General features: G+C 39.2%; 3 protein-coding genes across 6 annotated transcripts; 1 reads left to right on the top strand and 2 right to left on the bottom strand.

Annotated features, from left to right (window-relative positions):
* The first annotated feature begins 52,185 nt into the window (after positions 1 to 52,185).
* Positions 52,186 to 54,197, top strand: ID2 (inhibitor of DNA binding 2). The gene is made up of 3 exons (XM_054279912.1): positions 52,186 to 52,614; positions 52,814 to 52,878; positions 53,553 to 54,197. The coding sequence occupies exons 1-2, from the start codon at positions 52,267 to 52,269 to the stop codon at positions 52,868 to 52,870; spliced, it is 405 nt and encodes a 134-aa protein (XP_054135887.1). The 5' UTR covers positions 52,186 to 52,266; the 3' UTR covers positions 52,871 to 52,878; positions 53,553 to 54,197.
* Positions 54,198 to 74,833: 20,636 nt separating this feature from the next.
* On the bottom strand, positions 74,834 to 150,240 carry KIDINS220 (kinase D interacting substrate 220). Of its 3 annotated transcripts, XM_054279366.1 has the most exons (30): positions 150,094 to 150,240; positions 142,692 to 142,836; positions 138,350 to 138,448; positions 136,856 to 136,954; positions 135,351 to 135,449; positions 134,280 to 134,381; positions 133,750 to 133,848; positions 132,660 to 132,857; positions 130,701 to 130,799; positions 128,300 to 128,398; positions 127,518 to 127,616; positions 126,390 to 126,567; positions 125,701 to 125,865; positions 124,172 to 124,351; positions 123,648 to 123,813; positions 122,610 to 122,761; positions 119,961 to 120,250; positions 116,091 to 116,231; positions 115,229 to 115,472; positions 114,973 to 115,061; positions 113,853 to 113,997; positions 112,109 to 112,271; positions 96,925 to 97,103; positions 93,578 to 93,804; positions 89,371 to 89,481; positions 88,449 to 88,505; positions 82,061 to 82,201; positions 80,189 to 80,287; positions 79,082 to 79,330; positions 74,834 to 77,215 (listed from the first exon to the last, which is right to left on the bottom strand). In XM_054279366.1, exons 2-30 carry the CDS (start codon positions 142,797 to 142,799, stop codon positions 75,947 to 75,949), a joined length of 5,346 nt encoding a protein of 1,781 aa, XP_054135341.1. In that variant the 5' UTR covers positions 142,800 to 142,836; positions 150,094 to 150,240; the 3' UTR covers positions 74,834 to 75,946. The 3 variants fall into 3 exon arrangements, with proteins under 3 accessions (XP_054135341.1, XP_054135342.1, XP_054135343.1); XM_054279367.1 differs by lacking the exon at positions 88,449 to 88,505; XM_054279368.1 differs by lacking the exons at positions 88,449 to 88,505; positions 89,371 to 89,481.
* Positions 150,241 to 158,288: 8,048 nt separating this feature from the next.
* MBOAT2 (membrane bound O-acyltransferase domain containing 2) lies at positions 158,289 to 246,878 on the bottom strand. 2 transcript variants are annotated; one of them, XM_054279676.1, is made up of 13 exons: positions 246,732 to 246,878; positions 228,664 to 228,809; positions 225,238 to 225,315; positions 189,123 to 189,218; positions 185,162 to 185,217; positions 178,030 to 178,084; positions 177,064 to 177,247; positions 171,207 to 171,399; positions 168,790 to 168,893; positions 168,377 to 168,441; positions 163,883 to 164,015; positions 161,281 to 161,432; positions 158,289 to 160,411 (listed from the first exon to the last, which is right to left on the bottom strand). In XM_054279676.1, exons 1-13 carry the CDS (start codon positions 246,801 to 246,803, stop codon positions 160,189 to 160,191), a joined length of 1,557 nt encoding a protein of 518 aa, XP_054135651.1. In that variant the 5' UTR covers positions 246,804 to 246,878; the 3' UTR covers positions 158,289 to 160,188. The 2 variants fall into 2 exon arrangements, with proteins under 2 accessions (XP_054135651.1, XP_054135652.1); XM_054279677.1 differs by lacking the exons at positions 225,238 to 225,315; positions 228,664 to 228,809; positions 246,732 to 246,878 and adding an exon at positions 193,502 to 193,563.
* Between the last annotated feature and the right edge of the window lie 41,480 nt (positions 246,879 to 288,358).

Genomic DNA, 288,358 nt, shown 5'->3' with positions numbered 1-288,358 from the left:
AGAAAACTGATAGCCCATATTAAAAGTAAATAAGGAAGACATGATACAGATATAATAAGGAGAGAAAGCACATTAAAATATCCAGTGCAGGCCCCACTCCTGTGTGCCATTAGGAGATTATCCTCCTCCTTGTTCTCTTAGGTTTATAACTGAAATAGTTAATTTTAGACATGACTGCAAACAAGCAAATAAACTCAAAACTACATCTCTAAGAAAACTGGAAGATGGTAACATTATTAGGGCTTATTCAAGGTATGACACCTAGCCATAGATGAAATACTGATTAAAGGTTGAATTCAGTGCCTTCAGAAAATTACTATTCCATACAACAAGGGTGTTTGGCCTAATTGTGTAACATGGTATTATTTTACTATGCATAGTAGTAAAATAGCCCAAAATGTTGGTTTAAAAAGGCCACAGAGCTTTAGTGATGGGCTGAAACTTAGGAAAGGCATGGGTGTATTAATATTTGACTTCAGAAAAAATGCAAATCACCTCAATAACACAGTGTTTGTGTTCTGTATGAGATAATGGATAGTCAACAACCTTTCTTTCACTGTTGGGTGGATCATCAAATTAGTGTCTAAATGAAGGATTTGATTAATCTGTATTAAATAATTTGTCAATACAAGTAAAATTGCAAATTTAACATAATCACATTTCTGGGGGGGGAGGGGGCGTGTTGGGATTTTTTTTCTCTCATTGCCATTAAGAATAGGGATTTTTACCAATGCCCAAGTCACAGCTCCCTTAAACTGGGAGGTTTCCAAAATTCTGATTGTGTACCATGACTCTCTCTCCTACATATAAAAAAATGCTTATCTATTGTGAAAACATCTTTTTTCTTGAGACAGGAACTATAAATTCCGCTCCTCCCATTCACACCAAAAAGAACATTACTCCCTAAACAGCACCACTTAATCCAAAACAAACAGCAAGATATCTAAAATATTCTTTAGTTTACTCAGGGATGTAAGACACAAGAGACAGAGTACCTCCTTCTTGGAACAAAGGAAGGAGAGAGGGTGGATTCAAAAGGGCTGTAATCAAAAGGGTCTAACTCATCTGCAAGTACCATGGTCAAATTTATGAGTGTTTCCACAGAAAAAAAAATGTGTCAGAAGGACGTCCTGGGTTGGAATGCAGTAGAATTGATTCCCATAAGCCCAAGAATGTTGCTGGTTTTCATGATAGAGCTGTTAATCTTATAATGAAATAACTTTTGAATATATTTTGCACTCAGTGATGAGCTCTACTAGCAGTGACCTCAGTGTGAGCAGCCCTCCCCAGTAACAGGGCTGTGGAAATATTGCTGGAGGCAGGTCTTGCGTTGCTTTCTTTTGTCTCTCCACTTAAGCTTTGCAGAAAGATACTACCAGAAGCACAGAAAGGCCATAAAACTGAAAACATCATTTTAAATCAAAAGGCTTTTAGTGGTTGTCTTAAAGGGGCTATCTGTGCTCCCAACAGTGACTATAGCAATTACATGATGAAAACATCTATGCAGGTGCATAATTTAAAAAGAGAAAGGACATCCTCCCCCTTTAGGAGAGGCCAGGCTTTATATTTCAGTAGTAACCAAGGAGAAAAAAATGAGGACAGAGTGAAAGGAGGAGTGGAGCAGGATAGAAAAAAAAGATGAGATGAGGGAAAAGAATGGCCAGCAGAAAAAACAGCAGGGAAGGAGGATGAAAGAGAAGGATGACATCTGACTTGGACAAGGGGTGAACCACAAACCTAGTCATTGCCAGTGTCCAGGACAAAAATAACTCGTTTGTCCAGCAGCAGCAGGGCAGCTGGCAGTGCAGCAGGACAGCCTCCCCCCTGCACTGCTCTGCCCAGCACACTCCCAGATCTGCCCCTTTCCCTGTGCTCTGTGGCAAAACTCAGCGTGCTCTCGCAGTCCCTGTGGTTGTGGTTAGGAAACTGCTGCATGATGGATCTCAATAGAAAAAGTATTTTAATACAAGAAAAACAGGAAACTCGAGCACGTTTTGAGTGTAATTCAATTTCAGTTCCGTGATTCCTTTATTTTCTATGGACAAAAGGCGTGTAACAAAATTATGAACTGGGACGTGAAGAAAACAGAACTGTGCACATGACAGATAAAACTGGCTCATTATGTGAAAACTGAAGCCATGCAAAATAAAAATGCAGAGCAGATTAGAGCACCTCTCATCCAAAAACCAGTTAGGACCAGTCAAGCACATCCCAGCACCTGGACAGAGTTTGAGCAGAACATATATGAACTGGCACAGGTCACAGTTTCACAAGAGGAGACCAGGTTGTGAAGAAATGCAAATATTCTTTCTTCATTTTAAGCTGAAAGCAACCTCTGCTTTGGGAATCTTCAGAGACAAAGTACAAGGTACCAGTTCAATGTCAGCTGCCTCACACTCTCTTTGCAATATCATCAGTGCATTTTAGTGCTAATGTACTAAAGCATGACACTAGCTAAAGATAACCACATTCTATTGAGAAACATAACAATTGAAATAATGGAATAAGCACTTCATGCAATTTGCTAGGAATGTAGTTTGGACACCAACAGCCAAAACAAACTAAAATGGCAAATGCAAGGACTCTATTTTGAAAAGATCTGCAAACAGACTCAGCAGCTTTACAGGGGGTCATATTTTCCACAAGGATAAACTGTCCTTGAACAATATTTTCAGTGTTCTGGGTATTAACCTGCTTTCTTTTCATATGGATTGTTCTCACCTACACTCCTTTTCCTTGAACAAATATTTACTGTGACCAATAAAATTCTGCTCTCCATTTACGAGTTAAATGGCATCGCATTCCCACATGCTGCTTTATATACGTGAGCTTTATATACATTGAGCATACGTGCCCACAGAAAATGACATCTCCCAACTACGTCTGATGGAATTATTTTTAAGCAATCATATTCACTGTAGATTTCAGTCCTGATTCATCAATACATTTAATTCACTGTGGTATTAGATCTGTGAGCAGGAGGAATGAAACATGCAGCTGAAGGAAGAAGGTGACATATTTCAGCAGCGATAAAGCATTTCTGTGAGTATGTGAGAGCGATGCCTGATGCATTGCTCATAAGCATGAGAGTAAACACATCATCTGCACAGGGAACTAGTGACATGTCTAATTTCAAGAAAGCAACAAAAATATTTTTAGCAAATTATTCATACACTTCTAAATGTGTTCAAGGGTTTTACCATGTTGGAATTAAAGTGGACAAATTACAGCCTGCAAGATGCCAACAGTCTGTAGGTGATAAGCATGCTGGACTACTACCTACTACTGTTATTCATTTATTCTTCACCTATTTGCTGCTGATTGTCTTGAAAATTTCAGTAAGCAAGTCAGAAATTGAAAGAATCCTTAGATGTGAACCACAAACATCCAGCACAAACTATGTATGAAGAAAAAGGGTGAGAATTTCACAGGTTAACACATATAAACACATAATCTAAGCCTTTTCTTTTCTACCCAGGGGACAGACCCTCAGCACACCGGAGCCCACCAGCGTCTGTACTGTGTTTATATAGCTTTGGGGAAGTCAGGGACTGTGCTCCACATGCAGGTCCTTTTTGCTGAATTCCCCTCCAGGGGCGCAGGGGTGAAGAGGAACACATCTCTCATGAACACCTGCAACCAGCAGTTCCTTCCTCAGACACTTAAATAGATTTTCCTCACACTACAGTAAAACGAGATACTGGCTGTTCCCCTTCATATACCCCTAAATATAAACAGTTGTACTAACCAGAAAGAAGGTGAGAGCTGCAGCAGGTTAATCTGGGATGTAAAAGTAGAGCTATGCTGGACTTGGGTTTAATTTGAAAATCCCAGTTTCTCTGCAGTGCCCCTCAAAATAGGCTTAGGTTCAGACTGCATAGCATGCCTAAGCTCTATCATAAGCACACTCATATACCTCATTTCCTCATTTAGAACTGTTCCTGGGCTTACAGATCTCTCTGAAGTCTTCTGAGACTAGTGGTATCTGACAAAGTTCAGTACTGCACCCAGTGTTGTTTGACTTAATAATCAATGACCTGGATGAAGGGGCAGAAGGTTCCTCAGCAAGTTCCCTGATGACACAAAGCTGGAAGGAGCAGCCAGCACCCCAGGGGCCGTGCAGCCCTTCAGAAGGAACTCAATGGGTTTGAGAGAGGGGCAGGGAAGAATTGTCTGAAATTCAACAAAGGCCAGTGCAGAGTGGGTGCACCTGTGGAGGAATAACCCCAGGCACCAGCACAGGCTGGGGCTGGCCTGCTGGGATGCAGATGCCAAGAGGATGGACCAGGCTCTTCTCAGGAATAGAACAAGAGGCAAAGGGCAGCAAGTGATGTACAGGAAATTCCCCTTCAATATGAGGAAGAACTTCTTTAGTGTGCAGGTGACTGAGCACTGGAACAGGTTGTCCAGAGAGGTTATGGAGTCTCCCTCACTGGACATATGCAAGAACTGTCTGGATGCAATTCTGTGCAGTGTGCTCTGGGATGGCACAAGATTTAGCAGGGAGGTTGGACCTGATGACAAACTGTGATCCCTTCCAATCCAACCCACTCTGTGATTCTGATCTTTACAAAGAGGCTCAGCAGCCATAGACTATCTGAGAGAGCCAATTGGATGGTCTCTTGGAGGAGAAAGAGGTGCACCCACACAGGCAGCACCATGCATAGATTGTGTATGGTCTCCTAACAATTTGACTAGGATTGGACCTAACTTGGTTTAGGGCTTATCTAAGCCTGATGTTTAACATTATTAACATGGGCATGCATGCTCTGTTTTCTATTTTACACCTGCATTTGGTTTTTCTCAAGATAGCTAGACTTCAGGACAAGTGATACCCACAAGGCAGCCAACCACCAAGCAAAGCCCAATGGCAAGGGAAGCACCAACTTCCCTGTGGTTGCAAGGAGGGGTAATATATCAGCACAGATGCCTTGGTTAAAGCTGAAGAGGGTGAGAATTCCTATCCAGAAAAGAGATGTCTGTCCAGCATGAGGAAGGACAGGTTAAACAGCCCATGCTACCTGCTCTGTACTAGGAGATGCACTCTGTACAACAAGCCCTCAATGCCAAACACCAGTGAAGTGTTAAGCTCAGAGAAAATGAAGTCAACCACCAACATGCTGGAAACAGCAAAAACTATTGGCTTTGGCACACATGCAAAGTGTGTATGCCTGGGCTGCTTGGAATAGCAAGAAATGCAACATCCAGGACTACCAGGATTGTTGATGAGAAGGGAGGTGAGATGCTGCATGGCTGGGCAAAAAAAAGAGATATGATTCCATGTGCTGATCTCAAAGGAAATCCAGATGCTCTCCTGATAATCTTGAGGTGGAGGATTTCAGATCCATCACACCAAGAAAGGGAACTACACAGAATTAGAGAATCACTTAGGTTGGAAAAGACCTTTATCACCAAATCCAACCATAAACCTAACACTACCAAGTCCACCACTAAACCATGTCCCTAAGTGCCACATTTACACGTCTTTTAAAGGCCACCAGGGATGGTGACTCAACCACTTCCCTGGGTAGCCTGTTCCAATGCTTAACAATCTATTTGATGAGGAAATTTTTCCTAACAGCCAATCTAAACATCCCCTGGTACAACTTGAGGCCATTTCCTCTTGTCCTATCACTTGTTAGTTGGGAGAAGAGACCAACTCCCACCTCAATACAACTTCCTTTCAGATATTTGTAGCGTGTGACAAGGTCTCCCCTGAGCCTCCTTTTCTCCAGACTAAACAACCCCAGTTCCCACAGCTGGTCCTCTTAGGACTTGTTCACTAGACCTTTCACCAGCATGAGACAGTCATATCACAATGCTGAGGAGACTTTTGTTCACCAAGTTGTTTGTTTGTGAGGTATTTTTTTCTCTTAGCAGCAAGCATGTTCTATACTAAACATCTGCTTGACAATTTGATATTTGAAAGCTGTGTCATCTGTAACCTTATCTGTCTCATTTATCCTCTGTCATACACTAAAGATCTTAGCTTTTACTTTAAGATTACCTTATTTCCAAATTTGTAAACCCTGCTTTACAGAGAAAACATCTTTTCATCTGTTATTTGCCCACTGTCAAGCATTTAGCAACAAGAGCATGGAACGAGCCACACTCTTCTGCACACCATGTAATAAAAACAAGAATGGCTTTCTTTTAAATAGTCCCTAATTGAGCCACAGTGCCAGTTTCAGGGACTTTTCCAGTACTTCTGAGAAGAGACAATAGGTTGAGTTAGACAGCAGTGGCAAGCAGCCAGTGTGCAGGTGAGAGAAGAAAGGGACCCCAAACTTCATCTATGCCAAACATTCCCACGTGCTTGACCCCTTTCAGCCTCTACAAATGAGATTTCACTGATTTTCTCAAAACAGATGCTACAGGGAATAACTAGGAAGTCATTAAGCACTGTAAAAAACTAAAATAGATAATATTGTTGTAGAAATATACTGAAGAACTGCGATTTATGATGCATGAACCTTGCTGTGCCAGGTATGTTAACTTAATAAATTGCAAAATTAATTTGGCCACAAAAGGTCTTCCAGTCAACCATGCAAATTAGCACAGTTCTGTTGAAATGCATTATATTTCAATACTGCTTCTAATCAGAGGATCTCAAAATACATTTGTGATCCATAATTAATAAGACATATTTCCTTGAGCTATGCAAGTATGATTATGTCATACACTGCAGTAGTCTCACTGCATTTCTCCACAACTGTAACACTGTACTATTGAATGAGTGGGTTCATATAATAACAACAAGCTCTGACCATTGCCTTGTTTCTGGTGTACCACTGTGCTAGTTATGTGAACATGTGCATATCCATGTGTTGCCATCACTATTCTTTCCCTCCCTGCATAGGTACAAAAGATGCAAGTTGGTGGGTGGATATTGAACTTGCAACAATCTTTTCTCAGATTCCTATTTCTTGCAATTTTCCAGTGGGAAAATTGCAAGAAATTTTCCCAAAGGAGAAGCAGCAACAGAAGTGAAAAGGAAATGTGTTTGTGTACTCATGTGGATGCACAAGTGACAAATCAGTACATCATATGGCAAAATCACATAGCCTTTGAGAAGCAGATAGGTAAGCCTAAATTTTACTAATCAAAACTGCATAACCAATTTTTCTTGCTAATCACACAGGAGATTATTCATGGTGAAAGAGATTTAAAAATACAATTTCTTTTTAACCATGTATTCTTATTTCAAGACTAGAAGAAGTGTTATTTTACAGATAGTGATCAGACACCAGGAGAGTTAACTTTCCCACAGTTGCATTGTAAGTCTGTGCTCACACTGGCAGTTGCATCCACTCAAATTGCTATTAATTCTGCTTACCACATCAGTGCTTAAGAGCTACTGCAAGTGTAGTGCCTTCACTCTCGCCAGGCTCTGTGCACACAGAGCTGCAGGCAGGCCCTGCCAGGAGGTCTCACAGCCCAATCAAGAAATGGAGGAAAGGCTGCAGGAAAGGCAGTACCGCAGCCAGCAAATTGTGCAGGCTTTAGATAAAGTGGGGTGTGTGGAACTAAAAGAAACAAGTGACTGATGAGGAAAGGTTAAAGGAGAAATAGGCCAGGAGAGATGAAGATAAACCAGAACAGACAAGGAGCAAAAATGAAGTGAAAGGACTGCAGGGAGTGGTAAGATGCAGAAGAGAGAGACAGAGCTCCAGCGAAAGAGGATGGGGTGCAGAAGTTGCTCCAGAAGTGCAGCAAGCTCTCACAGCATCTAACAGTCCCTGTTTCAGCAACTCTGGTAGCTGTTCCTCTCTGTGGTTCAGGGGAGGCATCGCTTGTGTCCTAACATCCTCTGAGCAAAAGAGCTCCCCACACAGCTCTGCACTGAGGGAAGGGGGAGGGATGGGCACTGACCAGAGCCTGTGTACTTCCCCATCTCCTCACAGCCAGCTCAGCCCCGGCTGCCTCTGCAGCTGCTCCGAAGCCAAGGAGTTCGGCCGCAAGGCCAACCACAAGCCCAAACTTCTCCTGCTAGTTGGTTCACCACTTGTATCTCACATAACAGGCCTGCTCTGAGCCTGCTGCAAACACACTGAACACTCCTGCTTCTCTTCCATATCCATAGCATTTCCCTTCCAGGTTTGGATGAGCAGAAATATATATGCAATAGAGGAGAGAGGAGGAGAGGAAAGAGAAGAAAAAATGGATCTTTCTGACTCACCCAGATGGCTTTTTAGCTAAGTGTTCTGACAAACATGCAATACTTCTAAAAGCTGTTCCTATTAAACCCAATTGAATTTGAAGGACAGACTTCAATCTTTATTACTTTTTTGCGAAAGCTGCCAAAACCCCCAGATTTTGAAGTCTGCTGTACCTGATGGTTACGTCACGCACCCGTTTCCTGCAGACAAAAGGACACGGACATAGAGCACACCACTGTTTGTGAGAGCTGGAAACAGAAGATGGAGGCACTGGCACCTACCTCCATGTTCCTATCCCTCGTGGGAGGAAATGGACTTCAAGGGGATGGATGTACAACCCAACCACTTCCCATGGTATCCTGCCAGTCCTCTGCCCCTGAGTCTGTCATGATTAATGCTGATCCACCACCTGGAGCCTGTGTTGGCCATTCACACTGCTTGTCATGGCGAGTTACCATAGTAAGCATGTGTAATAGATCACCACCCACATTTTTGAACAGTTCTGGGATTGCTAGAAAGATGAAGCAAAGTTAAACTGGGCCCCTGACTGAACCATGTAACCAAGTTCCCTGTGGATCTACTTTCTGCTGACGGGCTGGTAGCAAAGGCTTTGTCTCCATTGAGGGTATATTAGGAGCAGCAAGAAATGAGTTACAGCAGGGTCAGTTCTCAACAGGCAGCAGGTAAGAGAAGATATTTTCTTCTCCTAAGCCACTCTGAATCCTATTCAGAAGCCAGTTTCTCTCCAGAATCCTTCAGACATTTTGACACAGCTCACTGCCTCTAAAAGACCGACCTTCAAAGAAGAATATCAAAGTTAGGGCAACAGGTTTCTGAAACATTTCAAACAGCATCTTGTGAGTCATCATTAAAATGGCCATTTGTGGGTAAGAACAAAATCCTGAACAAAGGTTACCCCTCAAATGCTTTTGAAAAGGCATGTGCTGTGTTAAACAAAACCATTACAACACAAGCTGCAGCCTATTTCCAACATACAGAGCCAGTGATCATATAAAACTATCAGATTAGATTTGTATTGTGAAGTTTCTACTAAAATAAAATCATGCCTGATAACGCTGATTTACTACATCCTATACATAGGTAAATCAATATTATCATTACCCCCCAGAGTGCAATACTCAAGCTAGGTTTGGTAATAAAAGCAGACGGCGTTTAACAGAATATCAGAAATATTTATGATTTCTTTAAACAATTGCAATCCTGAAAGCTAGAGCCCTGATGATTCAAAGTACAAAGCTAGATTTTGACAGCACTCCATGGAAAGAGAATTTTCTTTCTCCATTTGGCACACTACCAACAGATCCCTTGCATGCAATCCAGCCCCACAGCAAATATCCAGGCCACACATAACCCACATACACACCCGCAGGCACCCAAAGTTTTGGCTGTTGCAAACCATCATTGCTTACTTGACTTCAGCACAACTGTCTGCAGCACCTGAGGATCTGGCCCAAGAAACATATTCCACCAGAAATTGAAAAGCACCCGTTTTAATGTGCTTTTGACAGATTAATGAGCTTGGTGTAGTTTTTTAAATTAACATCCTTTAGTTCATGAGAAGTCTTCAGCATTTTTATATTACAACAACCATCTTAAGCTCATCTGCAGGGTTTCAGGCCAATGCCAACAGACACCACTGCCAGGCACTGACATTTGGGGCTTACAAGTTATTGCATTTCAGTCACCAAACTAAAGGCCTAGAATCTCATCTGAGATTTCAAAATTCACCCTTCAGAAGTGCAGATTATGAGCAGGGACTGAGACTGTGGCTGCAACTGAGAGAGAGCCCAGCTCCACAACAATGAATTTTCTCGTACCTCCATCCTCACCACACTTTCCCAGATAAGATGCTTTGCTTCCATGTTGAGACTGCTGGGAATGTGATGAGCAGGCTCTGGTTCAACAACAGAGTGTTCTTGTCTTTCTGTGGGTAGGTAAATAGGATTAGAAGTTTGGTGAAGTCCACAAAATAAAATTCATTATTAATACAGTCTGGGTGGTTTGAGTTTGTTGTTTTTTTTTTTTTAAACTAGACTGCTTCATAAGAAGACTCACCTACTCATCTGTTCATTCTCAAGACATGTAAACTCCTTAGTTCATTGCACATCTAATTGGAAAACCCAGGGCCCTGTGATGTATCCTGAGCCCTGCCACCCAAGGAAGAACTGCAATTTGATGACACATTAAACAGTGTCACTAGTAGAAGCAATTTCTAGGTATAAACACTGAAAATCTTTACAAGTACTGGTCAGTTGCTTGTTGAAGAAACTGCTGTAAGATGGTCCCCCTTCAGCTGGTTGCTGCCATCCCTCTGCCAGGAGCTGCCCACACTGCAGAGCTCCGCTTCATTCCTCTTGCAAATGCTAGCAGGTTAATTTAACACAAGAAAAGCTCTTTACTTTAATCTGGCTGACATTACCCTGAAGCAGATTCTCACTGTCTCTTTACACATGGCTTTCAGGGCAATAGCATTACAGAAAAAAAAAAAAAGTTGGTAACCAACAACAAAAAGGAAAGCACATCTGAAACCAGTGTGCTGATCTACAGTGGATGTCTACCACATCCTAAAACACAAAATGTCAGTCAAAGATGAAATCTGCAGGCAAAACCAATCTTTGCATGCCAGTGCCTTTCCTTTGAAAGAGATTAAAGAAAAAAGTAATTGCAGTGAAAAACTACCCCTTTACCTAAACAAAATCTGGGGAAATTCTAGGAACACATACCTTGGAGAAAAAGAATACATTCTGGAAATTATTAACAACTAGTTGACTTCCCTTATGGTAATGTCAGAATTTGAAGCTAAGGGAAAAGACAGTAAATTTCATCAGATAGATCTCAGTTTCCTTTCACTAGTGCGCAGACCTGAATGTTAACATGATAGCAAATTTTGGCCACAGCAACTTTTTTCCTTAATTTTTATTTCTCTCCTGTGAATCGCTGGAAGTGTTTTTATCTTTTTTAATTTCAGTCTGGTTTATGTTCTTCAAATTTTATTTTTCTGTATAACTGCCCAAAATGCTGAGTGTTATGGTGATATACACAAATTTCAAACTCAGTTTCCAAGGCTTTCTTCTGGAAAATGGCAATTTCCTCTAAAACACTAATTTTCTATGGGAAAAAAAATTGAGCTTCTTCTCTTTTCTCAGGAAGGATCTCATTTCAAACTTGCAGTGATTTGTCACCTTTTCATCCAAATCTAGGAATATAATTCAAGATGATTTTTCAATTAGCCAGATCTTGAAGTAAAGTGGAAGAGGCACTTTTGTGGAGCTTGCACTGGTTTGTAGGTTCCCCCTGTAGCTGTCAATGAAAATAATTTGTTGATAATGGCAAGGAAAGGAAAGGAGGAAAGAAGGCTTGAAAGAGTGGGAACACCCAGTAGAAAATAAAAACCTTTACAAAGAATTTAGGATTTCTATTCCACTCTGCCCTTATTGTCAGCAAATCTCAACATAAATATAAATTGTGCCCCTTAGCACTAATATAACTGACTCCTTCAGGTTCCCCCATCCTTCTTTTGTTAATATCAGTCCTATGGAAAATAAAACCCAGTAAGTTCTGATCAGCCTAGGCATGGAAACCAATGCTGCATTATGCAGACGAGAAGGATCTCTCTGATTTCAAACAGGAGTCTGAAAAACCAAGCCACACCAGTCCAACACAGCCATCCCTGGATGAAGTCCCCATGCCCCTTCCCAGCCAGGACTTGCCTATTCCCTGCTGCTGCAAACCTCAGTCTTTTCACACCAGAATACAGCACTCATGCCAAATTGTGGTTTTACAAGGTGGAAAGGCACCAGCTTGGGGCTAAAGAAAGGCCAATAAACTGCTCTAACTTGTAACAAAATAACAGATTTAAACCCAGGTCAACCGAGGTGAAGGGCAAGTGCATTAATTGCCTGCATTAACAAGGCTCTGCGCGCCTGCAGCAGCCCTCAATTGGAAAAGACAGTACATCTTCCTGTAAATAAGACAAATAAACAGCAGCTACAACAACAAATCTTCCCCCAATTTCTTTTACTTTTCATTAAATGAGTAATCTGACTTTTATTAAGTCCTCTTCAAAGGCCGCGCAGGGCACTCTCTGTAGCTGTGCCTGTTTGCAGCCGTGCACACCCCGAGATGTACATCTCAGCCTGACGGGTGCCTGGGAAGGAACCTCAGCCAGTTTTGTTCTTAAGTGATAATCGAAGAAGAAATCCTCTGTCACGTGTTGCAGCAGTGTGAGTTGGCCATACCAGGATGAAGAGTCATGCAGATGTTACCCAAATGCTTCCATTAACTTAATCTTCCTCAGAAGAGCCCTTCTGCTGCCAAGTACTTAAGAGTGTCACTTGGGATTTAGATGCCATTTTTGTTCACTACTGAAGACCGGTCATGTGTAGGAATCTGCAGCCTTGATAATAGGGTTTACAGAACACCATGAAAATAGATTACTGACTGCTGAAAACATTTTAAAAAGACAATGCTACCTTTTTTACTAGCCTCAAGTGCTTTCTGGCTTGGAAGACTTAATGGTTGTTTACTCCAGTATGTTTTCTAGAATGTCAGCTTAGAACAAAATAAGGATCATCATAATAATTAGTGGAGATGCTGACAATATGAATCGAGAGTCGAGATCAATATATGTTTTCATACACATCATTTTAGAAAACAAAACTGTATTTCTGTGATCAGAAAATGCATCAAACTTTTTCAATTGTCCTAGCATGTGCTGTTATCTCAGTAATGAAATCAGTTTTGCTTTTTTCCTTTTTTAACTCTGTTGTTATGTGGGAAGATGTAGTAGTATAAAATAGCAGGAAATAGTATGAGTAAATTTAACTTGAACAGTTTAGTATGTGTTTTAGAGAAAAGATTAACAAGTCCTATTTTTTTTCAACTGTCTTTTCATCTCCGTTTTTTTCATCTTGCATTTGCTTCAGCCAAGCAATTCCAACAGTTCAGAAGGACAGATGTTCCATCTCATTCTATTCCCAGACAAGTCACTCTGTAAAATTACATTTCTTTTGAAACATTAGTAAAACAGTTTAAAGACCATCAGAAGTTTTAAAGGCAAATTGCAGAGGAATAATCAGCAATGTGTTTGGATCTAGTTTCTGTACTGGATTTTTAGTTGTAGTACCATTCCTCAGTGAGACAGTTTCAAATTTATTTTCCACCTTGTGGTTCTTCCTGGTTTGCATCTATATAGTACCACAAACGTCAGTGCAACCTGAGCAGAGTATGTGTATTTGTGATATTCAAGGGTGATGTGTTCAGGCATGTGTTCAGTGAACCAAGGCATACCAATACACAGCACAAGGACAAAAAAATGATTTAAAATACGCTACTTTGCTGACTGGCTAATCAAAGCCTACTCAATAAGGACATTCAGACCACACAGCTGCATTTCATATCATCCCTGTTAATCTGCTTGTGCTGATACATTTCTACAACAAGGCCAGAGAGGTAGAAACCTTTGATTGATGCTCTCAGGAACCACACACCTTGCACTGTCTCTTCCTGAACAGGTTAGTGATGGCACAAGAATTAAATGCAAAGTCTCAAGAAAAGCAAATTAGGATTTAAAAGCAGACAACACAGAGAGACAGAAATCTCTCCATGTGGGTGCATCTCTACTATTGCTTTAGCTGGAATCGCAGGGACTCTTTTGAGTCAAACCTACCAATCATCCTCACTTACTGCACTTGGGCTCACACTGCAGAGTGGCCTCAGAGCTAAAAGAGAAAAAAAATGTTCCTGAGAGCCCCTGTTTACTCACTGAGATTGCTGACATTCACTCCATGGGACTGGACTAGCATCAGCCTGAAGCACCCTCCTGAAAGGCACTCAGTGTGGCTGACAGCTCCTTGCTGCCAGTGCTGCTCTCCATCTGCCCTGCTGGCCAGTGTGGGCACACAGGCTGTACTGTGCACATGGAAGGCACATTACTGTCTGGGCCTTTATCTCCAGCTTCTTCTTCAGGTGTGAACACCGATGCTTGTAAAATGGAAATAATGCCTTACATGCATCTTATATGGTTTAAGTCAGACACAAGCAAGCTTTGAGAAAATACAGAATTAGGCCCAGTATCTCAAATCTATATAATAACTGATCAGATCAATTAACTATAGCTCCCATGATATATTAAATACATATGTGATTTTGGCATATAGAAATAAATTTCAAATTAGACCCTTAAAATCCTGTTCAATATAATGCCTTCCTAGGCCAATTACTTCTCGGAAAATACAAAATACAGACTCAAGTTTACTAACTTGAAAGTGTGAATTTGTAGCTTAAAACTCCAGATCTGTAAATACACACAAACAAAACCTTGGCATGTGAGTATTTTACGTAACCCCAGTGTTGCCTACACATAGTAAACCTTATCACATACACTCTTGTTACCATATCAAGACTAAGAACTTCACAGAGAAAGGCTTGTGTATCCAATCTTGATTCACCACGTGAAATTGTGATAGATGAGCTCAGGCCAAAACACTCAGCTTAAGGCAGCTCACACAGCCCAGCTACATCCACCTTTCTATATCAGATGCTGCTCATTCAAAGCACACTGAAGATCTTGACCCCCAGCTTTTGAATTTCAAAGGTACCACTAGAGATAGTGGAAAGGAATATTTGGGCTTTATTTTTTTCTTTATTTGTAGCTATTTTGGAGTTAATCACCTAAGGTTACTGTCCATGGAAACAAACTGGACCCTTCAGGGAATCACCTTGTTGTGATCTGAACCCCACTTTTATGGAAGGGCAGCTGACTATAAAAATAACCAGGTGCAATAGTGGAAAACTCCTGTCATCTTAATGTCACTAGGAATTTTACTATCAATTTCAACTAACAAAGTGAAGTTTCAAGGCAACTGTGGAAATCCTTTAGTTATTTAGCACTATTTGCAGCAGCAGTTTGCCTACTCCCTCTAGTAGGAATTAAAAAAAAATATGCTCATGTTTGAGTGCAGAAATAGAAAATGTTATTGTATTAAGCTCCCTGAAAGCAAGATGGTACTCAGTGAAGAGTGTATTAGGCCAAATCCAATTATTTAGTAACTCCAAAGAGGTCAATGGAATTGCAGCACAGCTGGATTTGGTCCAGCACTGCAAGTTAAGAAAATTGAGCTACATTCTGCCCAAGGAATATGCACTGAAGTAAGACTACACATTTAACAGACAGTAAAAAAATGAGCTTACACCACACACAGGATCAAGTCATGCTTGCTCTGGCAGTGTAAATCTCTTACCAAGTGCAGTGGACTTACTCTTCTAATTTGAAGAAGCAAGATTTGGATTTTTCTTTTTACAGTTACATATAAGAATGTGATCACATTAGGAAGATTTTCTGTCATCACTTTTCCTTCAATTACAAAACAGAATACAGAGGGTAGGGGATGTTATGAAATCACAGTATTGGACTGAATCCCAAAACAAGGATTATGTTAAATAAAAGGGGAATTCAAACTTGTTTCATGACTGTGGTGCTTCAGTTTTACTTAGATAATTCTAACAAAACTAATACTCATGTCTGATTTACAGATGTGCACATACCAAATATGGGATGGAAGATCTTGGGAGCTTTTCTCGAAACATGTGAAAAATCCTTGCTCCCTAGTAAAAGAAAAACCTGGTTTTACTATTATATGACTAATCTTATCCACCTAATATTGGTACAATAATGGACCAAGGTAACCTGTAGCTCCAATCACACAAATAGTCCCTTTTTTCACTTAATTCAGTGAGTTCCCTTTCTACCAAAGCAGCTAGAAAGCAAACTTTCATCTAATATTATCGTGCACTAATTACAGCTAATGCTCTATGCTTAGAAATTATAAAACTACTTTATCATTAAATGTAACATAGCTTATGGACTTTCAGAATCCTGCAGGCATTCCTAGGACTTTGCATAACTGGAGATGCAAACTGAGATCCTCATATCTATTTACCTGCCCAGTTCTTGAATTCCATTGAACAAGGTACCTACTACTGAGGATACAAACCCCAGTTTCCCACAGAAATAATCCATCAATACATCACAGAAAGAAGATACCAATGTGAGCTTTTCAGGCTGAGTCCTGAATGAAAAATGTGAGAAAGACTTAAGGAAAAAACTCCCTGCGTAATGATAGCAGTTTAGCTTTAAGTATCATCTGCTTTTTAAATTTTCAGACACTAGAAGGACTAAAATATCACATAAATGTTACATTTTAAAAAAGGAAAGTCCTGGAAGTAACAGAAATAAATGGAGTTCTCAGTGGCAAATTCTTCACCCTTTCTGTGGGAGTCAGCCTGAGGAAGTGGGAGTAGAATCACACTAATTGGTAACAGAGTCATTCAGTTCACTCCTAGACTGGTACTAATTTCATTATTTCACTATATAGAAATGTATAATTATTTACAAATAATTTCACAAATAAATTGCCTGAATTTACACATTAATAAACCAGGCCAAAGTTAGGTTCTGCTCTGGAAAAAGCGCTTTTCAGCAGCTTATAAAGGCCCAGAGGTTAAAAGAGGGACGGATGCAAACAGTGCCTCTGTATGTTGTGCTGATTTCTGTGCGAATTGGTTTAACACCAACGATACGCAGCACACAAAAACTCATATGGGCTCAACACTGCAAGCCTGCCAATTTAATTTGAAATGACTTGACAGAAAATCTCTAGGCCACCAAATGCTATTATAAAGCACTGTATTCTCATTAAAGGTCTGAGCCCTTTTTTTTTCTCCCTGAGGGCAGGCTCCTCGTGAGGCTGTCCCTCTGGCATAACATGTGATAGAGCTAATCTGTCTTCACTTGGACAGCACTGCGGATATGCAAACCCAGGTGGCACTAATAGGTTTACAGTAATAACTATGGAATTGGATACAGTATGTTACACTGTGAGAAATTCCCACAGATCAATTTTTGTGGTGAAGGTTAACCAACAGACATGGAGCCATAATATTCCTTTTTCATGGGTCTGTTAACAATTTTATGGTTTTAAAAGTAAAAGAAGAAAGACTCTCCCTTATTTGGACAGAATATAAATATTTAACTTTTCAAACATATCTACAATATATATGCATAAAAAAATGCTCTCCTGGAAAGACAACTTCTGTTGACAGTTATTCCAGCACAAACCTGGAGGAATTCCACTGGCTTCAAAGAAAGATACCACTGTAAGTGAGAGCACAATATGCCCCCAAAATATGTGTAACATAAGATTGTGCATACCATTTTGTTTGTACGTTTTGGTGGCAGTATTGTAACTATATTATTAGAAATTACAATGAGAATAAAATTAGCTGCATAGTCATAATGAATGTACTATATAGTTGAAAATACCCTTGTTGTAGTAAAGCATTATAGCCAGAGACACAAAATTGTGATCTGACCATTTGTGGTCATTAGAGATCCCATGGTACTCTTTGTAAGATTAGGGGTTTTAATCTCAGGGTGCTGGCCAAATTCCAGCAAGGGTAATTACATTCTCTCTACCTAAATTCCCCACATTTCACCTAAGGTGGTTGCATTTCCATGGTGCATGAAGCGTTCTTTGCACGTGGATTTTAAAATTCTGTACCTGTTAGTGTAAAAGGTGTTATAAAACATGTGATACCCTTGTTACAATTAAGTACATTCATTCCAGAAAAAAAGAAAGAGCCATCTGTCAATCAACTGCAACATTTAATGTACTGATTAAAAACATCATTTCAGCTCAAGAGGCACTCCTGTATTGTGGTATGTTATGTCTTTGCAGTCATAAATTCCATACCCCTGTTAGCTACCACAGATGGAACATATTGAGAAGTTAAACACACAGCATTGGTGACTGAAGAGGATGTATACAACCACACTGCAAATTCACCCAGCTTGTCAGCCCCCAAACAGCACTATTACCAGCTCAAGCCAGAGCATCTGTCTCACTTGAGACTAACAAAGAGATCTCCTACAGGCAGTATAATCACCTAGGAGGGGGAGTTTGGAAACTGAAAACAAAGCCAGACAAAAGAAATACATTTCTCAGTCCACAGCCACCTGAGCACTTCCAAGGCAGGGTACCTGTCTACCTGCACAAACAGGAATGATGGGGACCACCTCCCCAGGCAATTTATTACTCCCTCTGATGATTCAGGTACCGCCTCCTACTGCAACACCTACTCACCCTCACTAGTAAGCAAAGACATATGGAAAGAAGGATGATGTACTCTGCAGCACTGCAAGATGGTTTTCCAGCCTAGAATGCCACCTCATGTGTATCTTAACTTTGTCAGCCATTTTGGTTCATCTTCCACAAAAAGAAACGGACTGGAAGTAAAATAGCAAAATATCACAAGAAAAAAGAGTCATTAAAAATACTTCCAAGCCTTCCTTTTACCAGCATCCTTTTGTCTCATTTTTGACAGTCAGAATTTCAGTAAGAAACTTGATATTTCTCAAGCACAGAATAAAATCATTAGAGTTTCATATACTTAATTAATTTACTAAGGAGTAAAACAGCCTTTCAGGATTGTTCTAACAATTGATCCAGTGAGTCATGAGCCAGGTCCAGGGATGCTCAGTCTAGCAGAATGGCATCTTCATTTGGACTGAGACTGTTGCACTGAACCAAGTCATGTACAATTCAATTCTCAGAGTCTACTCTGATGAAACCAGACTTAGGCATCTATCTATCTATCTATGCATGCTCAGTGCTTAACAAACAAATCACTTGTGTTGAGCAGCGTCACGTGCAATATTGACACTGAGTGCAGTTGGAAGCAGGAAATCACTGATTTTAAATTGATACTGATTGTTATTAGGCAGACACTTTGTACTGAATTAGCACAAAATTATCTGATATATGAAAAACTACTATTAATTAAGGTAATACTAAATGAACTTAACTGCAAACTTTAAACAGTTTTCTCATTTGTTTACATTGTCCACATCAATCTACACAACCTACTTACACAAGATACAGTTTATTGCTAAGTTGTGTGTTTTCTTCTGTATTTACAAAAATGTCTCACGTGTGGGCCTTCACATCAGAAAAAGACATCAGTTTCTCCTAGAAGGTTTTCTGACAACTGATACCATGCAACTGCACTGCCAACCCTTTTTTCCCCTAGAGAAAAGTGGAGGTATTTCAGACATGACATCTGATAACAATTTCAATAGCCTGTCTTTTTAATTCTGAATCTTCAGATTACCATACTATATCACCATTGTTTTTGTTTTGATGTGGGATCATATTCAAACTGTATATGGCTAATTTAGGGATCACAAGCAGTGCAGTCTCAAAGTCCAAGAGAAAAGCCTTCCTTCAGATCACACATAATCCAGAGCTTTCAGATCCAACTCCATGGGTAGTCAATGAAGAGAAGTTAAATTAGAGTAGTGGAATACAATATTCTGTACTTCTGTTTATGCTTTGCAATGCACAGACATATTAAAATATGAACTAACCCTATACAACATAGGCATCTCTGTGAGGTATCCAGTTAGAATACAGTCACCCTTTGATCCATGTCTGGCCAATAAGGACAGGAAGACACCTCAACACAATAAACAGATGAATGAAAAGAATGATGAACAGAAATAAATTGTTATGTCCATTAAGTACAAAGAAATTACTTAGAAATGCTGACTTGTCCTAAACCCCAGCAAACACCTAAAGAAAGGTAGAAATGATTCTCAGTCTATCAAGCTCTGGTTTGGTATCTTATTTGTACGATGCCTTTTTACCATATGTGCTTCCAAAGACACAGATTCCTCAATGCTTTATTGATCAGGGCCTTCAATTATAGCAACATCTTTGAGCAGTGAAGAAAAACAAAATTATTTTCCATCAAAATACTTAAACAATAAAATTTCGGTAAATTTTTTCCTACTTTACCTCTGAGGAAAACGCCTGGCTGAATCTTCCAGATTTAGAGAAAGGTCTGAGTTTAAAGCCAATTAATGTATTAGTTAATTAATAAATTGGCAGATTCTGAAATGGTTACCACACTTTAAGTTACCGACATCTAAACCCAGCCTTTTATCTCAATTCTTCCTCTTTCCATGAAATTTCAGCAAAATCTGTTCCTACATTATCACACCATGAACCTCTGAATTTTCTTTATCTCAAACAGATCTCTTTCCTCAAAAAAGTTATCTAGTCTTCTTTGTTAGACTCTGAAAACTACAACTACCTCAGTTTTATTCTTCACCTCTCCATTTCTCCATCCCCAGACATCAGCAGTTCTCACTCTCCCATTATGCAACCCACATTCCCCAATACAAATCACAGCACTAAAATTACTGCTCTGCTTTGTTTTTACCAGCTTATCTCCTTCTACTACTCCCTTCCCTCCCTCTATCATATCTGTCAAACAGCACGGATTTCCCAACCTCTCTTTCCTCCTTCCAAGCTATCTCTGAATTGCCCCATATGAATCCTACTCCTGTCCTCACCTTTCTGCCCCTCTCTTTTAGGCTTTGCTCTCTCTTCTGCTATTCACAAAGTTACTTTTCTCCTCTTTTGTCATTCACTTGCAGTGCATTTCTCCCCATAATACTACAGAGAGATTTTAAAATCTCAGTTAATAAGAAATGTGGATATTGAACCCATGTATTTCACACAGCTCAATACCTATTGTCTCACTCAGCCAAGCCTATTGGAGGCCTCATGGGCAGCAGCATTTCCCCTTGTATATCTGTACAGTACCAAGTACTCTCCTGGAGCTCAGCAAATCATAAAGCAGTTGTGTATCTTAAAGGAACCAGAAAACACAGTAATAATGATCATAAGCATATGCAGTAACTTTTCTCCAGATGGATCCCAAAGCACTCTATACCATTTGCCAATTAACAGTACAAAATGAAGTATTTACATAGGAATAATTTCACCCACGAACAATGGCATAATGCCAGCCATGCCTTAATTGCATGAAGTTACACAATACAAATTTAAGACAGGAAGTGAAGACTCACGTCATATTTTCAGGGAGAATTAAGGCTGGAGTATTATAATTACCAAAACTAGCAGTAAAATGCAAATAAATTCACAACAAAATAAACTACACTTATTTTCAGAATTGTAGTAACATCCTAAAATTTTTATCTGGTCAATAACAAGAATAGTTAATCCCAACCCAAAGTCTGAACACTTTCAAAGATTGCTGCAACTTGAAAAGAAATTTAAAAAATCAAAACCACAACAACCCAAAAACTGCTGTCCTCCTGAATAACTTTATTAAAACCTGGAAACAAGCCAGGACCTGAGACTTCTTTAGTAATTGTTGTAGTGATTTGCCTCATCATAAACTGGGACTTCAGATGACAGGAAATATCATTATGTGGAAATAAAAAAAAAAACCCACACGTTGACTGTGCATTCACATATTCAGAGTCAAATTTTAATTTAAATTAATTAGATTTATTAATAAAAGACGGGGCTGAAGTGATTCCTGCTTATTTTTTTCTACACATTGGAAAAGTCACAGGTAAGTTTACCACTAATATTTAAACCAATGTTCCATAAGTAAATGTAACACTTAGTTCTCAAAAGACTTTGAATTGGGTGAAGTCTTGGCATTGGTCAAATCATTTAGAATGTTTTTGCTAACTTTAACACAGTCACAGTTTCACTCACAGTCCATGGGATAGAGGAGTGTATAATGAAAAAAATACTTTGAATAAATTACTCAATGATTGCTCAAAATTTATGAATAATTTATTTGGAAAAGAGTATTTAACCATACATGAAGCTTGTCAAAGAGGGGCAAATATATTTCTGAGTTATTTATTCAACAATTAATGGAAAAAAAAACTATTCACAAATGTCATTCAAATAAGCTCTAGACTATAGTAACTTGGTTTCCAGTTGACTCAGTATGCCTTTTAGAAAAGTTCCAAGTTTTCCTGCACACTAAGCTTGCTCTCATTATTTGAGATTCTCTTGTTTCCAATTTTCCCTTTCCCCCAGCAAAATAACATCTTTTTTCAGTACCACCACCACCACTATTGTAAGCCTGACTGGCTTTGACTGCAAGCCCAGTATCCAACTCTTATGATCTTCCCCTTCACCAAGAAGTAAAGAAAAATGACCATGTATCTGTATGTATTTATATATCTTTGAATTTCTGAATATATCTGCGAGGTGGGGAGCAGAGAAAAAATCCACCTCAAAACAAGGGCAAGAGTCAGAGCAAGCACAGAAGAGGCGAGACAAGAGTTGGTGGCTGCATTCCTTCAAAGCCTCTCTTGCAGCCATGTCCACACTGGGACACACCTGCCTGGAGTGATCCAGGAGCATCAGCGCACTGCCAGAGAAGATTTCCCTTCTCAAGCCACAACGTGATCCATTGCAACCGCTGGAGAAGTAGGTTGCTCTTGAAAAGAAATACTGGCATTTGGTGTAATTAACTATAGAAATCTTAGATGCAGGAAATTCATGTTGTTATCATTGTTTTTCCAATATGCATTTAAAACGTAGCCTTGCAAACACTGGCTGGTGTTCCTGCCTCAATGGGATTTTCCCAGTGCTTCACGACATAATGGAATGAACTCATCTTTCAACAACTTGGCACCTTTTTTTCAAATGCAACTTAAACAATAAAGGTCAGATTTAAAGACACAGCAAGACAAACAGCTCTGCTTTACTCTTTTTTTTTTTTTTAATGTTATTCACTAGCATTTAATGAGAATTTCCAAGGCACTGCAAATCACCGAGAGTAAACAAGAATGAACTGCTAAGAAGAATTTACCTGAAAAGGAGGTAGAAGAAGAGCTGTATGATGCGCTGATAAATATGAATAAGTGCTCTTTGTACACAATGTGTGCAGAAATTGGCGACTTATTTCTTGTGCTCTGAGTAAGAACAAAGGCAAAGAAGCAGAAAAGATCAGAGTGCAAAGCTGTATAATAGCTATTCCAAAGCAAAGCAGCCACTATTTTTCAACCAGATCTGCTTTAAAATAATGGCTCATAGAACTTGATACAATATTTTCTTAATTTAGAATTTTTCTAATGCAATATGATTTGGCATCTAGAATATATAATCATCACCAGAATGTAAATGCTATAAGCCTCCTGACATCTATTCTACCTACTCTTTTTGATGCTATTTTGGCTTGACTCTAAGAAATTGTACCACACCAAGTATTACTTTAATTAATAAAGGTTAAGCATAGCTGAGTGCTACTTAGCAAAATCTTATTTATGTGAATAAATAACTGCCTAGAAATGATGAGTACACACAGCAATGTGCATGCTTTCATTTCCACATAATATACATCCATTAACTCCCACTGTGCATTAGAGTTATGCGCCCTGTATCAAGTCAAAGAGATTTATTTAACAGAGCATAATTTTAAAGGTGAGTTTTGAATCCTTGGACTGTTTGTTGGCCTATGCCAAAGAACCCACGTCTGGAGCTGGAAAGAAGATAAAAAGTACTTGATGTGGTTTATGGTGCAAATCACTCCTTCATTTACCCATCCCTGTCACACCTGAAGCTGCACAGTGCCAAGGACAAGACACCACTGCAGGTGCTGCCTTTCAGAGATGTACAGCCCAGCCTAAGCCTACATGAGACCAGCAGAAAGATGAGGTCATGGCTGGGAACAAAAGAAGCAATTTGGGGAACCTGCTGATCAGTGAACAGCCCTGGGGCTTAGCACAGGCTTGGCAGGATCTCCAATCCTCTGACCTCGCTGATTAGCAAGATGGGAGAAGGGAGGAGAGGGAAGGAGTTTGTAAGGAAGATGAAAGAGCAATTGAATCCTGACAAAAACAACCTTCCTGAGACCCCTGTGTCTAATGTCAGCAGTTAATTTGCATTTTCACATTTAATTTGGACACTGCTGGACCAAAGCCTCCCAGGCACAACCTGTCACCACGCTGGTTTCAACAGTGTTAAAGTGGGATACATTTGACCTGTAGTCTACATATTAAACTGCCATCATCTCCTCTTTATGCTTGTAGCACTAGACTGAGATTGCTGCTCCACATTCATTTCAAGCAGCAGCCTTGCCACACACATTACAGCAATTGTGCCACTGACCATTTAACAACCAACACTGAAAGAAAAGAAACCTCTTTCTTTTTCCCTCCCCTGTCCAGCAGATCAATGTTCAGGTCCCATCCATTGTCTATGGAAATGACCCCTCTGTAAATATCCTGTTACCCAATATTTACTGCACTGGCACAGAGTCCCAAAGGTAAACTTGAAAAGAGGTGAGTTCAGCCCTCACAAACAACTAACCAAGAAATGCTCTGGGAACAGCAGGCATGTAGGATTCGTTAGCTGGAGCAGAGCTACAAAAGCCATTCACAGCACCCTTCTTGACACTGCTTTACTTCTCCAGGACTCTGCTTGCTAATAAAACTGCAAAAGGATTAACCAAGGAGTTGCACAGAAATCGCCACAAAATGTCTTAGCATTTTAAAGCAGAAAACCCTTGGCATCGATTTTACAGATGACATACTGAAAAGGTTGGGGGTTTTTGTTGCTTCTTTTTTTTCTGTTAAAGAAAATAGGATTAGAGGTAGAGGCTTTTATATACCACCACTTCTGAGACATATGTTCTGCTCTCCCACCAGTTATGAAGTGATTACTGGAGTGGCACAAACAGATTTTTTTAACAAAGTAAAGGTGTGATTTTCTCAGGTTCTGTGAGAACATGCACACTTATTTTTACCAACCCAATCTGTTTTCCAGTAGTTTAATGTCCGCAGGGTTTATAAGGCTATCTTAGGTGTTGGAATCAACGCAGTTTGCAGGGTACTACCTGACTATGGAAGTTTAAAGAAAAAGACACAGAGAAAGCAGAAATTATATAAGACTCAGACTAACATGGGGGCCAATTTAAATATACAAAAAGATTGACCATTTTTTGCTGTTTGCCCATATACAGTACTCTAAAGCCTGAAGGCCTTCATATCGTAAATACTTGCTTAGTTTTAGAAACCTCACTGAAGATCTATCCCTAAATAATTTACATGTACAGCTTTTAAAAGTATTATTTTTACTCCACAAAAAGGAATTTGATCTTATAAATGCTTACTGCCAGGAGCAGCAATTCCCAAGTGGAAAGTGGGACTTGATTTCTTTCACTTTGTCTATTTAAGCTGGCCATAAAATGTTACCAAAGGCACAACTGAAGAGATCTGATTTTATATCCATTCACACCAATTTTTCAGTATATGAAAACCAAGAAAAGGAGATTTCACTACAAGGCAGTGCAGAGAAAGCATTCACACCTGAATTGGACTGCTCACCTATTCCAGATTCTCAGCCAAAAATCTATAAACACACCAACAGAAGGCAATGCTCCTCCAAGAGGCTCCTAAAGTTAAATTTTGGTCTGTTACACTGGGACAAATTTAGAATAACCACTTCAAATGCAGTGAAGGGACTCAGGACGAGAGGAAGTGAGAACAAAATTTGGTAGGGACTGTACAGGGAAGTAGTCAGTTAACATTTAATCCCTGATGAAAATCTTCATGGTTGAGTGTCACTGGTATAAAAATCAGTTTATCTGAAAACCCTTTCATGGATATATTTCAAGGTACCATACAGCATCTGAGCTCATAATTTAGCAACAGAACCTATGCTTTACATTTTCAGCCTGGTTGAAATCTATGCATTTGAAATTCTGCAAAGTTTTGATGCCATTTTAAGTATAACACTTCTGGGGGGGAAAAAAAAAAAAACCCAAATCTACCTCCTTTTCTGAACCACTGAAACTTCACAGGTAAAGAAGGGTCTCACATAGGACAATATCCTTTCAGTATTTTTCTGTTCAAACGACTTTACTTTGTCAGTACCCTTAAGACAAGAGGGCTGTAGGGTATTTTCTTGACACAAAATAGCTGAGCCCTCCTAATCAAATTTTTTTTGGAAAAACAGTCCTCATCCTTAGCTCTATGCTGAGGGATCAGACAGTGAGATCAAAGTCATTGGTACCTGACAAAAGTCTTAGCAGGTCCCACCCAGCATGCTTGCTGGGATTTGTTGTTGTTGCTATTTATTTTGGATGAAAAGTCTCCCCTTCTTGAAAACTGGGATTTTCAGTGCATCCTCAACCGGCTCCATCTGGGCACATTCACATTCACAGGAGCAGAGAGGTCCTGTGTTCACAGCAGCACAGGTGGTGGGGACCCTGTGGCACAGGGCTGCACCCTGCACTTGGGGCCCCTTTGAAATGCAGCTTCCATGAAATCAGAAGTTTAACTGTAAACTTGAAAGGAAAATGGAGACTGGGAAAAACTCTGTGCATCAAAACTTAGAGAATAGATAATCCTTCTGTAGAAAGTATCCAGAGATAGCCTTGGTCATTTCGTTTAGACCTCTTACAATGTCAAAGGCACTTGTGACACCCAAGCTGTTCTTACAGCTTTGTTTTTCTCTGCTGGCCCATTACAGTATTTCCTACTCTTGAAACAGCTCCTCAGTGATGGAATTGGTGATGTTTTACTCAGGTTTTTTCACATAAATTCTCTTCTTACCCCATTCCTTTATTTCCTGTTGGCTGTACCAAATTTGTATCAGACAAAGCTGTGAACAAATAGACATTCCCATTTTAAAATTTACTATGTATACTGCTTTATCCCATACCTACACAACAATCATCTCAAACACCTTGCTTGAATTATAACATGACCTTTTTGTTTACTTTTACTATCTCCTTATTACCATTAAAAAAACTCACACAAACAAAAACAACAAAAAAACCCCCACAATAGAAATAAAAGTGCAATAATCAATGGGAATGCAAAACATAAGTATCTGCTTTAGATACACAGAGGCAAAGAAATTAAAAGAGACTTAAACTCTGAGCTAATGCTTCATCCCTAATTCATTCTCTTGTAGCCATACATGGAACACTCAGCACAATGAATCTGTGAAAAGACACATTAAGGTGTTGTGGAACTGGTGTAGAATAACTTGATGGGGAATTTAATGTAAGTCTGATCAGAGACTGGGTCAGAGATTTCAGCAATGAATAATGTCAGGCAAATAATTTATATTTTAATTCAGGCTTTCCTTAGGTTTTTTTTTTGCTTTTATTCATACCCCAAATACTTTTGGGGAAGAAGGCTTCTGCTGAGGCATCCTGTACAAGGCACTGAATGTTTGACAGCAGTCAGTACTTTGTGATTTAACTGCACTGGTATTTCTTAAGAGGTCATATGTCACAAAGCAATGTCAGGGCCTGAACCTCTTCTTTTAAAGATTACTAAAAATTGTTAAATCCCATTTGCAGCAGAAAGAACATACTAGTCCTGATATTGCAGAGTATGTTTGTACTCAAAACATGTTCAAAAGTTCTCATAATCCTATATTCTAAGGAAGTAAAAATATCTTACATAGTATTAACATCAAATTGAACAGAAACTCATGCTCTGTGATAGATTATTTCCAAAAAGAAAAGCTTGCTTTTCCAAGTTCTTCCTGCCTCAACTTGCTTTTTTAGATTTGCTATGAAATAAAACAAGATTTTTAAAGAGTGGATATTTGGAAAAAATACAGAAACAATGTAATCTTTCCACATCAAATACCCACTGAACTGACAAAGGCAAGTAGAAGGTGCATGCAGAATCACTGCAAATAAATTGCTACATGTGCTGTGTCTTGTAGAACTGCTGAACAGTTTTTATTGCATTTTTGTTCATTGGTGATTGCTATAGAGATCTCTGCATTGCAAGTAGCCACACCATTTTAGTGCTTTGCTGTTTCAGAAGAGCAGATTTTCTTGATTAATAACAAAAGGTTTTGTTGGGATCAGAGCTGTTTCCCACCATCTCTATGCAAACCCGGCAACACAAACTGTGTACATTAGCATTTCAAGGAGCCTCCTATTAATGATGGCAAGAAAAGCTTCTCTCGGTGGGTAAAATCCATTTTGTCCTCTCTTGTGACATCTGTTCTAACTTTTAAAGCCAGAAAGGAAACTAGATAATGCCAGAGAGTCTTTTGATTTACTGTATTGGCACTTGTGATGATGCTTCAGACTATAAAAGCATGTAACCCTAGTGGACATACATGACTGTGTAAATGTGAACATCTGCATATTCCCACAACATAGGGTGAATTGAACAAGTAATTCCAAAGTTCTTTGTTAAACTTTTAACTATCCTTTTTTTTTCAAGATTTCATAATTATACTTTCAATTACTTCTGCACCATACAAAATTCAACATTTTAAATTGTATTTTTATGTAAATGCTTATTGCTACATATGTTTTTTAAATTAATTTCATTTCCCAGAAGCTTTTCTTTTTCTTACATTTTTGTGAGTGAAGACATTTAAGCAAATAGAGTTGGAGTTACTGAAACATGGTTAAAAAAATAAAACCCCAAACAGTGTAGAATAAGAAAACGTAAACTAAACCCTGCAGATTTCTTACCTCTTTACACCATCTGTGCAGTATTGCTCTTAGGCCTTTTACATTGGTCATCCTGGGAACAAAGCTGAAGGCAGATTCCAGCAGTTTTTCCATTCACTATTCATTCAGAGGTTCATCAGCTCCATATGGATCCAGCCAACTGCTGTGTTAAATCAGAGCCTTTTCCCAGAATTGACATGGTAATGAAGTCATGGTATTGCTCACAGAAAAGGCCTCCATAGGTATTTTCCTCTCTAACAAATCCAGCCTTTTCACCCCATTCACTCCCTAAAATTATCTCATAACATTACAACATCTGTGAACTGGGTTTTTGCCTTTTAATGTCTAGCATGTTTTATTACATGACTATGCATTACGTACTGGTTAACAAGACTCCTACACAACCAAGGAAATAAACTTGCACTCTTCCCAGCTCAGATTGTTTTGTCCCCTTTTAATTTATATCTACTATATTTATTTTTCTGCAGATAGAGCTGTCCAAACTACTGATATACAAGATGAACTTTATTTTTTTTTATTTCTATCAGAAAGTGGCTTCAGAAATACTCCAGAATGAAAAATTGTTTAACCACAAAATGGTAAATCCATCAATACAAAAAATTGCTAAAGGTAGTTTATATTAATGGCAACTACGTTCTACAAGTTTCCTTCAGTTCATCATATACATGAGCTTTGCTTTAACAGCAATGGTTTAAGATTTTTTTTTAAGGAATAAATTAGAGAAAGTTCATTTCTGCAATAAATATGTAGATACTGCCTTGATATGAAAACACAAGGTAGCTTTATTGGAAAAATACATCTTTCTTGTAGCAATAATGTACTTGAACAAATATGATCTATAAAATGGGTACCATTACAGATGTGTATGTATGCCCAAGGTTAGCCACGTGCTGACTGAAGAGATTAGTCTGTTACTTACTGTCAGTGTAGGTTTTTGAGATGGTTGTGAGATATGTTTCACTTCTGGTCTGCATGTATGCTGCCATTATTTTTTTGTACGAGTTAACACTGTGTCCTGGTAAATTCTGGTGGTTTGGATTGGAAAGCAGAAAGATGCAGGAAGATAAAGCACACACAATTCCCCTTCGGCATCCCAGCACAGCATCCATCCAAGTGCCTCAGCCAGAGGGAAACTGTATGGCATTCAAACAGTAGGTGCATGGGACAAGTGACTAAAGACACTTCTTAGGGAAACTGTCCATGGGATCCCTCCTGACTACTCTTCACACTGCTGGTCCCAGCACCTCCAGGCAGATATGGCAGAGTTTCTGCATGTGCAGACAAGGACAACTAAAACTATCAAAGGGATAGAATAGTTGCTCTAAGAAGAAATAAATGACTAAAAAAGATTAGAGCTCCAATTTGACAAGGAGCTAGCTGAGAGAGGGAATACAATCAAGGTTTCTAGAACACAAAGGAGAAGTCTTCAGAAACTTTTGCGATTCTACAACTAGGAGTCACTTGATGAAATCAATAAGTGATTGATTTAAAAGAGGTAAAAGCACTTCTTTATAAAGCATCTACCAAACTTCTGGAGCCTGCTGATGCAGATGGGTGAGGAGGGAAACTGCAAGTGTAGGATCATTAAAAAATGAGATAACTTGATGGACCATGAGTCCATAAGCAGATGCTGAAAGAGCTAAGCAGGGCTACGGTCTAACATCCCTATACAATTGCTCCAGGTATGGGAGGGAAGTGAAGAAGAATGAATTGAAGAAAATGACAGGCTAGTATGGTCTCCCTAAATAACATTTCCTGTTTCTGCTTTCAGGGACACAACACCTGGGCAGCTGGACAGTGGTCTGACCCAACTAGAGTCATTGCAAAGTTCTTTTTTACATCTTGTGAATGTCATTCAGCCACCACTCTAGAGCTTAGTGTTCATTCTACAGAAGCAATGACTGCCAAAACTCTGCCAAAACTAACATCAACCAGAGACCTGCTATTCAAAGTAAAGCCACCTAAAGGTAGATGGAGCATAAGACCAAGTCATAGAAAACAAGGAACTGCTTTGAAGCAGAAACTGAGACATCTTCTTTTCATATGACACAAAATTGTCATAGTGTCTCCAGTATCAGAAGACACACTTTATCAGTGAGTGACAATTAATGGTTGTTTTATGCAGGGAGCTCCAACTGGATATCAGAGACCACATATAATCACAGACAGCATCTGTGCTGGATTGGTTCCTAGGAAAAAGTATCCTTGTCTGCATTTACTGCAGTGAGGTGCACCATCATGAGTCCTGAGATGTATGTTACTAAGTCAAAAAGGAGCAACAAAAAACTGGTAGAACACATATGCTCCTTATGAGTGAATTAACTCCTTATTAGTGAGATTAGCCAAACAAACATGTCCTTAATCCTGACATCTTTAAGTCTGAGATGTTTAAGAATGCAAAGGTCCAAGTCTGAAGATACTTCTACTATACTTGTAATTCCAGAGGGCTAGAGAGCTGTAAGTACAGTGACAGCTCCACCAGCACAGTTACTCAGAAACATTACCCAGGGTGCATCCAAGCCTGATCTGGGATAAATACCAATAGCCCCAAGAAGAGTAAAGAAGCACTTGATGAACATGAACAACATCCTTAAAATACTTCTGGCAATTGGGGAAAAAACTTGCCACTTGTATAAAAATAGAAAGAAATGAAGATTAAATAACATCTGCAAAGAAATACTGCACAAGAAAAACATATGGAACTTCTACAGTAGATTATGCAAAAGAATACCCCTTGCACAATAAATTTGTTTTACCTATCCATGAAAACCAGCTGCTGAGTCAGAGTCAGCCCACTCCATTTGTTCATGCATTGCCTTTCAAGTTAACTAAAGTTTCTAGCACTTAACACAATGCTGACTGCTGACACAGGGCACACAGAGCAAAGACAAACACCACTCTACCTACAGGGCTCTCTGGTCCCTCTGAATTCAGACAGGACTCCATCTGGTGAAGTGATTCTGGGCCTTTATGCAACAACTGCTGCAGGAAAAATGTGGAACTGAGAGCAACACCCTGGCAAGTTTAAGTCCCGGTTAGTAAATCCTGCTGTGGCACCCTCACACACCAAAAGGATGGTTTCTACCAAGATTTTCTGCTTCCCTTTGGCACCAGACAGTTATGAACAGGAAATGTTATCACTATCCTCAAGAAATCACACACGCTGTCTCCACAGCACAATAGGTCTCCTGCTTTCCAGGCAGCAGAGTTCCCAAGCTGGTTAAAGCCAAGTAGTCCCGCATAGCGGAGAGCTGAGGTGCTGACTGGCCCCTTGGAGAGCAGCAGAGGGCAGGGGGAGGGGACACAAATCCCCAGTGCTGGTGAGGAAGATGCACTGGCTCTGTCTCTGAGGACAAATGCTAAAGAAGTTGGCCATTCTTTGTGTTTGGACACCTACTGACAACTGATCTCATCCTTTCTTGGGAAGAGCTTTTTAACTATTCAGTGCACTTTAGACCTCTTAATTCACAAATAGCTGTTTCAAAGTAGCCTGGGGCATGGATGTATGGCATTGTGTTGCAATTGCCTCCACAATATTTGCAAAGGGATTGTTTATCTATTAGGTATTATGCATCTCCCCCACTTGCTTCTTCCTAGAGGCTACTATGAAGAACAATGCAATCATGCCTGAAAGGCTTTTAACCCAGTATAGAAACAACCATCTCGCTGAACAGCTCACACAATGTATTTACAAAATGACTAGAACCAATATTCTGAGATTTTGATGTAGTACCTCCTTATCTGACCCTTACCTATAAACATGTGGGGATGTATGCCAGAGGTAACGGTGATGGAGGGCAAAGACTGCTGGTTTGAAATGGGACACTTGCACCTGGTCAGCATGGTGTTCATTCCTTGGTCAGAGCTGCTCAGCCCTGCTCTCAACTGCTCTAACTGCCAGAATATAAGGAGGAAGTAAAGGGGTAAATCTGTCTCCTCAGCTAGGACTTGCAGGTGAAAACCTGTATTCTGGCTCCTTCTTGCATGCTTGTAACAGTGTTTTGCACTGCAGCTTCTGTGTAGGTACAGGCTGTTTGATTCAATGACACTACACCAGACAGGAAAAAAAAATCCCTTTTCTTCTCAGTTACATTTATTAGATTTGTAACAAATGAAAGCAAATGAAGACATAATTTTGTTGGAATAAGAACCACAGGAGTTTGTAAAGGAAAGCAGAATCCTTTGCAGCCTTGTACAGTGCGTCCCACCCTGGATGAAACAGCATCTACTTCACATCTACTCAGGGATTTGACACAGCAAGATAATCAGTTAATTCCAGTTAATAAACAGCTTTGCTAGCCATTCAGAAGAGAGGCTGCCAACCCAGGGTCCTGCATTTGGGATGTCACAAAAGAGGCCTCCAAGCCTGGCAAAAGCTGAGGAATCATGCAGGATCAATTGAAGATGTGACAGATTCCAAAATATCAGAAGTGACTTCATATCCATCTGAAAGACATTGAAAGGATCTGAGGCACCAGTAGTGTTCTCTTTTACCCTCCCAGCAGGGCACTGGGACCCAGGCAGAGTGAAACGAGTGCACAGGGTGAAGGACTGGCCATAAGATTGATGCCATGCTCAGAGCTTTGTGTTCTCTGGTCTGGGACATGCCAGAGACTGGGCATGTCACCAGTAGATGGGACACACTTGCTCAAGTGGGGTACAAGTGCTTTGGGGAGCAAGTTGGTGGGACTTACTAGCCAGGGCTTTAAACTAGATTCAGGGGGGAAGGGGATGCTCTACCAGGTGTCAGTAAGGAACCAGGAAAAAACAAAGCAAGGAAACACCAAAAATCATCCCAAAAGAATTGGAGAGGGCTCCTCCCAAAAGACAAAGAGCTCAACAGCCGAGTTACACAGCACGGGTAACCAACAGGATGAGATGGAAACCATGGCGCAGTTAGAGGATTACGACCTGACTGCCCTCACAAAAACATGGTGGGATGAGTGGTCACGTTTGACCACAGCATGGCAGCTGAGGTCCACAAGCCTTTCAGAAGAGACAGGTTGGGAAGAGGGCCAGGGGCTTTTCACCCTATGTTAAGGAGCAGATAGATTGTGAAGAGCTGCCTCTGAGTAACAGCCACGAACAGGTTGAGAGCTTGTGGGTAAAAATCTAGGACAGGACCAACAAAGGACACCTGGTGATGGACATCTAGACCACGTGATCAGGAGCCTGTTGATGAGGCCTTTTTGCTTAACATTCAGGAACTGGCACACTTGCAAGTTCTCATGCTGATGGGTGATTTCAACCACCTGGACATCCGCTGGGAAAGCAATGCAGCTGGTGCAAGCAGTGCAGGAGACCCTGGAGTGTGTAGAGGACAACTTTCCAGTCCAGGTGTTAGACAAGGCAACCAGAGGTGAGGCATCAATGGACCTGGTGCTCACCAATGTGGACGGGCTCACATAAGGAATTAAGATTGGAGGCAGCCTGAGCTGCGTGACCACACTCTAGCCTGGTGAGGAGCAAAGTCAAGATCCTGAAGTTTGCAAGAATGAACTTCCAGCTGTTTAAGGAGTTGGTGAATGAGATCCCCTGGGTAACTGGCCTTAAGGACACAGGAGCTAAACAGAACTGGCAGCTATTTAAAGCCATTTTTCTCATAATACCAGAGCTCCAATCCCAGTGTGCAGGAAATCAAGCAAGGCAGGACAGAAACCAGCACAGCTGAGCAAGAATCTGCTTCTCATACTGAGGAGTAAGAAAGAAATGCACAGGCAGTGAATGCAGGGACAGGTCACCTGGGGAGACTACAGCTTTTCCCAGCTAGGACTAGCTGGGTTTTGAGGCACAAAAGCCCAGAATACAAAGGAGACTATGCTGCTGTTTCCAGTGGAGGAATGAGGAAAGACATTTCAGAGTCTTCAGTCCTCAAAATGTTCCTAAGTATAAACACCCAATTTACATTTAATCACATATGTAAGTTTAGGACCACAACATGATAAAAATACTGACTTTTTTTTCTCCATAGCTCACAGCATTCTACTCTGGTGTGATAAAACCAGCAGATATCTTTGCCTTTTTCTTTCAAAGGGCAAACACATTCTTTTACTCTCCCATCAAAGGGTCCTTTGACTTTTTACCTCCCTTGGTTTTAGTTCAGCTTCCAACAACAGTCACTTATGGATTCTTGGAAACCAATGGTAAGTGTACATTTCTAATTTTTATCTCGCTATTCTCAATAGGGGTGGGGCTAGGGGCTTTTTTTTCATTCCTGGGCAAGTATTTTCAGCTTCCCCTTCATCTATTCCATTCTGGAAAATCTGCTATCCTTGCCACTTCTCTACATTTTTGCTCTCCACTTGATGTTTGTGTTTAGGTATATACTTCATCCACACTGTTTAAAATCAAACCACTTGTTTAGGTATATACTTCATGTGTTTAGGTATATACTTCATCCACACTTGTTTAAAATCAATGCCACTTTTGTTTGCATTGACCAACAGCTCCCTAATAATTGCTGCCTCTACATTTAATCCATCACAAACCACAGAAAACCCTTGAAATTAGGATTGCAGATAATTTGTAAAATTATAATCCACAGACACATAAATCAATAAAGAAATTTAGTTCAACTGAGGACCACCCATACTTCCCAAACTAAAAATTAAACATCAAAGTATTTGGTGTTTCAAAGATATTTCACTGGTTACTTCTACATTTATCTTCTAGGTGTCTTTTTTGGCCCTCCATAAGAGCACAAACAGTTCAGATAAGCGTTAGGGCACAGAAAAAGAAGACATCCATAAAATAAGGTACTCATTAACAGTAAATTTCAGCATCCAGATTCCTTGCCGATATGCCAAGAAAATCAAGATGAAGGACTGGCAGGCATTTCAGGCCTGCTGTATATATTCTTCTGTAATTTCTTTTAAGATGAGGTGGGAAAAAATGTGCTTAGTTGTTTGTAAGACTCTAAAAAGAAGCAAAGTTTGCTTTGAAGTTCACAAACTTGTGAATCTTTTAGCTCAGGGCTGTTATATTGAACTGCTTGTTAAGTGCAGCAGAAACAATCTGTTGCACTATTAATTTAAGAGATCTATATACCTGCAATATTAATGATGCTGGCATTAAGAAAGGAGGGAGTGCATCCTTCATAAGACCTGATCCTGGAGTGAACTTCACATTGGCAGGTTATGCATCAGTCTGGAACTTGCAGCCAGAGCAAGTACCAAGTTCCTACTTTCCTTTCTTTACAGCTTTTGCAACTTGCTTAATTTCATGTCAATTTAGAAACTTTAGGCAATCACCAACTGATCATTGAGTTCAGTCAGAAGTGTGTCAACAAGACATTTCAGTTCCTTTGCATTTAGCAGTGTTAACTACAGTCATAGCAGAGCCCAGGTACCTGTGGAGCACTGCTTACTAATGGCACAAACATCACAAACAGAAAAACAGACAAAAGATTTCAATAAGAAAGGCATCTGAGAACCTGTAGGGGGTTACACAGCACTGGAGCAGGTGCACAGTTGGGTATGCATTGGCTCCATCCCTGTGCTGGGCGAGCAGGCCACTGTAGTATAGCAAAAAAAATCACAATTATATAGGCTGGAAATTAGCTGCTGGAATAGGAGACACAGTTTCAGTGTTTATCTGTCAGTGTCAGTTTTTAAGTTACTGGTCAGTGACTGCTGAGCCATGGAACTGACTCAGAGGCAGACATAGTTTGGGACTCTAGTTTGACACCTCCCTACAGACTGAGCTTATTGATTAGATGTTCACTGACTACAACTGGTGTCATTTGAGATGCAAAGAGGATGAAAGCAGGCTCTCCTCAGTGGATGCTAACAAGAAGGCAGCAGGCAGAAACAGATGTACAGGAAGTTCCACCTGAACATCAGGAAGAACAACTTTTCTGTGTAAGTAATTGGAGCAGGTTGCCAAGAGAGGCTGCGGAGCCTCCCCCACCAGAGATATTCAAGAACTATCGGGACACAAATCTGTCCAGTGTGCTCTGGGATGATCCTGCAGGAGCAGGGAGGTTGGAACAGATGACCCACTGTGGTCTCTTCCAGCCTGACCCATTCTGTGATTCTGTGGTGCACCTCATCTGAATTCCAAAAATTCTGCGCCTGAATTGAGCAACTCTGCAAGACTCCATTTTAGTCATTTGGACTTTGTGAGAGATGAAAATATGAAAACATACTTCCTACCACTGACAAGAGACACCCCTGGGATTGCAGTGCAAGGGATGTTGTACAGAAGGTCTTATGGATGTTTATGGAGAACAGAAAGGTGCATTCTGGAAAAGCAGACAAAAACTGCAAACCAAATTTGCTGGACTGATGAGCCTCAAATGGGAAAGCAGTGACAGATTAGGTAGGTTCTCTTTTAGTTAGAAACATACCTCAGCTGGTGTTGGGCAAAAAAACTCCCCAGTTCTGTTTCTCCTTAGAATTCACTCCTCACAGTTGAGGCTAATTCTTAATCTGATGTTTACTCAGTTTACTGCTTTTCTGCATTCTGCATTGTCCACATCTGGACAATGTGCATTTATTCATCAGCTGTGCTCATTCTAGCTGTGGTTGAGGTGGCAATTTCATTCTAATTCTCTGCATACACCAATGGATACATTGCCTTTCAGCTGAACTTTCTCATGCCTGTTCTCAAGCCAGAACTTGCATATTTTTTTTGAAAGTTAGAAGTATACATGCACTCCTGTCTTAACCTCTCATATTTAAATGTGAGAACACAACATTATAACAAAATGCTTTTGATCCAGAGTGGTTTTTCATTTCTCTTTTTGAGTCTTTCAATTTTAAAGCAACTCTGAAGATATAGGAACAAGTGTTTCTTCAAATGCTATCACAAATGCGAGAAAGGCACAGGACTGTCTAGGAAATGTAAGGTTTATAAGGAAAAGGAACACCACCACTCTCATTTGTGCATGAACTCCAACAGGAGGGTGAAGCATGTGACTGTGAGAAAGTCTGAGTCACATTTGCATACAAATAGTTAAAGAGCACTCAAATGAGTCATGAAAATTCACTCTGTTTCTAAAAATGAGTGGAAATGCTAATGCAATGGTAAGGCTGAGATTTCAATTGATGATAAGCAAAAATATTTACTGTTCTGGTTTCAAAGAGACTCTAACTTCTGCTCATTATTCCTACCTACTACAACAGCCCATGCAACATTAATTCAATTCAGATCTTGCCAGTATTTATCTATATACATTTTTTGATTATTTGGATATTTTTTCAGGGAGGGTGGATTTTTTTTTTTTTTTGTGCGTGCAATACCACGTTATTTTTCCTGCATTAATGGTGAAGTACATTCTATCACAAGGGGTAATAGTGATATCTTATGAATAAAACATAAATATACTTAAATTCTGTGTCCTGGTAAAAACAGAATGGTCTAAGATGGTCTAATGTCTTGTTCAGGAAAGCAAGGAAGGTGTCAGAGCTGGGATTTGTGCAAAGAGAAAGATGAGAAGGGAAAAGAGGTACCCTTTTTTGGAAGAAGGCATGGGTGTTTACTTGCAGAGCTTTGTAAAGGCAGTATTAGAGGATGATGGAAAGTCAGGTAGGATGAGCAGTTTTCTGTCACTACAATGACAAAAAAATTATAAAAAGTCAAAAAGATGCGAGTGCTGTTCATGTCCAGGGCCCAGGAGACAAAGTAGCAGCTTACCACAGCTTGAATAGCTCACTCTCCGTTTACAAACCTCTATAAAACCCAAGGTAATGCAACAAAGAGCAAAAAGTACAAAGGATTTTTCTTTCTCCGCTACTAAGTGGAGCATCTGAACAAGTCAGAAGGATGACTGTGACTGACAGCCATGCTCCTGTACCAGCTATCATCAGCACCCATCCACACCACAGGTAACACTTCCATTGCTCCAGGGGAATACATCATGTGAGGACTACAGAACGAAGCACTGCCTGACTTTTGCATCTGTCATCCTCACACGCTGCCTGCTTTTAAAACATTAGCAAAAATGGCAAGGTAACAGCTTGTGTTTGTTCTGTCATCCCCCCACTTCAAGACCCCTGACGCACTGAGAGACAGACTGTGGGTCAGGTTCTGCTCTGCCCCATTCTCTCTGCCGTTATTTACACCTGAACAAACTGAGTGGAAAACATGCAAAATGGTACCATTTTGTTTTGATAGTGTTTTACCCTCACTTCACAGGGGTGAGAATGAATAGACAGGGTGCAAGGCAGTGGAGAATCAGGGATTCTGTATATTAAAAAACAGTGCAGACAGCGCAGAAAGTGTCAAACACCATACAAAAGGACTGCTCATGCATTCACGCTCAGCATCTGTGATCTGGACAGTATAAACAGAAGCCACTGTCTTTGGGCTATGTGGATTTTACAGGGTTTTGTTTATATAATTTAAAAATCAGCAGACCTGCAAGGCTGAATGTTGCAGGATGCTTTGCAAACAGGAATCTCACCCTTTACAGAAGCTTCTGGAGCTTGGGAGAGGAATTCCCTCATTATTGATAGACGGTGAAGGCTATTGTCAGATGATCGATACTGGCTCTCTGCCACATGAAGCTGGAGCCTACAGTATTAATTAAAAACCCTAAAACAATTTGAAGAATTGCCTATCTGAAGTTCTGATTAGCTAGGATGCCTTCCCCTTCCATATGGAGCTGGGCAAGCAATATCAGCTAGGAGGGAAGCCTTTCTGCCACTCTGAAGGATTAAGATCTGTTGGCTTCATATGCAAGAAAGTCATGTCCCCAAAAGAGATCTTTGATGCCAAGATGTGCTGATAAAGCCTGAAAGGGGGGACTCTGCCTTAGTCCCTGGCCAGGCACAGGAGCTGAATTTGCAGATGTGCAAGAGGCAGGAAGGATGGAAGCAGCACCGTGGCTAAAAGCAAACTGGGACAGCTGGGAGTGAGGGAGAGGGAAGGTAACAACCAGCAGAGCCAAGAGCTGCTCCTGTCTGTGTCAGCTTCAATGCCAGCTGATGGTTACTGAAATGGCATCATGGCCTTGTGGTCCCCAGCAGGAAAGGGGTGACAGCAGATCTGCAGTAGGAATAACACAAGCATGTTTTCACACAGACTGCCTAAAAAGCAATTTAACTTCCACTCTGCCCAGCTACTGTCAGCAAAGCCCCACAGACACGAGGGGTGGAGTGCATCTTAAGGTGTGATTTGAAGGCCAGTGGCTGGAAAGATCTTTGTCCCATACATGGAGGATAGGACACAGGAAAATGTGAAGACATCTGTGATACCACAAGTGTGTGGTACAGGCCAGCATCACTACCTGAGCAAAGGTCAAGTTCAGCTATGCAATAAGTTAACAGAGCTGGAAAGGGAGGATAAAGAGTCCAGAAAAAGAGCAAGGGGTTTTTTTTGCCTGGAGCACAAAGGATGTTCGGTGAAGTTAGTTGTTGTAGATGCAGGTTTTCCTCTTTAACGATCTGGTTTGTGAATTGATGGTGTTTTTTGTTGTTTGGAAGAAAATCTCATGCATTCTGGGATTTTGTTTTGGTCTCCCTCATACTGCAAGCACTCTTCAGAGCTATTAAGTTGAACAGCCACTAGTTAAGCACTTAAAGATGGGCTCTGACAGGCTTCCCAAGCTGCTTCTGAAATGTATTTGGCAAATAAATTCCTCCTCATCTGCTAATTTCAGACTTTTAAAATAATTTAGCTCTCAAGTACATAACATAATGTTATTATCTTGTTCTTTACAATCTGAGGGCAGAATCTATTTAGAACGTGAGCAGGCTGGCTATGTGCAAGTGACAAGCTTTAGATAAAATTCATTTGCCAAGGCAGAGCAGTGAAACAAATTCCCTCTCAGCTCTCACAGGCACCTGTTACACTAGCCAGAAACCAGCCACATCCCACAGACACATTCACAAATACACCTGAAGCTGAACCCAAAGCTGTGACCTGACAGGGAGAGTCTTCCTCTCTGGAAGGTCTCACTGGCTTTGCATCAGGCCCCGAAGGTGTAAAGCATGAAGACTACTGAGTCTCCATCAAAGGAGTTTCCACTGCCTGTTTTATGTCTTACCCACAGCCACCCCCATAACAGCTGATTCACACAGACAGCCTGCTTATTCTATACAGGAATGTACATTTGCAGCTTATATACATGTGCTTCTCGCCACAAAACACGACCAAAATAGCAGAAAAGAGAGAAATTGGCACACTTCAGACTGCTCCTTAAAACAATTCTGCAAGGTGTGTTGCTGCTGTCAGTACAGAGCAGAGAGTAACATGTCCCCACACAGCTATGCCTTTGTCAGGTTTAAAAAAGGAGCATCTGCATTACAGCAAAAAAAACCCAGTCAATAAAAAAATTACCAAAAACTTTCCCATAACATTTTTTCCTTAATAGAGTCTATAAAAGCACTTCTGAAAACAAGCAGAAGCTCACATAAAGAGAAATAAAACCACACTCCAGAAGAAAACCAAGATTATTCTCCTGAACATTTCCTCAGGAAATTCAAAGTACTCTGATGCTTACAAGGCCTATCAAAAACCAAGGCTTCAAATTCCATTCTTCCCAGTTCAGACTGCAATTTAGAGTTTCCATTGCATCAGGTGAACGTCCCAGCTAACCACTTCTGGAGTGTTTCTTATCTAATGATTATAGGAACCTCACTGGATTAACCCAGAACCTATGTGTTGTCATTTTAGTGCAGAGGGTCTATTATCAGTGCATTGCAAGGGCTCCATATTGCCAGAGTTTTGTACCTCCTTGATGTTTCTTGTAGGCAGCTCCTCTAGGCACTGACTCTTCCTTGTCCTCACAGCAGCAACTGACTCCAGTTCCCCTCAGCCAACCGATCCACTCTTTTATAACACTCTGCTGATTGGCTGCAGCTGTGTCCTGTTAACATCAAGGCTGCTCCTAATCCTTAGTAATTGGTTCAGCTGCAACTCTTTATGGGGTAAGAGTACTTTCTACACCACTTTCATTTACCCATACTGTATGCCCCTACACCTATGTCTCCCTTAACCTGGAAAACTGATTTAACTAGGGCTAAAACCACCATATTACAACTCACAAGTTGTCCTAACAGGAGACAGAAATACAAGAAACTTCTTCAGAAGCATTCACTTTCTGGATAGTGTTGCTTATTTTAGCTTGACATTTCAAATGAAAGAAATCTAAATTGATGAAGAAATCTGAAACGTGTATTCTCCCTCTCCCTTTCCTCTTTAATCCTTAGATTTCCTTGTTCCTGCTCCAAGCCCTCATCCAGCTGTGACTGGTACTTTCTCTGGTCTCTGGCAATCACCCTACTGTCACTGCACCACCTTGTGATTTCCCAGCTGGAGAGCAGGAGCTGGAATCTCTCTACGGGTGCTGGAAAGGACACCAGAATGCCCCTTATTACAATTATTACTTCTGCCACTCCAGAATCTTTTCCCACTGTACTATATTCTGTACTATATTCTATACTATACTCCCACTATATTCTGTACTACCCTCAAAAGGCATATTCCCTTTTCAAGAACAAGAAAATAAAAAAAGAAAAAAAAATTAAAAAGGAAAAATAAAAAATCTAAAAAATAAAAAAGAGGGAAAAAAGAGAAGAAAAAAGAGAAGAAAAAAGAGGGGAAAAAAAAAGAAAAAAAAGAAAAAAATTTAAAAAGAGAAAAAGAAGCTGTTATCTGTAAACCAATGGTAATATATGAAGCAGCTGGTCAGAAAATGTACTGGCTATTAACTCTAGTTCTAGCTGCCAAACTTGTGATCGATGAGACCTGTTACTTCAAGCAGTGTTTTCACTATAATTTAGATCTTTAAGGACAATTCCCGTTGGATAAAGGACTTCCCATGTGATAAACAGTCTCCTGACACAGGTCAGCCCTAAGGGACTTGTCCATCATCACACATTAAAAAAACTTTGTGGCAGAGACATGTTTTAAGTCCTCCAGAACATAACTCAGCTGTTTCAAGGAGCATCTTCCTTCTTTGTACACCCTCTACAACAGCTGAGATAAGGCCTCCACAGAAAGCCATCTCCCTCACCATGGAAGTCCCATCTATGCCACAAAGGAACACTCAGCCCTGCTGGTGTAGATTGCACAGCTAACAGGCAGAAATGCACAAAACTTACAACCAGGAGCATCTAGCCCAGAGGTTACACAGTGTGGACTGTAAAACCCCAGCACTCCACAAAACCACAGTCAGAAAAGGTTCTTGGTCTACATCTATTGGCCACTGCTCATTCTTCCCAGTGCTGTCAAACATGTAAAGTCACACAGTCACACAAAAACAAAAAAAGAAAAAAATTGCCAAGAAAGTCTGAGAACCAACCCTGACATGGGACATCCACATGAAGGCCAGGGTGTCTAGTTAAACCATATGCTGTCTGGGCTAAGGACAGCTGGACTCAGAAATGAAGACAGCGTCCAGGATAGAGTTAAGCTTTTAGACTTCTGCAGTAGGTAGATATAAGTCATCACAGAAACAACAATTTCCTCAATTGTCTGTAAACTGAGTCTTTAAAGACAGGCTCAGATGCAGACATCAACCAGACACAAGCCATAAATCAGATGAGGTGAATCCCATCTCCAGAACTAAGAGACCTGTGAAAGAGAATAAGGAATACAAAACTATTGCTAATGAAGTGAAAACAAGCAGTGATAAGGCAGGAAAAAAAGAAACAGCAAAAAGTCCAAATTCAATGGAGAACAGCTGAGATGCTAGGTATAAATGAGCTGTTCTGTCCTGGCTCAAAGTATTTCAACAAGATCTCTTGTTTCTGCTGTAAAAAATAGCTTGAGGCCTTAAATAATTTAATTTTAGTCCATTCCAAATTATTTTTAAGTTGTCGAATTTAGACATCTATCTTCCATATTTTGATAAAAGAAGCAGAAGGGTTTCTCAACCATGTGTTTTGGAATAGTTGAAGGCATTCAGTTTTATGGAATGATTGACATGAACAACATGGTAACATCATCTCCAATTGTATTCATAGCTAAAAACCCATCAGGAGAACATATTACTGTAATTTTGCCAAACTGGACACTTATTTTCCACAATTGTTTCCACAATCTAAATTTTGCAAAATGGCTGGACAATAAGCCTTTGGTGACCTTTAACTAAAATTGTCTTTCCCTGGAATCATCCATTTGCAAGGAATATGTGTGCACCAAAGTCAGACCAGCACAGAAAACACTTGCACTCCAGTAATTTGGTAAGAAAGCTGGGTGACCTTTTGCTGATCTCTGATGAAACAATTAAGTACATGATTGGGATTTATGCTGCAATACCACAGCACTACTCCACATTATCAAAAATGAAAAAACGATAAGCTTTTTGAAACTGGGAATTACAGCCTCACATCTTAGATCTAGTATTAAAGGTGGTATTTTTAAAGGCATCCAACCACCAGTTTTAGAAGCCAGAGACAGATTTTTCTGTGTATTCAAGTGCATAAAATGCAGTATACACTTAGTCCATTTTCCGTAGTACCTCACTTTCTTTGATTTCAATACAGAGCCTTTCAGCTTTCTGAAAATCCCAACTGTAGCCCTGTAATATCTTCAAACAATTTTTATGCATATTTTACACATCTAACTCCTCCCTTTGAAGCAGTATGTAGTGCCTCAAGCCAGTTAGACCATCCACAAAAGAGTGCAAAATGACAGGTTATAGTTCCATACTCACATTTCAGACACCTGGCACCGGGACCCACAAGCACAGACTAGGAACACACATGGCCACATGGCCTTTAGGCTCTATAGGCTCAGCAATACTTCATCCCAAGACACTTCACCCCAGCTACCCATGCCCAGCCTTCCAATGGAAGGAATGACCACGACACAGAGACAGAACTCAACTAACTTTGACTACATACCCAAATTTTAAAGGCTAAATTCGGGTATGATGAATCAGAAAGATTAGTCATCCACAGTGGAATCCACCTCACTTGGCATCTATAAGTCAGGCTTCTGGCTGAAATTGGTTGTCTGGCTCCTGCTGAGAACTGATGGCGAGCAACGGCCCCCAGCGAGGAGATTCACTCCATCCTGAGAGAGGTGTCAGATGGGCACAGAATGAATCACTCTCTGCAGGTGTCTCCTGCTCTCTCTTCCCACTGACTATAGAGAGATGAGACATAAAACCTCTAAATAGCTAAGATAAGGTGAGATGAACCTCACCCTCAAGAATGGGTGAGTCTGCCAGGCCAGCAGGCCCAGACTTCAGGCTTCTTGCCATCCAGGAGATGCCTTTACCCCTGAGCTACAGTGTTAGGCTCCCTCTTGTTTATAATGCCTCTGGCCCTCTGAAATTTGCATCTGTTTCTTTACTGTGGCAAGCTTGAACAGGATGGGTGGGTGTCCTCCACCTTAGCCTTATCTCTGGTCGTTAGGGCTGCTTTGCAAGCAGGAGGGAGTTTATATCACCTCTGATGAGGAGAACATTGAATCTGCATCACTCGCTTCCAGGACAAGTGCTCTCATGAGAAAAATTGCCTATGAGAAAGCAGCAGCTCCTTTCCTTCTTTGCACTGAACTTTGTGGCGGCTCCAGCTGCTGCGCCTCGTGCTAAGCTCCATGCTGTCAGTGTGCATTTAACCATGATCTTGTGCACACCTCCTGGACCAGGCCTCTCCAGAGATTCAGGCACACACCTATTTTGTGTCCCAGGTGGGTTAAGGCAGGCGACAGTCACAGAGAAAGTCAGCTTAACCTAGATAATGCTCATTCTGGGCCAATAAAGAAGCAAAGTTTTAACAGCCTAGGAAACTTCACTTAAACTCACGTGGTTCAACAGGACTCATGAGGGTGCACATGCATTTGGGATGTGGTGCACATATTTTGTTAAACTGCACTTGCAGTACCCAAACCCTGAGTGGAATTAGGTTTTCCTGACCATACAAAATTTTTTTCTGTACATTAGTTAAAAAGGACTGAGAAATCTGTGGGTCCTGTGTTGACATATCCTATAACAATAGCTTTGGAAAAGTTGAATTAGTACTGCCTGCTAAATAATAAAAAGCTTTCCACCATGGAACTGAGGTGTTCTTCCTGAGGACAACAGGAAGACCAGATTGACCAATAATTAGATGCATTACAGACTCAATTTCTCCTCTATGTTCATGAAACATTATTATTATTGAGGAAAACCAAAACACACAGAGCATACTATGTAAATACATTTATATTTGAAATTATCATAATTTTACAATTCTGGGGGTGGAGTGGGGCGTGTGTGTTTAAAACCATACCTGGAACAGATTTGCAAAATCTTCTCCCACCAAACCCATTCCCAATCCTTCCTCTTTTTTTTTAGTGAAATTAAGACAAGAGTTTTGTGATCTTATTCCCACAGGCCTGTGGGAAAAAACTGGGCCAAAGTGGGAGAGTGAAGGGAGCTGGACCAGCCAGCCAGAAAATTAAGAAAGGAATAAGCCCATTTTTTAATCCTTGGTTTATTCCTTATTGCATGTGAGGTACTGTCAGTAATCTCCCTCCCTTTTCTATCTTGAATAGATTTTCCAGAGAATTGGTGGGGAGTGCAAAATCTGCAACATTTTAGACCTACATTAATTTAAAGGTATCACTAGAAAAGTTACACTAGATGAAAACCATCTGCTACATAAGCCATGCAGTAATAAGTGTACTTGCTTGATCCCAGCTTTTAGAACAACCATGCTAAGTTAGAGAGCCACCTATAAGGACTTAATTAAAACATCCATGCTGTATTAATAAAATAGTCAAAGATTTTTAAAAAGAAATGTATTTGGCTTTGAGTAAAAACATAAGAGTTAATACATGGATCTAATACACCTTATACCAGTAGAACTTACTGTGCCAGAGAGATGCTGCTCTCAGAAAGATTTCACAGCAATTTTCTTCAAGCAGAATCAGGTAAGCAATAGCCCTTTGCAGATAGCAGTTTATATAGCAAAGCCTTCAGGTCACTGGTCCTACTTACAAAAAAGAGAAATCCTACAAAACACAAATAAACATTAGAACTAAAGCAACCGAATATGGATTTGATATAAATGTTGCAGCAAAACCACGCAATTCACATGGAAACACCCCTCTTTGCAGAGTGGTGTTGGAAAATACAGTTTGAATAAAAGTCATTTTACTGCACAGCAGCAGTTTAAGAATATGATCATAAAACGATACACATGTCAAAACGGAATCCAAACAAAGGCCTGCCCTTCCTATAGTCCAACACTTCTAGCCAAAATGGACATGTCTCAAAAGAATTAAAAACCATTTATGTGTTGCCAAAATACTTCCAAAGCATCCCAACAACACACGGCCCGGGATTAACAGCAGCAGATGAGGGATGCTTAAAAGCGGGGATGAAGAGAATGATACGAAAGCAACATTGTTCAAAAGCACAGTGAGGAAGGAGGAAAAGAGATCTTAGAAGTTGGCGGAACTGTGGCATTTGCAAACACGGCCCAGAAGAGAATGGAGTTGGGAAATGGGTCTCAGAGAAGGTGTGTCCTTGGAGCGGCACCCGGGGGGTTGGCAGGGGGGTGTGGGGAACGGTGGGCAGGGCATTGTCGTGCCCCATGTGGGACCTGAGGCGAGGGAGCTGCGCTGCCAGGGCGGGCACGGGGTGCGGGAGGCAGAGTCCTGCTCGCAGCAGCGCGGCTGTTCGCGGAGCTCCGCGGGGCAGGGAGATGTCACCCTGCTGCTGGTGCCGCTCCAGGGCTGGCCCCGCTCCCCGCCGGGGGCAGGCAGCGCTGTCCCCGCACGGCACCGCGCTCCGCGGGCCCGGTGGCAGCGGCTGCGGTGGCAGCGGCTGCGGTGACACGGGGCAGCGCACGCACGACACGCGCGGGGCGGGGGACAGTGGCTCACCCACGGCCCTGCCAGCCGGGCCTGCCGCGCTGGGGAGGAGGGCACGGGCGGGGCTGCCGCCGGCATGGCCAGGAGTGGGAAACAGGGAAAAGTAGAAGGAAAATTTAAAAAAATAATATTAAAAAAAAAAAAGGTCCCTTCCCCCAGGCAGCTGTGGAGTGTGCTGAAACCCCCTTTTAGGCACAATCAGCCCCGAGCATCTGGGCGAGGATGAGGTGGGTGCAAAGTGCACGGGGAGGAAATGTGTCAGCTGCAGCATCCGAGAGCAGCGGAGCAAGCTCAGACGGGAAATGAGCTTGCGAAGTGCACCCGACAAGATGATCGCGGGGATAAGTTGCTTCTATGGAAACTGCAGCCCGATGAACCAAAAAACAGTTTGATGGCAAAGTTTTAGCAGGAGCTGGCTGATGCTTGGTTTCAGCTACATTCTCCACCCCCTGAAGAAAAAAAGAAAAAAGTAGAAAAAGCTGCACAATGTGTTTCTTGTTATGGACAAAAAAAAAAAAAAAAGAAAGAAAAAAAAGAAAAAAAGAAGAAAAAATGGGGACACAGGTTTTTCCCTGTATGGGCTACATCATATTAAGCTGTAAGTTTAGTTCTGGACAAACAATCTCTTGTTGCATCTCTGGGATGGAGGTTAATGAATTCCCACAGATGATGTTGGCCAAACAGTGGTCGGCTTGTGACTTGATTTCCAGCATCATGATGTGAGGGGATCAGTATAGAAAAGCACTTTGAAGGGAAGAGGCTGCCTACAGCAGGATTGTTTCTACAAGCTAATTGTACTGAGTGCAGCTGCACAAAGCTGGATCAACAGTAATAGAAGGCGGCGCAGACTTCCTGACGCCAGCCCCGCAGAGCTCCCACCAACAGCCTGGCAATTCCAGATTGTTTTCCAGACCTTATCTCTCCCCCAAGTTTTTTTTTTTTTTTTTTTCTTCTTCTTCTTCTTTCGCCTTTTTTTTTTTTTTTAATTTTGTGACCGGAACAAAAGTAACAGGAAAATCCTTTGTGAAAGTAGAAAATGCTGTTACAGATCGGTGCTTTTCGCAGAAGTTGTAACTAAATATTTTGCATGCATTACTCTCCCTCCCGCTCAAAAGAAAGAAAGAAAAAAAAAGCCAACCCCCAAAACTTCTACAACTTTTCTTTGAATGAGTTGGAAACGTGAGGCAAACAAAAGGGAGCGGGTAGTTAAAAGCGGCCGGGTTTAGCGAGATATTTTACCTGGTACATTGAAAACTCCTGTATCAAAACATATTTGGACACCCCGCTCGGACAGGCTGGATGGTGTCAATGACTTGGAACAGGGCCAATTTTAACAGATTTTTTTTTTTTTTTAAAGTCTGGTTTGATGGCTTAAATACGCGGCAATTAAAGCTATTTACATTATTACTGGATGTTTTAGATAGATTTCATTAGAGGCAGGGGACAGGGCCGCGGAGGGACGCGCCGGTCCCCAAGGGGGGTGGGTGGCAGCGCAGCCCCGCAGGTTCTGCCCGGAGCCCCTCGCTCCGCACACACCGGGGGGAGCCTGCCCGGGGGGCGACCGTGTGACCCCGGGGCTGGGCTGAGAACACCTTCAGAGGCCAAAGAACAGGCATCAAAACAACCATGGAAATACACTTTTTTTGGCGCGGGGGGAAAAGGGAGGGGAAGGGGTGCGGCGGGACCGAACCCCTCACTCTCTACCCCACATCGGAGCCAGGGAAGCGCGGCCCGCTCCTACCCGCCCTGCAACCCGGGACAGCCGGGCTGGGGGGCGAGCGGCGCCAGCGCCTTTCCCCCCTCGTCCCCCCGCGATTTTGCCCGTTTTACTCTTTCCTCTCTCCTTTCTGCGGGCGCCCCCCCGCCTTCCCACATTCCCTCGTCCTCCCCCCGCGGCATGGCGGGGCGTCCGGCGGCGGCCCCCGCTGCAGGTGCGCCCGGGAGGGGGAAGCGAGGCCGGGCCGCCGCCGCGGGCGCAGCCCCGGTCGCCATGGCAGCCGCCTGAGCGGCGCCGCCGGGCCCGGGCGGCGCGGGCGGGGGGGGCGGCGGCGAGGGGCTGATGTCACGGGGCTGGCGCCGCGCAGTCCGGGCCGGCCCCGGGCGCGGGGCGGGGCACGGGGGCGCGGGGGGGGAACGGCGCCCCCGGGGCGGCCGCGCTCCCGCCGCCGCTCCGCGCACCCAGCGCCGCCGCGGGCTGGCGCCGGCCGGGGGGACCCGCGGAGCGCAGCCACGGGTCCGCGATCCCGAGGGCGCGGAGGCGAAAGCGGCGCTTTGTGCGCGGCTTCGCGTAGCGGCGGTTCGGGGCTGGGAACCGGCTGTAAAAGTCCCGGCTGAAAACTAAGGGGTGGACGCGCGGCTCCCGAGGCGCTCGGAGCTGCCTGGGACGGTCCTGGAAAAGCCCCCGAGGAGCAGCTCGCACGCAGTGCCCTCCCCGGTGGTTTCGGGCTCCCCCCGCCCCGCAGTCCCGCCGGGCAGCGGGACCGCCGCGGGTGCCACACCGCCCGTGGGGCCCGTGTCAGAGCGCAGGAGCTCCCGAAGCTAGCGAGCCGCTGCCAAAGCTTTCTGTGGTAAAGCAGCAGAATTGAGGGAATGCAGTGTTGGGGAAAGCCTCTTCAGCCGCTCTCCTGGCTGCTCGCGGGCTCTATTTTGCGTGCAGAACGCGCACATGACAGTCATTTGATGACAGAGAAAATAGGCAGGTTAGGCTCTCCACACAACTTCCCGGTGTTCCAAAGAGCGTGCTAAGCCCTTGGTGTGGAAAACCGAGAGCAATAATACGGGGTCCTCTGCAGTGCCCGGCCGGCCGGTGCTGCTGCGCTGTCCAAGAACGACAAACAGTGATGGGGGAAGCATGAACATATTTTCGTTGGCTATTATTACAACCAAACCACTCAACATTTCTTCCACTGGTGCCTTCATTAGACAGAAACGCAAGTATGTTGCAGGACCAAAACCTGTGGCCGCTGATCAAGTTCCACCACCAATTGGTATCTTACAGATGTAAGGATTGAAGTCACCCTAAGTCGTGATTTTAAGTGAGTCGTTAATTGGCAGGGTGTTTTTTATTATTATTTACTCTCTATAACTGCACATGAACAGTGTACTTGCCTTCCTCTCAGATTGAATGTCGAGATTCACTTTCACCCTTCGCGTTTCAAAACGCGTTGAATTGTGTTCCTGTCAGCCTCGGCACCGCCTCCATCCACCCCGGAGAACAGCCCCGGGGCAAACACCCTGGTGTGACAGTCACCCAAGTGCCCTGATAAGAGAATAACCAACCACCAGCTCAGGAATGCCACGTTAATTGGAAAAAAACCTGATGTGGCTCTTCGCAGCTTTGTCTCCAAGTGTCCGCAATGTTCCTCTCTCACAGCCCCGACCCCCTTCGTGTAGCTATGCAACAACCGCGCAGATAAATCCAGTATTTGTCTGCTTTTAATATTTATGATTGGCAGCCCAGTCCTCACTGATTTTATGGATGTATGCGTTTACTACGGGGTTTTTTGCAATGACACTAACGCGCTTTGAGCATCTGTGTGGTTCTACTATTAAAAAATTGCTGCGATTTGTGCTGAATTTAATTTCTATTATTTGCGTCTATACGTTCATGCTTTTGTAAGTTGAACTTTCCTTAGGTAGCGTGTGGAATGGAAGGTGGAAGCTGTGTCCGTTTGTTACATGGCCGGTAGCATAAGCAAAATATAGGAAAATACAATGGAACTAAACTTAAAAAAAAAAATCAATGTCACTTTTCCAGCTCAACAAAACAGAAAAACCCCGAAAACTTTTTCCCCTGGAATGTTTCTGGAAGATGTTTCATTGGCTGCAACCAAAAGCTGCTAAAAGTACAGCGTGTAGTAAGCATTTGCATTTGTCACCAGAAACAATCTATGCATAATTAATGGCAGCACTGTGTCACGAGCACTGATAGGGCGCAGATGAGCAGCCTTTCAAGGGTAATACATGTAAATGCACTTCCAATATGCAGATTTGCTTAATGATCTCCAATTAATAGCATCATCTGAAGTAGCCCTGTTCTCAGGAAGCAGGGCGCTGGGAGTGACGCCTGCCTGACTGCTGGGGTGCTCAATGTCCCAATGTCCCGTTCTCACTAGGACAGAAAGTTGCAGTGGGGTTTAAGGGCTTATTTTATCATTAATCTTCGTTTATTTCATCCCTGCTTACAGCCGCATCCTACAGCGCTGGCTGCAAACCCGGCCATTGACTTTCGCTGCCGTGTGCTGAGCGGGGACGTGCAGACCCGGCCGGGACGCTCCAATTCACGGTGACCTGGGGAAGCTCAGCCCTCGCCAGCCCTCGCTGCAGCGGGACCCGCGCATCCCGCACTGCGCTCCTGGCGCGGCGCCGCCAGCCCCGCACACCGGGCCGAGCCCGCGCAGACACTGGGGACACCGGGGTGCGGAGGAGGGCAGGGAGCGGGCACGGACGAGGAGAGGACAGGAGGGGTGCCCGGGGGCACGGAGGGGTGTCTGAGAGCCCGAGCGGTGCCAGGGGGCACGAAAGGCTCCCTGAGGGCCGGAGGGGTGCCAGGGCACCTGGAGGGGTGCCTGAGGGCCGGAGCGGTGCCTGAGGGCCGGAGCGGTGCCAGGGCACCTGGAGGGGTGCCTGAGGGCCCGGCAGGAACGCGGCACTGCCGCCCCAGACCCCGCGCGGGCCCGCGCAGCTCCGCACACTATTTACTCCCTCAGCTGTGCGCGCGGCCACGCCCCCCCGCCGCCATTGGCTGTCCGGGCGGAAGGCCCCACCAGTGAGGGCGCCCCGCGGTGATGGACGTGCCGGCGGCCGCCAATGGCAGCGAGCGCGGGCCGGGTCCGGCGGCGGCCGCCGTATAAAAGCGGTCGCGCAGCGCTGGCCCTCAGTGCGAGCTCCGGCAGCGCCAGAGCGGTAGCAGAGCGTTCCTCAGGCTCCAGCCCGCACGCCAGAACCGCGCTCTCCTCCTGCCTGCCCTGCCAGCATGAAAGCCTTCAGCCCGGTGCGGTCCGTCAGGAAAACCGGCCTCTCGGAGCACAACCTGGGCATCTCCCGGAGCAAGACCCCCGTGGATGACCCCATGAGCCTGCTATACAATATGAACGACTGCTACTCCAAGCTGAAGGAGCTGGTGCCCAGCATCCCGCAGAACAAGAAAGTGAGCAAGATGGAAATCTTGCAGCATGTCATCGACTACATCCTGGACCTGCAGATCGCCTTGGACTCGCACCCCAGCATCGTCAGCCTGCACCACCAGAGACCCGGGCAGAACCCTTCCTCCAGAACTCCTCTGACCACGCTCAACACAGACATCAGCATCCTCTCGCTACAGGTAAGCGCGTTCCCCGCTCGCCGCCGAGCCGCGTCGGGAGCTGGGTCGGCGCTCCGTGTCCCCAGCGCGGGCGGGCGGGCGGCGGTGACAGCGGCCGCGGGGCGCTCCCTCTCCCGCCGCAGGAGCCGGGACGATCCGCTCCGGCCTCCCTGTGGGTGCTCGGCCACCTCGCCCTTACCCTGCTCTTGTTCTCTCGCAGGCGTCCGAGTTCCCCTCAGAGCTCATGTCAAGCGACAGCAAAGCACTTTGTGGCTGAATCAAACGGTGAGTGCAGTGAGCCTTTTCCCTAAACTTCGGGTAAAAACTGCCTGCCGGGGGAATGGGAGGCGTGATGGCAAGTGCTAAAAATAGGTCCTAAAAGTTGATTAGGAGATGCCTTTGTAATCAGTAAGAAAGGAGGCTAATAACTGAGTCTTGAGGTCCCTAAGTGTGTGTGTGAGTCGCTAAGGTTCACCCAGCAGCACAGGCTCCTCTGATGCTGCTCGCTGCTTAATGCAAATTCTTATCTGTTCTTGGAGCCTTAACTTCCTGGGCCAAAGTGACTGATTAAGTTGGGAATCTTGGCACAATTCCTTGAATTCTGTGATGTGGGATTGTCTGCGTTATCAGTTAAATAAGTGACTGCTTTTAATCAAATAATTGCTCTAAGAGGCAGACTGGCGCCTCTGAGCATTGCGTTTACAGAGATCTAAATAAAGATTGGACTGAGAATCCTCTTTCTAGCCTTTCCCTGGAGTGTATGTTATTTTTATGTTCAATTTGTGCTCTTGAGAGCGAGTGTGTGAGCTTGTATGTGTTGCATCTGGACGCCAGGGTTTGCCCAATCTCTGAGTGTTTGGTTAAATGTTCAAACTGTGGCTTCCTCTCTGGCGCCAGTCTGTCCGGATCTCTGCCCTGTTAGCATTCTCCTAAATATGCCTCTTTTCAATCTCTTGCAGGTGTTCCACTGATGAGATTTTTTTTTTCCTTTTGCACAAGAAAATGTCTACAGGATTTTTTTTCTTTTTTGAGGTGCTGAATTTATTTTTCAGCTGTATCTGGAGGGGAAAATCCACGTTCAAGTAAAAGGAACTTTAAAAATGAATAAAGAAGAAAAAATCAAGATTGATCTTTATCCCCACCCCATTTTTCAACTTGGACTGAACCTAGTTATTTATGAAGAGACTCTTAAATACCCTTTCCCTAGTTGGAAGGCTTCCTTTATATACTATTCCCAACGTGGGGAGCGAAACAAAAATCTCACAAGGAGTTGCCCATTTTAAAGCAGACTTTGCCTTTTTTTCCAAAGGTGGAGCGTGAGTACCAGAAGGATCCAGTGTTCAGTTTTTTAGGAAAGTCTGTGGTCAGAAATTACCTTTTTGACACAAGCCTAGGACTGAATGCTGTGTATATATTTATATATAAATATATATATATGAGTGAAACCTTGTGAACTCTTTAATTAGAGTTTTCTTGTATAGTGGCAGAAATATACATTTCTGCAAAAAGTGTAATGATGTACTTAATCATGCTAAACTTTTTATAAAAGTTTAGTTGTAAACTTAACCCTTTTTATACAAAATAAATCAAGTGTGTTTATTGAACTGATTGCTTGCTTTATTCTTTGGGGACCAACTGTTGGCTTTGATTTGTGTTGTTTCTGTTGGTTTTTTTAATACTTATACATTGTTATGAATTTATCAAGTAAAAATTCAAATATGTAGAGACTATAAAGAATAAAATTACCTGAAGTGAATAATTCTTGTAACTTGGAAAATCTTATTTGAGTGTATATTGCAATCTTCTAAGTCATCTGCCTGTAAACAGTATCAAAGGAATGAGAAAAGGAACTTGATACACAAGGGATGCTATTGACAAAAGTGCTTGGAAATGTACAAAAGCAGTTAATCCTGAGGCATTCCCATAGAGTATTGCCTTTTTTCTTCCCTCCCACCCCTCAGAATGATTCAGTTCGGGGTAGTAATGACCCAGATCTGTTAATTTGTGCTTGGAATAATCACTCAGAATTAAGGGTTGTGGGTGGTTATTAGTGCCCCAACTATTAAATTTCTCTGGAAAGGCTTTGAATGTGAGAGTTGGTGATGCGTTAACATGGGCTCTAAAATGATGAAGTGACTGTTGCCTTTCCTCACTGGAATTTTCATGCTTCCATGCAATATTTCAATGAAATGGGCTTTCTAATCAATTGCAGCAGCTTCTCCATATGACTAAGATACTGAGAATTGACTGAAATCGCTGTTGTGTTACTGATTAAACTTTGGCTGCTCCTACAGGGACTCTCTCCATAAGAATTAAATTAAGTTTGAAATAGGAATCTAAATTCCTGAAAGCCAGAAACGGTTTATTTCTTCTTTTTCTTTTGCCCTCAGAAGCGATGCAATATCCCTTATTATTCCAGGGACACTTACTGTACCCTCTGGAGCCACTGTTCATTAAATATGTGTAGTTGTCATAAGACAGTGGTTGTGGGAACTGTGCCTTATCAGATGACATTCTAATTTAGGCACAAGCATAAACTTCCCTGAAATGAGAAGTTAAATTGTGGGTCCTAGTTGGGAATTTAGGAGAGTCACTTGTAATAAGAAAGCAAGCAACTTCCCTGGTGCTTGGGGTAAGTTCAGCTCTGGCAGGCGCTGGGCCTGAGGGAGCGTTTGGGGTTTCAGTGCTCTGGGGACTCTTAGTGTGAAAGGCAGGAGCCTCACCTGGGGCCAGGAACACTTTCCCTGGCGAACAGGTGGGTGGGTGGTGCTCTGGGGCGGCAGCAGCTGCCTTTCCTTGCCCTTGACACCAAATCCATTCACGTAGGCTGGGAGAAAGCCAGCTCTGATCTCTTAATACTGACGCGGCCCTGCCCGAGCAGAAGCGCGCCCTCTCAGCGGATCAATGCAATCAGAAGACAAGAAGGGTTAGCAGAAGCTGGGACGGGCCGGGGGGTGGGGAGGGAAGGACACGGCCCGGAGCTGATCTGCATCTCCCGTGCCCAGCCCGCAGGGATTAGGGAAAGCTCCGTGCGGCGCACACCGGCTGTGCCTCCTGTGGCCGAACCTCGCTACTGTCCCAGCGCCCGGAGCGCAGGGCTTGTTCCAGCTCCATGCGATCAGCGTTTAACCCTGACAGCCCAGTAGTGAAATACTTCATTACCGCAAATCAGCACGCCTCAGTCCCTGAAATGCTCTTTTTCCTGTGTGTATTTTACCCAACTCTTAACAGCAGCACATTCGGGGTTGTAATCAGAGTATTGAGATCTTCCAAGCCAGTAACAATCCAACGCAGTCGCCACCAAATTTCACTGTCAAAACTACTTTTTTACCCTGCTGCTCATTTTGGGGCAAAACAACAGTAAGTCACTTTAAACCCTCAGTTCATATTATAAAATTAAAGAGCTGCAATGGTCAGATCACTGTAATTATTTTAAGATCAACCCCTTTAGAAACTACGGCGTTTACACTTTGATATTTTTAAGCTACAGGATGATTAACACACTTGTAGAATGAAACCGATTTTCCTTATCATGCACAGCCAAAATAGAAATTCACAATTTACAAGGCGTGGGGAGCTGAGCAGGAAAACAAACAAACATGTTTTTAAAAATGTAAATTAAGAAAGGAAAACATTTCTCCTCTTTCAGAATTAACTAATTCCTCGACTTGACAATGCAATCCTACGATCAGAACTGGGGGCTTAAACTAGATCCTCGCTTAGAGATTCGCTCATTGTTTCTGTTCTTAAGATTTTGTCATTCAAAGATAAACAGCAAGGTCAAAGCTGAGTGCCCAACATTATTAATTCTCAACAGTAATTCTTTAAGTTTCCTTGAAGATGTGGGATTTCTTTATTCCATACCATTGTCATTGTCCCTCCAGAACGCATCAGAAAAATCTGTGACATTTTCATCACTTTCCCTGGCCCATTTACTGTCGCTGCACACAGCTGTTGTCCATAGTCCTGTTAACTGAGTAGTTCAACACAACAGATCAAGACGACCTGCAGTCAAGTATGTGATAGCAAAATAATTTTAGTGACAATCATATTTAAGCTCTGCAATTTGTTTTTGAGTAGACTATGCATGAAAGTTGCAAATACACCTATAGACAACTCCACACGGGGGTGGGGGCATAACAGAGATACGCGAGGATTCTCTCATCCAGAAGAGAGGTTTCCAAGGCTGGCCTTTCTTGCGTATCGCCCTTAATAACACATGGCCCAGCTCCCAGTGTTATCCCGGTCAGAAATCGGCAGGCTCACACCCACGGGCGCTAGGAGTCCCTCCGGCCCGTCTCCAGGTAAGGGAAACGCAGAGAGCAGTGAGTTTGTTTACTCACCCCCGGGCAACCAGCATTGTGTCTATCGCACCGAAACCATTCGGGAGCCACTTGCAGAACCGGTGCCAATATTTTGACAAAGCCGTGCCCGAGGGCGCTGCCTGGGAGCGCGGGCAGGGCGCACCTTGTGCCGGGCGGGCGGTGCGTGGAGGGCCAGTGCCACCCTCCGGGCCGGCCGCGCACCGCACCGCGCTCCCCGCGGCAGCGCCCGCCCTCCCTGCCCGCTCCGGCCGGGAGCTGCAGCGAGAGCGAGAGCGCCGCTCCCGGGGCTGCGGGCCGCATTCCCAGCCAGGGACACGGCTTGGAAACACCTGCAGAGAACGCTGCTTTGAAACACCAAATACTCTGCTCGTAACGCTGTGAGAAATGCAGCATTTGATACTACTAATTTGTGTTTGACTCTGGAAAGTAAAACATGTTCTCTAAACAGTCGTGTGTGTGTGTGTGTGTGTGTGTGTTAAGGATTCTTCCACAGAACACTTTGCAGTCTGGATCGATTAATGCAATATGGGAAAAAAGATAAAATTATGATTTGCTAATGGGAATTAGCTGTGGGTAAGAATCTCTTCCTGTGCTTACCACTGCCCTCGCTTACTTACAAGGAATGATTTACACAGCTTTTACTGGAAGCTGTAAAAAAGAGGGATAGCAGAATGCAAGTGTTGCATGGCAAAAGAAAACACGGGCATTGAATTTTGTACAGAAAAAGGTTTTCACAAATGTATTCTGTAAAACTACTATTTTGCAAAAGGATCAGTATTTCTGATTCTATAAATGAAAATGTTGGATCTTTGAAATCAGATTTGTTTTAACTGCATTACCATATTCCTCTCTAGAACAGCCATTAAGTTATCATAATTCTAAAGTGTAGAAGCCAAATGCAAACAGTATTTCAATAAAACAAGCTGATATTGCAACAGCCACTGATTGTGTGAGCCACTAGCTAAGATAAATTGAAGGAGAAAGCAAAGGACAAAACAAACAAATGCAATTACTTTTGGAGTCACTCATGATAACTGAGAGGAATTTATATTTCAGTTGATTGCTTGTCTTAAAAAAAAATATTTTAAAAGGGCAGTCACTGCACTGGGCAAGAACTATAAATAGGGGCAAACTGAGAAAAATTAATTGCACAGGAAGCGCCGCAGTGGACTTACTGCTGTTAGCTGCTCTAGAAGACAGCACTTTACTTTCTATTTCACCAGAACACAATGAATGGACAGATAAAATGACATTATGTGAAGCAACAAGGCCTATCCAGATTTCAAACAATTAAACTAACTGCATTACTTGCCAAAAAGAGTATGTTTCTATAATTTCTAGTATCACCACAAATAACACCCTGTCTGTGACTAACAGTTTTATGAATAGATAAGGTATTTCCCCTTAAAACTAACAGCCTGAAACAGCTCTTAAGTTTTACTACTGATGGCAGAACTTCAAAAGCTCACACACAGTTGTGTGTGGGGTATTTTTTTCCCCTTCTCTTTATAGGAACTGGACTGTAAACCTGCTGAATTTCTCCTTCATTTGGAAAAGAACAAATTATTCGGATACTTACCATCTTGCATCTGAGCATACACAGGACCAGCAGTATTTCCTCACTGAAGCCCACCTCTTGCTAACAGCTGCAGTGTCTGATGCTGATGGATGAGTGCAAGATCAGCTTTGGGTGGTACTTCCTCCATGTAATCTCAGCATCTCACATGCTCCTAAAACAGCTTTCCTCATATTTTTTGGCATGGAGGTTCACTTTGATGCACTGTTTCTCAATACAGAACTTGCATATCCTATTGGAGTTACACCTGTCACATTATTTTTCTCTTGTCCTGAGAGGAGACATAGTGCTCTGAAGGGGAGAGAGAGCCAGGAAGAAAAAAGGAGGACAGAAGTAACATAAGACTAAGTATTTCCTGCTCATTAGACTGTAAAATATCAAAGCAGTGTATCTGTCCTTTAAAAAACAATGAGGTTGGAGTTGTGTTTCCAGTCTTGTGGAAGTTTCTTTCACCTGGAGTAGAGAGCCCAGCCTCCATCCCAGATGGACCCTCTCACTCAGGCACCCCACAGAACCACCTTGGACACCAGCACCCCAGATAAATTCAGTGTCTTGGAAAACCTCTGAGAGTGTCCTTCAGCCATATTTTCTGTCAGCCTCATTGCCCATCCACAAGCTCTTTGTGACCTTTTAGAAATCTGTGCAGTATTTGAAGAGAAGGAATGTGGTAACAGTCTACTGTAAACCAATGTGGAGAGCAGAGAATAGAGAACTGGTGCTCAACACCAGATGCTGATGTTGTTGCTGAGATTTCTGCCTTATTCAGACCAGTAGCTTCACACTCAGCTGTAACACAGTAATGCCTCTAGAAAAGACAGGCTCACACAGCAGCAGAAAGACACACAGACACCTCAGTGGAACCGGGAGGAAATGTTTCTCATGGGCATTGCTATGCAGGAGGTTAACTACTAGAGATTCTTATTTTCCATTCATTAGGGTAGAAGAGGTTTGCTTCAAGAACAAGAGTAAACAAAACAAAACAAAAAACCCACAAAAAAATAAACCAAAAAACCCAACCAAATAAAAAACACCCCAAAACCAAAAAATAAAAACAGACCAAGAATATGAACATGTAAATATTTTTTAAAGTTCAGATTCAGTGTCTACATAAGTTAATATACAGGAATAAAGTGATAGGAAGGCAATTTCAGGAAGACTGGTCAAGCTACATAGCTACATTTTACAACTTATTGGAAAAGTATCTATCTTCCCAGTGTCTTTTGTATTTCTCCCCATAAATACATGAGAATACAGTGCCACTGCTAGGGGTTTGCCTCTTTGAGTTTAAAAGGCTTGTGTAAAATGCATTAAGTAAATCTCCCATTAGTACTTTACAAAAGATGTAACAGTTAGAAGGCTGAGTAAATCACATGCCAAATCTATAAACTCAGTCCAGCTCTTGTTAGAAAGCTGCTTTACAGCACATAGATATTTTCACCCAGCAGATAGGAAGGTGCTACACATGTGGACACATTTTTTACTAATCTTTACTAATTCCCATTTTGCTCTCATTATCACAACGTTGCACTTACTACTCTTTCAGAAAAAGCTGGAAGTGTTGGTTGGACCTCATCCTGTACGTATCAAGACATCACAATACCTGTAAAACTAAATTCTAAATTCCACTGTAAATCTGATTCCTTTGTCACTCAAATGTTTAAAGTTCCTTGGAGATTTAATTTTTTTACTGAATTACTTTAATTCATCCACCAATCTAAGTTTAAAAGTTTAATTTAGAAGAAAAAGCTATGCTTAGAGTTATAAAGGGTAGATGTTTGGACCCTTGTAGTAAACATAAAAACTGTGTTATGTACACACCACATCCAACATGCAACTAGCAGTTTATTGATAACATGAAAACAATTCTCCTAATCTGAATATCTGACACAGAGTGTCACTAATATTTAATGGTATATTGGTTTTTGGCAGTTTTGAATACTTACTATTATATTTATTTCTATTTTATAGGGCTTTGAGGTAAGCAGTATTTTCAGAAAAGATAAAAGTAAGGTGGCTGAACAGTACTTGTAAGGGAAAAGGGAGAACTTCTGGAGAGACATCCAAAGGCAGAAACTTCCTGGACAATGGCAGTCCTGGAAGGAAGCAGATTTCTTAGTTATGAGCCTAAAAATAACCAAAATTTTTCAAATAGAAGAAGAAACTCAGAAGCCAGGCATCAGAGTGAGAAAACAAAGCAGGTACTTCAGGATTTATTTGTTTTCCATTGAAAAATATGATGTGACAACACCCTGCCACAAAACAATGGAAACGTGACTACAAGTGGAAGAATGAGACAAGAAGGATATGCAGAACAAAAAGAGTAAGTGATATCATGTACACACACACACACAAGAAAATTCTAAAGAAAATTATTGTGCCAGAAGAAGGGAGGAAAAGTAGGTTTTATGCAAGGAATCACAGGTAATGAAAACATTACACAAATACACAAAGAATGAGGTACAAAAGCAGTGTCCTTGTAAGAAAGAGGCAGAACAGAAAAAAGTGTATTCGCAGTGTAGAAAGTGAATGCAATCACAAATTCTACAAGAAAGAAAGCAGACTTTGAGAACAAAAGTATGCAAAACTTACTTGTCTTGTGAACTCAGGAAGGGGGTGGACAGATTTATTCTTTATCCTCTCTGAAGAGTTTTAAGAGAGAGCTAAAAACCCCTCTCTTAATTCCACAGTATTTACAAATATAAAATGATAGTTCCAGCCAGCCTTGCTCCTCAATCAGAATATAAATTACTTCTTTCTTTATTTTCCATTTTAGATATAATCCACACTGCATAACCTATGGAAAATAAAGGATTTTAGTCCTTGATAACTATACCTCCCATAACAGACTAAATTTAACATTTTCTAGGGAAAAATAAGATAATTAGCTGTAAAAGTATTTCTTTAAAACTTCCTTTTGCAGGTTCAATTGCTAAGAAAATTATGAATGAATCACCTTCAGTAACACAATTCCTGCCAAGCATAAAGTAACAATAAAATGTTATCATAGGAAGTGTGTAATTTACTAAAAGCAGGGAGAACAAAAAAGTAGGTCAGCTTTGAGAACTTATTTTAGATTCCATGTTGAGGTTTATTAGTTAGTGTTATTTCTTATTAAATCCTGTGTATGTATAACATTTATAACCTCACATATGATTTCAGGGGGTTACCAATAAATGTGTAAATAAGAAATGAGGAGCATTTTTTTAATATTGTTTACATTAGGAATAGAAAGTGAGGGTTTCACCTTCAGAACTATATGCAGCAAAGGATAAAAAGGACTATGATTATGTCAAAAAAAATAGACATGGTGAACAGGGTAAATGACTGAGAAAAGGAGGACTGACTAAAATCAAGAGTTCTGTGATTTAAATTTCTTCATCAATCAGATTTTCCAATGAAAATCATTCACTAAGAAACAAAAACAGCAGGTCCTTTTGATATACAAGTTTCAGGCTTAAAAAGGAAAAACAGCTCTGTAAGTGCAAACTTTGAGGGCATTAATTCATGCAGTACCTCAAAGGTTAGAGAGGGAGTGGATGTTGTCCTGGGGTGATCCAGAATTCTTCCAGTCCTGAAAAATGCTACCTCTGTAGTACAAGTGGGAAGCATGACTGCAGTATGTGAGCAAGACCTAAGCAAACTTTCCTTCTCTTAGGTTGGGTACCAACACCAAAGACTCTCCAGTACAGACATCAGTGTAGAAAACAGCCATGGAGAATACACATGGCTGTACTGGCACCTAAATCTTTGCAAGCTGACTGCTCCTGATGCTTCAAACAGCTTTTTCAGTCATCCTCATCATCTGCATGAGCTGACCTAAAGGCTTCAGACTGAAACACAGACATATCCAAGAACAAATGCCTAAGGGCTTCAGTGGAGGTATACTTGGAATTATTATGTGACATAATCAATTATGGATATCTTCCTTATCTTTGAGACAGTGTCACATGGGACCTAAAGGTAAATGTAAGGTAGCTGTGTGGCAATTTGATGTAATCATCACAGAAAAAGGTCTCAAAAGAAGCACACTTCCAAAAAGATCTTCAGAGATAGATGCCTCTAAGCAACTGAATGTTTTGCTGAATATTTATAGACATTCTTCTATTTTCTGGAGAGAAAAAAAAGAGCTTTATAAATGTAATCAGTTTCAAGTTTTAGAAGTATTAGTTTACTATCTCTTAGTCTCTGAACTATTGCTGATATGTACTTTTAATTTTTTTGATCAACTGGTGGCTTCCACAGCTTTCTTAAGCACTTAATTACAAGTCAGGAAAGAAAGTTAATTTCATTAGATTCTTATAGAGTTGGTGAATGATTTAAGGTGTCCATGAAAACACTTATAAGCCACAACAGCTTCTTACCTTTCCCTTCAAAGTTCTGGCATTTAAGCAGCTCAAACCAGTAATCTATCAGCTGTTGAAGATGATGAAACAAGGCTTCACTGATGTGGGGGGAAATACAATCTTGTGGTTAAGACTTTGAACTGGGAGCTAGAAGACATAGCTCTTAGCCCAAATTTCCCACAGACGTTGTATGCAACCTCTGCAAGTCATTTCACTCCTTCATGTTTCTAACCATCTGTAAAAATGGAAAATATCATTCTCCCTCTCAGGAATTCTTATGAACTAGCATGTCTCATGCTGGGCTACCTTTGTAATACTACCAATGGGAGCATCTTGGGCACTAAAGCTGGTCATTTATCATGTGAAATTGTAGCTGCCACACACTCAAACACTTGTCAGTCAGGACTTGGGAGTTACATGGCCCAGAAGCCCTCCCAGAGTAGCATTATGTTTTACAGAGTATCAGTATCAATATCAACAGGAGAGGTTCCATTCCAATAGGCCACAGAATGGTCCTCATCCTGTTGGAAGCATTAAGGTAGGTTCGAGCCCTGGGCTTGTTTAAATCACTAAGAAAAAAGAGGCAGGGAGAAATCATAAACCCTAGGCAGCCACAGATCTCTGGGTGAGCTAAAAGCAGTTTCTTTAGCCTGAATGCAAATCAGGTAACAGGATTTTATGTCAGGATTTTATGTCAAGTACTTCATTTCTTCCAAGAACCATACATTTAATTATCAGTGTTAGTAACATTGTAACATGAATGCAAAGACCCAACGTGACAGTAGGCTGGGCACAAGGTCACTGTGCAAAACACAAGAGTCATACTTGTGACTGCAAGTCTGGCCATCAAGTGCACGAACAAGGAGCTGTTAGTCTGATATGCAAAATATCCTGGTTTGCTCCTCCATTTGATCTGGCAGCCACTGTATCCCATACAACCGGAACAGTCTGGGTTATTGCTATCTCTGTGTTGCCTGGCTCTTTCTATTTCAAAGCGGGGCCTTCTGCATTTGAACTTCTATTCATGGACCTGCTCCAAGGGGAAATTTGGCAACTTGTTCTCTTTCATGGATATTTACATTGAGGCCTACTTCATCAGTGAATTTCCCAGGAACACATATAGTTTGGCACATGCTGTTTTTCATTTGGGAGTCCCATCGGTGCTGAACACAGTGACAGCTGATGTTTGAAACAAATTTTTGTGCATTTGGCAATGTAAAACCAAGAAGTGCAAACCAGAGTGGCAGGAGGTCATCTTACGATCCATTCATTTACATTACCCTCAAACACTCCCAGCAAATGAAATTCCACAATTTAGCATCACTGATATTGCTTTAGTAGAAAGCTTTTATTTTCAGAACACTTGGGAGGGGTTTCCACCACAGATCAGAAGCTGATTTCTTTGTGCTTCACTGATGAAGCTTATAATCTTTTTGTAACAATATTTTACATCTGAAGAAATCATGTCCATTCAACCTTCCTCTAAATCCAGTTCTTCCATTATCTATATCTTTTTGCCATTCTCCTCCATTGCTGATTAAAGTTGCTCAGGTCTGGACACAGTACACCTTCAGCAGCAGGACATACCTCTCCTGGATTGAATAATACTGCTATTAATTCACCCATCAAATATCTCCTTTCTCCCCTTCCACTTCCACATTATTATTTATCTTCTTAGCTTACTACTGGTTTAGTAGCCACACTAAAACCCCACTGCTCTCTGCAGTATTTCAGTGGCTTATAATCAATTTTATATTTGTGGATTTGATTTCACTTCTGTAAGTGCAATATTTTATACTTGCCTTTACTGAACGGCATCATGTTAATTTACAGTCTTCTGTGTATCAATAATTCTGTCCTTTGAGATAAGGCAGGTTCAGACAACAGCAAAGTCTGAGATTCCACCAATAATGTTGCTAATTAATTGAGGTACTGAACAAGAATGGACCAAACAGAACCCCACGTGCCCCTACTTTGACATAACTGATGATCACTCCAGCTTTACCTTTTCCAGCAGTAAGCTTTCACTCCATTGCATGATTTGCTTAAGCTTCAATTATGCAAGTCTTACTGCAGTCAAACATTTCACATCTGCTGTATCCATCTTCTGCAGGTTGGTTACTCAGACACAGGAGGAAACTGGAGCAATTTGATAAGGGTCATTCCTGAAAACTTAATATTAACTTTCAAACTTGCAGTCTAAACACCTGACGAATAATAAAAGCTTGATAAATAAAGTTCTTCCAGATGTCAAAGTAAAGACAGCTCCCCAGGCCTTCCCTTTTTGTCTTGAATATGATTCCAGATACTCCTCTCCTATCTTCTAGTAGCTGTATCTCCATGACACAGCTGTCTCTCCATTTCTCCAAGAAAACTGATCATAGTTTATAGATTATTTTGACCGAATCTATAATTTCAATAGAAAGCACACTGAAAGAAAAATAAGTATGCTTAAGTTACTATCTGGACAAAAAACCTCTTGTTGGTATGCTAGAAAGATCTAAGTGTTCAGAATCTCTCACTTCTGATCTCAAAAGTTTTTGGGTTTTTTAAATAACTATTGATTTCTTCTTGCAGAAATCTCCATAATAATTTACGTTTGTAAGATGATTGGAGAGAAGAAAAATATACAAGCCAAACATTTATGTGGAGTCAATTTATCTTGGATTTTTTTTCTGTTTCTACTTTTCAGAAAAACATTGAAAAGGTCTTAAAACAGCTAAACATGAATGAATTTTGAAGTTATTTTCTTCAGAATTTTCAAATCCAGATAATTCTAAAATATCTGAATTGAATACATTTCAGTGCTACATAGCATCAGTGTAGAAGATTTTAATGACTATCCTCAGTAATTTTTTTCCTGAAATCTCTCTCCTTTAGCCGTGATTTACTTTCTTAGAAGTGTTGTTCATTTGCATATTTATATTGTAATTGCACATGTTCCCAGGCAGTTAAGAATTTTCAACCTTTGCACTACCCACGGCGTGTGTTCACACCACATCCTCACACATTCTTCAGATACAGGTGCTGTGTCATCTCAGCCCTGGCTCTGCTACAGAACTCAGAGTTCTCAGAAAGATTTGCCCTTCGGTGCAACCTATGAATATTTTCTTTCTCCATTTTTAAACGTTTATTTAAACATCTCTCAGTGACCTGGAAAGAGGTGTCACAGTCCTCATTTTAAGACTCAAATCAATCAATTGACTCACAGATCAATCGTAGAAGCTCAGCAGCAACCCCCAGATTCCTGTGTGATGCCATAACTCTTGCTGAATATCAGCTCAAAGCCTGTTGGCTCTGCTCTCAGCAGAGAAGAGCTTCACAACTATCTGCAGTGGAGACTCTCAAGGGCTGCCAGAGTTCTGATGAATTGCACCACTCTGGGCAAGTTTCACTCTAGACATGTCATAAATCATCATGCTGTTGAGCAGCCTTTACAGAGAGCGTTGCTTTGCTACTAACATGGTACTGACTTGATCCTGTGAAGACAAAATCACCCCCTCTTATCATCCTGGTCATGAAAGAATGGTTTAGGAATGGGAGGCTACATAAAACTACATTCCCTAGTTAAAACAGAATTGCTTGGAAAGGGGGAAAAATATAGGACTTCACTTTATCAAAAAAAGTGACAGTGGCAGTGACAGTCCAAAGTGTGGATTTCACCTGCTCTCCAAATAATGTTACAATCTGAAGATACATGATCAGGAATGGCAATGCTGTAAACTCCTCTGAGGTTCTGTCCTGCAGTCCTAGCCTTGATCATCACCTGGTTTGTTTCTATTGGTCTTCCACACTGGAAACAATTTAATTCAACCTAGAGAACCTTTGAGAACACTGAATTGAACATGTGTGGCTGGTGCACCAAGGTAATGCTGCCAAGTGAATGTGGAGCAGACAATGGGATCGTTGAGCTTCTTTAGCTCCAACAGAAAGTCCAAAGTCTGGACACTCAGCCAAGAGAGAAGAAACAGAAGGCTTTTCAGTGCATTCTCTCATAGAACCCTTTATGTTTTTCATAAGGATCTCTCCCATAGCATAGGAACATCAGTACCCTAACCCTGACAGGCACCCAGTATTCACACTGAAATAGGAAGGGTGAGTGGACTAGAACAGGTAAAGAATTCTTCATCAGATCCGAGATCAGATAGGTATGTTATTTTGACATTTGTTACTGACAGGCAGATATAAAAAAAAAAGGACAAAAAAAAACCAACCAAAAAACCCCTAACCTAAACCAAACAAACAAAAACCCAAACAAAAATAAAACTCCAAACAAACAAACAAAAAAACCCACAAAAAAAACCCCAGAATGAACTGAAGGTTATTTTTCAAGAAAGACTAGAAAGGAGCTCTTCACAGCAGGAGGATGACTGTCTAAGTACTCTATCCAACTTTGCACAGCCTGAAAAGATTCCTGAAGAGAAAAACCTCTGATAGGTTTCTACCTACTCCTGAACACTAGGGGCTATTTAAATATAGGTGGTTTTTTATTTCTTTTCATCTGCTGTCCCTGAAATAAACAAACAAACAAACAAACAAACAAAACCAACAACTTAAATAACAAACAAACAAACAAAACCAAAATAAAAAAAAAACCACCAAGAATTGGAGAACCATAAAGTAGTTGACAGAACCTGAGCCAACTGACCTTATGTTTTAGAAGCCAATTACTCATCAAGAGAGTCATGGTCCATCTCAGATGAGCAGTGGCAGGTCTCTGCTAAAAGACAACTAGTCCCAACAAAAGTAATCTGAATTTTTTATGAAAGTCCAAATAATTTCAAGGATGAGAATAAAACAACTGTCCCCTTCCTATACTGGAAAATTACAGAAGTGAGACTACTTTCCTCAATTTGAATTTTAAGCATTAATACCTTCTCTTGCAAATCTAGGATGAATCACCATTGTATTTTTTGCTTGAGAGTAACGGGTCTATGCAGATAAATTAGTTCTATGGATCTCAGTTTTGCAAAGTAGCACCAGGTGCTTAAAGAAATTACTGTAAAAAGAGACCTGAAATTTGATGTGAAGACAAAAATAAAAAATAAAAATTACTGAACACTGTAGCCATGGACAACAAAATTAAAGACTCTGGTTCATATTAGCATATAAAAAGATCTGATGAAGCTGAGCTAGTCTGTCATCAGATGGAAAAGAGGCAGAAGGTAGCACAGATGGTGAAAACAGAGGAAATTATTCATGGTTCCTCGTCACACCTTGAAAGAAGCTACTGAAAAGATGATGTTGAAAATTAAGACCAGAAGGCATCCTAGAACAACAAAGCCTCTAAACCCTCCTTGATATTCCAAAGGTGTAAATATGTCCGGAGGTTAAATAGGCTTATGGTTTGATGATTTGTCTTTTATAGAAAATGAAAAAAAAAATCACGATTTCTTTTTATCTTCAGAGTAAAAATATCTGAACACGAAAGGTTGACTCTTGAGTCTTTAAACAAATGTAGAACCTTTCAGATTCTTCAGATTACTTGAAAGCAAGTGCTAAAATGTCCTGCACATAACACTATTTGCAGTGCCACTCAGACCTGCATCATCAAGCATAACTTAGAGAACCAAGAGGAAAATTAACCTTTCCTGAGTGCAACTATAAAGTCCTTCTACAATCTTAACAGACTACTTAGAGTGCAGATGAGCTGACAACTGTTCTATCCTATGAGCAAATCATTGACTGATTATTTACCAGGAACAGATGCAAGGAAACAAAGAAGCAGATTTTCCCCCCACAAAATAAAGTTCGAAGTTTTTTTTCCATTGGCAGATATAAATTAGTGCATTTTTTTAGATGTGTCCACAATATCATCCACAATAAAGATATCAGATAAAATGTATTTTAAAACCAGTTTTGTGGACTGTGGATACATCCTGTGAATTTTCCAGGACTTGAGGAAGAGGATGGAGAGAAGTCAGAGAAAAATTGATTGTAGAACTTAAGAGCCTACCTAGACTGTAAAACCCTCCTGGGGTAAAAAACCCCACCAATTAAATCTCCTCATCCAAGCAAAAAACACCACCACCACTGCAGTACAACAGCGTTTTCTGCCATTGCTGAAGTGGAAAAAATTGCAGAGTACACCCATTATGAGGTTATCAGGCAAAAGTTTGGGAAGGTAAGTCCCACACTGCCAGCAAACAAAGCCCCAGCTACCAGTCAGGTGTTGAGGCAGAACTGAAACAGTTCCAAGTACACGATGTGCTCGTGCACCCTACACAGGGTGTGGGGGCAAGACAGGACAGGAGCATGTCCAGCAATAAGGGAAAGCAAATACATACCCAGTCCCAAATGCCTGGATTGCCTAAAGCCAGAATCATTCAAAGACAGGATCTTAAGTTTGGCCAGAAGGAGAGGACCATAAACAGACTGTAAGGTTTACAGTCAGGGAACATAAGGAGGATGGGGGAAAAAAAAGCTGGGGAATGAGAAAAAGTCACCTTAATAGGAATATTTAGTTTTGATTTCAGGACTTTCTACTGTTTCAATGAACATAAAATAAAGGTGGTCTCTCAACAAAAGTCCATTTTGATTGGCAGATGAAAGCTCAGGACTCTCCTAAAAAATACATATCATTCTGTATTCTACCACTGCTGAGGTGGGAAAAGATTTTTGGTGTCCAAAATAAACCTAGGAAAGTTTTGCTGCCTCTCAATAGTACTGTAACAAATGAGGAAGATTTGATGGTACTGCAATATGTAAACATATTCAAGAATATGTATAGCTTTTAGCCAAGCACAAACCATCACATTATTTCAGAAGTAATATTCAAAACCAAAAAGTTAAATCTCTGCTGATTGCTTCCCTGTGGTTTAATTAGTGAGGCAAGGCAGTAAGGCATCACAAAATTTCCATTTTAGTTTAACTGTTCCCCACAGTCAATATTTTATGCCTTTGTTTTTATTTCTAAGTTCCAGGGGCATGTACAAACTATTCAAATTTTTCCTTTTCTACCATTAGAAATCCTGGACACAAAGAAAAATCTTATAATGGGCCACTAACATTCCTTTCCTCCCCTTCTCTTTCATAAACAATAAACTTACTGTACTCCAGTAATGATATACAGACACACTGGTTTACTCACAAAGATAATTCTGCAACCCAGGTTACTTCTGTAAGAAGGAACAAGGATATGCAATTTCAGTCCTCAGACCTGAAACACGAACGAACCTGAACACTGTTCTGTGTAATGGCAGCTCTGAGAATTCACATAACAAGGGTTATGTTCCATTACTGGAATCTCATCTTTAAAAGAAATACACACCATCTCTCTGTGAGAGAGTGAAATGGTTAATGGCTTGAACACTGTAAAAATTATCAGAGGACATCTGCCCATTCTAGCAAACTGCAAAGAAGCTGTTCATCTGAGACCAGGGCAGCTCACCCCACTCTACCCCACCCCGATTATGCCTCCTGACTGGAGTGTGGAAAGTGACAGGCACTTGAGACAAGATAAAGGGGTGCTATTGTCCAATCATCCCAGATCTGGGAGCAGAATGTACCCACACGTGATGCTGACAGCTCAGACATTCAGGGACAAGCGGCGATGGGCAAAGTACCTGCCCAGGTGCAGAGGGAGAGCAGAGGGCGAGCCTCTACAGGCTACAGCTGGTGTTGAGCAAGACAAGGAAAGAGGCAAACCCCGAGGCGCGGGAATGTCTTCGTGTCCTCACTAAAGTGAATTCAGCTGTGGTGGCTCCCTGGCCAGAGAAGTACTGGGACATTCGCACTCCACCTGAAGGTTTGCATCTCTGCTGATGGGCCATAATGGACTCTACTGGCCTCACACAGACAGCTCTTAGGGTGTCAAAGGCTTCCCAAGTGTCCCGTGAACCACAACCTTCATCCACAATTATCACCCAGTCTAGAACGCCCCACCCCGGGAGAGGTGTTCTCATTCTCACCTGAACCTGAGCTGATGAAAACTCAATAGATGTAGTGTTTTAGGGGGCGCTGTGTGACTTCTCCCACCACCTGATGGTCTGCAACCACCACTTTGACTAACAGACATTATAATTACAACTACCAACTGGTGTAAGGATACCTTTTGATGGTGAGAATTTTCTATCCTTGTCCCTTCCTTATATATTTTTAAAGCGTATATTGTTATATTAATATAGTCAATAATAACCAAAATGGCTATATACCTGCTTTCCATTGCAACCAAACTGTTCTGCAATAAACCCTACATATATTTAGAAACACCAGCCATCCAGTGTCTTTTACTCTAAGCTGCCCCAAGGCATCCATTAACAACAACCTGCGTTACCCTTGTCATTCTGGGGGTGGGTTGTAGCACTCTCAATTGTAACCTTTTGCTATATAAAATGTTACACAATCTCTCACCCGTCTTTTCTTTCCTCCAAAAGACTTTTTTCTTCTAAAATATCCCAGGGATTTTTTTTTCCTTCCCCTTAGGTGACCCAAAGATAACAATACAGTAAGAGAAGAAAATTGGCCAACAGAATTTCCTTTAGAAGTTTATCCACTGTCACCATCACAACAATTCGGGGGCAAGAACACCACCTGTTAATGTTTTTAAAGGCCCTAACATTTGGTGTTGTCAGTGTCAGTCTTCTTTTAGAACTACATCACTTGTGAGTGCAAAAAACCATTCCTAAGAACCCTGTAACTCTGAGTCTTACTTCATGGAAGACAGGGCATAAAATTCTAAACCAAAACTTAACCAAAATATTAAGCATATTACAGGAGTCAGACCCACACATGAAAACATAAATGTTAGACTTAAAGCTTGGAAACATGGTGTGTGATTATTTATACTGTGAATTTTTTCGAGCACCCATTTTCCCTTTTGTTTTCTTCTGTTTCTTACAATTCAGAAACTCTTGACGATATGTCAAACTTATGAAACTGTTCTGTATTCCCAAGGAGAAAGATTCTAAGTAAAATTTTTGCTTGCCCTGCCCTTAATCTAATAAAATGGGCCTTAAGAAATCTAACTGAAATCTAGAAAACATGATGCACAAAGGCTGCCAGAAAACAGCATGTAAGTCTAGCACAGTCTTTCCAGTCTCTGCTTAACTGGAATTGGACTTTTGCTCCAAGTCCTCCCCACTACAACTGCTATACAGCACAGAAAAGACCAAAATCCCAAAATCAGTCTTTATCTCACCAATTACTACAATGTTTTTCCCTCGTGTGTCTGAAAATTCACTAACTGGTATGAACACTTCTACTTCACCACTACTGTAGTTTTCATTTATGAGACCTCAAATATTCAGGTATTATTTGTCTTTGGCAATTTCTTAGTAATGTGTTTAGAAACTTAAACAAACCTGAAACAGATGATAAAGCTGATAAAATGATCAAGGCCACAGGGTGCAACATGCTGAACTGTGGCTCCTCTGCATGTGTTATCCTGTAGCTGTACAGAGAACTTCCCATATTCTTACAGCAAGGTCCAGAAAGCTTCCCATGAGAGCTGCACATGTGAAAAAGACACTTTGTGGATTCTGTTGACAGAAGTGAAGAGTTGAGCCCCAGACCACAAGAGAAACTACCTACTTTCAGCATTTTCTATAAACTCATGCTAAGCGTGTCTCAGGAAAATTTCCCAAAGACTGCATTAAAAAAAAAAAAAAAAAAAAAGGGGGGGTGGGGAGGAGAAACCAAAAAATGTAACAATATATGAAAAGTTAAGAAAGCTAGGGTCTGAAAACTTACCAACATCCCATACCTATTCTGCTCTGTAGCCAAAGTCACACAGGGTGATCAGATATTCCAGAATGACCAGGACGGGCACAAACTGGGAACTTTTTTCCCAGATCTCCAAGAATTTTACCAGACCACCATTTTGTCACAAGTTTTACAAGTGAAATGTAAAACTTCCCTCTCTCACTTCCTCAGAAACTGCAATCCTGGAAAAGGCTGGCAAATAGCCACAAGAGTCTCATATAAAACCTGGAATGTTACTTGCATCCAATTTTTACTTCCAAAAGTGGTTTATTTTCACCCTACCATGCAATCCTATCCAGGCATCATAACACGAGGACAAGCCAAACTGTGCTCTTAAGATTCAGTTAGACAAAGTAGTCATGGTTTCAAGTTCCTGTACATTCAGCCATCCAAAATTAGAGTGGATACATAAACTATCATTACAAGAGTTCTGGAAAGTAGCGACTACCAGAAATAAGTTTGCAGTTGTCTTATTGTTTTATACTTTTCATTCATTTCCATTTTCCATGGAACTCTTGGGTTCTATGATTCCCACAAGTCACAGAGCTACCATTAAATATTTCAACACTGGAAATTGTTTATGGTTTCTTAACTCGAAAAATTGTGCAACTATGCAAGCAAGTAGCCATAGAAACTGCAGTAGAGAAAAAAAAAAACAAGTTTCAGCTAGGAAACTGCAGTGTATTTTTAAGTCTTGCAAATGTTACTCCATTATATTCTACATGTTGAAATACATTAAACAGTAACTAACATATATTTCTGTTATGTACTAAAGGACACTTACTACTCTGTTGTATTAAGCATTCCACTTCCTTCTTTGTTTTCTCTTCTCTCCCTTTATCATACTACCAGTTTCTTCTGTTAGCTTAGGAACACCTGTATAAAAAAAACTTAGAAGAAGAATTCACTGTCTAGTTATTTTTATATAAGAAGATTCTGAGAGTCAGTTATATTTATTGTCCTGTTAAAAGCCAGCTCTTATGGCATGCTGTTCTTAAACTGGCCATAAAGTATTCATATTTCCCAATTCTAGGAACTTTGCTAGGAAGGCATTAAATACAAAGTCCATGAACACATTTGATGATATAAACTACAGCCTGCATTACTACATAACACAGCTAAAGCAGTCCATGAAACTGGACAGAACCATTGTTTGGAACTGAAATGACTTTAGGTACCCACATCCCACGTGTGGCATGGATCATCATACCCAAAGGGAGAATTGCATTAAGTCCTGTGCCATCTTACACAGACAGTTTCTTGTAACTATTGCTTCCTAGGGATGGTAAGCAATTCCACTGGTATTAGTGAACACAGGACAGAAACACTGAAAAGTTTTCCTCTTTTATCCCAATGTTGGTATTTTATGAGTACTTGAGGGATAAAACTTTCAGGAAGAAAAATACCTCAAAACCATATGACAAACTGTCATTCATCTATTTAGAGGAATCAAGATAAAATTATTCCAAATAATTTGTATCTTTTGTCAATACTATATGCCTAAATGAAGAAGGCTACACTTGTCTTCTCTTACAAAACAATGATTATAAGTATCTTTCTGTCAAAAGCTTTCACATCCAAAAAATGCCTGAGAGCAGAATAATGTACTCTTATTTTCAAGACAAAGAACCCAGTCCAAAAAACTGTTCCCAAAGATTTGGCAAAGTATTACGAAGATACACAGGCTTTGGGGGCTGCATATTTTCAGCTTTTTGGATGAACTATTAATCTAATAGTGCACACAAGTCTCCACTACTTCTGTAACACTGAGTAAATTTTAATTCAACCAAATAACATACCAACCAAATCCAGAAATGTACAGATCACATCTCCAGTCCTGTAAGGACTGAAAAAATAGAGCCTAGATAAAGGCAGAAACACTTCTGTTGACTCTGGCATAGAAATGCATCCTCTTGATTTGGAAAACAAAGGCCAAGACCACAAGGTCCCTTGGGAAGCATCTGGTTGGAGATGCACTGGGATACAAGCAAGGCTGTGCAGAGTTACCAGCACATGTGACTGCCAAAACAGCAGGAACACTGCTCTGGACTAGTGAGAGATGTCCATTTCTCTGCAGCTCACAGCACTCAATTTAGAAACGTCTGCTTTGGCAATTTCATTTATCAAATGTATTTCTATACTTATTTAGCATTACATTAAAAAGTATATTGTTTTAATGCATGTTAAAGAATTGAATCTGTGAAGTACTTTAACCCATAACAACATGGATTTAACATTTTTATCAAATAAAGAAACAAAGTACTGCAAATAAAAAGAAATTTGGACACAAGCCCAACATGCCAATTTATTTTTTATTTTCTTTCTATCAGCAGACTCTAGCTTGAACAATTCTTCCTCAAAACCATGCAGATTTCACTGGACAGTACAAGTATTTGCTATAACATCATTCAGGTACATTACTTAGATGCTAAAAAAATCTTCAAACACTGTACTTCAGATATAAAGATGTTGGAGAACAGCTTTGACAAGATTCCAAAAGGTATGCATTAGTTTTAAAATGGCAAACACTGCTTATTTTTCTTTCCACAACCAAATGATAAACACTGTACCAAGGAAAAACCACACACAGCCACAAATGCTTCATAAATTCAAACATCATATTCATACTTTACCCTTACAGTATTTTAATCTGGTGGTTGCACCTACGGAGACCATCTATTCACTGACTGCAAACTGTGTAGCTATAATAAATAATGGATCCACTAAGTCAATGATAAGGTATTACCTTATAAATAACTGCCAATTCCAGTGACACATCAAGACAACATTCCTTACAAACCTTATCACCACTCTACCCAAAGTTCACAAATCCAACAGTAACTACTGAACACACAGAGAGCAAAAGCATACATATAGCCAAACAAGTACCTTAACACTCAAATTTCAACATATGTATTTTATGCTGCACACATTAATTCATAAATTAATGCAAAGTTTGGTAAGGTTGTGCTATTCAATGTTTTGGCATCTTGAACATCAAATGGCAAGGATGGACAGCATTAACTTTACTTGCAAATATGGAGAATTAACGGAATGTTTAGATGGGATAAGTAATACATATCCCAAGAGAAAAGCAAATTCACATTGTACTTTTCATAATTAAACCATACTTCTGTAAAATCTGCCCCTGACCAAACCTTTGCACAGTGTTTTAACAAAGAACTGATTTTCCATGCTGACAGCTACTGCTTTTATATGTGGAGAAGGTCTGAAGTAGTTTGTTTCTGGTAAAAATTACTCCTCCTTTCAGAGAAAATGACTGGAAATAATCTAGGCCTTCTTTTACAATATTGAAAGCTTGAACTACAGAGATTAATGTAACCACAGACTGACAAAGAATTCCAAGCTACAATTCATGAGCATACTCTTTTCAACCTGGCTGCTTTTCACAGGATGCTCTCTCTCTCTTCTCCAAACCCAGCTCCCTCTGAGGCTGCAACGGTGTGGAGCTCTGATGAATCTTTTGAAAGCCTGGTGTAACTTGAACGCTGGCCTCGCTTGTGAGCAGCAGTCTTCAGGTTCTCATTCTGAACTGCAGTGGGATTGGAACCTGAGCCAGGGTGCAGGATAATTTGAGATGGATCTCTGATACCTTGGATTTCTTCAAAATTTTGATTAGCTCGATTGCTTGGAGCACTGTTGTTATTTAAGGTGACTGTACTAGGGGTTCTGTTTAAATTATAGACTTTCTGGCAGGCTGGCCAGCTCTCTTCAGGGCTACTTGCTATCAGGCTGCTTTCAGAAGGGCTTTTCTTATCTTCTGAGCAAATAGACATGCGAACCACAGCTGGATCTTGAAGGCCACTAAGGCTATGTGGAATTCCTCTTTTTGCACTGTGACTGTCATCTTCAAGCTCAATGAGATTTGCCTTTTCAAGCTGTGAATCATCTGCTCCTTCATTGTGGAGGGAATGATTTGGAGAACTTTCATTGGATCTTACACCAGAGTCAGATGAATCTTTCTTATCCAGAAGGGCATCTGTCAAATACTCCTTTGCTTTGATGAAGGTTCTAATAGGTTCAGACCCATGTTCTGGAGATTTGGGCTGCTTCTCTATTTTGATATCTGTTTTCTTATCTTTACCTTCCTTAAGAAGTGGAGTATTATCTGATTCTTCAGTTCCTGACTCATCTTCATCACTGGGAAGTTTCTGATACCGGAGAGTAACTCCCTTAAGTTTTAAATCTGCAGCCTGGAAAATACTTGTTCTTTCCAAAGACTTCTTTCCTGGCAGAAGCTTGGAACCAGACTGATCAGATTTTTCATCTTCTTCTGTTATAGGATCCAAAGGAGATGCATCATTAGTAGAAACCCCTGAAGTACTGTAATCAACATCATTCCTCTTCAGCAAAAAGGACTTTCTTCCATCATCCTGTTTCTGTTCACCATCTTTTCCTTTTTCCTGTTCTGCATTGGAGTGCAGGGAGCCCCCTGACGTGCTCTGGCCCATGTAGAAAGCACTTGAGCTATGAGGGGAGGACCTCCCACTTACTGTGGTAGAATTGGCACCTCCTTCTAACTGGGACATTTGAGCAATATACTCTCTATATGCATCTCTGTACTCTGCCTGCACCTTGTCTGTAAGCTTTGATATTTCAATACTAGAATCTTGAGAGTTAAGACTTGAAAGACTTGGAGTTCTACGAGTTTGTGACTGGAAGAAAAAAAAAGAAGAGAAAAAGATAACAGTTAAAGGAACTATCTATTTTTACTTTTATCAATCTTCTTACATGAAATAACTCAGAGCATTAAATATGTTCTTAAATTATTCTTTTCATTGCTGCAAATAAGATTATGCAAGTGAAACTGTAAACACTATAATTAAATATGCTTACTATAAACATATATATGGAATCACACACACAAACTAAACCGAGAAAATATTCCTATTCTTGGTTCCCATAATGAAAAATTTCCACAAAATAAGCATTTCATCCAGTGTATTTGAGACTCACTCTTGAGTGTATAATTACAAAGACTGGATTTGTATGTCAAGATGGGCTTTTCTAATACATTTCATACATTTACAAAATTTGCATTTTATATTAGAAAGACAGCAAGAATTCATCTAAATGTTGAACAAATCTCAAAAACATATTCAAAAGACCTCCACCATACATACTTCAATATATCCTGGCAAAATTCCACATATCTGTTTTCAGAAAAATCAGTTTTCTGACAAACATAACCCTCTTGGCCCCCATGTCTGCTTTTAGAATTTGGTTTTATTTCTCACTACCCTACTCTGACATCATTGGTAACAAATTAAAACTAATTTCCCCAAGTGCAGTCTGTTTTGCCAATGATGGTCCCTGGTGAGAGATCTCTCCCTGCAGTTATCTTGTCCCACAAGCCTTCCATTATATTTCCTCTCCCCTGCCCAGCTGAGGAGGGCAGTGATAAAGAAATTTTGGTGGGCACCTGGCATCCACAACAGAGAAGTTGAAATACAAGTCAGTGTTGACTTAAAAAATTCTAACAGGTGAATTTTAATGTTTTCTTAAGGACAAACCACCTTTCTCATTCCTTTGATTCAACTTTAGATAACTATATAGGCATCAGAAGCACTGTTTATTCAAATACATCAAATGTTGTAATGACACTTTGGTCTAGAAAAAACATACATTGATACTCCATGGAAATGGGTAGTAAGGGTAGTTTGTATCCTACAAACAAACACAGGCATGCATGCACACACTCAGAAGTATCTGGGACAGAAATCTATCTCTGGGATATATATCCCAAACCCACTTTCACAATGTGGATCACTGAAACTATCACCTATGGTTAGGAATTTGGGGTGTCTTTTTATTTTGTTGCACCTTCAAGATTTTATAATTTACTTTTAGAGATGAAAAGGGTTCACGCCACTGGGTTTGCTGTTTTTTTTTTTTTTTTTAATTCTAACCACTACTTAGCCACCAACTAAGTGGTGATTAGTCTTATTTCTTAAGGATAGACAAATGAAAACCCAACACTTCACATGGTCTCATAAGATACAGAAGAAAACTGGCCAAAACCTATGGCAGAAACCACAGCTGGAGAAGGATGTCAGTTCTGGAGTTTATGAACAGGTTACGCAATGTAAGGACAAGGTTCTGATGTCATGGAGCACTGTCTATTTTCAAAAACCTAACAAATACATTTGTTGAATGGGCTAATGTCTGGTTAGCACATAGCTAAAATATTTAATACACAAAGCCTGAATAATACAAAAATACAGAAGCCTTGGAAGACACCACCCTAGGCTAGATGAGAAAGGCATGATAGCTTTAGGTTGTTTGTCATGAAGAGTGATTACTGGAACAGATGAGTACTTTTTAGATGGCAAAAATTAAAGACTTCAACTCCGAGTATGGTTAGAGTTTACATCTCTGCAGCACTAGGCTTTACCTAGACTGAGAACTGAAAGCATCTGAACTATCCTAGAGACTTATTTCCTGACTTGTCTATAGCAAGACTGGAAAAAACCTCTTTTCCATACAGGCAAGCAAGCAGAATACATTTCTCTGTTAAATACCTGCCAACTTAAGTTACTGTGGCGTGGAGGAGCTTCGTCAAGACCAATTGTGTTGAGTTCTTCAAAGCTGAAGTTCAGTGTGTAGGGAGCTTGGCCAGCAAGCCCTGTCAGCTCGGTGTGAGGCAGCTCGGTGCTGTGGCCAGGGCGGCGAGTAAGGTCACTGTGAGGGATCGCAGCTGTACCGTGCTCCGCTGCGCCGCGAGGATCTTCCTGAGCAGCCTGATTTTCTGCATTTCTCATTTCAAGTATCTTAACGTGCAAAGAGACACAGTTTAAATGTAATTGCATGAATAGAAGAAGTTATCAAAACTGATAAACAAGAATTCCATTAAAGATAGGAATGAGGAATTCACTGCTGTAAATGTGTACCTGTATATGCAGTTTTGACCACGAAAAGTAGAAAAATCACTTGCTAATTCTTTTGTATTTATAAATCATTCCTATTACTGCTCAAACCCTTGAAAGAACCCACATGCCACAAAAATACTTATATTCTTGTAAAACTAGTATGTGATAAATTATAAATTTTAAAGCAAAACCAAACACTTCATATCTAACAATAAATCTCATCATGTAATTCTTGGTGTTTTCAAGACTGACTTACAGTTGACAGACACACTGCTATTTCAAGAAAGGAAACTGGCAATAGTCTAAAAATAATTGAGAGAAAATTCAGTTCTCAGTGATGCATAACCCTCGCTGTAACAGCCTGCCTGCCCAATTCCTTGCACTTATTATGACCTATACTTTGAATTCCCTGACTAACTTCAACAGTGGGACAGAGATTTTAAAAAGAGTTAAGTTCTGACCATTTCATTAAAATAAGGAAATTTCAAAAAGGGAACTCACACAGGAAAAAACAGATCCTACAAAAAAAGGAGTAAAAAACTTCAGAGTTCACAATCAATTAAGATGCAAATTCACAAGTAAAGTTACTCATTAGCGCTTAAGACAAAAAGACAAAGTAACAAAATAGCAGATGCATTCATGCTTTAAGATATTTACAAACTTAAAGATGATGACAATAAGGAAGCAATCAGAAAGAAAGAAAGTCTCATATTAAAAGACTAATTTATGATGACCTGAACATTGAACAGAAAGTCTTACCATGCTCCTGAACAGGTGCCAGTCACCAAAATTCATATTCATTTCTTTTTTCAGTTCATCAATGTTGCACTGAGCCAAGACACGACCATTTATATTTGCCTAAAAAATACAACTAAACAATGTAAATTATGGATACAAGAATTATGGCACAGCAGTAACAGACTAAAAAAAAGGAGAGGTAAAGCTGGATGCAGACTACTAGTGAAATTTCCCAAAGTCACTATTAAGTCCAATTCTACATAAAACCATACGTTTTTATACAAGTATATTTAGTGATAATTGCTGATGGACAAGAAACACCTATGTGTCATGGAAAAAAACAGAAATATTAAATCCATTAAAAATGTGTATAAAAAAGGCAATATGATGGTGTCCTATATATAGACATGAGGAAATAACATGTAAGTGGTGGAAAATTTCAGGGACAATAAGCCACACTGATCTGCTTATATTTCTCCAACTCAGAACAGAAATGGACTGCAGACACCCAAGCATTTGAAGATAATCAGACAATGAAGTCCCAAGCAGCATCTGACCCCTGGCTTCAGGCATCTGAGATCAAGTACTGCCTCCATTAAGTTCCCTCTCTGCATGAAACAGGCTTACATTCCTCCCATCATCAGAAATTCCCAGGGATAGAAGATTAGACATATTTCTAATGCTCATCATCAATCAGAGATCAACACAGAAGTGCTTAAACAAGATCTATATTCCTTACATTTGGCATGTTTATATAGTGCTTAACTTCCAAAAGCACCAAATTCAGCTCAGAACCATTTTCATTACATAACAACAAGAGGTATTTATCTTTATACCATTTATCAGTGCATAGACAGAATGCAAAACCATGTCTTAGGAGAGCAGCCAGGAAATGGAAGACCTAAGTTGAGAGCTCTGCTTTTACTGAGGAATCTCAGTGGTTTTGTACCCATATCCCAGCAGATGGTCTTAGTCAAACCAGGAAAAAGACCAGGCTGAGCCATTTTCTTCCTTCTTTTTTGCATGATACCCCTTGTAATTCTTACAATGCAATAATATAAATAAGAGGAATCTCATTAGGGACAACTGATGAGCACATCCTTCTTTCAGTCTGGAGCAAAGGAAGCAACTAGATTTTTTTTCAGCTTTACTTAATGACCTGCAATCTAGCATCCTACTTCTTGTTTTGAGTAACTTTGCTGAAGCTTCCTATGAAAAACCTGTCTCTTAATCCTTGAATCAAATCCTTCCATATTAAGATACGATAGGTTCCAGGACAAAGTCAGCTCAGCAAATCCACTAAAGACAACCTTCATATTTTTCCATTCTTTGTAAAATAGAGCACACAGAATTGTGAAAAAAAATGCAAGAGCAAAGAACAATTCAGTGTTAAAGTATCTATCACAGAAAAGAGGAGAGACAGAAAAATATACAGTGATCTCTTTCTGAAGCACATAGATGTGGACTGTGATAAAGAAATGGAACCATCTTCACCCCTCATTTACAACAGGAGAGATGTGCCAATTTTTCACAGAGGAAAAAGTAAGGGATACTGCTACCTAGATATAGAAGACCTTTGCAACCCTTTTTATTTTTTCATTACATATGGCAATTTTTAAAGATTTTTCTTTGCTTCTTTTCTCAGAATAACCAGTCTCATCAACATTTATAGTTCTGAGTGTTTGTCCTTTTCAAGAGAGCATTTTCTCTGAAAAATGAATGCTTCTATTAAAATGTCCTCCAAACTTGTCATGCACAGAACTTAGGATGTTATTTTAACATCTGATGTTTTTAATAAACATTTTCAAGAAAAGAAGTAACTAAATATTTTCCTCTTCTTGTGTCCTCTTCCATGTTTAGGAACTAAGCACATAAATGAAATTCAGCTGATACCTTTTTTATAGTTGCAGAGTACTGAGGTAGCATGCTCTGGTCCAGACCATCTATCTGCTTTAGCTTCTCACACACAGCTTCCACACTCATTGTGCTCAGAGATACATGGGATACTCCTGTGGCTGACCCTGTGCCTGCTCCCTGTAAGTGAGAAAATGTGCACATAAGACTTGTTCCAGTACTCAGTACACCCAGAAATTCACAATACACACTAACACAAATCAAGCTGTGTTCAACTATATTTTAAAATTAAGATATGAGAATAAGAATGCACAGGCATTTTTAATTATTATCAGAATATCTATAAATTGGGAAACATTCATTATATGTATTTATAAGAAAAAAAACAGCACCTTGAGTCCTGCCTTTGTGACAAAATAACCCTCTTACATAATTTCAAGTAAAAAAACATAAAAATCAGAAATATTAAGTACAGGTTAATCAATTTACAATGCAGTTTCACTCACAAGTTTTCTCCTAACTTTAGCACTTACTTTGGTTTTGGGATGTTTGGGGTTTTTTTTCTCAAATAATGCAGATACAACTTAGATTTTTCTGTCTTAAAATCTCCTGGTTTATTATCAGACAAAGATGACCTAAAACTCAAAGACGCTCAAAACAAAGGTAACTCCTCAACTACTTGGATTAATTTTAACAATAATTTTAACAATATCTGTTTATTTTCCAGGGTTCCTTCAGCTCTATTTATGCAAGATCATCCAAGGGGCTGTGCACCACAGTACTGAAACAGCAGCACTGCAAATGCCCTGCAAGTTACTATGAGGATGCTTCATGTACCCCAAACTTCAGAAAGATTCAGGTAGAAATTATTTCTAATTATTCAGCTCTGTAACACAAGAGTTGTCCTGTTAATGTTGCTACCTTTGGGAATTTCAAAGAAAGGGTGGAAAACTAAAACAAATGCATCTGCAGGTAGACAGTATATTAAGGCAGTATGTTCTTTAAAAAAAATCACATTCCCCCCGGATGGGAACCCATGCAGTTACACTAGTGATTCCAAATTTCAAAAAGCAAAATCAGAATCAGTTCTATCAGTTAAAAATATTTGTATGCTCTCCACTTGTGAGGGAGGTTGCACCTTCACTTTTTTCTTAAAATTAAGATTTGGGCGCAGCACTGTAGACTGTGCATCAAACAGCTCATTTTGGGAGGATGCAAAAGAGCTTCTAAGCTTCAGAGGTCATCACCACATGCACAAGCCCTGGGATGTAAAAGTGCATTTTGACTATCCAGTTAATCAAGTTTTATTATATTCCTCAAATCACCAATGCAGACTGGTTTTGGAGTTGTAATATTGTTTCCCATTTTTATTTAATTACTTGGAAGATGTTTAATCTTTCAGAATTAATATAAATTACTAGATAAATTACTAAATTATTAAATCCCCATCCCTGTGAAAACCAAGAGTTATCACAGAGAATGCCATTAACCTTATCTGAATTATCTAAACCAGGATATTTACAAAGAATTTATTCAACTAGTAATTCCAAGGCAGCAATCCAAAACCCCATTATCTACTACCTCAGAGTTCTGACTTACTGTTATCAAAGCTATCCTGATCTGGGGAGCTAGGCACACTCCTAGCTACTCTGAGTTTCAAAGTTTAGGTAATATTACATGTAATTCCCCTAAAGTTCTCCACCAGATGTCCTTGAAACGGACTTTAAAGTGTGTAACTATCAGCTTCATTTGGGAACACTACTGGGGGTTGTGGGGAATTGGAGCCTGGCAGCTCACACACTTGCCTGGAAATAGCTGGGGCACCAATCTTTGTTCCTTTAACCATTCCTTAATTTTTTTTATGTCATGTCAATTGGATAATAAGCAAACAAAGGATATATCCCATTTTCTGGGAAGGCAATCTACCTAAATTACAGCAGAAAAATTAAACATTTTACTTCCACTTCAGTCTAGGCACTTAAACTAGGCTTGGTACTCCTTTAGAGAACATGCCAGCTACATTTCATATACTGCAATGTCTAAAGGACAAATTTTAGATCTTAATTTAGTATGACTTTTAGCACATCTAAAAATCTGTATCATGTCGAGGATATAAGCCAATCATCAAAAGGATGAAAATGACAGAATGAAGCTTCATTCATAATCTATTTATCATATACCTCTTTTATACATCTTTAATTTTCCTCTTTAAGAGATCACTGTGGGTTTTTCTTCAGAATACCAGCTTGTGATCATTATTTCCTCATAAACACACTATTTACTATTGGCATGAGTTAGATAATACATCAACAAAGACACTATGTTAATTCAAATCTTAATTATTTTTTGAAAGAAGGCTTATCAATTAAAACAAAAGAAACTGTTATAGCCAAAATTACTTTGTGGCACCACTAAAATAAATGGTCCCTAAGCAACATGTGTTAGCAATTGCCTTTGTTCTCAGAATCTATCAAATACATTATCTATGATATACCCAGAAATAAATGAAGAAAAGTTTTACACACATCTAATTTAACAGATTCTCGTTCAGATCAAAATATTTTTCTAACAATCAAGGACAAGCAATTCTTTCTGCATGCATTAAGACCTAGTTTAGAAACTTTGCTTTCAGTGTATAAAAAAAGATACATAAAAGTTGAAATATTTAGACTATTTTTGTTAAAGTGTGAACTGTTTGAAATAGATGCACATTAATCCAAATCATTCTTTATGAAAAGCACTCTCTGAAGAATAAGTAATGTAATAGCTTTAGGGATATTGTCATCATGTAAGTGAATTAAAACTGTACTTAAACTGACACATTTTTCAGCCTTAGTGGTTTTGTTAGAGATGCTTAGAGAACATTAGTCTGAAAAGTATTTGCCATGCAAAAGCTAAAAGCAGCTTGTCAAAACAAACCTCAAGGCTAGTAATGAGCATTAGTTTACAGACAGCCCAGCATGAAGCACCAGTATGATAGCTTCTAGAATGACTCTGAAACAAGTGAATGAGAATTCACAGGAATTGGCTGTACCTGTCTGTTTTTGTTTAATTCAGACTTACACAGCTTTGAGAAAAGGACAAAATAGAATTAAAAGAAACAACAGCTTAAAGTGATATCACAAAGGTCAAACATACAGAGAACATGCTTTGAAGTAAACAGGAAACCAGGGTTAGGATAGACACAGGATATTTTCATAACGTGATGAAACTTTTAAAATAGATCTTAAAAATATACATTTAGGATATGCTATACAAATACTATTTTCATGAGCAGACTATTCTGTTTTGCATTTGTAAAAAAACCACTTGCTATATTCTGTTTTTCATAAAGGTTTAGATTGTTTTTGACAGAAAATCCTCCTTTTAATGACACATTCTCCTGCCATCTCAAGATCCCATTATACTACCAGTGTACCTCAAATAACTTTTCAAGCTTCTATGTAATCAAATCTGCCAACGTCCCTCGCCCCCACCCGCCCAAAAAAGCCCCAAAAACAAACCAGCACCACCCACAGAATAGAAAAGTTATTTCTTATAAGCACAAATATTCAAAGCACGAAAATGCTACACAAAAGCACTGGAAAATCTGTAAGAAAACTCCCATGCCATACATTTCCATTCATGCTCAAACTTTTGAAAAGTACTTCTTAAGAAGTACTCTATGTTTATCTATACTACATGCTCTGAGCCACGTTAGTCCTCATTCAAAGCACACATAATGCTACATCTTATGGATTATATATTCAGTGCAGTATGAAAAAATGTATTTAAACAAAGTAATCATATTGGAACAAGCTACTTCCTAAGAAGTCAAAATCAACAATGCAAATTAAAGCACAAAATCAAGTTTATGACAGATACTGCTAATGCTAGTTTGATTTCTAACACAAAAGGGGGTTCTGTGAACCATTCCGTGTTACCATTCCATGACTGGTAACACTGCAATCACCTACAAACTCTTCAAAAGGGCATTCTAGAAATTTTTGCAGTTATTCAAAAATAAGCATCTGTACAGTAAAACCAGCAGAAATGCATGTTTGTCTCCATCACAGATGTCAAAGGCTGGCATCTTAAGACTATTTTCATTAGTGGTTCAAGCTGATAACCTAAAATTTGCAATGCACCTTCATGCTGATACAACTAAATAGATGGTATTTGGTCAACTCACCAGTTTGACATCTATGTTTTGATCCATTCAGCAAAGAACAGTAAACTATGGTCTGAGACAGACAAGTTTTATCATCAGCAAAAGAATCTAAGTACAGAAGGTGGCTAAAGTAAAATGCTTGATACAGGATGACTATACTCAAAATATTCCTGATTTTTACTAACCTAACCTGGACTTACACAGATATTATGAGACTAATGATGGTGGTCTGGAATTTCAGGATTTGCTCACTCCAACATCAGACTGACAACAGCAGACCCATAACTAGATCACATAACAGCCTCTACACAGCTCTGTCAACTCATGCAATAAGCAGAAATTATGATGTGTGTGAAAAAAAATTATACTCCTGAGTAATCCTGTTTTTTCACCCTGTTATGACTCAAACATTCAAAACAATGATTATTCTCTATTTTACACAGGAGTTGCAACATTTCTGGCTCCTTGCCAGTTTAGCATGAAAGACAATTTTGATTCTACATGCTCCTCTTGTTTTCAATCACCAAACCAATTACACATCTTGGTGTTCATTAACTACTTTGTGCAGGGGTTTTTTTTCGTTTATTTAATTACTTTGCGTGCACCAAACCATTTAATAAGTTGGATCACTCATACAGTAGCAACGACCCATCAATTAAGAGCTACCTAAATAGCTGGATGAAATTATTGTACCCCTCATCTACAGATAATTGCAGCACATAACACAAACATAATATTGTTTCCTTTCATGGAAAATTCAATAAAGTTGACAAAAGAAGTGGATTTAGAGTAGATGAAACCCTGAAAACACATCGCATATCATATCCTGACTAACAACCTTCTTGTCAGCTTCCCAAGAGACTTTAAAAAAATCCCAAGTTTTAGATTTACACCATAGGTTAAATAGCACTTAGTCTTAGAAAAGTATGTGATCTGATATGCTGCATTAGCGACTCACATCAGTATAAATTAAATTAAAAAACAGAGCTAACAAAATCTTCCATTATCATTATCTCAAAGGAAGTTTCCTTTTAATGTTTTAATTCCTGTATTTTCTTACTTAGAGGCAATAGATTACTTACAGGAGTCTTTTAAACTGCTGTTTGAAGCTGCACCTAAATGTGCATTAAGATAAACACTCAGCAGCAAGCAGAAGAGGCACTCAGTTCCAATTCTGCTGCTGAACTCATTCACTATTCTGCTCCAAGACTAAATCCTCCTTTTCCAGGCTTGTGTGCCTTGTCACACTCACAGAGACACACAGTCCTCAGCCATCATGCTAATATTTTGAGCAAGTCCATAATTTTCCTTGCACTGGCAAGTCTCAAAGGTCTGGGAAAAGAATGGGATAATGAGATAAGGAATCAAACACAAGGATGGCATTTCAAAAGGAAAAATTACTCCTCAGTCATCCCTTCACACAAAGTAAAAAAAGACTTGGGAGAGAGAAACTTAGCATACCTTTTCCATTGCACTGCACATATGTGGTTTCTCAGTGAAAGTTATGTATAGTTAAACAGAGTTTGGAATCTGTGTGGGATTTGATTGTTTTTTCATTGCACAACAGCAGAAAGACATTTTTGCAATTATTTACTAAAAGAAAAAGTAAATGCAATCAAACTATAATTTTTGCCAACAACTATTGGCAGCAAATATTAAGAGAATCATGACAGTCACATTAAACTCTTTGTTTTGGTATAAAACACGATTACCATAATTAGTTTTAAAACATATACCATAAAGATGACATCCTAAGTATGAATACTTAGGATAAAACAAAACAAGTCACAGAAAGGTAACTGTTAACATTCTGACTCATGAATAAGTTATGACCAGCAATATTTTATTTTTCCATTTCTATCAAAGCTGCCTTATACTGTATTACCTGCAATAGCTTTATGTCACCAACTAAAGAAGTAGGTTCGGGAGAGAGAGTTGACTGAAGCAGAAAAACACAATTACTTCTAAAACTTAAGCACTGAATGACCAGCTGTCATTCTACACTCTGCTCAGCTACCACGACACTTGACTGAAAGCTCACCACAGCTACTGAGAAAGGCAAGGGGAAAACTACAGGGGAAAACAGAGTACGTCTTGCAAGTGAAATATTAGCTTTTAAACTCATTCACGAACTACATTAGTTTTCAACTACTCTATTTGCCCACCAAAGCCACTGATGCAGTGTTAGTGAACTGCAGTTATGATTAATGCAGACTCATTACTGCTGAAAAAGCAATGAGATGCTAAAATTTCCACACCACATGACTACTCGTTTACCATTGAGGGGTCTGTGGGTGAAGGAAGCCCCTCATCAGCATCCTCCTTGATAACATCCTAACAACAACAAAATATTATGGTTTGGGTAAAATGATCAAGGGCTCAACAAAAATTATGAAGTAAACAGTGAATGAGACTGATCTCACAATAATACATAATTCAAGAGAAACACATTTGTTTTCTTTAAGTGATTAAAGCTTTTACCACCTTTTAACAGCCTTGCTCGTTGTATAAGTACCCTAGAATTAAAGCAACCAACAAGTGAGGCTTTTACTTTTTTATCTTTCCTCAGCACATCATTCCATTTGAACAGCCATCTGTCAGTAAAATAAATACTGTTAAACAGGAAATTTATTATTCTACAGGAAACTAGAAAAGTCTGCTAATTCTGCCCTTCTAATGGGTAAAATTGGTTTATATGTACTTCAAAAACACTTCAGATAAAATGTATTTTGCTTTACTTATATATATTTCTTTTAACATTTAAATATGATCTTCCAGTTTCTAGCATTCTTTACCATATTAAAGGATATAATTTTATCTTCTCCGGGTACAAAGAATTTGTGATACATTATTAAAAAAATTGAATATAAATTTACAAGTAGTCTTCTATCACTACATCTGTTTTGGTACTATAGTACAGTTGGCATTTTCATTAATATATTTTTGCCAGTATCAAAGGTCATTCTTTTCTAATCTTCATACATGGATGCTAGAATTGGTTTTCCTCTGTAAGAAATTTCTAAAGTTAAAACAAAATACATTTACATTACATGTTAGTAACACCTTTGCTTAAAATATATATAATAAATAGAAAGCTTATACTTGTCTAACAGAGAACCATCATTAATAACCTTCAATTTCATTACTCACTATATTTATTGTCTAGGTTAGTATTTGAATTACCCTTCAAAATACTTACTAGGCCATTGTTCTGATCTCTGGACAAACTCGTTTTTAGTGGTGGACGTGAGATGAGATGAGAACTGCCAGGGTAATACCTTGGCATATAAAGATATGGGGCAAAGAATGGCTATGGAAAAAAAAAAGGTGTAACAAAAAAGGGACAAACAATTACACAAATCAAAATGTAATAATAAAATAAAAATCATTACAACAAAACACATCCTCTAGCTGAGTTTCATAAAGTAAAAAAGAGCAATTACTAATAGCTTTCTTTACTTTTGCATTGAACCATTGAACAGAATTCAATCAAAAGCTCTGGAGTGAATTCTTCGAAATCACTCAGCAAATGACCCCTTTTTTTTCCCTCCAAGCCAATGGGTGTTCTGGTATAGTTTTCTGGAGGAATAGAGACAGAATGGTTTTGGTAGCTACTCTCTAACATCTGCTTTCAATATGGAAAAAGAATAATTTAACAATAATTCTGACAATTTTACTCTCCAACCTTCTAAAGTAAATATCAGGTGCTCAGTAAAACTTTGAGTCATTTGTAATATTCAAGACAATTGAACCAAATAAACAAGCAGTGTGATACTAAGAGCATCCATCACTAGAACTTCCCATATTTGTGGCACCCAACCTGGGGGCTTCCACAAACACTAGATTTTATAAACATATGAACAGATGCTTAGAGCAGACAGTACTGGAGTTTTGTTTTGCTGGAAATACATTTAAGCATGTTGTTCAATACAAATAACATTTTAAGGGACAGTGTTAATTTAGACTTTAGGGAAAGCAGAATTACAGCACTCATTGCTTTCAACTCATTGCCCAATTCTTAATAAAACTCCTCCTCCCCAAAAAAACAAAATCTAAAAACCAACAAAACACCATAAAAACCTAAAAAAAAATCTCAAAACAATGGCTGTATTACTGATTTCTGATGTTTCTATGTGTAGCATTTTCAAAATTGTATTATCCAGATACTTCAAAAGAGAACATATTATCTGATTTGTGTTTCTGCACATGACAAGATTCTGATTAGTCTACAGCACTAAATTCAGTATAGAGTAAATAATTCTATGACTAAAGGGAGAATCTATGAGGAAGGAGTGAAATTTGTGGAAATATTCCACCTTAGATTTGCCAATAAGGACTTAAAAACTTCTGTATTCAGAAGCAGCTCTAAATGAACTGAGAAATTCAAGTTTAATTTCTGAGTATATCATTTATGTAGACAGCATATGCTACAACTTCAAGCACTTTATGGAAAATAAAAATGGTTCCATATTCTTAGCTGCTAGAGGTAGATTCTGAGCACTTTCACATAATTACACAAAAATTTCATATGCTTTTCCAACATATGAAGTTACACAATATCCATTGTAACCATCAGTCTAATTGGGGAAGTTTGGTTACCTAACCTTTGCCTCCACATGTTTTAGCTAGTACAGAATGATGCAGGAAAGTTCACTGAATTAAAACTATTCCACTGTCATAAGGCACATTCTACAAGCAATACAAACTCTTTTTTTGGAAGAGATTAATTTCCAGAAAATACCACAGAAACATTTAATGCCTCAGTTTTCCACTAACAGCTTAAACCATGTGGAAAACCCCCAAGCATGAAATGCTTTATGATCAAACTGCATTCAGCTCTCACTGCAGAGCCTCTTCTCTGAAACACACAGGGGGCTTGCTGGTTGCATGATATCAGACTACAAAGCAATGGAAAAAAAACCTGTCCACTAAGGCAATTATCCCACAGTCCTCTCATAACTTCTAATCAACCACTGGGCCCATTTCAGCTACTCCACTGCTTCCCAATTGTGGAATTAATTCTCCATTACAGGCCAAGCACTTCAGAATCAATCTTCATTTGAAGTACAATACAGGCATCATGAAAACATGAGATCAATATAAATATATACTGGGCATAAACCAATGCAGAGTTGCTCTTCAAGTCTGCAGACAGCCTACAAAAGCTAAATGGATGTAGCAAAACATCATTTGTTCAAGATATCAAAGAATTTTCTCCTCTTTTGTAAAAAGAAAATAATTTCTTGCTCCCATCATGGAAATCCCAATTAGACTTGCCTACAGCTCTGACCTTCCCTGGAAGAAACATCATCTCCACAATGATCCATGAGAGCAGCAATTTTGAGAAGCTGAACTTGAATTCAGCTTTCAGCCAGGCCATTAGACAGTGATAAACAGTACACGTCCAGCTTAGCCCTATAAGAGAGCCAGAGTGCTAAATTGAAGAGCTTCTAAATGGGACCATAATCTTCCCTTTACAGCTAACCAGAGGGAGAACTGGGTTTTAAACAAAAAAATCAACAGATTACGTCACTAGAAGTTCCAGGTCCATAACATAGGAGAATCTAAAGAAAAAAGAAGAAACATACATAGTAAAAAACCCCGTATTTTCTAAAAATAAAGTCTTTTCCCCAACAGCTGGAGGAGGTTTTTCTTAAGCATAAATTAATGCTTAAAGACAATAGGACAGGAACCATTTAATGGTTAGGGCACATATCCCCAGATCTGAGGGTGTTTGTGAATAAAATCCAGCCATTTCCACAGAAGTATTCGAATCCACTGTGTTGTGTCATACTTCTCTCAGTATCCAAGACCTCTCTCAGAAACTTCTACTGGGGAGTTGCTATTCATTTTTTTAAACACCATATTTACAAAAACCTGAGAAATGAAATATGACTGAAAATGCTGAAGGAAATAGTTTTTCAGGATGAATTTTCTACTTTTAAAAGGTTCTCATCACTCATCTCAGTATGTGGTGCTCACGACAGTACCTTTGGGAGTCCAGAGTAATGAATACAGTTCTCTGACAATATTCATTAAGTGACACACTAAAAACAATTATATTTTAGAAGGGTAGTATAAAATTCCTGTGAGAAAGGCCAAAACTGAAGTATTTTAGTCTTCAGCAGTCTTAGTCTTTAGTCTTCAGTCTGTAAGCCTTAACACAAATGAACAAATAATAAACTCTTTGTAAGAACAGCTTATGACTCACCAATAATTATTTCTCTAATCCTTATTGGAGCCAAAAACCCCCATACAGGTTTCAACAGCTTATCACCCCTGACTTTAAACCTTGTCATGTACAGTAACACAAAACAGGGTAAAACAGACACAAAAACAGGGCTTCCAACAATACAGCTACTTGGACTAAGCTGAGTTAGTATCAACACAAATATTCATGTGTCAACATTTATCAGTGTTGGACTACTTCAAAATATATGTTATTTTACGTTATTTTCAACAAAACAGCATACTGTCACTGCCTTGAAGGTATATAAGAATCATTGTAGAATAGATAACTTAAAAAGTTCTGGCCTACATATACTTCTTTTGCCTTGGTTAACAAACACTGATTTATGAATAATTCAATTTACTTTTCACCTTAATAGGCTACAGTCAAATCTACTTAATGTTGAGGCTATTTCCTGTATATAGAAGTACACTATGACTTTTATCAGCTCTCTGTGGTTTTTTTCATGACAGTACTACAGAAAAAAAGTGAAAAATAAAGTTTAAAAATACTAAACACATCCCACAAAACCAGAAAGTTTAGACACTCTTCAACTATACAGTAAAGCACTTAATTCAATTTTCACATGAGCCATTCTCAGGACTAGGTTTTCTGAGGCCCACAAATAGGTCAAAAATGTATGTTTTATGCAATTCATGTTAATTCCTTTAAACTAGTACAACACCAGCTTAGGGAAAAGATAGGAATAACTTTAAAAAGAGACAGAAGGGAAGACAGACATACATTCTTATAATCTATCTCCCCACTTGAGTTTCTGTATGTTTTAACAAAAGTAACCAAAAAAAGATGGGATCCCTTCCACTATCTGTGAGCATGAGAAAAACTGACCACAGTTTACACCCCCCAAAAAACAACAAAAAAACTCGCAACAAAACAAAAACAAACAAAAAAATAGCAACCCAAAAAGCCCTGTAACATCCTACAAATGAGCAGAGTCTCAAAATTGTTTTTCCTTTGTAATTTGTTTTTCTGATGCCATTTACCATGTTTCTTCCCCAAACAACAGTTACTGAACATTACTGCAAAATTTGTCAGCTTTTGGACTTTTTTCCACTCCTAAATAAAACTTGCATGGGTATTTTAATATTTAATAGATGACATCTGCAGTATTACCAGACTAAATCAGAAGAATGTTAATTGGATCTCGATTATTTACCCGATTGTAAAAGGGATGCTGAGGTCCTGTCATACCACTATAGTAACTGCTGTGAGGCTGGGGGGACAAAACTCCACTGTTGAAAGGCCCATTGAAAGAGGTTGTAGAAGAGCAAGCTGAGGAAGGCTGACTGAAGACAGATGTTCCTCTAGCAGGTGCCTCATGTAAAGGCAAGGTGGGATAAGGAAGTCCTCCAATATTCATCTGATCTCTTGCAGCACGAACATCTGAAAAATAAATTGTAACAAGAATATGATTTTGCCTGAAGTATTTGGAAAAGTTTTAATTTGTTTGCCATTTCAATACAGTACATTTTTGTATATCCAACTCTAATCAGAGCTCATCAAATAGAACATCAAGAAGGTCAAATTTCAGCTGGATTTGGTTGATTTCTCTTGATGATCACATCTACACAGGAGTCTTTAGGAAAGGTAGGATGGTTCATCACATAAACTTATGTAGCATATTAAGTCTCTCTAAACATTTAGATTCTTATAAAATGTGGCATAAAGGAACCTAACAGTCACTCTCCAAGAGAAGCTGCTCCAAGGCTGGTCTGTACCACGGCAGAGTGACAAATCCCAGCACACAGGGATCTCTTCTGATCCATCAGGGGCTGTCAATGCTCTCACAGCAGGTGCTACTGAGACCTGGGAGTTGCCAAAGAAAAAAAGGTCCCCAACAAGTCTCAGCCCAGGGAGTGTGACAAGGTAGTTTGAGTGGCCAGGGTACAGGAAGGGTGCAGTCACCCTACCCAAGAGGTGAGCTCCCTTGGTGGCCATCATCCTCTCAGAAGGAGCTCAAATATGGCATCCAGATAAGGCACAAACCCCTAGTCCTCTGCACTCACCAGAAAGGATGTGACAACACGGACAGAGCTCCCATCCAGGTCTCAGGCTGCGGGGGGCAGAGCCTCTCACCAGTGCTGGATGTAGTAGAGACAGCAGGTGTGTGGACACAACCAGGGAGACAACCCTGGTCCAGCCTGGTACAAGAGTTAAGTAAGGAAGCAGAAAGACTAAGAAATATGAGAGAGTCAGAGGACAGAGACTGCTGGAATCACACTCTGGTCTCCCTGAGACAGAACAGCCACCAGAAAAAAGCCGAGATCTAGGGGACCTTGTACTCTCCCCATAACAGGCAAAAGGCACCTGTGCCAGGGGACATTCATGTTGGACATCAGAAACAATTCCTCCACTGAAAGTCTTATGGAGATCAGCCAGGAACTCCTGACGTAACAGAATCCAACAGGGAAACACCACTAAAATACTTCAAGGGAATTAAGGGGTGCTCCTCTAAGAAGGTGACACAGCTCACAGTCCAACTGAGGTGCCTCTACCTCAGTGCACACAGACTGGGTAACTAACAGGAGAAGCTGGAAGCCACCATGCTGCCAGAAAGCTGTGACCTAGCTGCCACTCCAGAAACTTTGGTGGATGAATCCCATGACTGGAGTGCAACTGTTGACAGCTGCAGGCTGTTCAAATGGGACAGGAGAGGAAGGAGGGGAGGAGACGTTGCCCTCAACGTAAGAGATGGAGAGATTGCAAATTTTAAAAACAGTAGCAAGGAGGACGCCAGGAACTAGTGACCTGTCAGCCTCACCTCTCTGCCTCTGAAGATCATGGACCAGATCCTTGGGGAAGTTTCTCTAAGGCACATGGAGGACTCAGGAGGTGATTCAAGACAGCTAGCAACAACTTCACCACAGAGAAGTCCTGCCTGACCAACCCTGGGGCCTTCTGTGATGGACTGCATCAGTGGACAAGGGAAGGGCTAGAGATATCTATCTTGACAGATCTCTATCTATAGATATCTATATTTATCTGGACTTCTACAAAGCTTTTCAAAGCTTTTTCACAGTCCCCCACAATATCCTTCTCTCTACATTGGAGATACATTTGATGGGTAGACTGTTACACAGATAAGAAATTGGGTGTGGACAACTGTATCCAGAGGGTAATGGTCAATGGCTCAGAGTTCCAACAGACATCAGTGATATCCATCAGGTCCATACTGGGACCAGTGTTATTTAACATCTGCATTAATGACATGAATGGATGAGTGCATCTCCAGCCAGTCTGCAGATGACACCATGCTGAGTGGTGCAGTTGACACACCTGAGGGATGGGATGCCATCCAGAAGGACGTGGACGAGCTCAAGAAGGGGACCTGTGGGAATTTTATGAGATTTAATAAGATCACCTGAGCTGGGTCAACTCTCAGTAACAATCCAGGCTGGAAGATGAACAGATGCAGAGAAGCTCTGCTGAGAAGGACTTGCGGGTGCTGTGGTGAGAGGCTGGACTTCACCCAGCCAGGTTCCCTTGTTGCTCAGAAAGACAAACATGTCCTGGGCTGCATCCAAAGCAGTGGGAAGCAGGAGAGGGAGAGATACAGTCCCTCTGCCCTGGTGAGACCCCACCTGCAGTGCTGCATCCAGCTCTGGGATCTCCAGAACAAGAAGGATATCAATGTATTTGAGTAAGTCCAGAGGAGGCCACAAAGATGACTGATGAGGGATGGAACACCTCTACTATGAGGAAAGACTGAGAGAATTGGGATTTTTCAGAGAGAAGGCTTTGGGGTGACCTAATTGCAGCCTTCCAGCATCTGGAGAGAGCCTTCAAGACAGGTGGAGAAAGACTATTTACAGGGATATGAAGTGACAGGACAAGGGGGAATGGCTTCAAACTGATAGTAGGTTTAGAATTCTTTACCATGAAGGTAGTGACTTACTGGAGCAGGTTGACCAGAGAACTTATGGATGCCCCAACACTGGAAGTGTTCAAGACCAGGTTGGAAGGGCTTCTGAGGAACCTGGTCTAGTGAAAGGTATCCCTGCACATTGCAGGGGGGTTGGAACTAGATAATTTTTAAGGTCCCTTCCTACCTAAACCATTATAAGACTCTATGGAAAAACTCCCCTAGGAGGAAAGGCTGAAAGATTTTGGGGTCTCCAGCCTAGAGAAGACTTTGTTTCACTGACTTAATTTCTACAGGGTTTTACATGTACTTTCAAAATTGTTAACAAAGATCTAAAGTCAACTTGCATCTCTTCTACTAAAATATTGTTGTGTGTATTGGTTTCTTCCATTTCCTAAAGCACTCTGCAAAGCAAGAACAGTGGACTTCGCCCTCCAAAAGAGAAGCTTTAGTCCAGGATGGTCTGGGTGTTACAGCAAAACTATTAAGTGAAACTGAATGGCCTCTTACTGAAGTCAAATCAGAATCTGAAGGTATGGTTTGATGGACATGAAATGAGTGTTCTGTGTGACATGCCAAGTAGCTCAACTTAAAATAAATGACAGATTTGTCATTTTCCATTTATTTGAAAGCATACCCACCTGCAATGATTTCTCGTAGCTTGGGATCCAGGTTCACTGTACAAGGCAAAAAGGTTCTCACATCACGTGCAACAAGGACAGGTGTTCGTGAGGATAAAAATACCTCAAAGTTCCGTATATCTGCATCAATTTCAAGTAGAGGTTCAACATCTTTAGTTGTAGGAATATTCTTTGAAATTCTGGGGGGTGAAATTAGATACATCATAAACATTATTTATTAAGAGTATGACTTCAGTTTACAAAGTAATATTCTAGGGTGAAATACTAGCACACTTGCACCCATTCTCCCTGTTCTCTGAAAAATAAGGGAACCCATAAAAAGCTGTTCAGTCTGCAGAAAGAGTAACGTAATGTTTTCTAATATGCAAAAAAACATAAACTGCTGAACAATCTGATCTAATGGTATGCATCAGAGAAAAGTCAAAGAAGCCATACATCAGTAATGTCAAATCCCAAGTAAGGGGAAGTTAACATTTGTGAACTTTAACCCCAAACATCTATTCAAATTCCTATACCCAATTCAGAAATTCCATGGGAAAAATAGCCTCATTTTTAAACTAACTTTTGGTAACAGGAACAGGCATCTTAGAAGTTGATCAAAATCTAACTGTGCATTCATTGTAAAAAGTGGGAAAACAACCACCTGCTTTCAAGCAATTCACCTTCTAAGAAAAAGCCACAAACAAATGAAAACAACAAAACCATGAGACATGATCAATGTAAGGGACTGTTCATGCATTATGACTATTGTCAAGCAACAGTGGGGTTTTGTGAGCAGTAGTATAAAGGGGAGTTTCAGGAAGGAACAAGTAGGGTTAAATGTTAGTCTTGTGGAAGTTTATGAAAAGCTCCTACCAAGCAAGTGATGGAGGCTGACACTGTTGGTCAGATGGACCTATCTTACTTGATATTTCATCTCATAATACTGGCATCACATATCAAATGAGAAATTATAATCTAAATTAAAGATTATGAAAATGAAAAAGTACTCACAATCTAGCATAATAAATATGTAAACAGTGGAAGAATGTACTGAGAACAGTGAACACAGTTACAGAAATGGCTATAAAGTGACTGTGATACCACTCTATATGGATACCAGTGAAGTAACCACACTGTACATAAAGTAAAAATAGAAAAAAAATTATGAGGAGAAAAAAACCAAAAAAAATCCTATAAAATTATTTATGATTTTAATGGCTCTTTTCAAAGACATGTTAAGGCTACAACTCCATGATAAAGGGGATAAAGGGGAACAGCATACACGTGTTGGCTGCGCTGTGAACTGCTGTAACTTGCTTAAAAGAAGAAGGTAGCATAGAACAAAGAAAGTGTGTTTTCTTCAACTACTGGACAATTAGAAGAGCTAAGGCAACTACCAATGCTGTCATGGAGGAAATGAGTGCACTGATGCATGGATGGGAAGGAAGGCAGGAGACTTATGCACACTATGTAAATCACCAATACATCAGGAATCTCTTACATTAAATAAATTCACAATCACATTGTGTCTTTGAAAAGAAAAAAAAAAAAACACTTAAAAGAAACCCCCAACTGGTAGTATAGTAATTGAATTGCATTTTTAAAAGACCTAATGAACTAAGTCTACCATTAGTTGAACAATCTTACCCTATTTCACAATTTGTCTGCTTTTTAAAAGCAACAATCTTTTCAAATCTTTATTTTTAAATCCTCCACAGAAAGTAGAATTTTATGTACCATGGGATTATTCTAGAAACAAAAGTGGCAGATTTACACAGAATACATAGCATTTAATGTTAAGAAAAATAAAAAAATTGAGAATCAATGCTACATGCTTGAAGTAAGGGCAACTCCATTGCATTAGAAATGTATTTCAGCTGTGATAATCTTTCAATCTGATCTTTTACCACATTCTAGCCATATACTAAGAGTAGAATTAACAAATTCCTAAAAATTTTACCAGAAAACAATGGACGATGTACCTAACAGACAGAGGATTCTGCCATACCATGCTGTCATAAACAGTGTCTGCGAATAACTATATTCACAGTGAGAGGTCACTTTATAGCACAGGAAAAATGTAACAAATATAAAGCATAAAAGCAAGTGTAGCCTATTCTAACAAAGGTTCTGCAGAACAAATTGTTATGAGACATTGTCCAGATGGCAGCTGGATTATCCACTTTAGGGAAGCTCAATGTATGTAAGACTTCAGCCTTAAGAGAATAAAAGGTGGTGCTTCTGTGAGAAGACGAATTTGACACTCAAAGGTTACAGTTTCAAATAATGGTACAGTTCATTCTCTGGTACAGTTTAAAGAAATCTAGTAGAAGCTAAAAGTATTCCTAACCTCAAGAAGTGAAGGGTCAAAAGAAAAAAAAAGAAGAACACTGGCAGTATCAAAGTAAAACTTGTATACTCCACTGAATCTGAGAAATGCATATTTTACACTAATATTTAGCTACTACCTTATGTTATTCTATTTAGTCTTTTATAAAACTACAACTAAACTGACAGTAAATGTGTATGTTTTAAATCAAACATCAGATTGTGAAAAGAAACAAGATCCTTAATGCACACTTTAGTTATATATATATTTGTTATATATATTTACTCTTTGTATTTTAGACAAGAGTTCAACACTGGAAATGTAAAAATTAAGTCACTTTTCAAGTCAGGAACTGAAGAGTTAAAGAGTGGCCTACTTCAACACTTCAATCTACAAAATAAAAAGCCAAAAGAGAATGTGACATAGATTTAAATAAAACACACAGCTGATGAATCACATGAAACAAATTAGCTGATTTTTAATGCCAGCTCTACTTAAGTCTGAATGCGAACAGTGTTGCGAATGCGATGAACAAAGCTACTGTTCAGAAGCCAATAGCCCACTGCTGGTGTGCAGATTGAAGTCTCTATTCTAACCTTCTGAGCTCAATGTCTTAAACTACGCCTTTGAAAGAAATATTTATGTAAATGATAATCTTTTGGCAAAGAGCCACAAAAACCATACGTGCCTGCACTTCTCAGATAAAAAAATAAAAGGTTAGCATTTAAAGCACTTTAGAAGTTACTTTTTCTAAAATACAAGCATGCAGATCTAAAAATAAAGCACTGTGAACACACTTTTTTCATTCTGGGGCTAGATTCCTGAGGCAAAATTATTATTTTTTAAATCAGAAACATCAGAAAGTGTCAGTGTTATAGACCGTCTGTTTCCAGGAGAAACTACTTGAATTTTGAAGGAATAAAGCTAAAACAAAACATTTCATTGATTGAAGCGAACCTTAAAAATTAATTCCACTACTCTCCACATCGCTTTCCCATGAGCAGCTGAAATTAAAAACTGCTTTCATTTGGGAGTAAGTTACATTGCAACAATGTTGAATTATTCCTGGCTTTTTCCTGAAATATAGACAATTTAGTACAAGTACACAGAGGTACATCATCTTATCTTTCATTCTGTAAATTAGATTCCAATTTGTTCTAATTATGTTCACCGTGTACTTTCATGACTGACTTAGAAAATAACCAAACCATGTCTGACAGTGTGTCCAGCACTGAATTCTGCCTGCACAGTTTAGAGGAAGCTAAGCTGTTGTACCTATTGACCATCTCCTTCGCTACCCTGCTAGGTGGTGCCAAAATAGCAACAGCCAAAATTACCCACCTTCACCCACTCTGGAGGCTGCACTGGAGGTGCCCACATTGCCTATGCTACTGGTTATGTCAGGCCCTGGAATATGCCAACAGGATTTACCCACCTCTTCCCCAGCCAGGGTGTAGCTGAGTAACCAGGCCGTGCTGACAAGGGCTGTGAGGAGCCTCACAGGTCTGAGCTAAGAACAGCTTTTAAGCTCAGACCTTTGCCCTTGCTCCTCCTCCAAGCTACATCTATGCACCTTTGGTCTTGACCTTGACCCCTGGCTTAACTTCCTGCCTTGAGCTGTGCCTTGTGGCTACACACCAGGGGGCTGCTGGCTGTCCCTGGCTACTGTCACAACCTGCTCCACTTTTCCTGTTTGGCTGTTGAGGGGTTGCTCCCCTTGCTCATAGTGCTGTGCCTGCCTTGCAGCCCCCCTCAGCCCCCAGCCCACCCTCGCTCATGGAGCACATCCCTGCTGTTCCCACACCGATGGAAAGCTGACTTCTCTACAAGCCCTCATACCTCAAAGGGCTGTTCTCTTGGCTCTTTCCAAACCTCTCTCCCTGAAGGTAAAAACAAAGAAATGCTTCAAATTGATCTTTGCACACCTAACTTTTGTCTTCATTTGTTTTACAGGAGCAAGCAACTGCATGGACAAGAGTAATTTAACTTTCTCACTCCATAAAAAGCAAATTACTTCATTAATTGCTATTAAATAATAGAGCAAGAGAAGGCATGAGCATGAAGGCATGTCATGTTTTATCTATCATGAGCTTTTTAATTTTTTCCTCTCAAGATAGTACAAGTCAAAAATGTTGCTTAAAATAATGAAATAATTTGTCATTAAAACTCAGAAAAAATTTTCTACAGGTTTGATACTGAGAAACACAAAACTAGAAAATCTTGGCTGCTATGGAATGCAATATGAAATTTTTATGCTTAATAGTCTGCTAATTTGACGTCTGATCTCAAATACCTAATAATCAAATCCTATGCTTTGCACTGAAGTTACTTATCCCACTCTTCTCACGTCTGGTTAATACAATGACAGTGTTAAAAGCTCTCACACAAATCACCCCAGGAACTTTGCAGTACTTTCAACATATCAGCAACTGCGCTACAAATATTCTCTCAAACTGAAAACTGCAACAGGTCACTTGGACACTGAAAAAGAACATTCGCTTATACGCCCATTCACATAAAAATAGGAATAAAAAGTCATCACACACTCAATAATATAACATAAGGGAACAAATGCTTTATCTTTATAAAGACCAAAAAAAGAGAAAGCTATAGTTTGATATATATATGTAGACAAAAATTCAAGTCTCCTCAGCGCATATTAAGCAGAAGAGACTTCACTGAACAGATGCAATAGCTATTTAAAAACTCCTATTACCATAGGTATTCAGGAAAACTTGATTTGCAAAACTGACTTTATTCAATTCAAGTACCAGCAGATAAACCACCTCTCCACCTCTCCTCCTAAAGTGTTCCTGCTTTTGATCATTTCAGAAAGAAAAAAACCTATTCTGATGCTTAAAAGATTGATATTTATTAAACTAATCTCCCACACCCAGTATCACACACTGTCACTGAGCCATATTAAAAAGTTCTGTTCTTTAAACAACTCTCTGGCATGCTTTATGATTAAAATAAAGTGTTAAAGCAGTTACAAATGCCCGGATTCATTCACAGCTTTGCAGTGCTATTTGAATTACAAAAGGCAAAAGAATTTTAAAAAAGGTGGGCATCAACCACCTACTACTCAACTGGTACGCTGCCTTTTAACATTGAGACCACACTATTAGCACAGTAAGAAACAGAATAACTTTATGTGCCCTGCATTTTAAGTACGAGGCAATAAAAGGAGACAGAAAAACAAAAAGCAGGTTAAACATTTTAGAAGTAATGCCTCACTGTGAGGTCTACAATACTAAATTGTCTACTTAAAGGAAGTGATTTATTTAAACCTGGCCTGGGCAAAGATGATTGCAGAGAACATTATCATCAGAGTGATGAATGTGGCACCTTCCACGGCATTTTCATTTTTAATTTCTATAATCACTAAATAGCTACACTTCTTAAATTAATACATCAATAGGCATTAAGCAACTCACAAATCCCTCAGAAGTTCATTTCACCCTTTTTCTTAAAAGGTATTTAAACAGTGTCAAAACTGGAATTAACATAATAACCTTCCAGAAAAGTTACATTTCAATGATCTTGCTCAATTTAAACATTTAAAATTTCTACAGAATTGCTGAAAGCATGTAACATACTTTCTTAAAAGAATAATTCAATAGATATTTGTCTAAAGCACTGTAATGAAAAAGTAAACAGATAATGCTTATCTTCCATTTTTTACTTCTTTTCTTCTTACTTATGTATATTAACAAAAAAACCTCAAATGATTTAAACAAAAGCTTTTAGCTCAACACATAATTGCAACAAAATTACAATAATTGTACCAATTAAAATAATCCTGAATGAACAGTTTGTCATCTTAATGTTCCAATGGTTTATAGAAGGATCTACTTAATTAGCTGAAATTGCTTTCCAATGTTAGTATCAAATGTCATTTGTTAAAAGTTGAACGATTTTGAAAATAATTTAACAAAGCAATTTTACAAAACACCAAGAACCAACATTTTCTTTTCAGCTGAATAAAGCAAGCAGATGTGTCATCAAATTGCTATAAAAATAAATGAGCCTTTATATGGAGAAAAATAAATTTTACTACTAGTGCTACAGAATACTATTTTTGTATGAAATCAAATTCTTTAATAAAATAATTTCATATCATTTATATCTTGGTGATATTTTTAGTATGCTATAAATATACTTTCTTAAATTGAAGTAGTAAACAATCAAGGAGAAATATTCCACCGTACATGAAACAGAAAAATGTTTTAACTTGACTAAGTGATTTCTTAATTTGATTACCATGGGTGTATTACACAAGAGATCTGAATCTATCAGGAAAACATGGCACCACTGAAACTATGTTATAGAACTCCAAATCTATAGTAATGAACTGCAGTTTCACTTATAAATCAATTTGTTTCTTAAACCAGTTTAATTTCAAGAAAAAAAGAAAAAAAAAAAGAAAAACTGTTCTGTGGTTGATTTCAAGAAGGGGTAACTTCACTAAAGACTGGGAAAAAAACCAAGGAAAATCATATACCAGTGCTGAAACTGGACTGGAACAGAAAAAATTAAGAAACAACAATTCCTTCTATTATTGATAAATTAGACAAAGCATATATTCCATAATCCATCCCTTGGAATGCTGTAAGAGTTGCAAAAGCATTAAAATGAAATTAATACATGAGCTATGGCTCGCTTAGATACTTTGGTTCCCTTCATCCCTACAACCCCCTCCCTCTTTTCCCAAAAAAGAAAAAAAGAAAGAGATGCTGAATTAAAGAAAGCAGTTATGCTATTCTTCTAAATCTGGTGTGTTCTGCCTCGGCACATCGTATTGCCATCCAATTTGCCATCCATCATAGGTAGGCATGCACACATATGTGCACAAAGACTTTATCACAGAGGTTAAATTAAGCCCAAGTGATGGATGAATTACACGTTGCTAAGTTTTAAATAATGGTTACCTACAACTCTGAGAAAAGTATAACCATTTTCTTGTCCTGAGAAATCTCTTTTTTCAAAATCAAAGAGTTCTTGATTTCCATAGTTTCCCTCAGCTTCCCAAAAAGCATATTTTCAAGGAGATTAAGGAAGGGTGGAGATCATAATCTGAACAGATGGCTCATGAGTTTCTTCTATCCTGAGCCAAGCTCTTCTGTTCTAATATTTTTAATAAATATATAAAAATAGTCACAGAAATTTAGGGACCATCAGCTATTTGCAAATATCTTCATAAAAAATCAGAAAGTTCTGCCTTAATATTCTGGTTTGCTCAATGTCTCTGTCTTAAACCACCAGAGTTTGGTCAAAATTCAGGCAAAGAATGACAGGTAGGACTATCCCTTGTGACATCAAGCCCAAAAAGCAGATTAACATCAAAAGCAGCCAGTAGGAAGCGCCTGAATAGAAGGTTGTGTGAATACCTGAATTCTGTAGCATTAAATAAATTGTATATTCAGTCATGGGGGACAAGCACCCTCCCCTCCCCAGCATCTTTAGGCACTGATCTCATGGTCTCTCTTAGGACTATCTCCTCAGATACACCAGCCTCACACTTCTCACAGTTTCAGCAGGTAATGGCTAGAATTATTTTCAGAAAGATACAGAACCTAGATCCTAATCCTGTAAGAGAGAGGACAATATTTACCACACATCTACCTGGGTGAATGTCTGGTATCTGAGCATGACCATGAGGAAATTGTCATGGATTGTCACCAACTTCATACTGACTTTTTTCTTTCCAAAGGGCCCTCTGTAACAGGTAGATCACTAAATTGCTCTGGCAGCCTGCAGTGCATTCCCTGCCATTTTCTTTCCAAAGGCCAACTGGAACTTTTCTACAGTGGCCTTCCTTGCCTGCTGGACAACACATCTTGCTCACCAGCACTAGAAGGCTCCTGCAACCTGTCACACATCCTGTCCCAGCACTTGGTACAACTAATTTAGACACATTTATCTTAGAATTAAAGTAGCCTTTACTGCTGTACTTTGTGCTGAACTTCATTTTATCCTCCTGCTTCAAACATGCTCAAACCACATGTTTTTTGTCTTTTATTTAGCTTTTTAAGGGCTTCAGTTACTGACTGAATAGGTTCTAGGTGCAAGGTAGGCCTTGCTTTAGCAATTCTGTGCATTGACAACAGAATTGTTTCACAGCAGAACCACTGACTGCACAGGACCTTCAAGGGTAAAAATTCATAGTCCATAGTTTTTCAAGTGTCTGGAAATTTACAATAATTTTCTGAAATGCCATACAAGACATTCTTGAACTCAGGAGGCATATGCATGCCTGAAGTTTCACTTTCAATTGTATAAATCTTACAGTCCAGCTACTAACAGTTCCAAGAAGTGGCAGTCTGGAAAATCTGAAAATCTGCCACATCTAGTAGAGAACAGGTTCACTCATAGATACAGAAACTCTCCCTAATGCCTCTGTCAGAGGGACAGGCAAGAGAGTCATGCAATTACTTCAGTTATTTACAGGAACATTTTCCAATTGACAAAGTACTACAGACTTCGATTTCTACCATGATAAGAAGGATACAAAGAGATAAAATGTGTTCCACAGATTATCTTATTTAGTGAGGCAAATTGATGAGGAAAGGGACTGGGAAGACATTTCTTATCATACAATCAGCTTTAATAGCCTGATTTTTGATCAACATGGTGGTGATATCAATCCCTGACACCTTTAGTCTTAAGAAGTAGAAACTATCAAGAAACAAAGACAACCAAGACTCAAAGCCTCAAACTGAAATGAAAAAAGTAAGACTTTTGGGGAAAAGAAAGAAATTAATCAAATGCCTTAAGAATGAGGAATGCTGGAAAAGAGAGGAGAAAGTCTGGCAAAACTGGGGGTTGTCACTGCTTGATGTGAGACTACAGCTTTCCTCAGCCTCTTAAATATATCTGTTTTGGCACAACTATTTTGAAATGTGATTATTAGAAAATCAGTCTTTAGAACTTAGAAAAATTACAGATTTGTATAATACAATACATTCTGCCCTTCCACTGATTTGTTGGGAACTCCTAAAGACACGGTTTCATTTTCTGACTGAAGTGGGGCACAAAACATTGTTCAGAGAAATCAGCAACAATTTATAAATTCCTTTCCTTACTGCAGATTTACTGCCCACTACTGTGTTAGCAGGACTATAGATAAGATTATTTTCCCTAGTAGAGTATGATATCTATATCCACAATGACTTTGACCTGCAACTTACTCACAGTTACTTCTACAACCCTCTGTGAAACTCTTATCCTGGTTATATGCCCACATGACATCACCTCCCTCTGTCAGACCATTCACTGGTATGTCAAATAGCACAAAAATTATCTTTGGAAACCTCACCTGCAAGTTTCTCATGACACAAATACTACTATCATCTTCTGCTTCCTTTTTTTGTTTTCCTGGGGCAATCATGCCTGTTATTATCCTAGACTTTAATATGTTTAGATGTTCTAGATTAAGGTCTTGCTTAAAATGTCTTAAATTTCAAAATACTTCCTTGTCTTCTTCCTACGTTCATTGACTCTGTTGAGAACTCAGTTTCGTGAAATGTATCTTTTTTCTACAAAAGCCACAGTGACTTTTCCCAAGATATCATTTATTTAGATCTGACACTGTCATTTACTGTGGTGTCATGGATGCTTTACTTGCCTTCACAAGAGAGCACATTCCCATAACTGGCTAATTTACAAGTCTGAGAAGTCTCAGTTCCAAACACTCAACAGAAACTTGCTTTAATCTGACAAATTAATTCTCTTAGAAATTTATTTGCAGAAAGCCCACATATTTTATTTCACTTCAGAGCTTTAAAAATTTGCCTTTTGCAATTTCTGCAAACCACTTTGGTATTACACAAAATTGACTCTTTACAGAAGAGAATGCAGCACAACATAAATGTAGAGAAATATTAACTCTATGTATAGCTATAAATAAAATGGAAAGATAATTAAATTAGACCAGTATGGAGATATGGGTCATGACAACAGTGAGCTTGACCACCAAAGAACCTAAACACAAGAGGGGAAGGAGCAACAAAATCAGAATTAAGAGCTTAACCTGGCAAGGAGAGAGACTACATGAAAATCCTGATGATGAGAAAAGGCAACACATTACCTGAAGGAGTAAATACTACTACTAATAAATATACCAGATGGAAAGCAAGACCAACCAGACAAGTAGATATAGAGAGGCTGAAATGAGAGGATGGAAGTGAGATGATACAGCAGGTCAGTTTAAGGAAGTAAAAAGAGTAAAGACATTTTTCTCGAGCATATAAACTGAAAGCCAACAAAGCAGATTCAGCATTTTCTTTTCAAAATTTGCCACAGTGACAAAGCATGGGCTTGTTCCCCTCTAAAAAAGACTGAAAGCATAGAGTCTCTACCTGTTACCATAAGAGATGTTAAGTGACACCAGCTCATAAAGGTTCTTCACAGAAGTGTGCCTGTGTCACAAACTGAACCCTAATTTTCTTTAGAGGGTTGAGGGGGGTGGGTTCTGTTTTGGGTTGGGTTTTTTTGTGGTTTTCTAATTAGTTGTGTGGTTTGATTTTTTGGTTGGTTTGTTGTTGTTGTCATTGTTGTTGTTTTTGGTTGTTGTTTTGCGGGGGGAGTCTGTGTTCTTTTGGTTTTGGTGGGGTTTTTTGTGAGGGTGGTTTTTCTGTTTGTTTGTTGGGTTTTTTGTTATAGACCGTGGAAGAAAGTTCCCAATATGATATTCAGTAGATTTTTCATCTCTGCATAGTATGAAACAGGAACTATACACTTCTCCTGACAGACCCGGTTTCATACTCATCAATTTAGTCTTTGATATTCTTCACAGTATCTATAGAAAAAGACAAGTTTACTTTCCCCAACAAGCCTTCATAATAAGAATATATTAGCTAGCTTTATTTTTAATGGCAAATTGAAGCACAGAGATAACAAGTATATTTATTTAGTTACCAAATTGAGGTATCCATTTTTTTCCAGAATACTCCACCAACTGAAAGCAGAGCTCCCAGTAGCTCCAGATATAGCTGAGTACTTAGCAATCTCAGCCTACAGAACCATAAGCTGTACACCACCTCCCTCTCCACAGAGGCATGAATACTCTCCAAGTGAAAGGCACTATAGAGGTGACTAGTCCAGCATCACACAAACTCTGACTAATAGTCGTGGAACAGCATTTCACTGTCTTACTTTAGTTATTGCATTCAACTCCGAAAGATAAGCACTGCAATGTAACAGAAAATGGCCTTCTCTTTTACTACAGTTCGCAAAATTAAATCCTGGACATTACAAGATGGGAATCTCAGAGAGGCAAAATAGCATATAATAATGGAAATTATATCATTGTGCCTGCATAGAGGAGAATTAACTAAAGACTATATTTATTGTTTTGCTTCTTAGTGCTTGACTACCCGATTCTTTCCGTATTTTTTGTATGTTATGAAAGTATCGCTCTCTCCTGCAAACAGCGAGCCAAGGCTCCGGCGCCAGCGCTCTCCGCGGCTGGGCCGAGCCGGGAGCGCCACCTGCCGGCACCGCGCCGCACTGCACAGTCCCGGCGGCACCGCGCTGCCGGGACAGCGGGGGACAGCCCGCCTTGGGGACACAGGAGGGGACATCCCACCTCGGGACACAGGAGGGGACAGCCCGCCTTAGGGACACAGGAGTGGACATTTCACCTCGGGACACAGGAGGGGACAGCCCGCCTTGGGGACACAGGCAGAGACATCCCACCTCGGGACACAGGAGGGGACAGCCCGCCTCGGGGACACAGGAGGGGACAGCCCGCCTCGGGGACACAGGCGGGGACAGCCCACCTCGGGACACAGCGGGGGACAGCCCGCCTTGGGGACACAGGCAGGGACATCCCACCTCGGGACACAGGCGGGGACAGCCCGCCTCGGGGACACAGCGGGGGACAGCCCGCCTCCCGGGGCACAGCTGGGGACATCCCACCTCGAGGGGCACAGGCAGGGACAGCCTCCCTCCCGGTTAATTGCCTTTTTAACACTTGATCTTTTAAAATTTGGAAAAGCAGCTGTAATATCAAAGGATTCTCTTTACACAGAGAACGTGATCAAGTGTCAAAGTCTTACATTTAACACAGAACCTACAAGATTCCTTTCAGCGACCAGAGATGTCCAAGCAGCAACCCTAAATCTGCAGTGTCACAATAAAAAGCAGTTTGACAAAAACTATTCAATACTAGGAAAACTATATTCTTGACTCTGATCTAAAATATCAAGATATTAAAAAACCCTGAAGAATAAAAAGCAGAGAACAACAAACTCAGTACAGGAACAAGCTACATAATTATCAAGATCTGGTATCTATTTATGAGACTCCAAATGGGAAAGCTGCTCTATAAACTAATAAAACTTAGAAAACTGAAACTGAAGTTTTAGAAGAGGAACTAACTTTGAAATGATAGTGAAACAGTTATTTGAGTCAAGTTAAACAGTTGCAGATAAAAAGAATAGCAAAGACACTGAAAGGATTACTTTGGATAAAACAGAATTTTTAGAGCTCTATGTAATCCCAGAGAAGAGTTCACAGACCTTTTCACATCCAGCATATGGTAAAGATGATCACCCAAATCACCAGACAGATGAGACCTCAGCTTTGTCAATACTTCAGGAGAGTTACATATTTAGTTCCTTACACAGGTTCAACAGAAGGGGCTGAGAGACATAAATTCTCTTCCTGAGCATGCAGAACATTATTGCTAGAAAACTTTTTTCTTTAATTGTTAAGAAGCTAAAGAAACTGAGTCTTTTAGCTTTATCATTTTTGTACCAAATAACCCTGTTGGTAGTTTTTTTTGCTAAAGAGAAAACCCTGAATATTGGTCTTGCTTTCCTTTTCCTCATTTTTCTGGTATTGCAGGTAGAATACAAACATCTTTCCTTAAAAGGTGATGATCACCTTCCCTTTTCCAATACATTGTACGGAGTTCTTCATTGTTTCTTCCCATTATGTACTCTGGTTTATTTAAACACTAAAAAATTACCTATACACTTGTAATTGTCAGTTATGAACTAGCAGTCTACTCAAGTGGCTGTATCACTTCCAAACAACTTCCAAACCTGCACAGCAAGAGGTACAACACAGCAGCAGCCATGAATCTCCTCCACACCTTAACTAATACACCATGACACGCTCCAGCTGGCACTAAGCATCAACAACTCAAGTGTTTGTGCTAACAACAAAAAATCCAGAACCCAAGTTATTCACATTCACTTGTGAATGTCCTTTTCTTTTATTTATGTTGGTTTACTATGATTTAGCATCCATGAATACTGGAATTACTAGCACTCATTTATGAAAATAAATCAGGTCTCTAATACCTCCTCTGGTTTATCAGAGGACAAACACTGTTATGTCTTGAAGACAGCTTTGGACTTCAATCATCTCAAAGTCATTTATTACTCTGGGTGTCAACAAACCCAAAACTGTAATGAGTTTGTTGGGCAAATACTGAAAATATAAAATTGTGAAACATGCTATACAGAAAACTGAACAAAGAGAAGTTTGAATAAAAAGCATGACAGGAGAGGGAATTCCTGATAATTCTGAATTACTTTACTTAGCTGATCACATAAACATTTGTGACACTAGTTGTGTGAACAAACAGTGGAAAGATGGGTTCCCTGTGCTTTACCTTTGATTTTACAGGTATATTATACTCACAGAGGAAATGCAAAACTCAAAAACTTTGTCCATATTCTAGAGGAGAGTGTTTCTAAACATGCACTCAATTTACCTGTGAAGTCTGGTATTTCTAAAGCCATCTTCCAGCTTAAAGCCAGTCAACTACTTCAGTCTACTACTTGCCCTCTTCATTTGTCTTCAATCCTCAGCCTCATCATGCCAAATCTACTCTTATCCATCTACCTTCTGAGATTTCCGTGTTCAGATCCTAACTGCACTTCAACTTTTCTAAAACAACTCATTCAATCTTTCTCAAACAATCCTAATTCCATTCTCAACACTTCAACCATTCTCAGCCCACCCCAGACCCTCACACAGTTCATCTCCTACTCCTTGACTTTCACTGCAGAGCACACTTGCAGTATTTTCTCTCCAAGTTCATTGCCCTGGACCCTGCAAAATCTCTACATTTTCTGGTAACTTGTTCAGTCAGTCACAATCTTGTCTCTTTACCTCAGCTGTTCTTTTCATCTGATCTCCATTATATTTTATTCAAGTCAAACCTTTCCCTCTTCCCCCTGACTCTGATTCCCAGATTCTGCTTTTCTTCTACAGGCCCCACTCTCAGCCACAACTCTCTCTTCCATTCCTCTCACTGTCATCAGGTCACAACCCACAAATCCTTTCTTACAAGCAGAGGGTTCTGGAGAGAGATGCTCACTGGCAACACTGGGCAATTTGTTCTCAGTAGTAATACCTAGACAGCTCTGTTGGAAAGCAGTTATCAGCAGAAATGGAGAAAATCATGCCTATTTTTCACATCCCTAACTGCAGCACATGGCATTGCCATAGCACACCTGCTAAGCACAAAACCTTCAGAGATTTTTATCAGTAAGGCCAGTTTCTGCTGAGCTTACTTCAGATTAACAAAGAAGTGGAAAAAATACCCAACTTGTAGCTTGGCCAAGGTAAAGATGAAAAGGATATCAAGAGACAAAAGTACAGTTAGCTGCCTGTGAAAGAATACCTGTACAGTTCTCTTTGGTTTAAATACAAAGCACTCATTTATACATAGTGCATCAAATAGCAATGAAACTCACTTAGAAGTTTTCAAAAGTCAGCAAAAGAGGGTGAGATTGTGGGAATTTTAGATTACAACCTGATAAACGTTTGAAAGTCATGTTATTCTAGTGATCATTAATAACAATCACTATTTTAATCACTGAAATTGCACACCATTACCAGAATAATGACTACCTCTCATAGATGGTTTTTAAAGTCAGGTGATCTGGAACACCTTCAGTCTCTTCAAGATGCAGGATGAGCCATGATGTTCTGTATGGCCACTGCTCTGTGAGATTGATCCAACTTGCCAGTCTGTCCCAATTGAATGTGATTTGATTGGCTCTCAATAAACGACCTAAAAGAACAAGAAAGAATAAAAGAAAACATAGAGGACTTTTTCTGCCTTTTGAAAGATATCTTTTTTCCCCTCAAAGTAACAGCTATGTTACTATGTCATTATCTGATGTGTGAACTTCCTGCTATTACATTTTGAACTCAGTAAATTCAAAATCATTGCAAGATGCATCTAAAAATATAAGTTTACAGTCTAATAAAAATCCTTGCAAATGCTGGTCAAAATATGAGACTCTCCAAAACTGCCAACTTCAGCCCCAGTTTAAACACTAATTACTATCATCCTGCTACTGGTGAATCTTAACTTACTTCAACCAAATTCAACAAAGAACTTCACACAGCATTAATTTCTCCATATAAACACAGAATTTTATGCTAATACTTTGACAGATTTTCTATGCACTGGCATATGAAATGTGGTCAAAACAAGTTAAGCATACAACTGCCAACTTCAATAGCTATGAAAAAAAACTGTTTAGGTTAGTAAGGTAAGGTACAAATTACAAATCAGGTTATTTTAAAAACCAGAAAAAGTCAATGCTACAATTTAGGCACTTGAAGTTTCAGCATATTTTCTGTAAGTCTTTTATTAGTATCTGTAATTACATGTAACCTACAGCCTGAAGGCTCTGTTCATAAAGGTGTTTATGAAATCACCATGTCTAACAACAGACTGTACTACACACTAAAAGTGGTCTTGTAAGGTCTACTTTTTTAAGTTTAATTTTACAACTAACATTTTGTGATTTTGTTATACTTTCATAACTGCACTGTAATTTGCCAAAACAAGACAGGTTACATGCTACAAATTGCAGTAACAAGCTAAGAGAGAGAACACTTATTTAAAACATTAACCCAGAATTTGACATCTGTTGCAGATTTATTCTCATAACTATACAGTGTAAAAAGTAACTCACTTTCTTTGCTCTGGGTAGCTGTAGGGCTACCCAGTGCCGTCTAGTGTCTGTAATAGAAAAGACACTAAATAATCACTCCCCATTCACTTACTACACAAAACATGTTTTTATTAAACCTCTGTAAGCCCTTTCCCAGTTATTCCCAGTTTTTAAAGTTCAGAGATACCAATGTCTTGACTGTGTTTCATTGAAGAAAACCAGGTGACAAAATGCTTTCATCAGCCTCACACAATCATTCAGGGAAAAAAAGTGCAAATACTCATAGCAAAAATAAACAGGATATATATTGGTTTTCCACTCACAGCTTACATTTTCACATGTCATCACTACAATCTTTGCTCACACCACAGTATTATGAAATTGAAAAATGTCATTTTCTTATACCATTTCAAAATAAAAAAATGTAAAATTTCCTAAAAATGCAGACTAGAATCATTTGTCTCCTAACTGAAGTCAGTGAAACAACAAATATTTTGTATCTTTTAAATTCCATGTAGAATGGTCAATGTTTTCTTACATTCTGGAAGAGTTTGCTTCAGAAGGACTTTCAAAAGCAACTCATGGACTGACTTGTTCAATTTAGTTTACATACTTAAAAGTCTGAGTGTAACTAGAAGCAGCCAAAACACAATCCTGTTTACTGCACACCGGCATGTCACACCTACCAGTCACTGAAACAATATTTAGCAACCTCCTCATGGTCTGAGGGCTGATATCACTGAACCAATCCTCTGTAACCAACAGCTTGGTCAAATCAAATGACATTTGGCGGGTAATGGTCCTCTGCATCTGGCGCCTTCGGTAAGTATCCTGATAATGAATCAAAAACCCAAGCAATACTGATTAGTATCAAAAGCTTTTATGTATTCCAAATACTTCAGTTTTACTTGATAATCAAGTTAGAGCCTTTGTGAGTAAGTCTGTGAGGCTGGCAGGTAATATCAGGCGTACAAGAATTTAATTCTGATTTACCTATGTAAAAGCTCAACATTATTTCCATAGAAGCCCAGAAGTGGTAAGAGTTACACATTTTACTTCTACATCAATTCTGAGAGGGCAAAATAGAGTGGCATAGCACAATATTTTCTAGAAAAATTACTACTTGCAGCATTTCCATCATCACTTCTGACTGTCTTTCTAGTGAATTAATGTGATCCATTTACTAACTACAAGTAAAAATTCAAGTGACCATCAGGCTCCTCCACCACAAAACTCCCAAAGTCTCTACCAACGGCAGCTCCAAAACCTCAATAGCCTCAGAGGCTGTGTTGCTTTTCACAACTTTCTAGATACCTTTTATTCAACCAGTTTGTGATTTTATGTAAATTTGAAAGAACAGAAAGCAGGAAAAGAATGTGGTAGACACTGCAGTACAAGTCTCGTACTTAATGTTGCTTTGATTAACTCAGTTACTGTCTCTTGTTGCAACATCCCGCAACAACTGATGTTAGGCTTACACAAAAAAAATCCAAAATACACACACAGACCATAGCTCCTACCAGATCTGCTGTATCACCTCAGCATTCACAGAGAGCTGTATTTATTTTTTGTGGAAAGGAATACTTTGGTGACCAAGCAAACTTTTTCCTCTTTGACAGAGCATTAGTCTACTCATGTAAGAATGGACTTATTTCTTATATGGATCATTTATAAAAATTTAGTAAGAATGGTTTGATAAGTCTTTCAAGTTGATACTATTGAAAATGTCAAAGAAAAAAAACCAAAAACAAACAGAAAAGAAAAAAGGTTTTACCAGTATCTATTTAGACTAAAAATCCTTCTCACCCGCCTGTTGAGAGCAGTTTTGCTACCAAGCTTGGCCATGTCTCCAAGACTGTTCTGAGAAACTCTCCTGTCAACCTCTTCATGCAATCCTATGGAAAGGAAAACAAAGGTAGGCATCTTCTCCAGTCATATACATTCAACTGACCTACAAAAATAACACTAATGATCTGTCAATTATTTAAACAATTTCTTCCAAAACACAGATTTTGGATCATTGTTTTTGTAATGCTCATATCACCGTCCTGCAGAACCTTACCTACACTATCTGCATAAGGAATGTCCCCATTGGTTGTTGAAGCTACCATCAGTTTTTTTGCATTACTAAGCCCTCTGCTGTTCAGAAAAACGGGCAAATGGACAATATTTCGCATGTAGTCATGGCCATTGATGTTTGAGTCCCGTAGAACACTGTTGAGATTCTGGTTAATTGCCTTTATAATAATGTGTGGGTCACTTGCAAAAATCGCAATGAACGGGCCTTTGGAAAACAAGACTCGCACCTGGAAAAAAGCAGACAGTAAACCTTGTTAGTAACAACTAACTGTAGCTGCAGATCACTTGAACATTTGGCTCAACACCTTATATTCATTCTGTTCAAGGAATAAACCTGAGAGGCCAAGAGATGAATGGACATGTCAGCTTCCTCTATATGAGATATCTAACATTAGGAACTTATCCACAGCTAGAAATAAGCACACTCAACAATTTAACAGCAGAATTTACAGTGGAAGTCATCACCAAGGATGTATCATGCAGTAATGTTCCAGTTCCCCACAAATATTTAGCATTTAAGTATTTTTCATCTAAAGTACTTCAATGGTAAAAATATGAAAAACTCTCCAAACATTTTAAGCTTGTTTGTAAGAATAATTATTTTCCATAGTTTATATTTGATTGTTTCAAACCTTTTCAAAAGTACTAATATGCAATTTAATTTCCAACTTTTAAAGCCCATCACTCTTAGCATTATAGTTATGCCAATGTACACAAATATTAATTACCACAACATAGCTTTCTTTCTACAGAAAACACACAATAACTGTATTTATCTGGGCTCATTTGTGGAAGAGATCATGCATATAATCCAGAGGTTATCTTTATACAATGATCCAACTTACAGTATCAAGCATCTGTAAAACTTTGTCCTGCTCACAAGCATCCAGTCCATCAATAATTACAACAAGCCTTGTCTGATTCTGAGTGAAGCTGTCAATGGTTTTTGCCATTTTGGCCATCAGTTCCACTTCACATTTCAAAACCTATAAAAATGAAAAAAAAAAAAAAAGGAAAAGACATGTCTATAATACTTAAAATTGATAAAAATACATATATTTCCTTTTCCAGATTGCTATTTGTCCCGAAAATACTTCAGTAAGATTACAAGAATAAATTTACAAATACTCAAAGTGAAAAGTCCTAAAATGCCACTTCCAACATATTAATTTCCTATTTGAACAAAAATGTACAGCAGAAACATATATTCCACTTTGATATAACAAACTATCCTTATTTAAAAGCCATTACAAGGTTATTTAAGAAAATTATATTTATGCACAGTAAAACAGAAGTAAATAAAAATGCATTTGTGGCTTCAGCTAGTCCTCAAACATTGCTCTGCATAAAATGTACAGCAAAGTTTTCTATCTGCCTTCCAGTCAAGCACGTTATGCTCTTACTCTAATACTCAGTCACTGCCTTTCAAGATACGCAGTTTGAAGATTTGTTAGGCTTTTTAACATTGTTACACATGTAATAACCAACCATAACATAGAAACAAAGGTGGAATTTGCCTTTCCTAACTTCAGCAGCTAACAGGTGGACATTAAAATCTGATCTCTTAACCAGAAGATTCATTAGAATGTGCACAATAAGATGACATAAAACATGAGACTGGTAACTCTCCTGAAATGCCTACTTCTCTCCCTTCTCTCCTTTGATGGCAAAGGGTGAACCTAACTCCTAAAGGCTGAAGTTATGTCAGATAAATACTACTCAACAAACAACTGTCAAGAAACACACTACCAAGACACAATCAGGTCTTCTGTGCTGTAAAAGCATGGCACTAGGCATGCTGGCATCAGATGGGATTCACCTCTCTCAAAGGGCAAAGAGAACCTTTGACCAGGAGCCAGCAGGGTTAACTGACACAGCTTTAAACAAGAGGGAGCAGGATAAATCAGGCTTGCCCACCACAAACTGTGGTATGACACACCAAGGTTACAGGGATGCAGGGCTAGTGAGGGCCCTCATCTGAGACGTGCTGGCCACACTGGAGCATACTTAGAAGTCTTATGGAGATGAGGCAGGAACTACTGAGGTTACAGAAGCCAACAGGGAAACACCACTAAAATATTTCAAAGGATGCTCCTCTAAGAAGGTGACACAGCTCACAGCCCAGCTGAGGTGCCTCTACCTCAGTGCACACAGACTGGGTAACTAACAGGAGGAGCTGGAAGTCACCATGCTGCCAGAAAGCTTTGACCTAGCTGCCATTCCAGAAACTTTGGTGGATGAATCCCATGACTGGAGTGCATGTATTGATGGCTTCAAAATGGGACAGGAGAGGAAGGAGAAGAGGAGAGGTTGCCTTCTACATCAAGTGATGGAGAGATCACAAAAAGATGCCTCTGAGAAGCAGCCACAAACTGGTGGAGTCAGTGCATAAAAATTTGCAAGGACCAGACCAATAATTGACACCTTGGGGTTTGTGTCTGTAACAGGCCTGATCAAGGGGGGGGGGGGCTATTGATGAAGTCTTTGTGTCCCAGCTACAGGAGGCATCATGCTTGTGGACTTGCATCCTCCTGGGGAACGCAGATGACCCCAACATCATGTCATGAGCTGTCAGCATTCCAGGAAATTGCTGGAATTCAGCTAGGTAATAGACAAGCCCTACCAGAAGGAGAGCAGCACTGGACCTGATGGCCACTAATGTAAGTGAGCTAACTGGGGATGTCAAGCTTGGAGCTGCATCCTGGGCTGCAGTGATCACACACTGCTGGAGTTTGCAGTCCTGAGGAATAGGGGTCAGGTAAGGAATAAAGTCAGCACACTGCATTTCAGGAAAACAAACTTTTAGCTCTTCAAGGAGATAGTCAACAGACCCCCTGGAAAACTGACTACAGGGACAACACAGCTGGCAGATGTTTTAAGGATGCTTTCCATGGAACACAAAAGCCTGTAATCCCTAGAGGAAGAAAATTGGCAAGGAGAATAAAAACTGACTGCACTGAGTAGAGACCTGCTGGTGAAACCAACGTCCAAGACGTAAATGCACAGGCAGTGGAAGCAAGCACAGGTATGCTAGGAAGAGTGTAGGGACACGGTCTGGTTGTGAGCAGATGTGGTGAGGAAGGCCAAGGCACAGCTGGAGCTGAACTTGTCATGAGATGCAAAAAATAACAAAGGGTCAATGGCTCAGTGTCCCAATGCACATCAGTGACAAATGCTGTCCCTCAGAGATCCACACTGGGACCAGTGTTATTTAATATCTGTATTAATGACATGAATGAAGGGATCAAGTGCATGCCCAGCAAGTTTGCAGATGACACCAAGATAAGTGGCGCAGTTGACACACCTGAGGGACAGGATGCCATCCAGAGGGATCTGGACAAGCTCAGGAAGGGGGTTCATGAGGTTCAACAAGGCCAAGAGCAAGGCCTTGCACCTGTGTACTGAATCCTTGGTATCATTCCAGTCTAGGGGATGAACAGATGTAGAGGAGCCCTGCTAAGAAGGACTTGGGAGATGCTGGGGTGAGAGGCTGGACATGACCCAGCCATGAGCCCTTGCAGCCCAGAAAGCCAAATGTGTCCCGGGCTGCACAGGACACATCCAAAGCAGTGTGGGCAGCAGGTGAGGGAGGGATTCTGCACCTCTGTTCTGCTCTGGTGAGACCCCACCTGCAGTGCTGCACCCTCAAAACAGCAATGACACCAATGTATTGGAGCAAGTCCAAAGAAGGCCACAAAGATGATTAGAGGAATGGAGCACCTCTGCTGTGATGAAAGGCTGAGAGAATTGGGATTATTCAGCCTGAAGAAGATAACATTCTGGGGAGATGTTTATTGTGGCATTCCAGTACCTATAGAGGCCTGTAGGTAATATGAGAACAAACTTTTTGGTAGGGCCTTTTGCAAGAGGACAAGGGGTATTGGTTTTTAAAACTGAAGGACAGTCAATTTGGGTTAGATATAAGGAAGAAGTTTGTTTAAAATGAGGTGGTAAAACACTGGTACAGATTGACGCCCAGAAAAGTTGTGGATGCTCATCCTTGGAAATATTCAAGGTCAGGTTGCACTGGCTGACCTTCAAAAGGTCCCTTTCAACTCAAACTATTCTATGACTGTATGAAAAATATTTGTACAACAGATTTTTATACATTGGCTGTAATCTACAAAGCTAAAAATCACAATGCTACATTTTACTTTCAAAGAGGAGCATATAGCATATCTGATGACAGCCTGAGAGTATATTTATCAGTTTATACATACAAGACAGCAAAACAATAGTATTTTCTAACATTTTTCATGAAATACCATTTTTCATTAAATGGAGTGCTTTGTAATGTTTTTTCAGCACTACAGTTCCTTTCTTAGCAAAGAGGTCTTGCAGACAGACAAAGTTAGGCTTGTTTTTACACCTTTAGAAGATTCTCAAAGCTATTCTTTCTCATCTTATGATCTAAAGTAAGCTTTTATGAAATAATGGTAATTGAGAATTTTTTCCCAATTACTTTCTTCCCAGCAAAAATAAAATCAGAAAATTGAAATCCATGACATAACATTCATGATTAAACAGATAGATCTCATATACTAAGCACAATTACCACCGGCACAGAAGTGTTCCATTCAGTAAAAACTCACCAAGTCTCATTCTCGTGTTGTGAGACTTAGCCTGATTAAATTAATGGTGCCTCGATTTAATAATGCTCCATGTCTGGGGGTTTGTTTCATTCCTTTTGAGGGCCAATTCACACAAACACTCACCTTCATGAAGCCCTCACTTTTCAGCTTGTGAAGCTTGGAGGCAGCACTGTGCAGCCGTTTTCTCTGAGAATTCAAAACCGAGTCCATCACCTGCCACCATGTGCGGCAATTCAAGAAAAAGGCCAAGCCAACAATACAGGTCACTGTTATGAGAATAACGTTCACTGTCATGTTGGCTGACTCCACATTAAAAATCGCCAACAGGGCGATGGCAGAAACAACGCAAGACAAGATGAACAGGAAAATCACAAAGGATGGCAGGCAGCAAGTTTTCTTCCATTTCTTTTTACCTAGGAAACAAGTATTGCTGTTAGAATTAATGTACAACGATAGGTGAGTGAAAAATCTATTAACTTGCACACTTCTCATAAAACACTAACTGGCACAAAAGCTCATTGCAGTGTTACCACCTAGTCACAAACCAGTGGAGAAAAAAAAACTATTTGTCAAAATTATTGGAAATTACGAAGCAGAGATATTCCTTTAATCTTTAGTTTATTTCCATCATTTTAAGAAATCCACACTGGATAGAAATCACAATTTTGTATCAGTGCTATCACCCCTTTTGTGGCATCTCTTTGCAAAGTGTATTTGTGTAAACAAATTGTAAGGCAACAGTATAGGAACTACTCAGTTTTAAACTGGAACCTGGTACTTACATAATCTAATAGTAATGGTACCATTGAAGAACTAAACCAAAATTGCAAGCTGCAGCCTAAGGCAATCCTTTCCTGCATGCTAAAACACACACGAATGGGATAACTGCAGCAATTGTGCTTTGGACAGCTCACATGGACCCCAGAGGACAGTCCAGAGCTCCTGACTTCAACTGGACTGATAAGAAAGAAGCAAATACTGCAGCTGGAGCTTAGCACAGCTAAATCTGTGACCAAAGAAACAGCATTTTCCAAAGCAGCAGTCTCTGCCTTTAGGACCTGTACACATCCAGTGGTACATCTAGAAGATTGCTATCTTCTGGACACATTTGTTGATAACAAAGAACAGAATAGCAAAGATCTAAAACACAATTATGAGAGCTAAACATCAGTATTTGAACTACAGGGGGACAATCAAAGTAGAAAGAATACTCAAGGTTTATATGTGGCCCATATTATTTTCTATACCAAGGCATGAGCTGCAAAGGTTTTTCACATTGCTGACATAAATGACTTACAGGACTGTGCCGCAGGACAAAGCAACAGAAATGCATAATAACAGAAGTGAGAGGCAAGAAATGAAGGGGAACAGCTCAGATATAATTAGATTCAGTTCTAGGCTTAAGTAGAATTGCAAGCATCCTCTTACTAGAAAGAGACAGAACTGGATTAGAGAAACACTTGAATATCATGAACAATGTCATGACAATTGAAAGAGGTGTGTCTGCAAGTTTACAGACATAGCAAAAATTAAGATACAGAAGGCTAAAAATAAGCCTCTATGGAATTTCTGTGAACATCTATGTTCTGTGAACATAGGGAATAAACCTATGACCCTGGACCTGTAAACAACTTGAAAAAGGAGAGAATGTGCAAAATCAAATAGATAAAATCAATTTTAAAAATCAATTAGATATTTAGAGCACAGAAAGGCAACAGGGCAAAGAATACAAGTGAATGTAAGATTACAAATGAAAGGGAAAAGATGATTATTGCAAATAATCACAAGAAGCCAACACTACACTGCCATTCTCTTCAGGAAAAATTACAGCATCATGAAAGCTGTTTCACTGAGATTAAGGAGAGGAAGTGCAGAACCTAACATGGAAAAAAGGGTGAAAAAATCCACACATGTCTTTCATAAAGAACACTTAGTGAATTTGAAAAAGAAAAATGAGGAGTAAGTTGTGTTCAGCATACAGCTGAACACAGCAAACATAGTGTGTTTTTTCCAGCCTCTGCAGGACAGAAGAGTCTAAACATTTCTCTTTGAGACAGGTGACAGATTCCTCAATTTGTGGACAAAAAGAAATGAGAAGCAACTGACATACACTAAACTTTAAGTACAAACAAATCCTCAATTATTGACAAGTTAAGCCCTAGTATTCCTTCTTCACAATATCATACTCTACTCTGCGAATTTCTTTTTCTAGAAACCTACAGATGAAACAGAATGAAAAAGCTTGTAGGATCAAGTAGGTACACTTCATGCCCCCCTTACTTGTACTAATCACAGCAATTTATAGGATTGGACCAACATGTTAAACATATTTATTATTTCCAAGAATAAGCAGTGGTCACTCATAAAAGCTCTAAATTAAAATCTAATAAACTAAACAAACCTCTCTTAGCAATACACAAAACATACATTTCCCTTTATCTGACTCAGACACATTGACCTAATTTCTATGGAAATATGCTGCATCTATAAGGATGTAATATAAATATATATTTCCACTGCTGTTTCTGAAAACTATACTTCACAGGAGATATTCCTTTACTATATTAATAAAATCAAGATTAGTAAATAAAATGGGGCATTTTTTCTCTTCCAAACAAAGAGTTTCCCCTTCTCCATGAATTTCTGCTTGGCTACAACAATTTCTAAAAAGAGCTTATAATGCAAAAAACAGAAGCCCTGGTAACAGTGCACTGAAATGGAATAATTGGAAATGTCATTTAGGTAAAAAAAAAAACAAAAAAAAACAACCACCTTGTGTATCTTCTGTCTTGAAAACTCGAAATAGCCTTGTTGCTAGGAAACCAAATTCCCTTTCACATGCATCAGAGAGGGTAGCAATCATCTCAGCCAGTGAAGTCTCTCCACCTACACTGGACAGTCTATTGTAGTCTGTAAACAAAAATCTGAAAGAGAAAAGCATGTATTTTGTATACTTCAGAAAACTTTAAATATTTTCTAGCAACTAAAACAAAAGTCTTGCTGCATCTCTGTACTTAAAAGCTTTTTTAAGTGGTACAAAATGTAAAACACTTAAATTTTTTTAAAATCTACATGGAATTTAACTATTTTCCTATTTATCAACCTCTTCTTTGCCCCACTTCCTATTCTAAAACTTGATTTCTTTTAAAGATAAAAACTGTCACATCACTAATAGTACCTCAGATGACAGTAAAAACATGAAAATATGAAAATATCTTTATGATGCCAAACCATAATATTGACAAATATTTTCAAAACTGCATTCTGATCTATTTTCAAATATTGATAGAGGACTAAAAAATACAGAAACACAAGATGACATAAAAGTACCATGAGGCTAAAATAGAAGTCTTTAAGCAATAGATGTAAATTAAATTTTCAAACACACAACATAAATCTTCTTGTTTTCAGGTAAACTAGAAGCTTTGAACAGTCTGATGCTCTACTTACAGGGAGGAAAAAAAACCCACAAACCTTAACAGAAGTAATCAGTGGAACAAGCAATAGGCATAGATAATACACAACATACATAAATTCTTATTTTATCTGGTATGAATTTTCATTACTACAACAGCCAAAACCCCAAATTCTAAAAAGCACTTCCATCAACTTTGGCGGACTGTTTTTCTTGAGAGCACTACTATCTTCTTCACACTGAAAATTTTATGATCTTCTAGAGCTACTGTTTTTCTAACAGGAATCTCAATAATTTTCCTATTAAGCTAAATGTGCACATTAAACACACAGTTTGAGAAGGATCAGAGTGAGCCTGACTGATCTATTCAAGAGTAAATAAATGAAATAACTAACCTGACAGGTAAAGCTTTAGTGGTTTGCTCTGGTAGTTCTGGTGGGTTCACAAACATGAGTTTGAGAAGCAACTCTAAATATCCAACATGTCTTGCCAACCTTGTACTTAACACCCAGGCCCAGTTCCATCTCTCCCCTTCTCTCCGGCCACCAAAGTAAATGACAGCTAAAATATTAAAAAGATGTTATGGTTTTAATTTAGTCAACACTGACAGCTGAAAGAATCAGGAAGTTTGAACAGATAAAGTATGAAGTTCTGTAAAGGAAGTTATGAACTTTTAGTAGTTAGGCTAAAAATGAGAATGGTGAGAATGGTAAGAGTAACACAATGAAATTAATAAACAAAATCCTTCTTTGTTCTCAAGAATGCCCTCTCACAAATACCAGCAAAACAAAAGGTCCAAAAGGGTCTTATTGTCTACAAAACTATTTAGTATTTTTTCTGAATGGCAAAGCATATCTACAAAGCAATATTTAATCCCAAAAATAGATAAAAACCTTCATGAATTCCATACAAGACTTACTAAAGAAAATGTAGAGAACAGCTAATAAACTGAGTGACACTGCTATTCCAAGCTTTGCGTCCACAGTGAAGGCAAGCAATAAACCCAAACCTCCACACAGCATGAGTGTGAGGAATACAACCAGCCAAGAGAACTGAAACAAAGGTTCAATCTGCTGTCCTGCAAAAGTCTTCATTTCATCTAAAACAAAAACACAAAGACCAGTTAACATACGAAGTCACTAAAGAACAGATCATTTTTGAAAAGAACTTTTCCAGTAGACTGGATAACTTATCTCGATTATTGATCCAAAAAAAGACAATGATGCTTGAATTCTTCTTCAAACATCAATACAAAATCTTAAGTTTTCATCTATGCAATGAATGAAAATATTTAAATACACAATACTCAGATTCCTTGCTGCAGATTTGCTACCTCTGAAAGCATATTAAAAGCCATGCAATCCTCCTGCAAAAGTGTAAAACCTATTTTATGACTCTGAGAAAAATAAATCCACCACATCTGTCAAAAAACCCCACCCAACCCCAAAATCTCAATGAGTGAAACATGGACTGTGCTCCTCACACAGTCAGATGTAAGAGTACAATGTGAAGGTTGTTGTATTATTTCTGTTTGTGGATTCTTATTTACTAAAACAGGAATTCCTGAAGGAACTTATTTTGGTTCTATGGAGTAAGAAATAATAGATACACAATCCAGAACAAAAACAGGAATGAGGAACAGGAAGAAAACATTGAGAAAGTGCTTTAGAAATGTAAAAGCTCATCAGCAACAAATATTGCAGTCTTTTTGTATATGCTTTTTGTTTATGACATGGAACAGGAGATGAAAAAAATTAATGCAGAGATCTCATTTCAGCTAATAGGGAAATCACAGAAAGTAAGAAACACCAAAATTGGTAGAATTATTTTGAATTATATTGAAACTTGTCAGAAAAACACCCTTTATAAGAAAATGCTAAAACTAAATAAGATGCCTATATCCATCAGGAATAATATTGATTAATTTCATATACTGCATTTGCCTTACTCTGCCATCAGTTTTCAAAAAACTCAAAAATAAGAAACAGGAAAGGGGAAGAAAATTAGATGCAAAGAACATACATTAAAGAGAATAAAATATTAATAGCCTGATAATTGTTCTTAAGCATTGAAAAGAAAAAGACACACACGATGCACAATAAATAAATACTGCAGAAGAGGTCTGAACCTCATCTGACACACAAACAGGCCCAGCAAGGCATATTTTGGCAGTCAGACTTTCTGCAGTACCTAAAGGGTAGATTCACTACCGCAGGAAACTCACAGGAAAATAGACAAAAGCACCTAAAGACTGTCATGACATCGTATAACTGAACAAAGCAATCTATGGATGAACTGACCACAGCAAAATTTAAATCCTTTCATCATAGAACCAGAGACCAGATACAACATCACATGGACCAACAATCCTCACAAAACTAGTAACTCCAATGTGATGCTTTTCATAGATAGATTGTAAGTACTGAAAAGACTAAATCAAGCTTTTACCTTCCAGTTTCTTAAGCAGGAAAGACTTTCCACTTCCCCACTGTGCATACAAGCCTACACAGATGGGGGGCTGCATGGTTGGTTCACTCAGAATATCAGCCAAAGCGCTGCTGTACAGATCATAGCCCAGCATGTCACCATCAGACTCAGTGGGAGACAAGTGTCCTGCAACACAAACACTGTGCTACACATCTTGGCTCTAAGAAAGCTCTTCAGTACAAAAATTTTCATACATAAAGTCATGACACATTCACCCATATTTGTATATATACTCCTGCCCTATAACAGCTCTTGTTCTTTGTACATTCCTGTTCAAAGGAATTTTAAATCATCCACATAAATGATACATAATTATCATAACTATTGAAGTCTACTGCAAGATTCAAGACCCCAAACCACCAGAAGTCAAACAAAGTAATTCCCACACAAGCAAGATCCAAATAAAAACAAAGCGATTGATCAACACAAGTCACGTAGTATCTAACACCTAAAATCAAAATAAAAGGTTATTTTACCTGTGCCAGGCTTTCAGAGTGATGGGATTTTTTCCCAACTGATTATTTTTAAGCCTTCCTGTTAGGTGCAACATTAAAACACCAAAAAAATGTAGTCGCCTTTCAATACATAATTGAATAAACTGGATTGTCAACATACGAGTGATTTAAAAAAAAAAAAAAACTTATACTTACTGGCACCAAATATCTGTGTTAAAATACTCTTCTGGTGGCTACAGTCAATATTGTAAGGGGTTTCTCCTGTCTTGTTGGGTCTATAAAGCAATCGACCATCTTTTGGATTTCTTAGGAGTAATTCAGCAAGTTTACGGCTTCTCCCACGAATGGCAATGTGAAGTGGGGTATCTCCTTTCTGCAATTAAGTGAAAAGTCAGTAATATCTAAGAGGAATTCCTAAAACTATAGACACACTGTATGTTCAACACTGTTTCAGAAGCACTATTTCCTTGAAATAAATTTTAGGACACTTTCAAAAGCATCAGTGCCTTACAGCAAGCATTTTTGCCCTTGAAGAAGCATTACAAATGTTTCAGAGAAGACATGTGAAAAAGCAGTTCTTAGAATGCTAAACCTCAGACACTGCCTTCTTTCTTAAATGCTTATTAATATCTTGAAGTTCATGAAAACTGTAGTCTCTGTGTAGAAACAAATGTCTACAGGCAAACTCAGGGACTTGTTTGGAACAAGAGCTAGTGCTTGTTAGAATTTTTTCAATGTCTGCTCAGACTTCCCCAAAAACTTCCCAGTAAAAGCTTTCTTATTGCATCAAACCAATATAATTACTTATTCACCCTAAAGAAGAGATTAAAAAAGCACCAAATAAATGTTCCTGTATTTAAGAGGTTTGCAGTCAAAGCAGGTAATGCATAACAAGACAGCAATAACCAGCTGTATTTGTCCTTGGCATCCTTTAGTTTCATGTCTATTAATCAAAACCTAACATTAGTGACAAATGACAACCATTCTGTATGCTCTTCTTCAAGTGTACTAAAAATTAGCTGTTTTATCTGTGCAAGTTTTTATTCCTCACCTGGATTTTTTTTCAAGTAATTAAGAGCACCCTAATACAAAACAAATCAAAATCCAACATAACACTAATGGTGGAAACAAATTTACACTTAAGTGTTCTTATCTATTTAATTATTAAACATATGAGAGACTAAGCATTTACATCTTATTGTCTATTTAATTATTAACCATATGGGAAGCTCTCTTTCTGTATTGACAGCCTTGACAGCCCTCTCCAAAAGCCTGCTGCAAAACTGAAATTATTAAATATACAAACAAACAAATATTCTTTACCTTGTCTACAGCAGAGACCTTAGCTCCTTTATCCAGAAGAAGTTCTACTATTTCAATATTTCTCATCTTGGTTGCCTTTATAAGCGGTGTTTCACCATCCTGAAATGGAAAAGCAGGACTAATATAAAGATCTCCAGATATCCAAAACCAAGTAAAAGAAATAGTGATTGGGTAACAAATGAAAACAAAAAAATTTAAGATCATTAAAATTAAATGTGCTACTGTGCAAACACCACCACTTTAGCACCTATGTCTATGAAAGTTGATAAGAATCAACTTTATCAATCTAGAATCAGTTCTAGATTGACAAGAATCAAAGAAAAAAAAACCATTTCTGTCAATAACAGTGTCAAATAGAGAAAGACAAAATTCAGATATAATACAAAATATATGAAAATATTCCAATGCTGTGCCAACTATTCTCTTATTTTTTTCCTTACTGCTGCACATGCCTAAACTCACACCTAGTAATATCAGAAACCTCTTTCCTCAGTTTCCAGTAGCACCTGCTCTTTACTCCTTATTGCTGGTCATGTCAATGATGCTGAGGTAAAGAATCCACAAGCTCCCTCCTATCCCTGTTTGCTATTTAACAGCAAATCATATTTATCAACAGAGGGAACATTACTATTGCTGAGAAGCCTTATTTCAGGGAAAAAAAATTAACAGTGTTCAAGGTACCAACACTTGACAAAAACTGAAAGTGGTATGATCTTCACATCACACAAGAGCTGAGGAAAGAACAGATATTAAAGAAAGCAATTCAATTAAAATACTGTTACCTTGGTACATGTCTCAGTATCAGGGTTGCATTGCAAGATATCCCTCACCATTGTAGCATTTCCTTTCTCAACTGCCCAATATAAAGCAGTTTTATTATCCTAAAAAAAAAAAAGGAGAGTATTACTCACTAACAGTACTTTTATTTAGTTGGATTAATTTCAAAAAAAGTATTTAAAGTACAACTACTATATATTGAAAACTGCCTATAATACAGCAATTTTTAGCACAGCTGAAGGCAAAGGGAAAGGTCAACAAATCTAATTGGCACAAGAGAAGAATTTAGAGGGGAGGATGCAAATTTGGCTAGGGATTATAAATCTATTTTGAAAATGTTTGTGAAATATATTAAGAGCTTTAACAATCCAAGGAGACTTAACCTGTCTTGAAAAAGTTTCTGAAATTACATTTAAGTTTTCAGTTCTAACTCAAATATACAAATTACCTCATGAAATAAACCAACCTTTTTTCAGAGGCTTTGGAAGCTGGGAAGCTATAAAAGTAGATGACAATAAAGTCAACACACAGTACCAGAACTCTGATCAGCCAGATATTTCATCAGTAAACCTGGGGGAAGGTTCACAGCTGCAAATCTGCTTCTGTCATCTTCTTTTCCTCCCAGTGATGTGTGGATGTGTGCTACTCAGAAAGTTTTCACATATGGGAAGACTTTCACAATCTTTCTGTAGCCTAGTGACTGCATCATGTCTCTTTCTGTTTGATGCATATTTCTGTAGAGACATTTAAGAATAGCCTCTGAACACACACCTATTTCTAAGCAGGAATGTCAAAGTGTCCCTTGCAGCCTTCTACCTTGCTTGCTTCTTTCATTTACAGCTCTTTCTCTTCCACTCATGGGCTTCACAGCATACTGAGTTTAAAGCCTTTCTCAACAGTTTAACAAGCCCAGTCACTAAGATTTCTTTCCTCTCCAATCACTTGAGTTTCATCTTCTCTGTCCTTCAGTGAGCTGGCTCCCAAGACATCAGCCTGAGCTGTACATTAATCACACAGCCAGGTGCTCCCAGCCGGGTCCTTGCCCCTCCCAGAAGGGCTGAGGAAAACTGCCTGAGCCCTTATCTGTCCCAACACCCACTGTCAATGGCCTTTCAGTCATGTTTTATCTGCTGAAGCTATCCACCAGCTAGTGACCACATGAATGAATGATCAGCAAGGAACACCATGACTGGAAGGCTGGCCAAGACTCAGCAGTATTTCTGAAACATCACAAATTTGGGCAATCAATCAACACATCTCCCCAGAAGAGGCCAGGAGGCAGGTGCTGCAGTGCCAAACAGCAGGGAAGTTGCTCCCAGCAGGGAACTAGCACTCATCTCCAATTTTGATACTGCTGGTCCTAAACTCTGATCTGAAGTGAGGAGCCAAAATGTAGCTCTGATGTTACTGACTCCTGCTGTGCCTCCTGTAAGGCCACAGAAGTGTTGTCTAGATCAACCACTGCAAATTGCCACTCAAGCAGCCTCATGCTGCCACAAGTCACAAGCTTCCCTGCTACCAAAGTCTCTGCATCCTCCTGCTGCTTCTGTATGGCTTCAGTCACAGCAAGATGTTAAAAAGCTTCAGATTTCAAACCCATGTCACAACCAGAAGAACAGGTTGCCAATGTCAGCTTAGAGGAAGAGATTCTAATGCTACTTTTTCTTGAGAACAAAAACTTGTTGGCTTCTCAGAGACCCTCTGCAGCAGCAGCAGGCAGCTCTCAGTGACTAGTTACTTTTGTGTACCAACTTGCAGAACCCATGTGCCAACAAAGCAGAGTGGTTTGAACAGCTTCAAGCAAAAGAAAGCAAACTGAATGTAACAAACACAAGTCCCATGCTGAATGAGAGAGCTTCCAGTACAAGAGTAAAACTAATACCTTAATCAAAGGACAAAAAAGAAAGAAGGGGTAGGTAGAAAACACAGAAATCACTAACAGTGTTTAACAGAAAGGAACACAGAACATTGGTGGAGACAAGAACCAACCAAGCACAGTGACAGAATTGCTCTGACAACAGATACAATCTCTGGTGTATCACATTTCATTGATACTCTGTTTAAAATATGATTTAAATCATTATATTAAATGTCTTTAAAAGTATGCCATTATTCTAAATCTGTTCAGTAGTGCAGATGAAGTACAGTTTACATTTTGGGGTTTTCAACCATTATACAATTAAGTGAAAAAACTGTGCTTAACAAGCCATTACAATTACATGTATCTTATAGCTTAAAACCTGCACAGCAACATGATGTATCTTACTGTTTGATGGAACTGAATTTCCTATAGAGTAGACAGCGCAAACTTTAATGCTCTATTTTCAGGAACACAGTATAATTGTTTGGTATAAAGATTCACATCCTGTTTAAGAAATACTCTAACATTTACACTGTTGTACTTACCTGACCTCTGATATCTATATCAGCATATTTATGGAGCAGGGCTCTCACAATTTCAACGTGACCACCTCTAACAGCCCCAATCAACACTGTATCTCCACTCTAAAAAAAAAGTGAAAGAATATTGAACATGAATTAACATTATTTGCCAATAAGAAATGCAACATAGAATGAATTATAGCTTCCAAACATGCACTATGCCTATTCATATTAAGAAATCTCCATTCATTTTAAAAAAGATACAGAAAATAGAACGATCTCTAAAAAAATGGGTATTTAATAGAAAAAATTCTTGACCTTTTTTTTCAATTGTTCAGGAAAACAAACACTCCATAAATATATCTAGCTTATACCACTATCCTAAAAAACCCAGCATAAATTAATAATAAATATGAAAAAAGCCAACCAGGAAGACCAAGCACTCATAGTAATAACCTGCTTACAACCAAACAAGAATATTGTCAATCTCTTAGAGATGTTTCACAGCTGACAAAAGCTCCTCAAGAATTTTAAATCAATTTATCTTGTTTAAATACACTATGCTATTATAAAGAAAAAAGCAAAAGGCTAATTTCATCTCAGATCAAAATTGTAAAAAAATTTGGTGTGGTAAATGAAGCTGTATATACATAAAACAAAGTTACAGTTGTGCTTAAGGCTTCTGATTTTAAGACACTTAAGGACATGCTAGAATTTCAGAAATTACCTTACAGTCCTGAAACTGCCTATTACTCCTTTTAGGATGAAACAGGAAAAATAAATATAAGTGTAGCAAAATCACAGGTGTGGGACTCAGAGAACTCAGCAGTAGGAAATGTCCCATCAATCAGTCACTACATACTTGGCTGCAAACCAAGAAACTTTCTTTATCAAAACCTACTCTAACATCTGAAACTAAGAGTACTCATTGTTAGGTGTATTTTTGAACACAGTCAGCTGTGCTGAAGGCTGTAATTTCTCCTTCCTGAAAGCACAGAAATGCAGACTGTTGTAGAACATTGTGGCAAAAGAGGTGCTAAGAGGATTGCAATGGATTTTCTTAAATATTTTAAGTTTGCTATGTGCCTGAGATCAAATTTGTTGTGACATAACTATAGCTCAGTACACTGCCATCTAAGAAATGCACTGACACTTGAAATACAGGAAAATGCATCCAAAACAATTTTAAATTTATGAGGCAAACATTAGAAAGTTTTCCTCTATTCTCTGCAACCCCAAGCAATCCAACTTACGCAGTGTCAAAAACATATTACCTCTCTGAACTAAGTCACTGACCCTGACAGAGACATCTAAGTTCAGGTATCTAACCAACTACAGCCTCGAGGCTGCAGTGCTTGACCTGTCTCTGACACTTCAGAAACACCTCCCTGTCAGGGGGGCACTGCAGACAGCCCAAAGCACCTGTGTAAGCAACCAAATAAAATCCTGAGCTGCCAGCAAGCAGATTCCCACTGTGGGCACTGTTCATGTCACATCTCTACTGAGTAATGCACTTATGGGTCAGGTACACAGTGTTACACTTACATCTCTTAACCCAGAGCTGAAGTCTCCCTCTCATATATGCAAGTTTCCTCGTAAAAAGTTTCATTGTAAAAGATAAAGGTACATGCTGAATACATTCTTTTTTACAGAATCCATGGTTTATGGTTTTAGCAGCACTACCCCACCCCAAACCTACAGATTAGTTCATAATTAGTCTTATGTTACAGATATGTCAGATGCTCTATGTTCTCAATTCAAGCATCTCAAAGAAAAAGAGCAGCTTCAGTAATTTATCCTTGAGCTCCACATAGCAACATTTAGCACTTAATGTACTTTAAAAGAGCAATACACAAAAATACCCCTAGATGGCAGAAAAATTAGAAAGCCAGAAAAATCACATATTTACAATTCTGCATACATTGGTATTTAAACATAAACTATATCTATATAAAATGACAATTGTGATGAAAATTGACTCACTCTGTCAGGAATGTTCACGTAAGTTCCAGCATCAAGAAGATCCTGCACAATTTCAGTATGTCCCTCCTTTGATGCAATCATCAAAGCTGTATTTCCATCTTTATCTGTTAGGTTTACATTTGGGTTCCTTTTCAGTATTTCTTTTACTGAGTCAGTATAGCCACCCTTCACTGCTACAATAAGTGCAGTCATAGAGTTCTTTAAATAAAACCAAAACATTTTATTGTACAGTGGATATAGCAATCATCATTATATCAGCAGTTCAAATAAGAAGAGAACACTCACTGACATCACTCTCTTAATCATCCAAATGCTACTTCAGTTTTGTGTTTTAAAGTGCACCAAAACACATGCTTTTTGAAAAGAAAGAAATAAACTAAGAGCAATTGTACACATTCAAAGGCAATAAGTAAAGCTCGGATCAGTTTATTTTACCTCCTGAATTCCACACATATGATAAAATAATTTTCTTGTCATGGATATGGGAACATAGTATTATCAGAGCACACAGGTCTACCAATACTGTTGACAATAGGATCTTTTAAGAACTTCAGAAATAATCATATGAATACCAAAAGTTTTCCCAATCTTCCACTTAACTTTAAATGGACTTTGTTTTCATTCTGACAAACAATTTAAATGCAATCTGTTATATTTTAAAACAATATGCAGCTGAAACTTCTGAAAAAAATTCAATTTCTGAAAAGTCGCAGTCAACATTATTATTTTCAAAAGATTATTTGTGTTTGATTTACTTTTCAAATGGCACTGAGGAATTTGATGTATCAGGCATGGATACTGAATGAATTCTGATAGCATTAACCTTCAGGTAACAATTACTGAAATTAATTTACAGTCATTAAAATTTACTCTTAACATACTGGCGTGTACACTGTCAATACAACTCCCTAGTTACATCATTAAAAGGCACTGAGAAATGTCAGTAACTCTCACATGCAGTCAGCAAATAGCTGAGAAGCAAAACACCCCAACACCAACATTTCATCTTGTCTCATGTATCTCTTGGTATGTTTTATAAAAAAACCCAAATAGTACACACATATGCACTTATTAAAATGCAGCTACTTACAGCTCCTTCTTGGTCAACATCAGCTCCCATCTGCAGCAGGTATTTCACACACTCCAAATGACCTTTCCTTGCTGCCCAAACCAGTGGGGTGGTTCCATACTGAAAACACATTCACAACATTTTATCATGTTGCCTTCTGTATTTAGTATCCCATACAATCTGGCATACTTATCCTATACTTCACTGCTTTAGTTTTTACAAAAATATAATTTCAACTTGTGAATTAACACAAGCATTTGAAAAGCCACTCCAATTTTTCTTTTGCAGATAGCTGTAAGAATTATTTTTCTATACAACTTAGGATAGCAAGGTTTCCAACAGCTCTGAAAATAGAAATATGTTCACAACCATCTTGAGTGCACTATGCAAAAACCTCTTTCAAGCATAACAACTTACTCTAGCACACCAATTCCAATCTCATGGGTAAAATACAACAGCAAGTGTTTTTCTAATCAAGAACTCATAGATTTCCTTTCACAAGAAATTCATCAAACATTACAGAAATTAAATGTTATACAGGTATAACTTACTTTGTCAGAGCAGTTCACTTTAGCTCCATGCTGCAGCAAGAGATGGACTATATCTGAGTGACCACGTCCTGCTGCCCAAATGATTGGATAAACACTGTATTGCTTAGAATTAAAAAACAAATAAATAATTATAGTCTTAGGCATTTTAATTATTTTACATCAACAAAACAAGTCTCAAGAGAAGTTAAACCCATAAAATAACGAATATACAGAAATAAATCCAACTACATTACCAATAATTGTTATCCAGTACATTACCTAGACAATATCTAGAAAGTTGTCCACTGTTTTGAACCAGTTTTGATTTATAACTCTTTAAACAAGGTTTGTAAATTCACATCCTTGTCTTAATAGGAACAGTTGTAAGGTAGAAAGGAAGCAACAGACAGCTGTGTAATACTCCTGAGTAATCAGGACTGCAGAGGAGTTGTGCCATGCACACAGACACTGCATGTATAAAACTAAAAAAATCAATCATCACAAAGGTTTCCCTGACCACTGGGGTTCTTTCTTCATTGTTCCTTGCCTCAAACAGCAGAGAACTGACAGTATAAACAAATTGTTCAGTGCCTACACTTTTGTAGAAAATGCTTACAAATTAGCTAAATCTCAAAATCTTATGTTTTTTTATTCTCCAATATGAACGGTATATGTTCATATAATCTAAACTATTATGAAACAATTAAAGAAATTATGGTTTCTACATTGCACACATTAGTTACTCCATTAACTTCTACAGTCGCAGAAAAATGACAGTTGTTATACAAGTAACATTAGATACACTACTTATCTTTCCTATGATTTCCTCTCCTGATATTTTGAATCTCAAAATGAGCTATTCGCTTCAATTTAAAAAAATTCAAAATTATTAAAAAAGCCAGTGGCAATCAAACAGATTATCAAAGCAAATCCTTCATAAAGTAAGTAAAAAAATATTATACTGCAAAAAATGCAAAATGTTTGCTCAAGACAGTATTGATCAAAATTTTGATCAATAGTTTGATCAAGATGAGTGTGCAATTCAGGACTTCAAACATTTGGGAGGAGGAGATGTTTAAGACTGAAACTTACCATGCCTGTGATGTTTGGATTTGCTCCTTTCTCAAGCAGCAGTTTGGCCACTTCAGTACGGCCTTTGTATGATGCCCACATCAGGGCAGTCCATCCTCCCTAGCAAACACAATTCAAAGAACTGTAAAAACTGAAAAATACTTAGAAATATAACTAATGACTTTTATTTCATTCTGTATTTGTCCTAAAACTAATCTGCAAATTCAAAATAGAGTAAGGACTGACCACATAATGTTGTAATCTTATTTATTCAAAATAAATATTAAGCTCCTGCATGGAAGTACTAATTTCCTGTTATATGCAAAATTTGGGAAAACATCATGTTCTTAATGTTGCTGAACACTGAATTCAGATTTCAAATGCTTACAAATCCAACCACTGGACAAAAAAAATAAACAAAAAAACCACATCAATGTCTTAAAGTCTAGATTCCAAATTATTAACATGGAAAGTTTACCTTTGAGTTCTGTAGCAGGGAGTAATAAGAGCAATTAATTTCCAACTACACTGGTGTGCTCACTTGAGTTTGTAAGCTAGGAGACAATAAGGTTTCACTGCCTAAGGCATTTGACAGGTCAGGTAAACAAATACAATTTTAAAATAACAGTATGCCTCCAATAACTGTAAGAACAGTTTTTATTTATTTGTAATACACTTCAGGAGATGAGAAAGATCCCTCTGACTGGCAGAGGTCTAGAAATCAAGCACTTGGCCATGTGAATATGCTTAATGTTAAACAAAAAGTCTTGGTTTGTGAAGATGCCTCAGCTTTCAGACAGAGTGGAACTTCAGTTAAAGGAAGCACTTGAACTCATCCCCAGTGGTTTTCCACATTTTAACTTAAGCAGAACAAAATTAGTCCTTGCAGGTAGCTAACGTAATCTCCTGTAAATGGGAACAGTTTATAGCTCTTCAGAGCCAGCTCACCTTAGACTCATGGCAGCAGCTTTTAGAACCCTTTAGATGGGCTGGACTGTAGTGCCCACTTTGCCAGATAAAAATTTGGCAAGATGAATGAAAGCAAGTATTAGAGACTGAAAACAAGAGCTGCTGTATGAGCAATCATGGCTGTCCAGAGTGAAAGTAAATACAGACAGGTATCTTCTGGGAAAGAGAACATTTATTTTACCAGAATACTTGAAAAAAAAAGCCACTACCACCCAAAAAAATCTCCAACAAAAGAAACCACAAACCAATCCTCCTCCTGCAAAAAACTCTCGCTACACAAAACACACCCCAAAATCAAACTGTTGTTCAGTTTAGCTTTTTTCCAAAGCAAATTAAGGGAGGAACAGCAATCCTAGTAAACAGCTGCCATTATTAACAGTAAAGCAATCATTTGACAGCTGTAAAAAGCAATTTTTAACTATATATTCTCTTTCATTTCAGCAGCACTGGGTACATAATGTTAAAATGAAAGATCTTTCCTTATTTGTATGGAATCAAAAAACTCCAACTCACACAAGTGTTTTTGTATTTTATTTTTAGACTAAGCCAACACATACCAAATCCCGATGCTCCAAACTGACATTATAATTGAGTAGCTCTGCTACAATAGCTGCATGTCCTTCTTTAGCTGCTGAAATAAGAGCTGTCCAGTTATCCTAGAAAAAAAGGAAAAAAATGTTATAAAGTAATATTCAATATTTCAATACAAGTAACCTTGTTCTTCAAATGTTTAATCCACAACAGGAAATACAGAAGCCCATAAAATAGCCATCCTTTAAAAAAATAATAACAATACTAATGAACTCACAGCGTGCCAGTTATACCCATGGAAATACAGACCAGTTACTCCAAATATCCCCTCCAGTTTTGAGCTCTCCTACCCAATATCTAGCCCTTTCCACTCCTCAGTTCACTGCAGGTTACCTTAATAAGTATATGGAGGAAGCAGCACCTACAAAGGATTAGAAAATGAGGTGAAGGTATTAAAAACTCCTGAGAGGGAACAAGATGCTAACCAAAAGAACAGAAAACAGTGGCAGTAAATCTCCACATATAATGTGTGACAGCACTCAAGGGACTGATATGCAGGGTAATCTGGACCACAGCTTTTCACACTTCTGATCACTTCAGGAAGCTACATTTCCCCTTGCATTATGCTTATTTCCCCCCCACTGCTCAAAGCTCATCCAGGTGTGGATTGATTTTTTTATATGCTACACACTTATAAAATATAGCAACAGTTCATAAGGTAGCTATCCTTCCTAGAAGTATAGAAATTGTAGCATTTACAGCAACTGTAATAAAATGTCCAATAACAATAAGGAATTGGTTGGTTGGTAGGTTTTGATTGTTCTGGAGTTTTTAGGTGACAGATTCCACAGAAGACCTTTCCTAGATGTCCATACTGCTACACTTAAACTAAATGCAGAAGTGAAAAAAACAAGTGATATCCTTTTTCCTGGTTATTACTCTTCACTGGAATATACAGAGCTTTCAAAACTTTCTAACAATATCTCTGTTCTATTCACCCCTTTGGAGCATCTTTCATCTGGAGTCAACCTCTTTTGCTGAGGCACAAAGACAATTCATAAATGTCAAACCCCTCTCTGCCATTGTTCTGAAATAATCCTTTAACCTAAATTCTCTCTGGGTATTTGCTGTAAAAATACCAAACCAAATTAAAAAACCCCAAACAAACAAACAAACAAAAATTCAACCCACTGACATACCTCAACACACTGAGATGAGCAAAATACTTGGACCTCATCTTTGATGCTGTCTTTCTCCATTCTGATTTCCCAGAAGACACACCAGCAAATTCAGCAGAGACTAAGATGTTTTAAACAGCTGAGGAATATCCCTACTCTTCATGAGGGCTCAGAGAAATACATGAGCTATGCAATTTTGTATAAAATTTCTCTTATATGTCATCATTTTCCACCTGCTTTTTCCCCTCCTGAGCTCAACCTAAACTCCCTCTCTTTGCCTGCCCCTTGAAATTTCCTCTTTTTCCACTGTTAGGTGCCATCACATAAAACACTAATACTTACTGCATCTTCCAAGTTGCAATTAGCTCCCTTCTTGAGAAGCTCCTGGACAATTTCTAAATTGCCTTGCTCAGCAGCCAACATAAGTGGAGTCTGGCCATTCTGAAATCAAAGTGACAGGAAAATAGATGCACTGGGAAATGATGACAATGACACATATAATCACACAAAAGACCCCAGAAACTACAGAGCAACATTGTTTCCATTTTTAATTACCACTGAGAAGTAGTAAGGAGTGGTGTTGAAACCACACTGCAATAAAAATGGAGAATATGGTATTAAATCCTGTCCCATAGGGGCTTAAAAAACAAACACAAAAAACCTCAAACATTTCAGACATTAAAAAGGGCTACTAAAAGGAAAAAAGTTACATTATTAAATATCTACCTTTTTGAATTATTTCCTTGCTGAAGACATTTCCAATATGTGTTACATGTCTACAACCTGGAGTAACTCATTCACATTGTAAAAAAATTAATAAAGAAATATATCTACCTTCAGAACCACAATGGCCATTAAAACATACACACTGATTCAGAGGAATAGTTGCTAAAGCCTTGGAAAAATCAGTCAGGTTATATACCCCACTTTTATCTCACAGCACAGGAACTACAGACATCACTCCTGTCCTCTGCAACATGGGTTCTTAGCAGACAGTCTCATCTCAGGGAAGATGAAAGACAGAAAATCTGCTTCATTTGCCTTCAGAAGTATTTTAAAAGTCAGTTAGAATCTGTCATCCTTCCATCAGCCTACTTTTGTGTCAGCACATTTCTGAGGTACAATTGCTCTGGATGCTGAAGAGTAAAACTTGCTAAATTTTACAGTAAATTTATTAATTCCAAGTTTAAAAAAGTACGAGAATTTTTCCTGACCTCACTTCTATTTTTTCTCTCCACCACACAGAAAACTCAAATTAACTAGTTTCTTAAAAATGCAAAAGCTACCTGTTAGGAGCTATATACCAGCAATTTCCCTGGAAAGAATAAAAATGCAGAATCACAATACAGTAATATCACTAACCTCCATAATTGAAACTATTAATGATATGATTACTAAAGATACTTGATGATTCTTTCTGCTCTTTACACACACAGGATCACAGAAATGTATGGATTCTTTCAAAAATGCTTTCTGGCCCATCAGCTGTTCCTTATGTAATTATATTTATAAGGTAATTTTTCACATGGAAAAATTATGCCCTCATGTAAGTTTATGCTGTTATAGCTGTACATTGTATACATTCAAAAGGACACCATTGCTTTTAGATCCTAAAGTATATTTTATATCAACAAGTAGTTGTTTTATGTCTGGTCATTAAAAAAAAGGAATTAAAATGTTCAAAAAATCAAGAGAAAATAAAATGCTACTTTTTAGAAAAGAACAGCTCTCTTTGGAGGAGAAAAGAGTCATAACTTCTGCTCTTTAAGATATGCAAGTTAATAAGTTGGGAATACACATGCCAAGTGATTTCAGAAATCCTGACTGACCCCTCTTCCTCCTGTGATGACATCACTGGGCAGTGGATGCAGAGCTGAGACATTGTTTATGCCATACCCAGCAAGGATTTCAACACTGTCTCCCACAACCAGGCACACTAATGAAGTACAAGCTAGACAGATGGACAGTGAGGTGGACTGAAACTGGCTGCAAGTGCTGGGCTCAGAGCACTGGGAGCAGCAGTACAAAGTGCAGCTGGAGGCCAGTCCCTAGTGCAGGGAATCAATACTGGGATCCTATTTAACCCTTTCATGAAGGATGGGGCAATGGCACAGAGTGCACCCACAGCACCCTCACAGCCTGGACAAAGCTGGGAGGAGTGGCTGATGCACCTGAGGCTGATGCACCTCTGCCATGCAGAGGGCACTGAGGGGCTGGGCAGACAGGAACCTTACTGCACTGAGTACTGCAGAGGGAACTGCCCTGAACCTTGGTGAAGAGAGGCTGCACCAGACACAGGCAATTCCAGCTGGCTCCAACCAACCCACCTCAGGACACAGGACTAGATAATCTCCAGGGATGCCTTCCAAGCAATGCTTTGGCAAAACAAATAAAACCCCCTATTTTAGCCTGACCATTCTTCTCATCTCCTTCTGAACTGTTACAGTTACTTTTGTTATCACTCTGATTGTCTTCCACAAGTGGGTAACAGAAAAGCATAATACATTCCAAATAAAAGTATGTCTGGATAAGAAGAGGCTGTGGATGGGTAAATTATTCCCTTCTGTAAGAAGTGTCATACAGCTGCAGACTGGCTTTAGTTTTCTGAGACAGATGTAAAATTTTCTATAGGGGTACTGAAAACATCCTTCCCTTTTTGTTAGAAGACTCTTAATGTTATAAGGTTTTAGCAACCATCACAAAGATTTCACAACACAGAAACAAAAGACAATTATAGTATCTGTGACCTCCAGATTAATTCTCAAAACTTGTCCAAGAGTCTAGACACTCCACAACAACTAAAAGCCCATTTTTCTCACACACACATCAAGTACTGTCTATCTGTACATCATAGCTCAGTGTAAGTGTTGGAACAATCAAATTATAAAGGAGCACACCTGCATCTTTTTGGGGAAATCAATTAGTAGTGTCATCTCACAGGTTAGCGCTCTCACAGTCCGTGAGAGAACAGAAGATTCAGAATTGAACATGGAGAAGCTCCTTCAGTACCAAGAGCAGAAAGAAAGGCACATCAAGGGAAAGTGGAGGCTGTTAGGATCAAACTGCATCACACAAAGCAAATACCTATCATAGCTGCTAATTCATGTGTCTGGTATGAGAGAGAAAAAAATCACACAAGCAGAAGGACGTGCAGAGAAAATGCAGAGAGGCTGAGACTTGCCCCACTCAGCTGACACTGACAGTGTTAATGCAATAAACTATCCATACACAACTGACTGGGACAGCCCAGCTCTTCTGGCAACTGACCACAGTCAAGATAAAAAGGCTTGGTACAAAGGGTTGGTAATAATGTGGGTGGTCCTACCAAGTCACAAGTCACTGCAGCCTGGGAGGTCCTGGCATTAGCAAACCTTAGCTCGCCAGCAATCTTTTTAGATCTCCAAAGGCATTCTCCTTTTGGTATTTTTTTTTTACCCAAGAAGAAAAGATGTCTTGGCAAGTCTAAAACTGGAAAGTGAACAGCACTCAAAGCCACTGAATTCCAAGGAAGAGCTATATTTAAACAAAGCTCCTATCATTATACATATAGAGCATGCCCACAAGGGGGTTGAAACTGATGCAAACCACACACCTCTGTCTGCAGAAATGACCTTCTCCAATGCAACAGATAAGAAGACTGAAAACAATAGGTATTGGGGAAATGAACTCTGCAAAAAAGGCAGTTAATGAAACCCAGGACTACATTTAGTCCCACCAATAAGTGAAGAAAAGTTTAGAAAAGAAGGTGAAGGCGGTAACACTTGATAATATCAACACGATCTGTCTGATTTCTGCCATGTTGTTGAAAGGAGTTGCCAGCAGAGGAAACAGACATTCCCCTTCTCAGATATGCTAAATGCCACGTGGTGAGGTTCAGGTGTATGCTCTGAAACTTAAAAATTCCTCCATCTGAAATACCTCAGCATATGTGCATACACAGCATGGAACAAATGTGCCAACAATGAAAGAAAACTGTCTTAATTGAAACCAGATCTAATAAGTACAGTAAGGCTACATGCTGTACATTGTTGTCACATTTGCATGACGCTTTTTGGGTTTGAGTAATGTACGCTATTGGATTTCTTTCCAAAAAAATATTCTTTCCATCTTATGCAGATTTGAAACACCTATCAAAATACCAGATTCTGAAAAACTGTCCTATGAACTCCCTACTGCGTATCACAACTTTTGTGTACTCCTGGTAAACTCTAGATTTACCTCTTGGATACCTATTTTTTCACCTAGATGAGCATAAGCTCATGTAAGCAGCAATACCTGCTCTTATTTGGAGCATTGTAAAACAAAGTATCTCTTGACTCAAAACCATGTTATGAGGCAAGGGTTATCATCACACCAGGTTTCACCACAACATGAACAGGGCATTTGCAGTTGGACCTGTGAACTGAGAAACAATTCTTAGCCACAGAAGTACAGGTATAAACTCTATTCACAACAGAGCTGCATTTTTCAGCTCAGAAGAACACTCTAGAAAGCAAATACTATGAAAGATGCTTGAGGCACTGTCAGAGACTGAACATGCAGTGTTCAGGTTATGCAAAGTAAGCAATCACTTCAAAACAAGACTCAAATTTGTATATTAAATAACCAATATGATCTCACTAATTATTCATTCTATAGCTAATAAACTGCAATGTGAAACTGACCTTTTAAAAAATCATCTTACCTCATTTCTCTCATCAACATCCCTGCATTTCTCAAGAAGTGCTTTCAGAGCAGGAACATTCCCTTCTTCCACGTAGGTCAACAGACTCTGACTCATCAGACTCGCCATCTTCACACACTGTTTGAAGGGCTTCTAGATAACAAAGCTTACCTGTATTTCAGGAAAGGGAAAAAAAAAACAGCAAAGCATAAGTAATAGATATGACATTTGACATCAGAAACCATGAACTGCATATGCTAATAAGTTATTGGCTGGGTACAAACACCTGCCATTCTCTTCAACAAAACACTTTGGAGATGTGCATTAAAAGGCACTATGTTTCCATGAAAAGTCTTAACTCCCTTTAGTTCTTAGAAAATTACAGAAATTATTCTGTTATGTGTCATCTAAATAAATATCTTTAATGGAATACACATAAGTAAATACACCATTATAGGAATATTTGTATATGCTACATACTTTATATACATAATCCTTATCCTTGATGCGCATAAGCAGAGAATTGAGACTAACCAGCATTACAAAATACAGTGATGCTATCTAAACTGCAGCCATATGGAACTCTGAGAAACACAATTTACTAAATCAGTTATCACCAACTTTATGCAGACATGCCTGCATGTGATGGCATGCTGTTAACTCAAGAGTCAAACATAACATGGCTTCTGTTAACTGATCATGTTTTTAAGCTCTAATATGCAAGACAGCAAAGGCTTTTCTTTCTTAAGGCAGACAACTAAGAGCCATTTCAGACTTCATAAAAAGCTGTGCCCAGTAAGTTCGCAGCACCACTGGTACTACAGTGCCAAATTTACACATACAAAGGGACAGAAGCTGAGTCAAAATTAAGTTTCACTGGATGCAAAAGAGGTCACGGGGATAAATACAAGACTGCACCATCCCTTCACACCCTTCTCCTCACCAGTGGCTGACATGATCGTGCTCTCTGGCTTTTTCTTTTAACAGCAGAGGAAAATCTCCAGTTTACTGTTAGGTAAAACCTACTGCTTGGGCTATTCTCTTCGCAGGGAGAAGACAAAGACTAGTGGTTTCCCAGAAAAATATTCTTACTTTATTCTCAAATCAAGGCAGGCAATGAATTTTTCTGTGCTTCCAACTGAAGTGGAAAAAAAGAGATGAAAGGAAGCCAGCAAGAACTTCACTGTACTTAGCACAGAGAAGTTAGTTTAGATTTGGAGATTTAAATCAAATAATCCAGCTCCACTTTAAATTGCTTACATAGTCTGTAACACCATCCTTTCTCCTTTACCATCTAAGTATATATAGTCATACACACACTATTGTCAAGGCATGTTAGATACTACCAGAGCTCACCTACAGCACTGCAGCCATCAGATGACCCACTTACAGAAATGTCTTGTTCAAAATAAGGCCAGTTAATATCTCAGTTAAGATGACAGCAGCTCTCTGTATGTGCAAATGAAATTCAGGTGTACGCGAATGACTAGTGACAAAAGAAACTACAGACATTGTTTAAAACCCATACCTAAAAAATATAAATCTGGATTTGACACTTAAAGCCCAGCAGCAGTTTTCCTAGGCACTGCCCAAGCAGCCAGTCTGTCCCACAAGAAAGCTATAAATAAACTAAGAACACAAAAGGTCTGCTAAAGGTCTGCCACGTTTACTGTACAGTTCAATTACCATCAAAGGGGGTGAGCAGCACAACAGTGGTGCTGGATTTTTGTCTCCATTTTTGCAGTAGGAGGAAGAGCCAACTGAGAGGTGGCAAACTTAAAAACAGAAAACCCACTAATCCACACAAAATACGAAAGGTTTGAAAAGAAATGGCAATTTTACTGACTCAGTGTGGACACACTGGCTCCTACTGCCATTTCAGACACTACAAATATCAGGAAAGTATGTGGTATCTTGCCTGGCATCCAGCTGCCAGTCCAGGACAGCCCACCTCCCTTACAGCCTACAGCAGCATCTTACAGGTGTCTCAGATATTCTCAGGCACCTAAAATGACATTAGATATTCACATACACCTGTATTCCTCCCATTATTTTTTACATACAACAACAGAAACCCATGAAACGTGATTTGTTGCTAGCTCCATTGTCACCACAGGCATTTTTTGCTTGTCCTGTGCTATCACTCAGCTTCTCTCCTGTATCTGTGCCATTAACCTCTATGCTATTTTCCATACCACATACTAAAGCGAGAACTGTATTAAGAACATCCAAACATGACTAAAAATCTCTCACCAAATGATTTATACTCTGCAGTTGCCATCAAAACTTAACCAATTAATTCTTAGCTAGTGTGAAAAGAAAGAAAGTATTCAGCATTGCTTTTTCCTCAAAGTAAGATTCTTCCCTTGATGTTCCCTATGGGCATATTTCCTAAAGGCAGAGGCAGCCCTGCTGCACTGTAGATAAGCATCCTGCTTCAGAAATCCCAGCTGGCAACAGTGCAGCTTCTGCCTCCATGCACAGCTGAATCCTTAGAGATATCTTAAACCTCTGACTAACAGCAAAATACCTGATGCCAATGAACACATCCAGAAATGTGTTTAAAAACTCCATGTTAATATTATTTTATGAATCATAAAAGATCTGTACCAGTGAAACATGTCCATGAATATTAGTACTTCTTGTCCCCTATGTTTCACTGTCACATAACATCCCCTCCTTAGAATTCATAACAGTCTATTTTATAAAAACAAGATTCACAAGATCAGATGCTATAATTATGCATTTTATACCCTCATACTTTTATTTGCCCTTTTTCAGGCAAGCTTCTTAGAGCATCCTAAAGATTAACATCACTGGAGGGCGTTAGGAAAGCACAGTGTAGGGGCAACAACCACCACCAAACAAACAAAACTCTCCCCACCATTCCAGAAACAAAGATAAATTTTAAAATGGTGGTATTAATTTTTGGAAACTTTATTTCTTCCCCACCAAGAACAAAGAACATGCCTGAAATAAGCCTGACTGGGTCTGTTCATGATACACTCATGACAGCAACTCAACATCAGCTGAATAGAGTCACAAGTCCACCTTCTCATTAAACAAAATGTATGTTTCTATGTTATGGAAACCAGGCATTGTACTCAAACTTCATAGGGGTGCTGGTCACTAAAGTGTGATTTCTTCCAATGCTTCAGATTTATTTTAAATAATCATAAAAACTGAAGCAAGACTCTGAGGAACAGTCTCTGGCTAGAGAAGTAATTCTACTCTGGTCCCTCTAATGAAAAAAGCTCCTGAAATTTATTTTCATACAGTTTTCAAACAACCCTAGAATAAAAAAAACCCAAACTCTAAGGCTTACCCTTGACCAAATTAAAGGACGAGAACTCAATCCCTGCCAAATTTCATAAACAGAGTGCAAAACCAGTCTCATTCAAGATCATCCTATACATAAATGGTCCTTAATTGCTCAATTAACACAATTACTTTCTTTGACACAGGAGTATTTTCACAACCTATAACAAAAATTTCAGTTAAAACCAGGATTCTATTTGGGAACCGATCTCTTTTCCAACAAGGATTCATGCTGTTATTTTTCTCTCCCACCTAAGTGAGCAAATTTCCAGTGCAAAAACCTGCTCTTCATTCTCAACCCAATCTTTCAAGCTTGGAAATCTCACTATGCCCTTGGGGCAGCAAATCCTGGTATTTTACAAAACTAACAACACACCAAGAACTATGAAATCATATAAAATGCACAAATGCTCAGGTGAAGGCAATGTTTGCACAGGGACTAAGCTGTTTTTGTAAGGCTCTTGCATCCTGAGCTGAAGCAGACATACATTATCACTGTTTTGGAAAGACTGCAAAAATTTGTCAATTAAAAAAAAATTAGTTTCTCTCAACAGCACCAGAATTGATAGCAGAGGTCCTGATAACTCAAATCTGCAGGTATTTTATGTATTCTCAGAACCTCTTATGAGTTCCTAACTATATAAGAAATATTACTCACTAAATTTTCCAACTATCACAATTTTTACATAGATCTTCTGCATGTTTTTATTTATTGTGCAAACGGTGATCTTTTATGAATAAATACCAAAACTGGTTAACAACTCCAGCATTATTGAGAATATCTATTGAAAACAAAAAAAGAAAAAGGCAAGATAGTAATGACATTAAATTCGTACTTTTCATTGTACAATAAAAAAATTGTTGCCTACTTTTTAATTCCTCCTTCCTTTCCCAGACACAAAAGCCACCTTCCCAACATGCAACACTGTGGCAGATCTTTCAGCTAACTATAAAAGGAAATAATTACTGTGCTGATGAAATCTGAGCACGTACAACTCAAATGTGTAAATGCACAGCACTTCACCCTTAAGAACTGGAAACGCCATCTTTTCAAATTAAAAGTTAAAAAAGGTGAAACGTAAGAATTGTACACATTAAATTTATTATAAAAAACTAACATAATCCAGTTTCACATTCTCACACGTTTTTATGCTTTATGATGGCATAAAGAAATGAAAAACATGCTGAAACATCACCTTTACTTACAGCACACAGAATCTTACTAACACAGGCATTGCCCAGCCTTTACAACACCTTATTGTAATCGTTTCCTAAAGTAATACACTTCCTAAACATCAAGAGATGAAAAGTCAGGCATCACATGAAGCGGCAAATATTTAAAAATATTCTTTCTATTGGGACTGAGTCAACCAGGATTCTGTTTAAAGAAGAGATTTTCAGAACAGCTGAAATGAGTCTCTAAAAATATGAATTTCTGGTATCCAGAATCAGAGAGAAATAACAAATCTAAGTTTCCATAAGTAGTCTACACCCACACTTCTTCTCCAGTGTCTGAAATTCCAGTGTGACTAATGACCTTATGCTGCATTTCTGCTTTTCCCTATTTATCTGGGAGCATTTATTCTACTTCTCTTAACCACATTTCTGTTATCCAGGTGAGAAGAATTTTTTTTAAAATTACCTTATTTTTGTTACTTTATCACAAAGAACAAAACTGTGTAACTCTAAAATATCAAAAGACACAAAAAGTGAACTACAGCTAGATTCACAGACATTCTTCTTTTGAAACCTGAAACTAATATAACTAAAAGAAATTGCATAAAGGGAGGTCTCTGTTGTAATCATCAAAACTGCACGCAATAAGAAGGAGGAGAAACTGATAATACACAAGGCCTTCTTTTCTACCTTATACACTCAAAGCAATGGCCATTTCCAAATATTGTAGTGGTGGATTTTTTGTTAGTTTTAATAAGACAAAAGAGGCTGGGGATTACATACAAAAGACTGGAAAGATGTAAATCTATACTTAACATGCAGGGCTGGTTGTCAGATGACAGCAACTATCAGACATGCCCATATTCCACTCTGGTTAAAAAAATCAGTTAAAATAATGTGTGAAGTAGCTGACAACAGGATTTATACTTTATCAGAGAAATCCGTCCATCTTTGAGACAAAATTTAAATATGGTCAATGAACAGTAACATATTGTTAAGAACATCTGAATTCCAAGACAAAATTCAATTCCTAAACAAAACACAAAGTGCTCTGTCCTACAAATCACTATTTCAGGTTTTAAATACATCAGATAAAAGAAAGCAAACAGAAAGTTACCAATATTAAGGGGTTTCTTAAAATTATACCAACCAACACAAATCAGTTGTCAAAACCTGTACAAAATACACAAAAGCACAAGGAAGTCTGCAAGGTCATCTGATACATTCTCATTTGGCCAACACGTTTCTCTGTATCATAAAATCAAGGGTATGTTAGTCACGGACACAAGTTATATGACAAAAAAAATCTAACTTTTGGAATGTTTCCACTTAAAAAGAGTGAATGGTGTGATGTAGAACTTGAAACTAATATGGCACCATTTCATGAGCTGTGGTCACATAGGATTTCAAGCAGATATTATTTTCTTAATAACCAATTTATTTTAAATAAACACTGTGGCAGAACAAAAAATAGATGGCTATCCAGTAGACAAAAAGATGGGTTTTCATACATGTTCTGATCTCAGGAAAAGATCTTCTGTTTTTCTGTCCATTTCTTTAGTATTTGATGGGGAAGAGGAGTGGCAGGTAATTAATCAGGTAATGATTCAAACACTTTTCCAGCAAAAGACATTACTGCATTATTCCACCATTAATCCTTTACCAAAAGTTATAGAGGCAAAATCACTTTTCCAACCAATTTTTAAGCACATTTGCAAAGTGGCAAAGCCCCACTACTTTTAAGACATTTTGCTATTCTTCCAGTGATGTCCTGTGGCAGGACCTAAGGCAATGGGCATAAACTGCAACACAGAATCAATTAAGCTGGAAAAGACCTCTGAGAAATCATTGAGTCTAACCTGCAGTTGAACACCACTACGCCACCCAGACTATGACACTAAGTGGTTATTCCTTAAAAACCTCCAGGGTAGTAACTCCAGCATCTCCCTGAGCAGCCCATTGCAATGTCTAACCACTCTTTCTGAGAAGAAATTCTTCCTAATATCCAAGCCAAACGTCCCCCCACACAGTTTGAGGCTACATTCTCTTGTCCTATCACTTGTTAACTGGGAGAAAAGGCTGATCCCCACTTGGCTACAAACTCCTTGCAGGTAGTTGCCTTCTCTTCCAGGCTAAACATTCCCCGCACTCCGTCAGCCTCTCCTCACAGGACTTGTGCTCCAGACCCTTCACCCGCTTCGCTGCCCTTCTCTGCATTCAAAGGAGTCCCTGTCTGAACATTTGTTACTGAGAGGGTGACCCAGCACTGGCACAAATCGCCCAGAGAAGTTGCCAAATCTCCTTCCTTGCAGACACACCAAAGCCCTCTGGGCACGGTCCGGGAGATCCAGATCTTGCTGTCCCTATTCGAGAAGGACTGGACCCTATGATCTGGGGAGGTCCCTCCCATCCTCAGTCGTTCTGTTATTCTTTACCTTAGAAACTAGATGCTAAAAACTTTCCGGACGAGTCGAACCCTTATCTACTTTTCCAAGTCAACAAGAGAGAAACACCGTACCAGAGGCTCCTCTACCCCCAGGATAGGGGTGACAGGGCCCCCCGGCCGTGCCGCGGCACCTGCGGAACGCTTCACCCACGGGGCGGTGCCCCCGACACCCGCACACCGAGCCCGGGCCGCCCCGCACACGGCACCGCCGGAGCCCCGCGATGCCCAGGGCAGAGCGGAGCGGGCGCGCCGCCGCCCCCGACCCGCAGCCCTGCACCAAGGGCACCGCAGCGTGAGGGGACGGAGAGCGGGCCCGGGAGCCACGGCAGCCATGAACCGCCCGAGCCCAGCGCTCCCCCGGGGCCCCGCCGGAGCGGCCCCGCCGCGCCCTTTGTTTGGCAGCGGGAGCGCCGCCTCCCCCACAGCCCGTGCCCTTCCCCTGCCCTTCCGTGGCCGGCCCGTACCCCCCGCCTTCCCGCCAACACTCACCCACGGCCGGGCGCTCTCGGCCCCTGCGGCGGCGGCCCGGGCCCAGCAGGAGCCTGACACGGAGGGAGGCGGCGGTGCCGAGCGCTGCTCAGCTGGGCCCGGCGGCGCCCGCCATCTTCCGCCACTGCACTCCGCCCGCCCAGGCCGTGACGCGCGGGGGCGGCTCCGCCGGCTCCGGCCGCGCCCATCGCCGCGAGCGGCGGCAACAGCGGGCACGGGCCCTGCCCTGGCCGGGAGCTGCGGGCACCGCCGGCCCGGCGCGGAGCGGGCCTGGCTGAGCCGGAGCGCAGCGCTGGGCAGCCCAGAGCGTGGCATCGCCCTGGAGAGCCACCAGCAGTCAGCCCCCGGGTGCTTTGTGACAGAAAAGAAGGGGGGAAAGGGTAGTGAACAATTGGTGCCCGATATACGGACGGACCGAGAGGCTGGAAAGCAGCGCCGCGGAAAGGGACCTCACCTTAAGTCCCGCGGGCAGTTTTGGGCACCACAATATAAGAAAGACATTGAGTTGTTAGAAAGCGTCCAAAGGAGGGCAACGAAGGTTGTGAAGGGCCTTGAGCCGAGGAAATGCGAGGAGTGGCTGATGTCACTTGTCCTCAGTCTGGAGAAGAGAGCGAGGAGAGGCCTCACTGCAGTTACAACTTCCTCATGTCGCAAAGAGGAGGGGCAGGCACTGATCTCTTCTTTGTGGTGACCAGTGACAGGACCTGAGGGAACAGCATGAAGCTGCGTCGGGAGGTTGAGGCTGAATGATAGAAAAAGGTTCTTCACCCAGGGGGTGGTTGGCACTGGAACCGGCTCTCCAGGGAAGCTGTCAGCACCAAGGCTGACAGAGTTCAAGAAGCATTTGGGCAATGCTCTCAGGCCCATGGTGTGACTCTTGGGGTTGTACTGTGCATGGCCAGGAGCTGGACTTGATAATTCCGATGAGTTCCTTCCAACTCAGAGTATTTTATGTTTCTGTGGTTTATACACAGAAGCTGTGTCAGTGACCTCCTAAGTGCAGCTCCTCCTATATTGGCTGGGTTGTAATTTTCATACAAGCTACATAACCCCAGCTGACTTCTGTGCCTGCTCAGGGGAAAGGTCTTCACATGGGGAAGGTCTTTTTGACCTTCATGAGTATAATAATGAAGATAGACGAACTATAGGATCCATGCACCTTGAGTCTTTTGCCAAGGTGGCAACATATACATAGACATACATCAATATCTTTATTTACTTCATCCTTACAGCTTGTTAGCTCCAGGATGTCCTGACTAAGGGATGCTAGCTGCTATCTGTTCTACTGATTACATCTCCTATCTTGCTGAGTAGACTTGAAAGTATATAAAGACCAAATATCAAGCACATCCTGATTTTAGATAATTTGGACATAACACACATTTTGCAATACCACCACATACCTTGAGACCCACCAGCTTCTCTCAGACTTCCCCACAGCCCAGATCTCCGAGCAGCTTCATGGGTATTTTGAAAATTTCCATCTTCAGCACAGTCCAAATCCATGATAATGTATGTGTGTAATTCATCTGGACAACTGGATGAGAGATGACCTCTGATGACTACAGCAATACCATCTCTCCAGGAGATCACAGAACCTTGCCTAAACAAACCATGGCAACAAACCAGCCAGGGAAAGGAGCATAGTTCCCACAGTACTGCTGATTTCTAAGGTAACTGAGTTTCAAAGGTCAAAGCATTGACATAATTCTTTACGAGACTGAGATTTCAATCTCAGTAAAGAGCCATGACTGTTTCCTTCTTAGAGAAACATCTGACAGGTCTTCCTCTATACCCCAAACACTTATAAACCAGAAACCATGCAGCAAGGGCTTTGCTCATTTTTTTAATCATAAATTCTCCAATGACCTTAAAGTCTTCACACCCTGATAAAATACACAGCTTCCTTATCTGCTCTAAAGTTGTTAACACAAAGCAAAGGCACAAAGCAGTGAAATTCAAAAGCTAAATCCACCTAATCTTGCACCAAACCATTGGTTCAGCTGAAAAATGGAAAAATTAGGAACATTAAACACATTCTCTTTCTTTACACTTATTTGCAGAAATGAAGCGTGAGCAAATGGAGGATGAGTCCCTGCAGTTAGTGTGGGGCTGAAAAGGGCTCTCTGTGCCACCTGAACATAGGCATAAGGGCTACTGCTCAAGGAGAGTGGTCCTGATGCTTCAGGCACCCATATAATCTTGAGTACCTAAGAGAAATCACAGTTTGACACGACTGCCTGTGTTAGCCTCTTAAGGTTTATACATTTTGATACACTTTCAAGATATTACTCTTTTTTCACACTTTATACAAAAATGTGTATTAGTATCTCACTTCATAATCTCCCATCACCCAAATCCTTATTCCCATATCATAGTGTTCCCACCCATCATGTGTTAGCTGTGTTCTCACCATTAATTTGTAGTTACAAATTTCAGACAGAAAGAGTAGCTCCTTCCTTCCTGCATAAAAAGGAACTGTACAAACACTCTGAATATGGAGGCAGAAAAGGCAGTTTTCTGTATGGTCCTTCACTATCACCTGCTTTTGCTACAGATGGATCCAGCTCCTGACACCCTTGTGCTCTTCTAAATTTTACCCTATGCTTAGATTAGGAGCAACACCTTCCCACCAGTGACTAATTCACATAGGCAGTGAAACATGGTGCAATTGTTATTTATTCAGTTTGGAAGGATCACGTGCAGCCCTCATAGAGAAATAGCTCCTTTGCTATTGTATATGACCACCTTAGGAAGAGCTGTAAGATGTACTGCCAAACTCTGGACAGAACTCTAACTCTCACCTAGTAATTAGGTTGAAGACATCTCCCTCTAAAACTACTTCTGTATTCTGTACTGAAATATCCTGCATGTTATCAGGAAGTTACTGAGATGGAACTAAGTTAATGACAGGCACGGGAAGATATCTGCTGGCTCCAGGATGCTCTCAATTATGACTCCTGTGCAGCAACAATTTACAACACTTATGAGGACACTTCATACTCCTGACTGACTCTGTTGTGAATGTGTATTTGAGAAGGCAATTTCCATTGCAGTCTAACTTCTAGTGAAAATGACAACACCAGACCTTCTAAAACTCCACCTGTAGTCCTTTGTGTTGGAATGGCAAGTCTTTTCATCTCCTGTGACACCATTTGCTAAAAGAGAATGCTAAACAGAGAGAAAATGCTTCAGTGTGTGACAGGAAGTGATGGAAACAGCCTCTCTTTAGTAGTGACACATGATATCTCTTATTTTCTCCAACACTCTAAGCTCACATGGTAAAAACCTGCAGGTCCAGGAGGCTCAGCCAGCTTTGACATACTGTCATCAGCCAACAGAAACTGTTTTATCAGAGTCCTGGAAGCTGAGTTTCAAAAAGAAAAAAAAATATGCATGCATGGTACACATGTAGCCCTGCTTCTCTGGAACCAGCAATTAAAGCAACAGCTTCTCCAAAGCACCGAATTTGATGTCTCAGTTATGAGGTTTCTATTTCTCAAGCTAAAAACACCCCAGTTGTCACATCCAGAAGCAGTGCTCACTGGGTAGCAATATGCTCTGAGATGGAGGGTTTAAATTGCTTCAGCACCTTTCCCATGTAACAAGGGGCTAGACTCAAAATTTTGTTTACTAGTTCTACTGAAAAATAATTATATACATATACTTCTATATAAGCTCTAGAAAACAAACTAAATAAATGCAATTTTGAACTAGAATATTCCAAATAACAGTGTAAATGCATGCAATGTATATTTAGCAATCTAAAAGGAGAAACTGCATTAAAATAATTTTCTTCTTCACCACTCATTAAAGACAGACAGCAAAGAATTTAGAAAAACAAGTTTGCTTTTTTTAAACTACAGTTTAATCAGATTTAAAGACACAAATTAGAAAAGAACATTTATAGGCAAGTTAAAAACACCTTTAAAACATAACAGCATGCTGCTTCTGCAGCACTGCTGAGACAAATTAGAAATAAGTAATTATTAAAATATCACAATCACAGTGTAACTAACAGTGGTATTTTAATTTTACCATACACCAACACTTAGTTTATGGATCTGTTGAAAAATAACACTTTTTAAAAAATATATATTTTGGAATAATAAAAATGAAATTCACCGACAATGTATTATAATCTGAACCAGGAAAGGCAGATTTAGGAATACTGTAGCTATCCACTTTTAGGGGTGTTCTCTCACCTTAACATACGGGTGGTTGGAGGCATAACTACTTCTGCATTGAGGTAAAACTATTCCTTTGAATGTGTAACCAAGGCAGGAAAGAATAAAGTTCCATATTTTAAATTCTTAAATTCAATAACTTATTACAACATCTTTGAATAATGCTATATTACCCATCTTACACTATTTTTCATCCAATACATTTTGAATGTTCTCTTCTAACTGATCTAGAACACATCTGAGGTCTGGGATTTAAGAGTAACTACCTAATTACTATTGTAGCATTTTGACACCTTTGTCACAGTAAGACACATCAGCAGATTCTCCACAGAAATAGTCAACACCACTGGACAGAAAAAGTACAAAGAAAAGATGTAAAGAGAAACTGAAAAACGTAGAGAAAGGCAAAAGATGCATAGGCAAATACTCCTTAACTTATTGTAGTAATTGTTGCACCTTTAATAAGTAATGTTGCATTTTCTGATTACCAATCTCTAGGCACCCCATTTTCTCTATTTATTTGTTTCAGATTACACTGTCCCAGTTTTCAAGTCTAATCTGGCTAGAGCATGGACCCCAGCTATCTATTCATATGACATATTATAGTGAAACCTAAATGAAAATCCAGCCTGGGGTACCTCCCCCTTAGAGAACAAAAGGAAGGAAGAAGATTGTGCAGAGGTCCCTTTTGCCAAGAGGTTTGTTTGGAATAAGGTGCTGGACTGAGTCACTAGCAAGACAAAAACCTTCCTCCAGAAGTAGCCCTACCTCAGATCTCAGTCTGAAGTCACACAGTTTTTCAATTCAAAATTTATGCAATGTTTATGTGGATATGCACATGGGTTCAGAAATCTAAAGCCATCTACAACCAAGACCAGGTCTAAGTCACTGGACACACAGCTAATGCACAAATGATGATCAAGTGGCAACATTTGCTTTTGCACATTTGTATACCTAAACTGAGCAAAACTGTGGTTTAAATATTTATTATGATGAAAATGGATACATTTGATGGTTAGATTTTGTAAAAAACCTACAAAAAGCCCATTCTGAAATAAATTTTAAGAAATCTTTTTTTTTTTTCATTTAGCTTTGACCATAATAAACAAGTGTTGCAGTATTTGTAATTGTAACTTTGCCGGGTGACTTTGTGGATGCCTGGATTTCATGATGTTTGCAAAATGTCTGGATTAAAACAGCAAACATGTCAAAAATCCAGCCAGATGTAGTACAGAGCAGCTGCAGCCTGGGTCACAAGCAAGCACAACCTCTGCCAAGCTCTGCACACAGGGTTAGTCCCTGTGGGAACTGTGGAAACCCTTCCAGCCACAGATGGGACATGTTCTCACCAGAGACTTCTCCGCTGCCACCCTTTCCCACCCAGACTCTGAGGATGAAGATCTACAGTGCAAACTAGCTGAGATGCAGACAGATCTGGTAATCTTATGAGAGTAGGCTCAGTCCATTAGAGTGCCTGCTTACTTATTCAGAGTAGCATTTAAATACTTCCTGAAGTGCTTATTGTCAATTGATTTTTAAACAAGAAAATTAAAAAATACACCAAGTGCAGTTCAGAGTATTACTGAACCTAAATAAATACATAAAGGTCAATCATGTAGCAAAATGCTGTCATGAATCAGCAGAGAACTAATGTGTATCTTTTTTATACATAGTCTGCATCATATTAAACCCCCTAAATTTATTTCCATCTGTTTTTCTAACACTGATCACTTTTCTACATAGATGGTAGTATTTCAGAATTTTCAATGAAAATTAAATTCTCAAACCTGATTTCAGAATTCAATGAGAATTACAAAGTGAAAGAATTAAAGATAAGGGAAGTGAAAGCCTAAATTATTTAACTTGTGCTTTTAAATTTCTTTATCTTTCAAGGCCAACTTATAAAGTTGAACATGTGAAAGTTTACGTATAAGCAAGTTACACATTTTTATGCAAACGCGAAGAAACATTTGATCGTGTATTTAAACAAATTGTCAACAACTTGTTTGCAAAGCTTCTGAGAGAAAAAAAATCTAGATTTTGTTAAAATTACTTTTGATATGAATTAGGAGGTGATGATCTCAACCATCTCCTCTGCACCAGAAGACATTTTATCACTATTCAAATCAATGCCATCAAAAGAGGCAAAACTACCTAGTGTGCACCCTGTCATACAAATCTAGCATTTATATTATTACTTATTCCCCTGGGGGAAACAGAACAAGTTCTTAAAGTGTAAAATTTCTCTAATAAATAATTTACTATATTGGTAAAACTTACACCATACGTCAGTGCAGAGCAGGGAATATACCAAGGTCTCTTCATGGTCTTCTCACTAAAGTGTGATTTGTAACCAAGAGCATATTGAAATGCATACCAATATTTTTACATGTAATACATCTTCAAATGTCACAAAGTACTGAAATCTTGTCTACATGTCAACTTAAGGAATGGCCAGGGAAGAATAAGTTTCCTGAATATGAAGGGCATATCTGTAACTGCAAAGCTATCAAAGCCTTTTTGATTACAACAGTAGTGGGCACCACTGAAAGTATTATTTAAATATGTAATATATATCTCTCTCATTCATACAGAATCATATAAGTTAAAAAATGTTAAGCAAGCAAATAGTTATGATTGGAGTGACTGCATTTACTAACTAACATTAACTCATTAAGTGCCTGAATGAGCTGTTCACAATAGGCAAATATTTGCAAAGCACCATAAAATTAGGAATGATATGTTGCATTTACTTTTCATAATGTGCTGATCTGGAATACAGGAAACACTTTTACTTTTTGGATATACATTATTTAATAAGTGAAAGAATACTTTAAAAACCATGTTTCCTTCATGTCCAAAACATTTATAGGAAATATACTTTCCACAATTTTTGTTAAGAAGAGCAATAAAAATCACTTCCATCCTTTCAAATTCAGTATTATCAAATGATGTGTGTAAAACCTAAAAATTATCTAAGCATTGGGGCTGGCTGCTCTTGACTTTATGACTGACTGGATAAAAAGGATCCAGTGTGATAGCAAGGCAGAAAATGAGTAAAGCAGAGGGAAAGAAATATCAAAACCCCAGTCTGACTAAAATCAGGGTGCTGCCATTAAAATAAAACAGGTCTTTCCATAGTCCCCAAGAGAATTCATTCTTGTGAAGAGCAGATTTTTATTCAAAGTACTTTTATATTTAACAATGGCATTTAAAGGGTAAATCCTAGGACACTATACTTAAATTCTGTGCAGAACTACTTGTAATATTTTTTTTGTGTTGCAATTACTGAGTTCAAATCATGAAGAAAAAAAGTTGCGTCCAATTTTGAAACCTGTATTTTGCCACCTGTGCTCAATGAAAGTATGAATGTATTTTCTTAGTTGTTTCAACCTCCCAACATACAAAAGTTCTGAACAAAACTGTACCTCTGAATTCACTCATGTTAAAGTACCAGTCTGCACAACCCTAAACCTTATTTTCTGGGAGTCTTTACAACTGTTTGCATATTTCATTAAGAAGAGTTACTAAGCCTCCACAGCACACATGGGCACACATGCCAAAACAGTAAATCAAGAGTACGAGAACATAAATAGGAAAACAGCACATTGTACTGGCATCCAAAAGTGTTTTTTTTTTAAATAGATTTGGAGACTGCACCAATAAGATGAATTTAAATTCAAGAGTAACAAATGCTGAAAGAATCAACCCTATTTCTACTTACCCACCCAGAAATGTGCAAATCTAATTTGTTCCTTTATGTAAATGTCCCTTCAAGTGCAGAATGCAAAAAAAGTCTTTGCTGATTCTGTATCTAACAAGGATGATCAAACTACCATGCCCTTACTCATTAACAAAAAGAAAACCATAATGTGATGTCAAAGAAGTTCATGACAACCACAACCCCATGTAAGGGGAAGTCTGCCTGGGCAATCAAAGTAAGGATTTAGAAGTGAGATTATTTTATCTTAAAGATAACACAGCTGTCAGTGAAACAATGAACATCCCTCCTCATCTGAACAGACTCATCCACTCTCATTTCATATTCAGTTCCCCCTTTCAGAGTAGATTAATTAGTGCTAACCTACATTATGGGAAGTTATGTTCTCTTCTTCCTGAAGTTTTAGGCAAGGAGCCAAGGGCCAGAGAGTTATGACAGCAAGGAAACAACTCTGACCTAACTTAGGGTCTGGTTCTTCAGGGAGTACTGTGATGATTTCTGCGTGGCAATATCCCCAAAGCTGAGGACCATCATTGCACTTCTGGCAGTAAGAATACTCATCCAACAGGAGCTAGATATTTGATTAAAACTTCAGGTTTCAAAATATTATGACAAAATTTTCTTAATCATTTGTTAGTTATTAATCAATCAACTGCATTATTTTTCTCTGGTATTATTTTGTATCTGGTTTAAATTAAGAATAAACCCCACATGGATAAACATCTTATATTTACTTTAAAAAATTATATGAAAATACAGAATATATGCAATTAAAATGTAGCCCTTTAACAGTAGTACTCTAGCACTAACCATCATCACAATAAATGATTGGAAATAGATATAACCACTACATTGTTTCCTTGATTTGTGGAATTACACTTCCATAATTCAGACACTCAGATATTCTGAAGGACTTCTTTCTTTCATTATGTTACCCAGAAATAAGACATGAAATCTGCATCTAAAATTCTAATTCAAAGAAAAAGCTTTTCCTCAAATTCACACACTTCTTTGGATAAAGGTTCATCAATTCTCAATCATACAGAAATTGGTTGTGATAGTCATTTCATGTTTGACTACCCATGTGCTGGAGCTTCAAGGTAATTTTGTTATTTTATACTGAAGGCATCATCAACTAACTGATGCCTGAAAATTCAAAATAACTTTAAGTATTAAAAATTACTTTTTGTAAAACAGTTCTATTCTAGAACAAGTATTTATGGTATTTAAGGGCAAAACTGCACTTTCATTGAAATCCCAGTGCTTGCACATTGTCTTCTGTGCCTTGTGGCTGCCTTTCCCCCTCTGGCTGCAATGCCCACTTGGCAGTGTATTATTGGATTTAGGTACTTGAAAAGTAAAAGAAACTTCAGGTACTTTAGGTACTTTAAAGTAAAGTACTTTAGGTACTTTAAAGTAAAAGAAACCTACATTAGAGCTATCAGCTACCAGCTTACCCTGGAAAAGGTAAATCTTCAGGTGTTTTTAATCTGTTCAGAAGGGCCATTTTAATCCATTCAGAGTAGTTATACTCTTTATTAAAGAAACCTAACTATAATTTGGCATCAATGTTTACAGTTCTGTAATGTACTCTAATAGTTTGAGATAAGAAAACCCTCCAAATACTGAGATGCTTATTGCAATTCCCTTTGAAAGACTCCAAAGTCTTCTAGTAACTTTGCATTTCCTCTCATTATCCTCCTTATAGCACATAGTGTTATATATTTGAAATACTTTCCACATAAAATCAAACTTGAAATACCCACTTAGAAACAATATTTCAGTAAATAGAGGGTTTAAGGCAAGTCATTCAGTTGGAAAATTAATTTCCATTTGTTAATCCTAGACTGACACAATTTTATTCCACCCCATCAGTGCCTTGGGATACACAACGTACATTCAGCAGAGGGCACACATATGACCCCATGGACATACGTTGCAAGTCCTGAGTGCCCATTGAAGTAATGGTAATATCTTCATATAAGGCGTGACCCACAGGGACATGGCATGGGAGGGGTTAATTTGTTTTGTTTCCAGTCTTGCTATTGTATGTGATTTTTCCTAGGTAATGCATTCTTTTCTTACTAAATATCTTTGCAAACAAATACAAACCCCTTTAAAAGGTGCTAAAAATGGGTTTCTGAAAACATACAAAATATATTCATCATAGTATTTCCTCAATCACTGTTTTAATGCTTGATATCTGCAGGTTATTTCTTGATTCTGACTGAAACTATTATTTGTTGTGGAATAATTGTTCTTTTGCAAAAGACTTTCTTCTTCTAGCTTTCTGGACCACACAGGCTGGACACTTTCATGCTTTTTACTTCCTTTTTGAGTTCTTTTCAATGGAAAAACCAACAACACTAGGATGCTGGCAATATGAAGACAGAAATAACAGGAGCTAAAAAACAAACAGAAACAACAAATCAGTGAAACTCTGACCACTCTAACAAATATACTTTGCACATAAGATATGGAAACATTAATATTTAATGAAGAAAAGGAAAATAAGGGGAAAATTAAGTCTTCCCTCACATTATTTAGTGTTACATGGCTTTGCAAGGGTCTTCAGGGTGAGAGAGACGAGAATCTCAGTCTCATGATCAGAAGCCTGGATTTATTAATTTATTATATATAATACATTATTACTATGCTAATAGGAATAGAGAGAAAAGTTCAGAAGCTGCTCTGCTAAGAATAGAATAGAATGAAAAAAACAAGAGAGCTCTCTCTGATTCTGTCCCAGAGAAAGCTCAGTCTCTGATTGGCCCTTACTTGTACACAAGCAACATGGACCAATCACAGGTGCACCTGCTACATTCCACAGCAGCAGATAACCATTGTTTACATTCTTCTTCTGGGGCCTCAGCTTCCCAGAAGGGGAAAAATCCCACAGAAAGGATTTTTATGGAAAACTGTCGGTGACAATTTAGGACTACATAAAGTGAACAGAAGTCTGCTTTCAACTTTTTTCACAAGTTATTTCTGGGAAGCCAATATTTAGTCTTGCTATAAAATGTTTCAAGGGCAAATAGTAATTTCAAAAGTATCCTCTGGTTTTGTTTTTGGCTGGGTTTTTTCCCCTGCCTCCTGAAAAATAAGTCTGTTATGACAGAAAAGTGTGAGCAACACAAGACACTGTTCAAGCACTATAAACTTGCTACAAATCAATCTCAGAATTGTATCACTAAAATAGCTTCAGAAATCTTCTGCCACTGAAAATACTTCTATTCCAAGTGAAAGCAAAGGAAACAGGTAGAATGTGCTTACCTGTAAAAGGTGAGAGAGGGTTTCACAGAGAGCAGTACAAACGGCACGACTGTGTAACTTATTGCTGCTTGAGTTGCCATCCATGTTACAATATCATAACATAGTTTAACAGCAGGAGATTGAACAAAATAGTGTCTGATATTGTTTCTTATCTGAAAAAGCAGGTAATACTGAGTTAGCTGAGGAATAAACCTTGAGAGCTCAGTTTGTTGAATTGACAAAAAAGTCATGGGATGAATTTACATGTTACAGTTTGGTGAAATATCTCTGAACTATTCAAAATGCCCATTAACTTCAATAATTGGTTCAAATTCCCTGCAATTCATTCAGTATGGGAATTAAGCATTTATCAATTTAAAGAGAATTTAAATAATTTAATCCTACCCTAAAACCAATGCAAATTTGCATTGACTATCTGAATGAGGCAGAAATTGTATTCTATCAAGCCATACTGTAAATATAGAGGGCTGGAGTAAGTGAAGGCCAGAATCTTTCTGTCAAAAGCCTCTATATAGTAAGCCATTTTTATACACTTGTTAATAAAATATATTTTAAAGCAAGTAGGGTATACATCAGAATATACAAAATATCAGTTCTACTAACATATTTCAGGGGTCTTAACTTCTGTCAAGTGGGATTATCATAAAATTACTCAAATTTCTATGCTGAATTTTCTTTTATTCTAAAATTCTGCTCAAAAGATTGAATGCCAGAAGAATTTAAAAAACTCAAATCCAAATCCCACACAGGGTTGGGTCCAGTTTTATTTAAGTCTATAATTATAAAGACATAAATAAATCTTTGCCTCTCCTTCCTTTGACTGAACTGTTCTCCTTGCTCACACTCTGTCTTAGGTGCTGACAAACCAAGATGGGCTCAATTCAGCCTCTGACCCCACTTCATATCACAGCTCCACCTCCCAGTCAGCTGCACTGAAGCAGTGCTCTCTGAAAAGCTGCACACCAGAGTACACTGCTCAGCCTCCTTAACCCCCAGTTTCTCTCGAACTCCTCGTATCCAAAGCTAGCTCCTGCTGATTTAATTCTTTCCATTAAAAACCCTTTTTGACCCTTCTAGTTCTTCTAATTGCCCTGTGGATACCACATTCCCACTCAGTCTTTTCTTAGTTAAGCTAAGTCAAACAAGTAATTCTAGCTACATACCCTTCATTCTGCCATCTCCCTCTAGTTATTCCTATGGTCACATGCAAGGACTTGATCCTGAGTTCTGTAGAACCCAGATGAAGCTTCACAAAATTTCTTGTAATCTTGTATTTTTAGGACTTGGAGAACAACTTTTAACACAAATCTATGGCTGCCACTAGTAAACACCCGGTTATGAAATCTGTAATGATTAAAGGTAGTAAAATGAGTTGGATACATGCTTAGGCATAACAGAACAAAGTGTGGATCAGTGTTGCCAAACTTTGCATTTAAAGGCTAGTAGAGTTAAATAACAATATGCTCTAACATATCTTAGCTAATATTAAGTACCTGTTGATACAGAAACTGAAAATACTTTTTTACTAGCCTATTGATTGATACATAGGAAACATGAATATAGTCTACTAGAGAAGCCCTGGATGAAGGGCAGTGAGCACTCCACTTACTGGGCTCATCTCACTAAGTAAACAACTTTTATCTGTGAACTGTCCCAGAACCTTGGCTTTTGCTCCAGCCCTTGGCTGACAAATGTCAAAAGTTCCCTGTGATAGATCTGGAAGAAGAAGAAAGCTGTATCTATTGTAAAGAAAGGAGTCAGTTCTGTCAAACAAGGACTATACCCATATCTTGTGAAGAAAGAGAAGCATTTGTTTTATTGATGTAGTAGCAATCAATCTGAAGTACCACCTTCCCCTAGCTATTATAGCAACCACAGAGCAGTCTGCTTCATTTCTCACTCCCCTGGTTCTTTCAACAAAAAAGTGCTCTGTTATGCTACTCTGATCTGATGTGTAATTTGCTCCTCTTTTCCACTGAGTGACTGATAAACCTGTCTCTGTTCTTACACAGCTTTCTCAGGCAGAACAGTGAGAGATTTCTTGGCAGATTTGCTGTCTCCATATGGTTCTGAATAGCAACTGCAAAAGCTTGTTAATATGGCTGCACTATTGGCTGGCCAGCTTGAAATAGTAACTGCACTAGAGATTTTTATGTGCTGCTTGAGGGAGAACATTCTTTAGTTATCATCCTTACAATAGTAATGGAGAGAAATTAGGGATAAGGCAGACTCTAGAAATACATAGCAATGACACCCAAATTTTAAGCTACTCATCGTCACTGATTTTTTCAAAATTATTTTAGATAACATCAACCTGTTCAGCATGCAATAGTAACACACTAACAGTTAATACAGAGGAAGAGCTTCCACAAAAGATACAAAGGTGCTACAAAGGTGTTATAGGCTGTGTATAGTTTTGTTTGTTTCCACCAATCAAGCCCTCCTTTTCATCAATCATCCCATTGTTCTCGTAACTAAAAAAAGTAAACACCACTATCAGATGATTGTGTATTAACAGTAAAGGGCATCCTTGGAGCAATGAACATGAGCAATTTGCTTTTACAAAACTTATTATTTATGAAGATACTTGGTTTGTACTTACAGCTCGTGCTGCTAGTGTCATTAGTACTCCTGTTAAAAATGTTAAATAATATCCTGGATAAACCCCGTGCCAGATGGCAGAAAGAATGAAGGTTTGGATCGTTGGGCTGAAGGTGGCTCGCTCATAGCACACTCTAGCAAGTCAGAAATAATTCAAGATAAGTAACATGAAACAAATCACCCAGTCTTCCCAGCTATCATTTACACTTTTACCAGTTTCACCTCCAACAAAGACGTTTCAATGCAATTGCAGTTTTCTATTATTTAATAATGTTGTCACTATATTATGGCTTACAAAAGACACTTAAAGCTATTCACAGCTCCTGATTCCAGCCCTCAGTGCTAAACTTGTGCTCAGTGTCATCACACATTGTCCTTACTCCTAATGAAGTGATACACAGGCATCCAAAGATGAGTTTTGGCATTAATAAGGGATCTTGAGCCATCAAAGAATGCGTTTGAAAAGCTGCACTGGAAGGCACAAACCACTGCCAGATTCTTGGGATGAGTCAGGTATGTTTTCCATAAAATAAGAGCAGCTTATAGGAACGGGGGAAAACTAATAACTACCTTCAATTTTGAATAATAAAGAAATTACAGTTGAAAATGTATCTGTGTGACACAATTAGGTGAGCATGACAATGAAATTGTAATAAATACTCTAGTACTGAGAGATTACTAGAGTACTCTCTAAATAAGGAGAATGATGAACTCTGTGTTATTTTAAAACTGAGACTCTGAATTACTAGGCAAGGGCCTAGAATAAGGAATTCTAGAAGGAAGAAGGGAAAAAGGAATCCAACAAAGGTGGTTTCTAGAAGACAACATTATATGACACAATGACAAACCATCATGATGTGGAAGAATGATAGGAAACATGGTAAAGTCTTGATATGGCTTCATCAAGAGTTCTTTAATGCCTTTAATGATCTGAAAACCAAAAAGCATTAGGAAACATGGAAACAGATACAAACTAACAAAGCAAAAATAAACACCACAAGCATGCATGAGAGCACAAATCTATAGCTAACATACAAAGATGAGAACATGGGGCTGGCCTAATACTTAAGACTGTCTGAGGACATTTGCCCAAGACAGATCACCTTAAAGAGGAAAGCAACACTGGCCAGGCTGAATAGTAAATAGAGACATTTCTGACAAAGAATCTATCAGCCTCAGGAGCAGCAAAGCATTAGGAAAATGTGTGCTGAGTCAGGGAGACATCTTGGAGCAAAATACTTTTCATCAAAACCTCATCTGACACTGCCAGAAGTCACCCCACCAACACAATGACCTCTGTCTTGGCCAAGACAGAGCATCCCTGGTAGGCACAGAGTAGCTGCATCCAGATAGGGGCCTGTCAGTGCAGTGCACCATGCCAAGGAGCAGTGTCTCATCCCTGTCAGCTGCAGGCACGTGGATTTGTGCCAGGCTTTTCTAGGGGGTATGTGAAATCACCAGATGCACAGCAAGCTGGAGCACCCACATCTCCCACAGGCAGTGCATGCAAGCAGGGTTTTGTATCCCACACATCCTTAGGAGAGGAGGTGCAGTTTGCATGTAATTGTGTACGCACAGGTGTGCTTTTTAATCTGCTTGAGATTAGTTGCAGAACAGCGTTTAAAAATGTTTATTACTCCAAAACACTAAACACATGTGAAATGTTATGTGTTCTAATACTGCTATTAATTCTAAATGCATATGACTGGTGGCCAATTACATCTCATTAATAAAGTGATACATGTCTTCAATCTTTATTTGGTTTAAGGTACTGAAATTATCCCTGGAAAGCATTCAGGAGTGAACAAAACTCACTAAATTAACTAACCAAATTTCAGCTGTATCAATGCAAGTGGGTAAAACAGTACAAAAAAATTCCTCAAATTTCAAAGAGTAAAAAGTAAACTTAAATGCTTCCATGGATTTGGCAATAATAAATCTTGTTCAAATATTTCATTTGATGATCCTAGAAACAAATGAAGGAAATATGGTCATCACAGCAGGATGAGAAAATCTATTCAAATATAGGTGGTTCAGGTTATCCATAATGCTCTAGAAGTGGAAAAATGCATCAACTGATCAGCAAGGTACTGTCTTCAGTCTGTTTCTATGATTTCTTTACTAACTTAGGTGGTAGATTGAGAAGTATTTCTTCCACCTTGTCTTCCCTTCCTTTTTTGAGGTGGAAGGTGGGATGGACGAGATTGGCATTGTTTTCTTAATAGAGAGCACTAGAATCCAAAATGATCTTGGCAGACTTGAAGGATGCTCTGAAATCAACAAGATGAAGTCTAAGGCATAGCACATCTAATAGGAAAAGTGGAAGACATAAACCAGTACCATTCCTGTAACATTACTCAAAAAGTGTAGCTGAGTATGAATATGGATCAGCAGTATGAAACACTGAGTATCAGCTAAGCATGAATCAACAGTAGATTGCTGCTGCAAAAAAGACAGATAACACCCTTTCTAATACATCACAGTATTACCCAAAGAACATAATTATAAATAATCCAGTCAAATTAATCAACTCTGCCTTGAAAAAGCCAGGGGAAAAATCTTGAAGTCTTAGCAGAAGTACTACATCTACTCTAAGAAGACAGAAGGTTTGGAAAGATGTCAGAATTGAGCAACAAGAACCACAGAGGTTTTGCAAACACGACCAAGGACAAATGGGATGAGATAGTTTCTTTGAAAAAGAGAAAAATTAGACTGAGGGAAACATAACAGCTTCCCCAGCCAGGAAACATATATATGATAATGATATATGTTGTTACATATGTAACGATGCTATATATGATACTATGTAAATATCTGTTTTAACTTGCATGCTTGTAACAATAATGCCTTTAAATTGCTGTAAACTATGATACACATTATATATTTACTAAACCTCTTTGTGATCTGTAGCTCCATTAACTGTATATTTTACAAGTTTGTTTTTACACACAATCAGGCTTTAACTGATGGTTCTGTTTCTACAATTATCAGAAAAGAACAGAACAAATGCTAATGTCTGGTATTTCATGTGAGATAAATGGCTGAAGTTTTAGGTACTTCTATAAATGTCAAAAAAAGTGAGTAATTAAAAGTGGATGTTTAAAGTAATCCACGAGTTTGTCGTCTATGCAAATTGTTGGAGCACTGCAACTAACCAAACAATTAATAACAAAGTATACACTCTCTACCACTATTTATGGACTTACTTTACTTGCAACAAAACTCCCACAGAACATCCACCTTTTCACACCCTTTCACTCTGACAGAATCAATTTAGACCCTCCCCAAGAATTCTTTTATTATTGTTTTAAAAAATACTTATTAAAAGAGATGCTTTAATTTTTCTTCACATCATCTTTTATAATCGCCCTTCTTTGATAATCACCTGACTTGCATTTTTTTTCTTTCAATTTATAACAGAAATATTATGTTTCTTCACTGATAATTTTTGTTTAGAATCACTCCATTTAGGAGATTTTAAAGTTTGTTGAAATATAACCTCTTCCTATTATGTTTTAATACCGTTAAAGTTCTGTTCTCTAATTAAATTAAAAAAAGCTAAATTACTTATTTAGTTTTTGAAATGCTACATTTCAATACCTGCAAACATGCAATTTTTTTTGACTGTCCTAGCAATAGACTCCATTGACCATTGAGCCAACCAGAATAATCACATAAAATTGAATTTCTTTTTTAAACTGGATGAGCAAAATATTTAGGGATGAAATTATGGAAGAAAGAGAACATACTATGAAGAAATTTGGTGGAAGAGACATCCAATTGCCAGCTATCCTAGAATAAGAGGTAAAATCCTCTAAGTGATCCCAAGATAGGGGTCTCAGTTAAAGTGGCGCCTGTGGATAGGAGATGAACTCAACAGTGTGACTGGAAGAAGGGAAACAACACCCATGAGCTACTCAAGAACACTTCTACTTTCTCCTTACCACAAAGAAGCAGAGTGATGTAATTCACAGGGCACTGTACCTGCTCCCCAGGCAAGGAAACAGAGTGCAGAGCTGAGAGAGATTCATTTGGAATTTTTGCTGACAGCACATTGTAGGGTTTGACTTCTACACTCATAATGGAAGGAGCACAGAAAGTCCCCTCACAGAACATACAAAGTTCCTGTATCACTCTATGGCTAAAAATAATGCAGAGCTTTCACAGGCTGAGCTTACACTTTGCCTGCTGCTCTCAGCAACGTGCACTGGCTGAATGCTAAGAGAGGGGGAAAAGACACCTCCACAGATTAACAGTTTTAGGTTCCCTATGGCTTGTGAAGAAAAACAGAATCTATGACAATTGATAGTTTACACTATGAGAAAAGTCCTCAACTCAGAAGCTTTACTTCAAGTATTACAAGAAGAATCTCCTGCACAGCTGCTAAACAAGTGATGTTTTGTGGGAGTTAGCTCCAAATGTATTACCATCTTCAAAGAAATACAGATCTCAGAAACTTCAGTGAAAAAAAAAAACTCCTTTAAGAAATAAATACCTTTTGAGCCAAAGAGCTGTTTGGATATTCCAGTTATCAAGAAACATCTTGAAACTTGTGGAAAACTGTAAAGTAAAACAAACTAATTATTTCTGTAATTGCAGAGTGTCACAATGTGTTTCAAAATTCTTGTGTATAAATTATAAATCCCCCCCACCCAAATTTGTGATGAGTTGAATAAGTTATTTACTCAACTATGTATAACCACAGAATATTTTGGAAGTCAATTGACAAGTAGAACACGTTCGAAACAGGCTATTTTCCATCCTTTTTTAAAGGAGTGGAAACATCATTTTTGACTTAGAACATATTCACTATCTAAAGGAACAAATATGTAGGAAAAGTTATTGAAATTAAGAGTAACTACCTACATAGACATGTGGGGTTTTTTTTTGAAAGAACCAGAAACAAACCTCTATTTGCTGGATTCTCAGATTTGATATGAGATCCCAACGTGTAACTCCATTTTTATCGTAGCCTCTAAAGCCAAACCCCGCTGCATTATTAATTGCATCTGCTGCAATGAGACAAGAAAAAACAAATTAATTATAAACTGTCTGTATTACAAATCGTACAACAACATATAGCTTGTTCAGAATATTTACCGCATTTTAAAGACTACATTTATTTTTTCTTTTAAATAGTGAGGATCAATTGAACAAACAGAAAACAATCCAAGCAACACTAGCTTCCAATTCAAAAACTTGCACAAAAGCATGAGAGGTAGCACTAGCTACTTCACAGTACACATGTTCCCTGTCTCCCATACCACCTACTTAGACTTGCTTGAGCAATCAGACAGAAAAACAAACCCAGTGAGATGTATCAAGACTACAAAACAGTAGCTGGTTGTAATGATTTGAAACAGCAGCTCAATGTTCACATGCATGTCTTTGGTCTTCATTATACAGCAACAGTGATGCTTAAAGCATAAAGATTAAATTGTGTGATTCCCTCCATGCAGGGGCACATTCACAGCACCCCACGGAGAGCAGTGCAAACCGAACAGACAAAACCAGGAATTTTCTAAGGAATGCAGAGCTCATCAAACTTCCACTAATGGCACAAGGTCACTGTTACAACACCTTTGAATGTGAAGTGTTTACAGTGCATGTCAAAGGTCAGATGTTCCAAGCAAACAATATTTTTTCCTAAGAGAAAAAGCTTCTACTGTCATCTGGGCTATGCAGGAAAATACAAGGGATCTCTACTGCCTGGCACTTTCAGTCATCACCTTTGCCTGAGCTTTGTTAGCTCAGACACCAACATTTCCTCAACTGATTTTCCAAATTAGGATGACCACACACAAGGAAATTACATGTGTTAGAATTTATAATATTTTTACTTCCTTGTGAATTTTTTTAAAATATCTTCGAAATTAACAAAATTTGCTGCCTTACATCTGACATTGCTAGGCCAACTTCAAATACTGGGCAATAGTTTCATGCTCAATTAGAAACAGCTGGAGATACAAACTCCATAATCTTTTGCAAGCTAGAATGCAAAGACTGTAACTAGAGTAAGTACTCATTTTATTAACTAGCATTTTAGTATCCATTTAAAGTAATTAATTTCATTAATACTTTTTTCCAAGTGTAAAGAATAGTAATGTACAACTCAAAGGTGTAACATCCAGTAAAACTGTAAAAGCCCCTCACATTCTACTCCTACCATTATAGGTTTAGATGAGACAAAGTGGAAGGAGGAGGGGTAACAAACTAGAAGTACAGAGCTGGCACAGTTTATTTTCTTTGGTATTTACCAGAGGAATGCTAGCTCTACACTGCTAGCAAGTGCACAGAGGAATCCAACTGAAGTATTAAAGGCAAAAAAAAGCCCAACTGAAATTATTCACTTTTCAGATGACTACTACTATTTATAGATGATGATACAGATGTATAGGAGCATAATATTCAAAAGTATTTATTTCCACAACAAGCCCCAGAACTACTATATTCAGACAAGCTGCAAGTATTTAATTCATTGACCAGGAATGAAACCAGCAGCTGTAAATGAGTCATGCTGCTCTGCTACCCTAAAGCTTTCTTTATTGCATTGTTCCCACAGATTTTCTCTCAAAAGAACTATCAGACAAATATGTAAAACTGGAGAGGAGGAGGAAGCTGATGAAATCTGTTGTGTGAGCCACTTTCAAGATGTCAGCTTACTTAAATAAAGCATCTTCCTGTTGTACACATTGTTTTTTTATAAGTAACATGAAGGGAAATGCAAAATATTCTTTAAATGGTATAATCTATTCAAGTGTCTTAAATAAGTTACTAAGCACATTATCACACCAGTGAAACTTATAGTAAACTAAGGCTAAAACTGAAGTGTCACCCATCAAATTCTGAAAATGCCACCTACTATTAACAACAGTATCATGTACCTGAATTCCAAAGTATTAATTTTCCTTTGTGATTGAATAACATCAAGCAAATTACTGATAACTAACCACAGAAAGAGGTCAAAATTAACTCTGAAGATATGCCAAGAATAAAGGTATCAAAATATATTTTTAAAAATCATAAACAAAAAGGATTGTACATCAGAGTAGATTTACTACTACCTTTCCTTTTTTTTAAGTTACTGTTCATTGGAACACTATCACCTTCCAAAAACAGAGTGATCACTTCTCAAAAAGAGACAATATTCAATGTACTTAATACCTTGAAAGACTTAAATGCAATCAAGTTTTCCTAAGGCCTCAAGAGGGCACTGCCACTTTTTAATACACACTGAAGTGTGCACATCTCAGATGAATCTCAGTACTCTTTGATACTTATCAATGCTCTTTCTGTTATTATTATATTTTTAAATATATACTTACCTAAAGTCCATGCAAAATAATACTTGGGTCTGGCAGCCATAAGAGACACATACAGGTAGAAAAACCTTACAGGCCATGATGCTGTAGCTCTGAAGTTATCATCAATGTTGTATTCCACAGGCAAAGTTTTTGTAATAGTCATGTGGAAGAGCAAGGACAGTCCACAGATCAAGAGCTTCTGTGCCACAGCTATCTGAAAATTTAAGGGAGATTCTGTAAGCTTCATTTTTTTGTTTATCTCTTGGAAACAAAGGAAAGTTATAATCTTCCTTCCCTATACAGACACACAGATATGTTAATTTTTCAGTAATAAATATACAAGCAACTTTAAAATAGTTTATAAAAAATCTCTGTTTTATAGAGACTCAAGGAATGTTTTATTGATCAAGTTGTGAGCCTCACTTCCCATGGCCAACACAATAAAACCAGTCTGACTACAGTGACTCCCTAAAAGTCCTTTTAATAACCAGAGCACCTTTTGCAAGTCCATTTTCTTTTCTTATTTTCCTGTCAAATTACTGAAGCAATTAAATTGTTAAGACATCATAACACAAAACATATAATCTAGGACAAAGTAAGATTATTACTGCAGAGATTCCAGAACAATGGCAAAACTTCAGTTTCTTTTCAGGACCCTTCAGCATACTGCAGGTGTTCAATTTCTGCCCAACTCAATACATCAATCATTTCTGTTATATTATCAAAGCATCTAAATTCTAAACCAACTAAAATACTGAAATGATTTATGAATTTCAGCCCAAATTTCAGCCAATCAGTTCTAGATGGACCTGTTTTCCCAATCAGAGTGATCAAGCTCCAATGGTACAAATAATATGCTCACAGATATGTACAACTGTGTTGCTCAGATAGGACCTACTCAAATTTTCTCAAAACTCAGCTTTGCTATAACCACCACAAGTAAAGATTATGTATCTTCAGTAGAACTTTTCTACTATAAAACATACAGAGCAATATAAGCAATATATGCCTGACACTGACTGCTTTAAGTCTCTAGTCTGATCCACATCCCAAAGGCAGACACCGTATTTTGTGAAAGAACCCAGTAACATACTAAAGCAGGCACCAACCAGAGAAGCTCGAGAGCTAATTCATTGAAATGTAATTTTCAAGCTTTTGTTTTATGCAATCTCAACATTTAAACATTACTGTATTAATTTACATTACAATTATACAGATACTAAACTTGACAAGAAAACAATCAACCTACTTTTGTTTGAAGCATCAGAACAAAAATATAACCAGAATCTGTCTGTGCTGCTTCCAGTACACCCACCCAAACTTTTAAAGATAACATCCTGCTTCACTGAGAGTTCAGCTCAACATCTAGTTCCAAAATAAAGGGCAATTTTTTTCCACGATACAGAATGGGGCAGTAAATGTCCAACTGAAAGCACACACTTTGGCAAGACACAACATATCAAAGATTCACTCAGTTGCACAGATGTAAGAAGTGGTACAATCTGATTAAAGAGTGAGACTTGGAAAAGCTCTAAAACAGTGAGGGTATTTTTGGATATTGCATATATTTCACTTGGCTCATCTCAGAAGATATTTCAGAGAGAATCAGGAATCCCAATGATTTAATAAAAAACATCAGCCAGATAATTCAGGAAGCAACTACCTATTAATGGTTAAGGTTGGTGCTTAATTATTTGTTTGCTTTCTAATGAACCTCATTTTAATACTTTATTCTATTACAAGAGTTCAATGTGAAGAGCATTAATTTTCTAAAAGCATTCTTTTGTTATTTCAGAACTATTCATAATCCCTCTCTTTACTACAGCAGAGGGAAAGTTCAGTTGGCTTAACGCCTTCAGGATCTTCAATAGAAATGTATGTTCATAAAATCAGTTACTACTAATACTAATGAATCTTTAGTTCTGGTAATTCTGGTGACAAATACAAAAGTCTGATATCTGTAAGTATCAGAAGGCATCACCCCAAGTTTGAAGACATTTGCAAGGATTTAACTTTAAGGCCTAGGCCATAATTACAAGTCATGTTCAATTCTGCAGGAGAAACAATAAGCTGGTAGCAGTAACATGCAAGTTAAAACTAAGTATGAATATAGAAAATAGGTTCTTTCCATCTGAAGATGACCACAAAGTCTCAAAACATGTTTTGGCCACTTACATTGTTATCTCTGTTCAAAGACCTGCCTTGTGCCACTGCCTCTATTTGCCAATTTTTCTATTAGTAAACAGATGTCATTCACCTGCCTATTCAACACCAAATATGCTTTGCATTTCTCTGAAGGTTGTTAACTAAATTGTGGAGGTGAAAACACCTCTTTTATGAAGGAGCATTAGGTTTTCAACAAAATTTATTTTAAGAACAAATAATGAACTCATACAGTACTCTGTCATGAATTAAATTTTTTTTTTTTAATTAGACTACTTCACTCAAAATTATAAATCCCAGCACGCTGATACCACTTACAGGGATCAGAATCAGGGATTACAGGATCCTTAGAAAACCATGGTGGAAATAAATCTCCCACCTCTGGGGAGCTGCTGTTTCCAGACTGGTTTAAGCAGAGTTTCTGAGGCCAAGCCAAACACAGGCTGCAGTGCAAAGGAGTCCTGCCCTGCCTCCACTCCCTCCCTGCAGGTTTGGCTCGTGCTCCTTAGGCTGAGTCAGATTAGAGAAACAAATCAGATGAAAACCTTGATTTTTGGCATTTTGCAGGAGGGGGTTTGTTGGAAATTTTTTTGGTGGGAACGTGTGGTGGTATGTCTAGTAGGTTTTGGTGGGTTTTTGTTTGTTTTTTCACGCCAAGTTAGTTTCAGACAAATCAAATTATCTGTCTCAAACTACAACACTGTGCAATGATACCAAAAAAATCATTGTTCATTTTTTCCATTACCTATTGAAATGCATTTGGTAAAACATTCATTCACTTCCTATTACTTAATTAACCTTTCTTTGCCAAGGTATAAATGGGAAATCACTGAATTGCACAGTCACATATGAGGGTTCATCAATTTTTACAAGGATGAAGTAATTTGTAGTTTGATTTATTTTACTTTTTTAAGTTTTCAACATAGCAAAATAATGGTTCTGTTGAGGAATTAAAAGACAGTAAAATGCAGGATAACTTTGACCTCAGAAGAAGCACAAAATACAGATTATTTTACAACAAAAAGGTAAAAAGACCTGTCTCATTCAGTTTTGATGAACAACTGAGCATTCTTGTATAAAAATATGAAAGATGATCAACCCTGGGAAGGGAAGGAGGTACTTAAGCTAGAAGACAGTGCCAGGACAAAACTAGATGTGCATTAATTAGATGGGAATATAATTAGGTTGAAAGCTAGATACCCAATTGGAGAAAGCAGTTCAGGAGCAGCTTTCTAATTGAAGAAATAAAAGTAAAACACTCATAGACCCCAGAAAGTTTAGAAATAAATTACTGCATAAGCATGTATAGCATACACAAATAGATTTTTAAAAGTAGAGAGGAATCTTGAAAAATTTTATTTGAATGAACTTGTTCTTAATTTGATAAAGAATCAGTACTTAATACATAATATTTAGAGGTATTAAAGCACATTATTCTGGAGAGGTTGGTACCTCTGACAAAAACTATAGATATTTAAGCAAGAACATTATAACCTGTAGGAAGATTCTGCATAATAAGCAAGAAAGCAGATATCTGCTGACAGGAATCTTGTATTTTAAGGGTAGCCATAATAAAAAGAAACTTACAAAGACAGATATTAATTTCTGAGAGTTGACACCACTTTGAGCACCAACAACTGATAGCTTGCAAAAAGGCACAATAGGAGGGATATGAGAAGTAAGTTTTAATATGGTGACTTGTTTCATTTAACATGCAATGAACACAGCAAAAGTACTAATCCAAGTTAACATCATGCAGTCAACACACATTATAGAGGAGGAGGCCAGCATGAACTACTTCAGTTATATAACTGTATTTAACAATAAATGAAACTTACTGTAACTCAGCCCAAGGATTCCTTTTTATTTATGACATTAACATTTGCTGATCGCCACTATATTTCAAAATTTTTTGAGTTACCTAAAAATTTATTCTTCTTGAAATAATAACAAATTTAAAGTATTAATATAAAGTTAACGGTATTTAAACGCTCTTCTAGAACAAGACAATGAATACTTTAATTGATACAGCAAATGCAGTGAAATTGTGTCATTCATCTTTCTCCAAAAGCACACAATACTCACTGGTGTTATAATATGCAGCCAGATTTCTCTAACACCAGTTGGGAGATGAAATACCAGGAGCATAAACAGCTTCTCTTTGTTTTTATGTCAAAAGCTAATGCAGCATAAATTGCAAAAGTTTCAAGCATCTTAAGAGCAAATAATTTTAAGGAAAAGCACTTACCTGAAAGAAGAAGCCATCATAGGTTTATATTTATTTCTATTGACCTTGTCCATATTACTAGCAAGATTATGTGGTAAAAAGCCAGGAAGTCCTATCAGGCAATCAGTGGATGTGTGTCCAGAGGTACTGATACAGGCAGGTTTGGTTTACCTCCATTTATGCAATAATTTTACTACATAACACTTTTCTGCAGAAATAGGATTTTAGTACACAAGACTTTACTGGGCCAAAACAACATTTAGAAACAAAAGTACCTGCAACTTTGTTGATACAACACATCAAAGCAGAGCATGGGCCATGTGATGCTGATCTACACAAGGAATTCTCAGTGTCTCACCCTTCCTAAGGTGTTCCACAGCTCACTTGTGCGAGCTCATGTGCTCTGTCAATTCATGGAGCACCTTCAAGTGTTATCATCCTCCAGCCATAAGTTTAGATTCCAGTCGTGCAAGTTACTACAATCACACAAGATGGGTAGAATGGAACATGCAAAGAGTCCTCACCCACATTTCTGAGGATGGAAGTGGTTGGAGATGCCCCAAGTGATTGGGAAGCACTCTCCATTGGCCCAGCTGTGGGGCCGTGACCTCTAGATGGTAGGACAAGACCAGCAGCTCCATGTGGGAAAACACCTCCATCTGCCCCAGCAACAGCTGGTCTCACAAGACAAGCAGAACATGGGCAACTGGTGCTGGAATTAGCAAAAGCCTTCCATGTGACCCCATGATAAATCTGCCTCTTACGGGAGGTAAGAATTATCTTAGGCACGTGTAAATTTAAATGCCTGATACATTACTACTTAAGACAATATGAAAAGAGTGAAAAGATAATATTCAATACACTGGGCATTAACCTAATTGGACTAAATTTTAAAAGTAACAAGTTTTGTGAGCTTCTGATTTAAATTCAGGTCATACAATCTCTCCTGTAAGGCATGATCAACTGGATTATCTTCTCTATGTATTTGGTCTCTTCTCTAGTAACAGACCAAAGGAAAAAAAGATTTTGTGTCTTAGGTATTGTTCACAGTGTTATGGGTAGTACATCTTTTACTACACCTTCAGATCAAAATCCTTCTTTAATACCTCTCTACATGACTACAAGCATGAAAAATGAAACTACTTCTGACTTTTTCAATTTGTTACATATGACTGGGTTTTTATGCACAGTATATGCTTTGAAGTGAACATGCATGAACAGTTTTCATTTAAAGATGGCTTTTTACCATATAAGCTTGTTAGGAAGCTCCAAATTACTCTGCTTTTATCCACAAGATCCAGACTGGAAACCATGGAGAAAACCTGCCTTTAAAAAATAAGCATATAACTTTTTGAACAGGGAACTATTCCGTTGATGAATGAACTCCAGACTCAGCTCAGCAGTTATGCCTGTAAATGAAGAGTGCAAACCAAGCTTTCCATGCAATGATTCCATAAGCATCAGCACTGCAAGAGTCACACATCTTACATTTGGGGAAGGATCCGTTTGTTCGTACTTTGTATCTTCCTTCCCATTTGCTTCAGACTGTTGCAGTTGGTATGATCTGCCTTCAATGAAAGTAATATAGTCTTTGTAAGAGCATAACGGGCCTGCCAGGATACCCATGAAATTACAGTTGTAACTTAAATACTCCAGTAGACTTGGCATGCGTCTGTAATTCAAAGACAAGCAACTGGTGAGATGGATTGTGTAGTTCTTCAGGATTTCCACAGTAGGAAAAGTCACACTCCATGCTACCACTCACTCTAACTGCAGTAAAAACCACATGGACAAGAGCAGTTTGTCTGTCTTTTGTAATCACAGCTTGAAACATTCTACACATAGCATTTCTTTCCAATCCATACTGGGCATTTTGAGACAGACCTCCTAAACTCTACTGAGTCTCTCCTTGCCCAGCAGAGGTGCTTGACTGAAGCTGAGCCTGAGGAAGGAAAGGGAGGGCTGTTTTCCTAAGTGTTTGTTCAACTGTATAAACTATTTTTCCCCTCAACAACTGAATGAATAAACAAAGGTTTGGGCTAACTGGCAATCATTTCAATTAAAACAAATGTCTCAACACTCTCTTGTCCAAAGCAACATACTATTTTCAAGTGTCCTGAATAAAGTACTGAGAAAAGGCAAGTTAAATACTGAAAAACAAAATTTAACAACGTTTCTTCACCAGCTACTTCATATGTGCACTGTTTACTAGTCTTCTATCTGATATGGCATTCATTTGCATAGACTGCATAGAACTTAGAATGTTCTTTCTAAATAACTATAAAATCTCCTCCTAGTGATATTTTTCAGAAGAACAGATACACAAATTAAACTAAAAATATATAAAAACATGGATCTGTTTTAAACTCTGTCTTGAACCTGAGCTGCAGAAACTGCAGAGAGCATTAAGAAAATACACAAAACATCCCCAAAGCAGAATGTCTGAAAGCCTACCTTACAGCTAAACACCTCTGGGATGGAGTCAAGTCTTCATTTTTCCGAAACATTCCTAGGGAAGAGGACAAGAAAAAAATTAAGAAAAGCTAAATCCTCCCATATTTTACTCAGTAGAACAAGTCTCATGCTGCAATGTAATTTCTTAATGCCTCAAGCAATTTCAGGGCTATTATGTCACATAACATTTTTGCTGGAGTTGGATCAAACAATTCTTACTGACAAAATCACAAACTCTCATATCTTCAGTTCTATCCAGCAGTGAAATCATGTGGATTTCAGGAAAGCATTGACAACTTGAAAAAAGTGTTAACAAAAACTATTCTTCTACATTAGTTGAGACTTCAAAGTCTGCAGGTTTTAAACCCTTTATTTCCAATTCTGGAAACAGGACAAGCCCCAAAACACAGCCATTGTCATAGCCATAGTCACTGCAGTTTCAATGCATGAAATGGACACAGTCTAAGAGAGATTTCAGCAACTGGAAACTTAGAACAGACCTCAAGAACAGCTTTGCACTGCAAATAAAGGTCATGACCAAGCTCCAGTGAAGCAGGCACGGCAGTAAAGGGTGCCACAGCCTTCTTCCTGAGCACTAACAAGAAGCTCTAACCCCTACTAGCAGAAGGGGGCAGTCCAAGTTCAGCAACAAGACTGAGTTTACTTCTTGCCATATGTGGCTATTTCTGAAATGCTGGCAACCTATCCCTGAAAAATAGTCTTCAAAATCTGTACTCTCACGAAAGAGAAAAGTAAAAAATAAGACTTTCAACATCATCATTTATTATGAAATACACTAATTCAGGGGAACAAAAACAGTAAGAGCTCCCTCCTTCAGACAGCACTGCCTGCCAGAATGACCACTTCAGCTGCTCCTGCAGCCTTCTGTAGTGGCTCAGACATGTCCACATGCAGCCATTTCCTGCTCTTCATATTTGCATTTTTTCTTTGCCATTACAAGTACTAAAATCTTTATCCACATAGCTTCCTAAAGGACATCAAATTTATGGGATCACACTTCAATTATCTTTCTCCACAGCAGTGCTGAAACCCAGCAGCCAATTTCAAATCAAGTTTGACAAAAGGGCAGGGCAATCTCAATATGAAATCCTAGTGTGCTTTATGAAAATAGGTGTTTCTACAGAAGATCATCCTCCTGTCATAGAAAGGTTGCCTTCAACCCCACTCCTTGATGCCAGTAAATCCACAGAGGGGAGCCCTTATTCTTGATCCAGGGTAAGTTTCAACTGGAGCCAATTCTTTTTAAGATATCAAAATCAGTCAGCCTTATGACAAAAAAAGATTGAGGAGCTGAGGGGAAGTAAAAGCTAATTTAATTCTATGACTCATGGAAACACTTGTTATCTACAAAGAAGGAAATTCTGTTGTCTTAGTGTGTGACTCCACTCCACTCCACACTAATCCAGTGTGGCCACGATCTACACACACTTATGACTTCAAAACCACACTTAAAGTCTTCAACAAAGCTGAGAATACAAAGGGAGCTACCAACTTGCCACCTCCTCTCCTTCAATATAGCCTGGGAAAATGCTTTCCTTGGATCTGATCCTTCACAGTCAAAAGTTACCCGCATTCATACTCATTCAAGGCAAGAAACTGAAAAACAAATTATCACCCCCTAACTTCATGCAGCACCTTTGATGCCTCAGGTTTTAGCTTTTCTCTTTTTCAGATTCTGTGCTGCTTTAGTGGGTCTGGGCTTCAAATTAGGGGATGGTGCGCTCTCTTCACAGAGTAGGGAGACAAAACAATTCCTTCTCTAGCTGGGGACCAAGGACAGCCAATCCAGATCTCAGGCCCAAGAGCACAAACAACATGGACTGAAGAGAGAAAAACAGGAAGGATGGGACTTCATGGGCTGAAGCTGTAATTGGACAATTAGCTCCAATATGCTAATGGGCCAGAACTTATAAAAGTGAGAGACCCCGTGCCCGGTCATCCATTCTTGTGACCATTTTGGGTTCATCTGCAGTGTAGCCCTGGCTGGGCTCTTGTGCTGCCCAAGGTGGATCTATTGAGACCTCCTAATAAATCCCTACTTTATTCTTTAGCTCTACGTCAGCCTTCACAAGGCATCTTCACACCTTCTAGTCTCTGTTCTAGGTCAGCCTTCACAAGGCATCACCTTCTCTTCCTCATCATTACAGTTTCACATATTCTCCTTGGATCTGTAGCAACGGCTTTTACGCTGATAAAGGTACTGAATAAAAAATGTGGAAGAAGCATTTTGAAAGATTCTGTAACCTTTAAGGCCATAATATTACAGTTCTCAGGTAGTGAATCTCTGAATTTAATACAAATAAATTTAACACAGACACCTATAGATGGATGTAGATCCCATCACATAGTGAAGTGTGTCATTCAGAGCCTTCAGTCTCTCACACCCCACACAATGTAAACTGACTGGAGCAGGAGCCTCCTTTGCCATTATATTCCATATAAGTATTTTACCCTGAAGTCAGAAAGAGGAAGTGATCACCCAGTGTGTCCAAGTGAACTTGCATAAAGCCAGATTAGTCATTAAATAAAGGTAATTAGTCAAATGAAATATTTCATATTACAAACGTGTGATGAAAAAGGAGGAAAGACCCTCAAACCTGAAATAGAAGAATCTAATCAATGGAATATGATCTGTGGCTTTGGAGAGGTAGGAGGAAACAGGTTTAAAACAGATTTTAGTTATGTTATGTGTGTAATTGTTACATATATACATATGAAGTCATTTAAAGCCCAAATTACCTTATGAGCAATGCATTTGCTGTCTAAAACATACTGCATCCAAGCAAGCCTCCATTAATTTTTCATTTCCCTACCTCACGAAAGTTTCCCTCCAGCCAGCAGATTCTTTGAGGTCAGGTTAGTGGCTTTCCCTGTTTGTTGGGGCTTTTTTTAAAATGCCTTCTCAGTGTCTTCAAGGCCCATTTATCATCTTAGCACAGCATGCAAGAACATGATGACCTCTGTCATACTCTTGAAAGCTTTCAGGAAGCTACCATTAAGATTTTTTAAATCATAGAAAATAAATATGGAAGAGGTGCTCTTACATTGCTGTTTATTCAATATGAGATGAATTAATAAATACACATTCACTACTTCCCAGGCCCAAGGGAACAGAGACCTGATAAACCATAGCTGTTCCCTACCTACTACACACTGGAGATTAAGAACTCCCACTTCAGTAGCACACTGCTGCTAGGGAACTCATAAGGTTTTGTAGCATTCCTTTGAGGATTTTAGGAATTGCTTTCTTCTGTCCTAAAGGAAGAGACTACCACAACAACTACAGCTCCTTCTTACTACCAAATCACACAGCAGAGATTAGAGAAAATGGGTTTTATTGAACATCTGTTAGAGAGGTGAAACAATTCGGTCACTCAGCAACTGCAACTCCATTTTCGCATCTGTAAAGAAGAGAGACTCCTATGTTCCTTCCTTGGTAATAGAATTATGTAAATCATCAGTAAAAAAAACTTTCCCAAGTGGCCTACATCATGAGGAAGTTCTGTCTTTACATTCCTTCTCAAGAGCCCATATCCTAATGGTAACAAACCCAACACTCTTAGGCACACACCACTATCTTGCCACACAGACTTTATTATGGGATATTATGACTGCTTCTGAGCTCTCACTACACCAGTGTTTACAAATATTATCACCCCATCTTTGTGGTTAAACTTATCCACTTTTATATTAGTATGGAAATCTGGCTAATCAGTAACTAAAAATGCCTAGACAGGATTATGCATTAATAACAACCATAGATCCTATCACAGGTTCTGTTGCAATTACAGTAAATTTTTGTAGTCCTCAATTGAATCACCAACTGAGTCTAAATGCTGTTGTTATTAAAATATTTTAAGATCCAAGACAGTCAATAAGAGTTTTAGCTGTTATTACCACACTGGCAGCAACAAAGGCAAATAGGTAGAATGCCCACTGAGTAAAATTGGAAAAAACCTACAAAAAAAGCAAGAAAATGTACAAGTCTTCATATCCAGAGAGCCATACAAGCAAAAGAGAGGCACAAAACTATACTTGAAAACTTAGAAGGGAAAAAATACAATATAATTCCTTTAACCACTAGGGACATATATGATAAAAAAAAATAATTTGGTAACTGATACTGAAACAATAATCACCATGCTGTCACCATCATAACAGAGAGTACACTAAAAAAATAAATAAAAATCAAGAGGTAGATGGAGACAGAGCATTAAAAGGAAATCCTAACCATAATAAGAAAGCAACAAGTTACCAAATAAAATCCCCAAAACAGCACCACACCATGACAGTTTCACTGATGTAATTAACAGAAATATTAGAAAGCAATGCTTTTTGTTAAACAGCTGCAAATTTTTTGTTCTAATAAAAATAAAATTCCTTTTTCTCCCTTAACTCTGTTATTTGCCTGAAGTGTTGCTTAAATAAATCTAAATCTTCACATAAAGAATTAATATGGACATCAGCAGTTTTCAAATTACATAAAAACATTTCTCCCTTTAGAATACACATGTGAGATGCCAGGGGTAATCAGCAAAAAATACAAAGCAAATTTTAACACACTGACTACTCATTTTTGGCATTGCCCATTTCAGTAACAAGGAACTGCAAGGTAAGAGCTATCAAAGACTGAAGTTCAAAATGTAGATCAGAATACATGAAAGGCATACTCCAAATCTCTTCAGGTGTAAGTTTGTGATCCATGCAAACTTCTGGAATGTTTGTATTATACAGCAAGCTTAAAGTACAGTATCACAGAATAGGCTGAATTGGAAGGGACCCCCAAGAATCATCAAGTCCAAGTTGTATGCAACTTGCATTTAATTTCCCTGCTTAAAAAATCCCTCATGGTAAGAGCACAAGGGTCTAACAGTTACAGGGGTAGCTGTTGTTTGTATATGGGATTCCATACTAGTTTTCAGCTTGGAATCAAGCATATCCACTTAGCTAGACAGACACTTGAATATGCAGCAAGAGTGAGTGGCCTTTGTGGCTACACTCAGTTCACTCCAGGACTTTCAAATGAAACCAGCTGAAGACAACAAACTGGCTGCCATGGAAAGATCAAGTCCAGAAGACTGGCCTTTACCAAAAACCAACCTAGCTACCACTGGAATCTTGAAGTTTAACAGAAACTTCCAACACAGCAACATTTTTTTTCCAGCTGTTTATTTTCATTACACTCCTTGGATGTACTGGTAAAAAATGAGGGAAGAAAATAAACTGTTGTTTAATACAGCCAAGCTGATCTGACTAGAGGCTCAGAGAGGCCATGAATCACTTACAACTTTTTGCAACACTATCTCCTCTCCCGTCCCTATATCTCTAAGTAATTTCCAGTGGAAGCATGTACCTTTGTAGAGTGAACAAAAGCCCACTGACAGCAGGGCTTGTTTTCATTAATTTTTCATGAAGGATCCCTTTTAGGTTGTCTAAGATGAAAAAATTTTGCTCTAATGCAATCTCAGTCTCCCCTGCACATCTTTGCTTATCTCATGACACCAGACTATCAGCTGCTTCTGAGCTCACACTGGCCACATCAACTTTTGAAAGTCATGTTCACAACTGCAACTGTGACCATCCAACTCAAGAAATCTGCTAAGCTGCTGACACAACCAGAGAAATTTTTCCAATATACTGTTAGTTACTATTCAAGGGCTGACAAAGAATTTAGAGGTCAACGAGGATCCAAATGTCAAGACTTACACTAAAAATTCAGTGTATAAAGAAATCCAGAAGAAAATACAAATTATCTGAATTAATTTAAGTAGGAAAAAATCTAGTCTAGTTCATGATGAAAGTTAAGAATAGAGCTGACTAAATGCAACATTTGTCTCAAGATTGCCAGGAACACTCACATGCTTGTTCCATACCACCACTCCACTATTTGTGCATGATGTCAGCAAATTCAGAATAGCTCTTTCCCCTAGCAAAATAATAGTAAGAGGAAGCATTCATGCCTGATACCAGAACTATTACTTCCTTATAATAACCTGTTTCCACTAACCTGTGTACTCTGTACTTTAGTTGATTATAGATTGCAAAATTACTACTTCCAAATATATTTTCTCTGGAAGGTAAACATCAATGTCTTTGACCAACTAGATAAGCCCAGCATTATTTATTTTCATTCATACAAAAATATTTTTAAAAGGTCTTTTCCCAACTTTTCATATTCCTGAAAATTTTTGCCTACAAGCTTCTCTAGACAGTGCCACTTAACAATGGAAAAAACATTAAACACCAAGAGCAATAAAGCCAGGATACATATGAGACAAACACATTAAATGTCATGCACAGTGTTAATAAGCAATATCAGAACAGCAGGTGTCTTTATCCAGGTGTCTGGAGCTACACTCCCAAATCTTCAACTGACATCTGCAGCTCTAAGTGATTCAAGCTAATTGGACAGATTTATGGGATGACATTTTCAAACTTTAAAATGAAAATTACTCCTTTAAATTTTGAGGTAACTAAAAACCTAGCAATTCTACCCATGAAAGCCAACATTAGGATTCATTGTCACAGGGCCCACTTATCTGATGGATACATCTGACAGAAGAACAGACATAAACATAATTCGATAATCTCCCTGTTCACAGCAATCTGTTAGCTGCGAGTGTAATTATGATACTAAACAAAATGAAACACACAAAGGTTTTATAAAAATCAGCATATATGGCACAAACTAGGGAAGTGCTCAAGAATTAGCATTTTAAAACAAAAGGTGCTCAACAATTGCAATTACATGTCCTTTTTCTATCCATCTGCCAGTGACAGAGGTCTCTGAATCTGGAAGTTCTTTAGTTAACTCTCACAGTCAATACCCCAGCCCAAAAGAATATCATTGCTCTTTAGACGTTGACTCCAGAAGTGTCACTGGTCTGATAAGTCACATCTTCTGCACAGTGTCAGCATTTTTAGAGCTTCTGTAGAGTTGGAACAACATTTCCCAGTACTTTCATTAATAAGCATCAATGAAACAACTGAGACACAGAAATTTATTTTTGCGTTGAAACATAAAACTGATCTAAAGTAATTCACTGACTCATGATGAACGTCAGTAAAATTTATTTTGTATGGAAAATTAAACACAGTAAAGAAATCTTACCATCATGAATCTCAAATGCCAAACTAGTGATCTTCTGTGTAATTATCATCATTGGACTGTCACAAAAAAGGGAAGAAAGAACAATTTAGATACAAATTCAGGATTTTCTTTCACTTATAAATACCAGGGGAATTTTATTTTAGGACTCTAGGTTAACTACTCTAAGTTGGAACATCTTCAATGCAAGAACAAAGCATTTTGTTTTTTCACTCAAGCCATTGCACAGTTTTCAATGCAAAGAGAAGAATTTAAGCCTTAAATGCAGTATTTGATAACACCTGTCTTTTATTGCTGCATTAGGTTCTACAAATACAGCTGAAGTGTTTCACATGTATTTTTTACTAACATAGTTTATTTTTTTTTTTACAGGGAGAAGAGTAAAGAAGAAAGGACAGAGCAATTATATTCATTGCAAGATACAGCAGCAGTAATCAAAGGACAAGAAAATTATAACAAAGCTGAATATTAAAATAAGTTCTTTAGCTATGCAGACCACTTCCATGGTTTCTACTAACACCTGATCCTATCTTTGATTTTTCCATCGAGAATTATTATTTGCTCCAAGTAAACATACCTGGCAAAACATAATTATGCTGACTCAAACAGAGTTCACTTTGTTCTGAATTTGGTACACTTGAGTGAATCTTAAACTGTCCAAGAAATATTCTGCCATGGCTATCCAAGTCAGTTTTGTAATGAGAAATTATACTATTTTCATAGCATCTAAGAGTTTTTGCCTGATGTGAATTTCAAAATTATAAACCTCCTCCCTGGGGTAGGGAAGCAATGGGGAATGCATAAAGTCAACTACTCCAATTTAGAAATTCAATTTTTAAATCAGATCTCAAAAAACACATCAGGGGTTGAATTTACCTAGAAGTATCTGAGCTGGAGGAAAAAAAAACCCAAACAACAAAACCAACAACAATCACCAAACAAAAAATAAAACCAAGAGCAAACAAAAAAACCCTCTCACAATAAAAAATAATGTTGTACAATGGGCACTTAGTTTTGTTCATGTCTTGAGTGTACTTGGCATCTTTGTAACATATTAAGTTGGCACAGAAACACAAATCCAAAAGCCATCAAGTTCTCCTTCATTAACAAGGCAGTATTTTGCCACATGGTTCAGTCCATCAAATTGATTTTCTTTTTAGGTAATGGTTAAAATGGTTTCAAAGCACACAATTATTTCCAGTCCTCAACATGCACTCAGGGGGAAAAAAAAATCTACCAGTGTCCCAAAATCCTGACCCCAAGACTAAAGTGACACACAAGGGTCATAAAGGAAGAAGACTAAACAGGAACAAATAGTCTGATAAATCCCTCATACCTTTTTCTAGCATTTAATCTGTAGGCCTGCCTGGTGCTGGCAGAAATCCCCAACTGACTCTAAACATAATGGGTTTTCCTTCTGTAAGCAGACATGTGACAGCATGGGTCCTGCCTGGTGGAAGGATGGAGTCCAGGAGGAGCTCAGTCAGCCCTTACATTAATTCCAGCTGATAAATCTGTCATTGTTATCACAGCAGACCCTGGTATTCTATTTTTTTTTCCTCCTGAAGTGTCTATTCCAGTACCATTAAATATTTGGCTGAGGAGCAAAAATCTAGAGACTAAAAGAGGAAGAGTCCTTCCTGGCACAGCGAGGCTGTGAAACAGGATTTTAACAATCCCTTTTAGGTGCTGGCAGAAAGGCAAAGGAGGCAGCTGGGATCTGTTAGTACTGCAGCCAGGACCACACAGCTCTGCACAAGCAATTGCATCTCCAGCATGAGCTGTCCCCAACTTTCTCCACTGCCAGTGCATTGAGAGCTTCCTTCAAATTTTGAGCAGATTTTCTCAGCTTGGGCACCTCAGACAAGCACTGCATGCTAGGAGAAATATCTAGGTAAACACACATTAAAGCTCTTTTGGGGCTAACCACTATACGAATCCATGCTAACATCTTTAGAAAGAAGAACTTGCTCATACTGGAGCTCACCAGCTAGTTAGGGAACTTTAGGGGCTTTTTTGAGCTTACTCTCTTCTCCCAGAACTCGAGGAAGTTTTCTTTCTCTGCCTGTTTTGGAAGTAATCTCTGTCTCGTGTCAAGGGAGCACATGCAGTGTATGCCAGAGATTTAATGTGATATGCATTCATAAAGCTCCCAAACTGGTGCATGAAAGGGTGGTTGAAATCTGCCATCTCAAACACACAATCAGAGAGCTTGATCCAGGCTTCAGAACAGTTCTGTCCAGAGCACAGAGCTCATAAATCATGAAATGCTTTGGGTTGGAAGGGACCTTGAAAATCATCTACCTCCATCATCCCTGCCCTGAGCAGACACCTTCAATTAGATCAGGTTGCTCCATCCAACCTGGCCTTGAACTTCTCCAGGGATAGGATGTGGGAATCTCTGGATGTGTTTAGACCTAACAGAAATCTTTGAGCTACCACCAAACCATCAGAGCCACATCTGAAAGCAGTACAGTCCCATCTGAGCAATGGTGTGCTCAAGCTCTACTAAATGTTTTGAGAATGAGAACAACAAAGTGTAATTACACCGTTTCCACAGTCAGCTCAGAACTTTGATCACTGCCACTCTGGTGTACACTTTGGCCTACAGTAAACTGGAAGGAACAGCATGTGGATTACAGTTTCACTAGTAATGGTGAAATTATGTTCAACATCAGTAAATCTAGTGTCTTTATGCACATGACTGTGCTGCAAGCTCTCATTACAGCCCATGGAGATGTGGTCCAGAGTCAGGGACATCTGACAAGTGACCCAGTTCACACTCAGGTAGACACTTAGTGCTGGGTCAGCTGCAACCCCCTCCAGCCTCTACTGTCCACATCAATCACATCTCTGCTGACTACAACTGGAACTTGGGTATCTGGCTTGAAGGCAGACACTTGGATGTAAGACAAATGTAGAAAGATGTTGTAGAAGGTAAGAAGATAAAGATGACAGAAAAGATGAACTCAACCATAAGAGCTTTTGGCTTCAGCCCACAAGTTCATTTTCTGGACTACATGCCTGTTACCAATAAAGACTGAAAAGTAACCAGGCTAACAAGTACAATTCCATCACAGGTTATGCTAAACTACAAAGACCACTGCCATTCACAGTATCCCTGGAAAGTACTTGATGCATTATTTTAAGCAGACTAGCAAGTACTCCTCATCTCTTTTTTTTTTTCCCCTCCAGAATATACACTCTCCTTTAAATCAACAAAAGCACTATCACAGCAGCAAACTTGTTTGCAAGAAATGTTGTACTTCACTTCTTTGTGTCTACAGCAGAAAGAAGAATTACCAATACGGTTTATTTTTATTTTGCCCATTTAATTCTGTTTTGCTCCTATACAGTTCAAGTCAAATATAGGTATAAGTTCACAATATAATATGAGGGCAAACAGACAAAACCTTCTGTTTCTCTGTGACTACCTCAACATCCAGGTGCCTGTCTCCTTAGCTTTCTCCTTCTGGAACATCTAACATAAAATGAAAAAAAGAAAGAAGCTAAAAGCTAAATTCCATAAAACGTTCTGATTTTCCTCAAAAAGTGGTATCAGACTGTGCCAGGCAAGTAAGTACACCAGACACAATTCAAGGCTCATCATGCTGTCAAGGATGGTAGCAGACACTTTAATGGAAAAATCAAAGAGAAAAAATTCCCATAGCCACCAAATCCTTTATGCCATTCAGCCAGGAACAAGAGGCAATAGATAACACATTCGTGGTTCTAAGAAGAACAATTGTTCACAAAATTCTCAGTTTGTATGATTAAAGCATAGTTACTTATATATTTGCATGTGTGCCAATATGCACATACATGTTCAGCTTTCTCCCAAAGTTTTAAAGGCTGACACAATTAATTGGGGGGCGGGGGGAGAGCAACAAGTAAAAAATCCCCAACAACAACAGATACAGTATCACTTAGGAGGAAAAGATAGGAAGATTATTTTTCTCCTTACCCAGAAAAATCAGCAGAATACTGTCCATAATCAAAGATATAGACCCTAGTAATTTGGCACACAGTGAGGTATCCTAAAGCGAAAACAAAGCAATACCTGGAAAGAAAATGGGGAAAAAATTTCAATTAAAAATCATAAACATTTCTCCACTGAATAAAGTACCATTTCAATAGAATTTAATCTCCAATTATTTCTACAAAATATTACATAATAGGAATCTGTAATTATACTTTATTCTGCCTGAGGTCTTTTTGCAATGTTTATTCTACACAAGTACGCACTTTTTTATTTGAAAGTGTGCAGTTCAACCATAGAAATTCTATTGCCAGTAGCCAAAATATTTACACCAATAAAGCCTAGAATTTGGAATTGTAAGCACCACTGTAAAAACTGTAAGTCCTATAAAGAGAAAATTAATCTGTTAAGGTTGGTTTTTTTGTTTTGTACTTCGGGGCTAATTTTTGTCTCTATGAGCATAGAAGTTTGGATACATCAAATAATTTCCATTGCATGTATACTGCTATGCATTCAAAATTCATTACCACAAATCATATTGCTGCTGTTTTCCAAGGACCTGGAAAAGTCAAGTAATTTTCAAATACACATATTAAAACACAGTTGAGTGGAAAAGGAACAAGACACCTTTTGTCTTCTATTAAGCTGATCCTGAGCAAAGGTAAGAAAAAACACATATAGCAACTGTAAAAATGTTACAATGTTATAACTAGATGAGCTGTGAAAGTGTTCTATGTATGACTAAATTAGTTTTACACACCGTTTTCTCAACACACTAGTGAGAACTGATCTGCCAATACACCTCACAAAATCTGCCAGATGTTCTTTGAAGTCCAAAAGGACAGTGAATGCCAGCAGGAACTTCACTAATCCTTTAGGACTTTAATGTATGAACTCCAGTCTTTACTTCATGCACAAGACTGATGTGAAATCCCTGCAGCAGACTGCATAATGCGTCTAAAATCCAGTTAGAATGAAAATATTCATTCAAACTGAAAATCACAACCAGGACTGGATTTAGGTGAACTAGTGAGGGACACTGCAAGACTACTTTGGAACATGACTTTCTTTTCCAAATAAATATTTTGCAAGTATTTATTAAGAAAATCTAAGGTCTTAGAAACTATTCTTCAACCTGATACTTGCAGTTAACTGAAAAACATGCTATGTATAAACCATTGAATATTTTAAAGCATCCAACTTTGAAATTACAGATTACCTTATATACCATTAAATTACATGTATTTTGGCGAAAAAAAAAATTAGAGGGTCTGTTTTAGCAATAGTTTATTTTACGTTTTCATTAACATCCACAACCCAGAAGCAGTATTATACTGGGAGACTAACTGGTACAAAAGTGCTTATAGTAAGAATAGACTGGCACAGGTTGCCCAGAGAGGTGACAGATGCCTCATCCCTGGGAACATTCAAGGTCAGGTTGAAAAGGGCTCTGAACAACCTGATCAAGTTGAAAATGTTCCTTGCAAGGTGGACTAGATGTCCTTTAAAATGAAATTCAAAGTAATCCACAATTATATGAAATACACAATAGTCATCATGACCAACATGGTAGGGGTTTCTCACAACATTCAGTTAATACCCACACTGAAGTTAAAGTACAGAAATGGAAGAAAGAAAAATGAAACACCTTAAACTTCTTGATTTGATTCCAAATTTCAGTCTAAAACAAAAGCTGTCTTCTGACAGAGCAGTGGAATTTGCTGCTGTTGCACTCACCAAACACAACTATGAATCTTAACTATCTTCCAGTTATGTCAGCCACAGTTCCAAGTTACACACAGACTGGAAGACTGAAAATTTTTAATTGATGAGTAAAACACAGGAGCTTGCAACCCATACTATGCTTTTCAACTTCCACCTGCATCTCTGCACATTAGTCATGCCACACCACATCCCTTGTTCATGAGAAATGTCATTTCACCAGGCAAAGTGCAGCAATGCGTTCTCCCCTAAGGAACTTAAAAGATTTATGACAGTTTGCATCATTCCTGTTATTTCTTCTGCAGGTTTGTAGTGCAACTTGCTGATCATCCTAACTCTCATGTAAATCCATCTTTAGTTTAAAAAAAATCAGGTAGGATTTGAAAATGCTTTGAAAACTTTCTAGAATACTCTTACTACATGTTTCTTACTCTCTTCAATAATTCATTCAACAACCCTTAGATCAGAAAATTGAGCAAAGTTTTGCAGAGCTCAACCACATCAAGTTTTACCCAACTATAAAGCTAATTACAAGCTTCACAAAAATGCAATTTACCCAACTTTCTCCACCATGAGAAAAGCAATTGGTCTTAAAAGTCAATGTTACTCTATACTTGCTTCTCACTGTTTAATGTTCATGTGAGCAGAAAGATGAAAGTATTTCACTCTGAAGATGAACAGCTACAAGCAAGTCACAACATGGTTATTATTGCAAGTAACTTTCAGACAAACTGACCTGCAATGAACATAATACCTGTATTATGAAACAGAAAGACCCAAAAACATTCATTTAAAATACATCTAATTCCCAGGATCTTTGTCAATACAACCTTAATTTATCTATCAACAGATGCACCAAATTCAGACACATCTGGGAGACACTGTGCCACAAACCAGAACACAGTGATATGTTTAACTCCTAATTAGAAGTTAAGAAAAAAAAGAAAGAAATTAGGCCAACAATACTGGATAGCCTATTATATAGAAAGGCTTTTCTTGTACAGGTATTTAATATAATATTTCAATTCCTTACAATTTTTAACATCTCAGAACACTAAAAACACTATGCAATATGTTTTACTCATAAAATTTTTTCTTTCCTTTAAAAAGAAATGTATCAAGTAAACTACTCAATGCTTTTAGAAGTATATTCTAGCATATTATAAATGAAGTACCTTAACTATACACATAAATATTACAATATATAGAAAATTCTAAGTAAGCAGCCCCTCCATGTACTTCTTTTAGCAAATAAAATACATTGTCCTATTCACTATTTTTTGTCTACTCGTGTTTTGACAACTAACATTAAGCAACACACATATCAGGAATTTTTACCTGCATGAATACATATAAAACCAAAATACATCATTCTACCTATATGTACTCCTGACTCCTGAAACATCATTTCTGCTAATGCAGAAAACTTCAATCTCCTCCCTGTATCCCTCTTATTTATCATCCTCACAAATTTAGCACAGCCAATACTACAACATCATTGCTCACTTCAGTGTTAAGTGGTTGGATTTTGTTTGAACAGTTGATTTTTTTTTCCTACAGGCAAAGCATTTTTATCCAGTGTCACCTTAAAATTTCATTCCACATGACACAGCATCATGGTTTAACTCCAGCTGGCAGCCACTCCCTCACTGCTCCCACCATACACCCACCATCCATGGGGAAAGGGAGGAGTAGAAAGAAAAGGTGAACCTCATGGGTTGAGATAAGACAATTTATGAAGCGCAACTAAATATCATGATAATAAATATACTAATACTGATAATAATTGAAATTACAAGGAGAGGAAGAACAAATAATAGAACCCAAGAGAAAAGAGATGCACAGTACAATTGCTCATCACCTGCTTACTGAGGAGCAGATCAGTTCCCTTCCAGGTAACTCCCCCCAGTTTATACAGTGACCATGTCACTCTATGGTACGGAATATCCCTTTGGCCAGCTCAGGTCAGCTGTCCTGGCCATGCTTCCTCAGGGCTTCTTGTGCACTTCCTCACTGGCAGAGCATGGGAAACTGACATGGATCTGACTTCTAGCAAGCATTACCTAGCCACAACCAAAAAGTCAGTGTGTTATCAGCACCATTCTCATACCAAACCCCAAGCACAGCAATGCACCAGCTACTAGGAAGAAAACAGCATTGTCCCAGTCAAAAGCAGGACATACAGCAGCCATCCTGGTCAGTACATCCTGTGTAACAGGAAGACATAAAGGCTCAAAGTCTCCATTTAGCCCTGGATCCAGAACTGTGTCCTCCCACAGCAGGAGCTCAAACACAGGAATGCAGATGGGCAGAACAAGCACAGAAGTTGCTTCGCAGTATTCTCCCACACTAAAACCATCAGCATAGACCCAGATTCAAACACATTATCCATATGTTTAATAACACTCAGCATAGTACACCTCTATCAACTTCTGGCTCCAAAGCACACCCTCATCTTTGCCACACTCTGTTGCTCCAAATACACTTGAGAAAGAGCTGTTAATCTCAACATCTTTAGCACAACCATACACAAATTTGGTAGAACTGAATGAGCCAGCAGAGCCCACTTATATAAAGCTTCCACATATTTAAGAATATAAAGATTACATATGTGGTTTAAAGGCAGAACCTCTGTCTTTTACCTGTGTTCCTCAGAAATTTTGGGTTGCGAGTCAAGAAAGAACATCCACAGGTTAATTCTAGAGCTTTGTCTCTGCTGATGAGCAAGCTGAGCAGCACACAGATCCAGGCTAACAATCAGCCAATATATGTTATGTTTCTGTATAACAAAGTGTGGGAGTTGCATTTTCATTTTACACTCAGCATCTTAGTTATAAAATGTACATTCCTACTGTACCTATCTCTGTGTGCACAAAACACAGCAAAAATAGAACTGTGACCTTGACAAAGGCAGGCTTTGAGAGATGTCATAACAGCTTCTGTTATTTTAGGCTCTTCTCATGCAGTAGAAGGACAACAGCACAATATGCTATTTTGCTGGAAGAAAGTTAAATAAACCAATCAACACAGGGTGCTTTTTTACCAGCTAGTTGGCCCATACTACAGATTTAGCCTTCAAATAAAGGCTTCATGTCCAGTCAACACCTACTTATTCCACTATGTTAGGAAAAAGTACTTTTATTCCCTTTAAATGTGTAATTATTCCATTTTAAAAGGCAGACCTAGACACCACATAACATTATACTGCATTGATTTTTAGAAAAGGTGACAGAATAGCCTCTGAGTTTTCCCAAGTCCTGTGCTGAAAGCTGCTGCATGGGTTTGCTTGTTTATTTTTCCACAGATTACACCAAATCTAGAAAAAAAAATCCTAAAAAAATTAAATTCTTGCCTCTAGGGTCAGAACTAAATTCTTATTAAAATCCAGCTATATTATTTTTAATTCTGATGATCATAATCCGTTTGCACTGTTCACACAGAGAAACTCAGTTCTGTGCAGTTAGAACATACAATATTTGCTTATAAAACTTCAAAAGGAAAAATGTACATCAAAAAAAGTCCTAAGTGTCAAAGCTAAACATCTAATTCTGTAATCATCCAGCACAAGGCAACAGAAATACTGATTAGAATTAGCTTAGTTTTGACTATCTGAGAGCCTCAAGGTAAGCTACTCTGCTCAATCTGCTTTTTTTGCACCAAAAAGAGTTGCCTATTTATAATTTTTTATGTATGTGTTATTGACATACACAATTGCTACTTCTTAGGAAACAGAGCAGGTTTATGATGTAAACAATAACAGCCTTAGAGTGTGTGTGCCTCTAAAATACAAGCAATAATAATCCTCCTGCCCACTCAGAAGCTTCTGATTCACACACTAATCTGTCCCTCCTGATTACTTCAAGCGGAGATCCAAAATGCATTTAAATAAACAGCAAACAAAAAGACAAAACCAGGCTGTCTATGAGCCCATTTCCAGAGAATGAAGCATTCATACCATCGTGCTTTGGTAATAAGCAATTTGACTATCACATTCCACCCATTTCCAACCCTCAGATGAAGATTTTTGGGTCCAACAGCCATTTTAAAGCAAATTTAACAAGTGGACAGAGTTCTCCAACGCTTAGATCCAACAGCAGCCTGACCCAACCCAGGGCAGGAAGGCTGCAATGGCCTCCCTCCAGCAGCCCGGCCTGGCCTGCCTGTGCCGGCAGCGCCCAGCCTGCAGCCCCAGGGCCCACAGCGGGTTTTGCTCAGTGTCCTAGGGTGACATTATGATGTTTGTATCCCATTTGTGTGTTCTGTTTATGCTGTTTACATATTATGTTCTGTGCCTTCAAGACTGGCTGTGAAGAGCGAAGTTTTGTTTTGGTTTTGTTATCAGCCACTCCCCCACGGCTGGCACGACACACAGACGGGGCAGTACGTAGTGCTGCTTTTGCTTTTGGCTTGGCTTTTTCACCTTGCTCTTGCTTCTGCTTTGCTCTTGCTTTTTGCTTCTGCTCACCAGTTAATTTAGCTAAGCAGTCTGATTTTTCTCCTGGACTGTTTTTCCTTTCCCTTTCTTGGAACCACTCGAACCTGCTCTGGATTGGGACCTGGGAACACCGAGAGTTTGCACCCTGTGGCTGCAGCAGCTGCCCCAGCGCCGGAGGGACTGAGAACAGAGCAACCACTCCCAAGAGAGACTTTCTGAATTTGTCATCTTTTTTCAGAGGGTGAAAGAGTGGTGCCTTCCAGTATTGTTCATTTTGCATGCTGGGGGGTGCTGTACCTGTTAATGAACAGGTTCCTTTCACTTCTCTCCGAGAAATCCTTCCCGAACCAGTTGGGGGGAGGAGCCATGTGGGTTTGCTTTATGGAGGGGCCCCCTTTGGAGGTCTTCTCCCAAATTTGCCCTAAACCAGGACACTCAGCCACAGGAAAAACACCAGCCAGGCCCCTCGGTGCCCTGCACACAGACACACAAGGCTGGGTACACGAGGATTCATTGGCTCAAGTGTCCCAGAACCATTTGTGGTGGCTTGACTGTTTGTTTATGCAGATGCGCTGCTGACATTATCACTTGACTAATGTATTTTGATGTTTTGCTACATAATGGCAACATAATGGTTTGGTCAAGTAAATCTTTACCAAGCTAAATTAAATGATCATTCCAGTTATAGCTACAGGCCATATTCCAAATGCAACATTAATACATGACAAATGCAACACAGATATTCTTGTCAAAAACACATGCAAGAACACTTCATCTCTTCCACATGCTCCCTAATGTTACATTCTCTTGCTTTCCCCCGGCTCCTTTCAATTCTGGAACATCTCAAGGACAAGGAGACCAGCTTCAAACTCTAATAAATGAGAGAAACATCATCTAAAACAGAAGACAGGCAGGAGGGAGAGTGCTTTCATATCTTCCCTGGAATGGAAGACACATATTGCGTGATTCATTCTTCCTGTAAGACTCCAAAAGGAACACAGAACTAAGAAAGTGGGAATAAAAAATATTTGCTCCCCTAGAAAACTCAAAGATGAGAACTGAAGTTGATATGTCCAAATTTTAATGTTAAATTGAGATAAGACATGAGGGGTCACTTAAGTTCTCCCTCACTGGAGAGAACTTGATATGACCCATATTGGGTCACATCAACCCCTATTTCTGCAATCACTTGAAAGTATAACAGTAAACAACGCAGATAAGAGCACCAAGTCTGACCTTTGCATTTCAAAAAGTTGACAATAGTATAGAGCACTTAAAAACACAAATCCTAACAGCTTCACAACACAAAATCTGTAAAGGCAGAACACCATGATGCTGGAATCTGCCTTTACAAAACCCTGATGAAGGAAGTAGAATCTTGAGATCTTCTGACACAAATGAGCACTCATAACTCAGAAAACAAATAGCTGACATGCTGGTGCTGTGAATTTTCATCTGTTCACTCATTTTTCTACATAATATTTGCCTAGCTTTAGGATGCTTCAGCATCACAGCATGCAAGTAATTTTATGCTTACTCTTTCTTCTATGTGATACATAAGTAACTTTTCTGCAAACACCACAACTGGTTTGCAAAATTAACTATCATTAATATTGCAAACCAGCAGAAACCCACAGACCATAGAGTCAGAAAACAATCTGATATTAGGTGTGTGGCAGCAACACAACTTCTGAGAGTATTTTTAAGGAAATAAAAATGTCATTACACAACACTGACAATAATGGGACTACTGCAAGTGCTATTTTAAAGAACATGTTTAATAGTCACAATGGTTTAGAAACAGTAAACTAGAACTGCTAAGTACAAAGTACTTTGTAATAATTCTATTTCACTGGACCAGTTAGCCTTATACAAGAACTCACAGGAAGTTTAACAGAACAAGTTTTCTGATGACAAAACAATAGCAAGGTCAATCATTAAACCCATCACTGCTGTTAACTCGGCACTTGGCAAGTATCATCTTGGATGAAGATAAGAGGCTGCTGTTATTTCCATTCACCCACTCATCACCCGGCTCCAGCTACACACCCCCTCGTGCCCCATGCTCTTGCCCATGTTCTCTGGGGAGGGAGCACATTCCCAGCTGCCTCAGCCCTCCAATCTCTGCTGCAGCCCCACATCTTTGCCTTGAGACACAAAAACCGAGGCAGAGAACCGGTGTGGCTGCAACACTGCCAGCAGAGAGAGACCAGGTTTGCTCAGCCACGAGGTGATGCCAGCTGGAATTTGTGTTCAGCCAGCCAGGAGACATTTTCTGCATGTGTTAAGGATGGCAGCAGCTGGGGAACATAGGGGATATGATTTGCTGAGAAGGTGGCTGTGCAGCCAGAATCAGTACACAGGGCAGCCAGCAGATTATTAAACAACCCAGCACCCTGCAAGCAGCATGCAAAACAAAAGGCCACAGGAATCAGATTTAGTTACAAAAACCAAGTATTTTAATGATTCCAAGACCAAAGGAAAGCCAGGAGCTTGTGCTAACAACCTAACACAGCTGCATTTTCTTTTAAACCACTGCTCAAAACAAAATGCCCTACAGAAGTATTTTATCAGAGGGGATGATGGTATTTATATTTCCCAACCTATTTCTTGCTTTGCCTACAGAAAGAAATCAAACACTTCTTTGTTTTCAGCAGGGTACTGAATCAAGCGCAAGCCACACAGCTGGTCAGATCTGCACCAACAGTGCAGCCCTATACCTTGCTGAGCTATTTACACCATCTTGCAATCAGACACACATCTCAAACAGCATAATGGATGCAATAAAACACTTCTGAAACAATTTCTGAAAAATACAATTTGCTTAAAACATAGCATAAATGAAACACCTGCTTTTCTCCAATGTTTAACATTCCTCTAACCTGGAAAGACCTATCCCTTCAGATGACTTGTTTCATTTCTGTCCAATCCCCATCCCCCAGCTAAGTTAAAGCACTGCTACAATGTCCTATCTTCTGCATCCTTTAATCAATGCATGCCGATGTATATAACATTCACATGATGCATACACGTCACCACTGTCACAGTATTTGTCATATGGTCCTGCAGAAACACATGCAGAGACCTAAATCAGCTGTTTCCTGCTCTCAGTCAGGAGAAAACCTGTGGGTAGCTCCATTTTCTTTGCTCAATGATGAAGCCCGACACAGGAATAGATGATGGCAACTTCTATTTTTGTGTAGATTTTTCTCTCGCATATGAGAAACACTAATGACTATTTCCGGGGATGAATTTGAGATACTCCACAAAAAACAATGATACACAAGAAACCCATTATGAAAAAGCCTTGCATTTATTTTTGAAACATTTTTCATGCTTCCAGTTAGTAAGGCAAAACAAAAACAAAACCCCAACAAACAAACAAACAAACACCACATACATAAAACCCCACAGCAAATTAAACACCTACTCAATGACAGTCCAAGTCATGGCTCAATCACTTATGACCTACTTCCAACACAGGCAAACAATATTACACAAAGATGTATTTATGATCTTTAAATTAGAAAGTAACTATGCTGCCTGATATGTATGTACATACCACACATATTTGTATTTATATAACCCATACCTTTTAAAATTTTTGATTTATTGGAATACTATCTTGGTCCTATTTCATGCATATTTGAATTTGGTGGCACTTTTGGCCTACCACAGCCACTGAACTGCTTGCACTCTGGTTTGTCACCTCTCTGCTCTTCAGTGGGGACATACAAACCGCTCATGTTCGTGATTTTCCAATACACTTCAAAAATTTCCCTTAAAATGCTCAGTGCAATCAAATTATCTCACAATTTATTGAAAAATAACTGAAATTTTTAAAATTAGAATAGCTCGGGTTATTCCAGACAAATTAATCATATGACCTTCACAGTAAGTTGCATTAAGTCAACTAATAGATACTTCTGGGTAGATTTAATCACAATATATGCTAGCACAAGAGGCTACATTTCTGTAAAAATGCAATCTTGATGTCAATGCTAATAAGGAACTTCAGGCTATTCATCAGTTATCCTTTGAGATATGTGATTAAAACAATGAATCAATGAATTATTCACCTATACGTATACCCATATTACTGCCATTTGTCTATCACTCTTCATCAAGGTGTTCCATTATCTCCCTGAGTTATTGTCTCCCTTATATTTCCTACTGTAAGAACTCACTATAGATCTCAACTTTCAATTCACTGAATTGACATAATAGAGAAAAGCCATTTAAGATTCTCTGAAGAAAATAGAAATTATTGAAGTAAGGTTGATGATAATTTTTCTCCCAGCATTCAAACACTTTTCATATTCACTATCTGGAAATTTCTTATACTACTGGTTTCTTCTGTTTTGTACAAGTAGGGATATGACCAAACACAATGAGCCATTCTTTATGCAGGGTAAGACCTTTCTTTCCTCATTACAAACAGGGCATCCAAACAAATGAACTTCTCACTCCCAAATCTTTTGCAGCACTGATTTATCAATAGTGCTGCAAAAGAACAAAATCTGCTGCTGCTAGCAGGACTGTCTAGAGACAGCAAGTTACACATAAAGAAGGCATCTGCAATTGTTTTGCCAGCTCAAAGCTTCCTTTGTGAAAATTTTTATTACTTGAGTTCTTTTATCTACAGGTAACACAAAAGTCACAAGAGAATTCTAAAGAGAGATGTATGAATCTTAAACCTGAACTACCAAAAAGAGACAAAGAAGGGAGTTCATCTTGAGTTGCGCTTTTCATAACTAGCACTACTCAGAATTAGGAAATATGCTCAAATTTTTTCATCATTACTGGAGCCATTATACAGTGAAAAACTTAGTATTTATTAAAAGTCAAATATTATTAATTCAGAGTTTGTTAAACTCAGAGCAACAATTAGAAAAGCAGTTTACAAGAAATAGCTTACACTTTTTTGTTCATAGCAAGAGATACACACTACATAGATATAGAAGAAGTTTACTACAATTACAGTGGCAAAGGTCCCACTGCACATTAGACAATTCACCACAACACCACTGAACAGCCAGCACAGACGGGCAGAATCAAGGAAGATAAGTGGACTCCAACAGCCTGGGAAACCTATCACAGACTCATCATTCCATTACAAACAGGTGGTTTAAACCAAGATCCACAAATGCAGTGTTGCTCTTTATACAGCTGTTCTCTAGGCATTCAAATTCCCATTGTATAGATCCACAGAACCTTGATAATTAGCTGCTAAATTTACAGAGCTATTTCAATCCCTCTGACTGCCCCACCTTTGGAACACATACAGAAACACCTGGTGCACAAGAGCATTCCACGAGCAAGTGTATTATAGATTACAACTCACTGAACTGAATTACAAGATCACAGAATATAAGATTAGAAGGGACAAGAACTACCTGATCCAACCTTTCCTGGAAAAAGCACAGTCTCGACAAATAGCCCAGTACCCTGTCCAGGTGAATCTCGAAAGTGTCCAATACTAGGGAATCCATCACTACACTGGAGAGATTATTCTAATGCTTGATTGCTCTCACTGAATTGGAATCTTCCCAGGAGTAACTTGTACAAGTAATTTTTTCCCTTTTTTTTCCAAAAGGAATCATATGAGGTCTCCATTTTCTCTATATCCACACTTTAAATGTTGGAATACAGCGGCAAGATCTCCCCTGAACTTTCTTTTCTCAAGACTGAACAAACCCACTTCTCTCAGCCTTTCCTCATATGGCAGGCTGCCTGGTCCTTTTACTTTTCTGTGTCCCTCTCTGGATCCTCTCCAGCCTGTCCACATCCTTTTCTGCAAAGCAGGGACCAAAACTGAACACAGTGTGCCAGATGAGGGCTGACAATCACTGAACAGAGTGGGACAATGATTTATTTCTCTCTGCTCTGATGTCCCTGAGCAGCGTCCTGTTGGTTTCCTTTGCTACAGCAGCACAATGCCCACCCTTGAGCTGCTGTCCCTCAGGGCCCTCAGGTCCCTTTCCCAGACAGGGAGATCCCAGCCTGTGCTGCACTCCTGGACTTTGCTCTCCCAGGACCTTACACCTGCCCTTGTGGAACTTCACAAGGTTCTTGTCAGCTCACTCTTCCATCCTATCCAGGTCTTTCTACAGGAAGATAGTCTCTTCCAAAGTGCCTACTTCTCTACTGTGTTTCATCCCATCTTGCTGATTACATTTGAAGATATTAAAGTGCACTGGGCCCAATATCAAGCCCTGGGGGAACCAATTTGGGACAGGATGCCAGTTTGAAGAGGAGGCCTCTACCACTACCTGGCTGACAGCGCAGTGTCTCAGCCACTTCCCCACCCACTGCACAAATCACTTGTCTAGGCCACCGCACATCAGTTTCTCTAGGAAAAGGCCACAGGAAATGGTATTGAAAGCCTTGGAAAAATCCAGGTAGACAACATCCACCCTTCACTCCCCATCAACCAAGTAGGCTGTTTTGTCACAGAAGTCGAGCAGGTTTGTCAAGCACCATTGTTCTTGGGGAGTCCATGCTGGCTTTTCCCAACCACATACTTCATCTGACTTGTGATAATCTGCAGAGGAAAGAGATATTGTGCTCTCCTAACTGCATCTCTGCACACACTGGCAATGTCCTTGTATTTTTCAACAGGTGTGCAACCACTTTTCCATCTCTGCTACAGTTCCCTTTTGGTTTTGAACACACTCAGAAGCTCATAGTTAAGCCAAGGGGACCTTTTGTTCTGCTCACTCCCTTCACCTTTGAAGGGGGATCAGCTGCTTTTGTGCTTCCAGGAAAACATCCCTGAAAAACTCCCAGCACTCACTAGCTCCTTTATCCTCCATGGATCCCTCCCAGCTGAGCTCTGAGTGAGCTCAAGTGTGCTCTTCTAAACTCCCAAGTTTTTGTCTCGGTACTGCCTTCAGCATGCTCAGCCAGATCCCAAACACCACAATATTGTGATCACTGCCACCAAGGCTATCACTAATTCAGCTATTACAAAACAGATCTTGTCCATTTTTGAGCAGTGCCTCACTCCTGGTTGGCACATCTAACATTTGTACAAGGAAGCACTTCCCAGTGCATTCCAGAAACCTGATGGATGACACATCAACTGCTCTATAGTTCTTCCAACAAATGTCTAGGTAGTTGAATTTACCCATAAGAACCAAGTTCTGTTGACCTGAAGTTTGCTTAAGTGACCCAAATTTTGCTTCACTGGCCCTATCATCTTGGTTTGGAGGTCAATGGCAGATATCTACTGTAAGACTCCCCTTGGAGACAACTTACTCTGAACTTGACCCAGAAGCATTCAAAAGGGCCTCCATGATCACCACAGATGGCTATTACACATTCAAGGTTCTCCTTAACAACTCCTACTCCTCCTCCTCTTCTTCCCTACCTATCTTTATAAAACAGCCTGCAGCCATCCATGGCAGATCTCCAGACACATGACCTGGCCCACCATGTTTCAGTTATTTCTATGACACAGTAACTTTGTGGCTGCACAAGGAGCTCCAGTTCCTCCTGTTCCCCAGCTGGATGTGATGATGCATTGCCACTTTGGACCCTTCACTTAAAAACCAGCCTCACCAAATTGGTCAGCCTGGTGTCAAACACTCCCTCACCTCTTCCACACTGTTGGATCCCACCTCTCCATAACAGACTACAGTCATCAAAGAGTGTCCCATTGCCATAAAGCCCAAACCCTCATGATGATGAACCACAAAGTCAGAAGTTAACTCACATCATACATCTCTTTCTGGCTGCACCGTTTCCTCTAACCATCAAAATAGAAGAATACTGATACTTTTCATTTGGACTCCCAGGGCTCTGTAGTTTTCCCTGATTTTAATTTATGCTGAACTGCTCTATTTCACTATAATAAGAACACCTAAACACTAAACTTGTCTACTCTCCAAAACAAGTTTTTAATAAGAAGGGTGTAACATACTTATTAACTTGAACATCGTTTATCAAAATCACTAATTTTCAGATAGAATTTTTAATTTTATTCAAAGCATGTGAAACTCTACACTGTGAGCCTTCAAGTCTAAAAATAGTGTGATTGCCAGTCAGCCAGAAATTCAGAATGCATCCAGAAGCTCCTACGCTGCACTTGCCAGGAATGTCAAGACTTTGAAAAATCACATACATTATAACAGTCAAGACAGACTAATCTGTAATACAAGCACACAGAACACACACTGATTTTTCATTATTGTGAAGCCTGGCAGTATCACTGCAGTTCAGCTTCCTTCTGTATTTTCATTATAAACCAAATCTGAAGAAATGTTTCAGCTAAATGTGCATGTCCTGGTCTACATGCCTTAAAAAAACACAGTTTAACATGTCTGGGGATTATGACACTTAGTAGTGACTTGAGAATATGAAAGGAAATTGACAGTATCTTTTAAGTAAACACTTCATACTGTTTTGGTGACTGAAATTTAGAGGTATCCATGAAGCCTCAGACCAAAAAAATGAGAACTCCTTCATTAGGGGTTTAGATCAGCTGTATGCTATTTGTCAAACAAAACATGTTGAGTTTATACACCTATGTTTTGTCACTAGCTATTTAATTAAATGTTTTCACAATGTGAATAAATCTCATCAGGTGATCTTTAGACCACCAGATATCCATCCAGCCAGGGCTAAATTTTAATTGCTATTGAATACTTGGAGTGCTAGCTCTTAAATAACTTACAATGCTCTGGTGCTACTAGTAATCACTCCTCCCACTTGTAGCTGTTGGAAGGGCTGAGAAAAGATTCTGTAAGGACATTAGTAGTCTGAAAGCACATTCTACTTAGGCCTGTTACTTGGAAAATTTCAATCACAGAATGGGTCAGGTTGGAAGAGACTCTAGTGGGTCATTTGGTCAAATCTCCCTGCCAAAGCAGAGTCATCCTAGAACACATGGCACAGGATTGTGTCCAGATGGCTCCTGAGTATCTCCAGTGAGGGAGACTCAATAGCCTCTCTGGGAAACCCATTTCTGTGCATGGCCACTCACACAGTAAAGAAGGTTTTCCTCATGTTCAGGTGGAACTTTCTGAGCATCAGTTTCTGTGCATTGCCTCTTGTTCTATTAGTTAGCACCACCAAGAGCCTAGCTCCATCCTCTCCACAACCACCCTGTAGATATTTATACACACTGATGAGGTCCCCTCTCAATTGCCTCTTCTTGAGGCTGAACAGGCCCAGCTCCCTCAGGCTTTCCTCATAAGAGAGATTCTCCAGACCAATTTAGTAGCTCTCTGCTGGACAAAGGCATAAGTTGGGAAAAAATTTAATGATGGAATGCTTTTCAAACTTCAGCTGGGTCTTCTTCTAGGGACAAGTAGTGCTTGCTGTAACACCACTTCATATACAGTCTTATGCCAGCATACACATTCAAATTACAAAGAGGCAACAGGAAGGAAAAGGTTGGTGGCAGTCTTGTGAGAAGACAACAGAACTAAAAACAAGAAAACAGACTGTAAGATTCATATCTTGTTTTAGTGATTTCAGCTGAATGCCAGAACCTTGTCATACTTCATCTCTGGAGATGCAAAGATAACAAGTGTTGACTGAGAAAGGATGGGGAAAAAAGAAACAACAGAAGCCATCATGAGAAAAAACATTCTACTTGAAGCAGCATAGAGTATAAAGGACACCTACAAAAGGGAGATGCAGTCCTGTCACAATTCATAGAGAATTATATATTTAATAACTAACCACAGTAGTCTTAAACCTTTCAGTTGATGGTTTATTGAAATATTTTCAGTCTTTATGAAGGTCTACTGTGGAGGTCAGATATTTCAACTATAGTTGAAAGCAGTACATAGGTTAGCCTTCAGCTGTTAGTAAATTAAGATCAGTGACACAGCCAAAAAATCAGCAGTGCACCCCCTAAGTTATTTGTGCCTTAGCCAGAGAGGGTATTTTAGGAGACTACAAACATATTAGCACACCTCTAGCCTAAACTGATTATTTTAACAAGACACAGACATGTTGCACTTCTGCAATGACTGAGTTCGTTTCTCAAATTATTTCAACAGTGAACCAATAAAGCCTGTGAATGCAACGATACATTAAAAAGTGAAAACACATGTCTCCCATAAAATCTACAACTGCAAAAATAAAGGGACAAAGATTGTAATCCAAAGACATAGTTATTTATCATGGCCCAATCACACAGGATCACTGCAAAACCATGAGACTGGGTTTGCAAGGTAGAGAAGGAAACCTCAGACAATCAGAACTGCTGTTAAGCAGCCCACAGCTTTGTCTTGTTTGGCCTCAGAGATGTTTTATAAAGTGGTAATTTGGGTAATTTTAATTCAATGTGAATGATGAGGCATTGGGTAAGTTTTTGTTGTAAAGGGCCATCTCAACCTTATACAGATCTACTCCTAGCTGATGATCAGCTTGAAGGAGAAAGCATAGGATGGCAATCCAGACCCAGCAGGACAAAGTCTGGACTAACTTCATCTGTTCCCACCACTGACCCTGCTTTGAGCAGGAAGCTGAGTCAGAACCTTGATTTTATGAATTTTAGGAATTTACTCAGTCTATTTAGCTGTTCAGAGTTTATTGTTAATTTTTAATGTAAAATGAGAAAGAAAATAAGCAATTTCTTTTATTAAAGCTTGCTATCACATCATATGTGCATTCCAAATATAAACCAATACTGTTTTACAGCTCTTTGTCCCAAAACAAGTAAATTTTCCTCAAACAATCCTAATCCTTCCTAGGACTTGCAGTAGGGGAGAGCTGCACAGAAGAATGCCACAAATGCAGGGTGAAGCAAGCCCTACTGAAAGAAACTACATTGCAGCAAAGAATACTGGACCACAACCGAGATGGGGCCACATGGGATAAATGTAATTATTCTACTTTTGCACAGTTTCATCTGTAGAGTACCCATATATCTCCATACAGCAAGTTATAAACTATTGCTGCATTTATGGAATTGTACTAAAAGCCTCTTACTCTAAAATCCCAATATTTTAACTTAATAGTGGGAACATGTACCTCCTACACAAACTTCCTAAAATGTTAATTTAAATAGCAGATTCTGTTGCACTGTAAGCATCACAGTTAAGTCAGATTTCTCTTACCACTCCAGCTACAAAACTATTTACTCCCAAGAACATATTTTTAAGTTGCAGAGGCCCATAACTATAAGAGCAAATGTGTCATCTCAACTTTTAGTACAGGTGGCAGAGTTTGTAAAAAAAATGACCATTTTTATCAAAGACACCAAATATTTCTAAAGATAATTTGAAACAAATAACTGGGAAATGACAGGGGAGCATCTGAGAAGAAAGGTATAAAAAGAAAAATTTACTTTAATAACCATAAGCCACTACAGTTCGCTGTGAGAAAACTCCAGTAAGAAAGCCTCCACATGTGAATGACCCAAACTGCTTAGTCAAAGGACAGGATTTATGCGAAGCACCCGGAGTTAGCCACAGTCTTAAAATTATGTGTCTGGATTCTCACACCACTCTCCTCTTTACGCAGTTTTTGAGGATTGCTTTAAAGGCTCTTAAATTTTCTTTTTGGGGGGTGGGAGGAGAGCAGACACAAAAAGGGGAAACATGATACACAACAAAACAAAACAACATACACTTTACTAGAACAAGAACTAGAAGCTTAAATTCCTAACAGAAAAATCTGAGAGCAAGTAGGGCAGGCAGAACACAAAGCACATCCCTCCCTTTGTTCATTGTGTCCTTGGCAGACAGACCCATACCTCCAGCCAAGTCTAGTATTTTCTGAACAGTGGCAGACTCTGCTCAACTACCCCAATCCCTCAGAAGCTTTCCTTGTCCCCTCTGAGAACTGGCTGCCTGTTCCCAGCTCCTCACCACAGCCCTGCAGCCCCTCGAGGAGCCCTGGGCATCTGCAGCTCTCCTTTTGCCACACTTCTCAGTCCATTAATCCCTAAGCAAACTCTCATGGGAAGAAACAGTTTCTACCTCCACCTATCCTTGTCTTCAAAAGGAGAAAGTAGGCATGATGCCTTCTGGTCACTGCTATTGATTTTGATACTTCTTAAGCAATTTTTAGGTTTTACACACAGGATCAAACCCATGGCTTGCTTAGCACACTCCCCTTGTCAGAATAGATATATCAGAAGCAGTTGTGAGAACCACATGACACAGTAGCTCAGACTAGAAAACACCTGGTTAGAAGACAAATGTTACTTTCATAGTGAAAGAATGAGAGCTCCATCAGGACACTCAGTAAAAAGGCAAAAACCAGGCAGGCATAACAAGAAATAATGCCAGGAATACAGCTCAAAACACTCAGATTAGAATCAATAAAAGTGATTACCAGAATCCAGTTTAATGGAAAACATTTTCTGACTCTTAGAATCTTACCAAAAGCATCCAATCTTAATTTTGAAATACATTTAATTAAACAACTTACTGGTTTGGCCATCGAAATATCATGTCTGTGCTACATCAGAAGCCAAGGTGAACAAAAAAATCTTCCCTTAAAAGTCTGTCTCCAGAAGAATTTATTTATCTTTGCTCTTTACAGCAGGAAACCATTTTAGATACTGACACCTGGCATTTACAAACCTTCAAAATACTTTCTCTTCAGTAAGGATACTGGGGCTCTTCTTGGCATTTTTCTAGTCTTAGCTCCAGCAACTTCTAAGAGAATGAAAACCTGTATTTCCACAATGAACTGAGATAGAAGCAAATGCCCACCCCTTTTGAAAGGGGGAATTTTAAAAGCAATTTGGATTTACATTCTTCCTGAGGGAAAAATTAATAAGCTGACTTTTCTATGATGCTCATATGCATCTCCATTCATAGCTAGAACTGGGTATATCATTAAAAGTAGGTAGATGCTTAGGGCAAGAGACTACCATGAACAAAAATACTTATTTTTAGAAATGAGTAGTCGTGTTGAACAGGACAATCATAACTCCTGCTTTTCTCAGCAACAGAAAGATGAAATCCAGGTTTCCATCCCAGATCCCTCCTCAGCCTCCTCCCCACTGTGGTACAAGAGAAATGCAGTGTCTCCTGTGCAGACAAACAGCTTTGGGCAGATTACAATGTTCCATCTCTTTTAATTAATTTCCCAAGATAGCCAACTCAGACATCCACAATGCCTCATTTGAATTTTCCACACCTATTGTTCTTTTGTTAATTTATCTTCTCCAAATCCACAATAATGTGCAGTACTTGACGTGAAAATGTCCCTGACACCGGGCTCAGTATTCCACCACATCTCCTATCCATGTAACAACACTATGTCCTCTGTTATTCTCCACTTCACACAGTTTGCTTTACAAAGCTCCTCTTGGAGATTGTCCATGACATATATATCCCACTCCTAAATTCAAGCCACCATGTTGCATGCACAATTGAACAGCCTCCACTCAAGTATGTACTGTTGGATTTTTCAGTGTTGTGTGTTGAGTTGTGTGGTTACTGCACTTTCACCCAGATACACCTCATTTCTACTAGCTTCCTAACAGAAGGTGACAACTGACAGCAGCCCCTTCTCGCTAACAAATGCTTAAACCTTAAGTGCAATTCACAAAGCGCTGCTTTTGAGACATCTTTCTTTTAAACAGTCACAATGCATTCAAAAGCACAAATCAAATAGCCTGTAAATCATAAAGGCAGTATGGACAATTTCAGAAAGCAAATGGAAGATAAGGTTCAGAAACAATCTGGAGAAGTAGGAGCTGACAAATCAAAATACAAGCAAAATCCCTAAGATATTAAGCTAAATGATGCTTAGTCATATTTAATAATTATCCACCGAGAAAAAATTTGCATGGGTAAGATTTCCTTGAAACGGAAAAAAAAGGGCTACACTTCTTTAGAACATTGTCTTTAAAAGTAGAAAGGCAATTCAAAAAACCATAGACCCTTGAACTGGAAATTAAATACTATAAAGGTTTTGTTGGCTTTTTACACAGTACATATTTATAAACACCTAGAAGGTAAACAGTGCAACACAACTAAATCAAAACTTATCCAGAACAAGTAGAACTTGATTATATGAGTGCAACTAACAGATGTGGTCTGCCACAGAAGCATGACCACCATACATGATCAAAGCTATCCTTAGCACAGCCAGGGTGAGGAACAGCTGGGACAAAGTTGATTTGCTTCCTAGTAACGTTGATAACACACTGAAGTTCTAGTTGTTGCTGAGCAGTGCTTACTCCGAGTCCAGGACTTGGCAGTGCCACATGCTCTGCCAGCAGGGAGGTACACAAGAGGCTGGGAGAGAACATGGGCAGGTGACAAACCAGTCAAAGGGATATTCCACACCATTGGGCATCGTGCTCAGGAAACTGGGGGGAACTGGCTCCAGGGACCAGTCATTGCTAAGGGACAGGCTGGGCATCAGTCAGTGGTATGATGTGCAATTTCACCGTGCATCACTTCTTTCTCTACAATTTTATTTCTTTGTCTCCCTTTTTATTAGTTTATTACTGCATGGTACTTAGTTGCTGGCTATAGTTAAAGTTATGCCTACAGCCAGTCAGTCTGTCTTAATTCTAACATTTGGGCTGCTGGAGAATACCAACCCAAATCCAAATTGTACAAAAAAAGTTGATGAAATACAATCAAATCATAAGGCTCTATCAGCTATCACTCCACTAATCAAACCTACAAAAACAACAGGAAACATTTAAATAGTTTGGTAACAGTAAGTACACTAATTAAATCTTCAAGTAGACATTACGTTATAAAAATTGCAAACACTCAGTTGATCAGAAAATCTTGGGAAAAAAAAGAAAAACTAAAAAAGGTTTAAAAGCTTCTAATGGAGCTCAATTAAGTTACATGCAAAGCACAGTTTTTCTTGGTAAATAATCAACCATAAAAGTCTGTAATGGAAACCAACTATTAGGCAGCATTAGAGAAGCAAAGGATCCATGCAAAGTAACAGCATTGCTAAACAGACAGAATAAGCCTTTTACTCTGCTTAGCATTACAAATACCTCAACCTGTTTTGAGAAGCACATCTCCAAATGACATAGAACAACTGGAAGAATTCCAAAAGCAGCTACACAAAGAAAGGAAAGAGGCCTTGAAAACACAACCAACCTAAGTAGAGATTTAAAGAGACTTTTTCAGGCTTTACTGGACTGAAAGAAGACAATATAAATAGAAGATTGCTGCAAGCACAAAGGAAATACACTTCCCTACACAGCTGAAAGGGGCTCAAACTACAGATTATTTAGGCTAAACTTGGGTTAATTTCTAGGGCAACCTAACTGCAAGCATAGTCAAGCACCTATACAGATTGCCAAACAAGACCAAAATCTTAGTAGAATTTTAAAGTTATTTTTAAAGCTTTCAAACTGACTTTGATCAGAGGTCCAGATAAACTCTCAACTCCCTTTCAGCCTCCATTTCCAGAATTCTATACTGGATTTTGTTTACCAAAGAAATATTTTTCAAAGTGAGACAAAAGGAATCTGCCTAAAAAATTTTTCAGTACACAGATGAAGAGACATCTATATTTAAAATATTTATAATTTAAAGTCTGCTAAGAGACCAGATGCAATAGGCAGGAAAAACAGCTGTGGGAGCCAGTCAAGATACTGATGATCTGGCAAGACAAACTCAAGTACAGGAACAAGACACACCCACAGGAGCTGGTTTTGTGTCATACCATTCTAGTACTACTCAAATTTCTTTTAAATGCTTCCAATCTTGTCAAACCAAGGTTACATTTGCTGAAAAGATTTCACATTATAGTCATGTACTTGGTTTTGAACACATTCCATATGTTAAACTTTGATTAGGAGTTCAGCTATGCTGTGAGGGCAGGCAGTCTGCACCTCCCTTATCTCCTGATCAACGCGAGCAAATATTTTCAAGTGAGGATGAGCCTTTAGCACCAGTAAATTCAGAAACCTTTGCTTGCTGAGAGAGAGGTAACCTACAACATCTATCTCTCAATTCACAGATTGTTCAAATATTTTGTGTGTTAAACTTGTTTACAATCAGCCACAGAACACATCATTGATGCAAAAAAAAAAAATCGACTGGTGTAAAAAATTGAACTGAGCTGAAGTTCTCACCCCCACTTTTTCCCTTCTATATCTACTGCCTTTGCTCCACATGCTTGTCTCCTTGAAAAGCCAGATGTAACATTTCTTATTAATTCCTTTGGGAAAGCAGGGACTGCAATAAAGCAGACAGAACCTCTGAAGAAATGCAGAAATCCAAAGACTATGCTTAGAATAATGGATTTCTTAACTTCCATAAAAGGTGAAAAACGAGCAAGAAGCAAACCTAGTAACAGAACTCTAATTTGATTTAGCACCATCCCAACTGGGGGTACAAAGCTCATGGCCAAAAGCTACATGGACAGCAATCTACTGTAAGACAAGCTATTTCTAAAACTTTCATTAAAAAAACCCAATTGCACATCTATACCTCAGGCACAGGTGTAGAGAAGTTGTGGATTAAGAACCTGAGTTACATTCCATAAGAAGCTTTGTCCCTCCTCCTCAGGCAGAGATCTTGGCCTCTGCAGCAGAACTGCACCCACACATTGATTCTCACAAGGCATGCCCTGATGAGAACAAGTAAGAAACAGGAAGACTGGCAAGCATGAAAATAGATGAAGGCTTCTCCCTTCAGAAAGGCACTTCCAGAAGTGTTGATCTGTTGACAAAAGTCTTATTGTTTACTCCTTTTCAGCAACTCAGAGAAGACAGTGTAGAAAGAAGTAGAATACTGTTTCTCATCTACTTTATTTCTGCTGGTTTCTTCATAGTCTGCCTAGTCTACCAAAGGGTATAAAAATCAAAATCATAGTAAACCACAAGTACAGAAACTTTCTTTGCTTTTAAGGAGAAAAAACAAAACAAAAATGCAAACCCCCTCATATTAACTTGAAAACACTTTTGATAGTCTCCAGTTCAGACAAAAAGCCTTCAATTTTCAATTAACATTTTCATACCAACAGATCCTGAAGAATCAATCTCTCTCTTTCTAAAAGTCTAAGCTTGTCTAAAAGCAAGGTGCATACTTGTTTCATTTAAACAGTGATTTTTGCATTAGTAGTTGGTCAGTAGACTTTCTGCACCCTGTATTTTGGACAGCTTTGTGTTCCAGTGCAACAGAAATGCTCTCTTGCTATCTAGAAATGCTTCCTATGGAATTGGAGCTCTATTTATGCAATCTCTGGAAATCACATTTCATTGTATTTATCAAGTTGAAACAGCAAGAAGATGGACATTTCATGAATAATACAGCATCTTTCATTACTGCAGCCAAATAATCTCTAAAACAGCCTATGATGTTTGAAGGGTAAAACTACTAGTTCCCTCTGAGAAATTAAATCAGCCCTTCCCCCAAGATTTAGTCAGAAAGCATGACGCAAAGATTTAAAAAAAACCCAAAACCGTCACAACTGTATTAGCAAAAAATAGTAACACCTACCAAAGTCCCTATGTACACTAATTAAGTCAGAGGAACCGTTCCCAACTTGGTTTTCCATTTTGTTTGCTGTCCTTCTCTCTTCTTAGAATTTGGAATACTGAACTATGTCAGATTATAAAACAACAATAAATGATCAGGATTTGCATTTTGTCATTGTTTGTTTGGGGAGGTTTGAGGCTTAGTTCTAGGGTGAGGCTTTTTGGTGGGGGTTTTTTTGGTTTTCATTTGCTTTTGGTTATTTGTTAGTTTGTCTGTGTTTTTCACAAATCAAGATAATCTTTTTTGCTAGGGTATCTCAAAATGATCTTTTAAAAGATCCCTAAAGGAAATGAGATTCTGATAGATGCTATGACAGCATCCTGTATTTGAGAGAGTAGTTAATCCCTTGGAAAAGAACAGGAGCATTAAAATATTTTGGAAGTAGTAGGCTCTCCAATTAATATAATCCAACACAAAGTCCTGGAAGAGACAGACCGAAAATTCTATCTGAAGCTGAAAAGCCCGTCCTCTGCCCAGACTTGAGCAGATACAGACAAACACAAGAGCATGCAGTACAAAACAGCCAGATAAATATCATCAGTTCAAATTAAAAAAAAAAAAAAAAAAGCACACCCTTCCAACTGCAAAGCACAGAAAGGTATGGCAGTTCACACACAAAGGTCATGGCACCACAGTTTCTCCAGAGGCAAGAGAGGCAGGCAGAAGAAAAACAGCAAGGAGTTGCACCAGTTCACAAGAATGCAACCATTAGCAGGTACTCAGAATGGAAATACAATGTCTCCAGGTATCCAAAGGGAATCGTGAGTGTACAAAAGAATGGCAAAGTTTGGTCTGCAGGATACATCAAGTCCACAAGAGATGGGCAAAAGCTTTGAAAACATCACAGATGTAGAATGACAGTACTCTCTTCACTCAGCTTCCAATTTTCATGGCATGCAAAGAAAACTATCTTTATAAAAGTCAAATTTATGCTCAAGCTGATTGAACAGTCAGCCAATTTCAAATGCACAAGCACAGCATTAGCTTCTATTCATTAAGAGATTGAAAAAAATAAGATTAAACCAATCCCATACAGCCCATCATGATCTTCCATTTTTAGGAATCAAAAGTGTAGGAGCAGTGGGGAGGGTCACATTTATAAAGCTTTCTTGTTTCATCCTCCCCAACAAAAAGGAACCAGAAAGGGACTGAACTGTGGAAGAACAATTCATAGGATCACAGAATGGCTTGGATCAGGAAGGACCATAAGGATTATCTACTTCCAACCCTCCTGCCCAAGGGCACTTTTCACTAGACCAAGCTGCTGAGGGCTCCATCCAGCCTGGGCTTGAACACTTTTCAGGATGAGGCATCCACAACTTCTCTGGGCAACTGCTCTGGTTCCAGCACCTCACTACCCTTACAGGGAAGTATTTCTTTCTTATATCTAAACTAAACCTCTGCTCTTTCAGTTTAAAGCCATTCCCTCTTGCCCTATCATTACATGCTCTTCTGAACAGTCCCTCTCCTGCTCTTCTGCTGGCCCCCTTTAGGTACTGGAAGGTGCTCTGAGGTTTCTCCAAAGCCTTCCCTTCTCCAGGCTGAACAGCTTCATCTCTCTCAGTCTGTCTTCACAGGAGAAGTCCTCCAGCCTTCCGATCATCTTCATGGTCCTCCTCTGGACTACCTCCACCAGTCTGATGTCCTTATGTTGGGGATCCCAGATCTGAACGCAGCCGTCCCAGCAGGGTCCCATAGGAGCAGAACTGGCTCCTTGACCTGCTGGCCACGGTCCCTGTGATGCAGCTCAGGGTACAATTGGCTTTCTGGGCTGAAAGTGCACATTGCCAGCACAGGCTGAGCATCTTGGCACACAGCACCAGAGTCCTCCTCAAGGCTACTCTCAATCTGCTCTCTACCCAGCCTGTACTTGTCTGTACTTGCCCCAACCCAGGTGCATTGTCCCCTTACATTTATCCTTGCTGAACCTCATGAGGTCTGCACACCTCTCAAGCCTGTCCAGGTCCCTCTGGATGGCACCCCTTCCCAGCAGTGGTGTTGGCCACACCACAGTTTGATGTCATTGGCAAACTTACTGAGAGTGCACTCAATCCTTTAGCACTGATCGCAGTGCAGACCTCTGAGGGACACCACCCATCACAGGTTTCCACTAGAACATTGAGTCACTGACCACACTTCTTTAACCCCATTAATACTAAAACAGAGACCTGATCTTTGGAAATCTGCAAATGTCTTCAGGTACTGCTTTATAATTAAAAAGTTAAAAGCAAAATCAAACAAACCAAAATAAGTCATTACAGCTTCAGAATTACAGATACAGTCATTACAGATACAGAAATCAGGCAAATAAATAACATGTCTAGTAACACTTTTACAAAAGCAATTTCAGATTTTTTGAAGCTGGTAGACTTAAGTAGTTAAATAACTTTTCTTTAAAAAAAACCCCTCAGAATAGAAGAAATGTTCCTTGTATTTAGAAAGCAGCCTATTTCATACAGCAGCCAGCTGCATGCTCTTAGCAGAAAGACTAGTGGCATTCCAGGCTGCATTAGGCAAAGCATTGCCAGCAGGTCAAGGGTGGTAACCCATCTTCTCTATCGCCACTGGGTGAGGCCACAAGGAATGCTGGGTCCAGTGCTGTGTTTTCCAATACAAGGGAGGCATGGACATACCAGAGAGAATCCAAAAAGAGCCTCTAAGACAAGGGACTGGAGCATTCTTCTTATGCAGAAAGGCTGAGAGAGCGGGGAGAGTTCAGGCTGGAGAAGGCTCAGGGAGGTCTCACCAATGTGTGTAAATACCTGCAGGGAGGCTACATGGAGGATGGAGCCAGGCTCTTTTCCATGGTGCCCAGAGGCAATATGCACAAACTCAAACACAGAAGGTGCTCTCTGAACAGCAGGAAATGCTGGCAGAAGTTCCTTGGGGCATTGAAAACTCTCCCTCCTTAGAGATACTCAAAAGCTACTTGGACATACTTTTGGACAACTGGGTCTAGGTTGCCCTGTTTCAACAGGAAGGTGATCTCTGGGAGGTTCCTTCCAATATCTACCGATCTCAAATTCCACAAAGACTTTTTAGGCTATTACAATTAATACAAGAGATTACCTCAGAAAATACTCATCAGAAAACCAGGACTTGCTCCCATGTGAGTCAATCCCAGAAAGCCAAGCTCAGAATTTTGGCATTAGAAAATAAGATGCTGACAGAGCAGACTAAGCAACCAATTGCTGCAGGGGAAGGCTCACTGCTGAGCCTTTAACAAGAACTGTCTGGCTGAACTGAGGCTACCATCCATTTTCTCCCTCTACCTCCTGAAATGTCCTGGCATTTAAAGCATCTACCAACCAGCATCCATCTGGCAGGAATCCCATTCTGGAATCCCTCAGGCTCTCAGAGATAGGGTATTCTGAACTTCTCTGGCAAAAGGAATCATTATTTCCATTTACAGAAGATTCCCTTTAACAGAGAATCCTTAACTGAGCACACTGATAGTTCAAGGACTGTCTGCTGAAGTTCCCCCATGACAATGTCTGATTACTCAAGTATAAGAACAGGTCAGGACAACCATAAATCCACAAAGTCTGTCATTCAGGTACCAGTTATTCTGTTGGGGTTGTTTGGTCTCCTCTTCACCACTTCATCTTTTCTCAACTAAATAATGAACTACAGTTTGCATGAGTTACCTGTTAATCACAACCTACTACAGTTCTTAACACACAGAGGCAGACAGGAAAAGAGCAAGACTTTCCAGAGCCAAGGAGAGGAAAGTGACCTAAAACAGGTTGCTCAGACATCTGCTCGGTGACTTGACCAAATGCCATTTCAAACACATGTTATCACTGTTCATGCCCTGTGGCATGAAAACTGAGGCAGTGCACCCAGAACAAACTGGACAGTGTCACAGTGCTCCTATGTGTTTGCAGAAGATAGAGAGAAAGCACAATTAAGAAACAGAAGCTATTATCTGATTGATCAGATATTTTCACTCTGAGTATGAGAGACTAAGGAAAGAAAATTCAATATGTGATTATGAAACGCTGGAGGAATACACTATGGACAAATAATGGCTTCATTTCACAATGAACACCAGCACACAGCAGGTCATTACCATCCTGATAATATACTTTAAACAAATGCCTCTCAGTGCTGACCTGAAGAGTATGATTGTTCAATATAATTCTTGTAAACTTTCTTACATCAGTTGACACCTACAGCAGAAGATTTAAAAGATTAAGAATTATTTTATTTCTTCATTGATTCTGCTCATAAACACGAAGTGGTGATGCTTGTAAGGAACTGATATATTAGCAAACACCGTTATTGCTTCTACCATTGCCCATTTTACCAATTTCAGAAAGCATCACTTACCCGATTTCATTATTATTAACTGCTACAATACATGGGATTTTCTACTTCCAGCAAAAGGATTTCTTCTACCATAAGAACTGGACAAGGACTGCATCTGATCTTTGCGTGGTCGAGTTTATGTTGTAGCTTTTATTTCAATTCTCATGTATAAGAGGATGATGTATAAGAGCAGAAATCATTTAATATTCCTGAGTTAACTGCACTTCTGCACTGCAAAGGGAATACTTTTTCAGGATCTTTGAAAAATGCACTGAGTAGTTATATGAGTAGCAAAACATAGCTGGCACAACAAACCAAACATTCTGCTTCTAGATGTTTTGGGCTCCTTTATTTAGCCCCTTCTTCTATTTATACAGATTGTGTCACATTTACTAATTGCTCAAACAGTATGGAAAAAACACCAGAGAAACTAACCAGCCCCCAAAGCCACATACTTTACATCAAACCAACATCAGAATAAAGCTTTATTATAACACTTTTCAGAAGCTACCCATGAATCAAGTTTTGCTCTCACATCCAAAAGCTGCAGCTTTTTCAGTGTGAAGATATCCTATCTGGACACGGATGTTGACACTTCAGATATTTACAAAAAACACAGCAAAAGCTGCGTTTTATATAAATTCTGCTCTCCAGCAGCTAGGACTGATGAAGCCATTGGCTTCTGACTGCAGCTCTGACAGAAGCTTGGTAAGGCCCTCACTCCATTCTGGAAAGGTACCTCAGGTACAGTAATAGAATATACCACATCATGGTCACATAGACCAAATTTTAATTTTGTTATCACAAAAATTGGTAAGAACTTACTGTGGGGACAACTCTAAAGTAATCACAATCACACTGCTTACACAGATTTCTGAAGCAAACCTACTTCAGTCAGGACAACTGAAAACAAACACCATCAAGACTACAGGTTTGTATGAACACTCTCTCTCTGCAGAAGAATGTAGCCACAGCTTCTACCACTCAGCTTTTCGGAGCACCATGGTCATACAGACAAAGAGATCCAGAGAAGCCCAGACTCTTGTTTCATAACAACTGAAGACAAGTGGATATTACTGTTCAATGAGATCTCCTTTCATCTTGTAGGGAAAAAAAGGATGACTGTCTAGGTTTTTCTTTTGTTGTAACACATTTACCAAGTTTTAGCTGACACCTGTACACCATATGTAGGGAAGTGGTAAAACCTTACTATATAATCCCACTGTATGCATACCATCTCATTTACACCTCAAGATATCCCTAAAGTATTCAAGAGATGAATATTATTTGAAGACAAAAAGCTTTTTACAGAAACAGTAACACCTACCACTAAAACCAGCACTCAGTATCAAAGCCAGAAGACAGTGATTAGGCACACAGATGGTGACACAGCAAATATTTAACATGGTATCAGAAGTGGACACTACAGTGGAGGGCAGCAAAAGAGGAAACCTCAATGAGCCAGACACTCTTAAAGAGAGCAGTATACCAAGAAAAAGAAAGTTACTCAGGTGACTCTTGTTTAAAATGGTGCATTACTTGTATGCATTGTGCATTTCCATGTGGTATGATCTATTAATAAAACAGATTATTCACTCTTTAAGTAATCATACAGCAAATTACCCAGAGCTTCCTTTTGCAAGCCTCCTGACTTCACAGTTCCTGTTGTGCCTGTGATGAGTAATAACTGCAAGAACAGCTTAGCACTTAGCTATTCTAAGTATTTTTTATTTCAGTATTATCCAGTTTTGAAGATAAACTCCATGCTACGTTGTCTAAGATACTTGCAACTTCTTGCCAGATGTAAACACACAACAAACCTTTAAAGTATCACATACCTAAAATTTCCCATAAAACAGAACACCAAAAGTTCAAATTTAAGATAGGTACTGTAAATTCTACAATAAATTTAAACCGTACTGTGATTTCTATCTTTTATTTACCCATTTCTCTTCCAACATAATTCCATGTAACTTTTAAATAGAAAGTTTAAAATTTACTGTTCTAAATCACTAAGCTTCTCAATTAAAAGTTATGCCAACCAATACATAAGAAAATTGCTTTCAGGAGGGCTATGTGCAAGAAATCCACTTTGTCCATAATGATGTACAAGTAAATCAACTGCATATCTTCTCCGAGCACCACGGAATATGGTGAGTTGAAAGGGATCTACAAGGATCACAGAGTCTCACTCCCAGCCCTGCACAGCACCATCTCCAAGAGTCACACCCTGTGCCCAGGAGCATTGTCCAAGTGCTTCTTCAGCTTTGTCAGGCTGGTGCTGTGACCACTTCCCTGGGGAGCTGTTCCAGTGCCCAACCACCCTCTGGGTGAAGAACCTTTTCCTAATATCCAACCTAAACCTCCCTGACACAACTTCAGGTGATTCTCTCAGCTCCTATCACTGGTCCAGTACCTCCACAGATGCCAGACCAGCTGCTTTTCCAATACAAAAAATTCTGGTCACCACAGAGAAGAGATTGGTAATCTCCTCCTCTCACAAGAAAGTTGTAACTGCCGTGAGGTTCCCCCTCAGTCTCCCCTTCTCCAGGCTGAACAGACCAAGTGACCTCAGCCTCTCCTCATACAGCTTCTCCTCAAGATCCTTCACCATCTTTGTCAAGAAGAGATTTCTTGGTTGAAAACTGGAAGAACATTTGTTAGTTCATTCAAAGTAAAAGTTTGAAAAGTTAATTCAAAGTAAAACAAACTTGCAGTGTCAAATACTCCTCTGACAAGTCTGCATTACTCAGCCAGGCTTCCACCTATTTCTGCTGATTAAAGACATAAGACTTCTGTACTTTTTCTTGACACAGTCTTTGTTTCATGTGTTTTGCCCTCACCCCTCTTTTTATTATTAATGCTTCCTCTTACAAAAAAGGATAGACTGACATGCTACTACTCATTGCCTAATATAAAATATTCCTCCTATAAAATAACTGTCTCAAGTATAGCTGGTTTATTTGACCTTAAGTTGAAATGAGCCTGATCAATTTAAGTTAACAATACCAAATCTGGACAATTATTGGGTGAGGGAAAATTAAAGCATAAAAAGTTCTTGTGCAAGTTCAGAATAGATGGGAAAGCTAAGCTGCATGAAGTCACCTCAAATAAATTTTAAACTATAATCAACATTGAAGCAAGACACCAAAAGGAAATGGCTAGCATGCTTATGACAACTGGAACTATTCAGGATCATGTCAGTACTAAGGAAGACTTGGATTTCACAGAGCAACCTGCTCTAGCTGATCCTGCTTTGAGCAGTCAGGGTGGGAGTCAGAAACACTTCCCTCCCCAGCCATTCTATGTTTCTGTGATCCTATCTTTAACTACCAGTAAAGACATTTGATCTGCAAAGCTGATCAGCTTTAAAAGCTATATGAAACTTAATATCTTTAATTGAGGCACTGGATTTTAAAATTAAGATGTTTGTATTTCTTAAATATCTACGCTTTTTATTTACATCCACCCTCCTTTATAGGAAGAGAAAAAACACACAAACAGAATTTTTACAGTTTGCAGTGCATTGGTATCAAAGGTCATGATCTTCTAGCTCCAACTCAGCCACTTCATACACCATCACCTGCAGTTCTGCAGGCAAAACCGACTTGCCAAACTTACAGCCACCCGTTTCATTAAGAAAGATGAAAATTATTGTTTGCTGAGCTTGTTGTAATTAGTCATGTGAAATCTGTCTCAAATGTAATAAATTTCACCAAAGAATAAAACGCCATGGATAATTATGCTCCTAAAGAAGAAAAGGTACTGTAATATATGGTACCCTTGCACATAATCTCTTTATCCCAAACACCACTGTCTCCATTCAATCAATGCCATACAACCAGAATTTTTAATCAAGTCTTATTAGTGGCTGTCTTTGCCAGGAGCTGAAGAAGAACATAGCTTTCACTGAACTCTTCTAGGTACAATTTATTCTGCCACTTCATTTTGTAGGGAGCCTGATTTATTTGACATCAATAGTTTGTTGAGGTAATAAACCATGCAGCAATGATACCGTGACTCAGAGCTCATTTGCTAACAGTCAAGTTGCTTGGCAGCATGACAGGCAGAGTAATGTGCCTTGAAGAACTCTGTATAGATGCCACAGAGATTACCAACAAATACAGAGCCCCAAAACACAACTTTATCAACTCTGCTTTGATTGACTGATTGTGTTCAGCTTCACTTTGAGCACAAAGATTAAAAAAAAAAATCTATATGCAAGCCAAAAAGCTGCTCCATCCCAACAGATCTGTAACACACCCAGGCAATTTTACACTACAGCTTCCTTTCAAGACAGGGCTGTCCTCCACATGCTTACAGAAGCACACAGTGTAAGAGAGCCCTCCTTCAGGTAAACATCAATACTCAATGAAGCACAGCTACTTCCTACAACAGAAGTACAAGTTTTTTTTTACCTGAGTTTGCAAGAGGGGTAAGAGGTTTTATATGTCAATGGCACTATTTAAAAATCCTGTTCTTTTGAGTAACATCAGCAATCAAGCATAAAATGAAATAAAATTTTAAACAGGAGGTGGGGATTTAAGAAAAAGACTGATTTACACTCCTCTCTGGAAATACAAAACATATAATCAGATTTTTTCCTAGTGGCATTAAGGCAGCATATATCTTTTTTGTACAAAACCAACTGAGAAGGCTCTAATACTAAATATGCCCATGCATTATCTTTTTCAACCTCTCTACTTAAGTACCAACATTTACAAATCTGCAGATACTAGACGATTCCTATCCTTTCTCCCTATACCTCTATAGGGACACAAACACACCTCCCCCAAGATTAAATAAGTGTATTTAATCTTTATTTAAAAGTACAGCAAAAAGTGATAGGCACTGCAGGTAAGCAAATTGTAGTTCTTTTTTCACTCCTTTCCTGTCATTACAAAATACATGCTCATTAAAGGCCTTTCCATTTAAACATTCCAATTTTAGGAAGGATAATATATCAAGTTATTTTTCAACTTATACATTCATTGTTTGAAGCCATGCATTGAGCTCTATACAGGCTCAGCCTGGAGTGTTACAGCAAGTTACCAGAGTGGATGAACTTGCAATAGCTACTTAGAGCAAATACTTTTAGAAGAAATTCACAAGGATTACTAAGAAATTCCTTCACAGCTGTTAACTTCAACAAGTGCTTATTTTTCCAAGTAATTGAAGATAGACAATTTACAATCCATTTACAAGGTTATTTTTATTATCATAAAATTTCCAACATACAGAAAATCACTGCCTGGTGCTAGTCAGTGTTTCCATCCACAGTCTTCAGAGTACAAGTCTGATTTCTAGGTAAGCATCAGAAAAATCACGACATTCAGCATCATTAAACACCTGACTAACAAATTAAGTGCCACAATTAGCATGCCAAGGGAATTAGTTTACTCAGATGATCAAGACTTATTTGGTTCCAAACTGAGATTTTTAAGATTAAACAATCTTCAAATCTTCACCACACCTCCTTTGCCACATCTCCTATTGTTTACCAACTCCACAGCAAAGAGTGAAGCCAAAGGAGAGCCTCCCCCTCAGTCCTGGCTCTAGCTTGGAGTGTAAGGGAACTTACTGAAGACTAACATTCCAAAATTCCAAGAAAGGTATGACCAGGAAGTACCTCCACAGATACCAGACCACTTACAACCCAAGTTTGTTTACTCTAATTCAAGTATCTCTTTACATTATCATGTTCAAACAGCTCACATACATGGGCACAGGAACAGTACAAAGAACTCTATGTCCATCAAAACAAACAGAATAGGACATAACAGCTACCATGAAAGGTTAAAGTGCTTTGGTGAATGTAAAAATTTATCAAAAACCTCTCCTGGCTTCAGAGGATAAGGAAGCCTGTATAAGCAGTGCACAGCAACTGAAGTGATAGCATTTTTAAAAATTTAGTTGTTTCTTACTTGCTTAAGCAATTTTTAGAGAGGCTGGAGACCCTGAGGAGCTATGTTAGAAGGTAAGGAAAACAGCACGGAGAGGAATAATGTTTTTCCTATCCATACACTCATGAAATCTGCAGGACAGCCAGCAGGACAGGGAAAAGAAGGAAACTTAAGTCAGTGAATCAATTTAGATAATAGACAAATATTATTTCTACAATGCACAAGTCCTTTTCCAATACAACATCTACTTGAATCTATATTTACACCACATATAGGTATTTGATGTTCAACTCCAAGGTTAAGATGCTCATTGAACAATGCAGGTAACATCTAGATAGGACTGCCAGGCAATGGGTCCCTCTACCATATAAAAAGTAAATCCCACACCTGGGGCTATGCAGGTATATACAAGCACTATAATTACTTGTACACACATCCCCACTAAAACACTGACATTCTCCAGTCCTGAGGCCAGCTGGTACCAGCTGCACTCTGCTGTACAGTACTTAACCTTCAGTCTCCCCTGGGCACCATGAGACACATTCATAGCCTGAAGACAAACACTTAGGTGGGGACGGGAGTAATTCATATTGGTTTCTATTCAGACTGTCAAACAGAAAGCTGTAAGTGGCATTTTCCTGACAGAAAATTAAGTGTACCTGGTGCATTCCTTAGGCATCATCACTTCTGGGATACTACAGCAGTGGAAGGAGCAAACCTTGTGTAGTCTTGCCTGTATCACCTACTAGAAGTGGCTCCTGCAGCTTGCCATACAGCATCCACACACTGTCCACAGTTTAAAGTAACAAGTGACTCTTACTTTTTTTTTTCTTCCACTGAAAGAAGAGCTTTTGAGTTTTATCTAATGGCAGACAAATTCATATGGTGACAAAGCAATATAAGCTCTGTAATCGAATCTAGGTTCCCCTCCCAGCTGCACAGTGACAGCTGTGTATAACACAGCCAACATCTCAGCAGATCAGGCCATGCAGTGAAACCAGCTGGTATGAATTAGGAGGATCAGGAATTACTGTTCCCTTGCCACAGAGCAGAAAATCTGCCTACCTGTCTCACGCTATTAGGAATGTAAACCACTGCTGGATTTCCATTTTTGAGAAACCTACATACCTTGTTATGGTAAAGGCCAAAGTGCTCCTGACTGGCACCTCCCTTTGCTGCATTTAACCACAATAATAATTTCTTTTACAATATTAAGTACCATAAGTTCTAGCTTACACTGTTGAATGTCTAAAGAGAAATTTACATGAACAAGTTACTTTACAACAACCAGTAACCAAAGAAGCTGTTTGTCTATAAACCAGCTATCCAACCAAATGAGGTTCTCTCACATCCACAGTACTCTGAATATATGAGGCCTTGAAGAAAATCCTGAACATAAGAGCCTAATTTGGGATATTTCAAAAGACAATAAAACTACACTCACTATCTCACTACAATTCAGCAGAGTACTCTAACAGACAGGATCATGAACTAAGGCTGCCCTGGCATTGTGATTTCTGTGTAAAGCAATTTTCCTCTCTGTTCCTTCTACCAGCATTTTTCTCACAGGCTCACATACTTCAGGAACTTATTCAAGCAAGGATTTGCTATTTTACTAAACATTTATGCAGGAATTAACATAGTGGGAACTTAATTTGGTTCTGATCTCTAGGCTACTGGAATAGTGAAACATATGCATACAGTAATAAATGTCTTCCCTGCTTTTGAGAGTGACTGAAAAAGAGAAACAAGTGTTTTTCTATATGGATTCAGATACTCAAGCAAGATATAATCAGGCATTCAAACTTCAAATAATTCTGTATGTGTTTTATAAATATATTCTTAACCTAAGACAGCATTCATACTGATATTAAAAAAAAAAAGGAATTATAAGCACTTAGTTCCTAAGGAAATTTCTCACACAAATTGTTTTCTGTTCAGACATCTTCCATCTACTAGCATTGTCTGTTTTCAAATTACATTTGCCATCTGTCAACACCAAGAAATACTTAAGATTAAGCAATGATGAAAAAAAAAGAATATGTAAATATAAAATATGTCTCAGTGGTGACATATTTTAATGAGCTTTAGATATTTCCAAAGGCTGGCAAAAATTCCCAAATAAGTCATCTTCTCACCTGAAAATAAAACCATGGTTAGAGAATTCAAATACTGAAATACTATGATACAACTAGAACTATGGTATATATGCATGATTACAAAAAAACCCCTCAAGAGTAGTATTGTTGTAAAGGCAAAGCAAAATAAATTTTAGAATGGAAACTTACTTGTGCATATTTTCCACTCCTATTATGATCATGATATAGTAGGAAATTCCACTTTGTATAACAAAATGTAAGGCATACCTAGGGGGAAAAAAAGTAAACCCTCATAGCATTTTCTTTAATGACAATCAACAGCATGCATTCATAGTGAAATTAAAGAGGTTCAAAGTTTAAAGCCACCACTGCTCCCAAAGAAAAATCCCCTTTTATTCTATTTAGGTTTTCTGTTACCCTTCCTTCTGCTGAGAACTTCTCCCTTTAGCACAGCACAGAGAGCAGTAATGAACAAAACCTAGACACCTAGCTACAATGTTCCAGCTCAATCAAGAATATTGTAAATGTTGATAATTATTAAAACACAAAGAATATGTTTTATGTCTTCCATTTGGCATTACTTCATGAGTAAATGACTGTAAACAACATGAAAATTTTGTGGTTTCATTTCCATATTCATCTTTCTACCCATTTACAGCAATAGATATTCCAGATAAGGCCAACAATTTCTTAGTATCCACAATATTGTAAGATTTCTCACTTAACAGCAATGGTGACTGTCCAGCCAGTCTCTTTGTCCCAGGCTGTCAGTAACTTTTAAAGGGATGGTGGTGATGGTCACAAAAAACACACACAAAAAAGCCCTACACACCAACAAGCCACAGATTTATTTCACAAAGATGCTCCAAGCTCCTCCTGTTTGTTTTCCACAGCTCACCACCACAGCTGTCCAACAGCACTGCTTTGGGAGTTGGCTTTGGCCTTTGAAGGAGTCCTATTTCAGTAAGCTGAAGAGCACTGCCATCCAAGCAGTGCCAGTGAATGAGGAAAGAGCTGATCTTCAGTAACTTGGGGTTTTTTTCATTCTGGTACCTTAAGTGCCCCAGTACCACAAGCACATAGGCTCAAGTGACACAACTCATCTAATTTGGGATTTTTTTTTCCTCATGAAAAGCAGCCTAAAAAGCAGCAATCATTTTGCTACAGTGATGCTATTTTCTTTCAGCTTATCACCAACAATTTCCTAATTTCACTCCTCCTCTACTAACAAGGAAATTACTTCAAACAAGAAAACCAGTTCTATCCAACTAAAATCCTTCATCCTATACAGGAGGAACTGAGCCAAAATTTGGATTCGAGGTTATTCACTTGGACATGAATTAACCTTGAAAAATCTTGACTTTTTACAGAAGAGCCAGTCTGTACATGCTCTCATGTTTCACTTCTAGTTAGTCTCATTTAGGATAGGACTACCTAAAATTCAAGTTTAATACAGTAATTGACAATTTAAAAAGTATTTACTTCCTTTTCTTATCTGCCAAGCATTAGCAATATTTTACAGCAAAGACAGGCATTAGTGAAATGACAAAAACTTAAGAGGTTTGCTCTTTTACAGAGAAATGAGACTAAGATATCAAAGCCTAAAAGAGTACCATACCAGGATTACAGTCACTGAAAACATTTCTCTTTCAGAGCTGCTAACAATAGCAATATGTTCTTTGATTCAATCATTCAAAGGGATGTATTGAGATACCACAGAGAATAGTGATTTTTAGCTACATACAAAGGGTACATATTCTGGGCCTTTTATGGTATTTGCTATTATGCAAAGGGAATTATTGCTTCTCTTCCTTTCCTCTACCACCCTCACAAGTATTACAAAAGTGAGTGAAAACTAACACACTTGAAGATAACATAACTACTACTTAATGTCCTTAAAAGAGTGCGGATTACAAACTACTTCCCACATTTAAATTTGCATGATCTACATTTTCTAGTAACACTATATAACAAAACAGTAACAGTTTCCTTCTTGTTATATATGTTCATAAGTCATGTTATAGCAGCACAAACCAAGAGTCACTGAAGATGTTATCAGGAGCTTGTAACCTGTATGCATCCTTGATTTCTTGGCAAGGGAGAACCAAAAAAACCAAAACCCTCAAAAACCTGCTTGTATAACATGTACTTAACCAAAAGGAAAAAGCATTGGCAGAAGTACCAATCTTTAAAGAATGTGTACTTTCAACATCTCAATGTTATGTTATTTTCATAATTTTAAAACAGTTTTTAGTTCAGTAACTGCAAAATAGAAATTAACCTCTTAAAATAAAACATCTTTTTTTTTTTTTCCAGGGCATATTGCTGGTGAGATGCTTCCACAAATTTTTATTTATGTCTGTTAGGAGTAGAGGCTGTTTCTTTCCAACATCTCCCATATCCAAAATGAATATATTAGTAACCCTTTCTAATTACAAATTATAATTAACGATTTCGGCTTCTAAAGCAATGGAAACAATGTGCTTCTAAGCTTACACAGCTCTCAAAAAAATTGTCACATAGTATCTCCTATTTCCCATATCCTCCTCTTTTTCTGTAGTGTTAAGCCTGGAAGTCTGTGAGATCAGATCATTCTCCCAAAGCAGAATACCATGGCCACATGTTTAAGAAATGGACTGGCATAGTAAGTTTTATATAAAAGTAAATCATGCATGTAAATCTAAAGAATAAAGGTTACTGATCTCTTTTCCCAAAATTTAAAAATAAGATATATCAATTAATGTTGGGAGAGTTCTGCAACATGCCTACATAGAGACCAACACACTCTGCATGTGTAGAGACAGATGCACATGCACATTCCCACCTGCACAACAGCTTGATTAATCCCCCCTAGCTCACTAATGCTCTATGATAGCATAAATAAGTCTTTTATACACTTGAAGCCAAGTAAGCACCTTGTTTACAATGCAATAAAATGAAACTGGCACTCAAACCATCTTGGGAAGATGCAAGCCATTTAGTAAGCTATTTTTTGAAGAAAAAAAATTCACCAAATTAAATGAATACCCTTTTCTAACTTTACTAACATTCTGTCTTGCTACACTGTGAAAGATCAAGATATGCAACCAGCAGTCACACAAAATATGTGTCTGAAAAACAATCACATCTTCCCTCTCTCCAAATCATTAAAGAAAAAAAAGAAACCATGAAACAGGGCATTTTAGACTACTAGGAGTGTCACTAGATATGCTTTACAGTTCCAACAACTCTTCCTTAAAATGCCACATTATATTCACTATTCAGAAAAAGACCCTGAGTTATCTCCTGTCATGAGTATTTATAGGGAATTATCCTAGTCACCACATCTGTGCTGTGCCTCAAGAGAATACTTCTCCAGCAAGTTTACAGAAAAAAAAGCTGCAGAAGTTAGACAAACTGCACCTGCTTCATCTTCCCAAAACCACAGGCAGCCAGTATGGTAGTTACCAGTTTACAGATGACCTTTCAAAATTTTTGGACCTCATCAGAATATTTAAGCTGATTTCTGTACATTTGCAGCAGCTAAAAACCCCACAGAATTAGGCAATATGGTTCTTCGTAACACAGAAATAAAAATTGACAAGTTCCTGAAAAATGAATTTAAGTGTAACTTACCATCCAAAACAAAAAAGTGCAAGATAAAGGCCCAAGAGTGTTGCAACAACATGTCTTATAAATGGGCTAGTTTTGCTTGAATGAAGGTATGTTCGAAACCAAACAGCCGCAAGCAAGGCAAACAGTTGGCACACTACAAAGTTGACCTGCATAAAAAAAAGAAAAGAAAGAAGAACTCACCCAAGTGTGTATTAAAATTTAACAGCAATATCCACACATTTTCAGCAATTTGCAGAACGTGTAGCTTTGCCACGGCTTTTACCACAGCATGTCTAAGAGCTTCTCCCATGAGTCCCTCCCAGGCCAAAGCACAAACCAGTGCTCCCCCAAGCAGCTTAGAGGAAAAGATGCATTGAACACGAAGCAATATGTGCTTAAATCAAGAAAAGAAAATGACATTTTTTGCTGTAGATTTTCTGAATACCAAACCACTATCAACCATTAAATCACCTCTACTCTCCCAGAATGTGAAAATCTGAGCTGTAGTTTTACTTGGTTTTTTAAGTGAGCAGGACTCGAAGCTACATATCAGCTCCAAAAATCACTGACAGATCACTTCAGTAGCCTGTGCAGAAGCAGGGCTCAGTGAAGTGCATTTCAGTGCTATGTAATCAGATAAACAGCTTGGTTGCACACTGCATTTTCTTCTTGTACATTCAAGTAGGATAGTTTCAGAAATTCTTCCTCCCTTCAGGCCATTTATTCTTGAAGATAGAAAATTTCTTGTATATTAAATATTTAAAGACATTAGGGCGCTGAAAGCAAAAGCAGAATTAAATAAAACTAAATCAGTGAGTAAAAAGAATTGTTCTGACTGTGGCCTGAAAAAAATGTAACAGCAAGTGCACAATAAAGAAAGAAATTCCTCAAATACAGCAACCACTACCAAAAGCTTAAGTTACAAAAAGCTGGACAAATTATTTTATTTAGAAAGTAACATTTCTCACTTCATAGATTTTATTTTTTACTGACATAGAAAACTGCCTAACAGTTTTCCATGTCTAATAGTGGCATCCCAAGTCATCACAAGCAACAGCTTGGGAACCACTGCTTCAGGTTCTAAGCACTTCAATAACAGAAACTTGTACATCCTGCAAGCTTCACTGCTCCTCTGCACAACAGTGTTTTAGACTCTTTGATGGCCCTTAGCTGAAATACATACTTAATCTTAACACCACAGGGTACAATGACAATACTATTTTTATGCTCCTGACAGCAAGTATGATATTGATGTTTGCAGCAACATAGTGCACACTTGCAGTACCATAATTCACCTTGTCCATTCCTTAATCATTTTTCAACCAAGTTTCAGGCCATAATAGGTAAGGGTCAGAGTATGCAAACATGGTCATTTTTAACAATTAAAAAAACTACAGAACTCTCTTTCTTGTAACAACTGAACCATTCCAAAACCTGTAACACCAAGTCAGAGCATTAAGTGCTAGCAGGGAAAGATTCAAAAGGCAGGGTGTGGGATCTCAGCCTCTCAGAATTGGGGTGCAGGGTGAACAAGACCACCCCTGGGGGGCTCGGGAGTCCTGGAATGTTGCCAGAAATGTCTGGTGGCTGGACTTTGATCCCACAGGGGAGATGACATCAGTATGAGGACGGGAGGATTTCACTGGGGTGAATGATGAAGGGACAAGTTAATTGGAGTGTGAGATACAGGGTTTAAGATTTCTGTACAGGGGGGTCTAGAGAGGCAAGATGGAGGGATTGGGGCGTGCCCTTCTCCTCCTTCTTCTTCCTCTAGGCCTCCATCTTCTGTGGTGATGTTGGCACTCTGGGATTGGACCTTACTAGGGGAACACTGGTTAATAAGGGTAGAGGGTATTGGAGAAAAATGATAAATATTGCATACGTAACTCCAAGTATAAAGATAGGTGACCACCCCAGGGGCTCTCAGTGTGTGCCCATGGCTGACTGCTGAGCAGACCTCTGTCGGGCAGAGGGAAAATCTTTTAGATAAGCATTTAATAAACACCGAGACCGAGAAAAGATCTGAAGTCCCTTCTCGTCCTTTGGAGCGCGGGCGGCCCAAGGCCATCTTCGGGCTTTTCCAGACCATCTAAACAGCCCAAAATCCGACAGCAGGGCTGTGCTTTTTAATAGGCACAATTCCCTAAATTAAACTGTTCTTTCAAATGTCACGTACACTTTTCCATCCGTTCTCTTACTACCACATTTCTATTATGCTTTTAACAGTATTTGAAAAATCCTAAATAAATGAGGAGATATTCTTCCAGGGCATAACTTGACCTGTTTTCTCTCCTTTATAAGCAATGATGCAAATGAAACAGAGCAAGGTTTATTACTCAAGATGATTCTATGCATTTAGTGAAAAAGTTTCATACAAAACAGTCAAGTGAACTACTGAAAGGGAAACAAACTGATAATGTTTGAGAAAAGAGGGAAAGAAACAAAAATGAAAACAAAAAAATTATTACTTCAGTACCAACACTTGTATGAATATTTGTTACAGAAATTATGCCATGTAACCCACAAAGCATGTTTCTGACCCAAAGAACTCACATCCTAGATAGACTAGAAGGGGAAGGGAGACAGAGAAGGTCGCACATTCACAGATATGTAGTGAAACTGAGGTAAAGAGACAGAGGGAAGAAATGAGCGTGAATACCTGTCCTGAAATGGACACACTTGCATTGCTGGTTTTACTGAATGCCCAGACATTAGTGCTTTGACTGCAGTATAGATAATTTACCAATTGGTATCACATGGTGTCCTTCCTTTTCAGATTACTACTAAAAGCAAACTAGCAAGACCCAGGGAAAAAGGAAAGTCATCATCTGTCTCCTACTACTACTGTGAAAAGGGTAGAAGTGCTTGGCAGTTCTGACCTGTATCACCAACTCTATAGGAGCAGACAATAACAAAACAACAAACCTTGAATCCCACAATTCAGGATGAGCCTGCAGGTTTAGGAATGAGTAAAATCCTCACACAAAACACAAAATGCAAACCTGAGAAAGGATTGAGCAGGTAGGGAGTGAAAAGGTGGTACACCTTTCTTGAGCACCTGCTATTTGTTTAGCTATTTACTCAAATGATCAAATCTGTATCTGAAAAACAATATCCCATTAATTAAAAAACAAATAAAACCTGATACGAAAAAAAAAACCACCAAACAAACCAAAGCACCTTCCCCAAGAAGAATATTTTGAGAACAGCAATGAAATGCAGGATAACACACCTTCAGATCAACCCCACAAGCCAACTTCCAGGGATGTGAATTTATTATGTCAGTTTTTTGAACATGAAACGAAGTGACCCAAGCAGCACAAACCTTTTCCAAAAGCCTTCCTCACAAATGAATCCAAAACTGCCAGTGGGTATTTTTAAAGTGCTCTTCCCAAAAAGGGCACAAACATATACAATACTTGGAAATCCAAGGCATCACCACAATAGTCACACACCACCCTGCATTTCTTCTCTACTCTTACCAATCCCATCCTTATCCTTGTCTCAGTGCACCAAAATGCAGATTACAAGGCACCAAGAGTTCTGCTCAACTTGTAAAGCTCCCAAAGCTTTAAATACATATCTGTGAAACCAAGCTATGCAGCAGTTAAGGTTTGAAAGCCATGCAACTTGAGTTTAGCCTTTATACATACCTACTTCTGACTATATTCTTCTGCTGCTTTATTCTGTTTTCCCCAGCAGTATTTTGGATTCATTCAGCAAATGGACAATTGCCCAGTTTTTGCCCTCATTATGTGACCCATTAAATGCTTACCATCTGCATTCTACATTGAATATAAGAACTTTACATGTTATGCAGCTCTGTCCATAACATGGTAAGACTACATACAACAAATGTAAACTTTGCAATAATTTCATAAGAGCAGTATTCCTATACTAAAGGTGAATGACTGGCACAAAAATTATGAAAGCCCAAAGGGTAAAATAAATGCCCACTAACTTTGGTTGCTCAATTTCAGACACTCAGTGCCTAGTATTTCAGTCAGTACTTTTAAAAGAACTTTAACTAGAAATGTGTTTTGAAAATATAAATTCAGCTGCTGTTCTTATTATCCAGCATGCCTCTAAATCAGGCCCAAAGTATCTCAAAATAAAAGCAAAATTTAAAGTCATCAATCTGGTTTTTTTCCTATTTTTTCTCCAATTCACAAAAACTCTCTGGTTTACTACTGATTTGCCTTCCAAATCAAGGAAGTCATATGGAAGAGTTTGTGAGCACTGCTGGGCAGTGCTAGAATCACAGGGATAATCTTCATCTGACACTTATTCTGACTTTTGAGCACCTGCCATCACAGGTTATATATTCCCTTGGTAAACACCTTGAATACTTGACTACTCATATTTTAAAAGAAAACACAGAATTTCTACAACAATAATCAAAACTTACCTGTGGCTTTCAGTCCACAGTACTCATTTCTACCACTTGTACTCATTTCCACATGGAAAGAAGTTTCATCCCTTGCCAATGCTACAGGAAGTATAATGAGAAACAGACTCTGTGGGCTCCCCAATTCCCCTGGATGCACTTCCAGCTCCAGCAGTGAGATAGTTTGTGCATCTCCACAGTGGTTTAGTTCAGATCAGAGGGGGCTCCTGAAGCCTCCCAGTTACCTGCACTTCACGTGCTTTGCAAGTGCTGTGTGTCCGGACACACAAACCTGATTTCCTTTAAACTAAACTGAACTAGGTATCTGCTCCAAAGGTAACTGAACATTAAGCCCATGGACTAACCTAGGCAAAAGCAGCATTTCCCAAAATTATTACAGCACCCATGCTGGATCCTCATTGCCAACCACTTCATCCCACAGAAACACTTCTTTCTCTACTGCACTACTTGGTTTAGTAAACAATGCCAAAACTTAATTTTCAGGCTTTTCCTAACTCCATGTCCCATCTTAAGCCACGCTGAGCAGTGTGGAATTGACAGACAGCTTCCTTGTATGCACACACTGAGACAGATGAAGAACTTGCCTTCACATACAGAGCCTGCCTTGAAAGAGTGACCAAAATGACTTGGCTGTCTATAGGGATAGACAATAGGAACAGACAGCAAATGAGCAGGAACAAGGACAGAGCTGGACATCACCACCTTGAAAGCTTCCACGAAAACCAGGCATTCAACCAAGCAGCGATTTTGTTGGCAAATATTATATATACAAACTTCAACAACAGGGAATTGTAAACTTATGTATCTTTTGAAAACTTATGTCAAGCTCTTTTAACACTGTGAGTATGGGCAAAATACAACTTTCTAAATACCATATGACTTGGTCAGATGTGAGCAGAACACCCACAAACAACAAAGACAACGCGTTCCCTAAAGCTGCATGATGCACTCTTCAAACCTAATTGCAATGTGCCTCCATGAGATCACAAAACCTGTTCCAATAAGAAGCTTCAATTTTATAGAAGAAATTTTTAAAAAAACCTAATCAAGATCTATTTAAAGCTGAGATTTTATGGAGGGGAAAAAAATATCTTGCCATAGAATGGCAAGTTTCACCCTGAGCAGTTACAATTTAGCACATACATAAGAAAACAAACAGAATTTTTTTATTCCTCCTCACATACAGGATATCAAAAGCTCAGCCAATGAGAATAACACCTCAAAATCTTACAGAGAGAGCAACATGTAATGGAAAGTTATGTGCACATAAGAATAAAAAACATACAACTACAATTAAATTATCACCACTAGTTATTCAGCAATGAATGATGCAAGTGTGCGTTACACATACTAAGCTATTACAGATCCTGCTGTGTGTAGCCTAGCAATTTCAAAATTAAATCCACTATATTGGTTCAAAGCTAGTCATACAAGCACTGCAGTTCATAGGCACAACTTATGCCAAATGTAATAGTAGAACATGAACACAAATTCAGAGTTTCAATATTTGGAGTAGCTACACAAAATATAAATCCATTATATCATTAACTGCATTAAGTTATCTAGTAAGAAACTCCCCATTTGCATGCCCTCTGCAAAAGTAAACAGAAAGTATGTAACTTTTAAAGACAATTACTTTAGTATTTTAAAAGAATAAAATGTAATTTATGCCATGCTTTTGTAAAAGTAAAGTTATTGCTAAGGGAAAAGTATTTAAGGAATCAATTCTGAGCATAAAGGAAAAAAAACAAGAAAAAGGTCACTGCCACAAGGATTTTCATCATCAAGAGGAAATTCTAGCATAGCATTGGATTTGAAGACCTGGAAGTCTCTAACTTTACAACACAGACAGCATCCTTAATAAATAGTAAAAGAAATTTAAGTTCACATTAAAACGAAATACAGAAAAGTTTATTTCTTCTACAAAACTAATATATAATATTATATAATATAATAATACATGCAAATTTTATCTACCAATTCAGATTTTAGGCTAAGCTTCCTCTTCATATCAGCTATATTTTAGTATCAAAAGCCAATTGCTGCAGTCAATTGCAGCAGAATCGTCCAGAATCCTGCTACTTCACAGCACAGAAGGCATTTGCCTCATTCAGAAAAGCAGCCAAAGCAGAGAGGGAATTTTATTGATACAGATAATTCCTAACTGGATGGCACAAGTTGATCATAGAGGCCCACACTGTACAGCCTACTAACAATCCATTGAAAAGCAGTAACACAATGGCACAAAGTTTTGTTTACCAGCTACAGCAAGGCACTGAGAGACACCCAAAGAACAACATTTACACCAAAGCACCTCACAAGAGAAACAGTGGTTGAGCAGGTGAAGTGCCAAAGATGACCCAGGAATGTTGCATTTTACTCTTTCTCCCAGCAACCTACACAAACTCTTGGCAAGTTAATTTGTCTTGGTACATCTCTATTTTCTCATTTTTAACACATTTTCTCCAATAAGAAGAAAAATAAATATTCAAACCTTTAAAATGCAATGAATGCCCGTGGCCTTAATACAACACTTTGGATAAATTAAAGCTGATGTGAGAGTTCTGTCTGGGGGGTTGTGTTTTTCTGTGGATTTTTGTCTGTTTGTTCTTTAGTGCATTTTTTCTAAGTTATTCCTGAAGAAAAATAAGAAGACACTTCTGTTCTTAGTGCTGATGAATTAGGCTTTGAAAAAAGATTACCCAGATAGAAGCAGAAGCATTGAAGCCTACCTGACCATGTGCAGAACCTAAACTAACAAGGTTAAGATGCAAGATGCTTTACAGACAACAGTCAAGAACCTGTGGATACAGCAATTCTGCAGACAGAGATTTAGGAGTACTCCTCTTAGCCACACCATGGTACATTTCCACCCTGGAATTCAGTTTTTCTGAGGTGCAAGATACCAGCATTACTTGTTTCACTCTATAATAATTTTTAGCCCTCTATTCCACCACAGACCAAGTTATGACCTATGCTTCCTCCTGTATCTGACAGGGCCACTGAGCAAGGTGCACTAATTCCTCTTCTCCACCTTTAGTTTTTCTTTTCAATATCTATGGCTATTAGAGAAAAAAAGACTTTTTAGGAAAAGAAATAGAATATGAACTACAAAACCACTTTAAAATGAGTTCTTGCAAGAGCTAAGAGATCAAGACAGAATAATGCACATACACCTTATGAAGACCTTAAAACCAAGGCTTTGATGTTTTTTCTAAATCTGTAGGGTCACTTTAGCAGTAACATTTTAAACACAAACCTCTTCAAGCATGATGTTTGTTGACACATACTTGTCAAAAATTGCCAAACCTTACCACAATTAATGAAGCATCAGTTCTGCCTTGTTCCTTAAACATCATTATTTTCTTGTTCCTGCTCCAAGTTAAGTCAAAACTATTTCCCTTTCCCACAAAAACAATGAGCTGAGGAATGAAAAACATCTACAAGAGTTCACAAAAAGCTGCTTATAACATACAGGGGAGTTAATGTTTCTCCAGACAGCAGCATGGATGGATATTCTTCTGTGGAATTTCTAACCTTCTTCAAGTATAAAAACAACTTGCACAATTATCCAAAATTATCCAATAATTGCTTAATGCCAGACAGCTAAGAACTGAAGAGTGAGAATTACTTACTTGAAACCAATGTCAATTTTCCAACTAGTGCCTCAAAGTTGTTGCACTAATATTAAAGGGAAAAAAAAGGAAATAAGATTTTCCACACTAAAGCTGAAAAAAGTAATTCCATTACAAAGCTCAAAATCAAACCACCTGGTAATTTTCTTCAATTTATTGGGAAATGTCAGGCAGATGAGTTCAGAGATACTGGCAAGGGTATTTGATAAAGCTGACAGATACTTAAGAGTAGTTCAAAGAACTTTTCTTCTCTGAATGATAAGAAGAAACAAGATTCCTCTTTCAACTGAAAGCATCATACATCTTGAAAAAAAGCTTTCAAATGTATTTTTTTATTCAGTTAATACTCTGCCTTGCATGATGAAAATATAACTAATTAACACTCCTGCTGTGAAGACTTAACCTTGCTTCATGGGTGAAATGTGAAGAAATAGAGGATAAGCAGCAGTGATTATTTTGAAATCATACCAGCATGGGAGATGTTTGTATTAAGGCACAATGCTCTTTGTAGCAAAGACTGTATTACTGAATGTTTATACAGTATCCAGTGCGAAGGGACACTTAGACAGATGAAAACTCCAAGCACAGCCCTCTAACACCAGCCACTTCCTTGAAGTGCATGCTCTAACCATTTGTGTTAGTCAGCATCAACATCACTAGCAAATGCTTTTTGATATTGGACACATACACCTCATCTTCCCCTCAATTTGCTGGCAGATGAAAGGACTTAACATAAGATCCTGAATGTGTTCTTTCCAAGTTGGTTTCATTCCAAAAGATCAAATCCAGTTATGACATAGGTTAGCAATAGTAGTTCTATTTCCAGTACTAACTCCCAGTTTGCAATTTTAAAGTATGCAATACAGGAGCAAAGCACATCACAAACAACATGATAGAGGCAATAATAATCTGGTTTGTGCAATAAATGAGCATCAAATCCAATAAGCTTATTCAAAGAAGGCTTACTTAATCATTACTGAGAATTACTCTAAAATAAACTGTATGACTAAAGATGTAAAATGAAACATCAATGTACATTTTATAATGAGAACAACCAAAACTAATTTTAAGGATAGGAAGATATTGGCTGAAGCATGTTCTCTCTGATAGGCACTTAAGAATTCACCATTATAGATCATGAGTTGTCAAAAAAAAGCTATTTTTTCATGGGAGTACCCAAAATCTAGGATGCAAGTTTGGTTCCAAGGTGAAATCAGACTAAGAATGCTGGCTTGGGTGTTTTTGTTTGTGTATTTTGTTTTCTTCTCTCTTCAGAAACAATAAGGACCTAAACCACTTGCTTGTGTTAAGCAAAAACTGGTTTGGCCAGTTAAGGATTGCAGATCTCAGACTACCAGGGAAAAAGAGTTTACAACATGAGAACACCACAGCCTGGCATTATGTTGGCAAAACACAGTTCCAAACAAAGACCAGCTCAGTTACTGTGCTTTTAAAACCATGGCTTTTTGATCACACACTCACAGTTCACATGCACATAATGAGATGAACTCAAAATCTCTACTCTGTCACATGTGTCAGCAGTACACTGACAACAAAATCAGCTGGAAAATAACACAATTTGAAATATTAGAAAGCGGGCATTCTTTATTAAAGTGCTGGACACTTTCAGAGGCTATCTTTGCTAATCAAATGTGTGAGTGAAAGTTTACAACAGGGTATTTATTCCATTATGATCACACATACTCATTACAGGGTACTTCCTAGCTAATACATAAACACCATTTTTCCTAGAACTAATTTGCATGCATCTGTCTCCTATTGGAAGCCCTTTTATGGTCCTAGAAGGTTGTCCAAGGGGTCTCTGGTGGTCATACTCAATGAGTGCCTCAGTATTACAGGTGACCTTTCCTTGAACATTTTTTGGGAAGGAGCTGTTACTCCTTGAGCTAGAGCTTTGCCAAAAAACCCACTATATTCCTCATTATCTGTTTATCCAATAGTTCCAGCTATGTTTATCATCCTGTGTGCATACTTTTACATTATTTTGTCCTTTTGTTGCTAGTTAATCTTTAAGCTCCATCTAGCAATTCCAGGGGAACTGAAAATGTCTATTCTCTGTCATCTATAAATACAGGGTATTTAAATGTGTATTTGAATGATAAGCTTTTATCTGAAAGCCCAGAGAACCACTACAGTGTCTGAAATTTGACAAAAACTTCACAAGCTACTCACTTTCCTAGGCATTTAAAAATAAAGCAAAATAACCAACACCTATGGAGGTATCTTTCTCAAATGCAACCAAAAACTGACATTTCCTCAATTAAGATCTTACTTCACTACAATTATATTCTCCTGGTATGTGAGAAACTGAAATACATCTTAAAATAAGCAACAGACATTGAAAGGAAGTCTCTTGTCCATACAGCAAGCACAAATCTGGTAACAACAATAGTCATTTCAATTAGCAAGCAGAACAAATATTCCCCATATTTAAAATGCCAGCTTCTCAGTGCTCTCTGTGGGAAGGAAAAAAATAGGAGGGCTTCATTACACCCTCCCTTGAACAAACTACTATTCAACACAGTCTGTATTCCTCCCTTTCTATTATCTTCCTGCTTTTCCCAGTTCAGGAATCATTCCCACAAGATCAGCCAAGCCTCATGTCCAAGCACGACAACAGCAGCCCTTTAAACATCTACAGTATGCAGCAATCCATACAAGCAATGGACACTACTTTGAGATGCTACATCTTTTCAAATTAATCCAGTTTTTAATAATATTTTAGCAAAATTTAGAATTATACTTCTCTATTAAAATATTTTGTCTGACCTCTTACATTCAATTCCATTACAGAAATTGATTCACCAAGGTAGACCTTCTACAAACCTCAGCCATTACTGAACTTCTAAAATTCTGCAGATCTGTGATGACATCAAATTCTTTCTAGCTTTTCCACCATGAAGAATAAAACCCAATTCATTTTAGTCTGGGCCTTCAGTCCAATTTTTCAATGTTTAGTCAATTGGGGTTTTATATATATGTGCGTATTTACATATATATGTAAGATTGAGAAGAAGCAGTAGAACCAAGAACATTACTCAGCCAAAAGGCAGGTCAGAAAGCCTAAGAATGATCTGTCCAGGTGGCATTACTATATAGAATATACCACTGCAGTAATACAATCAGTATGCTCAAAAGCCACATTTCAGAATAAATACACCTTCTGCAGCTTAGGTCACTTTAACTGAAAAGAAAAGAAAACATCAAAATCCCAACTACAGAAAATCTATACTATAACCAAAACCAACATAGCTTCTTCACCTTTGGATATATTATTCTAGAATAAAAAGCAGAGCTATGGAGGTTTTCCTTTGCAAGAGATGGCTTAGTTATCAGAATGATCACTTAAAACAAGTAGGCATAACAAGCATTTCTCTAAATTTGCAGAGAAATTTAAATTCTCAAACAGATCTGTTCACTTCAGCGCTAAAAGACTAGCAATGCTGATTCAACTGACATTGAACTTAAAATACTTCCCAAAGGAAAGGGAAAATATCCATACTGAAGAGCTACATCAACTTTCTTGGTAACAAAAATACTGAGAAGATGCACACATCAAGCAAACAGGTTTTCATTTGGCTGCATGTAGTTGTTCTCACTTTCCAGGAGAAAATAAAACTCCAGTCTAGACTCCCTAGTTCAAGGGGAACGAGGAAAAAGAAATGAGCACATTACTCAGGAAAAGTGTGCACATTAGTCAAAATAATAAATGTGAAGAAAGTATTCTGTAATCAAGTCTGCAAAGGATGTATCACAGTGCTTCATTAGGTCAACACAGGAACAGGTAAACAAGAGTGAAAAGTCAACAAATGTCAGGATCACCAAATGATAAAGATGACTCATATATTTCAGTTTTATTTCTTTTTCAGAACTCTTGCTTAAAGTCAGCACAGTACTCAGGAAAAGGCCCACAAAGAAAAAAGATCTAATAGCTGTGGTACAAGAGATTAACAGCAGAAACCCTTCAGAAACAAAAAGCAACACAGTGGTAGCCAGGCACTCTGTAAAAAGTGACTCTTGTTACCTTCCTTATGCCTTGATTTATTTTTCTTTATTAGACTGCTCTTTGAGCACGCCACTATTTCTTTTCAACATCCCAGAACTGCAGTATTTTCACAGTAACTCCTGTACCCCATTTTGGATTCAGAAATGGGGTGTACTATCATGAGCACAGATGCAGTTCACACACAGCCTCAATGATTTGCATAAGGATGTGAAAAGAATGTGACAAAACAAAGGAGGTAACTATAAGATGTTCATGTAAAGAATATTTAGTTTAAATGTTTACTGTAGAAACCTTAGGTGCAACTACATTTGACTTTTCCCACTACTTTACAAAACACTGAAGAAAACAGACCCTATGAAAGCATGTGAGAGAGCAAAATTCACTGCTGCTTCAGTAAATATTAAAGAATCTCTGTAATTTATACTCATGAACTTGAATAACAAGGATTTATTTTCTTCTTGCACTAAATCAATCACTATCACTAAATAAATGGCCCATCTTTTCTAACACTGTAACTCAGTGATTGTTTTCCTTTCCAACTCTGTTCATGACAGATTTCACCTCTTCCTTCAAAATAGTCACTTTCTCTTGTCAATTTTTCCTCTTATCCCAACCATTTCATCCTTCTCTTTGTATTTTTCATTGCAGAGTTAACTCTTTACCTAATGTTTATTGAGTAAGTCAACACCTAACCACTAATAGTAACACCTGGGAAAGGTGTCACTGTTCAGGACCCTCCTGATGATAACTTCCCTTTGAATTCTTGGAAGGGAGGGAATGTAAGAAATCACTAAAAGCCTGGCTAGCAAATCCAAACCATTCAAAACATCGCTGAGAACAGCACATACAGAATGAAGAACAGAACTTTATTTCCAGCTTTTTTTTCACCCACTACAGTCTCCATCTATCATCATAGAAGATCATGTTTTGCCATCCACCCTTCATTCTCCTGACTGCTACTAGCAGCACATAAGGAAAGTACAGGGCAAAGTAGGGGTACAATTTGCTTATCCTACCACTCCCTTGCCTTCAGTGTTTGCATTTTACACACCCTTGAATATTAATTTTACTCACAGCTGTTCCTTATAAATTTCCTGGGTCATATCTGAAAAATCAGTAACAAGCTGCTCTGGGTTCCACAACCAGACCCTTAGACAAGGGTCTAAGAATCAATGCTGAAAGAAGAAAACTTGGGACACTCTTCACTTTATTCATTTTTCTAGTTTGATAATGCTTCAGTCAAATGTTAGGCCATCTAAATTCTGGACAGTTATACAGGACAAACATTTTGATATCCATTCCATGTTTAAACAAAAAGGATTTTATCAGACTAAAACATTTCAGCCCTCAGGAGGCTAACTTATGTTGCCTTGGCAGAAAACAAGGGATTATCATCATCTAAAATGATAAGATAGAAGACATCACTAATGCTCAAAATTTTGTGAAATAACAGATCTAACTAGGAGACATACTCAGATGCATCCTGCAGCCAAATAAGGTACATAATGCTCCTCAGCAAAATTCCCTATCCCACCTACAAGACTTGCCCTTTCTTCAAACTACAGCTGTGCTCACCTCCAATACATCAAAATAAAGAAGGAAAAATTGCTAAATTGCTTTCTTACATGATATGCATGTAAGAAACAAATATTTCATAGATATATACAAGGAAAAAAAATTCCTGCCCACTCTCCTTGAGGGCTTAAAGGTGAAACACAGGTTCAACATACACCAGTACTTTTATGTGGAAGCACGTGTGTTAAGGGCACGATGAAAGCAACTTGGATACCTCTCTGCATAAGGAAGCGTATGCAGAAAATTATGTAAAGGTACAACAAGCTGGCTTATGATCGTTAAATTAAGGAAGTTTGTGTGGTTTATGCAATTCATGTTTAGCAAGACTTGGATTTTTATGTCTATTCTTAATAAAAAAAGTCAGTTTAGATTCTTTGAAGATTGATGGCACCTACGTAGAAAATTGTATTTATTCTACATAAATGAGCAAACTTTAACAAATAAAAGCTAAGTCTAGATTGGGGAAAAAAACCCCAAACAAACAAAAAACCAAGAAAAGTGTGGAAATAGCACAGAACTTTTTTTTCTTCTGTTGAAAATATTTTTACATCCTGGAGTTTAAGTCAAGTGCATAATCATAAGCATGACATTTTCTTCTGTCCACATATCTTCACACATCTATACTGTTAGCACATGGAGCCACATTCTTCCTTTTCTTATCTAGAAGATAATCACTGAAGTTCAGACCCTATTTCAGGATCTCAAGATCAATCTTTTAGACAACTCATATAAAAAGTTGATGTTCACATACTGTTGCAGTCAGTCTCCTATCTCCCCTGTTCAAGTCTTCCTCTGCTACAAATTAGCAACTACTACAACAATTGAAGGGCAGAAACAACCCCTACAATTTCTGTACATTTTCAGTAAAAAAATTTTGCTCCCTCTGGTGGAAGCAGTGAAAACAATGATTATTCTCTGAACTCCCCTAACCCCACAGTGACCAAAAAGCCAAAAAGAAAGCTTTGCTCTCCCAGACTCATTGTCAATGCAAATTTAAATCTTTCCAATTTAATGACAGGTAAGCTGACACATCAAGATAAGTCATTTATCAATAGAAAATCAGCAAGGTAGTGATAGAATCGGAAACAAACCAAAGTCCAACACATTATTTGTTGGGCTTCACCTTAGAGAAAGAAGAAAGAAGCAGAGGCATAAATTTTACATGAGAACAGACAGGAAAAATATAAAGCTAGATGACAGATGTAACTACAATAAAATAATTCAAATTGCCACCTCAATGCATTAGGCAATATGTGATACTCTTGCAGCCAAGTTTTTATGGTAAACCTTCCCATACTTCTCTTGGGAAGTAGTCCAGGTTGGGAAGGACATGGCTACTTTTATTCCTTCTGTCCCCTGAGAAGGCACAGGGAATATGAAGTACATTAATATTTATTCACTCATTCATTAACTTTAAGGACCTAATGTGCAACAGCTGTTGACAGAATGCTTCCTTTCCTGAGCAGCCAATTTACATTCTCCAAGATGTGAACAGAAACAGTTTTTACCAGGCTTTTCACTCCCAAGCAGTGATTATTTTTTCCTACTACAAAATACAGAAGAAAGGTACATTTGTTCTAGGCTCTTGCTGACACCAAGCATCTTTCCTTTCATCGAATGACTGAAAACAACAACAGAAAAACTGGCCCAAGAAGCCTAAAAAGAACAGATTAACTTTTCCAAGTAGCACTTTAGGTTAACTTGGTGCAAGACAAAACAAGAGACAAAGAACGAGTTAACTGCACAATAAGTTGTTGGGAGATACACACAGAAGAAGAAAACAAGTTCTTCCCCATTCCTTTAGCTACCCAGTACTCTAGTTCCAAGAAAAAATGTCCAGCAAGTTGTTAGAGCAACAAAGCTTTCCTTTTGCAACGCAGCTGGGCACATGGAGAAGACTGCTGTGTCAAATGGCTCTGATGGAGCTCACCCTTCCTATTTTGCACTGACCTCCAACTAGCACATAACCAACACCCTTCTCAAATCTCTGTCTCTAGTTCTGCCAAGCATTAGGTAAAAAAGTAATCAATTTCTCTCACACAGAGATGTGGATCTGATTGATTAATCTTAAAGATAGCAACTTCACCTTGAACTTAAATTTCTACTTCTATGCACTGCCAAATAGGGAAGGCTTTCCATGCATTTGCTTAAGCACCAGAGAGTAAGGCAACATGGACACATGTTACCTCTATTTGTCTTCCAAGAGTTATTTGCCTTAGCAGGATAATTAGATAGTAATGGCTTAAATCTAAATCACAATTTAAGCAATATTTTGGATAAAGATTAGTATCTATTTGTGGTCAAAACTGAAACTGAATGGAGAAAAAACCCCCTACTGATCTCCAGCAGTTGAGTGCTGGTATTATACCAGAGTGCCTATTTCAAGCAGCTGCTATATTGGTATGACTGTAGTCATAGTACAGATTTGGAGCAAGTAGTAGAAACAATGTACTAACCAAAAACCTTCATTCTTCTATTATTTTTTCAAGGCAGTGCTACATTTTCATTCTGAATATGCTTATAGTATCACCAAATGTCAAACATAATCTCTGAGCAAATACACCAAAGAGTATCAGAACTTTCTTTTTCTTCCCTGACCTCATTATCTCCTTCACTCCCTTTGATTTGATTACACTGAACACAATTTACATTCCTTCTGTATTACAAACTTACTATCAAGATAGAATCTTGAGCTGAGGTTGCAAAAAACCTGGCTTTTTTTAAATCAGGTTCTTAACAGATATGTTCTCCTCAGGGCAGGAAAATTTTGAAGCTTTTCAATTCATACTCCAGTCACAATCAGTGCTCTTCATACACAACCGGACCTATATTATGTACAGTCTGAAAACAATGTATGTCTGACTTCCAGCTGCTTCTAACAAACTTTCTAAACTAGCCACCCTCCAGTGTGATTACTCCCAAAAGCTCCAACAGAGCTCAAAGTCTACTTTATAAAAACTTCTTGGCTCTACAAGAGCATCTGTTGCAAAACATTCAATACAGGGAAGTTTTCCGGGCTTTGATAAAAAGTAAGTTTATCATCATCAAAATGTTGTACCCACAATTTAGAAACAATTTTGGCAGTAGTCACACCATGTAATAAACAATTAAATTTATGACTACTACTATGAGTATAAAATTATACACCCCCAACATCATGCCATAAAAAGACCGTCAACTCTGACGTGTTTTACAGTATCATGTAGATGCTGCACGTTTTATGGAAATAACCACATGGCACCTGGCAAGAGCAGCTCACCACCTGCAGGTAGGAGGCACCAAGGCATGAGGTGCCATCGATCCCAGCCACAGGTATCATTGCAAGGGGTGCACAGTATCTATTCCATGCCAGCAAGCTCAATTTCAACTTGCCTGTTCTACCAGTTTTCTAGAAGGTACTTTTTCATGTATATCCTTAACCATCCTTCCATTCAAACAAGTAGCTGGGGAATGGAGGAAGAAAAAAGAAGAATGTGTAACTCAATCACTTCCAAAATACTTTCACTAGGCATGCTCCTTCCTCTGTATTGCATTTCCAGTTACTTCTCTCACTCATCAGGTGTATTTTGTAAAAACAAGACATCAAAGTCTCCCTCTACTGAAGCACAAACTGTTTTCCTTGATGTGTTTCACTCATACGTACATGAATGAAACATTAAACAAAAACAGAAATTCCTAACATGAAATTTCTTGGTGCTACAAAATTTATATGTATTTATGTATTCCCAAATACATAAATATTCTGTAGATTTCTGAGGTCTAGACCACTTCCCCCATAAACAAACACTCCGGTCCAGCCCCAGTGATTAAACTAGGCAAACCTCAGTTTCCCAATCTTATTTTGTAATCTACTGATATTTTGTGAAGACACCAGGATTAAAGCCTTCAGGAATTTTTGTATCACTTGGACAATAGATACCACAGAAAGGTTCTGCCTACAGGCACATAGGAATTCCCAGCAGCATTGTCTGCGGCGCACATTATTTAACACGGCGCGTAAACCCCCCTGGCAGGCGCATCCAGGCGCAGCGCGCTGCTTTGCATTTGCAATTATTACCCAACCTTTACATCCCTCGAACCGATCCCGGCCCCACTCCCAGCTGCGGATCCACATCTGGCCGGCTGACGATGCCAACAAGTTGGGGCGAGGCAGGGCCGGGGCGGGCAGGGTTGGATGCGGGCGGGATGCTGGACCAGCCGGGGCGGGCGCACCTGCCCGCGAAGCGCGGCCGCCGCCCCGGCGCCCCCCCGCCCGCGGGTGCGGAGAGGAGCCGCGGCCGCCCCGCGCTCCGGGCGCCGCCCGCCCCGGCCCGGCCCCGCCGATGGATGGAGGGGCCGCGGGGGACCGGGGCGAGGCAGCACGGCGCGGAGCGGGGGCGCGGTGCGGTCCCTCCCCGGCGAGCCCGCGGGAGCGGCGGCGGGGCGGGCGCCTCCCCATCCTCACCTGGTCGACGGGCAGGCGCACGGCGTTGCTGAGGGGCTGCAGCAGCGTGGAGCCCGTGGTGCTGGTGGCCATGGCGAGGCCGGGGCGCCGCTCCCCACCCGGGCTCCCGCGGCGGCGGCGGCAACAACAGCGGCGCGAGCGGCCCCAGCCCCGCACGGCGCCGTGACAACAAGGGGCGGGCGCGGCCCCGCCGATGACTGGCAGCGCCGGTGGCCAATCGCTGCGCGGCGCCGCGGCGGAGTGACGGGCGGGCTCGCCCAATCCCCGCCCCCCGGCGGGCTGGGCGGGACGAGGCGGCGCAGCGGCCGCCGCTCCGCGCTGAGGGTGGGAGGGCGCTGCGCGCACCGCGCAGGTACCGCGCAGGGCCCGGCGCTGTCTCACCCGGTCCCAGCCTGCGCTAGGGGACGTTCTGCTGGGACCTTCTTCGCAGGACGAGCTATTAGACATTGGAATGGGCTGCCCAAGTGGTGGAGTCGCCGTCCCTGGAGGTGTTAAGGGAAAGACCGCTCAGTGCTGGTCTAGTTCACTTAGTGGCGCTCGCTCGTAGGGGGGACCCGATGGTCTCGGAGTCTCTTCCTGCCTGACTCTGTGATTCCCAGCGCTGACCTGCGCCCAGGTGCGCGGGATGGGCGCTGAGGGCGCGGGTGGGTGATGGATGCGGGCACCTCATAGGAAGCGACACTTCCCTGCGCGGGGCGCGCACACAGGGACAGCCGGACAGGGAGCGCGGTGCTGGCGGGGTCGGTGGCCCAGGTGGCCCCTGAGGAGGTGTCTGTCGCTGGGGGTAGCCCAGACCGTGTGGGTGCAGATAACTGTTGAGGTAATGAAGAGCTCAGCCCGTCTGGCTCCCAACCATCGATCGCTCTTTCTCCCAGACGGGCCCACGGGCCCCCAGCAGCGGCGTACGCAGAGCGGGATGAGCGATGGATACACACTGGGCATGAGGGTGGCCTGGAGCCCTGCAGAAGTGGCACAAAAAATGGGTAAAGAAATCCTGTTTTTAAAGCCACCCATGAACTTAAGGAAGTCTGTCTATCATGCTCTAAGATACAGTTTTTAGTTTATTATTGGCCTATTTCTTAAATACAGAACCGTGAAATGATAAAAGCACCAGTTCTTCAGTGGGTTCAATCTAGCAGTGCTGTTTCCTTAAAGAAAGCAAGGAGTGATGTGATGGCCATAGTACTGAATTGTGCACAGCACAACTCTTCCACCTGTCCAGTCAGCATTACTCAGTGTGAAACAAAGCACTTCAGTGAAGGCAGCACTTCAGGGAAATGCAGAAAACTCTACCAGATGAGCTTATGCAGTAGGCTACTTATTAAGCCATTCTGGTTTAGTGCCCTGCCTGCTATTTACATTAGAGCTTTCTGTAGATTTTTTTTCCCCTATGAAATAACTGAAATATTAATTTTTCTAAAAGACCATATTTTCGTGGTGAAAGAGGTTGCAAAGGAATATTCTGGTCTTATCTATAAAACTGCTCAAGATCCCTGTGTTTCTTGAGATAAAACTGCAAGTTCTTTCTTGCATTTTATCAAACCTTTCTTTATAATTTTTGTATGCTGCACCTCTAAACCACCATACCATCAGAAATTTGCCCTCAACACAAAAAATGTCACCATTTTAAGCATGTAAAAGATGAAATGCATTATCCATTGTCCTGCTAGCAGTCTGAGTGTGTCTGGATTAGTGGCCAGGTGTAGTGATTTACATAGCCATTTAAATTCATGGCTAATGCTAATTGCTAATAGCAGGAAAATGGAGGTAAGTGTAATTATCTGAAAACACACGTTGTTTCTCTTGCTGAATTGCAGACCACACTCTGTAGTTATGTTTTAGCTTGTGGTAAGGTCTTTTGTCTGAATTTAAAGAGACTGGTTAATAGGTGCAAATAAGTGGTTTTAATTAGATTGCTTCACTGCATGACAGGCAATTACAATTGAGGTAGCATCTGCAGAAGCAATAGCATAATGTTCTTGTGGTAAAGCAAAAAAGCTGCTTTCAGAAAGGGGGAAAAACCCCAAACTTTTCCCAATTAATTCTGAATCAGTCTCTTAAATCTAAACCTGCAAATTATATATGTGTGTGAATAACACCATAGGAGTGCAGTGTCTCTAGGTTCAGTACAGTCTCCATTACACTATACATATGTATATATGTATATGAAGACTCAGCTCACTTTATCTGATTCTCTTTTATTAAGATTCATATCTACACACAGAAATCTTTGGAAATCTTAACCTAAACATTCTCAAATGAAGCCACAAAAGAGCTGCTTTAGAAAAGGCTGATACCTAATTCTGAATCAGTCTAATCAAAAGCAATTATTCTGGTGCATCTGTATAAATCTATGGAGGTGCCATTACTGACACTTTGATGAAATACTGGCAGCAAAGAATTGACCTGCTGAACAAACTCCTTATTTCCAATTAACAAAAGAAACAAACTCATGATATCACAGCACAAGTGTTGGTTGGATTTTAAACACAATGTTTTATTTTTCTGGTAACTTTTATTCTTTTGTGAGTATTCTTGCAATGCTCAGAAAATAGCAAAAATATTCTTTCCTGTATGACTCCTAGGAGTTCATCAGTCAAGCATACATCTATAATGTGTATCACAATATTATAAAAAATAGTTTGCACCTATGGCATTAAGTTACATAGTTATGTCTTTCACAAGTTTTCAGTGGAGTAATGTGGTGCTTTGAGAAGACTTCCTTGTGCTCTTATTTAGGAAGGTGTGTGTTAGGGAGCACAACATCACAGAAATACATCTTGAAAGCAGTTACAACATAATAGTCTCTTTGTTGAACCCCTCCCTTGGTGGGGCAGGTTGGTTACATGGAAGAACAAAAGGTGTCCTGCCCCACAGAGCTGAAAATCGAAGTTTGCAATTAGAAGTGAGGTGTACAAATGTTGCTCAGAAGAAAGTAGCAGGAAAATAAGGGATTTCTGACAGAGAAAATGTGGCTTGTCTTTTGATGTCTGCTGTATAAACGTATGGTAAGGGCTGTCACTGGCACTGCAGTAAAACTAGGTCTTCTGCTTTTCCTCTTTTTTTCTTTGAAAGAAGGTTTTATTACAGATGTTTTCAGAGAACTTCCTGCCTGTGTGAGAATTCTGAGAGTGGGAAGGTGAAGCATTGTCTGGTGACAGGTAACGTTCTGCATCACATCGACACAATGACAGTGCAGTTGGTCCTGAAAGGTAAATGATGCTGTGAAAAGGCAGGCTGGTGAGTGATACACAGAAGCTGATATACTGTGAGTAGTGAATCTGTAAAATTTCATGTGAATTGGGCAGTTTTCAATAAACATGACTTACATTCCTACTGTTTGAAATATTTTCATGTAAGAAAACAAGAAATTATTCTTCCACAAAGAAAATTCTTTCCACCAAAGGCTGTCAGAATGCAGGAGGGTGTGGTGATTTAGGTAATTCCAGGAGAGTGACTTGGCATACCATGAACAACTTCTGATGTTCTTCTTCTGATTAAGTTTTTATGGTCCCCTAAATGCTTTTAGTTCTTGGGTACAAAAAATCACAAAGACATCTCAGCCCTACAGAGGTTCCTCAATCGGTCAGAATGAAGTAACAAACACCAGAGGTTTCTTTGTGTATTTGAATGACACTGTAAGATTCTCAGATGCTAACAGTACCAGTCTTCCCATATGACACTCTACAACAGAATAACAAAAGGAGAAGCACTGTGGCAGGGGACAGGAAGGGATAAAGTTCCTAGATGCACCATTGTGTGCAGCTCTTGTTCCTCTTTGTTTGATAAGGCCATTCTAGGAACACGTTCACAGTCAGAAAATAGGAACAATTACTGAAACTCCTTCTAACAAAATAAATGAAAAGGAAAATGAGTTTCAGTATTAGAGAGTCGACCACTTTTGCACAGTAAAGTCTTATTTAAGACTTTCCTATCTAGCTTGCTTAGCCTGAAATATTTGAGACTTCATTCCAAAGAGAAGAATGTTTCTGCAAAAGCTGATGCCAGTCAAATGGAAATACTTTTAATTAAAAAATCTGCTGTAAAAATTTAGGTATTTGTATTCTTGCCTCCCCTTCCTGCAAAGCAGTCTTTTGCTATATCTTTAAATATTCTGCACAGCACAGTAAACCTCACATGCATCAGATGTTTTCTGCAATTATATAATCTTTAATTAGCCATTTCAGCTATTTTAGTAATTTAGTGCTCTGTGTAATTCCTTAATATTTGTTAGAATTCTTCATGATGATACTGTTAATTGCTAGTTCAAGTAATATTTGTTTGTCTCTCTCTACTTACGAGGAAAAAATATAAATTCCTTTCCACAGCTTAGATACAAGACAGATAAGTCTCCCTTTGGCTCTTAGCAGAATGCTTTGATTTCTGATTTTTGACTTATTTTAGTCTTAGAGCTGCTCTGAGAGTGAACAACATTCTCTGTTATTAAGACAGCAATCAGTTTCAATCATATAATTTATTTAGATCAATTTTGTTTCTTCTAAGTGCTTACATCTTAGCAATTCTCTTATGGGGAAATGCATCAGTGTCTCAAAAACATAGAGTCATGTTCAGCTCAGACCATTTTGGTTTTCAATTACAGCACAAAGTCTGTTAACAAAATCAAGCAGAGCTTCTAAAGAAGGATGAGTGAAAGCTGACTAAAGCTTACTGTTTAGCTGTAAATATCAACTCTTATGTACAGATCTTAGAAGTTGTAATTTATTTGCTAAAGGAACTTCCTGCTTTCATGACAAGGTTAATCCAACTGACTTCAACATAAGATACTCTGATAAACGAGTTACCTTTTAAAAGTAAGTTCTACCAAGAAATTTTTATGGAGAAACAATCCAAACTGATAGTGTACAGCATTTCAAAATGTAATAACCAGTGCCACAGGCAGTTGGGGTTTTGTTGTCACTCTGATAATTGAAAAGTTCAGGGAACAGAAACTCTTTATTCAGAACTGAAATAAAAGCAATGAACTTCAAAGCTAGGTTATGAGTTTAAGAGCAGCTGTTTTGAGCTTAATTAAATATTTATTATAGACTGTGGGAGACACAGTGGATGGGAGAGGCTGGTGATAACCTTGCAAGGAACCTACTACTATAAAACAGTAGTAAAAAACTGGCAAATCTACCTTTTTCATTGATTTAACTAGTAAAAAAAACATATTCAGGTGAAATGTATATGAGGAAGCATGCAGTGAATATATAATTAAGTTTTATTTCCTGTCATACTGTAACAGCAGGGCATAGAAATAACAGCTTTTACAAGTTTCTCAGGTTTCTGGGATGTCTGTGTATGGTATCTCCTTGGCTGAAAGGGGAGACCTGACTTTCCTCGATACAAGATATTACAAGTTCTCAAACTGATCCTTGCTGCTTAGAGAGCTCAGCTCCCAAGGTTCCTCCTACTTGCCGTAGGTTGAGTGCAACAAGATAGGACTGAGATTCTTCTTTGTTTGGATTAATTGTTTTTCAAATAATAATATGCCTTATTCATCCCAAAGTTGCTTTAGAGCTGCTTTTAATGCCAAGATAAGCTTTCAGCATGAAATGAGTTTACTGTAAGAGCAAAGGTTGAACTGTAGGAGGGAATGCAAAGTAAATAACAAAAATGCAATTTAAAATTAGGCCTCCTGAGTAAGTTTTCCTTTAGTTACTTCAAGTTCACAGTTAACTTAAAGGAGATAGGAGAAAGGAATAACTGTGGCATTTTCTTTTCCAGTGTCCCAGGATTGGCTTGCACTAAATAACTTTCTCAGTCCATATGGTCATTGTTACTTATTTTGGGATGGTTCTCCCTGTTCTTATGCACGTTCAATCTGATCATATTTCTGTTCAGTAAGAAGGAAGAAACTTTCCTTCAGGAGTTTCTGGGGTTAGTCTTGCGTGTTCATTTGAGTTTAAATTATTCTCCTATTTTTGAAACATTTTTTAAGTTTTTGTCGTAAGACATCTTCAGTGTTCATGTGCCTTATTAGTTTCATTGTCTGCTACTCATTTTAAATTCTTTATTTCAATTGCACATATCTGCACTGGAAAGGATAAGATTGGACGTACAACACTTCATTCCCACTTGTCCCATCATTCCTATTATTTTCTTCTCCACACAGTATTGGTACTCCTGCTCTTAAAATTCCCCCCTTGCTGCTTCTGACTCCAACAAGATCAGTCAGCACAGCTCGAGGTGCCTCCTCTTTGACAGCCACTAGGTCACAATGGACTTTTTAGTGATCAGAACTGGTGGTGTGTGGCAGAACCAGGCTAAGGGACGTGATGAATGGGAAGTAGGTACTTGGGATGTTAGACCTGTTTGCTGCAGCCAGAAACAGCCCAGTGCAGTTGAATTCGTCACTGGATGTTCCTGCAGTTGCTCTGGTACTCACCTGCTCCCCCAGTGCCTTTCTCTTGCTTTGCACAACATGCGAGAAGCTGTTCTAGAGCTGAGCCTTTGCTGGTCAGAGCAGCAGCACAGGCTGGTCAGCTCAGAGATCTCCAGACCTGAGAGGAAATGGACCAAGAGCCTCACACTGTCAGCCACTGAGCATAAAATACTTCACTGAGGTTTACTTTTGTTCATTGTGTTTTTGCTTGATGACCTGTCTGCTAAGTGTCCATCTGCAAGCACAAGGGGATATGTAACATGAACATTCTCCAAATGTAAATTTGTGACGTAGGTCAGAATACCACAGTCCTCCTAACAACATGCCCAAAACTTTACTAAGTAATGTTCTGGGAAGAGTAGTCAAAGATGCATGCTGGTGTTCAGGTTTCTGAGTTATTTCAAGTCACGAGCTCAGATATGTGTTCCATTTCTGTAAGTGGTGTTACTTGCATAAATGAAGCCATTTGCATAAAGTTCAACCATTCAGTCAAGGAGCACTCTTCCTAAAATTGCAATATGTGTACCTGAAACACTCTAGGAAACCAATCTAGGAAGCTGAAGAAGCATTTTATTAAATTGAATATACTCATTGGTATACATAATTTCTTTTCTTTTTCCTTCAGTTCAGTTAAATCATCATCATCAAATCATTAGATACATTTATCGTGCTGTGCTTCCTTCTTTTTCACCCTTTACATTGTGTGTAAAAGCAGGGTTTGTCTACTATCTCCTCCATGGTTTTTGAAATTGGTGTTTATGATGAAAGAGAATTTAATGTTTCTAAACTGTACTTTAATCAAGGTGGGAGTATTTAGGGCCATGAATGATCAAACAGTCTGAATGAAAAAGCAGTATTCCATCTCTTTCTTCAAGCTGGCAGCACCTTCATCACTTCTCTGAAAATCAGGATTTATGTCTGCATATAAGAAAATCTGTTCATAACATCCACTGCTATGCCAATCACAATAGTCCATTTCATGATATTTGTCCACAGATCTTTGTTGTAGACAGCAAATCTGACATTGCTGCTTTTTTGATGATCCTGCTCCTAGTTTTGGCATTTTTATTGACCAACTATGATTCTGTTTACTTTTAATAAAGAATTAATATTAAAGATTATTAGGACCACTGCATCTCCTTGTCTAGAAATTTTGTGAAACAATGTAGAACAAACAAATTTAAAAGTATGTGTTTATTCTTTGGAAATCATTACCAGAACATAAAAGCCTTCTTAAATGTATTTTAAAAAATAAGAGCAATAGCAGAGATAATTTAAAATCACGAAGGATATAAATCTTTAAGCCTTGGACATTTAGTTAGTAAGCTAAGAAATTGCTGTTCTGTCAAAGAAACTTATGTGTAGGTTATTATGTCATTGACTTCTAAATTTTTTACACCTTTTTGAAAGGTACTGGGGAGAGAGGGATGCTAGGGATCAATTCCCTAGTGTTCCTTCTCTTCCCATTTGTGTTAGAGAGTTATTGTGTCACAGTGAAGAAATACTAACTGCAGGATCTTGCCATATATAACACTGCAGGGGACCCTTGAAGCTGACTGGAGACCCGTTCCTGCAATGCTTCAGTCAAGTTAATATCATGAACTGTGTGATTGATGTTCTCAGGGCTGCACTCCCTGCTGCTTTAAACAGGAAGCTCTTCCAGTGTTGCTTCAGCTCAGTGAGCAAGGCCACTTCCTTAACAATACAATAACAGGAATTCAATCAGAAACGTCAAAATTCAGTTCTCAAAGGCCTGATAATGATTGCTCTCATTCTTGCATTATCTGCAGTACTTAGGTATAAAAGTCACAGATTTTATTTGAAAAAAGAATACTTTCCTCATATTCTTTTCACAAGGAAAAATTTGGCTTTTTTATGATAATTAAAATATTGTTCCAGTTTTGTGAGAGATTTGTCATTCTTCTTTCTTTCCCTAGACTACATTTATGTTGCCAATATCACAATATGATTCTGCAGGAAAATGCCCTCAGCTACTTATAACAGTTTTTCATGTTTCAAGGTCCATGCTCACCACTAAGAACAGTAGTTTTAAACAGATGTTGTTCAGGTGCAGGATGCTCAAGAATCCCTCAGTCATTGCCTGCATTCATTTGCTACTTCTAATACAGATACAAAAATGTCACAGCTAAATAAAACTGCATTATTCATACCACAGAACCAAATTACTTGCCTTGGCTTTTACTGGTAAGATTTGCTTTCAGGGATCCTAGGCCATGGAGATCAGTGGAAAAGTCTGGAGCTCTGAAGATTTAACCTCAGCAGAGGAGGAGTTAGGAAATGTTTAAACAAATAGAGCACAGGCAAGTCAGTAGGATTTGGTGGGATTCAACCATGCATGCAGGACTGCTCTCAGTTGTACCTGGAAGGTCATGGAAATCAGAGGAGGTTCCAGGGGCCTATAAGAAAGCAAATGTCCATGCTATATTCCAGAAGGGCAAGAAGGAGAATGCAGGGAACTACAAGCCTGTCAGCCTCAACTAAATCTCTGAGAGGGCATAATACAGCAAATCCTCAGGAAAATCATTTTCAAATATATGAACAATGTGATTAGGAGTTGTCAACATGGATATAAATGGAGGAAACTTTGCCTGACCAATCTGGTGGCCTTCTGTGATGGAAGAGCTGGCTTTGTGGATGAGAGGAGACTCAAGCATGTTTATCTTGGCTTTAGCAAGGTTTTTAATGCTGTGTCCTGTTACCTCCATACAGACAAACTGACAAAGCACAGACTAGATAATTGGACAGTGAGATGGACTGAAAACCGGACAAACTGCTGGCCTTAAAGGGCTGTGCTGGGCACAAAGTCCAGCTGGAGATCAGTCAGTAAGAAAGTACCATGGGGATTGATAGCAAGGCTTATACTGGGGGGTGCTGTCAGAGTGCACCCACAAGTATCCAGACAATAGAAGGTTGAGAGGAGTGGTTTGAACCAGGTGTGTGTGCTGACATCCAGAGGGAATCAGGCTTGAGAAATCAGGCTTGAGAAATGGGCTAACTCTTGTTCTTGAGCTCCATGTAATTCAACAAAGAGAAATGCTAAGTCCTGTAGCAGCTGAGGATTAACCCTATGCACTAGTACACATTGGAGCCTGGGAAGCAGCTTTACAGAAAAGGATCCAGGACTCCTGCTGGGCAAAATATTGACTGTGAAACAGCAATGTGCAGTTGGAGAAAAGGCAGCCAACAACATCCAGGCATTGCCAGTAGGTCAAGGGACAATTCTTCCTGGTGAGATCACACCTTGAGACCTGTGTCCTGTTCTGGGCTCCCCAACACAGGAAATACATGCCCTTAGCAGAGAAAGTTAAGTGAAAGGTTGCAAAGATAATTAGGAGAAGGGAAGATGTGTCATACAAGGAGAGGCTGAGAGAGTTGGAATTGTGAACCTGGATGAAAAGAGGGCTCAGTAGACCTTATCAATATGTATAAATACCACAAGGAATTAAGGTAGTAAAAGACCACAGAACCAGTATCTTTTCACTGCTGCCCAGAAAGGACAATTGGCAATAGGCACAGATTAAAAGACAGGAAATTCCACTTAAATATATGAAAATCTTCTTTACAGTGAGGGTGGTCAGGCACTGAAACTCAAGTATCCCTGAGCAGTTGTGGAGTCTGCAGCCTTGGAGGCCCTTGAAATCCAGCCAGATAAGGTCCTGCACAACATGCTGTAGATGACTAAAGTTTGAGCAGGGTAGGGCCTGAACTCAACATTCTGGTGAGGTCCCTTCACGATTCAACTATTACTCTTCTGTGAGTCTATCAAATTAGGATAGTCAGAAAAGTTTGAGGTAAATTCTGCTATTTACAAATGGAGTGTAAGAGCATAAGGAGCAAGGTAAAGCCTCAAGATAAATTGTTGGCTAGGAGTTTCTATTCAAGAATATAGGATTTATGCATATCAGGAGAGCAATACCTATGCAGAATGGACCTAAACTGTTCTTTTTGACATTCTGTACTAATTTGCTAATGGATATCATGCAGATTGGGATTTTTAATTGTAGAGCGACCTTTGAATGAAAAAGTAGTTTAAAGTCCTCAATTTCTCTTGACGTTTGTAAATTCAAGAAGCCTGCTGGGAAACCCTATTATTAAACCATGCAGAGATTTGTGTTTTTAATGTGTTTTTGAAGGACTCAACTCAGCTTTCAAGTCCAAGAAATTGCAAGTTGTGGCTTTTATGTATATGTGCAACAATGTCACTAAATAAAGGGGAAGTAGCATAAAGATGCTTCTCTCCATTATTTTATTGAATCTTTGTTTGGTAGCTCCCATATACTTTATGGATCTTGGAGTTGTCTGGGCTGGTGTGAGGTTTTGGATAGTGCCAGGTATGGCACTCAAGTAAATCACTCCTTTTCCTGCAGGTAATTCTTAGCTGCAGTTTTACCTACTCTGGATTAAGTTCCCTTCCCTTTTTTGTCTTTATTTTAATTTTTTTTCCCTGTGTTCTTTATTTCCCCTCCCATCTCCTTGTGGAGAATAGCATGTCACACACCTGGAGACACACCACACTTAAGCTTCAGGTTCTCCCTTGGATAGGAGATTCTACAGCCATTCTTCAAAATTCAGACATTTCTCATGGATCTGCATTTTCAGCTGTGAGGACTTCAACAAAGATTCAACAACTTCCCTTTCCTTTCATCATAAGCTCCAATAGTCTCTTTTTGGCCAACATGTAATTAGTCTGTCCAGAACAACGGCAAAGGCTTTCCTTCCTTGTTTTTCAGTAACAGATGGGTGTTACTGCTTGTGTATTTGGGAAAGAAGACAAAGACTGGACATCTATTTCTCAGCCATCTGCTTCCTTGTCAGATTCTTTCTTTAAACCATATTATGGAAGAGAAGTAGCAGGGTCTCTGGCATGATGGTTCTACACAAATAAATAAAAAAGCATGGTTCCTCTCAAAAATTTTTCAGCATAAAAGAGAGAAATGCCAAGAAAATAATCACTAAGACTTCATCCAGGTATGTAGATTGCATCACAAACCATAAAAATATTAATCAATTCAATGTTTGAAGTAAATATTTCATGTATACAATTCCACCATAGATCCTAAAAAAAAGGGCAGAAATTTGTTTTCAAATTTTAGAGCATTTAGAAGACTATGTATGTGTTTTATACCTGACATGAAAAAAACCTGTTGACAGATGTACTTGTGTTGAAGGCACTGAAAAGTTTATGCTGTTTAATTGCATTATTCTCCCCTTTGCTCATAGATAGATACTTGGGTTTGTCCTGCAAATTGGAAAATCCAAAGCGTTTTTTTTTTTGTTATCCCTGTCTGCTTCCTGAAGTCTTTATAAGGTTGTAATAGCCATGTGCATGCTGTACTGCTTGGAACTTTGGTCTGTATTTTACTGGGAGGAGCATTTCTGGTTTCCTACAGGACCCAATAAAACACCCTTCTCCCCTTGGGGAAGTGATTTGTGCTTTTTATTAGTCCAAAGCTAGAGGCTATTTTAATCCTCCAATGTCTGCACTTTACTGAACTAGGTTCTAACTTTCCTGCTTACAAATGTGAATTCAAAACAAAATAAAACAAAACTATGGCAATAAAAATATGGATCTCCTTTATGTCTGCAAGTCATGTTTTCTTTCTGGGAAGCAATGGGCAGACTTAGTGCACAGAGGCAACACAGCACTGAGGAGATAAAGCAGGAAGGAAGGAAGCAGTACAGGTGTTGAAGACTTGATACTTTGTAGGCTTTTTGGAGCAGGAAAATCTGCCTGAAATTTCTGGTGTCTTAGTAAGAAATGGTAGAGATTGGCTACCCTGGACTGGCATTGCAAGTAAACTATGAGACTAAATTGTCTAGACATATCATCAGGAATACACCTGAAATATTTTTTAGTTTTTAGAGTGTTCTAGTTATAGGATACAAATATTCCCTTAATTGCACTATATAAAAGAGCCAAGTTAACCTCAAATAGTAGTGTTCCTCTGTCCTGCAGGATTAGGAGACTGTTGGGAAACATTCACAAGCACATATGGATGAAATCTCCGTTTCAACATGTTCTGAAACAAGTGAGCCCACACATCCTTGTATAGCCAAAACTTATGGCCACATGTACACTTCTCTATCACAGTTTAGGGAGAGGTGAGTCTGTCATCTTGTGACGTGGCCTGAAAGCAACCTGACACAATATGGGATGTGTAGAACACTTTGTTCTTAGTTGTTTATAGGTAACAGAGTTCCACAGTCATAAAACAGTCACCTAAACAATGTTGACCTAAGCCAAGAGGCACTAGAGAAATGAATGCTGAAGTTAATTCCCTGCCCTTTACAGACACTTTAATAAGTAGTTGCCTGCAACCATTTGCAGTGTTAAGTTGCAAAATACCTCACAACACATTGTCTTCATTTCTTTTGTGCTGTGTGGTCTATATTTGCTTAATTTTCTAATTTTTGTGTCTGTTTTTCTGCCTGGGGTATTTTGTCATAGATAATTCACAAAATGTACAAGAAAATATTTAAGTAGGCCCATCAGATTGGTAAGAAAAAGTAAATGTACTCTTAAACTGTGGTATTGTATGAAAACAAACCAAAATTCAACTTGTGAAATGCTTGGACTGGGACAGGAGTTGTAATTTCTTCTGCATTTGAGGGTTTTCTTTTCTCACAGATCTCTTCCTCATTTGGTGTGGACTATGGCCACTATGGGAGGTCACACAAGCATTTCATAAAATGCTCATCTTTGACTTTTTCATTCTCTGAAAAGCAACAGAGCAAAGTTTAGAGGAATTTGGGATGCTTGCCTCTGAAACTGGAGGGGAATTTATGGGATGGGGATCACGTGTCCCTGTGTCTGTGGGAGACTTTTTTCCCAGAGGCTGGCAAAATTGCCAGTCGTGACTTCGTCACTGAGCCAATGCTCAAAGTATTTCTGGTCTCTGTCCACAAAACAATTTATTTTTCAAGAACCCTGACAGAGTTTGCAATTCTCCCATGCCTGCAATAATTTTCATGATTTTTTGCCTCTTAATGTGGGTTAGGGGTGCATTTTCTCCTGGCCTCACACTGTGGTGACCATGTACTCATGCTCCTGTTTTCACAGTTTTTGCAGTGGGAAAAACCAGTCTCTTCAATATTCTTTTTCAGATATCAAGACCTGGATTATCAATGTGAGGATTAATTACAGAATTGCAGTTTGCAGATTTAATTTTATTTTTTTCTTGTTTCCCCTTTGAGCTTAGCAGACCTCAGAAGTTTCTGGGAAATCATATCAGAGTGACAGCATATCATGTTGTGAGCAAGTGGCTTTTGTTATGAGTTGCTTTGTTTAAATCACCTTTTATAGCTTACTAACTTCCTATGGAAGTGGTTTTCCTTTTGGTATTAATGTGTCTAAACAGATAATTAGCATCTAAGTCTTGGGCCTGTTTGACCTTCTTTTAGCTTGGGCAACTCACTGGTGATATTTATATCTTAGAGATCTCTGAAAGGAGAAGAGAGGGAATGTCTAAGCCCAGCATGGCCTGAACATTCTCTTCAGGCTCTGCAAAGTTTTAGAATAGCCTTCTGAACTCATAATATGTAAGTAAAATGAGAAATTTTCTGAACTACAAAAGCTCAAGCACAAATTGCACTATTATTTGACCAAATCCATTGCCTGACATGCTTTTTCCCTTAAATTTGTCAACTATTATTTTTTATATAGATCTGGGAGAGTGCTGATCTGAAGTAACTACTTTTTCAGTTACACCTGCCAACCAGCATTGCCACTAGAATGGCTTATCTGCTGCAGCAGAGGGGGCAGAAGGGAGCTGTGTGTAGTTTACCTCCAGGACCTCCCATGAGAGAGGTCTGCCTCTGTGACTGTTCAAAGGACCCCTTCCCAAAAAGCACTGGCTGCTGCACTGCCTGGGACAGCATCCACCTAAAACAGACCAGTAGAACAGACCTCTGGTGACTTTTCATGTTAACTAAAGCAGCCTCACGATTTAAAAGTCAGTCAAAACTTAACTTTGCTTAAACTTTTCCTTAGACTAATTCATAAACACTATCCTTACACAGACAATGATAACAATGATTATTAGTAAAGTACAGGTTGCAAAATTTACCACACACCTTAAACCACCTTCTCTTAGGGGAAATCCTCTACAAAAACAGATATTGCCAGTTTAAATTAACCTTGGAGAAAGAGGTTTAAGGATACAGCTGATTTAACAGTTCTGCAGCCCTTGCTGAGATGGTGTTGGGGAAGGTGCTGCACCATTACCATGAGTTTCAAAACAGCACATCCATCAGTGATGTCTCACTGTGAAGAAATTGGCCAAGTATACAAGGCAGTTTTTTAGGGGAAAAAACTGGATGGGATGGATTCATTTGTACATCACTATCCCATACCCGGCTGGAGACAGCCTTCAAACCAAGTAATGCAGCACAAGTTGTCAGCTGCTTCTGAAAGCTATTTCCCATGTAAGTTGACTGCACGTGTCTTCAAGTGCTGCAACCATGACACAACCAGACTTCTTGCCATTTTAATATTTATACACATAATTGCGTATTTAAAATATATTAACCTTTTGTGGCAATTACTGAGACATGCTTTATTACATAATTTAAAACACCCAACAGTATACAAATTCAAAGTGATACAATTGCTCAGTTTATGTATATAAAACCCCCTCCTACTGGCACTCATCCATGCAAGCAGCAGCCATAAACTTCTAGCTTGGTTTCTTCCATTTCTAACTGTAAATTGTAACCGTCTGTCCAGAGATCTCCTCCCTGTTTACAGAGATGTTTGTCAAACCATAACAAAGTCAGTGCTTGATATTTTGACAATGTCACTCAGAGCATGGAAAGATTTCTCCTAGTGCATCAGGTCCCCCAATTATTCTTCTGGCTTTTGAGGGAACTGCTTGTTAAGGAAGTTGTTCCAGACAGGGTGTTAGGATAAATGGCCATGTTTGTGCCATAGTAACACTTCACAGAATGCCTTTCTACTGTCCTGTAATTTTTGTCCTCTGAAACAGTGACTTCTTAAAAAGAAAGAAAAAAATATTTCTGAAATCTCAGTACTTAAGGCAATATAAGCACTTTATTGGGCTCTAATTAGCAAAGACTGGAGGTCAGGGCATGTCCAGGCACAGTTCAGATCCATTGTCTTTCAGGAGGTTAGAGATTGCTGCTCCCCTCAATTCGCTGTGTGCACCCTCGCTCAAAATGGCACTGCTGCAATGTGCTTAATATATCAGCTGGAGTCATGGGGCCTGTGTGTCCCTGCCGGGATCTGACCAGGATTCCAGGATTTGACTGTACCCTTCCTACTGATGCCTGCATGTCAGGAACGTGCATGACTTGGCCTGACAGCCTGGCACAGCCCCTGGGAATGAGAGGCTGTAGGCCAAACAGAGTTTTACAATACTGCCTCAGCAAAGCAGCAAAATGGGCAAGTTTGTCCAAAGAGCAGGAGATTTGGGGATGGTGAGTGAAGGATGTACTGGCAGTACTCAACTCCCAGCAGCTTGTGGCTCTGCTGCAGCCACAGTGCAAACGCACAGCATGAAGTGGGGCCGGCAGCTGAAGCAGGTGCAGGGGTGAAATCTGAGCCCCTGAGTCAGGCTGCCCTTAGGGCACACAGTGGATACAGGAACACCGAGGTGCTTCCCGGAGGTGCTTCCCGGGGCTCTGGGCAGAGGCTGAGCAGGAACTCACTCCCAACCCAGCTGGGCATTGGCTCCTGGCGTGTGCTCAGGGACTGGATTATACCAAAGATAAATTCTCGTCTTTCCTCATAAGGAATGTGGGGGTTTTGCCCATTAGCAAGATTTTGAACATACCAAAATTGGACACACATTTTCTTTATTTGTATAGCTGTTGCATCGCCCCAGGAAGGCAGGCACTCTCCTGGGTTTGTGGAGCAGTCTGAGTCTTTCCCAAGGAATGGCTGAAAGGGCACCTAGCAGGGGGGAACCAAGTGGCCACATCATCCTGATTCACCCAGCACATGTTTTCATTGTGTGACTACATCCTTGTTTCCCAACAATGATAAGCTTGAGATTTCTTGATTTAACATATGATCTAATTATGAACTTTTGACACTGCCATAAAACTGTTGTCTTTAGTATTATTTTTTTCTCTTCTTTGCAGTGCTGTGAAGTAGAAGTCTAGATTGAGCTCAAGATTACTCAGGAATTTAGACTTAAATGCAAATTTTTGTTTAATGATAAAGTGTAGTAATTACTACTAATTATATATATACAGTTCTTATTATACAAGAGCATAGCACTTTACAAATATTGATGGAGTTAGTCTGATAGTGCCAAGATAATGTAAGTAAGCAAAATTTGGGCACTCAGCATGAAACAACTCTGGTAATGCATGTGACTAATAAAAGTGTAATGCTTTATGCTGATTTACTAAGCCTGTTGACTCACTATGTAACCAAAATCCAGTTAAAGGAACTGGGGAGTGCCTGTGTAGGACAAGGGGCAAGGACTGTACAGGCAGGAAGGGTTTGAGAGGGTGGGACATTGTAATCACAAGGCAGAAAGCTTTTTATTTCCTCATTTTATTTCTTTTTTATGGTTGTCAAATTCCAGAAAGGTACAAGTTACACTGGTTGTGTCACTGAGAAGGCTGGGCACAACATTTCTTCATATAAGAACTGCATCTGCTTTGAGATGGGATATTTGAAGAAGAAGGTATAAGAGGAACACCAGAATAGCGTCACCTCTGCATAGCCTGTCTGGCTATCTGGCTTTATTGACAACTTCTGGCTTTATTAATCTCTGGCTTTATTTGACAACCACTTCACGTATTTCCTCCTATAAATTAATTAAATCAGTTTATAAGCTCTGTTTTATTATTTGTCCTTGTAACTCCCATTGGAAAGTTTTTTCAGAACTCAGTAGTTTATTCTAGTGTCAGCAAAACTCAACTTGGGTACCTTGATAACTACTGTGCACTTTAATTTGAAGAGCACACCTCCTTTCATCTGCTTCTTTAACTCAAAATTTGCTTTTAAGTCCCATTCCCACTGCTGGCCCTGGAGCCTTCCCTTACAGGGCACCTGCCATTGTTGCTGTTTCCAGTATTTTAAGTTATCTTTGTGCTGTTTCTTTCAGTTGTTGCCAGTGCCCTAAAGTAGTCAGTACAAGTCATTTGTTGTAAGTACAATTTAACTACAGTGAACTGCATTTGCTATTACTTTGCTATGTGTGTTTTAAAGGTTTTCTTTAACCATTCCATTCATACATTTCTGTGTTATTTTGAATTAGCCACTCAGCAGACTGGATTGGATTGACAGCCCAGAATTCAGTGTTCACTTGTGCTGCCTGGCATAACAAGATTTTTTTCTTTTCCATTGGCAATGTTCATGGATCCCTAGCAGAAAGAATGGAGATCAAGTTAACAAAGCTGTACACTTCCTTTGCTGGCATTAAATAAATGCTTTACGTTTGGAGTAATTTCAGCTGTTCAATGCACTTTACAAGTCATTTTCAAACCACTGTCAGACAGTCAGAGGAATCTACTGAGCTCTCCTACACTTAAGAAGAAAACATTGCTTTTGCATTTAGAAAAACTTATCAATTTTGCTTCTATATACAGCAAAAAAAACAGGAGTAAAATGTGATTGTAAAACAGGCTGTGAGTTTCCAGTGCTACCTGACATAAACCACAACCTGTCACTAAAAGACAGATGAGTCCTAAGCATAAAGTCCAGTGCATGCCTCATGCAATTCAGATGGGCTTTAAAATTTTCCACTCTTGATATCTTTGAATTTAACTCCAATAGCCATTTTTATTCTAGGATTAAAGAAGAGTGCATTTTGTTCCTTAGAGAGTTGGTTGCCCCTTTCTTAGGCTGTTGATATAGTTATGGCAAATTGTTCTGAATGACATGCACCATAACTCAATACTTAATCTAGTAGCAAAACTGCTTTTTAGCTGCAGTTCCTAAACTTTGTTGTGGAAAAATAAGAAAAGATGATGGAAAGAACTGGCCAAAATATTCAATAATTTGTACTTGATAAACACTGAAAATAAAGAACTGTTGGTAAATTGTGATTTTATCAAGACTTTTTTCACAAGTGCAGTTAGAGATAACAATTTCAAGCAAAAGAGGTTTGTTATATCAAATAATATATTGTTTGCTATTGCACAACATTGGGGAGAGCGAAGATTACTTCTTGGAGAGGGATAAAAGCTAGATTCAACAACTAAAAAGGATGCAGGAAGTGTATGAAGCAGTAAAGGAAACAAATCCTCCCATTTGTTAGAAAAAAGAAAACTATGGTTAAGGACTATGCTGTAAGCAGGGGAACACATTTGCATCTGATTTTATTACGGGTGATTGCATGAACTTTATGTTCTGGTGTCCATAGGTATTCAAACTGCATTTGAATAACATTTTCCAGAAAAAAAAAATAGTAGCAACAAGTTTAAATAAGATAATGAATTTTTTAGAGCAATAAAGTTATTACCAAAAGTTGTGATAAAAGACCAAAAATCACAAGGAATGGTCAAAATAAGGTTCTCCTGATACATTGATCCTTTAATTAGACAGAGAGAAATTGTTGTGCCATTAGCAATGCGGGGTTTTATGCCTTGTGAGGGTAGAGATGGAAGGACAACAGTTCAGTCATCTGGACCAGCTCTTATGTTTGTTGTTTAGGCAGTTCTCTTCCTCCCCAGTTTAGGCTGCTCAGAGACCGAGCACCACCTCTTTGCTTCAGGTACTGTGGCTAAGATGAATTCTGACTTCACAAACCCCTTTAGCTTTTAGAAATTTGTCACGTTCTCTGAGAGTAGTAAAATTCTTTCCCTCATGATTTTAAGTGCTATGGAAAAGCAGAAACTGAGGTTTCAGAAGATAAATAGTCAGGAATATATGAATTCATCAAGATCTCAGCGGCCCAATTAAACCATTGAAGACTCAGCTCATGAAAAACTGAGTATACTAATAAAACCATGAGTCATCATTCCTTTTTTATTGATTCTTGTTATCTTTCTGTATCTGAGGCAACAATAAACATGATTTATATGCACTGCCTTTAATTTCCTGTGGTGTTCTAATCTCACAGTGATGTAGGGGAAAAGTCAATGAAGACGGATGGTGAGCAGACTGCAAACTGGGAGGCAGGCAGCAAATTTGGTCAGAAACTGGGGTGGGGGGATCATGTTGCAGAGAGAACTTCTACATCTCTAGAGCTGATGCCATTTAACATATACTAAAAGAAAAAGAATGATGTGATGGGTAAGGCAGGAAGGTGGTCCTGTCTGTACCCATAAAACATGCCCATTTAAATCTCCTTTGTGGATGAATCAGAACATAACACTTAACACTTGTGAGCCTTTCTTCCCTCTGCACACTGCTAAGCAGAGACAATTTCTGTGAAGATGTCTTCTATAAGGTCCAAATAATCTAATTTATATTGGTGAAACCTGCTGCAGCAATTCTCCTTGCTGAGCCACATGGACAGCATAGCACACATGGCATCGCAGGAACTTTCAGTGCCTTCACATACATTTTCTATGTCACATGGGTGTTTGACGGAGAGCTGCCTGGAAATAGGCTGTAGGCTCCCTGGCAGAATCATCCACAAAAATAAATTCAATCTTCTAAAATATAGGCAGACTAGAAGAAAATTACTACAGGCTATTTTCCAGTTCCTTCCTTTTGGATGCATTGTTGGGGCCATTTTGAGAAACATTGAATTAGACTGTGAAATCCTCCCCTTTCATTTATTGTCTCTGATAGCATCCTCTTTATAACTGTATTCCAATTACTGCTGAAATGGTGCCATTTCACTATTTATCTTTGCAAAAGAAATGGTTAAGCCTGCAGCTTCTGGCAGAGCCATGACCCTCATTCCTGCACAAGGGCCTCTGCATATGATACAAAAGAGGCACCACTGGCTGCCTGTGAGAATCTGAATGAAGATGAGATGCCAGAGCACTTGGCTAAAATGGGAATCAGTGCTGAGGACACCTACCAGGAAAGTGCTTAAGGTGCAAGTGCAGATACTTACTGACCTTCTTCTAAAATTACTTACTCTGGCTCAAGAAATCCAGAGCATTAGTGAGCAAACAGGTCAGTCGTGGGCACAGATAATGTAGTAGTAAGCAACTAGACTTCTAGAAATGCTGTATACTTCTGCAGAGAATGCCTCAGGGAGAAAGAAAAAGCCTTTCCGAGGAGCAGCTTTTTGTAGGGCCATTGCAGCAATTGTAGAGGGATATCCCTGGAAGCCCAGCTTTGTCTCCAGTTGTTGTTACTGGAATAAGAAAAGGATCACATTCTAAACCAACAATGGCTTAAGCCTTTATAAGCAGCTCCCTCTTTATGGTTAATTTTGTGGTCTCACCAATAAACTATTTTACAGTTTCTTCCAGAGAAAGGCAGCCTTACAGTTAGAGAAAAGCCCTTTGGGTTCTGTTCCTCAGCTCCACTATCCCTCTCTTCTCCAGTGAACACAGAGATCCTTAACCTACTTTTACGTTATTATGAGGCTCAGAGCCTGTGCTGCTCCCTTTGAGGACAACTGGAAAGCTGCCACTGACTTCAAAAAGAGCATGGGCAGGCTTCTCGTTAGTTAACATTCGTAAAGTGCTCGGAGGTGCTTAGACAAGAGATGTTACATAAATGTGATTAATATTGTAACTTGGCTGTCAATACTGCAAGGCCTGCTGCACCTTGCTCAGCAGGGTATTCACACTCAGCACCATGTGGCTGAGGATTAGGGGTTAGTTAAATGCAGATAAAGAATCTTCCCAAATTCAGTGCAACTATTCATCTACATAAATAAAGCTTTTACCTTTGTCTAAATAAGGAAATCTCTTGTTTGTGTAGAAACTCTTTTAGAAGTATATATTAACACTAGCTCTTATTCCTGGTACAATTATAAAACATAGCTGCTTGTTGAGGTGTTGTATGTTTGAATCACATAGTGATTTCATACATTGACCTTCAAGTTAACTTTGGACAGTATTGCTTGATTCTATCATCTTGAGGCCATTTCAGCCAGAGTTTTGAAAAAGAAGTTAGAGGCTTGGAAAGAGAGTGCAATGAATGCAATGCCTAGAAAGCACCTAATGACTTGGCATGGCAGCCAGTGCTGACAGGGAAAGGTGGGTGAGCTCCTCTGGAAGGATCCATGGCACAGGGCTGCACCAGTGATGGGAATGGGCTAAAAAGTGAAATCCAATGCTGAAAGGCAGTAGCTAGCACAAATCTCTGTCCTGTGTAGACAACTCACATTCATACCCAGGCTTTATGTTGTATGAGCAGAGTCATCATGCATTATGAGGACTATAATATGTACTAACTAATTGATTTAATTATGTTCCATGAACCATTGTCTTTTTTTTCCTAAAAATTCAATCCACAAGATAAAATCTTGCATCAAGTCTTTCAATAGGTTTTCTAATATGATGTAAACTTCCCCTTTTGTATCACACCCCTGCAATTCTCCATCAGCATTCTATGTGCATTTTCCTTACTGAGAGCCTAAAACTAATATTATATAGTAGTTCCTTTTCTGTATTGTCAGCATTTTGTCATGTGCTGGAAGTATTACTCATTTTGGTTAGTCTTACAAGAACAATGGCATGTTAATGATTAATATGGCTGTGTATCTACTGTTTCAGATTCTAGTTTACTCATTTGAGGTAATTACCAAAGAAATATGCAGAACATCTGTGGCTAATATACTTAAAGAATGAAGCATTCTTGTAAAAATAAACATTATTCAATTACAAAACTAAGAATATAATGAGTCGAGAGAAAACCTACTGGGTATTTGAAAGGGCAACTATAATGCACTTTATCAAATCAAACAGTCAGCATTTGTATTCCCACATTTCTTTCATGTCCAGCATATAAGGAAAGCAATTCTTGATGTAGACAGCTGGTTTAGTAGCCCTTAAGTGATGGAGAACCTGAGGCCCATGGATAGTCCAGGCAAACATTTGCAAGCAGTGTAACTGAGCTGTGCTTTTCATTTCTCAGACACAGAACGTGAGATACTTGGAGTGTGATGGGAAGAAGTCTTTAGTCCATTTTTCCAGTCATGGCCAGGCAATCATAATGGCAGTTCATGCATCATTGATATATTTGGTATTTGAATACTTTGAGACATAACCTTTCTACAGCAGAGATGTTATTCACTATAATTGCTATTCACTCTAACTGCTGCTTTGCAGCCACTTTTAAGGCTTTTAGTGTTTTCAAAGATGCTATTCCCTTCTCTACAAATATGACTTTTCATTCTCTTACTTTATTTGTCAATATCAAAATGTGGAATACTTCTTTGCACTCTGTTCAGCAAGTGATGCCTATAAAATCTAGGTTTGCATTTTCAATTTCCACTCCATCAGTCTTTGTGCTGCACAGGAATATCAAAGCCAGCTCAAGAGGAACTCACTACAGGCTCGTGTTGCTGAGCAAACCCAGCTGTTTCCAGGCTTCACCAGTTCCCTTTAGCTATGTAGCAACTCCAAAGCTCAAACAATTCCTCAGTCACTTTGATGACTGATGAGTAGACTGGATAGAGATTTGGAATTTGTCTGCAATTTGCCAGTGATAACCCAGAAGTGGAATGTTCATGCTGCTCTCTGAGCTAGTCAGAGGTGGGAAGCTTCTTACAAAACTTCACTGCACTATGTAGACAAAAAATTTCTTCTCTAATTCTTGAGAGTAGCTATTTTATGCAGTCTTCAGGGTGATGGATTAAAAAATTAATGTATAACTGCTTAAATAATTTAAAAGCTGAAGTGTGTTAAATCATCAAACTGGGTAATAAGGATGAGTATTTTCTCTACCTTACTTTTGTTCAAATTCAGCCAACTCCGTATTTTATGCCTGAAAAAGATTTACACTGACATTTGAAGAGAAACGTTGAATATATGTTCCTTTTAAAAAATGTGTTCTTAGAATCACTAGAATATCCTGAGTTGGAAGAGACTTGCAAGGATTATTAGTCCAGCTCCTGGCCCTGCACAGGACAAGCCTGGAACACATCATGTGCCTGAAAGCATCATCCAAACACTTCTTAACTCTGGCAGGCTGGGTGCTGTGACCACTTCCATGGGGAGCCTGTTCAATGCCTGACTACCCTCTGGGTGAAGAATCTTTACCTAATACCCAGCCTAGACCTCTCCTGAGTGAGTATTGATTAAGTGATAATGTCAGTCATCGTCACTGCCTGACTATAATGCATTGAACCTGAAGCTCCTTCAGACTGCGCTTCCATTTTGCAGGGAGAAGGCAAAAAAACCATTTCCCTCAGTTCTGAATAAGGAGCTGGCTCTGTTCTTCCTATTCACCTCCAGCATCCATCATATATAGGTGTATGGAGTCTCTGCTCACAAGAAGGCTGGAGTTGCAGTATCACCTCCTCAGCAGTATCATGCTGTCATTGCAGTATCACCTCCTGAATAAAGTGCCACGGGGCTGCCCTGTGCAGTCTGAACTAGAGCACAAATATAATGTCTTGATGTTAAAATTAACAGAAATGAACAAGGAACCTGCAAAAAGGTCTGGCTGTTACAATTGCTTTGTGTCTGTAGTGAGACTCATCAGTGTCATTTGCAGGTAAGGCAGAGGGTGTTTCTCCTGGCCGTCTCTTCAGGCAGACCCAGTCCTGCCTAGCAGCAGTCACTCATCCCTTGTGCAGCTTCACAGATCAGATGGAGCTGGCCTCTGCTAAATGTAATCTACCCTTTAAAATAGCTGTGCAATCATGTCTGGATCTTACACCTAATGTATTTTTCCTCTGCAGTTTTTTAAAAAGACATTTTCAGTTACGTAGCCCCTTTTCCTGTACAGCAGTTCACAAGAGTAGACAGCTCTTGAATTGTAGTGGTGTGCACCATAGAACATTGACTTCATGCTTGAAAAACTACATGGACTTGTCATTTCCAGCAACTTTATTTTTTCTTTCAATTATTATATTCATATACTGAAGCAAAAGAAGTAGAATATAGACAAGCACAGAGATAAAACCAGCAGCTGATTGCACAATATGGACAGCTGTTTTATGCTTTCACAGAACATTCAGGATATAGTTTGTTTTATTTGGTACTCATACCCTCTTAATTCAAAGAGGCTGCAATTTATATCAACTAAATATTGTAGCAGTGAAAATCCTTGTGGCAAACACAAGAAGCTTGTGGTAAACACAAGAGACACAAAAAGCAGTCTGAAATATTGTATGTCAGCTATTTAACTTGTTGGAGCTGGTTTATTATTGACAGTGGCTACCTATACAGACTGTTATCCATTTTAATTTTTATAAGGATCTTAAATACACATAAATTCAGTCCAAATGCTGAATATTCTCTTTCTGATCCCAAAGCCCCACTTGCTACTGAACAACAGCTCTGACTTGTTCAGAGAAGCTCTGACTGCGCTATGACTGCAGTGGGCAGAGAACCAGATGTGGCCATTATGGAGTCCTGAGGTTTTTTTTTTATTTGGCCACCTCTCCCACAGGTGAATTGCACTGTTAGTTTCAACCTCAGGTTTTGTTTCCTTGAGCTTTTAAGAGCACATGACCTATCATTCTTGTTACAGTAGCTAATTTATGAAGTGCCTACCAAGAATGTTCACGTTCCCCTTTTCCATTCTCTCTTTGCTCATTTCAAACTTAGCTTCAATCCTGGAGAAAAACCATATAGCCATAAGCATGGTTGGAACAATACTTAGCAAAAGTTGTGATTGGTGTGGATATCCATATTCCTTTCAAATCATGCCTAGTTTGGCAATCATATGGATGCACTATTTGTAATTCACCAACATCCAGTTATACAGCACATGATGAAGTTTGCTGCTGAACAGTTTCCTATTTCTTAGTTTATTTTTGATCAGTTTACTGTTGTAGTTAAGAAAGGACATACATACATGGACAATGAGAGGAAACTCACTCTGGGCTGTAAAAAGGAGACAGCATTTTCAATTACATGGTCATGTTATTATTTCTGCCCCCTAGCAGAAAGGTAGCATCTAGAATTCAAAGTAAGATACTGAGACTTTATTACTAATGGTGGACCGGCTATGGGTAATTGATATAAACTGTTATAGCTCTAATGACTTCACCACAATAACTTAATTAAGCAAGTGAACCTGACAGGCAGTGCATTGTAGAGGGATTATTGCATGCCTTTCATAAAACATAAAATAAAAAGCAAGGAATTTCAGGTACCAAGAAACCTCTGAAAACAAATCTTCTGTCCACCTTGTTATAAAAAAAAAAGAGAAACCAATGGAATTTTAGGAAAGCAGAAAAGAAAATAGATCAGTCTTGCATTTAGCAGTCTAAGGATATTTATCACCACTCTGAAAACTCTGCCTAGAATACTGTATTTATTTCTCATAACCATTGCAGGGTGACTTTTACCCTGGAACCAAGATTCAAACAATGGTTTCATGTTTAGATACTTTTCCATGTATTCTGACAAAAAGCAAGAAGAATTAGGGAGCCAACATTGAAGTGTTCTTTTGAGGAGTGAGCAGAGATGGGACAATCTCCTCTCATTAGTTTTGCCTGCTTTGGTGGAGACAGCTGAAAAGACAATGCAAAGAAATAGTATTAGCAGCTAAGAGTTGGTGGGATAGAGCCCAGTTTACTTGAGCCAAGTCCTCTATTGCTGTCAGAGCTTTGCCAGCTCATAATATGGTTTGCAGTAGATGAATTTTTATTGACTAAAGATTTGGATGTAGAGCCAGTTATGTAATACAGAAATGCCCAAATCATTTATTTCACTAAAACAGCGAGGAGAGCTGGAATTTTCCACGCTAACAAAAACCTAGGTATTTATCATAACCACTCTACTGACAGGGTCTACCAGCACAGGCGTTCTGCACTGCTTTCCAAAACTTTACCTTTCAGTATTTCATATCGAAGTATAATGTGTCAGAAAAGGAATGAGAAGATTAGGCCAGCCAAAGCCAAACCAGGAGTTACTCTCTGTTTTCAAGCTTTTGAGGTTAGCATGCTGCATTCTATATGGAGAAATAATAAAGACTTTGTTTAAACCTCTTTCAATCAGGAGCAATGAAATGAAGAGTAACATGGAAGGTATCCTGTTGCAAAAAGGCTTGGCTTTGTTTTGATCCCTGCTTTTCCATTTGAGCTCTACTATAAGGTCTTCCTGGTCCATGTTCAGTCTCCAGTACTGAAGGGCTCTGTTTGTCCCTGCTGGATGCCTGATCAGTGTCAAATGTAGAAAACAGTTAGGTACCAACATATTGACTTAGCACAGACTCCTCACTGTATCAATGTTGCATTGCATTTTGAAGGCTACTAAAAAAACAAACTATTGACTTCATCTTCTGCTTTCTTCCCACATCCCCCTTGGACTTACCAAACATATCAAATATCCCCCTCCCATCTTATATCTGATGTTAGTGACAGACTGTTTACACAGGAGCACGTGCTGCCCATTGAGGGTCACAAGATGAAACAATGGAGTTGTTTGCCCTATGCTGGAGTTTGCACATAGTCAAATGAAGAAGATGCCATTTCTATTTAGTTTACTGGGACCTGAACAACCACTGGTACATGAGTTGATGCTGATGAAGGAGGAAGAGAGCTGTGAAGGTGCCTGATGAACTTCTCATGGCAGTCCTTATCTAAATGCCATAGAGGCATTTCTACCACTTTGGCATCAGACCGAGGGCTGACATTCCTTTTGTTTTCCTTTCCAGTTGTCTCTCTGACATGCTTTCTTCTCTGAGCTGAGGATAATCACATTAGGAACATACTGTGCTTCTATGTTTAGATCTCTAATTAGTTTATTCAATAGGGTAAGTATAATTATCCTCATTTTGAACCATTGTATGAAGATGAAGTAATTTGTTCAACATCTTACCTCAAATCCTTTAGATATATGCTTTTACGTCTATGAAAATTCCTCATTGTATTGCTTGTAGCAATAACTTGTTACTTAGTTCCACACCCTGTGTCCTACGTCTCACTTCCAAGCATTTATTTCCAAGTAAACTCCTTCCTAGACTTCTGCCCACATTATACTGTGAAGTGGGTGAGAGGCACAGCCTCACACAGCAGCTGCAGTGAAGGAATCTGCCTTGCAGGGCACCTCATTCTCCCCAAGGTAAGGAATGAAAACTTTGAAGATTTCTCTGTTTACTCTAAAAAAACCAGAACAGATGTATGTTGACATTTAATTTCTCCTAGTCAGCTATTTGTAAGCACACCACTTCTAGAGGTTCAGTAATTTTTAAAAAGACACTCTGTAGCTGATGAATCCCAACACAATTTTCTGTTCAGTTACCATCCTTTGCTATAACAGACTGAAAAGTTGCACTCATAAGTTGGAGTCATTCAGAAAGTTTTTTTCTTCAGCTGTATTTTATGTGATTTTTTTTTTAAGGGAAAAATTAAAGGAATTTTGAAAAGGTCTTTGGCAATTGCATCCACAGCAGTGCATATATTCTGCTCAGCACAATCATTACACTGGAGCACAAAAACCCCAGTTTTCATTTGTTGGGACTGACTTTTAAGAAGCTTTCTCACCAGTGCATACAATTTGGTCTGTGTGCCCTCTTTTGTGGCCATTATTAACTCACAGTGTGGGCTATAAACCCAGGCTTCCTCATCTGGTGCCAACTGGCATCTGTCACCACTCTCTCCTTATCTGCTACCTCTGCCAGTTCCCAGTGTGAAATGAGGCCACGCCACACTATCGTTGGGATTAGACCTAATGCACTGAGTTCTGTCTGCCCTGCTTATTTTTACCAACTTATTTAGATTTCCAGTCTGGGCATCTGATGTCCAGAAATACTGGTGTTCTAATAAGCAGTAAATCCACACAGATGCAAAGCCTGACTATTTCCTCTTGCATTTTTTGTGTGTCCTCAGAGCGCATGGGGGAAATGTAAAATCCTACAGCACAGAAAGCCCTGCAGAAGTTGCTTCCATACCACTGCCATGTGTGTGTCCGGGAGCAGAAGGACCAGAGGACACAAGGAAGGACAATTGCCTGACTGTGATGAGAGGCATCTGGAGCCAATTGAGCTAATGCTCTGCAGGTATTGATCAGATAATTGTTCTGAAACTATTTCCTAAACTAGCCATATCTTTATTAGATATTGGGAGATAAAATGGACAAGCAATAAATGGATTTAAAACTTCTTCCTCTAACATATAATGATGATTATATTATATGATCCATTTAGAACCCTTATCTGAAACTAAAGGAACAAAACCCAAACTAGATCAAATGCCAAGGCACAAAGATCAGGGACACAAATATGAGATGTGCAGTTTGGTTCTCATGTATGGAAGAACATAAAGGAACTCTGCAACGAGAGAAAGCATTTAGTAGCTATTTAATGCCAATGCAGAAGTATCCTCACCCAGTCTTTCCTAAGGATTCCAGTCCAGTCCATTTTTAGACACAGACAATCTTTTACTAGATATTTCAGATAGGAATACATTGCACTGTTGGACAGCGCTTTTCTTCACAACCTAAACAGAGTTCTCATTTTCTCCCCTTCATTTTTTTCTTAGTACTACACAAAATTTTTCAGCATCATGGGTGTTTACACCTTTTTAATACTTATTTCCCTGTTAAATCCCCCAGTACCTTCTTTACCTTCCTTAAATTATCCACCACAACTCACTAGTCAGAAGGTAATAAAAACATCAGGCTTTCATTTAATAAAACAAGGTGAGCAAGGTTAAGACAAAAATGGAAATTAAGCAAACCTCCAAAGCAAAAAGCTGCAGAACACTTCCAGAGGGTGTAATGGATTTCAAAATTTTATGCATGTTCCTAAAGCAATTAGATTCATGGAAGAAAACCACCTCTAGTGTAGTGAAAAGAAAGATGTCAACTCTCAGCAAGCCAGTTGGCTGCAGGTCACTGAGGAATGGGTGGTGAGCTGGGAAAGAATCACCACATGCTTCCCAAGCACCCTGTGTAAGCCACTTTCAGGGAAGACTAATGAACTAGATGGGCTTCTGGCCTGGTTCAATACATCAGCCCTTACAGGTTTTTATTATCCCTATGGGGTGGGTGGATTGCTTGTTTGATTGATGTAATCTATCTACTGTATCACACAGAAACTCTGCCAAGAAAACAAATTGCTATATTCATCATAATGTTGCTGGGACAGAGGTCAGAAGTGCAAAGCAGCACTTCTGGGCTGATGGAAGTACAACCTGGGAAAGGGTTTCAGAGAGAGATGCTTGGGGTGTGTGCTGGTGTGGGGCAGAGTCAGACTGGGTCAATGCACAGCAGGGCAGGCGCCACTCGGGCAGTGCTCCTCACTCACCTCCCGCGGCAGAGGAAGGTCCCTCTCTGGGCAGCCTCAGTGAGAAGCTGCTGGGCGAGGAGATCCAGATCTACAGACTGTATCACACGGAAACTCTGCCAAGAGCGGGGCCCGAGCGAGCTCCAGCGGCGCCGGGCTGGGAGCGGTTCTGGGAGCGGCACCGGGCCGGGGCTGGGAGCAGAGGGGGGCTCAGCTCCCTCAGTGCCACGCTGGCAGCGGGCCCCGCTTCACAAAGCCCAGGGTGGTGTTCCTTACGAGCAAAACATCAGCACCCTGCAGTGCAACAGCGCTTTAAACTGCAGAAGAGTCATGTTCTCCCTGTGTGAAATTCGTCAGGAGGGCCTCCAGGACACTGGCTAAGGTTTCACTAACTAAAACTTGCACTTTCAGGCAGCTACAGCCTCAGGATTGTACTTTCTTACACACAGATTCCTCTTTCCTCACTTCACCTTCTGGCTCAATCAGCAGTGATGGTTGCCTTCTAACACAACGTGAGAGCAAGTGGCCAGAGCTTAGTGATGGTACTTTGATCAGAAGGTAAAACGGTTGATGGAGACTCATGGACACAAATCAGAACAGGTTTCAGATTTCTGTTTCCTTATCACTTCAAAGAAAACTACATTCATTTAGTCCAAGGAAATGAAATGAAATACTGGCATTCATATTTTTAAATTTTTTTCAGTAATTAAAGAAATCAGACTAGTGACGTTTCAAAAATAAGTAACACTTGTCTGCTCCTATAATCTTAAATAAGCTGTGATTTATTTAGAAATAGTAAGCCCAAACACTTGACATAAAGCACTTGCTACTGGGAGAGGAATTGTCCGAGCCAGTCAACCTGCAGCATGATTCATTAGTACCCAGCAAAACTGACCTCTGCCACAAGCAAGGAATTCCAGCCTACAGTCCTGCCAGTCAGCTGTAGCCTCTGACTGTACTTGCCCATAAACAAACCTGATAATCATAGCCCCAATAACTATTAAATCATTGGAGTTTACTGGTTTCATTATTTGAGTTAATTTTTATCTTAAATGAATCATAATTATTATTGTATTTAGCTGTCTATCAACATAAAGAAAGGGGATTCATAGGCCAATTACTGTTTCCTTGATCATTTCATGTATTCTGTGATTGCCTGACCCGGGCTAAGACGGTGACAAACATCTGTGTTTTGCCATTTAGTTCAGCATAACTTTCTTATTTGTGGAAGCAAGAAAAACATTGCCTCTATCAGTTCAGTTCTCTGCTTCTATCAGTTTCAGTGCTCTGATGCATTTCACTCCTTTTTTTTTTCTGTAATTCACTTCCCTCTCCAAATTATAAAATATTTGGGCCAGGTACTCTGCTCTAAATTGATTTAAACCTGCTGAGGACAGGTTTCAAGAGTTCATGGTAAAAAAGAACCTTGTTCATTTACTTGTTTTCACCTTATTAAACCAAAGCTAGATTGTATTATGTATTCAATTGCCTTATAATCATCTTAGTACATATGTCTTCAGTAGTCACAAAAAAGGTTATATGGATAGCTTTATGCCCGAGATACTTCCAGTGTTTTGGGGGTTATTCCAGTGTCAACATCCTTGTGTGTATTTCTGTGTGCAGGATCAGGGTCACAGCTTTCAGGCAAGTCATTTCTAAACAGGAACATGACACGCTACGTTTCACACTGTGACAGATCTCCTAGTAATACTCAAATCTTCAAGAAATATTCTTACAAGAGTGTGACTCAAACCAGCCTTGACTGTCAGCACACTTAAGGGATCAAATGTTCAGAAAAGAGAAGTTTCAGAGTAAGAAGCCAAAGCAGCATAGCTATTCTTAGGTAGTGCTGGGCAAAACCCAGCTGCCAGCTGGCTGACCTAAACATGGTGATTGCCAATTAAAAGGAAAAATGAAGATGATGAAGAATGTTAGACTGAGGGCTAGTTAAAGGGTTTACATAACTTATCTTTGGCTTTCAGCAGCCTGAATTTGAGGTTTTGTGTTTCTACCTCAAGAGTACAGCTGTGATTTTTGTTATCAGCATCAAATATTTTTTATGGTAAAAACTACTGACAAATATTTTCACAAATCAGGACTTTGTTAAAACATTTAAAAGTTTATAGTTAATAGTTTATTTATAGTTTATTTTTTATTTATTCATCATAGTTTTATTTATAGTTTAAAGTTATTGTTTATTTTTCTGCTTTCAATCCCAACTTTAGAATTATTTACCAAACTTCACATTCTGTATTTTTTTGTGAATGTAGCAGGTTTTCTACATTATGTTTACTTGATAGCTTAATTCTTTTTTCTCTCTGAAGTGTCATAGACTGCCTTATATATTGATGTACTAGACAACTAGAAAATATTTTTAATTCAATGAGAGTAACCATATGATATCACAAGCTCCTTATGACTGTGCAGTATGTTATCAATAAGGCCTTGTGCTTATGATCTATGGATATACATGGGATTTCACCTGATATTTGTCTCTTTCTTACAGAATTTACCCTTTCATCACACGCCTCATCCTCCTCTCACCAGATGAAACAATACAACTCCTTTAACTTTTCCTTGTAAGTGTAGGTCCTTTACAATCCTGGCATCCTCCCCTCCATTTTCTCTGCATCCATCCTGACTGGACCAAAAAACCCTCCTGAAAGATGAGTTTCAGATGGAGCCTCCCCAACACTGAGTAGAGAACAAGGCAGTGGGACAGAGGATGTGAAGCCATGCAATAGAAACCTGACAGACCTTGATATTTTCACTTAGGAGTGAAGAGTCTTTAGAAACCTCTAACAAAAATGCAGCAGGGTAAGATCAGCCTCACCTCAGACAGGAGCACAGCGTCAGGGCAGAGCCCTTTGGGGCACATCTAGCAAAGGCTTAGCACTTTCTCCATCATGTTCATTTTCTTCAATGTTTTTAGCTGATAAACGTCCACAAGTGCCCCTTTATTGAGCTGGTATGAGCCCTGCACCAGCTGAGCGCTGCTGGCACCTGCAGTCAGGGCAGGTGATCCAGGCAATGCTTCTGACCATTCACTCACCAGCTGCTCCTGGTGGCAAGGCTGGGAAAGGGACCCTCAGTCAGGACCAGTAATCCAGATCTAAAGGACCAGATGCAAATAAAGTGATACAAACACCTTACTGGTGGCAATAGCAAAAAACTGTCAGACAGATTAAACTCTTTGTCTAGTATAGAGTTTATGTTTGCTGGGACTCATCCCCATACAGGCCACCAATTGTTTGCATCAGTGCTTGGCACCAATCTGACTGTCACCATCAGTTTATCACCTTACTATAAAACTTTCATACCTGCTCCCTGCGAGTTCCCACTAGCAGCTTCTCACAACACAGACTCCTTTTCTCTTCCTTCTGTATGCCCAGGTGACTCCTGCCTATCCCTTGCACAACCGCCTAACCCTTACTGCTCCTCACAGCACAACCAACAAACTCCTGCTCCCCTCCTGAGGGGCTAACCCACTCTTTTATAACACCCTTTTTAAAAGGCTACTCTTATATAACACCCATCCTTATTGGACACAGCTATGCCCTATTGAGGGCAGGCCTGTTGCTACTCTTTGGTAATTAGTGCAGCTGCAACTCCTCAGGGGTGAGATTGCCTTCAGCACCATCTCTATTCTCCTACAATCCATTCTCCCACATATGTTAAGTGTGATCTGATCAGTTCTTACCCATCCCTAAGGAAGTCTGAGCCTCTTCATTTCTGGCACTGCTCTTTGGTATAGAACAGTAGTTTTGGTCATATTTATTGTCCCCCCTTGAGGATTTTTGGTGAGGACCATCTTTTCTGATGTTTTCTGACTGCCATCATGGCTAGGGTGTTATGCAGAGCTGTGGCTCTGCCCAGTCAGGGGCTTCATCACATCTGCCTTGGACAGCCAACATTCCTTGGTATCCCCTCCTGCTTGTGATCTTCAAACTGCTGCAATTTAAGCGCTTGCTAGGCCAGTTCAGTACAAGTAACATTCTGGAAAAGATTTGGTTGTTTACTAGTGCTCATCCCAGGAGAATAGCATTTCAAAACCACTGCTATAACATATTTTCATTTAAATAGAAATAACCACACTCCAGTGAATTGAACTCCCTGAATTGAAAACACATCTATTTCTGGTTTTTGCAGGGATTTGCTTCTGGTTTGAACCATCTTTTAGTGACTACAGCTGTTCCTCCATGTCTGTGTGTGCTTTTTTGAGCTATGTAAAGAACTGCTAACACTCAGTATGGTCCTCATATCCAGACTGATAATTCAATACCACTTTCTCTCGTGATAAACGATTACGGACCTAATGGTGGGTTCTCCAGATAATGGATTATGGGTTCTGTGAACTCTGGTTTCAGCTTTTCCCCTGACTGGAGGGATTGGGATGTGAACTCTGGATTATGTGAATGGGTTCTGTGAACTCTGGTTTCAGCTTTACCCCTGACTGGAGGGATTGGGATGTTTTTCCAGGTAAGAGTCTCTCTCGATTTAAAGTGAACTCGTGCTGCAGCTGTTTCTTCAGCCACAGGGTTTCTAGCTTCCCCCTCCACGCCCTGATCATGTTCTTTCATCAAACACTGAGGAATTCCGTGCGGAATCAGATAGCAGATGGGCGTTCGGGTTGACACGAGCAGGATCTCCCTCTGGAGGCCTCCAGCAGCCACTGCTTCCCTCCCTGGGCCCAGAGACCCGCGGGAGGAGCGCTGGGGCAGAACGGAAACGCTGCTGAAAATCAGCGCACCTCGGGGACCGGAGGCACCCGCTTTGTGATTTGCCTTACAGCACCAATCCTTCTGGCAAATGCAATTTTTCCAGCAGCTTCAAAAGCTCTCGGAACGGCACTTCTCCCGCTCAATCCCGAGCGGAAAGGGGGGAGCGGGGCTGGGGCCGTGCAAGCACCGGCCGGGCAGCGGAGCCGGCTCGGAACCACCCGGTCCAGCTGGACCGACGTGAGGGGCACTAAAGCAGCCTCACAAAGACGGTGAGGAACCAGAGGAAACACTAAACCAGCCCATAATGAAGCTTCTAATGCTAAGGTTTGAAAAGCATACAGGAAGGCCAGCGTGAACGACTCAGGGCTTTGGGCACGTTCAGTTTGGCCCCACGTGTGTGGGACTTCAGTGTCACAGTCCCCCATCCGACCAGTTGAATCATCACTTTTTCTGAAACATACTTGGCATAAAATGAAGTATTTCTGGGCATAGGAAGGAAGATATGCAGGCTACCGTGTTTTCCCGAAAAAATATTCTGGATTTTATAAAAAGTGTACCAATGTGACTCTAAAAATAACAAATGCACCTTTTTATTTTCTTCATTAACTGGAATCATTTGTATAAAGAATTCAGTATCTACTTTTATTGCAGAGACCAGTTGAATTAAATGAGTTTCACTTAGTCCCTTCTACTCTTCTTGTACCCTTTTTTTTTCACTTTCATGAGTCTTTTGAACTCATGTTGGGCAGGTCTCCCAGTAATAAGCTGCTCTCCACCATGCTCGTAAAGGATGCTAGCAGACTGAAAGCCAGCAAGAGGCAAAGGTTGCTTGAAAAGTTGTATTTCAATACCAATATCTGTGTATAAATAAAAGGTTTCCATTGAACTTCAGCTAAGCTGGTAAAAAATTCCTAAAGAGGAACTCAGACTGAAAACTGTTTAGAAATTCTGCTGATTAATAAATCAAATACCTTGTAATCAAAAAGCATTCTTAGTAGATTTAAGATGTGAATTTGTTTCAGTACCAGTTAAAATATGTGTTTCAGATTTTAAAAGTACATCTAAGCTAAAAAAAAAGAAAAAAGAAAAAAAAAAAGAAAAAAAAAAAAAAAGAGAAACATCAACCGATGATCCGAAGGGGAGATTGGGGTGCAAATCGATGCCTATCCACAAAAACAACAAGAACTGTGTTTTGAATAATAACAATAACGCTCAGGTATAAGTTGTTGGAAGCTAAAATGTTTGTCTGCTGTGTTAGTGACTTGGGAATCAAGAAAACTGAAAGGCAAGCGCAAATATTCCTTTTCCCGTAGTAGCCAAATGCAGAATTGACTTCCATCACTAAGAGGCGCTGCTGCATCAGAGCCACGGGCGACTCTCGCTCGTCACACGGTGAGGTGGAGCCAAGAGCAAATCAATACCTGCACACATAGATTTGGGAAGTTTTTAATGCTGGAACGTGTATAGATGTATGTATGTACTATCTATCTATCTATCTATCCATCTATCTATCTTTATCGATCTCTGAATTAATATCCTTCTTCCAGTTTAAAAAAATATTTTGGCTTAAAAAATACACTTTACTGAGTGGCTGCTCTATCTCCCATCAGAAATATCCTGTATTTTCATTAAGCTGTGAAAGATTTTGTGCTGCACTTGTGATATTGGAAACCATTCTGAAAGTTATGATGATGCAGGCAGCAAATTCTTGGTGCCTGAGGCTGTGTTAAGTAAGGTAAAGCTGGTAATGAACATTAAAAGGAATTTTAGATCTATAGAGCGAACTCCCCTTTCATGAGAGGATCTAAGAACAGGCTTAAAGTGCTTCTTACTGTGATACACAGAGCATGTCAAGCAATATTTTGCTCCTTCATTTGCAAAGGTGGAGTTTCAGGAGGGGGCACAGCTAAGACAGAAATGCACACAAATATTGTTAAAATTGTTCATGCAGCTAAGGTGGCCACTACCAACTGGTTTAACTTGTTCTAGTTTGGAAAGGGTTTTTTTCAGCTGAGTTCACAGCCAGGTGGATTTGGACTGGGATAGAAAAGGGTAGGAATCTCAGAAAGGATTTGCAGTTGATGAGGGTGAATACACCTGTAAAACAAAACCTGTGCAAGATGACAATGATCACAGCTCCAGCATGCAGCAGGCCTAGAAAGTACAGGTTGGGCTTAGCAGCTTGTATTGGGTTTGTTCTTAACATCCTTGCTATGGACACTGGAAATCCTGGAGATAAAAATAAAATATTACAGGATGATTAGTGGTCCATATGACTCTTCCAAGATAGTTTTAAGGAAAAGGAAGAGAAACACAAACAGTAGTCCACACTTTGAAAAAATGCAGAGAAGAATATCAGTACTGATTAACAAAGAAACTATCACCTCAAAAGAGTGTTTGACATATAAAAATATGACAATTTGAATTAAATTGATTTACATTTGTCACAATTGCTCTGTGAACCATTCTCCTCTTAAAAGCTAACTTAAGAGCCCTTATTCGAAAGAAGACACAAAGCATTAAAAAAAAAGGAAGATAAAATACATTTGTAAAGGCTCTTGCAGCTAAAGGCTCTCACATTTTTTATGTTAGGAAAAAATAAACAAATTAACACAGAGGAAAGTAGTAGTTACAACCACAGCAATGTTTACTGCTTCCCACTCCTCAAATATTATTTAACAATTACATTAGAGGAGGAATTTTCTTCTACTGTGATTGGTAATGGTGGAACTATAAACCAAAATACTTTTCAGAGAAATGTGTATAAGGGTGTGGATCCAAATACAGCAAAGTTTCCAAAATACAGCCTGCTTCCCCTTACCCACCCTTGGCTTTAGCCCTTGAGCTGGTACTTGTCTGATCAAATCCCAGGCTAGTTAAAAAGTCTAAACTGACAGAAAACACACTACCCACTGGAAAAATACTAGTCAATGAATTTTTGCCAGTTCAGCTCCCTTACCTCAGGCACCAGGTCAGACAAGCTCCAGTGCAAGGGACAGTATGGGAAGAGGTGGCATGGGGATGTGTTGGAATAATTACCAATATACCAATAGGGATGGGATCAAGTGTCCACTTGGGCAGCAGTTGCTGCCTCAGCTCATGTGGATCATCAAATTGAAACTTAGCCCTTTTGGCCTTCTCTTTCACATGTGTGAAATCCCATGTGATTTTTGGATAGCCTTCCTCTTGGGGCTGAAGTGTCTTTTAAGTTTTGTCTCTATGATTGATCATAGAGTAGAATCATAGAATCATAAAATCATTAAGGCTGGAAAAGAACCTTGAGCCCAACCTTTGACCAAACACCACCATATCAATGAAGCCACAGCACTAAGTGCCATGTCCAGGCATTTCCTGCACACTTCCAGGGGCGGTGACTCAACCACCTCCCAGGGCAGCCCATCCCAATGCTCAACCAACCTTTCACTGAAGAAATGTCCACCCTGAGCACACTATCCTGGCACAGCTTCAGGCTGTGTCCTCTTGTCCTGTTGCTTGAGGGAACAGACCAAGTCCCACCTGGCTGCACCCTCCTTTCATGCAGCTGTAGAGAGGGGTAAGGCCACCCCTGAGCCTCCTCTTCTCCAGGCTAAACAACCCAAGAACTAACCCTATTTTTAATTCAGGCATTAGCTATTATAATATCTTTTTGTCCTCAATTTTTTGGAAGACCGGTGTTGTTTCCAATGCAACTTCTGCTAGTTAACTTTTAGGAAAAAAAATCAGTTCCAACCCAGAACTAAGAAAACTTGTATATATTCTTCCTATTTCTTTTGCTATGTCAGCATACCAGAAATGGTCAAGGGACATTTTTGACTGCCAAGTTACTCTCTCTAGCTGCTCTTCAGACCTGTAAAGCAGATTACAAAGATGTGCTGCCAAGACATTTGCTCCTTCTCCCCCACCACTGCTGGCGATGATGTTGCTCAGAGAGGAGCCTGACCCAGCAGGCCATGGCCAGGTCCTCTCCAAAGGCTCATGGCCTCTGGCAAACTCTGCTTTCCAAAAGGACAAGTTATGAAGGAGGCAAAGGGTGTTGTACCAGAGGTCAAGAAGACACAAGATATTACTCTAACATGGTAGTGATACAGCAGTGTGTGTTAACAAGGAGCTGAAAAGCACTTCAGCATGTTGCACTCTCTGTAGGTGTCAGGTAATGTGAAGGGTGGTTTGTATCCTCTTAGCATTCACATCCTGTGCCTCCAATTACCCCATGAGAACAGAGATTTGTTTCCTTTTTTAAAATTATACTATTCTTTTGTCATCAGATGCCTGAAAATTACTAACATTATTGAATATGGTGCAAAAGAAAAAACGTCTTTTGTGGATTTAAGAGTGATTGTTCCACTGTGACAATTTGTAAGTAGGAGAGAGTGGCAGACTCAAGATGCAAAATTCAGTTCATGCAGACGACAGCAAAACAGGAAAATGGGTCAGCCTCTTCAAGTAGAGGGGGATTTACAATTGTCAATATATAGAGTAGGAACATAGCAAAAATATTCAGTGGAACTTAACATTTTTAAAATTTCAACTACACTTTAGTTATAAAAATACTAAAGATGTGAGAAGGAAATTCTGCCTGATATCCATGATATCTTTGTGTAAATCTTTCTCACTGTAGCAAATCATTGAGACATCATCAAAGCAGACAAAATGTAAGTTGTATTTTTGTCTTCAGCAATCATAATAAAGCTACATAACCCTTTAGAAGGGTAAGGGCATAACAGAAGGGATGGCATCAGAACTTGTTTTCATTTGTCAGCATTGAGATTTCCATTGAGGTGGAAAATATTCTAAATTATAATTAATGGATTGTGTGGTGATTGTATTTGTGTAAGTACTTTGCTTTCCCATGAGGTCTGTCTTTACCACATCCCAGTACAGCATTAGCTGTGTCTGTCTTGCTTTATTGTTCAAGCTCAATCATTTCATCTCCAGAGCCACCACAGAATTCATAATTGAACAATTCCATGTAAAGGAGAAGTGCCTTCTGCCATAATTAAACACTCTCTCTGTGCTGCATACATCACAATAAATCAATCATCATGCTAAAATTTTTCAAATTACTAAAATTCTTGTATCTTAAACTCTTATAATTGTTCTTTAATTTCAAAGCCCATAAAAAAGCTTAAGTAAGAAATAATCTAAAGGAATAGTAAAGACAGGAAAAATATAATTTCTCTGGTAATATAGTGACCATATTGTATTCCATCCAAAACATCCCACGACAGCAAGGCACTGACTGTATGTCAACCACTGAGCAAACCCCACAGCATTTCTCTTTCACCTTACCATGGTGTAAAATTTGGAATAGTCATCTTGCTGCATGTTGCAACTTCTACTTAATTTCCACTGTTTTTTTATTAATTCTGTAAGAATCTAAAACACATAAACTCTTCTGCTTTACAAAACTCGTTAGGTGATGAGTAGCATGGAAATATTGTGGAAACTCTAGGCTGATGTTCATTATGCTTATAATTTTACTGTAGCAATTGTGATCAGAAATTAAACTTTAACTAAAACAATATCTAAGATTCCTCCTCTATCCCTTCCAGAACTGGGCATGATGAAGATAAACACCAGCCCTAAGTCTTGTGCTAAAATCAGGAAAATTATCTCAGAATGGAAATATAGCATATTAGGAATATCTTATGCATGAAGATGAAAAAATATAGTGCAAGAGGTAAAAGTAAATTGATACACAGAATGGCAGTCACTTCAAGACTAAACAATTTTAGGGCCTGGGAATTCTTATCAGCACAGATTCATCCACATGACACATTATGTCCAATTCTTTTTTCCCAATTAAACAGAATGCAATCTTATTATCTGATTGTTTCTCTGGCAAAGACACTGTGTTTTCCTCTTGTGCTTCTAAAATAGAGATGCAGATCTAAACAGCTGGACATTCAACAGAAATGATCTCATTCGTTAAATCTGTAGCGTCAAAACAAGACAGAAATAACCTTTGAGTGCAATGAATATTTTTTACAAGATTAAGGTCCCACGCAGGAAATGGGACACTCAATTGTTCTTAAGATCTTTGATATGTGTCTGTCAGAAGAAATCTAAACTGACTTTTGGAAAGGAAGGATGAAGTGGACTGAGAACTTTCTTGCGGCTGTACCATAATTAAAGTTATTGTTGCCAGGCTAATTTATAATCACTGAAAGCCTCTGCTTTCCCCTTTGACTTCGTGAGGAATTTGACTGCCGGATGGAGTAAGTTTTTCCAGTAGCCTGGGTAATCCCTGTTTTTCCCACCCATCACTAAAACCATTCTTTGCATTAGTGTGGTTTTCAGCTGCACTTCAGATCTGAAAACAGAACTCTTATCAGTTAATGAAAAAAGATCCAAAATATTGTGACTAATGCTACTGACAGAGCTATAAATCCTCATGCCAGTAAAGGGTAAGGTCCCAAAAATATGATCTTTGTATTCCTAAGGCACCAGGATTTTAATACAAACCCTGAAGTATCAGGGTTCTTCCAGGTTTGTTGTGGCTCCATGAGTGCCAGAGTCCTCAGGAAGCAACGGAAGCAGACACAAGATATGTGTGCAACTTCCCAAAAGGTCCTCAGCTCCTGCTCCCCACACACCACTGCTTAGCGCCAAAGCACTAGGTGATTTTTGGAATTGGAATTTTGGAAGTTTGCATCCCTCAGACTTTTTTGTACGAGTGGGGTTTTGCTTTGGTTAGGGTTTTTGGTTTGATTTTTTTAATGGGTCAAGAGTTTGAATAAATTTCCTGGGTAAACTGGAACAGATTAAACCTCCAAGGTGAGGGACAGCTGTCAATGGAAGAAAAACTCCTGCTCACAAAGGCCTGTCTTTCTCACATTTACTTAAAAAGTAGTTCCCTTTCTACACATGTTCAGGATATAATTTATTGTAATAGCAAACAGGATATTCTGGTCTCTGGGAACAGCTGCAAGGGGCTTTGGAGCAGTGGTGTGGAAAGAGCCACATCCTTCCTGCAGCAAGCAGCCAGCCCAGCACAGAGCCGGGCTGCAGTCAGCACTCTCGGTTAATCTCAACCTAAATCCCCCCGGAATCCCTGCAGCAAACAGTGCCTGACTAACTCCTCTGATGAATTTGCCACAAAGCCACTTATTACCTGAACTTCTGCCCAAAATTTCATCTCTTCCCATCATCCTGGCAGTTACCTAGGCTGTGAAATGGAGACTAAGTGCACTTTCCTTTTCAGGGGAAGATGGATTTTAGGAGGGGGCAGGAATTTCAAGCCCAGGAGCTGTGTGAAAAGGACCAC

This window comes from Melozone crissalis, unplaced genomic scaffold (genome assembly GCF_028551555.1).
Source record: "Melozone crissalis strain CALT ecotype California unplaced genomic scaffold, PUWL_Pcris_2 ptg000027l_1, whole genome shotgun sequence".
NCBI classification, from domain to species: Eukaryota; Metazoa; Chordata; class Aves; order Passeriformes; family Passerellidae; genus Melozone; species Melozone crissalis.
Note: the sequence above shows the minus strand (reverse complement) of the source record. Positions and strands in the feature narration are given on the sequence as shown.

Bases quoted from the DNA above. Each gene is read 5' to 3' on its own strand.
- ID2 (XM_054279912.1), top strand. From the start codon at position 52,267: ATGAAAGCCTTCAGCCCGGTGCGGTCCGTCAGGAAAACCGGCCTCTCG. The intron at 52,615-52,813 runs GTAAGCGCGTTC...GTTCTCTCGCAG, and splicing joins TCAGCATCCTCTCGCTACAG to GCGTCCGAGTTCCCCTCAGA.
- KIDINS220 (XM_054279366.1), bottom strand. From the start codon at position 142,799: ATGGCGAGTCTGATGAGTCAGAGTCTGTTGACCTACGTGGAAGAAGGG. The intron at 123,814-124,171 runs GTAAGTCTTGTA...TTAATATTTTAG, and splicing joins TGTTCTCTACATTTTCTTTA to CTGTCATTTACTTTGGTGGC. The intron at 116,232-119,960 runs GTGAGTGTTTGT...TCATTTTTATAG, and splicing joins AAAGTGAGGGCTTCATGAAG to GTTTTGAAATGTGAAGTGGA.
- MBOAT2 (XM_054279676.1), bottom strand. From the start codon at position 246,803: ATGGCCACCAGCACCACGGGCTCCACGCTGCTGCAGCCCCTCAGCAAC. The intron at 189,219-225,237 runs GTAAGTTTCCAT...TTTTCTTTCCAG, and splicing joins GGAGTGGAAAATATGCACAA to GTATTGCTTTGTTTTCGCTT. The intron at 168,894-171,206 runs GTAAGTATATAT...GTCTCATTGCAG, and splicing joins TTATTTTGCATGGACTTTAG to CAGATGCAATTAATAATGCA.